Here is a 265,887-nt window from a genome sequence, read left to right on the forward strand (position 1 = left end):
ATATAATGACATGATTTCATTGATTCGTAGAATTGGAAGGGACCCCATGAGGCATCTAGTCCAACCTCCTGCAAAGCAGGAATCTTTTATAACCAGAGGTTGGGGGGCCGTCTGTCCGGGGTGCTTTAGCTGGGATTCCTGCATTGCAGGTGGTTGTACTAGATGATCTCTTGCAGGCATCCCCAAACTGCGGCCCTCCAGATGTTTTGGCCTACAACTCCCATGATCCCTAGCTAACAGGACCAGTGGTTGGGGAAGATGGGAATTGTAGTCCAAAACATCTGGAGGGCCAAAGTTTGGGGATGCCTGCATAAGAGATTCAGAAACTATTTACCATCTCTAAGGAATGGCCAGGCTACCCAGAAAAGGCAATTGATAAGGCATGATCAGGTATCCCGGCAGACACTCCAATTTCTGCTGCAGACCTGCCTCCTGTGATATATTGCAAGATGGTTTTTTTTGGGGGGGGGCGGTCTTGGGCTACAGGGTGGGCAATTTCAAATGTCTATATAAGAGCTTGCACACCAATGTTTTGGGTTCCTCCTCCCTCCTGCGTGGGGTGAGCGGGGGACCCTGTTGCAACAGTTTAATAAAGATCAGGCTTACTAGCTGCTTTGCTTCTCAAAATTCTCCGGTTGGCCTCTGCTATTTTTCTCCTACTGATAGAAAACCTACATAAGGACTCTATACGGGCTCTTGGGTCTCTATAAGGGATAAAGGAGCAGTTTTTTCTTATAACTAGCCCCCTTAAAGGTTTTTTAAAATACGCCCCTGTATCTTCTCATTGTCTTCTTAAATTCGCCCAAGAAAGAATGTGCTTTGAGGTTCAGAGCTGGGTATGTTTAGCCTGGAGAAGAGAAGGTTAAGGGGTGATATGATAGCCATGTTCAAATATATCAAAGGATGTCATATAGAGGATGGAGAAAGGTTGTTTTCTGCTGCTCCAGAGAAGCGGACACGGAGCAACGGATTCAAACTACAGTACAAGAAAGAAGATTCCACCTAAACATTAGGAAGAACTTCCTGACAGCAAGAGCTGTTCGGCAGTGGAATTTGCTGCCAAGGAGTGTGGTGGAGTCTCCTTCTTTGGAGGTCTTTAAGCAGAGGCTTGACAGGCATATGTTGAGAATGCTTTGATGGTGTTTCCTGCTTGGCAGGGGGTTGGACTGGATAGCCCTTGTGGCCTCTTCCAACTCTATGATTCTATGATTCTAGGTTACGAAACAGGACCTGGGAGCCGGCTGAGAACTCCACAGACCCTTTCCCCATTCTTGGAGGCCTCATGTTCTTTTTTTGGGGGGGGCAAGCTTTTTATTGGCCCCCGGTGACTCCATTGCCATAAACACCTGCGTCAATCTTCTTTTAATTCATGAATCACCTCGCCGTCAGAACGAACATCCTGTTTACCTGGTTGACTCTGCGGGATTCTGGCTTATCAGTCAGAAGCGAATTCTGGCATTTACTCTCCTGCAAATTATCCTACGGCAAACCTGCTCCTCTTTATTGGGGATGTGAGCAATTCCCTCTCCGGTCTCTACCCCCCCCCCCAAGAAAAAACATCCTTTTCCTTTCCTAAAAACTCATTAACAGGGCCATGTTCAGATTTCCCTCTTGTGTAAAAGATTTTGTTTCCGAAAGGAATGGAACAAAACCCAGGATGTATTTAATGGGACGCAAACACTCACACAGCACACCATCCTAGAGAGAGGTTTTCTTAAGGAGAGGGCGTTGTCTGTGTGCAAGGAAGCTCTGGGGCCTCTTAGCAGCCGCTATAAATAATATTTTCTCAAGGTTCGGTTTCTCAGCACAGTTGATGGGAGAGCCGGAGATGACTGCCTTGCCTTCAGGGCAAAATTGGTTTTTTTTTAAATCAAGCAGTTTATTCAGATAAGACCATCAGAAGAGTCTGCCTGCAGGATCAGACCAATGGCCTGTCCATCATCCTGTTCTCACAGGGACAAATCCGAAGCTCAGAACATACATGCGTGCCTGCCTAATTTTATTGTGTACGGCCTCTCCCTAGTTCAAGCCATGCTCAACATGGCGGCAGCTAGACTGGTGACTGGGAGCGGCCGCCCATATATTACCAGTCTTGAAAGACTTACATTGGCTCCCAGGACGTTTCCGAGCACAATTCAAAGTGTTGGTGCTGACTTTGAAAGCCGAAAACGGCCCAGTATCCCTGAAGGAGTGTCTCCACCCCCATTGTCCATCCCGGACACTGAGGTCCAGTTCCGAGGGCCTTTTGGCGGTTCCCTCCCTGCGAGAAGTGAGGTTACCAGGAGCCAGGCAGAGGGCCTTCTCGGTGGTGGCGCCCGCCCTGTGGAACGCCTTCCCATCAGATGTCAAGGAAATGAACAACTACCTGACTTTTAGAAGACATCTGAAGGCGGCCCTGTATTGGGAAGTTTTAAATCGTGTTTTTAATATTCTGTTGGGAGCCGCCCAGAGTGGCTGGGGTATAAGCAATAAATTATTATTATTATTATTATTATTATTATTATTATTATTATTATTATTATTTCCCTTTCTCTGTTGATTTATGGGGTGGCAGGGCAGGGGTCAGCGATGTGCGAGAGCTGCACTCTCGATGGCCACCATCCGGCGAGCAGGGGAGTTGCAGGCCTCTTGGTGTTGTGTCCTTAAAATATCCTAAGCCAGGGAACCAGGCAGAGGGCCTTCTCAGTTGTGGTACCCACCCTGTGGAACGCCCTCCCACCAGATGTCAAAAAGAAAAATAACTACCAGAGTTTTAGAGGACATCTGAAGGCAGCCCTGTTTAGGGAAGCTTTTAATCTTTAAGAAATTAGTGTATTCTAATAAGTGTATTCTAATATTTCTGTTGGAAGCTGCCCATAGTGGCTGGGGAAACCCAGCCAGACGGGCAGGGTATAAATAATAAATAATAATAGTTATTATAATTATTATTATTACTCTCCTATGTGCAGGCCTGAGAAGCTGCGATCTATTGCTAGGATCAATGTTCGCAGGGAAACCAAAAACCTTTGTTTACAAAGCTCTTGTACTACCAAACTTACTGTACGTTTGTGAAACACGGACCACTTGTAAACGCCATCTCCAGCTCCTCGAAAGATTCCATCAGCCGTTTCTCTGAAATTTTTTACACATCACCTGGGAAGACAGGCGAACTAATTCCAGTGTACCGGAAGAAGCAAAGATGACCAGTTTTCCTTGGATGGGTGAAGGGAGAGCCTGGCAATGCGTCTTCGCTGCTTTGGGTATTTGAAGATTCGTGAAATGTGCCACCCGGGAAGCGAGGCGCATACTGGTTTCACTGGTGGTCACTGGTGGAGGAACGGGGTGGGTGGGAGACGCGCACCGCCCCCGGCACCATCGGGGAGGGGGGTACCACTGCGGCCGCCCCCCTGGACATGTGCCGTGCACTCCCTACTGCGCTGGGCGCCACATGCCATGCCCCCACTTGTGACATTCAACGCCCCTGGGTGCGTACCCCGCATCTGGGACACGCGCCATGCCCCCGGGATGTGTGCCAGTCACACCCCCACCTGCTCTCCGCCCCCGGTGCCGGAACATGCAGCTTCGCCACTGCCGGTGGCAAAGAACCAGTGAGAGTCGCCAGCTTGGATGGCTTTGGAAGAGGACCGGGCAAAATTTGCCTCTCGAGGGCGACCCAGCCAGGATGGCGATGCTCATCCTCTGCGGTCGGCGAGCACCATTAGCGAGGAGGCAGCCCTGAGCCACCCCACCCCCCGTCCTGCGCTCTTTCCCTGAGGTTATTCGAGAGTGAGGGACGCCGCCTTTTCCTGCGCAAAGGATCTGGAGGGGAAACCCAGCTCAGGAAGCGCAGAAGGCTGCCGTTTTTCCCTTGCAGGCGGCTCTGGGCTCATCCACTCAGGCAAAGGCAGCTGGAAAGAAACAGACGTTTCCTAGGAAGCAGCTCATATCCCTCTCAAACTGGCTGCCATCCCATAATCACCACTGTTATCATCATCATCATTACATACCCTCCAACCAGGGCCAGATTGTGCTCCTCATCGAAGGGTAAGGGGGCCCTTTCTATGTCCAGCTGTCTTTTGTCAACAATGAATTGTTGCTGTTTTTGTGTGTGTTAAATACATGCTTATATGGCAATTTATGGACCTCACAGGTATCTCAAGCCATTTGCCCATGTTGCCCTGCAACTAGTCCATGCAGAATGTAGGCACCCTATATATGGAAAGGAACAGGCTAACAGGCGGGGCCCATGACTTACATCCTAGGAGTCCACAAAACACAAAACACGGTTGCTGCATGTAGATTTTATTTCATTAGTTTTTTTTCTCTTATATTTTGGAAATGTACATCCAGATGTTTTTTCCTTTAATTTTTTTGGGGCCCCCAAGAGATTGGAGCCCTAAGCTAGAGCTTGTTGAGCTTACACGTAAATCCGGCACTGTCTGGAAAGGAGAGAGATCCCCTCATTTCCGAAGGATGTTTCCCCAGCGTCATGCGATCGGGGATAGACTGCCATGACCATGGAAGCTCCATTAAGCCATCCTTTCTAGCAAGGTCTATCCCGCGAAAGCTAAATAATGCCTCCTTTTCCTGAGAGATATATACATATAGGCCTATCTAAATGTGTACATAATATCAAAATTTATACGTAGGCACGCCGCCCTGTCTCTTGCAAAAAGCGGCGTCTGGAAACAACAACTTAACTCTTCCCAAAGGGTGAATTGTTGAAAGCATTCGTGGTTTACATTCAAATCTTATGAAGTAAGTCAGGCCAGGAGACACAGGGGGGGGATACATATCCTGGTTTATCATCACAACAGCCCTGCAAGGTAGGGAAGGCCACCTGTTCATTTTGCTTTCTCATTTTGCCTGCCCTCCCGACTCAGTTCTCCACATTTGCACGTTACTTTTGGACGACGCCTATTTCCCCCCCAAAAAAACCCTCATTTAAAAAACTTTTCAATGCAACTTTGCCTATGACACACCTATTTCCCCCAGGCGACCTCCGCATTTCTGTGGGTGCCTTTCGCTAACTGATGGGTCTCCCTGCATGCTTGACTGGAGCAAATGTGTTTCTTGCACGAATCCGCTGGCCGGAGAACTGCGTTGCGGAATTCGGGGAGGAGTATGGATTTCAAACTGCAATTTGCTCAGATTTAAGCAAGGTTGTCTTTCGGCGCTGAACTGAACCAAATTTCTCCGCCCATCCCCTACATCACGGTAAACATGAAGCCATGAGCTTTGGCCCCTTTCTTGCGACACAGGGTTTTGAGAGCGCTAAAGAAGGAATACGTCACAGGCTGAGAGACACCGAAATGCCAACTGTGAGCTGCTGAGATCGAGACCTGTCAATCTAATAGATGGCGTGCTTCTTTGATCCCATTGCACCCGTCCTTGCCAAGATCTCTGGTGGATTTGCCAAATGTGAAAATCAGTGTTATAGGAATTCTAAGGTACAGTGGTGCCTCGCTAGACGAATTTAATTCGTTCCACGGGTCTTTTCTTATAACGAAAAATTCGTCTAGCGAATCCCATAGGAATGCATTGAATTTTTTTTTGAATTTTTTTTGCCCATAGGAACGCATTAATTGAATTTCAATGCATTCCTATGGGAAACCGCGATTCGCTAGATGAATTTTTCAAAAAACGCATTCGTCTAGCGAGGCAAGCTCCGCTCGAAAAATCCTTTCGTTAAGCGGAAATTTCGTTAAGCAGGGCATTCGTTAAGCGAGGCACCACTGTATATATGTTCATAGATGTACAAGGCAAACACAGACATAAGTATATCAACCACGTGTCTGAAACAGAGCAATCCTGAAGCCATTTTGACTCTCCCAAATCGACCTCAAATATTTCTCCGCAAGAAGGAAGGAAACGGGAAAAGCTTTCCAATGGTCTTTGGACTGTAGGGGCTTACACCTCCCAGTAAATACAGTCTGGCAAGTATCTGTTATCAATATGGGTAAGAGATTCATCTCCAAGGAATGGCCAGGCTACCCAGAAAAGGCAATTGATAAGGCATGATCAGGTATCCTGGCAGACAGGAGAGAAGCAACACACTCCCATTTCTGCTGGGTGGGGACCCCCTCTTTCTGTGATGCATGTATGATGTTTTGGGGGGTGGTCTTGAGCTACAGGGGAGGCAATTTCAACAGTCTATATAAGAGCTTGCACACCTTTGTCCTCCTCCTTTCTTCTGCCTGTGAGGGAGCACCCTGTTGCAACAGTTTAATAAAGATCAGGCTTACTAACTGCTTTGCTTCTCAATAGACTCTGGTTGGCCTCTGTTATTTTCTCCTACAGATAGTGAACCTATAGTTAAAGCTATGGTTTTCCCAGTAGTGATGTATGGAAGTGAGAGCTGGACCATCAAGAAGGCTGATCGCCAAAGAATTGATGCTTTTGAATTATGGTGCTGGAGGAGACTCTTGAGAGTCCCATGGACTGCAAGAAGATCAAACCTCTCCATTCTGAAGGAAATCAGCCCTGAGTGCTCACTGGAAGGACAGATCCTGAAGCTGAGGCTCCAAGACTTTGGCCACCTCATGAGAAGAGAAGACTCCCTGGAAAAGACCCTGATGTTGGGAAAGATGGAGGGCACTAGGAGAAGGGGACGACAGAGGACGAGATGGTTGGGCGAACATGAGTTTGACCAAACTGCGGGAGGCAGTGCAAGACAGGAGTGCCTGGCGTGCTCTGGTCCATGGGGTCACGAAGAGTCGGACACGACTAAACGACTAAACAACAACAAGGGAAAGAGAGCAGTATTTTTCTTATACGCCTCTACACAGGCAAGACCAAATATCTTTCCGTTAGCCGACGTAAAGAATGACAGTTTGTGACTGCAACTCTGCATCAATAGAAGACATCATTGTCTTCTATTGCCCTTTCTATGGTGATCTCCCAAATTGACCTCAAATATTCCTCCTCCGAAGTGAAGAAGGAAATGCAAAAACCTCTCCATTTTCTCTTTGCTCAGATTCTGTCTTTAAGGGCGTATTTGTATATGAATAGGGTGAGCCTGTGACCTGGACTCAGGAATCAAAGTGTTTACAGTTTTAATACTGTATTTTAATCTGTATTTTAACTAATTGTTTTTATGTTTTATTGTAATTCTGTTGGTGTCAGCCGCCCTGAGCCCGGTTTTTGACTGGGGAGGGCGGGGTATAAATAAAAATTTATTATTATTATTATTATTACCATCACAAAAGGAATGGCCAGGTTGCCCAGGTAATGAAACCAGTGACTATTATCCGTTATCCTGGTAGGCAGGGTTTCTGCTGCAGACCCGCCTCCTTCTGTGATGTATGTATGGTGTCTTGGGCTACAGGGTGGGCAATTTCAAAAGTCTATATAAGGGCTTGTGCACCATTGTTTGGGGTTCTCTCCTCCTTCCTGCTTGGGGTGAGTGGGGGACCCTGTTGCAACAGTTTAATAAAGACTTACAAGCTGCTTTTCTTCTCCATATTCTCTGCTTGGCCTCTGTTATTTCTCCTACCGATAGGGAACCCACTTAAGGACTCTAAACGGGCTCCTGGATACCCCATAAGGCAGGGGTCTCCAAACTTTTTCCAAAGAGGGCCAGATTTGATGAAGTGAACATGCGTGAGGGCCGACCAAAGTAGTTGACCTTTTTTTTAGGATTGAGCTTTTTTTTTTTTAAACAATTTTACCCCAAGGAATAAACTGATTAGGCCCCCCAAAATGGACTTTGGACCTGCCTGCCATAAGGCAGAAGGGAAGGTCGTCTCTTGCAAAGACCTGTTTTTTGTTGCCCGATGTTGAGATATATATATATATATAGCCTTAAGAGCAGGGACGCCCCAAACCCAAGAGACTGTGATCTACTCAAAGTATAAAAAAACCCTGTGATCTACTCACAGTATAAAAAAAATTGGCAGTCAGAGTTATTGAGCTTTCCTTAGGAAGCCAAAGTTGTTGAGCTTTTTCTTTTCCTTTTGGGAGAGATACGTAGCTGGGGGTACAAAGATCGACCAGGGGCACCCTGCAATCGACCAGTAGACCAGTAGATCACGATCAACCTGCCGGACATGCCTGCTTTAGATCATCTAAATTTCTTGCTAGGGCTTTACAGATTCGTGGAACAAAACTGGACTGGGAAACAGGAAATGAATGATCCACTAGACTAGGGGGTTGGGGAATAGAAATGTAAACCATTAGTAGTAGCGGTTGTTATTATTATTATTTTTATGTGTGTCCTGGCTACTTGCGAAACACAACAAACCAAATGAACATCTTTAGGACATCTTAAACTGGGCATCGGTAGTTCGGCAGGAAGCAGCGATGGTTTGGGGGAAAGATACCAGTGAAGAGGGCAGCTGGCTTATCCCCCTTCAATGCTGCTGCCATCCATTTCCACTTGGATTCCCTGTCCGAAACGCATCTTCAGGTGAGGGGATTTCCTAGCTCTGTACTTTCCCCTTTCCAACAATTGAGTCTTAATTCCCAGGTGCCGTTCCTGGAGGCCTCCGGCGCCGCTTCCTTTAACCGCTGTGGCAGGAAGAAATCAAATTCGGAATGAGTTTATACAGTACCTGAAGAAGTGCGCATGCACACGAAAGCTCATACCTATGACAAACTTAGTTGGTCTCTAAGGAAGGATTTTTTTTTATTTTTTTGTTTCAACTACGTCAGACCAACACGGCTACCTACCTGTAACTAACTTTATACAGTAGGCTATTGATATTTACAAATGTATTTGGATACAGTGGTATCTCAAACATCTTGGTTCCCAAACGCCGAAAACCTGGAAGTAAGTGTTCCGGTTTCCGAACGTTTTCCGGAAGCCGAACGTCCGACGCGGCTGTCGGCTATTGTTTCTGGGGCGCCTGCGCCAATCAGAAGCCATGCCTTGGTTTTCGAACATTTCGGAAGTCAATCAGGCATGGCTCCCAGACCCCTTGATCATCTCGGTCGCCCTCCTCTGCCCACCTTCCAGCTTGTCAACATCCTCCATAAATTGTGCTGCCCAGAACTGGACACAGTATCCCAGGTGTGGTCTGACCAAGGTAGAATAGAGAGGGACTATGGCATGGGCGTACCCAGCGTGGGGCAGGGGGGGCAGCTGCCCCCTCCAGAAGCAGAGCCGGTGCAGCCGTGGGCGAGAGCGGCGCTGCCGGCGGGGCTGGTGGGCAGAGGCGGAGCGCGAATTCAGCGTTCCCGCCCAACGTGCCGCACCCTCCCTCCAGCTCCCCGTCGTGCCCTCCGGCAAGGCCAAGCGCAGCGGGGAACCAGAGAGAGCGACAGGAAGCTGGAGGGCACGGCGCGGCGGGCGGGAATGCCGAACCCGCGCTCCACTGGGCTGTGCTCCGCCTCCGCTTCTGCCCACCAGCCCCGCCAGCAGCGCCACTCTCGCCCACGGCTGCACGCTCCACCTGGGCTCTGTAGCCCCGCCCACATTCCCACTTTGTGGCCCCTCCCCTGCCTTGGCCCCACCCCTTGCCCCCCAGTTTTGATCTTGGGTACGGCCCTGGACTATGGCATCCCTTGATCTGGACACTAGACTTCCATCTCTATGATTCTGCGACTCTCTAAAATCTGGGACCTGATCGCCCCCTCCCCGGGCCTCATAATATGGGATCACCCCTATATTGACCCCACACCTTATCTACCGGGCTCTGACCTCGAAGCACCCAAAATTTCCAGTAACCCAACAGAACAGAAGCTCCACCCCTTCGCTCCGCCCCATAGACCAGGACCGTATAAAATCACATTTCTAACTACAGGACCTGGGGGGTTGTCCCGCGGTGATGGCTGGCGGCTGGTTCATCAGTTTCCCGTTCTCCAAGGGGGTTCTTTTGTTCTCCAAAGGGGTTCTCAATCGGTCTAAAGGAACACAAAGCAAACACGTTCCGATGTACAGGTAAGGTTTCGCCTTCCAGACAGGAGCAACTGGCCGCTTTCCTCATTTCCTACAAATCCACCCGTGGGGGGCGGGCGGGCGGCATGTGTTATTTGGATTTATTTTGCAGGACGCATTGATTCCTGAACCTCATTTCCCAGGGACAGTCCGGGATTTACAGAAGACGTCCCAGTTTCTGATTTGATCCCAAAATGTCCCTCTTTCCCTTAGGGCGTCCCTATTTTCACGGGAAAAACGTTGGAGGGGATGGAATAGGACGTCCCTATTTTCACGGGAGAAATGTTGGAGGGAATGGAATAGGACGTCCCTATTTTCACGGGAGAAATGTTGGAGGGAATGGAATAGGATGTCCCTATTTTCACAGGAGAAACGTTGGAGGGGATGGAATAGGACGTCCCTCTTTTCACAGGAGAAACGTTGGAGAGGATGGAATAGGACGTCCCTATTTTCATGGGAGAAACGTTGGAGGGGATGGAATAGGACGTCCCTATCTTCACGGGAGAAATGTTGGAGGGGATGGAATAGGACGTCCCTCTTTTCATGGGAGAAACGTTGGAGGGGATGGAATAGGACGTCCCTATTTTCACGGGAGAAACGTTGGAAGGTATGGATGGATGGAGCAAAGTGGGAATGGGTTGACTCACCAGCATTGCTTGGAATTCCCAGGGAGGCAGGATTCGGCTGCCCGACTGCACCTGATCTTCCGGGGAAGATATGTGGGCTGGAAACCGAACCAGCAGTATTCACCACTTTCCCTGCGTTCCAAGGGATCCCCATCGTGTTGGTGCCCCCGGACGAAACAGGGCTCCCCGGCCTAATGAACGAGCTGCTGGGGAACGAAGAGGCCCCCTGCAAAGCAAAGAACCCAACATCTCCACTGAATAAGTCTTGAGATATTTCAGCAGAAGTGCGCAGGCCGAGAGGCTTCAAAAGGGCCACATTGGGGCCCCTGGGGAAGCTCCCCGGCAGCACTTCTCCAAACTCTGGCAGGTAGCAGCCGTCTTGCCAACCCTTCCATGCCATTTATTTGGGTCTGGTGGAGCTTCTGCACTTTCGATCCCCCAACAACAACCCTCCGAGGTAGGCTGAGAGTGAGGTCACACCCGGTGAGCTTCATGGCTAAGTGGAAAGTCTTGTCACAACAGCAGCCCCCTCGCTTTACCCCCAATACCTACCCATAACATTTGCCCTGATATTTATTCCATTAGTCCACTTTACCACTAAACAATAGGGTCAAGATTAATTTGAACCTCATTTCTCCTCAACACCCCCAGCTCTGACCACTGAGCCATGCTGCCTCCCCTTCCCAACAGCTCCCTTTACCTTGATATGCACGGAAATGTTAACAGCAATAACAACAACAACAACAACAACAACAACAACAACAACAACAACAATATAGATTTACCTTTAAAGGATAACCCATTTGTCATACCCCTTTTAACTTTAACGGCACGGATTTGCAGAGCGCAGGCGGCCTTTTTGGTGGTGGCCCCTGCCCTGTGAAACGCCCTCCCGTCAGATGTCAAGGAAATAAACAACTATCTGACTTTTAGGAAACATCTGAAGGCAACCCTGTCTAGGGAAGTTTGTAATGTTTGATGTGTTTTTAATATTCTGTTGGGAGCCGCCCAGAGTGGCTGGGGAGGCCCGGCCAGATGGGCAGGGTCTAAGTAATAAATTATTATTATTATTATTATTATTATTATTATTATTATTATTATTATTTGGTGTTTTATCGTGTTTTTAAGATTCTCTTGGGAGCCACCCAGACTGGCTGGGAAAACCCAGCCAGATGAGTGGGGTACAATTATTGATTGGTATTAGTAATTGTTTTATAATTTGGCATTGTTAAAGGTAAAGGACCCCTGGACGGTTAAGTCCAGTCAAAGGGCGACTATGGGGTTCCAGGTCATGTGGCCAGCAGGACTAAACCGCTTCTGGCGCATCGCATGACGGAAACCAGGGTGCACAGAAACGCCGTTTACCTTCCCACTGTAGTGGTACCTATTTATCTACTTGCACTTTGACGTGCTTTCGAACTGCTAGGTTGGCAGGAGCTGGGACAGAGCAACGGGAGCTCACCCTGTCGCAGGGATTCGAACCGCCGACCTTCTGATCGGCAAGCCCAAGAGGCTCAGTGGTTTGGCCCACAGCGCCACCCGCGTCCCCTGGCATTGTTATAACGAGGCTATTACTGGATGGTAACCGAAAACAAATGAAAATTATGATCCAAAGAAAAGAAAGTGGGAAAGGGCATGCGAGGAGCTCTGGAATGGCGCCTTCTTACCCTGAGATTCAAGCATGCTGACTTGCTCTGCTGCAGTTGCAACTGGAGGGTCTCCTTCTCCCCGACCAGATGCTGCCTCTCCGCGTACATCTTCTTGGTCTCGGCGTCGTGGGCGTCCCGGAGAAGCTGCTTCTCCCTCTCACACTGCTGTTTCTGGTCGCCCGCCTGGCGCTCCTTTTCCTGCACACTCTGGGCACAGGCGGCCTTCTGGCTCTGCAGCCGCCCGTTCTCCTCCGCCACGCTGCTCACCTTCTGCTCCACCTGCCTGGCCAGCACGTCAAACTGGTTCCGCACGGTCTCTGTCAGCTGGTTGAAGTCCTGCCGGGCGCCGCTGAGCTGGTAGCACGAGGTGAACTTGGCCATGACCTGCTCGATGGACGATCTCAGGTCCTGGCGGACGGGATCCAGCTTGGAGATGACTTGGGAGGTCAAGGTCTGGTAGTTCTGCATCCGCGACTGTTCTCCCAGCCTGTCGATCTCGCAAGCCTGCTTCTCCTTCTCGGTCCGGTCGAGTTGGTCCTGCAGGTTTTTCTTGACCCCGGACAAGGCGCCTTGCTCCAGCTGGCTCCTCAGCTGCAGAGCGGCGAGCTTTTCTTGGAGAGAGTCGATTCGAACTGCGGCGTTGGAAAAAGAAGAGAAAGAGAAAACAATATGAAAAGAAATGTTTCAGATAACTTTGGTTTAAAAAGAGAGAGAGGCTTTTTTGTTAGGCATTATAAGTGCGGAGTCCATTAGTTTCTGGCAGTGATGTATGGAAGTGAGGAGAGCGCAAAATATGGTCTGAAGTTCAACATCAAAAAAACCAAGATCATGGCCACTGGTCCCATCACCTCCTGGCAAATAGAAGGGGAAGAAATGGAGGCAGTGAGAGATTTTACTTTCTTGGGCTCCTTGATCACTGCAGATGGTGACAGCAGTCACGAAATTAAAAGACGCCTGCTTCTTGGGAGAAAAGCAATGACAAACCTAGACAGCATCTTAAAAAGCAGAGACATCACCTTGCCGACAAAGGTCCGTATAGTTAAAGCTATGGTTTTCCCAGTAGTGATGTATGGAAGTGAGAGCTGGACTATAAAGAAGGCTGATCGCCGAAGAATTGATGCTTTTGAATTCTGGTGCTGGAGGAGACTCTTGAGAGTCCCATGGACTGCAAGAAGATCAAACCTATCCATTCTTAAGGAAACCAGCCCTGAGTGCTCACTGGAAGGACAGATCGTGAAGCTGAGGCTCCAAGACTTTGGCCACCTCATGAGAAGAGAAGAATCCTTGGAAAAGACCCTGATGTTGGGAAAGATTGAGGGCACTAGGAGAAGGGGACGACGGAGGATGAGATGGTTGGACAGTGTTCTCGAAGCTACGAACATGAGTCTGACCAAACTGCGGGAGGCAGCGCAAGACAGGAGGGCCTGGCGTGCTATGGTCCATGGGGTCACGAAGAGTCGGACACGACTAAATGACTAAACAACAACAAAAAGGATGGAACTACCAAAAGAAAATGAAAGGCTGTTTATGTGTGCAATGACAGCAGCAAGGATGGTCTTAGTACCCAGAGATGGAAAGAAGAAAAAGTACCGACTCGAGAAGAATGGCACACGAAGATGATGGAATAAATATGCAGGGGGGGGGGAAATGGAGGATTCAGAATATGGCAACCCTACACCTGTGGCTGAGGTTGAATCCTGACAAGACAGAAGTACTGTTTGTGGGGGACAGGAAGTGGGCAGGTGTGGAGGACCGTCTGGTCCTGAATGGGGTCACTGTGCCCCCAAAGGACCAGGTGCGCAGCCTGGGAGTCATTTTGGACTCACAGCTGTTCATGGAAGCACAGGTTAATTCTGTGTCCAGGGCAGCTGTCTACCAGCTCCATCTGGTACGCAGGATGAGACCCTCCCTGTCCGCAGACTGTCTCACCAGTGGTGCATGCTCTGGTTATCTCCCGCTTGGACTACTGCCATGCGCTCTACGTGGGGCTACCTTTGAAGGTGAGCCGGAAACTGCAATTCATCCAGAATGCAGCAGCCAGACTGGGGACTGGGAGCGGCCGCTGAGACCATATAACACCAGTCCTGAAAGATCTACATTGGCTCCCAGGATGTTTCCAAGCACAATTCAAAGGGTTGGTGCTGACCTTGAAAGCCCTAAACAGCCTTGCCCAGTATACCTGAAGGAGCGTCTCCACCCCGGACACCGGGGTCCTCCTCCCAAGGGCCTTCTGGCAGTTCCCTCCCTGTGAGAAGTGAGGTTACAGGGAACCAGGCAGAGGGCCTTCTCGGTGGTGGCACCCGCCCTGTGGAACGCCCTCCCAAGAGAACAACTACCAGACTTTTGGAAGACATCTGAAGGCAGACCTGTTTAGGGAAGTTTTTAACGTTTAATAGACGATTGTATTTTAATGTTCTGTTGGAAGCTGCCTAGAGTGGCTGGGGAAACCCAGCCAGATGGGCGGGGTATAAATAAAATTATTATTATTATTATTATTAGTAGTAGTAGTAGTAGTAGTAGTATTCGGCCGAGCTTCCATCAGAGGTAGCCTCGAGGCTAGATTACGGCAATGCACCCCGGGTGGGGCTGCCCTTACCTTGAGTCGTCATATTCAGAAGGTACAAGTTGTAAGCACATTCCCGGCTCATCTGTTGGGCGAGAGCGTCTTGCTTCCGCTGCTCTAGGCATTTCAACTGGGGAAGATGGAGAGAGGGGGGCGGGGTTAGGATCGAGCGATTTGGGGTGGGAGAGAAAATAAGCAGAGCTGACATTGACTGGTCTTCCCCCTTCGGGAGATTCAATGGAGAAAGCAGCTTAAAATATTATTATTAATTATTAATTATCACTATTCATCATTATTAATCAGTGTTAATTCAAACTGCGGGAGGCAGTGGAAGACAGGAGTGCCTGGCGTGCTCTGGTCCATGAGGTCACGAAGAGTCAGACACGACTAAATGACTAAACAACAAGTGTTAATTAGTATTAATTATTGCTTATTATTATTGCTGTTGTTATTGTTCTTCTTCTTTGGCGATCCCTCGTAGCTGAGTAAGATTGTCTTCCATAAACACGGATTTAACAATGAGTCCGTAAGGGACTCTGGAGGCTAATTCTGGATCTACACGTCCTTCCACAGTGGGGACATTGGTTTCCGGGTGGGAGTTGATCCCCCTGAGGATTTGCCAAGCGCGCCTTCCTCTTAGCACGTTTCTCCCTTGCGTCCTGAGTTCGAGTGTCTTCAAAGCCCAGGACACCTTTGGTAAAGGCTGTTCTCCAACTGGAGCGCTCGCAGGCCAGTGTTTCCCAGTTGTCAGTGTTTGTACTACATTTTTAAAAAGATTTGCCTTGAGACAGTCTTTAAACCTCTTTTGTTGACCACCAGCATTACGCTTTCCATTTTTAAGTTCGGAATACAGTAGTTGCTTTGGATGACGATCATCAGGCATCCGCACAACATGACCAGTCCAATGAAGTTGATGTTGAAGAATCAATCGCTTCAACACTGGAGATCTTTGCTTCTTCCAGGACACTGGCATCCGTTTGCCTGTCTTCCCAAGTGATGTGAAATGATTTTTTCGGAGACATCGTTGATGGAATGCCCAAGGCCTTTGTATATTTTACCTGCCTCCAGGCAGGTGGTTCCCTCCTAGGGGAGGGGGCAGAAACTGGCCGTTTCCTCTCATTTCCCCAACACCCAATCTGAAGCTTGGGATTCTACATTTCTGTCTCACCCTTTTAAATTCATTAGCATCTCGGCGGAATTTTCTCCTGGCAAACACTGTGTGTGTGTGTGTGTGTGTGTGTGTGTGTGTGTGTGTGTGTGACGTTTTGCCTAAGATTCACTTTCCTCCACTCTTTTTTTGGCAAAGCAACCCCCCCCCCCCCGGTAATGCTTTCTTGAACATTATTCTCTGGCATTTTGATGCAAACATTGCCCTAGCTTGGGAATTTGTCAGGGGAACTGCATTGCAAAATTCAGAGAAGGGTGGATTTGAAAGGATGGCTGTGTTTTGGTTCGTTTACTTTTTCTCTATTATTATTATTATTATTATTACTATTATTATTTATTTATTTTTAAATTCATTTAATCGATTTTTCGATACAAACATCAACCACAAAAGACACATACAACAAAAACCATAATAACAGTAATAACACAATTTGACAATTCAGATTTGAATACACTGACTACACCTTTTTAAATAATATTTTCCCACCTCTCTCTCCTCCCTCTCCTCCCCACCACTACCCGCCTTACCACTTAAATATTAGTCCCAGATTTCTTCATATTATTATTCATTATTATTATTATTATTATTATTATTCATTATTATTATTATTATTAAGCAGGCAAGGCAATATATAATATGCAGCAGCCATTACGGCAAACAGGTATTCCCTATAAAGAAGAAAAACCAACAGGAAGAAAATGATAACAATACAAATATTCGTATCAACCTCATCTGTTTAGGAGCTGTTTGTGGGAGCTCGATGGCCCTGGATATGAAAGCACATCACAAAAAACATGACAATTCGAAATAAACTTGTCACTTTTACACGGGCCTCAAAGCATTCTCAGTTTGTGTCCATCCCCCCCCCCCAATTAATTCAATATCCAACAACATCGCGTACCATAGACTCATAGAATCCTAGAGTTGGAAGGGACACCCAAGGGTCATCCAGCCCAACCCCCAGGGCCGGAGTGAGGTTTGATGCTGCCCTCAGCTACTGAAGGTAATGGGGCCCTTTATGTGTCCAGCTGTCCTTTGTCAACAACAAAAGGTCGCTGTTTTTTGTGTGGAATATATGCAACAACACCACCACCAACAACAACAATTTATTATTTGAAGGTTTAGGGAAGTTTTTAATGTTTGATGCTGTATTGTTTTTAATATTCGGTTGGAAGCTGCCCAGAGTGGCTGGGGAAACCCAGCCAAATGGGCGGGGTATAATCTGGCCGGGTTTCCCCAGCCACTCTGGGCGGCTTCCAACCGAATATTAAAAACAATACTGCATCAAACATTTAAAACTTCCCTAAACGGCCGCCTTCAGTTTTCTTATAAAAGTAAAATAGTTGCTTATTGCCTTGACATCTGCTGGGAGGGTATTCCACAGGGCGGGGGCCACTACCGAGAAGGCCCTGCGCCTGGTTCCCTGTAACCTCACTTCTCGCAGCGAGGAAACCGCCAGCATTCTGAATTAGTTGCAGTTTCCGGGTCACCTTCAAAGGTAGCCCTACATAGAGCGCATTGCAGTAATTCAAGCGGGAGATAACTAGAGCATGCACCACTCTGGCGAGACAGTCTGCGAGCAGGGAGGGTCTCAGCTATATGGTCATTTATGGACCGCATAGGTATCTAAAGGAGAAGGGGACGACAAAGGACGAGATGGTTGGACAGTGTTCTCGAATCTACGAACATGAGTTTGACCAAACTGCGGGAGGCAGTGCAAGACAGGAGTGCCTGGTGTGCTCTGGTCCATGGGGTCACAAAGAGTCGGACACGACTAAACGACTAAACAACAACAACAGGTATCTAAAGCCATTTGCACATAACAAAAAAATGTGCTACTGAAGGAATTTTTTTATTTTATCAAAGTAATTCTTGAAAACTGAAATCCAATTAAGAAGTATATGAATAGTTGTCACAGCTCTAACTTAAAATTATTTTAGATTCATAACAAACTTAATAATTGATATAGAAAGGAGCAAACCTGGGATATTTTAGGGAGCAGGCTAGCAGGCGGGGCCCATGACTTACATCCTAGGAGCCGACACAACACAAAACACTGTTACTGGATGTAGGTTTAATTTCATTGGTTTATTTATCTGATATTTTGGAAATGTACATCCAGACGTTTTCTTTCCTTTAAATCTTTTGGGGGCCCCAAAGAGAGTGCGGCCCTAAGCTAGAGCTTGTTTAGCTTAGACGTCAATTTGGCACGGCCAAACCCCCCGGCAAGGAATCAAAACTGACAGTGTTAGGGAGTCATCTAGAAACAGGGAGAATATTCCAGAGCCGTTGCATATAAGTGGTGGTGGCCCTCTGCTCATGCGCAGTTTCAGCTGGAAGTACCGATAAAAGGAGAACTTTTGTTGTTGCTTATTTTGCAGACGGCTGACCAACAGATGCTGTCTGCAAACGGCTGTGTCATGACTGCCGAAAAACTGTGTCTGCCTACATCTTGTTGCTAAAGAGAACGAGGGGCTGAAAGTTCACCTATTGCTATAATGATTGTAAATAGTGCTTGCAAAAGGGTAAAAGAGTATTGGGAAATGATGGAGCCAACACATAACCTCCCCTGAAACAGGGGCTTCCTATTCCACCCCCTCCAACGGCCTCGGTCCAGTATACCTGACGGAGCGTCTCCACCCCCATCGTTCTGCCCGGACACTGAGGTCCAGCGCCGAGGGCCTTCTGGCGGTTCCCTCCCTGCGAGAAGCCAAGTTACAGGGAACCAGGCAGAGGGCCTTCTCGGTGGTGGCTCCCGCCCTGTGGAACGCCCTCCCATCAGATGTCAAGGAAATAAACAACTATCTGACTTTAAGAACACATCTGAAGGCAGCCCTGTTGAGGGAAGTTTTTAATGTTTGATGGCCAGATGGGCGGGGTATAAAAAATAAATTATTATTGTTGTTGTTTAGTCATTTAGTCGTGTCCGACTCTTCGTGACCCCATGGACCACAGCACGCCAGGCACTCCTGTCCTGCACTGCCTCCCGCAGCTTGGTCAAACTCATGTTCGTAGCTTCGAACATGAGTTGTTATTATTATTATTATTATTATTATTATTATTATTATTATTATCCAACGTTTCTCCCCTGAAAATAGGGACGTCCTATTCCATCCAAACCGGGACAGCTTCTGTAAATCCAGGACCTGCCCTTGGAAAACAGGGGCACTTGGAGGGTCTGAACTAAACAGCCCAACACATAGCACATAGGCCAATCTCTGCGTGTGAGCTTCTCGAATCACACTGCAGTGTTGGCAGGGACCCCTCAGAGATCATCCAGCCCCACCCCGTGCTAGGCAGGAATCGCCCCTCCGGGGCCTTTTTGCTGACCTTCTCGTTGTGGCAGCTCATCGAGGTCCTGTTGCAGCCGATGGCCTGGGTCTTGCTCAGCCGCGCCTCCACCTGGCTGGCGTTGAGCCGGCTCTTGAAGTTGCCGATCTCGCTGCTGAGGGCATCGCTCTTCTTGTTGCATTCCAGGAGCCGCTCCTGGATGGCTTTTTCGTGTTTCTTGGCGTTCTCCTCGGAGTTGCCGTTGCCGTACACCATGAAAAGCACCAGCCCCAAAATAATGAGGAACTGGATGAGCGAGAGGAAGAGGAAGAAATACTTCATGTAGAAGCCGCAGTCCCGCTTGTTGGGGTTCTCCTTCAGCTCCAGGCCCAGCTTGGCTATCGTGTACGGATTCTTCTCCATCTCCCCACCAACTGCCTTGGCCAACCTCGAAGGAGCCGCCTTTGGGTCAGCCGGGCGGGGACACAAATCCCCCGAGTGTTTATATTCCCTCTGACGGATGCTTCCTCTCGCCTGACTCCATCCTGCCTCTCAGGAAAAAGCTGCTGGTTCCTGGTTATCAAAAGGGGCCCCCGTGTCACCGGGAGACTGGAGTGGTTTTTTTTGGGGGGGTGGCCTCTCGCAGCTCCTTCCCCCTTGTTTGTCTTTTGGCCCCGGCCGACGGGAACGAGGCCAAGGCGGCGGCGCCTTTGCCAGCTTGGTCCCCTGGGTGCCCCGAAAGACGTCAGCCAGGGCAAAGTCATAGAAAGAACCAGAGCATCAAATTTCAGAGGGACAAGGGTCCCCCGAAGGTCCTCTAGTCCAACCCCCTGCAGTGTGGGAATCTTTTGCCCAACGTGGGGCTCGAACCCGCAACCCTGAGATGTTCAACCGACTGAGCTCTATCCCAAAAACCCCAGAGTCTCATAGAATCATAGAATCATAGAGTTGGAAGAGACCACAAGGGCCATCCAGTCCAACCCCCTGCCAAGCAGGAAACACCATCTAAGCATTCTTGACATATGCCTGTCAAGCCTCTGCTTAAAGACCTCCAAAGAAGGAGACTCCACTACACTTCTTGGCAGCGAATTCCACTGTCGAACAGCTCTTACTGTCAGGAAGTTCTTCCTAATGTTTAGGTGGAATCTTCTTTCTTGTAGTTTGAATCCATTGCTCCGTGTCCGCTTCTCTGGAGCAGCAGAAAACAACCTTTCTCCCTCCTCTATATGACATCCTTTTTTTTATCCTTATTTGAACATGGCTATCATATCACGCCTTAACCTTCTCTTCTCCAGGCTAAACATACCCAGCTCCCTAAGCCGTTCCTCATAAGGCATCGTTTCCAGGCCTTTGAATATTTTGGTTGCCCTCTTCTGGACACGTTCCAGCTTGTCAGTATCCTTCTTGAACTGTGGTGCCCAGAACTGGACACAGTACTCCAGGTGAGGTCTGACTGGAGCAGAATACAGTGGGACTATTACTTCCCTAGATTACGTCCGTCTCCTTGGCACGGAGGACAAAGGGGGGTCAATACCCCCTAACTTTGGCCTGTTTTCTCTCTCCCCCCCCCAGCCCCAGGCTCTATCACCCAGAATGTCCTTAGCCCCTAAAGCAGGGGCACATACAAAAAGGGAGGTTGCTGTTGTTGTTGAAGACATTTGATTAGTTAGATATGTGTGTGTATTTTAAAGCTTCCGAACCTTCATCATGGGGAAAAACAGAACTTGACTTGCTTACTCTCCACTCCCTCTGCTGCCCCCCCCCACAATTTTTCTGTTTTCCCCACCTAGATCAGGGGGCGTCCGACTTAGGTTGAAATAAGACGAGGAAATCAGAGGGAAGCTTGCTCCCTCTCCCACGTGAAAGCCCATAAGAGATATTTGATGATGGCTCTCCTCTCTCCTCTCTGTCTCCTCTTTCCCAGGCTAAACATACCCAGCTCCTTCAAACGTTCCTCATCAGGCTCGGTTTCCAGACCCTTGAGCCTCCTCTGCTCACCTTCCAGCTTCTCAACATCCATCCTAAATTGTGCTGCCCAGAACTGGACACAGTATCCCAGGTGTGGTCTGACCAAGGCAGAATAGAGAGGGACTATGACTTCCCTTGGGACGCGGGTGGCATTTGGGACGCGGGTGGCGCAGTGGGTTAAACCACAGAGCCTAGGGCTTGCTGATCAGAAGGTCGGCGGTTCGAATCCCTGTGACGGGGTGAGCTCCTGTTGTTTGGTCCCTGCTTCTGCCAACCTAGCAGTTCGAAAGTACGTCGAAGTGCAAGTAGATAAATAATTTACCTTCCAGCAGGAAGGTAAACAGCGTTTCCATGCGCTGCTCTGGTTCGCCAGAAGCGGCTTTGTCCTGCTGGCCACATGACCTGGAAGCTGTACGCCGGCTCCCTCGGCCAATAACGCGAGATGAGCGCCGCAACCCCAGAGTTGTCCGCGACGGGACCTAATGGTCAGGGGTCCCTTTACCTTTACCTACGATTTACTTTGATCTGGACACTAAACTTATGTTGATGCAGCCTGGAATAGCATTCACCATTTTTTGCTCCTGCATCACACAGTTGGCTCACGTCAAGTTTGCAGTCCACCAAGACCCCCAGATCCTTTTCACATGTCCTGCTAGGAAGCCAGGTGTTCCCCATCCTATATTTGTGCCTCTGGTTCTTCCTGCCTAAGTGCAGAACCTGACCTTTGTCCCTATGGAAATTCGTTTGGGTAGCTTGCACCCAGTTCTCCAATCTGTTCAGGTAATTTTGAGACCCGATTCTGTCTTCTGAGGCATTGGCTACCCCTCCCGGTTTGGCGCCATTTGCAAATTGGATGAGCATCCCCTCAGTTGGTTGTTGTTTCTGAAAACAACAATAAACATACCGTCGCAAACCGCGTCTCCCCTGACTCTCTCCCCTGTTCCCTACACAGTAGGGAAAATTAGGGTTGTTTCTAATCCCGTCTAAATTGGCGTCCATGGAGTTTTCTTGGCAGGGATACTGGATTGGCTTGCCAGTTCCTGCTCCAGGTGGATCACGTTTAATCAAAACTCTCCACTATGACCTATCCATCTTGGGTGGCCCTGCAAGACCATAGCCCATAGCTCCTCTGAGTTATTCAAGCCCCTTCGCCATGACAAGGCAGACTCTTGAGAGTCCCATGGACTGCAAGAAGATCAAACCTCTCCATTCTAAAGGAAATCAGCCCTGAGTGCTCACTGGAAGGACAGATCCTGAAGCTGAGGCTCCAATATTTTGGCCACCTCATGAGAAGAGAAGACTCAGTGGTACCTTGGTTTATGAACACAATTAGTTCCGGAAGTCTGTTCATAAACTGAAGCGTTCATAAACTGAAGCGAACTTTCCCATTGAAAGTAATGGAAAGTGGATTAATCCGTTCCAGACGGGTCTGCGGAACACTCAACCTGAAGCGTACTTAACCCGAAACATAGGTGTAATTGGTTCCGGAAGTCTGTTCATAAACTGAAGCGTTCATAAACTGAAGTGAACTTTCCCATTGAAAGTAATGGACAGTGAATTAATCCGTTCCAGATGGGTCCACGGCGTTCGTAAACCGAATATTTGTAAACCGAGATGTTCATAAACCGAGGTTCCACTGTATGGCAATTTATGCCTGTTGTCTTTGTCCATGGAGGACAGATCATGAAGCTTTGGCTCCAAGACTTTGGCCCCCTCATGAAAAGAGAAGAATCCTTGGAAAAGACCCTGATGTTGGGAAAGATGGAGGGCACTAGGAGAAGGGGACGACAGAGGACGAGATGGTTGGACAGTGTTCTCGAAGCCACCAACATGAGTCTGACCAAACTGCGGGAGGCAGTGGAAGACAGGAGTGCCTGGCGTGTTATGGTCCATGGGGTCACGAAGAGTCGGACCCGACTAAATAACTAAACAGCAACAACATATTGGCATCAAGACATTAAATCAGTACCATTATCTTTGCCTTTTTCCTTCGGGGATATAGGCCTGCAGGGAATGTGTCTCTCCTCCTCAATAGCTTTGAATGCCGTCCCCCTCCCTTTCCCCCCAAAGAAGTAGACGTCTGGTCACCTCTGAGCTACTGCCGAAGTACCGGATTTCACTCTCGGCTCCTGGGGCTTCCTTTTCAGAGCTAGAAATAGCGCCAGCCGGCCACCACCCTTCCAGGCTCAGAGGAAAACCCAGGGACAGTTCCTGTGGCAATTTGGGCTCTCCTGCCGAATGTGGGACCCTCTTTGTCTCCCTGAATCTCACGCTATAAAGAGAAATCCCCCACTCTGCTTCTTTGCTTATACAATCGGCGTCCACTTCTTTCCTCTGCCCTCCCCATCCCCTTTTCCTTTCGTGCGGTGCCTTTGATTTTAATCGATTGTGCATAAGCTGCGCTGGGATCCTCTTATAGCAGCTCAAGAGTGGAATGGAAACCCTCTGAATGAATCTTAGTTCTCAGTCTTATTCAACATCTTTATCAATGACTTGGGTGATGTTTGCATCATCCAAGTCATTGATGTTTGCAGACGACACCAAATTGGGAGGGGTGGCTAATACCCCAGAGGACAGGATCACACTTCAGAATGACCTTAACAGATTAGACAACTGGGCCAAAGCAAACAAGATGAATTTTAACAAGGAGAAATGTAAAGTACTACACTAGGGCAAAAATAATAATGAAAGGCACAAATACAGGATGGGTGACACCTGGCTTGAGAGCAATACATATGAAAAAGGATCTAGGAGTCTTGGGAGACCACAAACTTGACATGAGTCAGCAGTGTGATGCAGCAGCTTAAAAAGCCAATGCAATTCTGGGCTGCATCAATAGGAGTATAGCATCTAGATCAAGGGAAGTAATAGTACCACTGTATTCTGCTCTGGTCAGACCTCAGCTGGAGTACTGTGTCCAGTTCTGGGCACCACAGTTCAAGAAGGATCCTGACAAGCTGGAACGTGTCCAGAAGAGGGGAACCAAAATGGTCAAAGGCCTGGAAAAGATGCCTTACGAGGAACAGCTTAGGGAGCTGGGTATGTTTAGCCTGGAGAAGAGAAGGTTAAGGGGTGATATGATAGCCATGTTCAAATATACGAAAGGATGTCATATAGAGGAGGGAGAAATGTTGTTTTCTGCTGCTCCAGAGAAGCGGACACGGAGCAATGGATTCAAACTACAAGAAAGAACATTCCACCTAAACATTAGGAAGAACTTCCTGACAGTAAGAGCTGTTCGGCAGTGGAATTTGCTGCCAAGGAGTGTGGTGGAGTCTCCTTTGGAGGTCTTTAAGCGGAGGCTTGACGGGCATATGTCAAGAATGCTTTGATGGTGTTTCCTGCTTGGCAGGGGGTTGGACTGGATGGCCCTTGTGGTCTCTTCCAACTCTATGATTCTATGATTCTATGAAAACGATAAATTGTGCTGTGCCTTGTCTAAAGCTAGGCTAGGGATGGAGTTGCCGGGTGGGGTGGGCTACATGACCCCTGGTGTCCCTTCCAACTCTACGATGCTACGATTCTAGGGATTTAAGTAGTTGGAGCAGAGCCAGATGGTGATTGCAATAATGGGCTTGTTTTGGTGTGCAAGCATTTGACGTGTTTGGGGGGGAAACACTTAGGACAGACGCCAAGAACAATTCAGAAAGACAAAAGGACCCGAACAGATGAACCGGGCAAAGCAGCCAGCTCTCTGTCCCAAATCGCCAGATGATGGGGTTAGATCTGATTAATTGTTTAGATGATTTATAGACTTCCCTTTGCAAAATGCTGCAGGGCGTTTTGCAAACAAAAGAAGACAAAGGCAAAAAAATAAAAATAAAAACAGGGAGAAATCCATGCAACTGCCAATTATTCCCCAAATCACGGGAAGTCTGGCTTGTTAAAGGTGCTGTTAGGAGCTGTTAAGAGATTCCCCTCCCAAAGCTACGGTTCCAGGAGTTGCTAAACCGCTCCAAAAATGGTAGTGTTATAAGAAAACCTGCTCGTTTTTCCCTTATGGGGTACCCAAGAGGCTGTATATAGTCCTTATGTAGGTTCTCTATCAGTAGGAGAAAAATAGCAGAGGCCAACCAGAGAATTTTGAGAAGCAAAGCAGCTAGTAAGCCTGATCTTTATTAAACTGTTGAAACAGGGTCCGCCGCTCACCCCATGCAGGGAGGGAGGAGTGGAACCCAGAACATTGGTGTGCAAGCTCTTATATAGACTTTTGAAATTGCCTCCCCTGTAGCTCAAGACCACCCCCCAAAACATCATATGTGCATCACAGAAAGAGGGGGTCCCCAGCAGAAATGGGAGCGTGTTGCTTCTCTCCTGTCTGCCAGGATATCTGATCATACCTTATCAATTGCCTTTTCTGGGTAGCCTGGCCATTCCTTGGAGATGGCAAATAGTTCTCCTAGGCATATTGATAGTGTGTTCAGCTTCACAGATACTTGCCAGACTGTATTTGAAGAGGGAGGTGTGTAAGCCCCTACAGTCCAAAGCCCATTGGAAAGCTTTCCCCACCTCCTTCCTCCTGGCAGAGAAATATTTGAGGTCAATTTGGGAGAGTCAAAATGGCTTCAGGATTGCTCTCCTGTACTATTTCAGACACATGGTTGATATACTTATGCATGTGTACATTTATGAACATTTCTTTTATATATATATAGGACCTTAGAATTCCTATAACAGTAGCACTGGGAGCAGAAATGAGATTATAATGATTTTATTTCGTTGATCACATTTGCACATCACCAGCCTTCCTGGGAGCTGAAGGTGGCATGGATCCTCCCTCCTTCCCGTCTTATCCCTACAAAAACAACAACCTTGCAAGGTAGGAGAGAAGGAGGGGGGGGAGAGGGAGACTCCAAGGTCTCAGCTTCAGGATCTGTCCTTCCAGTGAGCACTCAGGGCTGATTTCCTCCAGAATGGATAGGTTTGATCTTCTAGCAGTCCATGGGACTCTCAAGAGTCTCCTCCAGCACCATAATTCAAAAGCATCAATTCTTTGGCGATCAGCCTTCTTTATGGTCCAGCTCTCACTTCCATACATCACTACTGGGAAAACCATAGCTTTAACTATACGGACCTTTGTCGGCAAGGTGATGTCTCTGCTTTTTAAGATGCTGTCTAGGTTGGTCATTGCTTTTCTCCCAAGAAGCAGGCGTCCTTTAATTTCGTGGCTGCTGTCACCATCTGCAGTGATAATGGAACCCAAGAAAGTAAAATCTCTCACTGCCTTCATTTCTTCCCCTTCTAGTTTCCCTAAGGCGGGTAGATAGCACCTTGTCTGCCTCCTTTGAGCAACCAAGCTGGTGCCAAAAGGCTTGCTTTGCTTTTCTCTGGACCACATCAGCAAGGCCGGGGGTGTATGTGTCTTGTCGTCTGGGCAGCCCGGGACCCACCCCCCCAACATGACCCAGGCTTGGCCCCGGGAAGGTCACTTTTGTGCTCCTCACACAGTTTTTTTGCTCCCCCTCCCTCTGGAGGCGCACTTGGTGACACATGGGTGCCGACAATATGTGCAAGCTTGGGGAAATGTGTTTGGTGCAATTGCGTATGAAAATGCTCAGGTAAGGAGAAATGCACACTCGGGGTTTGCAAAGCAGAAATGGAGGGAGAGAAAGTCGGATTGCCTTCATCCCTAAAGATGAAGTGATCGTGTGCTGCTCCCCGGTGGTCAACTCATGCACTGCACACACAAGGCAAAGGACCCCTGGACGGTCATGTCGTTCGGATGCCTGATGATCATCTTCCAAAGCAACTCCTCTATTCCGAACTTAAGAATGGAAAGTGTAATGCTGGTGGTCAACAAAAGAGGTTTAAAGACTGTCTCAAGGCAAATCTTTTAAAAAATCCATATAAACACCAACAACTGGGAAACACTGGCCTGCAAGCGCTCCAGTTGGAGAACAGCCTTGACCAAAGGTGTCGTGGGCTTTAAAGACACTCGAACTCAGTACGCAAGGGAGAAATGTGCTAAGAGGAAGACATGTTTGGTAAACCCTCACAGGGATCAACTCCCACCTGGAAAGCAATGTCCCCACTGTGGAAGGACGTGGGGATCCAGAATTGGCCTCCACAGTCATTTACGGACTCACTGTTAAGACTGTGTTCATGGAAGACAATCTTACTCGGCTACGAAGCATTGCCAAAGAAGAAAAAGATAGGGGGTTGGGTTGCCATATGTCCTATTTTTCCCAGACACATCTTCTTCTCCAGAATTAAAATTTCTGTCCGGGCAGATTCTTTTAATCTGACGAAACGTCCAGGTTTTTTCGTTGGTGTTTTTCTTTACAGTAACCCAAGAAAGAAATCCTAGTGCATTTGACTCAGATCTAAGCTGGCCTGCAGCAAGAATCGCCATCCACCAGGAATCTATTTTTGTGTGTGTGTTGCACTCCTTGCTTCCACAGGGGAGAAGGAAACACCAAGAGGAAAAACCACAACAAGGCAGACTTACTTGGTTGGGTCAGAGAACAGCGTTTTATTTCAACATTAAATTGCGACCCGGCAGATCTGAATAATCCCACAATATTCCTGCATTGTTAAATGACTCTCACGGTCCTTCCCAACTCTACAACTCTGTGATTCCAATCTGGTTTAATAATCTGCCTCTCCCCACTGCCAATTCCCCCGACACAGTTTCTGCAATGCTGCACCTGAATTTGGTATTTATCCGTGACTTTGAATGGGTTGGGGGAGAGGAGGAAGGGGTCTGCAAAACCTCCTGTCCATTCTCATCATGTCAAAGGCGTTGGGGAAGATGCTCTAAAGGAGAAAGTTCAGCCCTTCCTGAAACAACAACAAAATGAATGAAAGGGAGTTAAAATAAATATAAAAACACAGAAGAAGCAATTCAATTTTATATGAACCAGCAGCCAAGTCAATTTCTGGGCAACATGGAATATGTAAAAAGGTAAAGGGACCCCTGACCATTAGGTCCAGTCGCGGACAACTCTGGGGTTGTGGCGCTCATCTCGCATTATTGGCCGAGGGAGCCGGCGTACAGCTTCCAGGTCATGTGGCCAGCATGACTAAGCCGCTTCTGGCGAACCAGAGCAGCGCATGGAAACGCCATTTACCTTCCCGCCAGAGCGATACCTATTGATCTACTTGCACTTTGACGTGCTTTCGAACTGCTAGGTTGGCAGGAGCAGGGATCGAACAACGGGAGCTCACCCCGTTGCAGGGATTTGAACCGCCGACCTTCTGATCAGCAAGCCCTAGGCTCTGTGGTTTAGACCACAGAGCCACCAGCGTCCCTTTAAAAAGAAAATGTTTATCTATATAATTTTTAAATTTTACACATTTTCCCATAGACGTTCCATTGACTTCCCATCCACCCTTCCATGACGTGCTACAGTTGCAACTGAAATTATTAAACCCCCAGGTTGATTTATCAAAATGTACAGACTCTGAGCTGTTTTCAAGAAGCAAAGTTGCTTTTTCAGTTGAATTTGGGGGAAGCTCTTGAAGCATCTCTTCTGTTGAGCTATTTCCACGGCTTCCGTTTCTTCGATTTGCTCCTTGCAAACAGCTCAAACTCTGCAAATTTTGATCAATTCACCTGATTCGTAATGGGGGCGGAATAATTTCGACTGCGGCGGCTTGGCGGGTTAAGTCAGGCCGGAGTGACAGGTGCCAGATCTTTCTCTCGTGGCAGGGTGATCACCACCCTTTTGCGCAAGGGGAGCCCTCTTGGCTCGGAAAACTTACGAGCGGGTCAAGAATGAAAAAGCTTGCCAGCCCCCACAATAAGTACCAGAAGGGGGGGCACCTGCGGGCGGCGGAGGATGGGCGGCCCTGAAGGCGACGGTGGAGGGAGGCAATTTCGGACAGGTAGCCATGCCTGGGGAGAGAAAGGCGAAAAAGAGATGTCAGGAAGGGGGTAACGGACTGATGAGACCCCGACAGATTACCTATACGTCAAATTATCCCCAATATACAAGTACAGTGGTGCCTCGCTAGACGAATGCTCTGTAAGACAATTTTTTCGCTTAACGGAGAGATTTTTCGAGCTGGAGGTTGCCTCACTAGACAAATTCGTTTTGTGAAAAATTCGTCTAGCAAATCGCGGTTTCCCATAGGAATGCATTGAAATTCAATTAATGCGTTCCTATGGGCAAAAAAACAACAATGAATTCAATGCATTCCTATGGGATTCGCTAGACGAATTTTTCACAAAACAAATTGACTCACAGAACAAATTAAATTCGTCTTGTCTTGCGAGCCACCACTATATACCGTGTTTCTCCAAAAATAAGACACCGTCTTATATTTATTTTTCCTAAAAAAAACCCCACAGTGGCTTATTTTCAGGGGATGTCTTATTTTTTAATTACGCGTCCAGCCTCGCCTCTTCCTTGGGGCCCTCCAGAACTGCGCCTATCACTATGTCTTATTTTCGGGGTATGGTTTATATTGCGCAAATGCTTAGAAATCCTGCTATGGCTTATTTTATGGGTATGTCTTATTTTAGGAGAAACAGGGTATGTGGGATGTGAGCCATGAGAGGCAGTCCAGTACAACATTCCTTGCAATGCTAGAGAAGACATGCGAGGGAATGTTTGGTCCAGCCGGCCGAAACTTCCCATTCCTCCTGGCTGGAGCATCCTTCCTTTTGCATGTGATAGAAGGTGGGCATATCCTAACCTGTCCAGGTAACAAAAGGACGAGTCACTCAGCATTCTCCTCTTTTTGACTTCCTTCTTTGATTGACCAGCTTCTAGCTAGGACTGCTCTGCTAGTTCAGGGATTGGCAAGGCTTACCGGGGATAGGCTGGATCGCTCCTGCGGAGATCCTCCGTGGGCCGGACTGGCCGAAATTTCTTCTGAGCGTGCCCAGATGCCGAAGATCGCGCCTGCGCAGTCACGATTTTCGGCATCTGAGCATGCACAGAAGAAATTTGCGGAGCCGCGGAAGAGAGACCCCGCCGGTTTAGCACAGCATGCAGGGACTCGCCAAGCGGGCACCTCGGTTTGGGGGGCGGCTCATGGGCCGGTTAAGCAACCCCATGGGCCTTAGTGGCCGACCTCTGTGTTAGATTCTATGATTTGTTGCTCTGCAACGGTCGAAAGCGCCAGGGAGACTTGACTCACACGCTTTCCTGCAGCGCCGTCTGCCGCGCCTCGCAGTGCTCCCTCTCTGCCTCTGCTGCGGCCTTTTCTCCCGCAGCTGCCTCCAGCCGCTCTTCCAAGCCAGCCGCCTGCTGCCGCCATTGGGACATCTCCACTGCGAGCGGGAAAGAGCCGAGAGGCGGGCTTGAGAACGGCACAATGCAGAAAAAGCTTTCCATGCTTCCTCCAAACCCACCCCTTCTCCACCAAGGTAGGGGGAAAGTATTATTATTATTATTATTATTATTATTATTATTATTATTAGCTTCTCCAGGGAGAGAGTTCCAGGCTGGATCCATATTTCTATTAAAAAACACTATGGGGGGGAAACCGTTATAAAGGTCACAATGGAAATTACCATTGACTTCCAATTTCAGCCATTATTATTATTATTATTATTAGCTTCTCTGAGGAAAGAGTTCCTGGCTGGATCTACACAGCTATAAAAAACACTGTGGAAAAAAGCCGTTATAAAACCTCACAATGGAAATTACCATTGACTTCTGATTTTGGCTCTACATTGCCCTCTGGTGTCATATTTTATTTTATTCAAATTTATTTTATTTCATTTTATACTTTTCAGGTTTATACGTTTCCTTAATTTTTCAATCATTTTAACATTTCAAAATTTGACTTCCCCCTCTTTCTGCAGTTCCCTAAAGTTACAGTATTTGTTTTAACATCTTCTGCACATCCAAATTCATTTAATTTGCTCCTTTTTTATCTACTTTAAATATATACACTTGCGAAACTGCAGGTTGTTACAATAATCCTGCCAGTCTTTTTATCCGTTTGTGATTTATCTGTAAACATTTAACAAACCATTTCCATTCTTTTATATAAAAAAGTTTGTTATCCTGATTTTTTTTTATTCTTCCTTTAAATTCCGCGCATTTCTCCATATTCCATAAGTTTTTGTATCCATCCTTCCTTTGCTGGGACTTCTGCTTCTTTCCATTTTGGGGCAAGTAACATTCTTGCTGCTGTAGTGACACATATAAATAAGTTTCTACACAGTTTAGGTAGTTCTGTCCCTATAATCCCCCCCCCCCCCCGCCCCTAAAGCTTCTGGTTTCTTTACACAGGTTATCTGAAGGCAGCCCTGTTTAGGAAAGTTTTTCATGACAGATGTTTTAATGTATTTTTAATCTTTTGTTTTAAATTCCGGAATAAAAATTGCCGGAAGAAATATGAACAACCTCAGATATGCAGATGACACAACCTTGATGGCAGAAAGCGAGGAGGAATTAAAGAACCTTTTAATGAGGGTGAAAGAGGAGAGCGCAAAATATGGTCTGAAGCTCAACATCAAAAAAACCAAGATCATGGCCACTGGTCCCATCACCTCCTGGCAAATAGAAGGGGAAGAAATGGAGGCAGTGAGAGATTTTACTTTCTTGGGCTCCTTGATCACTGCAGATGGTGACAGCAGTCACGAAATTAAAAGACGCCTGCTTCTTGGGAGAAAAGCAATGACAAACCTAGACAGCATCTTAAAAAGCAGAGACATCACCTTGCCGACAAAGGTCCGTATAGTTAAAGCTATGGTTTTCCCAGTAGTGATGTATGGAAGTGAGAGCTGGACCATAAAGAAGGCTGATCGCCGAAGAATTGATGCTTTTGAATTATGGTGCTGGAGGAGACTCTTGAGAGTCCCATGGACTGCAAGAAGATCAAACCTATCCATTCTTAAGGAAATCAGCCCTGAGTGCTCACTGGAAGGACGGATCCTGAAGCTGAGGCTCCAATACTTGGCCACCTCATGAGAAGAGAAGAATCCTTGGAAAAGACCCTGATGTTGGGAAAGATTGAGGGCACTAGGAGAAGGGGACGACAGAGGACGAGATGGTTGGACAGTGTTCTCGAAGCTACGAACATGAGTTTGACCAAACTGCGGGAGGCAGTGCAAGACAGGAGTGCCTGGCGTGCTCTGGTCCATGGGGTCACCAAGAGTTGGACACGACTAAACGACTAAACGACTAAACAACAACAACAAATCTTTTGTTGGAAGCTGCCCAGAGTGGATGGGTGGGGTAGAAATAATAATAATAATAATAATAATAATAATAATAATAATAATAATAATAATAAATTATCTTTTTCAATTCATTATACAGTATATCGTTTCACAGTAAGCTTTGACCTTACAATAAGACCTATAAAGAAATCATCGCAGGTGATTTTTCGTTTGTTCTCCCCTTGTAACATCCGCAAGTAATAAATCATTATTATTGCAATTATTATTGTTATTACCCAGCAGGGCGCTGTTTCGACTGTCCATCTCGACCTGCAGGGTGAACATCTCGCCGTGAAGGGCTGTCAGGTTGGCGTCCAAAAGGGTCTGCAAGAGAGACGGGGCGGGGGTAGCATCTCTTAAAATGTGGGTCCTCGGCTGGTAGCTCCGCCCCTTCTTTAGACCACGCCCACACAGCGCCCTCCCACCTGTGGCCACGCCCCACCTTTGCAGAAACCAGTGCCGGAGTTACGTATAAGCTAAACAAATTCTAGCTTAGGGCCCCGCTCTCTTGGCGGCCCCAACTTTTTTTAAAGGAAAACAAAATACTGGCTGTCCATTTCCAAAATATAAGATAAAAAAACAAATAAGATAAAACCTACACCCAGCAACCGTGTTTTGTGTTTTGTCAGCTCCTATGATGTAAGTCATGGGCCCCACCTCCTAGCCTGCTCCCTAAAATATCCCTGGTTTGCTCCTTTCTGTATATGGGGTTCCTCCATTCTGCATGGACTAGTTGCATGGCAACATGGGCAAATGGATTTAGATACCTATTAGGTCCATCATTTACCATCTAGCATATATTTAACACGAAAAACAGTGGCAATTTGTTGTTGACAAAGGACAGCTGGAACGTATAAAGGGCCCCATTATCTTCAGTAGCATAGGGCCGCATCAAACCTAAATCCGGCCCTGGCCGTTGCCATCGAAATTGTCTGACCCCCCCCCCCACAGTTGCAAATCAATTTTATTCTCACATTTGGCGGAGGATCAAATCAAAGCTGCATTTTCAGCTGAAATACTTGGGGACCAGTATTGCATTGAGGTATTTCGATGGCGTTTTTCGATTTGCTCCTTGCAAACAGAGTGAAAAGTCTGCAAATTTTGATAATTGACCCCGATTTGCAATGGGGGCTGAACGATTTCGATTGCCACAACAGATGAGCCTTCTGCAACCGGCAGACTTCTGGAGGTTTGCTAGACTACAAATCCCATCATCCATGACCTCGGGTGGAGGCTGCACCCCAGAAATATCCGAAAGGTTTCAGAAGGTTAGGGTTAGGGTTGGCAGAATAAAGCGAGGGAAACTAAATTAATCCGGCTCGGTTGCAATTCATTTCTCTGGATTGGTTTGCGCCCAGATACAAATTTCCAGCTGAGGCAGCTACAGGCCTTTGAAGAATTCTGGGAGTTATAGTTTGCTAAATGTGCTGAGAGTTGCAAAGAAACCTCCCCATCCCAGAGATGTGATTCCCAGAGTTCCCTAGGAAGATGTGTCAATTGTTGAAGCAGCCTGGGAATTGTAGTTCTGAGTGCAGGATATCAACTCTCGGCACAAACTACAACTCCCAGGATTCTTTGGGGGGGGAGTAATGGCCCCTTCAACAGGGCTTTAAGTGTAGGGCACAAATGTGGCCTCTGTATGGAAAAGAATGGTTCAGTCAGTAGAACATGAGACTCTTAAGTTCAGGGTCGCGGGTTCAAGTCTCACGTTGGGCAAAATATTCCTGCTTTGCAGGGGGTTGGAATGGATGACCCCTAAGGGTCCCTTCCAACTCTGCTGTTCTATGAGTGTCGTGATGAACTCCTGACTAGGACACGACTGCCGGTTTGCCGATTCCCAAGAGAGCACGTGAAAGCCAGCACAAAACTAAAAACAGACACAGTCTGGAAGCTTCTGCAAAACCTCAAGAAATGGGGACAATCGCAGGCAGAGGAAATGGACTCTGCATCAGCTCGGGCCCCACAAACCCACCCCAAGCCCCCTTTTCCTGCCCTACCACCTCCACCAGCTGAAAAGGAAATTGCTCGAAGGAGAACAATGGAGACTAGCAATGGTTTTCCAGAGTTTGGCTTTTCTCAGGAAAACGCTGCCATTGTGTCTGTTTATATTTCTCCAGGAGGACCGCAAAGGCTCTCAAGGTCCAAGAATCTTGGCCTTCTTCCAGCCGGGAAAGCGACTGTGTGGTAGGATGTTTTTTCTCCGGGAGACGGGGAAGGTGGAGCTGAGTGGCCTTGCAGAAAGTACCTGGAGGCGTATAAAAATTATACGTCTGCCCGAAAAAAAGAGTCTTGGATGGGCGTGGCGGAGAAACAGAATAAGCTGTCTCTGCACCGGACTGTCTCAAAATAGTTTCCAACAAAAAGGGTTTGGGGTTCTTTAGGTCAGGGGTAAGGAGCTGGGACCCAGATCCATGCAGGGCCAGCACGCAATGTCCAACATTTCTCCTGTGAAAATAGGGACATCCTATTCCATCCCCTCCAACATTTCTCATGAAAATAGGGACGTCCTATTCCATCCTCTCCAACATTTCTCCCGTGAAAATAGGGATGTCCTATTCCATCCCCTCCAACGTTTCTCCCGTGAAAATAGGGACGTCCTATTCCACCCCCTCCAACGTTTCTCCCGTGAAAATAGGGATGTCCTATTCCATCCCCTCCAATGTTTCTCCCATGAAAATAGGGATGTCCTATTCCATCCCCTCCAACATTTCTCCCGTGAAAATAGGGACGTCCTATTTCATCCCCTCCGTTTCTCCCGTGAAAATAGGGATGTCCTATTCCATCCCCTCCGATGTTTCTCCCATGAAAATAGGGACGTCCTATTCCATCCTCTCCAACATTTCTCCCATGAAAATAGGGACGTCCTTATCCATCCCCTCCAATATTTCCCCCCTGAAAATAGGGACGTCCTATTCCATCCCCTCCAACGTTTCTCCCGTGAAAATAGGGACGTCCTATTCCATCCCCTCCAACGTTTCTCCCATGAAAATAGGGACTTCCTATTCCATCCCCTCCAACAGTTCTCCCATGAAAATGGGGACGTCCTATTCCATCCCCTCCAACATTTCTCCCATGAAAATAGGGACGTCCTATTCCATCCCCTCCAACATTTCTCCCATGAAAATAGGGATGTCCTATTCCATCCTCTCCAACATTTCTCCCATGAAAATAGGGACGTCCTATTCCATCCCCTCCAACATTTCTCCCATGAAAATAGGGACGTCCTATTCCATCCCCTCCAACATTTCTCCCATGAAAATAGGGACGTCCTATTCCATCCTCTCCAACATTTCTCCCATGAAAATAGGGACGTCCTTATCCATCCCCTCCAATATTTCCCCCCTGAAAATAGGGACGTCCTATTCCATCCCCTCCAACATTTCTCCCATGAAAATAGGGACGTCCTATTCCATCCCCTCCAATATTTCCCCCCTGAAAATAGGGACGTCCTATTCCATCCCCTCCAACATTTCTCCCCTGAAAATAGGGACGTCCTATTCCATCCCCTCCAACATTTCTCCCATGAAAGCCTTTCTCTCATGAAAAGATGGACTATAACGTTCCCCGCCCCCCCAAGCCCAAAATACCACGTTCTCCAAGCAGCCCATCAAGGTGGCGTTGAGCCTCTTCCTGTTCTCCTTGGCTTGGCCAAGCTGCTTCTGCAGGTCCTTCTCTCGCTGGGCCAGCTTCTCCAGCTGCTTCTCGCGCCCGGCCCGTTCCCATTCCAGCTCGGCCACCTTGTCCCCCAGAGCCGCTGTTTCGTTGGCCAACTGCTCCCGGCACCTCCTGACCTGGCGGGCCGCTTCCGAGTGCCACGCCATGACGGCCACGGATACGGTCACGGCCGCCAATGCCAGCAGGAGCACCGCGCACAAACCCAGGACCTTCAGCGTAGCTTTGACAGTTGAGGGATCCATCCTGCTTCTTCTTCTTCCTCCTGGCAAGAGAGCGTCTGTGCTGCCGTCTCTCTCCTCTGACTATGATCGCCCTGCGTGGGTTTCACCATGATCACACAAACCCTTCATTTGTGGCCTGCCGCATGCCACAGGGAAGAAAACCACAAGGGAGCTATTTGTGGCATTTTATTTTTTTTGGCCAGGAGTTGATGGGTTCGCTTGAGCCCTTAAATTATATCCAGCCCTGGGGGGAAATCAACAAGTAATTCGACCTATGCTAAGTGCTAGAGCTGGGCGATATCTGGTTTTCAACACCGGGATGTATCAGCAGCTAAATATACTGTACTGATATACTGATACAGTATCAGAACCTCCAAGTGGCCCTGTTTTCCAGGGATTGACAGAAGCCGTCCCAGTTTCTGATTTGATCCCAGAATGTCCCACTTTTCCATAGGACGTCCCTATTTTCATGGGAGAAATGTTGGAAGGGATGGAATAGTATGTCCCTAGTTTTCAGGGGAGAAATGTTGGAGGGGATGGAATACGACGTCCCTATTTTCACGGGAGAAATGTTGGAAGGGATGGAATAGCACGTCCCTATTTTCACGGGAGAAACATTGAAGGGAATGGAATAGGATGTCCCTAGTTTTCAGGGGAGAAATGTTGGAGCGGATGGAATAGGACGTCCCTATTTTCATGGGTCCCTGGAAGGACAGATCCTGAAGCTGAGGCTCCAATACTTTGGCCACCTCATGAGAAGAGAAGAATCCTTGGAAAAGACCTTGATGTTGGGAAAGATGGAGGGCACTAGGAGAAGGGGATGGCAAAGGACGAGATGGTTGGACAGTGTTCTCGAAGCTACGAACATGAGTTTGACCAAACTGCGGGAGGCAGTGCAAGACAGGAGTGCCTGGCGTGCTCTGGTCCATGGGGTCACGAAGAGTCGGACACGACTAAACGACTAAACAACAACAACAATTTTCAGGGGAGAAGTGTTGGAGGGGATGGAATAGGACATCCCTATTTTCATTCAAGAATCCCCCATGTGGCAGCTTTGTAGTATAACAATAAATAATAATAATAATAATAATAATAATAATAATAATAATAATAATAATGTGTTGCATGAAGCTCCAGGAAGGCTGCTCTTCTTTAGACCTGCCTCCTGGTTCCCCCTCTCCTGCTCTTCCTCTTCCTTTCAGATTTGCTCAGCGGGAAGCAGAATCTCTTCCAATTTCAGTTGGATGAGGAGCTCCTCTCTGGAGAATGACCTGTTTATCCGTGCGCAACTTTGGGAACTGGTGAGCTCTTTCCCTGGCCTTTTTGGGTACCCTCTGTTCCAACTCCCTGGGGGCTTGGAGAAGGGTGGGAAGACCCTCCAAACCGCTTATTGGATTTTGGGGTGCCCCTCTTTGCACCCACCCCAAACCATGGAAGAGAAGGAAAGCTCTCCCAGTCTCCGTTGGGGGAATCGGAAACTCTGGGTAGCCGTGGCGGCGATGGAGTTTTCCGCCATCCTCATCTTGTTGGCCGGACTGGCTCATTTTGCTGCGCACCACGAAAGGGCAACGGAGACAGAGAACAGGGGAGAGGGCAGCAGCAGCAACAGCAGCAGTTTGGCCTCCCTGGGCAGAGTGAACCAGACCCTGCAAGCCGCGGTAAAGCGCTGGGAGTTGTGCCAGAACCACACGGTAAGCGCAAATAAAATCACCCGCAGGATGGATGTAAAAACACGCAGGGGAGAAAGGGAACTGGAAGAAAATGTAACGGATAAATTTGTAAACAGGCCGGAATTCGATACGCAGTCACAAGAAGATACAAAATAGGGGGGGGGGCAGAGGGAAGCCAAAGACAATGGCCATTTGTTTTGTATAAACTCTTTGTTGCTAAAATATCTGCAAGACGTGGAAAATATACGCGGAATTATCCAACCCCACCTTGCAAATGTGGTTGATTCTCAAACTTTGCAGGGTCCTGGAAGTTTGCAAGGAGCAAATCTTAATAATAATAATAATAATAATGATGATGATGATGATGATGATGATAATGATAATTTATTATTTATAACCCGTCCATCTGGCTGGGTTTCGCCAGCCAGTCTGGGCGGCTTCCAACCGAATATTAAAAACACAATACAGCATTAAACATTAAAAACATTAAGTTCTACCTTAACTACTTCTTCTTCTTCTTCTTCTTCTTCTTCTTCTTCTTCTTCTTCTTCTTCTTCTTCTTCTTCTTCTTCTTCCTCTTCCTCTTCCTCTTCTTCTTCTTCTTCTTCTTCTTCTTCTTCTTCTTCTTCTTCTTCTTCTTCTTCTTCTTCTTCTTCAATGAAGTTATATACTGCCCCATAATTGTGTTTTCAGTTGGATTTCGGGGAACCGCTCGAAGCGCCCGTCATGTTGAGCTATTTCCATGGCTGTTTTTTTGACTCGCAAGCACCTGAACGCCTGTCAATTGGGATAATAAATCTGGTTTGGAATGGGGAGTGGGGTGGGGTGGGTAATTTCGCTTGAAAAATAATAAAACAATAAACATTTTTTAAAAAAATCTTCCCTATACAGGGCTGCCTTCAGGCGGCTCAGGGGTCAGATAACTCCATCCCCTCCAACATTTCTCCGATGAAAATACAGCTGTCCTAAGGGGAAGTGGGACATTCAGGGATCAAATCAGAATTCACTGAATCAGGGAGTGTCCCTGGGATACTTGGAGGGTCTGGCGTGGCAGAATCAGTTAAAATTAAGCATAAATCTGGGAATTAAAACACACGCAGAGAGAATGTTTGTTGGAAGTTCAACAGGAAGGGTGCGTGTGTTTCTGATCTCAGCCTGGAGGGAGTTCAAACAGGCCCTCTTCCTGTTGAATTTCCGGCACTGGGGGGGGGGGAGAGACTTTTTAAAGGCATTTTATGCTAGTATTTTCATTCTCCACGTGTGATTTTACAGTTAGCTTTAAACGATTTAATTAAGGATGAGTGCCCCGTTCTTGTTGTACGGAAAACACTGCGTCTTAAACCATAGAATCGTAGAGTTGGGTGGGGCCCCCCCAAGGGTCATCCAGTCCAACCCCCTGCCAATGGTGGAATCTCGGCTAAGCATCCATGACAGATGGCCACCCAACCTCTGCTTAAAAGCCTCCAAGGAAGGAGAGTCCGCCACCTCCCACCCAATGGCTGAACGGCTCTAACCACCAGAAAGTTCTTCCTGATGTTGAGTTGGAATCTCCTTCCTTGTCGCTTGGAGCCATGGGTTCGAGTCCTACCCTCCGGAGCAGGAGAAAACAAGCTCGCTCCCTCTTCCATGTGAGCTATTGGAGGCCATTCCAAAGCATTTATTATTATTGTTGTTGTTGTTGTTGTTGTTGTTGTTATTTTAAAAGACGTTTGCAGTAAAGGTGCTAGGTAAATATCTTTCGGGAAGCTGAATCCTCTCCTGGTTCCCACCTATTTTATCTCTCATTTGCTATTGACTTTCTTGTGCCTTGTAATATAGAAGAGCGGTATGCAAATTAAAAGCGAAAGGAAATCCTTTTTTTCCCTCATCCTTGTTGATGTCTTGCAGAGAGCTCTAGAAGCCAACACCTCCAGCCTGAGCTCCGAAATGACCCAGATCAAGACCCACTTGCGCCTGAAGGAATTCAAAATTAAAGGCCTGGAAGGTGAGATTTGAGGGTGTCCAAAAGGTTCGTGAAGATCCTAGGAGAAGGGGGTGATGAGGGGCTGGTGGGGGGGGGAACGAGGAGCGGAGTGCAGAACTGGGATCTCAGGCTTCGTGCCCCCCAGTCCTTTCCACGTGGCCCTTGGGGGGCCTTTCCCCAGGCCACACCCCTTTCCTAAGCCACACCCCTCACCTGCTCTACTCGGCAACCTCCCCAAGTGCTCTCTCTATCAACCTATCATCTGCCTACCTACCTACCTACCTGCTTACCTACCTACCGATCTATCATCTATCTATCAATATCATCTATCTATCTATCTATCTATCTATCTATCTATCTATCTATCTATCTATCGTCAGTTTTACATAAAAGTTATACACTATAAACATAACATTTTCACACCTTAAAAAGGGGGTTCTTTCAAACCTCCTTCCCTCCCTCCCTGGGTTCCATTCCTGCATCTTTTACTGTAATCTATCTGTTCTACAATCATAGTATCCAAAACCCATGTTACTTTACAAGCCTCGTCGTATTCCTGCCAGTGATTTCATCTGTTTACAGTGGTCTCTCAAATACGTTAGAAAGTTATTCCAGTCTTTTAAAAATGCTTGGTCTTCCTGGTTTCTGATCTTTCCCGTCAGTCTCGCCATTTCTGCATATTCCATCAGCTTGGTCTGCCACTTATCTCTGGTCGGTACTCCCCCCCCCCCCAATCTCTGGATGCTAAGAACATCCTTGTTGCTGTCGCTGCGTAAATAAATCGCTTTTTTATTTTATTTTGGTAGTTCCGCACCTATAATGCCTAACAAAAAAGCCCCTGGTTTTTTAAACAAAAGTTATCTTAAACATTCCCCCCCCCCCGCCCAAGTGCTTTTGAACAGCTGGAATGAGGCATTGACCACCGGCATGGGAGCCAGCTGCTAGGGGCCAACGTCCCTTCGGCCCCGCAATAAAATATTTGAAGGTTATTTGAAAGTTGATGGGCATCGCCACTCAAACGGCGAAGCCTTCGGCATGACAAACAGGTGTTTTTACCACCGAGGCCCTTGTGTTTTGGAGGGATGAAAACAGTCCTCTTTTCCCCATTTCCCAGATGAGGTCGCGCTCCTGAAAAACTGGACACAGATGCTGCAAGATGTAAAGTAAGTGAGACCCACGTCCAGCTTGTGGGGAAGGGGCAGTTAGGGGTGGGTTGGTGAACAATGAGGCACCTGGTTCTGTTCTGGTGAGGTTAGGGCCAGTGTCCCCGTTTTCCAGGGACAGTCCGTGGTTGACAGAAGCTGTCCTGATTTCTGATTTGATCCCAGAATGTCCTTTCTTTTCCATTAAAGGTAAAGGGTAAAGGGGCCCCTGACCATCAGGTCCGACTCTGGGGTTGCGGCGCTCATCTTGCTCTATAGGCCGAGGGAGCCGGTGTTTGTCCACAGACAGCTTCCGGGTCATGTGGCCAGCATGACAAAGCTGCTTCTGGCGAACCAGAGCAGCGCACGGAAACGCCGTTTACCTTCCCACCGGAGCAGTCCGTATTTATCTACTTGCACTTTGATGTGCTTTCGAACTGCTAGGTGGGTAGGAGCTGGGACCGAGCAACAGGAGCTCACCCCATTGCAGGCATTCGAACCACCGACCTTCTGATCAGCAAGCCCTAGACTCTGTGTTTAACCCACAGCGCCACCTGGGTCCCTTTTCTTTTCCATTAGGACGTCCCTATTTTCACGGGAGAAACGTTGGAGGGGACGGAATAGGACGTCCCTATTTTCATGGGAGAAATGTTGGAGGGGATGGAATAGGACGTCCCTATTTTCACGGGAGAAATGTTGGAGGGGATGGAATAGGACGTCCCTATTTTCAGGGGAGAAACATTGGAGGGGATGGAATAGGACGTCCCTATTTTCATGGGAGAAATGTTGGAGGGGATGGAATAGGACGTCCCTATTTTCAGGGGAGAAATGTTGGAGGGGATGGAATAGGTCTAGGACGTCCCTATTTCCGTGGGAGAAATGTTGGAGGAGATGGAATAGGACGTCCCTATTTTCACGGGAAAAATGTTGGAGGGGATGGAATAGGACGTCCCTATTTCCGTGGGAGAAATGTTGGAAGGGATGGAATAGGACATCCCTATTTTCACGGGAGAAACGTTGTAGGGGATGGAATTGGACGTCCCTATTTTCATGGGAGAAACGTTGGAGGGGATGAAATAGGACGTCCCTATTTTCACGGGAGAAATGTTGGAGGGGGTGGAATAGGTTGCCCCTATTTTCACGGGAAAGACGTTGGAGGGGATGGAAGAGGACGTCCCCTATTTTCACGGGAGAAACAATCAATCAATCAATCAGTAGCTGAACTGGGTTCCACACAGTCACAAAAAGAAATGAACCGAAAAGGCCTCAAAAACAAAAAACGCAAAATAAAGAGCAAAAACGAAAGTGCCAAACTTGATCCGTTCTGGAAGTCCATTTGACTTCCGAAATGTTCGGAAACCAAGGCACAGCTTCTGGTTGGTGCAGGTGCCCTGGAAACAATAGCCGACAGCCACATCGGATGTCTGGCTTCTGAAAAACGTTCGAAAACCAGAACACTTCCTTCCGGGTTTTTGGCGTTTGGAAACCAAGGCGTTTGAGTACCAAGGCATTTGAGAGCCAAGGTACCACTGTACTAGCAAACCGGAGGTTAGACGGACCTCTTGTGAGAGAATCGGGCACGTATTGTGCGACACAGTCGATGCACTGATTCGACACACTGTTTGGAAAGGCCTGCCTCGCGGCGCTTTCTCCGTGCGCTGATTTCTTGCCTTCTGCCTTTCTCCATGGCAGGAAACACCAGGAGGAAATCATCGCCCATCTTCAGCAGCAGCAAAGGAGGCTGCCAGCCAGCAGTGGAATTCCTCCCTATGGCGACCTAACGTCTCTCGGGCTCACAATGGCCGTGGTACTCCTGGTTTGAGGAGCAGGAGAACACTATCAAGAGGCAGAGATGCCCGCTGTCATTCAAATCGGTAGATCGCCAATCAATACATAACAGCAAACTTATTAGGTCCTAGCCTGAAAATGATGTTGTTGTTGTTGTTTAGTCGTGTCCAACTCTTCGTGACCCCATGGACCAGAGCACGCCAGGCACTCCTGTCTTGCACTGCCTCCTGCAGTTTGGTCAAACTCATGTTCGTAGCTTCGAGAACACTGTCCAACCATCTCGTCCTCTGTCGTCCCCTTCTCCTAATGCCCTCCATCTTTCCCAACATCAGGGTCTTTTCCAGGGAGTCTTCTCTTCTCATGAGGTGGCCAAAGTATTGGAGCCTCAGCTTCAGGATCTGCCCTTCCAGGGAGCACCCAGGGCTGATTTCCTCCAGAATGGATAGGTTTGATCTTCTTGCAGTCCATGGGACTCTCAAGAGTCTCCTCCAGCACCATAATTCAAAAGCATCCATTCTTTGGCGATCAGCCTTCTTCATGGTCCAGCTCTCACTTCCATACATCACTACTGGGAAAACCATGATGGGGAAAAATGATGTACAGATGGTATTTAACACCACCTAAACTTGCTAAAACGTACAAGACGAGAACCAATGAGTGTTGGAAATGTAAAGAAAGGGAAGGTATTTTCTACCACATCTGGTGGCCTTGCAAAGAGGTGAAGGCTTTCTGGGAAATGATATATGATGAGTTAAAGAAAATATTTGAAAATATTTTTGTTAAAAAAAACCCAGAAGCCAGTTAAAATCTGAAGAAGTGTGCATGCACACAAAAGCTCACACCAAAATAAAAACTTAGTTGGTCTTGAAGGTGCTACTGAAGGAATTTTTTTAACAATAAAATGCTTAAGGAGGTTTGGAAGGCAATACGATGTTTAGAGAGATGCAACAAGTAAATAAGCAGAATGTGTTCCATGTCTGTAAGAAAAGAATGGTGGTTGTTAATGATATGAAGGGTGTAATATGTCTGGTAGATTGTGTTAACATTTTTTGATTTATTTGGTTATTTGTAATGGGTATGGGGGTAAAAGTGGAAACTAATAAAAATTATATCACAAAAAACCCATTTTATTGGGTATAGTGGGTGAAGAGGTACCAAGGGAAGAATAAGAGTCTTATGTTCTACCAACTGAGCTGTCGAAGAGTCTAGTAAACTACCTTCGTCAGGAATAAAATCTCTCTGTATCTTCCAACAGGACAGTTACAGTCTCTCGAACTATAATCTCCCTCGCAGGGTTGTTGTGAGGAGGAAAAGCTGGGGGTGTTGCAGAGAACTATCGACACCAGCTTGAACCGTTTGCAGGGGAGGCGGGAACGAAGGAGAAGGATAAAGGCATGCAGAAAAATATAATAAAACAATGAACAGATAATACGAACTCTTGGATTGAAGCAAAGCTTCAGGGAGAGGAGTTCGAGATCTCTTATCTTACGCAGTAAGTGAGATGTCAAGCAAGACTTCATGGATTCACCCAAATTAGAATTGGGGGCCGCAGTGATATATATATATATATATATATATATATATATATATATATATATATATATATATATACTGTGTGTGTGTGTGTGTGTGTGTACACACACACACACACACACACACACACACACACACACACACACATATTTAAATGGTTTTCATATGTGTGAGGGACAGGGGATATCGCGAAGTCCCTCCCCTCCTGAGTTCAAGCCCGTCCCCGAGCAAAGGGGAAAGCAGGGAGAGTTCCGATTCCAGTGGGGAAGCAGGAAGTCGTGTCCGAGGCTCAGGCAAGGTAGAGGAGCCAGGGTCCCAGGTGGGACAGGAAGGGGCAAGCAAGGGGGGAAGACCCATCCCTCCAACTCCAGAATTACGCAGGAAGAGGAGGGGCAAGAGGATGGGTCTGCCAAAGCTTTTGTGTTGGAGAAAGACGCGCCAAAAGCCATTAGGAGGTTCTGAAACCGACTGACAACATCGCTCCGTGTAAATAGCAATGACTTGAGCACTGTAAATACGCAGCACCAATAAAAGAATAAAATGCAGAGCTGCGTAGCGTCGTTACTCTGAAGTAGTCCACTCCGGCCACTGTGACAGCAACCTCCTAATCATTTTGGGGCTACTTCGGAGTTGCCGGGATGAGCGTGTCCGAGGCGGAGAAGTGGCGGCAGATCGCTGAGCAAGCCCAGCTAGAACTGCAACAGCTGTCGCTGCAGGCGCAGGGAGAATTGAAGGCAGCTAAAGAGGAGACTAAGAAGGTCCAGGACGACCGGCTACAACTTGCGGAACAGGTGAGAGAGCTCCAGGAAAAAGAGCAGCATTTAAGGGCGGTGGCGGTAGACCTCCAAAACAAGCTGGATGCAGAGAAAAACAAGGCGGGAGGGGCTCCCCAAGTCCAAGTGCTGCCAGGAAGGAGAGCAGGGACCCTTGTAAGCAAGTTCAATGGAGACCCGAAGGAGTTTCAGGGCTTTGAGACTGAGATCGTGTATGCTCTTGAGCTGCACCAGAATGAGTTCCCCGATGATGAGCACAGAGTAGCGTTTATTGTGGAACATCTCACCGGAGCAGCCAGGGAGTGGCTAAGACCATTAATCGCAACCAAGAATCCTTGCATGAAAAATGTCCAACAATTTCTAGAAGGTTTGAGGACGATGTATTCGTCCGATAGTCATTTGGACCAGACTAAGGAGGAACTGCATAATTTACGCCAAGGAAATATGACAGTTCGCGCATATTGGGCGAAATTCACCATGCTGGTGCACAGACTGGGGTGGGTTTTGGATTCGCCTCCCATGCAAGCTGCGTTTTACTTGGGTTTGAGCGAGGAGGTGAAGGATGAACTCTCGAGAGGTCCAAAGCCCAGTACTATGGATCAGCTGAGCAAAGCAGCTCTGGCGGTGGGGGTGAGGCAGGAATCCCGGTGGAACGACAAGCAAGCGACGCGCGCAAAGCGGGCTTGGTTCCCACGGTCGCAGGAGAAGCCACTCCCTCAACAACCCTTTCAGGCCACGCCTGGAGCCAGCCAGGACCAGGAGCCCATGCAGATTGATAGCGCGCGCGCGCGGGCTTTTCAAACCCCAGCGGCGCCAAGACGCAAGGAGGGAAGGGGCGGGAATTGCTTTCTCTGCAACTCACCCCAGCATCTCGTCAGAGACTGCCCACATCGCAGGGAGTGGCAAGGAAAGGCGGGAACGGTGGTGCCCTCCCCCACTGACGCAGCACCACAGCAGGGAAACGGGAAAGCCTGGCTGCAGGAGACAAGGGGCAGCAGCCAGGCACAGTCAGCAGACAACAGCCCCAGCCCGCCCACCCGCACAGAGAGGTGCAGAGCCAGCCCACCCCTCCCAGAGCAGGAGTGGTTCTAGAAGTGACGCTAACGCTCCCAAATGGCTATCCCCTGACGGTCCTCGCCTTAATTGACAGTGGGGCGTCCGCCAACTTCTTCTCGAGAAGCTTTGCAGAAGAGCACCAAATCCAGCTTTTGCAGTTGGATTTTCCTCTGCACGTAGCAACCATTGACGGCAGGGAGCTGCTGGGAGGGGCCATCACACATCAAACCCCCCCCATGAGAATGACGGTGGGAAGGCACTCAGAGACACTGGCGTTCAACGTCACCACCATCTCAGACCCCCCCATCGTCTTGGGCATGAGCTGGCTGGCGCGCCACGACCCCTCCATCAGTTGGCACCAGAGGTGCATCACGTTTGGGTCAGACTTTTGTCTGGAACATTGCATGCAGCACCAACCAGGGGAGGGGCCTCCGATAGCCACGGTGGCCACCATGCATATCAAAGGGGGTGAGGCAATACCCAAGCAGTACTGGGACCTGCAGGAGGTCTTCAGCGAAGCGGAGTCCGACCACCTACCCCCGCACAGGCCTTTTGACTGCCAGATCAACCTGGTGCCAGGGGCGACGATACCCCCAGCCAAGCTGTACGCCATGTCAGACCAGGAGCTGGAGGATCTGCGCGCTTTCATCGACAAGAACCTCAAGCGGGGGTTCATAAGGGAAAGCAAGGCAGCAGGGGGCAGCCCGGTCTTCTGGGTGGACAAGAAAGACACGCAACAGCGCCGTCTTGTGGTGGACTTTAGACGGCTGAATTCGGTGACAGAGCCCGTGGCTTTCCCCATGCCCAGAGTGGATGATCTCCTGACAGCGGCACGCAGGGGCAAGATTTTCACCAAGCTGGACCTAAGGGGGGCGTACAACTTGATCAGGATCCGGGAAGGAGATGAATGGAAAACCACGATGTTCACGCCTCTGGGCTCTTTTGAATATCTGGTGATGCCCTTCGGTTTGCAAGGGGGCTCAGCATGCTTCCAGGCCTTCATGCACCACGTCCTGGGGTCCCTCCTCTTCAGGAAATGCTTGGTCTTCCTAGATGACATCCTTATCTACTCGAATGACCCAGTGCAGCATGTGAAAGATGTCAGAGAGGTGTTGCAACGCCTGAAGGAGCACCACCTGTATGTGAAGCTGGAGAAGTGCAAGTTTCACACCAAAGAGGTGGACTTCCTGGGCTACAAGCTGTCAGACAAGGGGCTGGCGATGGACAAGGACAAGGTGCAGGCCATCCTGGACTGGCACAGCCCCAGGACGCGCAAAGATGCCCAACGCCTACTAGGCTTCGCTAACTTCTACAGGAAGTTCATCAAGAACTTCTCTCGCGTTACGGCTCCCATCACGGACTGCCTGAGAGGCAAGCAGAAGTTCAAGTGGACACCAGAGGCGCAAGCAGCGTTCGAAAGCCTCAAGAGAGTGTTCGCCTCAGACCAAAACCTGTTCCATGTGGTGCAGGACGCGCCCCTACGCATTGAGACAGATGCTTCTGAAAAAGCTGTGGGCGCAATTTTGTTGCAACTGGACGCCAACAGGGAGTGGAGACCCTGTGCCTTCTTCTCCAGGAAGCTGACACAGCCTGAACGCAACTACACAGTGTTTGATAGGGAACTTCTTGCGATCTACGCTGCGTTCCAGCACTGGCGACACTTCCTGGTGGGCGCGAAGCACCCCATCCAGGTGTGCACAGACCACAAGAACCTGGAGTTCTGGAGAACTGCCAGGGTGCTCAACCAGCGGCAGATACGGTGGGCAGAGTTCTTCTCGAACTTCAACTTCTCCATCCACTACATCCCGGGGGAGCAGAATGTCAGGGCGGATGCCCTCTCCCGCAAGCCAGAGTACATGGAGGAGGAGGCGCCACCAGCCCCAAGGCACATTTTCCCCCCGTCGGCATGGTCCTGCGGAGCAGCTGTGGTGAGCGAGGCAGAACTCACAGCACTGACGGCAGCGGATGAATTTGCCAACCGCATCTTCAGAGAACTGAGAGGGGGGAGGGAGCAGGCAAAAGACTTTGCAGAACGCAGAGGGCTGCTTTTCTACAAGGGTGCGCTGTACCTACCCACCACCCAGCTTCGACGTACGGTCCTCAAGCAGATGCACGACAACCCTACAGCGGGGCATTTTGGAAGGGACAAAACCGCTCACCTAGTCATGAGACACTTCTGGTGGCCAGGGGTGCGGGAAGATGTTCGAGACTATGTAAGGGGCTGTACCACCTGCCAGCGGGCGAAGGTGGTCAGAGCAGCGCCACCAGGGTTGCTGGAGCCCTTAGCCACACCACACAGGCCGTGGGAAGTGGTGTCCATGGACTTCATCACAGATCTGCCTTCGTCCAGGGGTAAGACTGCAGTGTTGGTGGTGGTGGACCTTATGTCCAAAATGTGTCACTTTATACCGTGTGCCAGGGCAGTCTCGGCAGAAGAGACAGCCAAACTGTTTGTTGATCACATTTTCAGACTGCATGGATTACCTTTAAGGGTTATTTCGGATCGTGGCCGCCAATTTGTTTCCAGGTTCTGGCGGCGGCTCATGAACCTCCTGCAGGTGGAGGTCAGCTTGTCGACGGCTAGACACCCGCAGACCAACGGACAAGCGGAGAGGGTCAACGCCATTCTGCAGCAGTACCTGAGATGCTACGTCAGCCAGCGGCAAACGGACTGGGTGGATCGCTTGCCACTAGCAGAATTTGCCTACAACAATGCAGTGCACGTCTCCACAGGGGTGTCGCCCTTTAAGGCCAATTACGGGCGCGACCTCAGATCTTTCCCAGAGAGGGAGAGGGAGGAGGAGGAGGAGGAGGGCCCACAGGCTGAGGATTGGGCAGAGGAACTGGAGACGGTGCACCAGCAGCTCAGAGAACACTTGGAGAGGGCCAAGGAAGCGTACAAAAAGGGGGCAGATCGCCACAGGCGACAAGGGGAGGTCATCAGGGTGGGGGACAAGGTGTGGTTGTCCTCGGAGGGCCTTCCCACCAGAGGGAGGTGCAAAAAGCTGGCACCCAAAAGGCTGGGCCCCTTCACGGTCACGCAACAGGTAAACCCGGTGGCATACAGGCTGGCACTGCCAGAGGACATGAGGGTGCATCCAGTGTTTCATAGATCGCTGCTGTCGCCGTACAGGGAAAGCAGCAGGCTCCGAGACAGCGAACAAACCCCCGAGGGAGGGGGGGAGAGGGAAGGCAGGGAGCAACTCAATGAGGCCACGGCCATCCTGGATTCAAGGTGGGGGGTGGGGGGACTGGAGTACCTCATGGCATGGGAGGATGCTCCACCGTCCCAGAATGAATGGGTCCCAGCCACTCAGATACAGGAGGAATTCTTGGTGGAAGAATTTCACGCCCTCTTTCCCCACAGACCCAAGCCCTGGCACATGGAAAGGGAGGGGGAGGAGGAGGAGGCACGGGAGAGCAGCTCACCATGGCGCTGGGAAGCGGAGTTTGAGGAACCAGAGGATGAGGTATGGGTGTCACCGAGATCCACCCAGTCAGAGGAAGGAGCAGATTGGCAGAACGTTTTTACCCCCACCAGCTCTGACGCCACGGACTTTTTGGGATTCCCGTCCGCCCAGGCGGAAGGGGGGGGCTCGCAGGACTGGGGGGAGGTATTCACACCAACGGGCTCGGAGAGCACTGAGTTCTTAGGCTTCCAGTCGTCACCGACACATGGGGGGGGCCTGGGGAGGGGTGAAGGAGAGCTTGGGAGGGGGGTGGATGTGAGGGACAGGGGATATCGCGAAGTCCCTCCCCTCCTGAGTTCAAGCCCGTCCCCGAGCAAAGGGGAAAGCAGGGAGAGTTCCGATTCCAGTGGGGAAGCAGGAAGTCGTGTCCGAGGCTCAGGCAAGGTAGAGGAGCCAGGGTCCCAGGTGGGACAGGAAGGGGCAAGCAAGGGGGGAAGACCCATCCCTCCAACTCCAGAATTACGCAGGAAGAGGAGGGGCAAGAGGATGGGTCTGCCAAAGCTTTTGTGTTGGAGAAAGACGCGCCAAAAGCCATTAGGAGGTTCTGAAACCGACTGACAACATCGCTCCGTGTAAATAGCAATGACTTGAGCACTGTAAATACGCAGCACCAATAAAAGAATAAAATGCAGAGCTGCGTAGCGTCGTTACTCTGAAGTAGTCCACTCCGGCCACTGTGACAATATGTATACATTTCACTCACATTACAATCATTTTAACCGTTTCAAAACTCAACTCCCTTCGCCCTCTTTCTGCAGTTCCTTAAATTAATTTTTAATATTTTCTGTATATCCTAATTAACTTAATTTGCTCATTTATTCATCTACCTTAAATATATACTCTTATAAAACTGCAGGTTATTACAACAATCCTGCCAGTGTTTTCACCGGTTTACAATTAATCTGTAAATATTCAATAAACCATTTCCATTCTTTTACATAAAAAAAAGTTTGTTATCTTGATTCCTTATTCTTCCGGTAAGTTTCATCACTTCTGCATATTCGGTAAGCTATTGTATCCGTTCTTCCTTTGGGATTTCTGCTTCTCCAGCGAATGTTTTAGACAGTATAGCTCCTAGTTTGCATTTGGCATATATAAGGACACAGATAGCGAGGTGCAAACAAGATGTTTATTTATTTTTTCAGTGCCACGAGAAAGGATAGGAACTAGTGCATTGAATTAGATTCCTAGAGATAATAAACAATAACAATAATATTAGTACTAAGAATAATAATTGTACCCCTCTCACCTGACTGGGTCTCCCCAGCCCCACTGGGCTGCTTCCAACATTTAAAAAAAATCCTGATGCCTTTAGATGTCTTCAAAAAGTTGTCGAGTTACTCATCTCCTTGACATCGGATGGGAGGGCATTCCATAGCGTGGGCGCCACTACCGAGAAGGCCCTAACCCTAACCCAACCCTAACCCTAACGCTAAAGGTAAAGGTAGCCCTGACCGTTAGGTCCAGTCACAGACGACTCTGGGGTTGCAGCGCTCATCTCGCTCTACAGGCCAAGGGAGCCAGCGTTTGTCCGCAGACAGCTTCCGGGTCGTGTGGCCAGCATGACTAAGCCTCTTCTGACGAAACCAGATCAGCACACAGAAACGCTGTTTACCTTCCCGCCAGAGCGGTACCTATTTATCTGCTTGCACTTTGATGTGCTTTCGAACTGCTAGGTTGGCAGGAGCAGGGACCAAGCAACAGGAGCTCACCCCGTCGTAGGGATTCGAACCGCCGACCTTCTGATCAACAAGCCCTAGCCTCAGTGGTTTAGACCACAGCGGCACCCTAACGCTAACAGAACCCTAAACATGACCCTAACCTTAACCTTAACCTTAACCTTAACTCTAACCCAGGGGTCAACCAACTTTTTCAGCAAGGGACCAGTCCACTGTCCCTCAGACCTTGTGTGTGTGTGGGGGGGGGGAATGAACGAATTCCTATGCCCCACAAATAACCCAGAGGTGCATTTTAAATAAAAGGGCACATTCTACTCATGTAAAAACACAATGATTCTCGGACTCTCCGTGGGCCAGATTTAGAAGGCAATTGGGCTGCATTCACCCAACCCAACCCTAACACTTAACCCTAACCCTAACCCTAACCTTATCACTAACCCTAACCCTGACCCTGACCCTGAATTTAATGCTAACGCTTACCCTAACACAGCCCTAACCCAACCCAACCCCAACTCAACCCTAACCCTAAACCGAGCCCTACTTCTAACCCTAACCCTAACTCTGGTTCTCTGTAGCTTGGAAGGGGCCCTGAGGGTAATTCAGTGCAACCCCCGCAAAGCAGGAATACGCAGCTTTCACCTACGGATATCGAACCTGCAACCTCGGTGCCTCGTGGCAGATTGCTGGCTTTTCTCTGACTGTAACAGCAGAACCGTTGGGTTTTTCTTTTTGGAGACATCTTTTATTTCTAAGATGCGGAGCCTGCACCGGGCAGCGCAATATATTTTTTTTGCATGCATCTCTGATGTTTATGTTCTTCTTTCTGAAGAGTTCTGCAAACAAAGCTTTGCACCTTTTTTTTTATTTGAGGGGACTGGATCATGCTTGGTTTCCCAAAGAAGTCACTTTTTACGCTTCAAATATCCATCTCTGCCATAGCAACTTCACTTCACTGACACAGGCAGAAATGCAGGCTAGGAGGAGGAATAGGAGTAGGAGGAGGAAAAACCCAGCAGCTATCTTGGTCATGTCAACGCCGACATTCTGCAGCTGGTGATTCTGCTGTTTCTTAGCCGCCTGGTTTTGGAACCTGGAGAGACAAAGGGGTTGATGAACCGGGAAAAATATTGGGTCAATCGGGGTACCTCTGGGGTGATGCAGTCCTAAATCAAATCAAATCAAGTACTTTTCTTGGCATCAAAATATAAAACATTTAAAGTCAATGGGATAATTAAAATGATGAGGGAGACGCTGTCAAGGTTTGTAGGGTCACACTGCAATCGTGGGCACTTAGAAAGAGTTTATTTATTACGGTCAACGACCAGCACAGCATATTAAAAACATGAAATCAATCAAGAATACAATTTAAAATATATTCTAAAAATTAAACTAAATGAGATTTGCCATCATTATTCCATCAGGCACAATATAGTGATTAGAAGCAATCCTATATAATAAAGTGCAAGTGTCTCTGCGTCCAGATTCCGTGTGTCCCATTTTCCGCGTTACTGCGCATGTGCCCCACGGACACAGGGATTGGACACAGAGACCGGACGCACGTGCTCTCTCTTTCCCCCCCCACCCCCTCTGCCTACCGTTTACCTACCTGCGGCTGCCAACCGCCGCTCCCCGTGCGAGCGCGCACGCTCTGTCTCCACGCAGGCGCACTCGTTTCTAAGAAGCAGGAAGCCGACGAAGCCGAAGCGGCAGCGGGCACTTCCTCGGTGAAGGCAAACAGGCAGAGAGCCCGCCTGCCTGCCTTTGCCGAGGAAGCCGAAGGGGCAGCGGGAGCTTTCTGGGCGAAGGCAAGCAGGCCGGTTGTCTGCCGCTTGCCTTCGCCGAGGAAGTGCCTGCTGCCGCTTCGGCTCGGCAGCAGCAGCGCCTCCTTGGCGAAGGCAAGCAGGCAGACAGCCCACCTGCTTGCCTTCGCCGAGGAAGCCGAAGCGGCAGCGGGCGCCGAGGGAAGCCGGCTTTGGCTTCCCGCCGCTGCCAAGCCAGTCCCCGAGCCGAAGTGTGGCACGGCAGGGGTTTTCGCCGTTTGCCTTCCCGGAGCCAAGGCTCGGGGACTAGCTTGGAGGCGGGGGCTTTTCACCATTTGCCTCCCCCCAGGGCTTCCCCTCCGTTCCCGCCCAGCTAGCGCCCGTTTACTTAACAGGCTGAATGACACTAGTTATACCCATAATCCTGCCAGCAAAAACCCAGAGATCATTGCTATGAAATGCTTTGAAATGCCAGTTATGATGTCCAGGAGCTCTCTTCCTCTCAGAGGTAAGAAAAGATCGCGAAAGTGCTCTCTTATAACTTATCCCTCAGAACTGGGGACACAGAGGAAGAAAAGGCAATTGAAAATTGAAAATTTTCTTCCCTCTACCTCAGTGTCAAGCATCCCCAACTCAAACAAGCAACAACCACCGGCCCCTTTCACAATTTGGATCCTTTCCGGTTGGGATTCAGGCCTCATCATGGGACTGAAACTGCCTTGGTTGCACTGGTCGATGATCTCCGGCGGGCTAGGGACTAAGGTGAGAGCTGTTTCCTAGTTCTGCTGGATCTCTCAGCGGCTTTTGACACTGTTTTACATTGTGTGGAACCATAACATCCTTCTGGACCGTCTAGAGGGCTTGGGAGCTGGGGGCACTGTCATACAGTGGTTCCGCTCCTTCCTCCTGGGCCGTGTTCAGAAAGTGGTGGTGGCGGATGAGTGTTCAGACCCCTGGGCTCTCACTTGTGGGGTGCCTCAGGGCTCTGACCTCTCCCCCATGCTTTTTAACATCTATATGCAGCCGCTGGGAGAGATCATCAGGGGCTTTGGGCTGGGTGTCCATCAGTATGCGGATGATACCCAGCTCTACCTCTCTTTCAAATCAGAACCAGTGAAGGCGGTGAAGGTGCTGTGTGAGTGCCTGGAGGCGGTTGGAGGATGGATGGCGGCTAACAGATTGAGGTTGAATCCTAAAAAGACAGAAGGACTGTTTTTGGGGGACAGGAGGCGGGCAGGTGTGGAGGACTCCCTGGTCCTGAATGGGGTAACTGTGCCCCTGAAGGACCAGGTGCGCAGCCTGGGAGTCATTCTGGACTCACAGCTGTCCATGGAGGCGCAGGTCAATTCTGTGTCCAGGGCAGCTATCTACCAGCTCCATCTGGTACACAGGCTTGAGACCCTACCTGCCTTGCCAGAGTGGTGCATGCTCTAGTTATCTCCCGCTTGGACTACTGCCATGCGCTCTACATGGGGCTACCTTTGAAGGTGGCCCGGAAACTACAACTAATCCAGAATGCGGCAGCTAGACTGGGGACTGGGAGCGACCGCCGAGACCACATAACACCGGTCCTAAGAGACCTACATTGGCTCCCAGTACGTTTCCGAGCACAATTCAAAGTGTTGGTGCTGACCTTTAAAGCCCTAAACGGCCTCGGTCCAGTATAACGGAAGGAGCATCTCCACCCCCATCGTTCTGCCCGGACACTGAGGTCCAGTACCGAGGGCCTTCTGGCGGTTCCCTCATTGTGAGAAGCCAAGTTACAGGGAACCAGGCAGAGGGCCTTCTCGGTGGTGGCACCCGCCCTGTGGAACGCCCTCCCAGCAGATGTCTTTAAATATATATATATATATATATATATATATATATATATATATATATATATTAATTTCCAATTAAAACCAATTATATCACATTCGTTATTTCAAATTATACACATATATATCAATCAAACCGAATATTATGCCAAATCATCTAAAAAAATTTTTTTTTGGGTTCCCATGCTTCAAGAAATTGGGGATTCCTCGCAACCGTCCACTGCCGTCTTTTTTCTAAAGTTCAAATCGTCTCTCCAAGTTCATAATAATCCGAATCTTTCCCTTATAGTCACATAGATGTTTTCCACTTTCAACCGATTGTTTCCCAGCTGCTGAGATAAATATCAAACAAGGTTTCACAAATGTTCTTTCTCCTGTGTGGGTTAATCAGTCCAGCCTCCCCATAAATCTTCTTGGTCTGGAGCTCCCTGTTGCGTCAACACGAAGCAGCGCCATCTTAAAAAACTCAAAACACTTTCGTTTTCTCTCATAACCGGGTAGATTAACGATCTTATAAAATTTACAGCTTTTCCAGGCAGAAGACCCAAACATCAAACCATAAACTCTTGGTAAATTGATGGATCTCCTTGCCCTATAGCTGAACTTAGCTTCAGGTCGCTGCTCCAATTCAAAGTGCGTCACAGCTCATAAATCCTCCGAACGCGTCCAGGACTCCTTCCGTCCAACTAGAGGGGGGCTTTTCTCGTCGGCAACTCCACATCTTTAAAAAATATGCTCAGTAACAACAGTTTATAAAGTTCAACTCACACAGTCTTTTGCTTCTCTTTCACTCCAAACAAACCAGGACATCGCGTCTGGGAAGGTACGAAGTAACTCATATGAAGAAAAATAAAAAAGGACTCACTTCCCTTATCGCTCCGTCCCCATCAATCCTTCTTTCAGATGAAATACAGCCTTTGACTCCTCTCCCTCAGCAGCATAAATTTCTCAGCAGTAAACAGCGCTTCTTCCCCTCCTTCTGAAGTATGTCCATAGATTTAAGCCTAATTATCTTCTTTAACCATGGAAATCCCCGCCATGCAGATTAGCGTCCGGGAGTCCTGGCCCTCGTAAGTGCTCAGCCCAAGCTCCCCCCACTCCAAAAACAGTCGGAGTGGGTCTGGGGGCATCGCGGGCCAGCGGCCCCTCTCCGTAACCCCCGGAGAGGGTAGGTGGTTGCCATTTACTCCCCTAGCAACCGCCAAATTCCTTACGAAGGTCAGAGAGATGGAAAACAGGTCCGCCATTCCTGCCGGCGGAAACCGGAACCCTCCCAGCAGATGTCAAAGAGAGAAAAAGCTACCAGATTTTTAGAAGACATCTGAAGGCAGCCCTGATTGGGGAGGCTTTTAATGTTTAATGGATTGTTTTATTTCATTTTTCTGTTGGAAGCCGCCCAGAGTGGCTGGGGAGACCCAGCCAGATGGGCGGGGTATAAATAAATAAATATTATTATTATTATTATTATTATTATTATTATTATTATTATTATTATTATTATACTCGGTGCACTTAGATATTATGCTTCGCCCTGCCTGTTCTCCAAAAAGGATAGTTCATTGGGAACCCTTTCGGTTAGAATTGTGGCTAAAAAGGAAGCTACTAAGACAGTGATATCTTTGTCCCGATCTGCCAGGAGAAACCTTGTTTAGCTTCTTCTCGGAGTTATGGCCTGAAGGTCAGACATTTCGCTCAGCATCAGTTGGCGAGGTCTGCTGTGTAAAGGGCCATCTAAGAGAACGTGGTCCAACGGCCTCAATATGGAGTAAGTGAGAATCTGCCTTTGGCCACTGCAAAAGGGAAAGCATTTAGTCTTGCGAGGATAAAGGCTCTCCATTTGGAGGGGAGCAGTAGGTCCTTTAGATATTTGCCACTGGCATATAGATATTTGGCACAATCCCAGGCATGCTTATTCAGAAGTAGGGGATGAGGAAGAAGGCACAGCAAGCTTGCTTTTGGCCGGACCCGGATTCCGAGAGAGGAGATTCTGACTCAGCTTTCTGGCGGTGAGAACAGACTACAGTGGTACCTCGGTTTACAAACACAATTGGTTCCGGAAGTCTGTACTTAACCTGAAGCGAATTTTCCCATTGAAAGTAATGGAAAGTGGATTAATCCGTTCCAGACGGGTCCGTGGAGTACTTAAACTGAAAATACTCAAACTGAGGCGTACTTAAACTGAGGTATGACTGTACACTGTTTACCCTTATGTGGAGATAAATTAGACATTGTATGTAATTTTCTCAGCAGGTTGCGTTTTTTTGTGGTTTATAGGTGAGAACAAACTAGCTCAAAAGGGGATGAACTCTCCTTCTTTGGAGGGGTTTAAACAGACGTTGAGTGGCCCTTTTGTCAGGAATTTTTTGGCTACAATTCCTTTATTTTAAAATATATTTATTGAAAAATTTTAGACACACACACACATACAAAAATACAAAACCAAAAAAAAAAAAAAACAGAAAAAACAAAAAAAAATACAAAAAACAACAACAAGAAGAAAAAATGCAAAATACAGAAATGTCAAAGACTAAAATTCTAACTTAAATCTTTACCCTTTAGACTCCCCCGACTACCCCCACCTAGGGTCCCTATTACAATATTATTTAGGCAGTATTCATTATAATTTTGCTTATCTTGAATATTATTCTCTCAATCCTTTATTCTTATTTTCATCTCTTCTTACAAATATTAATACAATCACCTTTAATCTAATATTTCATACCAAATATTTCTAATTCCCATTATTCATTCTATAAATCTTTTCCCCTCTGCCTATAATTTTTTTACTAACAACAAATCATCATTCTAATATTAACTCTTGTATCAAATATATTTCAAAACATAATAACATAACTCCCCCCCTTCCCCCAGACCTAGGTTTTCCAGAAGTTTACAGCAAGATCCATATAACATACCAGTATAGGGCCACTCCATTCCATCCATCTCTTTCGACATTTATAATCTATTAACCCACTCCCACCCTTTCCCATAGCTTCCACAGAACATTTCCCCCCCCCTTCTTCAGTTTCTCACATGCACCTTTATTCCTGTCTTCCCAGAGCACACCCTGGTTCATTTTGGAGTTCTTGAGACCAGTCGTTTTTCTGTTCCACATCTCCCACTTGTGGAACATTCTTCCATCCTTCTTCTTCCTCTTCCTGTTGTGCCAATTCTCCATACGTTGTACAAATGTCCAGTGTTGATGCTTCCTTTTTCACCTCAACGTCCGATTTTTCAACCTCAACGCCAGTTCTTCTTTCTGTGCAGCTTTCTCCATTCCCCTCTCTTAATTGTTTGTTATATTCCCATGATGAGACACATTCCCGCAACAAAGTGGTATACGAGATCAGTCCCTTTTTAATTTCGCGGATCTCTGCAAATATCTTATGCCAGGGCTGATCTTTTGCAGCTGCTGAATCCGAGGCCATCTTATCTATTCTAGTCCCGTGGGAAACCCACCAGTTGCACTGCAGGAAATGGCGGAGGGCTTATTCCGAAACATTATAAACCATTTTGTTGCCCAATCTGGTTACTTTGTTCTTTAATTTCCTTTCAATAGCCTCACTTTTAATTTTTTCAGTTCAAGTTATTTCCCAGTCTAAGTATCCTTTCTTTTAATTTCTTTTCACCATATTCCACTTCTTCTTTTCTTTTAACAGTTCCACCCCTCAAAGTCCGCTAGATCTGGTTCCCTGGGGGGGGGGGCTTCTTTTAAGCCAGTTGCTAATAACTTAGATACTTCGTTTCACCTTCCCGGCAAGGGATCGGTTACTGCATCACAGTCTGTCAAAGGGGGGGTAATCGACTCCCTTTTTAAATCACCCCCTGCAGCCAATTCTTAATTTTTCCCCCAATATTTTTCCAGCTTTTTGCTGACAGGTTTAAAATATGAAGCCCTTACTTGAGAAGAAGGAAGAAATCCACCACTTTCCGCTGCCGGCACGTAGCTTCACTTCGCGAGGGTATCGGTTTCGCTCAAGATGGCCCCGGCGACTTCCACTCAGGCTCTCTCCGGGGCTTTAAAGCTTGCCGGGGAGCTGAGGAATCGCGTTTTTGGGGCGCCGCTGAGCCTATTCGTCCCCCGGAAGCTCAACCGGGGGCTCTTTTGGGGCGGTGGGGCGCTATCCCACCTTCCCCCCCTTTTTTGGCTATAATTCCTGCCTCGCAGGGGGTTGGACTGGATGGCCCTGCAGGGTCCTGGCAAACTCTGTTCTTCTTCGATCAGCCCTGCTAGCTCCGTGGAATGTTCTCGCAACAGCCTTGCCCCAAGGGAACAGAGTCGGACTGCAGAACTCGGCACCACAAGATGTTGCGATGGCCCTCATATTGCATAGCTTTCAAAGAGAATGGGACAATTTCCAGGCTGCGAAGGCCAAGTGCCACCCTGGGCTCTCCCCCAGGGAGGAAGAGTGGAAGATGCATTTAATAATAAATCAATAAATAAGTATCAATTGGTGCTATTGGTTGATGCATCATTTCCCAATAATCTTTGGCTTGTTTCCATGGCCATCACATTAATGTTCCCTCTACCCCTTGACATAATTCCTGCATAATTTGGATCTTTTTTAAAATACATTTTAGCAAGCTGGCCGGGCATCAAGTACAGTGGTCCCTTGGCTCTCAAACTTAATCCGTTCCGGAATTCCGTTCCAAAACCAAAGCGTTCCAAAACCAAGGCGCACTTTCCCATAGAAAGTCATGCAAAATGGATTAATCCATAGCTGCCAAGTTTTCCCTTTTCTCGCGAGGAAGCCTATTCAGCATAAGGGAAAATCCCTTAAAAAAAGGGATAACTTGGCAGCTATGGATTAATCCATTCCGGACTTTTAAAAAACAACCCCTAAAACAGCAATTGAACATGAATCTAACGAAACCATTCATCCATAAATGAAAGCAATAAACAATGTACTGCAGTCACACAATCAATCCATCAGTATCTGAACTGAGTTCCACACAGTCACAAAAATGAAACAAAAAAGAGCAGCAAAAACAAAAACGCAAAATAAATAGAAAAACAGACAGATCTGAGCGTAACACTCAAAACGAAGCACGTTCGGCTTCTGAAAAAAGATCGCCAACCGGAACACTTACTTCCGGGTTTGCAGTGTTTGGGTTCCAAGTTGTTTGAGTACCAAGGGACCACTGTACTCTTTTTAGGGTTTGGGGGTGCTGGATTCAGTGTCCGATTTACATATAAGCTAAACAAGCTCTAACTTAGGGCCCCACTCTCTTGGCCCCCCAAAAAAAATTTAAAGAAAAAAACAACTGGATGTACATTTCCAAAATCTAAGATAAATAACGAATGAAATAAAACCTACATACAGCAACCGTGTTTTTGTGTTGTGTAGGCTCCTAGGATGTAAGTCACGGGCCCCGCCTGCTAGCCTGCTCCCTAAAATATCACTGGTAAAATGCATATTTTGTTATGTGCAAATGGCTTTAGACAGGGCCGTCTCAAGCAGGTCGGGCGCCCTGGCGCTGAGGCGCCCCCGCCCTTGCAGCACGCAGCACAGCTTCCGCGCCACCGGGACTACACCTAGAGCCTGGCTTGAGATACCTATGAGGTCCATCAATGACCACATAGCATATATTCAACAAAAAAGACAGCGACAATTTGTTGTTGACAAAGGACAGCTGGACCTGTAAAGGACCCATCACCTTCAGGTGCTGAGGGCCTCATCAAATCTAAATCCGGCCCTGGCTGGATTGTACGAAACTTCGACCCGCCCCACTAGAAAATGCAAAAACAAATATGAACTCACCCCAGACGCTCTTACCATTGCTGGTTATTCCTGACATACTCCAAATCTCTTTCTCGACTGGAGAGCTGCTTCCTAAGGTCATCAATTGTCCCTTTGAAAAAGAAAACAAACGCCCTTCAGATTTCCCACCACCGATTCCACCTGGAGAGAAGCCTTTGGGAAATCCCCCTCTCTCCCCGCATGATCCCGAGGCCAGGAATGGAGGATACCAGGCCTGTGGGAGAAATGCGGCCCCTGTGGACTCTTTGTCTGGCCCCCGGAACTCTCCCCAGGCCATCGGTCACGGCTCCTTTGGTCGAGATCCCTGCATTGCAACGGGTTGAGCTAGATGACCGCTGGGGTGCTCCTTCGTACTCTACAGTTCCACAATTCACACTCTGCTTTTGCCTCACTGGAAGCATTAAGGTCCTTGTATGAATTGACAAAACCCAGAACACCTTAGGCCCAGGGGACCAAAGATGCAATCGAAATTATTCAATCCCACCCTGTTGCAAAACGGGTTTATTTATCAAACTTTCCAGATTTTCTGCTGTTTGCAAAGGAGCCAAACGTGTTCTTCATGGTGCAGCCTATGAGGAATACGTTTCCCCACAATATTCCTCTGATTCATGAGTTTATCTTATGGAGAGAGAGGGGGAGGGAGGGAGGGAAAGAAAGAGAGAGAGAGAAGAGAAGAGAAGAGAAGAGAAGAGAAGAGAAGAGAAAGAGGAAGGAAGGGAGGAAGGGAGGGAGGGAAGGAGAGAGAGAGAGAGAGAAAGAAAGAAGGAAAGAAAGAAAGAGGAAGGAAAGAAGGAAGGAAGGAAGGAAGGAAGGAAGGAAGGAAGGAAGGAAGGAAGGAAGGAAGGAAGGAAGGAAGGAAGGAAGGAAGGAAGGGGGAGAGAGAGAGAGAGAGAGAGAGAGAGAAAGAAAGAAAGAAAGAAAGAAAGAGGGAGGAGAGGGAGAGAAGAAAGAAAGAAAGAAAGAAAGAAAGAAAGAAAGAAAGAAAGAAAGAAAGAAAGAGTTGATATTTTCTTGATAGTGTCATATAAATACCGTATTATTATTATTTTAAAAAAAGAAGTAAGTAAATATAATGAACTGGGACAGGTGCAGAAACCTCTGGTTTTTGCCTGGCTGAAACATGGCTTCCTTTGCGCATCTTTGCCTTCTCACTCAGAGGGTGGGCTTTGCAGTGAGGCATCGGATCGGCCCATTCAGTGGGAGGGAGGAAGCTGGACTTATTATGGGTTAGGTACAACCCAAAGCATTGTGGTGCTCAGCCATCACCACGACGCTATCTCCACTCGTCTCTCACCTCGGAGCCTCTGGTTCTCCTGCTGTAGATTGTTCCTTTCCTTCTCCAGAGACGCGGCTTTTCCTTTTGTGCTGTCCTATAGCAGGAGAAAAATATATTTTGAAAATTGAGCTGGGGGGGGGGCAGATTTCTGGTTCATGTCAAAATGTTTGGGGAAGCCAGGATGTATGGCAACAACACTTCCCTCCCCCCTTTTTATGTGAATTAAAATAATAATAAGTGGTTTTTTAAGGCGAATTTGTCTAAAAAGCTCAAAAAATGCCATCGCCGTCCCTACCCAAAAAAACTCTGGATTCTCACTTTTTAAAATATGGCAACCCTACATTGGGCCACCTCTATACCTGTGGGTTTCAGGCAATATACTACTAATACTAATATTAGTAATTAGTAAATATTAGTAATAATATTAGTAATTAGTAAAGCCCCTTCTGCCCAGCTCATGACAGATCATAGAGAATCCCTTTTATTTCTCCCACAAAAAGCCCCTGGACCTATTTTTCTGCAATTAGCCCATCTACTCTGCAGGTGGGCTCCTTTGCCTGCAAACTTCATCCGCTTTTGCCAAGAGCAGGTTAAAAGGTAATAGCTGCCTTTAGATTCCCTGTTGTAATGAACGGGGAACAGAGAGTGTTGCTTGGCACCTGAAGTGCAGATCAGAGGGGAGAGAGGGGAGAGCAAATCAGAAAGAGGCCGGCATGTTTTTGTTTTTATTTTTATGCAGATACGAGGTGAATCTCGTGACCCCTCGTAAGTTAGACTCTCCATATACAATATCAATGATATCCATTAAAGGAATGTAATAAAAGCCTGGTTGGGCCAGGCCAAAGGAGAGCCACCTAGCATCCTGTGGCAGTGAGTTCCACAGTTTAACTATGCACTGCATTCAGAGGGACTTCAGCATAACCATCCCTATCAGTTATGATATCAGTCTTTCTGTCCCAGGATCCCCAGCTTTTCTCCCTAGCTGTTTCTCCCTAAATTGCAGCGGGTTGGGCTAAATAACACCTAGGTTGAATCCTGACAAGACAGAAGGACTGTTTTGGGGGGACAGGGGGCAGGTGGGTGGACTACTGCCATGCACTCTCCGTGGGGCTACCTTTGAAGGTGACCCAGAAACTGCAAGTAATCCAGAATGTGGCAGCTAGACTGGTGACTGGGAGCGGCCGCCGAGACCACATAACACTAGTCCTGAAAGACCTTACATTGGCTCCCAGGAAGTTTCCGAGCACAAATCAAAGGGTTGGTGCTGACCTTTAAAGCCCTAAACAGTCTCAGCCCTGTATCCCTGAAGGAGCGTCTCCACCCCGAACACCAGGGTCCATCTCCAAGGGCCTTCTGGCGATTCCCTCCCTATGAGAAGTGAGGTTACAGGGAACCATGCAGAGGGTCTTCTCGGTGGTGGCGCCCGCCCTGTGGAACGCCCTCCCATCAGATCTCAAGGAAATAAACAACTACCTGACTTTTGGAAGACATCTGAAGGCAGCCCTGTTTAGGGAAGTTTTCAATGTTTGATGTTTTATCATGTTTTTAATATTCTATTGGGAGCCACCCAGAGTGTCTGGGGAAACCCGGCCAGATGGGCGGGGTATAAATAATAAATTATTGTTATTATTATTCTTATAGGAGCCCCTTCCAGCTTCGAAGATCCCTTATTTTTACCAGTTGTGCTTGGCAGGACTTCCAGCGCTGTTCCGTCTCGCTGAGGTTCTGGTTGGCAGCCGCCAGGTCGGCCTGTAGAACATCGCTGCCCTTAGTCGCTTTCTCCAAAGCCAACTTGGTCTTCCTGAGGATCTGGTTTTGAGCAGCCAGTTGCCTGTCTCTCTCCCTTTTCTCTTTCTCCACCTCCTTTTCCATGGCTCCCAGTTGTTTCTTGAGAGATGCCACCTCGGCCAGCAGTTGGGCTCGGTCGCATTCGATGTCCCGCTTCAAATCTGCTTGCGGTTGTTCCGAAAGGAACATAACGATCCACAGAATAATTTGGAGGACGATGACAACTGCACACAAAAAATGGGTCTTCTTCCATGGCTTGGTGACCAGAAGCCCCTTGATCCCCTCCTTCAGATCTTTCAGGTATCTTTGCATGTCCCGCTGCAGTTTATCCATGGGGAAGAAGGCAAGCTGGGACACAGAGCTTTCGACTCGATTCCTCAATGAGAGAGATTCCTCCTGGCTCCCTCTGGCAACAAGATCAGGGCTGCTCCCTCCTCTCTCCATTTCCGGGAACCCAGCAGCCAAGAGGAATCGAAACTGAAGCAGGCCACTGAACTTTTTTTTGGCAAGCACCATGATAAGAAAAAAACTGCTCCTTTATCCCTGATGTATACAGTTCTCTGTCGGTAGGAGAAAGTAACAGAGGCCAACCAAAGACTATTGAGAAGCAAAGCAGCTAGTAAGCCTGATCTTTATTAAACTGTTGCAACAGGGTCCCCCGCTCACCCCACGCAGGGAGGGAGGGAGGAGAGGAACCCAGAACAATGGTGTCCAAGATCTTACAGTATATAGACTTTTGAAAGTGCCTCCCCTGTAGCTCAAGACCACCCGCAAAACATCATAAATGCATCACAGAAAGAGGTGGTCCCCAGCAGAAACGGGAGCGTGTTGCTTCTCTCCTGTCTGCCAGGATATCTGATCATACCTTATCAACTGCCTTTTCTGGGTAGCCTGCCCATTCCTTGGTGATGGTCAATACTTAGTTCCTGAATCTCTTACACATATTGAGAGTGTGCTCAGCTAAACAGACACTTGTACCACTTGTACAGTGGTACCTCGGTTTATGAACACAATTGGTTCCGGAAGTCTGTTCATAAACGGAAGCGTTCATATACTGAAGCGAACGTTCCCATTGAAAGTAATGGAAAGTGGATTAATCTGTTCCAGACGGTCCACGGAGTACTTAAACTGAAGCGTTCATAAACTGAAGCAAATTTTCCCATTGAAAGTAATGGAGAGTGGATTAATCCGTTCCAGACGGGTCCGCGGAGTACTCAACCTGAAGCGTACTTAACCCGAAGCATGGGTGTAATTGGTTCCGGAAGTCTGTTCATAAACCGAAGCATTCATAAACTGAAGCGAACGTTCCCATTGAAAGTAATGGAAAATGAATTGATGCGTTCCAGATGGGTCCGTGGCATTAGTAAACCGAAAATTTGTAAACCGAGGTGTTCATAAACCGAGGTTCCACTGTATTTGAAAAGGGAGGTGTGTAAGCCCCTACAGTCCAAAGCCCATTGGAAAGCTTTTCCCATTTCCTTACTCCTTGCAGAGAAATAGTTGAGGTCAATTTGGGAGAGTCAAAACGGCTTCAGGATTGCTCTCCTGGACTATTTCGGACACGTGGTTGATATACTTATGTATGTGTTTGCCTTGTACATTTATGAACATTTATTATTCACACACACACACACACACACACACACAGCACAAAAAGAAACTCAGCTGTCCTGAGATAGAAGGGGGTCCCCTCATCTCTGCAGAGCAGCCTTATCTCCAATAGGGGTGACCTCCCTGCGACCACCAGTCCTGACAAGTATGGTGATGGGAGTTGGACTGGGCACCAGTCTGGGGAAGGCTGCCGCAGAGAGCCTCCTGGTTTCTGTTGCTGGGAGATGAAACGAAAAGACCTGAGAAAGGCATGTGCTTGTGGTTACTGCAAAGGGGGACACACACACCCCGGCCAATTCCAAGAGAGGGTGTTTCCAAAATCAACAGGAGGGTGCTCCAGAGGGCAGGACTCGAACCCATGGCTTCAAGTTACAAGGAAGGAGATTCCGGCTTGAAGAACTTTCTGACAGTCGGAGCCGTTTGACTGTGGGATGGAAGGTGGAGGACTCTCCTTCCTCGCAGGTTCCTAAGCAGAGGTTGGATGGCCATCTGTCATGGATGCTTTAGCTGAGATTCCTGCATTGCAGGGGGTTGGACTAGATGGCCCTTGGGGGCACCACCCACCTCTACAATCCTATGATTCTATCATAATATGGAATGACATTGTTTGGCTCTGTTTTGCCTTACCACTGGTCTTGGACCATTTCTCACCTTCAGTAGCAGCAGAAAAAAATGCAGTGTGGTATAGTGGTTAGAGTACCCTGCAAGGAGCTGGGAGACCAGGGTTCAAATCCTGCACTCAACCACGAACCTCTCTCTGTCTCTCTGCAGATCATGAACCCCAAAATTTAGAATGCTAATCGAATCTATGCCAAAGTCTTGCAGGGTGTTTTTTTCCGGGGGGAGGGGGTTTGCAGCCTTTTGCAGTGCCCCGCGAACCGAATTATCACACACCCTCCAGAATTTCTCCAATTAAAACAGACACGTCCTATTAACCGGTTTGCAGGGGGTTCCAAATTTTTTTGGGGGGGGGGTCGTAGTAAATGTCAAGAATTAACCCTGTGTTTGTAGTATCATTTGATCAGTTTGTGGGCTCTGAACGTGGGGGGTTTTGCTGGAAAATGCTGCAAAAATCCCTGAAAATCTTTGGCCCACCTTTGTAGTGGATCTCAAATTTTGGGGTTTCGTAGTTAATATCACTTTCTGAATGCTGGTTGCTGGAAAACACAAGTGAGGAGAGGGCTCTTGTGCTCAGATCCCACTCGGACACTGACAGATCTGGTTGGCCATTGGGAGTATAACAAGAACAGCTTGCCTAGTGGTCAGGGATTGTGAGAGGTGTGGCTCGGCAATGTTATGGGAAAAAAATCGGGCTTTTCTTTGACAGCTCAACTCTCCACCGAGGGATTCAGTGACCCTTAAGTCTGCTATCGGTCAGAGAAAATTGGATGGTGCAAGGATGTTGCAGAGCTGGAAAGATGGTAAGTTACTTATGAGGGCAGACTGGCAGATGAAATTATTGGACTATGCAGAGATGGCAAGATTAACTGGGGAAATCATAAACCAGGAGGATCAAAACTTCAACAGAGAATGGGAGAAATATAGATTGTATTTGAAAGTCCACTGTAAACTCCTGAATGCTTTTGTTGAAATTTGACAGGCTTCAAACAACTCCTGAAATGATTTATAGACTTCGGAGGACTGTAAATTAGATGGATTTATAGTACAGTGGGACCTTGGTTCCCTAAGCCCAAAATTCCGGAAGTAAGTGTTAAGGTTTTTGAAGGTTTTTTGGAAGCCGAACGTGCGATGCGGCTGTCGGCTATTGTTTCTTGGGCGCTTGTGCCAATCAGAAGCTGCACCTTGGTTTCCGAACGGACTTCTGGAATGGATTAAGTTTGGCGCTTTTGTTTTCGTTTTTTATTTTGCTTTTTTATTTCTGAGACTTTCTCGGTTCATTTGTTTTTGCGACTGTGTGGAACCCCGTTCAGCTACTGATGGATGGATTGTGTGACTGCGGAAATGGATAAAAGCCCCCCATCCAAACCATGACTATCATCAGTGCAGGTCAGGGGGGAAATTATTTTATTTTTTATCATCTACAATACTGTCTTATTTCTTTTATAGTACAGTGCATTGATTATTGCATTCATTTTATAGATCAATGGTCTCGTTAGATAGTAAAATTGATGCTAAATGGCTGCTTTAGGGGTTGTTTTTAAAAGTGTGGAACGGATTAATCCGTTTTGCACTACTTTCTATGGGAAAGAAGCGCGCCTCGGTTTTGGAACGCTTTGGTTTTGGGACGGACTTCCAGAACGGAATGAGTTTGAGAACCAAGGGGCCACTGTATGTATGCAGTTGAAAAAGTTACTTAAAGAACCCACAGAGGGGAGTGAGGGGGGGGTCCCAGGATTCGAAATTGTAAAACCAAATAAATTTTAAAAAGTTTTTATTACAGATTTTCCTGCTTTATACATCCCTCATAATCACATAACATAAATTTTTTAAAAAATTCCTTCAGTAGCACCTTAAAGACCAACTAAGTTTATATTTTAAGTTTATAAATTTTTAACTTGCATAGAGCACACAAAAAAAGAAAAGAAAGTGTTGCTTAAAAAAAGACAACACCATCAAAATAAAGAGAAAAAAGAAAGAAAAGGGGGAAAAAGGGGGGGAAAGGAAAATTAATTTCAATCTTATCTAAGCATTCTTTCTATCTTTAACGGCTTCCCCATTCCTCCCTTCCCAAGTCCATTTTAGTCCCAATTTTAGCAATCTTCACAATTTAGCACATTTCTCTATTAATACAATCTTAATCTACATAACATATCTAGTTCTCTTGGGGGGAAAAAGAGGAAGAAGAAAATATCTATCTATGAAAAAAACCCTTAGCCTTTATATTCCCTAAAAAAATGTTCCCAATTGTCCTTAATCTTTATTCCTCATTCGCCAAAAAGAGAAGAATTTTTTTAAATTCTTACCCCCCTCCCTTCCCCTGTTGGCAATCCCCTGCAAACTCCGACTAGATCCTTATAACACTCCATTTTCATACCATTTTATCCATCCCTTATTTAATAATCTATATATCTTTCACCCCGTTCCTTGTCTTGCCCACACCATTGCCAGACACACTCCTCCCCTCTCCTTCAATTGTTCCCATTCCTGCCCCCCTTTTCTTTCCCCCTCATTCTTCTTCTTTGCCTCCCAGTGCCAGATCCTGTTTAGGTCTTTTGTTTTTGACTTATTGTCGGTGACCAGGGACTGATCTCCCTCTCTCACTGAGAGACCAAACTCCTGAGTCTTTTCCTGTGCTGGAACCTGTTGGGTAAAGCTAATGTCCTTTGCAGCTTCTCTCACAAGATGCTCAGGATTCAAAGTTTTCGGCTCCTCTTCAATTCTAAAGGATCTTGTGTAAAATTCTAGTCTTTGCAAGAATGTTTTTTCTGTGAACGGACTTGTAAAACCAAATAAATTTTAAAAAGGAAAGAAAAATTGGATGGAGACGGGATCCCGTGAAAGCAAAGATCTTTATTTTCTGTTGCAAACAAGAGTTTCCCACTTCCTGCAAGGAGGTAAGAGAGGCCCAGAGCAAGAGAGGGCAAGCTCCTTTAAGGACTGCTGAAATCCCCCCACAGCTTAACCGAAATGCATGGCAGAAGGAAGTTTTCTTCGGGTGCTTCCAAGCGCAAAGACCAGAGGAACTACAGGAGACTGCAGAGGAGTCCGGGCACTATGAGTAGGAGGGAGGAAGAGATGGGGCCCCCGAAAAGGACTGCGCCGGAAGACGTCTGTCGTGTGTTGAGCTGATCCTTCAAGCGCTGGATTGTTTTATCTTTTTCCTCTCTGGAGAAACAAATAAATGGTTCGTCAATCGGCGTCTCATCTCTAAATGAGAGGACCACCAAGGGCAAGGCCACTGCTCCCCTCTGCTGGAAGCAGGAAACTGGGCCAGGGATGGAGCCCCTGGGGGGTCATATCCTGCAGGGCTCTTCTTCTGAGCTCAGGCAATAATAATAATAATAATAATAATAATAATAATAATAATAATAATAATTTACTTATACCCCAACCATCTGGCTGGGCCTCCGCAGCCACTCTGGGTGGCTTCCAACAAAATATTAAAATACATTCCACAGGGTGGGTGCCACCACTGAGAAGGCCCTCTGCCTGGTTCCCTGTAACTTGGCTTCTCGCACGGAGGGAACCGCCAGAAGGCCCTTGGAGATGGACCCCGGTGTCCGGGGTCGAGACACTCCTTCAGGTATACTGGGCCAAGGCCATTTAGGGCTTTCGAGGTCAGCACCAACACTTAGAATTGCGCTCGGAAACCTCCCAGGAGCCAAACCTCTCAGGACCGGTGTTATTTGGTCTCGGTGGCCGCTCCCAGTCGCCAGTCTAGCTGCCGCATTCTGGATCAGTTTCCGGGTCACCTTCAAGGGCAGCCCCACAGAGAGAGCATGGCAGTAGTCCAAGCGAGAGATAACTAAAGCATGCACCACTCTGGCCAGGCAGTCCACGGGCAAGGAGGGTCTCATCCTGCGTACCACAGATGGAGCTGGGAGACAGCTGCCCTGGACACAGAACTGACCTGTGCCTCCATGGACAGCCGGGAGTCCAAGATGACCCCCAGGCTGCGCACCTGGTCCTTCGGGGGCACAGTCACCCCATTCAGGACCAGGGAGTCCTCCACACCCAACCGCCCCCTGTCCCAAAAAAGCAGTACTTCTGCCTTGTCAGGATTCAACCTCAATCTGTTAGCCGCCATCCAGCCCCCAACTGCCTCCAGACCCTCACACAGGGCATGTGACATTGATTCACAAGCTCTGATGGGCAGAAGAGCATTTAGGCTTGGCAGCTAAGGATCAAACTGTTGGGAAATTCCATTCCACCTTTAGTGCAGACACGGAACTGTTGCGTGTCACATGTCTGTTTACATACTAGCACAGATTGCTGGGAACTTCCATTGTGTATAGCTTTTGCTTTCGTGACTCTCTCTCTGAGGAGACGACGGAGAGACGACATGTTTTCTTTGTCCTGATTTATACTTAATAAATCTACTTGTTGCTTCTTTTCGCGCAGCGCGCTCTGCTAATGTAGTGACCATAGCTGCCAAGTTATCCCTTTTTTAAGGGATTTTCCCTTATGCTGAATAGGCTTCCTCGCGAGAAAAGGGAAAACTTGGCAGCTATGATGTAGTGTACTCAGCAGAGCTGCCAAGTTTTCCCTTTTCTCGCGAGGAAGCCTATTCAGCATAAAGGAAAATCCCTTTAAAAAAGGGATAACTTGGCAGCTATGGTACTCAGACTTTTGAAGTCTGGGTCGCTGGTTTATGTTGCACCAGAGTTTGGGGGATCGTCCAGCTTGTCGGCTGGAAGCGCATGATCCAGCTGGGGGCTAGGCCACAGCCCTGTTTAGGGAAGTTTTTAATCTGTGATATTTTAATGTATTTTCGTATTTGTTGGAAGCCGCCCAGAGTGGCGGGGGAAACCCAGCCAGATGGGCGGGGTATAAATAAAATAATAATAATAATAATAATAATAATAATAATAATAATAATAATAATAATAATTCTCCCTTTGGGGGAAGAGGGTTGCCGAACGTTTGGGATTTCGGGGCTCAATCCTGCCAGGGTGTCCTTACGTAGGTGTAATATTTTAATTGGCTGTTCTTACCGTTCCCGCTTGAATTTTTCCTGGGTGCTTTTCAACTGATCCTGGAGACGGTTTTTTTCCCCTGGGAAAGGTAAACGAGGGCTTTTTAGATTCCCCTTCACTCGTTTGATTTTGACTATCCCTTTTCACAAATTCCGCACCTCGGTCTCGTAAACCTTGAGATGGGGCATTTCTGGGCTTCCCCTCTCCCAGCCCCTGAGGACTGGCCGGCTTTTACTCCTGACCGGGCCTTTAGACCTATTAACTCCCTGCTGCATCCGGAAACTCAGCCTGATGCGGAACAGTTGAAGGAGCTGGGTATGTTTAGCCTGGAAAAGAAGTGACTAAGAGGAGATAGGGGAGCCACCTTCAAATATCTCAAGGGCTGTCCCATGGGAGAGGAAGCATGCTTGTTTTCTCCTGCACCCGAGGGCAGGACTCGAACCTGTGGCTCCAAGTGACAAGGAAGGAGATTCCGACTCAACATGTGGAAAAGCTTTCTGACAGTCAGTCAGAGCTGCTCAACTTTGGGATGCAGGGTGGCGGACTCTCCTTCCTTGGACATTTCTAAGCAGAGAGGTTGGATGGCCACCTGTCCTGGCTGCTTGAGCTGAGATTCCTGCATTGCAGGGGTTGGACTAGATGACCGCTGGGGGTCCCTTTCAACTCTGCAGTTCTATGAATCAGGTCTCCCCCCACTCCTGTGCAAGAGGGGCTCTTCTTTCCTTCTGGGTCTCCTCATCTAGAAGTCCACATCCCAACTGCCAAGCCCCACGAGGCTTCTGGGACCCCTGCCCTTCACTTATCTCACCATCCAGACGTTTGAGCGCTTCCTCCTTCTTTTGGACGTTGTCTTCCAGCACAGATGTGTTTTCCCTCGAATGTTTCTAGGGACAGGAAATGAAAACGCAAGACATTTAAGGTCGTGGGTGGGGAACCTTTGGCTTCCGGGAGGATGGATGTGGCCTTTCAATTAATTCTCTCTTTGTGGCCCCTGGGACTCTTCCTGGCCCCCGGCCCCCACCTCACTAGCCATCCTTGGGCATTTTTGAATGGCTGGGATGTGGCCTTGGACTCTGAACATGCCTCTTCCTTGCCTGGGAGGAGGGTTGTGCGAATGATGGAGGGTGGAGGATCTCTCAAACCATCACCAGTACACGAAGATAGAGAGAGAGAGAGATAGAGAGAGAGAGATTATAGATAGATGATAGATAGATGACAGATAAATAGATAGGTGGGTGGGTAGGTAGGTAGGTAGAGTCAGACATACAGACAGACAGACAGATGATGAGAGAGAGAGAGAGAGAGAGAGAGAGAGAGAGAGAGAGAGAGAGAGAGAGAGAGAGGTATATGATGATAGATAGATAGATAGATAGATAGATGATAGATAGATGATAGATAGATAGATAGATAGATAGATAGATAGATAGATAGATAGATAGATGATAGAGAGATTCAGTGCTTTTTTTCTGGGGGTATACAGGGGTACACATACCCCTAAACATTTTGTGAATCTTTTTACTTTTGTCCATTTACTGTATTTATTTTTCCCGATTGGAACTAAAAAATGGTGGTTTCTTGAGTCAAAATGAGAGTACCTAGGGAAAAAAGGACTGGATAGATAGATGGATAATCGATAATCGATAGATAGAAAGAAAGATAGATGATAGATAGATCGATAGATCGATAGATTACCAGTTCTTCTTGGCAGGAGGCCCAGTGCTTTGTGGTGTTTGCAAGGCTCTGATGGACAGCTGCCAAAAGAATGGGAAAAATTTATAAGTTATTTAAGAGACAACTATAAGCAGATGGAAACATTGCAGGGTTTTGATTTCCCTTGTAGTGTAACAATTACTATGGAAAATATGGATCGATATAATTTGTTTGGAAGTTTGGAAGAAGATGCAGTTTTAAATGTTTAAAATGAGACTCTGGGGGAGGGGGAGTCCCGATATTTGGTGGAATCTCTCTATATGGGTAGGTATTTGAATTTTTAAATAATTTTGTATTGTCAAATCAAATAAAAAAGATCCCCCGCCCCCCAAGAAATAATAAGTAGAGGTTGGATGGCCACTTGTCCTGGCTGCTTGAGCCGAGATTCCTGCATTGAGGGGGTTGGACTAGATGACCGCTGGGGGTCCCTTTCAACTCTGCAGTTCTATGAATCAGGTCTCCCCCCACTCCTGTGCAAGAGGGGCTCTTCTTTCCTCCTGGGTCTCCTCATCTAGAAGACCACATCCCAACTGCCAAGCCCCACGAGGCTTCTGAGACCCCTGCCGTTCGGTTCTCTCACCATCCAGACGTTTGAGCGCTTCCTCCTTCTTTTGGACCTTGTCTTCGAGCACAGATGTGTTTTCCCTCGAATGTTTCTAGGGACAGGAAATGAAAACACAAGACATTTTAGGTCGTGGGTGGGGAACCTTTGGCTTCCGGGAGGATGGATGTGGCCTTTCAATTAATTCTCTCTTTGTGGCCCCTGGGACTCTTCCTGGCCCCCGGCCCCCACCTCACTAGCCATCCTTGGGCATTTTTGAATGGCTGGGATGTGGCCTTGGACTCTGAACATGTGTCTTCCTTGCCTGGGAGGAGGGTTGTACGAATGTGTGTGTTTGGAAGCGAACCTCCTGATCGGAGGCGAAGTTTGCACCCGTCGTCCCAACCTGTGAACCGACGGACCCTGCTAAAATGGCAAAATCAGTTGCCAAACTAAGGCAAGAAAATGACAACGTGTTTATGGAAGAGTGGAGGTGGTGAGTGGATGATCTCTCAAACAATCACCAGGACACGAAGATGAGAGAGAGAGAGAGAGAGGACGATAGATAGATAGATAGATGATAGATAGATAGATAGATAGATAGATAGATAGATAGATAGATAGATAGATAGATGATAGATGATAGAGATAGATAGATAGATAGATAGATAATATAATAATTAATAATAAATCATTATTTATACCCCGCCCATCTGGCTGGGATTCCCCAGCCACTCTGGGCGGCTTCCAACCGAATATTAAAAACAGTACAGCATCAAACATTAAAAACTTCCCTAAACAGTTGTCTTCTAAAAGTAAAATAATTGCTTATTGCCTTGACATCTGCTGGGAGGGCGTTCCACAGGACGGGTGCCACTACCGAGAAGGCCCTCTGCCTGGTTCCCTGCAACCTCACTTCTCGCAATGAGGGAACCGCCAGAAGGCCCTCGGTGCTGGACCTCAGTGTCCGGGCAGAACGATGGGGGTGGAGATGCTTCTTCAGGTATACAGGAACGAGGCCGTTTAGGGCTTTCAAGGTCAGCACCAACACTTTGAATTGTGCTCGGAAACGTACTGGGAGCCAGTGTAGATCTCTCAGGAACGGTGTTATGTGGTCCCGGCGGCTGCTCCCAGTCACTAGTCTAGCTGCCGCATTCTGGATTAGTTGTAGTTTCTGGGTCACCTTCAAAGGTAGCCCCACATAGAGTGCATTGCAGGAGTCCAAGCGGGAGATAACCAGAGCAGATAACCAGAGCATGCACCACTCTGGCCAGACAGTCTCCGAGCAGGGAGGGTCTCATCCTGCGTACCAGATGGAGCTGGGAGACAGCTGCCCTGGACACAGAATTGACCTGTGCTTCCATGGACAGCTGTGGGTCCAAAATGACTCCCAGGCTGCGAACCTGGTCCTTTGGGGGCACAGTTGCCCCATTCAGGACCAGGGAGTCCTCCACGCCTGCCCACATCCTGTCCCCCAAAAACAGTACTTCTGTCTTGTCAGGATTCAACCTCAATCCGTTAGCCACCATCCATCCTCCAGAGATGATAGAGAGATAGAGAGATAGAGAGATAGACAGATAGATGATTGATAGATAGATAGATAGATAGATAGATAGATGATAGATAGATGATAGATAGATAGATAGATAGATGACAGAGAGAGAGAGAGAGAGAGAGAGAGAGAAATATGATAGATATATAGATAGATAGATGATAGATAGATAGATAGATGACAGAGAGAGAGAGAGAGAGAGAGAGAGAGAGAGAGAGAGAGAGAGAGAGAGAGAGAGAGAGAGAGAGAGAAATATGATAGATATATAGATAGATAGATGATAGATAGATAGATAGATAGATAGATGACAGAGAGAGAGAGAGAGAGAGAGAGAGAGAGAGAGAGAGAGAGAGAGAGAGAGAGAGAGAGAAATATGATAGATATATAGATAGATAGATGATAGATAGATAGATAGATAGATAGATAGATAGATAGATAGATGATAGATAGATAGATAGATAGATAGATAGATGATAGATAGATAGATGGATGGATAGATAAATGACAGATTGATAGATTCAGTGCTTTTTCCTGGGGGTATGCAGGGGTACCCATACCCCTAAGCATTTTTTGAATCTTTGTACTATTTTCTACTTACTGTATTTATTTCCCCCGATTTGAACTAGAAAATGGTGGTTTCTTAAGTCAAAATGAGAGTACCCCTAGGGAAAAAGCACTGGATAGATAGATGATAGATAGATAGATAGATAGATAGATAGATAGATAGATAGATAGATAGATAGATGATAAATTACCAGTTCTTCTTGGCAGGAGGCCCAATGCTTTGTGGTGTTTGCAAGGCTCTGATTGACAGCTGCCAGTTGAGACCGAAACTCATCGCTTTCTGTCATTCTACTCTCGGCGGAGGAGGTATGGTTCCATGGCTGTGGTTTACATTCAGCCCTTAGCTGCACGTATAAAACCAGGAAGGTGAATAACAGGACCACCAAGGTGACAACAACAAGACCCCAGGCAGCAGCCCCAAACTTCCGTTTTGGACTTGAGGGCTCCTTCGGCATCTCGGTGGGGGATTGAGGGCAACGGGCGTATGAAAACTGTCCACCCATCAGAAGCGAAACCCAAAAAGAGAGATCTCTGCTCTGGGCGCAGGGCAAAACTCTCCTCCGCCCCACAAACACCACGCCTCCTCCAACACTGCATCAAAATATCATTTTCTTTTCCTGTTGTTCCCCTGACTTTGCAGAAACAGCATCGGTGGCTGGAAGCATGAGCTCAGTTTTCAGAATCGAAAGTTAACCAAGTCACCTATTGCCAAACAGGGGCTGGACATGTTGTGGTCTGTTAGCTAAAGGGTTGGTTTCTTTTTCTTAAAAGAAGAAGAGGATTGGAGTGCCCTTCCCCCCCCCCAAGTTTTCTGACCCAGTGCAAGGCAGCTGTGGGGGCCAAGTGTGGGTTTTTTGGGGGGATTCCTTGCTGTGGGGAAGAGGAAAGCGATCCAAAATGCGGAGGTCTGAAAGGAATGGAATAAATGGCTTCTTCTGATATTGTTAGCCCAAAGATGGAAAGAAGAAGATGTCCCAATTTAAGAAGACGGGCAAATCAAGTTAATGGAATACACCGGAATGGAGGAACTAAGTTTTCGCTGTTAACTGATGTCTGATGTCAAAGAAATCAAAAACCATCTGACGTTTAGAAGACATCTGAAGGCAGCCCTGCTTAGGGAAGTTTTTAATGACTGGCGTTTGAATGTATTTTTATTTATTTATTAAAGATTTTCTTGATTTACAAAAATATATGCAGTGTCTCTTGTAACATGTTTACAAATCAGTTTCATTTGTTGAGACATCGGGAAGAAAAGGGGGAAAGAGGTAGATTTTTAATCTTTTGTTGGAAGCCGCCCAGAGTGGTGGGGAAACCCCAGCCAGATGGGCGGGATATAAATATATTTATATTTATATTTATATACTAGCTGGCCCTGCCACGCATTGCTGTGGTGTAGTCTGTGAAATGGGCCCTCAGAGTCCCCCTTCAGACTACCCTGTAGGCCCCAGAATTTCCCTCCAGAATTTCTCCAATTAAAACAGACACGTCCTATTGACCGGTTTGCAGGGCGTTCCAATTTTTTGGGGGGGGGGAGTTTCATAGTAAATATCAAGAATGAACCCTGTGTTTGTAGTATCGTTTGATCAGTTTGTGGGCTCTGAACGTGGGGGTTTTGCTGGAAAATGCTTCAAAAAACCCTGAAAATCTTTGACCCACCTTTGTAGTGGATCTCAAATTTGCCCAAGGAGCATCTATCTATCTATCTATCTATCTATCTATCTACCTACCTACCTACCTACCGTATCTATATCTTCGTGTACTGGTGATCATAGCTGCCAAGTCTCTCGTATTCCCCGGGAAACCCCCGTTTTTCCAGCTGCCCCCAGCCGAAAAAACGGATTTTTTTGTTTTTCCCCGGTTTATTCTGGCGCGTCGGCCATTTTGGAACTGGGCGGAGCATGCTCAGAAGCGACTTTTGTTGCTGATTTGCCCAGTTCCAAAATGGCTGCAGCGCGACTTCTGGTGCGGCGGTCATTTTGGAACAGGGCAGAGCAGCATCAAAAGTCGCTTCTGAGCATGCTCCGCCCAGTTCCAAAATGGCGGCAGCACTACTTTCGGTCTGCTACCTCCAGTCCAGTCCCTTATTTCTCAGGCCGGAACTTGGCAGGTATGCTGGTGATTGTATGAGAGATCATCCGCCCACCTCCTCCACTCTTCCGTAAAGACGTTGTCATTATGCTGCCTTAGTTTCGCCATTTTTGCATCGGTTCACAGGTCCATCGGTTCACAGGTTGGGGCGACGGGTGCAAACTTTTTGGAAGGCGAACGTCCAATGCGGGTGTTGGCTATTGTTTCCGGGGCGCCTGCGCCAATCAGAAGCCGCGCCTTGGTTTCCGAACATTTCAGAAATCCAACAGACTTTTTATTTTTATTTTTTATTTCTGAGACAAACCTAGACAGCATCTTAAAAAGCAGAGACATCACCTTGCCGACAAAGGTCCGTATAGTTAAAGCTATGGTTTTCCCAGTAGTGATGTATGGAAGTGAGAGCTGGACCATGAAGAAGGCTGATCGCCGGAGAATTGATGCTTTTGAATTATGGTGCTGGAGGAGACTCTTGAGAGTCCCATGGACTGCAAGAAGATCAAACCTCTCCATTCTGAAGGAAGTCAGCCCTGAGTGCTCACTGGAAGGACAGATCCTGAAGCTGAGGCTCCAATACTTTGGCCACCTCATGAGAAGAGAAGACTCCCTGGAAAAGACCCTGATGTTGGGAAAGATGGAGGGCACTAGGAGAAGGGGACGACAGAGGACGAGATGGTTGGACAGTGTTCTCGAAGCTACGAACATGAGTTTGACCAAACTGCGGGAGGCAGTGCAAGACAGGAGTGCCTGGCGTGCTCTGGTCCATGGGGTCACGAAGAGGCGGACACGACTAAACGACTAAACAACAACATTTCTGAGACTTTCTCGGTTCATTTGTTTTTGTGACTGTGTGGAACCCAGTTCAGCTACTGATGGATTGATTGTGTGACTGCGGAAATGGATAAAAGACCCCCATCCACCGCTCTCCCCCTTTTCCTCCCCAATGTCTCAACAATTGAAACTGATCTGTAAAAAAGCTATGAGAGACATTGCCCAAGTCTTTGTAAACTGAGAAAACCTTTAATAAAAATTTACAAAAAAAAAAAAGACCCCCATCCAAACCATGACTATCATCAGTGCAGGTCAGGGGGGAAATTATTTTAATTTTTATCATCTACAATACTGTCTTATTTATTTTATAGTACAGTGCATTGATTATTGCTTTCATTTTATGGATCAATGGTCTCATTAGATAGTAAAATTGATGCTAAATGGCTTTTTTAGGGGTTGTTTTTAAAAGTGTGGAACGGATTAATTCATTTCGCATTACTTTCTATGGGAAAGTGAGCCTTGGTTTTGGAACGCTTTGGTTTTGGTACAGACTTCCGGAACGGAAGGAGTTTGAGAAAAAGGTGCCACTGTATGTGTGCAGTTGAAAAAGTTACGTAAAGAACCCACAGAGGGGAGTGAGGGGGGGGTCCCCAGGATTCGAAATGATCTTGTGTAAAATTTTAGTGTTTGCAAGAATGTTTTTCTGTGAACAAACTTGTAAAACCAAATAAATTTTAAAAAGGAGAGAAAAATTGGAAGGAGGCAGAATCCCGTGAAAGCAAAGATCTTTATTTTCTGTTGCAAACAATAGTTTCCCACTTCATGCAAAGAGGTAAGAGAGGCCCACAGCAAGAGAGGACAAGCTCCTTTAAGGACTGCTGAAATCCCCCCACAGCTTAACCAAAATGCATGGCTGAAGGAAGTTTTCTTCGGGTGCTTCCAAGCGCAAAGACCAGAGGAACTACAGGAGACTGCAGAGGAGTCCGGGCACTAGGAGTAGGAGGGAGGAAGAGATGGGGCCCCCGAAAAGGACCGCGCTGGAAGATGTCTGTCGTGCATTGAGCTGATCCTTCAACCGCTGGATTGTTTTATCTTTTTCCTCTCTGGAGAAACAAATAAATGGTTCGTCAGTCGGCGTCTCATCTCTAAATGAGAGGACCACCAAGGGCAAGGCCACTGCTCCCCTCTGCTGGAAGCAGGAAACTGGGCCAGGGATGGAGCCCCTGGGGGGTCATATCCTGCAGGGCTCTTCTTCTGAGCTCAGGCAATAATAATAATAATAATAATAATAATAATAATAATAATAATAATAATAATTTATTAATTTATCACTCTGGGTAGCTTCCAACAAAATATTAAAATACAATAATCCTTCAAACATTAAAAGCTTCCCTCAACAAAGCTGCCTTCAGATGTCTCCTAAAGGTCAGATAGTTGTTTATGTCCTTGACATCTGACGGGAGGGCATTCCACAGGGTGGGTGCCACCACTGAGAAGGCCCTCTGCCTGGTTCCCTGTAACTTGGCTTCTCGCAGGGAGGGAGCCGCCAGAAGGCCCTTGGAGATGGAACCCAGTTTCCGGGGTAGAGACACTCCTTCAGGTATACTGGGCCAAGGCCATTTAGGGCTTTCGAGGTCAGCGCCAACACTTTGAATTGTGCTCGGAAATGTCCTGGGAGCCAATGTAGGTCTTTCAGGACCGGTGTTATGTGGTCTCCACTCCCAGACACCAGTCTAGCTGCCGCATTCTGGATTAGTTGTAGTTTCCGGGTCACCTTCAAAGGTAGCCCCACATAGAGCGCATTTTAGTAGTCCAAGCGAGAGATAACTAAAGCATGCACCACTCTGGCAGTCCGCGGACAGGGAGGGTCTCATCCTGCGTACCAGATGGAGCTGGTAGACAGCTGCCCTGGACACAGAACTGACCTGCACATCCATAGACAGCGGTGAGTCCAAAATGACCCCTAGGCTGTGCACCTGGTCCTTCAGGGGCACAGTTACCACATTCAGGACCAGGGAGTCCTCCACACCCACATGCCCCGTGTCCCCAAAAAGCAGTACTTGTCATGATTCAATCTCAATCTGTTAGCTGCCATCCAGCCCCCAACTGCCTCCAGACCCTCACACAGGGCATGTGGCGATGATCCACAAGCTCTGGCGGGCAGAAGGGCATTTAGGCTTGGCAGCCTGTTGGGAAATTCCATTCCACCTTTAGTGCAGACACGGAACTGTTGCGTGTCACATGTCTGTTTACATACTAGCACAGATTGCTGGGAACTTCCATTGTGTATAGCTTTTGCTTTCGTGACTCTCTCTCTGAGGAGACGAAGGAGAGGCAACATGTTTTCCTTGTCCTGATTTATCTATATATATATAAAAATGTAAAAATCGTCAAAGTGTCTGCTGAACTTTTCTCCGTAACCGCTTGACCGATCGTCCTGAAATTTAGACACAACGATCCAGGCCACTCCCCGAGCGTTGTTGGAAAAGAAAATCCCTCAAATTTCACACCTGGGCAGGTACAGACCTGGTTTTCCACCAAGTCAAACAGCGCCCTCAAGTGGCATTATTCCCTCAGCTCCTCCTCCTCCCTCCCCATGGAGTCTATGCCACACCCACAAAATAATGATGCCATCAACCAAGCAACTGAAACCACCAAGGCAGCCATTACCAGACAACCCACAGAGTCAGGCCAGGGCCAAGGAATGGAGAGACAAGGCGAAGGCCTCGGGTCACATTTAAATACTAGCCCAAGCCAAGGACTCGCCTCTACTTTAATGCCTAAAGACTAGGCCTCGGCTCCATTTTACAGACTAGGCCTCAGCTCTACAGCCCTTTAAATACTATCCCGAAAGGAGCCCTGGGTGGGAGGAGCCCAAATAGGTCATGGGCTGACGTAGGGTGGGGGGAGCAACCGTCCAACAACCACCAAAACAGCCATTCCAGCCCCAAAGCCCAAGCCCAAAGCCTCTCCCGGCGGCTGCATTAATAAACACCTGGCAGCATTAGGCAGTTATAGTGGGCATTGTGTCACATGCGAGGCTCCGGCGGCCATTTTAAGTAAGGGCAGTCGTGCCCCTTTTAACCTAGGCTTTATATACTACGACTGATTGCAAGCCTCTGCGTCTTTTTTTAAAAAAAACAACCATGCACTTTCTCTCCCCAGTTTAAGTCCTCAGATATTTGCAGTGGCCAATCCCCCCCCCCTCGATTTACAATCCCCTACCTTCCCCTTGCCACTTCCTGGGTTTTTTCTGGTACTGAACAACTCGGGTGCTTCAGAACGCGCCTTCTGTTGCCAGGCCCTTGCAGGGCCAGACAGAGGCCCGGGCCAGGTAGATAATGTGGCCCTGTTTTTACCCCTTTTGTTACTTTTTTCATTTTACTGCTTGTGAATATGCTGACTGAGGCCCTCTTTGGATTCGGAGGCCCGCGACAAATGGCCCATATGACCCCCCCTCCTTCTGTCTGGGCCTGTCTGTTGCTACGGGGCTATGGGGCTTCGCTATTTGATACCCCCCCCTCCGATCTGGATTTTTCTCTGGGTCCCAGGGCGCATCATAACCTCCGATCCTTAATCTAAATATATAGAAATGTTCACGATGCGTGCGCAGGGGCCAATGTATGGAGATACAGGGGGGAGGGGACAACAGAGGGCTCAGACAAAAGTGCATGCTGGGAAATAGAACCCAGAAACTGACAGTTCTTTCTCCAAGGGTGGGGGGTATTGTAGGAAGATACCGGGGGTAGGGGCCAACACTCCCCAGGGACAACAGAGGGGTCAGACAAAAGTGCATGCTGGGAAATAGAACCTAGAAGCTGACAGTTCCTTTTTGAAGGGTGGGGGCCAAGGTATGGAGATACAGGGGGAGGGGCCAACACTCCCCAGGGACTACAGAGGGAAGGGTATCCTACCGAAACACAGGGATGAGCCGGGGTGGAGGGAGGAGGGGCAGGATACGTCATGGATCGGGACAGGGTGGGGGTGGATCACAGGAAAGAACCACAGCAACGCGTGGCCGGGTCAGCTAGTGCTTAATAAATCTACTTGTTGCTTCTTTTCGCGCAGCGCGCTCTGCTAATGTAGTGTACTCAGACTTTTGAAGTCTGGGTCGCTGGTTTATGTTGCACCAAAGATCGGGGGATCGTCCAGCATGTCGGCTGGAAGGGCATGATCCAGCTGGGGGCTAGCCAGCTGGCCTATCGACCCCCTTTGGATGCCGACACGAACCTCCCCAGCAAGAGGTACTCTACCTCTGGGGCTGAAAGTAGAAAACACCTAAAGGCCACAGCCCTGTTTAGGGAAGTTTTTAATCTGTGATATTTTAATGTATTTTGGTATTTGTTGGAAGCCGCCCAGAGTGGCGGGGAAAACCCAGCCAGATGGGCGGGGTATAAATAAATAAATAAATAAATTTTAAAAAACCAAGAAGGTGAGATTGACTTCTCGCATCGCTCAGCCCTTTGGGCGAAGAGGGTTGCCGAACGTTTGGGATTTCGGGGCTCAATCCTGCCAGGGTGTCCTTATGTAGGTGTAGAATTTTAATCGGCTGTTCTTACCGTTCCCGCTTGAACGTTTCCAGGGTGCTTCTCAACTGGGCGAGCTGATCCTGGAGACGGTTTTTTTCCCCTGGGAAAGGGAAACGAGGGCTTTTTAGATTCCCCTTCGCTCGTTTCATTTTGACTATCCCTTTTCACAAATTCCGCACCTCGGTCTCGTAAACCTTGAGATGGGGCATTTCTGAGCTTCCCCTCTCCCAGCCCCTGAGGATTGGCCGGCTTTTACTCCTGACCGGGCCTTTAGATCTATTAACTCCCTGCTGCATCCGGAAACTGACCGCTGGGGGTCCCTTTCAACTCTGCAGTTCTGTGAATCAGGTTTTTCCCCACTCCTGTGGAAGAGGGGCTCTTCTTTCCTCCTGGGTCTCCTCATCTAGATGTCCACATCCCAACTGCCAAGCCCCACGAAGCTTCTGAGACCCCCACCATTCGGTTCTCTCACCATCCAGACGTTTGAGCGCTTCCTCCTTCTTTTGGACGTTGTCTGCCAGCACAGATGTGTTTTCCCTCGAATGTTTCTAGGGACAGGAAATGAAAACGCAAGACATTTTAGGTCGTGGGTGGGGAACCTTTGGCTTCCGTGAGGATGGATGTGCCCTGTCAATTAATTCTCTCTTTGTGGCCCCTGGGACTCTTCCTGGCCCCCGCCCCCCACCTCACTAGCCCTCCTTGGGCATTTTTGAATGGCTGGGATGTGGCCTTGGACTCTGAACATGCCTCTTCCTTGCCTGCGTGGAGGGTTGTGCGAATGTGTGTGTTTGGAAGCAAACCTCCTGATCGGAGGCGAAGTTTGCACCCGTCGCCCCAACCTGTGAACCGATGGACCCTGCTAAAATGGCGAACTCAGCTGGCTGCCAAACTAAGGCAGCATAATGATAATGTGTTTACAGAAGAGTGGAGGTGATGGGTGGATGATCTCTTAAACAATCACCAGTACACGAAGATAGAGAGAGAGAGGGAGAGAGAGAGAGAGAGAGAGAGAGAGAGAGAGAGAGAGAGAGAGAGAGAGAGAGATTAGATAGATAGATAGATAGATAGATAGATAGATAGATAGATAGATAGATGATAGATAGATAGATAGATAGATAGATAGATAGATAGATAGATGTTGATGTTTAGTCGTTTAGTCGTGTCTGACTCTTCGTGACCCCATACATAGATGATAGATAGATAGATAGATAGATAGATAGATAGATAGATAGATAGATAGATGATAGATAGATAGATAGATAGATAGATAGCTTCAGTGCTTTTTTCTGGGAGTATGCAGGGGTACCCATACCCATAAGCATTTTTTTGAATCTTTGTACTTTTGTCCATTTACTGTATTTATTTTTCCCATTTTGAACTATAAAAGTGTGGTTTCTTGAGTCAAAATGAAAGTACCCCAGGGGAAAAAAAGCACTGGATAGATAGATAGATAGATAGATAGATAGATAGATAGATAGATAGATAGATAGATAGATAGATACCGGTAGATAGATAGATGATAGATAGATAGATAGATAGATAGATAGATAGATAGATAGATAGATAGATAGATAGATAGATAGATAGATGATAGATAGATAGATAGATGATAGATAGATGATAGATTACCAGTTCTTCTTGGCAGGAGGCCCAATGCTTTGTGGTGTTTGCAAGGCTCTGATGGACAGCTGCCAGTTGAGACCGAAACTCATCGCTTTCTCTCATTCTGCTCTCAGCGGAGGAGGTATGGTTCCATAGCTGCGATTCGCATTCAACCCTTAGCTGCACGTATAAAACCAGGAAGGTGAATAGGACCAAGATGATGAGAGCCAAACCGCAGGCGGTGGCCCATAACTTCCATTTCGGACTTGAGGGCTCCTTCGGCATCTCGGTGGGGGATTCAGGGCAACGGGCGTATGAAAACTGTCCACCCATCGGAAGCGAAACCCAAAAAGAGAGACCTCTGCTCTGGGCGCAGGGCAAAACTCTCCGCTGCTCCACAAACTCCATTCCTGTTATTCCTGTGACTTTGCAGAAACGTCACCGGTGGCTGGAAGGATGAGCTCAGTTTTCAGAATCGAAACTTAACCAGGTCACCGTTTGCAAACGCAGGGGCTGGACATGCTGTGGCCTGTTAGCTAAAGGGTTGGTTTGTTTTTCTAAAAAAAGAGATTGGAGTGCCCTTTTGCCTGAAAAGTAGATGTTGTCTGACTCAGTGTGAGGCAGCTGTGGGGGCCAAGCGTGGGTTGTTTGGGGGGAATTCCTTGCTGTGGGGATGAGGAAAGCGATCCAAAATGCGGAGGTCCAGAAAGAAGAGGAGAAATGGTTCCTTCTGATCTTTTTAGCCCAAGAAGAAGCTGTCCTGACTTAAGAAGACTGGCAAATCAAGTTAATGCAATATGCCAAAACGGTGGAACTAACTTTCGGTGGGAGTTTTCGCTGTTGTAACTGATGTCCAATGTCAAAGAATCATAGAATCATAGAGTTGGAAGAGACCACAAGGGTCATCCAGTCCAACCCCCTGCCAAGCAGGAGACACCATCAAAGCATTCCTGACATATGCCTGTCAAGCCTCTGCTTAAAGACCTCCAAAGAAGGAGACTCCACCACACTCCTTGGCAGCAAATTCCACTGCCGAACAGCTCTTACTGTCAGGAAGTTCTTCCTAATGTTTAGGTGGAATCTTCTTTCTTGTAGTTTGAATCCATTGCTCTGTGTCCGCTTCTCTGGAGCAGCAGAAAACAACCTTTCTCCCTCCTCTATCTGGCATCCTTTTATATATTTGAACATGGCTATCATATCACCCCTTAACCTTCTCTTCTCCAGGCTAAACATACCCAGCTCCCTAAGCCGTTCCTCATAAGGCATCGTTTCTAGGCCTTTGACCATTTTGGTTGCCCTCTTCTGGACACGTTCCAGCTTGTCAGTATCCTTCTTGAACTGTGGTGCCCAGAACTGGACACAGTACTCCAGGTGAGGTCTGACCAGAGCAGAATACAGTGGTACTATTACTTCCCTAGATCCAGATGCTATACTCCTATTGATGCAGCCCAGAAACATCTGAAGGCAGTCCTGCTTAGGGAAGTTTTTAATGACTGATGTTCAAATGTATTTTTAAACTTTTGTTGGAACCGACCAGAGTGGCTGGGGACACCCAGCCAGATGGGCGGGGTATAAATATATATATTTCTGTGAAAAATTAATACCGTACGTAAATAACTTTTTGGGGGTTAGGGGGCGCAGCGCTTGCCTTGCCTCCTGGCCCTCTTGCGGTTGTTTCTGCTGCTGCAACAAATAATAGGCAGACAAATAAAATGATTTGTCCTCATATTATTTACTGTTTTTGTCCAGTTTGCCCAATGAAGTATCATCAATCCCTTCTCTCTTTGGACTCCTGCCTGCATTATTTCAGTGACTTGGCTCACGGTGGTGCCCCTTCTTCTGTGATGGGCTGCCCCTCCCTTAAAGTTGGCAGGATCTGTTTTGCTGAGAAATTGCATCATTCCCAGGCCATAAGAGCTGTAAAAGAGATTTGGCACCTCTAAATCAAAACATCTTCCCTCCCAGATGGCCCCTCCCTAGCCTCCCATCACCAAGTTCAGGGGTGGGGTGTCCTCGATTGCTTTCCCAATTTGGAAACTAGATCGAGATCTCACTGGAGGAGCCGAAGAAACCAGAAATTCTCTCTCTGCACTTCTGGATTCGGAGGAACAACCTCACAGGGTTGTTGTGAGGGTGAAATGGAGAGGATGGAAATCGTGAACGCTACCTTGTGCTCTTTGTAGGGTGCTATATAAATGTAAATAAGAATAAGAATTTATTATTTCTGCCCCGCCCATCTGGCTGGGTTTCCCCAGCCACTCCGGGCGGCTCCCAAAAGAATATTAAAAACACAATAAAACATCAAACATTTAAAAACTTCCCTAAACAGGGCTGCCTTCAGATGTCTTCTAAACATCAGATAGTTGTTTATCTCCTTGACATCTGATTGGAGGGCGTTCCACAGGGCGGGTGCCACCACCGAGAAGGCCCTCTGCCTGGTTCCCTGTAACCTCGCTTCTGGGTGTCTGGGATGGACGATGGGGGTGGAGACGCTCCTTCAGGGATACTGGGCCGTTTAGGGCTTTGAAGGTCAGCACCAACACTTTGAATTGTGCTCGGAAATGTCCTGGGAGCAATGTTTCTTCTTACATCTGGGATAGCTCAGTCAGTAGAGCAGGAGCCTCTTCATCTCAGGGTTGTGGGTTCGAGCCTCACATTGGACAAATAAATTCCTGCATCGCAGAGCGTTTGGGCTAGATGACCCTCGGGGTCCCTTCCAACGATTCCACGGTTCTATGATCAGGAATGGGGGAACCTGGGAAAAAGTATTCTGCCCTGTAGTGGCAGGAGTCGGCCTTCATTTAAATCAGGGCCGGCTCAGGCCTGCCAGTAGGGGCGGGGTATTAAAAATATTATTATTATTATTATTATTATTATTATTATTATTATTATTGCTGCTGCTCAGCTGGTTTCTCAGCCACATGGGAATTCTACAGAGTTATGTTGGAGGGGGGTATAAAAATAAAATAAAAATACCCCTTCTCTGTATCTGGTTTTTTTTGTGTGTGTGTATGGTGTTTTTTTTTATTATATTCTTCTGCGTGTGTTTATGTCTATAAACTTTTCATATTTTTCAAAAGAATGTACATGATGATAAATGTTTTGGAATATTTTTGGAGGTCTCGATATTAATAAAATTAATGTGAATCAAATATTGGAGATTTAATAAAAATATCTCCAAAAATATTGCAAAACATTTATCGTCATATACGGGTATGGTTTTTTAAAATATATATATATTAAAAGTTTATCGACATAAACAAAAGCAGAATAGCATTAAAAAACACCAATGCAATTCTGGGCTGCATCAATAGGAGTATAGCTTCTAGATCAGGGGTTCCCAAACTAAGGCCCAGGGGCCGGATGTGGCCCAATCGCCTTCTCAATCCGGCCCGCGGACGGTCCGGGAATCAGCATGTTTTTACATAAGTAGAATGTGTCCTTTTATTTAAAATGCATCTCTGGGTTATTTGTGGGGCCTGCCTGGTGTTTTTACATGAGTAGAATGTGTCCTTTTATTTAAAATGCATCTCTGGGTTATTTGTGGGGCATAGGAATTCGTTCACTTTTTCCCCCAAAATATAATCCGGCCTACCACATGGTCTGAAGGACAGTGGACCGGCCCCCTGCTGAAAAGTTTGCTGACCACTAATCTAGATCAAGGGAAGTAATAGTACCACTGTATTCTGCTCTGGTCAGACCTCACCTGGAGTACTGTGTCCAGTTCTGGGCACCACAGTTCAAGAAGGATACTGACAAGCTGGAACGTGTCCAGAAGAGGGCAACCAAAATGGTCAAAGGCCTGGAAACGATGCCTTATGAGGAACGGCTTAGGGAGCTGGGTATGTTTAGCCTGGAGAAGAGAAGGTTAAGGGGTGATACGATAGCCATGTTCAAATATATTAAAGGATGCCATATGGAGGAGGGAGAAAGGTTGTTTTCTGCTGCTCCAGATTCTAACACACACAAAAAAAACCAACCCCACAGATAGAGAGGAAAATCATAGAATCATAGATTCTTTGATTCTCCTCTCTATCTGTGGTTCCCCCCCCCCCCATGTTAGAATCATAGAATCATAGAGTTGGAAGAGACCACAAGGAAGGGAGGAAGGGATTTTTTATTTTTTATTTCCCCAATATTATTTTAAGAAAGTAACCTTGCAAAGATTCTCTGCAAAGAAACTGTGGGTGCCATGCAGCTTGCCTGGCCCTGGCACCAAAATTTGTGGGTGCTTGGCTCCCTTTGTAGGGAATTCTCTGGGTGCCCAGGAACCTATATGCAAACACGGCTCTCTCTCCTTTGGCAAACAAAAGAGAGTCGCCTGCAGGGCTGGATTGAGGTTTGATGAGGCCCTAAGATCCTGGAGGCACTAGGGCCCTGTCTATGTCCAGCTGTCCTTTGTCAACAATAAATTGCCAGCTGTTTTTGTGTTTAATATATGCTATATGGTAATTGATGGACCTAATAGGTATCTAAAGCCATTTGCATGTAACAAAATATGTATTTTATCAAAGTAATTGTTGAAAACTGAAATACAATTAAGAAGAAGTATATTAATAGTGAAATACAATTAAGAAGAAGTATATAATTATTAAGCTCTAACTTAAAATGATTTGTGATTGATAACAAACTTAATAAAGCAAACACATTGGCATTTGGCAATAGCAAAAGTTCCTTTGCAAACACAATTTACAAAGACTCACCATCTAGTCTCTAGAAACTTGCCATAACATGTAATAATAAGAAGTGTAAATATATTATGCATACTACTAATAATTATAAATAGCAGAATGCCGGCACCCTATATATAGAAAGGAGCAAACCAGTGATATTTTAGGGAGCAGGCAAGCAGGCGGGGCCCATGACTTACATCATAGGAGCCGACACAACACAAAACATGGTTGCTGTTTATAGGTTTTATTTTATTTGTTTTTTATCTTCTATTTTGGAAATATACATCCAGTTGTTTTTTTCCCTTTTGATTTTTTGGGGGCCCCCAAAAGAGTGGGGCCCTAAGCTAGACCAGCTTGTTTAGCTTACTGTATAAGTAAACCCGCCACGGCCCGCAACCGCCGCGGGGCGCGCAGGTGGAAAGACGCGCTGGCGCGCCTTGCGCGGACAGTCTCCGCGTAAAGACGCACGGTGGCGCGCATCGGCCGGCAGGAGGTGCTGTTGTGATGCTGGAGAGAGAGAGAGAGAGAGAGAGAGAGAGAGAGAGAGAGAGAGAGAGAGAGAGAGAGAGAGAGAGAGAGAGAGAGACGGAGGGTGGGGGGTGCGGTTTGCAAAGCGCGCAAGGACAGCCACAGTCCGCGCTCCTCCATAACAAGCGAGCCTCTCCTCGCGCATCCATCGTCGGCTCAGGACAATAAGCGGTTGGCGGAGGGGATGCTTTGCTGCTGCCGGCAGCTGCCGCCGCCGCCGCCTTCCTCCGTGGCCCCTGGGACGCGCAGATCTTGAAGGAGGAGGAGGAGGAGGGAAAAGAGGGAAAGGAGAGCGAGATCAATCCAGCCAAGCAGGCGCTCTCTGCCTCCCTCCCTCTCCCTCTCTCCTTGCACCTTGCAAGGTTGCCAAGGCTGTAGGACCGGAGCGCGCCAGCAGCGGCACCGAAAATGGAGTAAGTCTTCCCTTTCCCATCACTTCCCAGAGCTCCTTTCTCCTTCCCTCCTTCCTTCTGCGTGCACCTTTCTCCTTCAACCCCCCCCTACCCCACCCCACCCCGCGTTTGTTATTTTTCTCCGTGCTGCAAAGCCCATCTTCGGCTGATGTTCGTCGGTGGTTTGGCGCACAGGCGGTGGTTGTGCGTTTGTTTGTGTGGAGAGAGAGGGAGGGAAGAAGAAGGGGGAGATCTGGCTATATGGACACCCCAAAACGAGAGGAATCCGGGCTTCCGCACCCCAGATTTTCCCTCCCTCCCCCTTACGCGCTGATAGCAGCCTGCGTATTGCTCATAAACACTTTTATGAGGAGAGGCAGAGGATGCCAGGGGTCTGCGAACCTCCAGTGGAAGAGATTTGGGGACGATTGGTGGGTTCCGCTTTCTGGCAAGTGGGCGATCCATCTCTCTCACTTCTTTTTTTTTTTACCTGTTGTTTCTTTCCTGCGTGATTCTGCGTGGCAGCCTCCACCCATCTCCCCCCCTTCCTCGCCCCCCTCCCCACTCGCAGTGACTCAGGCGGTTCCCAGAGCCTGCCTTCTCTCTCCACATCCTGCCCGGTCCAATCCTGATTTTTGGTGGTTGTTGTTGCTGTTGTTAAAGGAAGAGCACCCCTGGCGCGTAAGGAGAAGAGGAACTGTCTTCCGTTGGGCTTGCTTGGGCAGGGAGGAAGAGAGAGAGAGAGAGAGAGAGAGAGAGAGAGAGAGAGAGAGAGAGAGAGAGAGAGAGAGAGAGAGAGAGAGAGAGAGAGAGAGAGAGAGAGAGAGAGAGAGAGAGAGAGAGAGAGAGAGAGAGAGAGAGAGAGAGAGAGAGAGAGAGAGAGAGAGAGAGAGAGAGAGAGAGAGAGAGAGAGAGAGAGAGAGAGAGAGAAGGTCTGTCTGGCCCTGTCATTAGGCAGGCTGAGGCAGGGTTCTCGGACACCAGAGAATGGAAGGTCTGCAGGTGCTTAGAGCTGCCTCTCCGCCACGTGGGCCAGAGTCACTTCCCTGAACCCAGCGAACCTGCCGGCCCATCTCCTGCGTTGAAAATCTAGCTGCTGGGCCTGTTGAGATTTGGGCAGGGGGATCTTTTCCTTTGCCTCGGGCGGCAAAATGGCTTGGAACGGCCATATGGAATATGTTACTAGGCCTGGGGAAAGACTCGACGTGTGTGTGTGTGTAGGACACTCTGCCCTGGCCGGCAGCTGCTCTCCAGGGTTCCTATCCTTATTATTATTTCGTTTCGGAGATTTCTTCCCCGCCTTTCAAACCACGGTTCTTTCAAGGCAGCTCCCCACAAATAAAAAAACAACGTTTAAACAGCAAACGTCTTAAAAAATGTCGAAAGCAAGCGTGAAACCATTTGTAATGGCACATATCGATATCTAAAATGTGGGGAACTGGCACAGAGGCACAGATAAGACCCGCTGACCAGCACGGGCAGGATGGAATCATGGAAAGAGAACAATTAAAAGCAAAGAGGATCGTTCATTGAAAACCCAGCCCATCTTCTCTCTGAAAACTGGCCCTGTGTCATTTTTTTAAGGGGAACCCAGAAATCTTACTCCCTGAGACGCAGCCCTCAAAATGTTCATTTTAACTTCTGCCTGATGCTGATCTGCATATGGTATTTTTAAAAAAATAAATAAATAAAATAAAATAAAACAAACTGTTAGGGTTTCCAGACCAAATATCTTGAAGCAGGACCTTCTCGGAGGTCTCTCAGGGTGGCACAGAAACAGGACTTCGAGTGCCTGGGCCCTGTGAGGGAAGGACAGAGCTGCCTCCATGAATTTCCCTTTGCGAGACCTTTGTCACTACCAGCAACCCGGCCATTGCTAGGATCTTCTCCCGCCGGGGTCTTTTCCTGCCCACCCAGAGGGCGCACCAGTCCGGCCGACCAGTGCCGAGCACCCTGGGATTCCCCCCTCACTTGAAACTGCGCCTGGCACAAATTTAGAAGGGGAGGCTGGCATGAATGGGAACGCCTTGGCGCCTAGCTTCCCAGGAGTGCCTGCTTTGCCCCACAACTGTGGGTGCCTGGGGGGATGTGGGTGCCATGCTGGGGTTTTTGAAGCCTCCAGGGGGGTGCCATTGAGGCTCCCGGCCTGTGGGGGAGAGGAGGTGACAAACTGGGTGAAAGAAAGCCTCCTTTTGCCCCGGCGGCACTGAAATTTGCAGGTGCCTGGCCCCTCTGTGGGGAATTTCGCGGGTGCCTGGGCACCTGGGGAGTCGGCACCTCTGTAAAGCTGCTTATCTGCACCCCTCCCTCTCCTTTCTGAGAACAAAAAAATTGTGCTTTCCCCAGCAGCCTCCGTGAGGATTTGTTGGCGCCAGGCAGAATCTCCCGGGAGATCTACCCCAGCGAGTTGTCTTGACATCAGCATGTGCCAGAGAGAGAGAGAGAGAGAGAGAGAGAACAGGATTACATTTCCACAGCCAAGGATTCGCTCCCAGCTCCAGGCCATCGGTGGCTGCGGGGGTCTGGGGCTTTCGGCAATGTGTGGCCCCAGAGAGACACTGCCCGCCCTGAGTGTTTGTGGACGTTCCGTGACGTAACCAGAGCACGTCTCCGGGTTCCTCAGAGCCTGCTTTTAAATTCCAAATCCCTCCTGTTCTGGAGAGATAGAAAAGAAAAATTTAAGGAAGCATTTGCATCAGATTTGATACACTCCCATGGGGAAAAGAATCAGAAAGCCTTTTTAAAAAATAAAACGGGCTATAGGGTTTCTAATAAGGTTCCATTTTTTTAGGGTAAATCTTCCAAGGAGTTTTTTTTTTCCTTTCTCAATCTGCAGGGGAGCAAATTAGGAAAAAACGCTAATTTCCCGCTGTTCAGTTTAGATCCCTGGTTTGTTTCATGTAAGCGCCTTTCAAGATATCTTCCAAATTGTGTTGGCTTTTGAGCCTGCCTATCATAGAATCATAGAGTTGGAAGAGACCACAAGGGCCATCCAGTCCAACCCCCTGCCGAGCAGGAAACACCATCAAAGCATTCTTGACATATGCCTGTCAAGCCTCTGCTTAAATACCTCCAAAGGAGGAGACTCCACCACACTCCTTGGTAGCAAATTCCACTGCCGAACAGCTCTTACTGTCAGGAAGTTCTTCCTAATGTTTAGGTGGAATCTTCTTTCTTGTAGCTTGATTGTTTTCTGCTGCTCCAGAGAAGCGGACACGGAGCTCCAGAGAAGCGGACACAGCTTCAGGATCTCTCCTTCCAGTGAGCACTCAGGGCTGATTTCCATCAGAATGGGGAGGTTTGATCTTCTTGCAGTCCATGGGACTCTCAAGAGTCTCCTCCAGCCCCAGAATTCAAAAGCATCCATTCTTCAGCGATCAGCCTTCTTTATGGTCCAGCTCTCACTTCCATACCTCACTACCATACATCTCTTAAGCCCCCGTAAAAAAGAAGATCTACTTTGGGTCAAACTTACTCAAGGGAATCTGCTAATTTCTGAGGCAAGTCCATTCTAGATCTTATACCTTCAGGTTGTCCTTCCTGAAATCCCCCCACCCCTTTCCAGAATTTGAACCCCTCTGGTTTGGGATCTAACTTGTCGGAAGCGATGGAAAAACAAATTTATGCCTGCATGGTAAAGGGGGGTTGGACTAGAGGACCTCTGGGGGGGGTCCCTTCCAGCTCCCCGATTCTGTGTCTAGGGATGCCCATTTTGGATCCAGCTCAGTTCCCCCACTTCTGTGGTCTGTCTTCCGCATGACAAATAAATGCCACCGAAAGAGTTTGCCGGTATTTCCGAGGCAAATTTCTCCCAACGGACGCTCCTTGCGGGGGATGCGATTTGGCTGGTGTTCCCAGTTCCGATGTGCGCAGACACAATTTTACCTTGGTCTGTGCATTTCTTCTGGGCCTGCGACTTGGCTGCAAAATTCGGAGTTCAAAAGGTGTCTGTTTTGCAAAGCACAACTGGGTTGATTCGCTTTAGAACTTGGCTTGAATCTTAATTCCGCCGCCTGCCCCGATCCCTAGTCCTGTGCGACAGCCTTGCAAGTCTTAACCACTGGGCCTGCTGGTTCCTCAAGCCCTGGACTGTCATACATCTAGTTTTCTTAACTTCAGATAGATCTCATGAGTGTGTTTCTCAGTTCGGCCCCCACCTGCTTCCCGGAGAGATTAAAGCTGATCCAATCAGCCGCCCAGCTTCTCCTCCTCTGCACCTGCAAACCGGTTTCCCCGGGATCCAGAGACTTGCTGCTGAAGAGCATTGCTTTTTTGACTCACAGAACCATAGAATTGTATGGAAGGGACCCCTGGTGGTCATCTAGCTCAACCCCAGGAATCGTAGCTAAAGAAGGTTGCTTTCTGAGCATAAGAGATCATATCACGCAACAGCGAAGTTTATCCCGTAGCTTTCCACTGCATGTTTCTTTAGATCTTTCCTTGCGGACCAATCAGACTGCTGATTCTGGATCCTATTGTTCTATGATTCAGCTCACTACATAACATTCCTTTATTAAAATTTACATACCACCTGATTCGTATTTTAGAAACAGCTGCAAAGCAGGGGAGTAGCTCTAGGAAAACCCCTTCCCTTCCGCTTCATCCCCTTCCAGACCGCAAATGCTCAACCCAAGCACAAAAGGACCGGCGAATCTTCATGTGGCCTAGTAACTTGGCCCAGACTTAATTTTGCAAAAAACGCCTTTGGGGTTTTTTTGCTGCCACCAGAGACCGGGATCAGATGGCTTTAAAAGCGGATTAGACAAATTCGCAGAGGAGAAGCAAGGGGGTTTCAGCAGCGGTTAAACGTGTTCGCAAAATAGAGCCTCCAGGTTCAGGCGCAGTCAACCTCTGGCTTTACCTCACCTGGCAAGGGCAGCCTGTCTCTGATTGCCAGTTGCTGGAGATCCCAAGTAGGGACGCCAAATGCGGCGAATCGCATTTTCCTACCTTCTTAGGCTTCTTTCCCCTGCTGTTGGGTTGCTCCTTGAGCTTTTCATGGACCTGCCTATTATAGGGTCCTTTTTTGTGTGTGCCAAATTTGTTGAGGCCCCCCCTTTTCTGCAATATCTCCCCCTCCCCTCCAAAAAACAGAAAGTTTCCAGCTATTTTTAAGAACCTTCGCGGAAAAAATCAACACTTCCAACATTGGGTCGCCTGGGTTTTCCCCGGTACATTTCTGAGATTTCCGGAAATTCCACCCGGGCGCTATTTCCGACGCCCTTGACGGCGGAACCAAATGGAGCCCCCATTTCCAGGAGCAGTCTACCTCAGAATGCCACCAACTGTCTGGAGCGCTGTGGGAAACCGGCTAGATCAAAGCTAAAATGTGCTCTCCCCTCCCCCCATCATGGAGAAAATAGTTGCAGGTCAGTTCCCTCTGGTGTGAATCGGCGGACTTTTTTTATTTGTTAATTGGCGCGTTTGCTATTTACTTTGAAACCGAAAGAGTTGCTTGGGATGGAGGTGCCCGCAAATCTGTATGTGTGTGTCGGACTAGGATGTCCAGAGTTGCTGTGATTTCGTTTCCGGGAGAGATGGGACAACTTTATTTGATACTAGCTGGCCCTGCACGCGTTGCTGTGCATTAGTCTGTAAAATGGAGGGTAATAGCCCCCCTTCAGATACCCCTGAGCCTCAGAGTCCCCCTGAGTCGAGGCAAGACACTGTGGAGAGGGCAGGTTTCATCCCTGTGTCCCCCCCCCCGTTCTGACCCATTACTTATCCCTGCTCTCTATTCGCCCCCCCCCCACCTCCACTTGGCCTAGTCTGGAAAGCGGCCTAGTCTGTCTGATAATGGCCGCCTTGGTAGTTTCAGTTGCTTGTTTGATGATGTCATTTGGTTTGTGGGTGTGGCTTAGATTTCACAGGAAGGGAGGGGGTGGAGGAGGGTACTACACCACTTGAGGGCGCTGTTTGACTTGGTGGAGTTTGACTTGGTGCCCAGGTGTGTGATTTGGGGGATTTTTGCCCCCAACAACGCTCGGGGAGTGGCCTGGATCGTTGTGTCAAAATTTCAGGACGATCGGTCAAGCGGTTACGGAGAAAAGTGTAGAACGCAGTTTCACGATTTTTACATTTATATATATATATATAGATTTATTTAATGGGCTGTTTGATAGGGACGCAGGTGGCGCTGTGGTCTAAACCACTGAGCCTCTTGGGCTTGCTGATCGGGAGGTCGGTTGTTCGAATCCCCGTGATGGGATGAGCTTCCGTTGTTCGGTCCCTGCTCCTGCCAACCTAGCAGTTCGAAAGCACATCAAAGTGCAAGTAGATGAATAGGTACCGCTCCAGCGGGAAGGTAAATGGCGTTTCCGTGTGCTGCTCCGGTTTGCCAGAAGCGGCTTTTTTCACATGACCTGGAAGCTGTACGCCAGCTCCCTCGGCCAGTAAAGCGAGATGAGCACCGCAACCCCAGAGTCGTTTGCAACTGGACCTAATGGTCAGGGGTCCATTTACCTTTACCTTGATTGCTACACTTGTCAATGCGCATTGTTGAGTTTCCTGTGCAAAAGAAAGAAGGAGAAGGTCTTATGGAAAGGGGCAGGCTTAATTTTTGACGGCCGGGAAGGCAATGTGGAGCGAAGGAGAGCCTTTCGATTCGCATCCAAAGGCGAACCTTCTCAAAAACCTGCACTTTCCCCAAGCAATATGCAGAGCAGGTCGCAGCTGTGTCCAATGAAATTTGCAGCGCTCCAAATTTCGCAGTGCGGTTTCCCTTCCGGCCAAGTAATGCGGGGAAAGAAACAGAAAACGCGTAAAACTAGGTTAAACCACGCATTAAAATGCATGGTTGTTGAAAAGAAGGCACAAGGACACGTTGTATTGCGGGGAACTGTTTTTGCAAAAACCTGTATATTAGGCAAAACTGAATCCTAAAATGGGTGTGTTAGAATAAACCGCTGATGAATTTTCAAGCGAACTTTTTAAAGGAAAAATTGCAAACTGATGTAGAAATATGGAGAAATGAAGACCGGATACATGAGAAACTGAGGTCAAATTCACAGTAACGCTGCTTGAAACCGTCATGGCTTCGCCCAAAGAATTCTGGGAACGGTAGTTTGAGAAGGCCAGTTGTTTGGAGACTCCCTTAGTCCCCCTCCTGGAACTACAGTTCCCAGAGTTCTCTGCTGCGAAGAGGAAACGACTGTTAAAACACTCTGGGAATTGTAGCTCAGGGATGGGAATAAAAGGGTTCTACTAACCCTCAGCAAATAGCTCCCAGAATCTCTTAAGGCAGGGGTGCCCAAACTTTTTTCAAAGAGGGCCAGATCTGATGAAGTGAACATGTGTGAGGGCCGACCAAAGTTGTTGGGCTTTTTTTTAGGATTGAAGTTGTTGGGCTTTTTAAAAATGATTTTACCCCGAAATTGTTGAGCTTCTTTAGGGTTGAACTTGTTGAGCTTTTCTTAGGATTTGACACCCCCCCCAAATAAACTGCCACAGGGGCCGGATAAAACCGGCCGGGGGGGCCACATTAGACCCCCCCAAAAAAAACGGACTTTGGACATGCCTGTCTTAAGGGAAGAAGCCGTGGCAGTTTTGAGTGACGTCACTGTGCTTTAATGTGGCCTGGGAGGAGCGGAAATTGCAGTTCCGGCCTTCCATAGTGGGGAAGAGGAGCTTATTGGTGAAATGCAAGAAAAGCAGGTGATTCAAATCCAGAACCTTCCCTTCTCTTCTGTATAACGAGGTGGAACTAAATGGGCTTTGGTTGCCCATTGTCCACAGGGCTCTGAATGGCTGAAAATTAGGCCAGGTGGCCAGCCACCCGCCCTCTCCCTCTCTCTCTCTGATGCCGGGCCGCGTTCGAAACATTCCCTTCACAGCTGAGATAGTTGCTGAACCAGCAGATTCCTCTAAGCAAGGTCAGCTCGGGTTATGCAGAGTCCGTAGCAGCTTTTCCCAGTCCGCACGGCCATGACTCCCCTCTTCCCAACATGCAAAGAACACACACAGCCCGTTTCATTTCGCACCCGTGTCCCAAACAGTCCTTCCTTCCGCCGGGAGGGTCTGAGAGCTGCGTGCTGTATGGCCTTCCCAGCAGCCCTGTGGGGTAGGCCAGGCGAAGAGAAAGCCATAGGTGCCCGGAGGCATTTGAAACACAACCCTGGGTGCCTTGGTTCCCAAACTAAATCCGTTCCGGAAACCAAAGCGTTCCAAAACCGAGGCGCGCCTTCCCATAGAAAGTCATGCAAAATGGATTAATCCGTTCCGGACTTTTAAAAACAACCCCTAAAACAGCAATTTAACATGGATTTTTACTGTCTAATGAGACCATTGATCCATAAAATAAAAGCAATAAACCAAGTACCGCAGTCACACAATCTATCAGTAGCTGAACTGGGTTCCACGCAGTCACAAAAACAAAACAGAAAGAGCCACAAAAACAAAAATGCAAAATAAATAGCAAAAAAACAGGCAGACCTCAGCGTAACCCTCAAACCGGAGCACGTTCAGCTTCTGAAAAGAGTTTGCAAACCGGAACATTTACTTCCGGGTTTGCAGTGTTTGGGTTCCAAGTTGTTTGAGGACCAAGGCGCTTGAGAACCAAGGGAGCACTGTATGCTCAATTTTGAGCGATGGATGAGGAAAAGACCAGCAGTGGGACCACTCACTGGGGCCGAGTCGATGCAAAGTGAGGAGGAGAGATCCCTGCGAGCATGTGCAGAGTGCCTCCCTGCTTCCACACTAAGCGACTGCATGGCCTCCCTGCACAATAGGTGGCTCTCTTAAGCAGGAGATCTCCCTTTGCAGGAAATGATAAGGGCATTAGAAAGGAAGTGTTCCTAGAATCCTGGAATCGTAGGGCCGAAAGGGACCCTCAGTGCCATCTAGTCTGACCCACCACAATAGGCAGCTGTCCCATTTGAGGATCGAACCTGCAACCTTGGCACCGTGCTCTATGGGGTCCGGTATCGCTCACACGTAAACACATGAACGGTTTTTAGGTGTGATGAAGTGAGGCAGAAGGAAGCTCAGTGCTGTGAAATATTCACCTGTGAACCGGATTCGGCTGAGGCCCGAGAAGGAGCTACAGACTTCTCAGGGGAGTGGCTAAACTCATGGGCGTGGCTACAGTCTCATCAGGGGTGTGGCTATAGACTTCCCTGGGGATTGGCTACTGACTCATGGGCGTGGCTACAGACTCCTCAGGGGTGTGGCTATAGAATCCCCAGGGGAGTGGCTACAGTCTCATCAGGGGTGTGGCTATAGAATCCCCAGGGGAGTGGCTACACTCATGGGCGTGGCTACAGACTCCTCGTGGGCGTGGCTATAGAATCCCCAGGGGAGTGGCTACACTCATGGGCGTGGCTACAGACTCCTCAGGGGCATGGCTATAGAATCCCCAGTGGAGTGGCTACATTCATGGGTGTGGCTACAGACTCCTCAGGGTGTGGCTATAGAATCCCCAGGGGAGTGGCTACAGTCTCATCAGGGGTGTGGCTATAGAATCCCCAGGGGAGTGGCTACACTCAGGGGCGTGGCTACAGACTTCTCAGGGGTGTGGCTATAGAATCCCAGGGGAGTGGCTACACTCATGGGCGTGGCTACAGACTCCTCGTGGGCGTGGCTATAGAATCCCCAGGGGAGTGGCTACACTCATGGGCGTGGCTACAGACTCCTCAGGGGCATGGCTATAGAATCCCCAGTGGAGTGGCTACATTCATGGGTGTGGCTACAGACTCCTCAGGGTGTGGCTATAGAATCCCCAGGGGAGTGGCTACAGTCTCATCAGGGGTGTGGCTATAGAATCCCCAGGGGAGTGGCTACAGACTCAGGGGCGTGGCTACAGACTTCTCAGGGGCGTAGCTACAGACTCTCCTGAGGGGTTGGGACTATGGACCCTCCACAGCTGCAGACTGCTCTTGGGCTGCGATTGCGAACCCTCCTTGGGTGTGTGGGGCTGGTCACAACCGCCCCCACCCCAACATTTGCCCATTTGCGTCTCCCAGCAAGCCATGGTTTGCCCCCGTTCCCAACCTGGTGGTTCGCTTTCCACCGAGCTAAAGAGAAAGGGGGGAGGAGGGGAGGCGGAGATTGCAGGCGGCCTTCAAATCGTGGAAGATGCATTAGGAAGAGGACGGCGGAGAGAGGGAGAAGCATCGCTGGCGAAGCCCGGGGAAAATGGAGGCCATGAATATTTGATGGAAGAGACTGTTTAGAGGAGGCGGAGGCGGAAAAGGAGACGGGTTTTTCCCCCTTTAATTATTATTTCCAGGCAAGCCTGCTCGAGGCATTTTAGTGGCGTTGCTGAGATCCTTTCCCACCTCACCGAGCGTATTTATGAATGAAAGCCGCTGTTTCTGCTACAGCCGAGGGCTGACATCATTGTTTCTGCCTCTGTTTCCCCACCACCACCACCCAAAAAACCCACAACCACCCACAGATGGCAATTCCTCAAGGTCTGAGCCTGCAGGGCCTACTCAGGAGTAAGCTGTGGATCTACCCCTGAGTAAGCACGCTTATAGGGTTGGGTGACGTTAATTCTCCGTTGCAAGATCACATCTGGATGATTGGGGGGGCGGGAGTTGCTAGCCTGTAGTCAGAACCACGTTGAAGGAAAGGAAAAGACGTGCCTAGCCTCTGCGGGGAATTTTTTCCTTATCCTCTGGCTCCCTGCAGCAAGCTGCAACGGTGGAAATCTCATGATCACATCAGAGCAAAGAGGGTCTATCAGTTCGAGGTGGGTGATGCTTGGGATGAAAAAAAAGGCGCACAGTTACATCCCTGTAGAGCCTACATTTTGAGGAGTTTAAAAGTCCCTCCGGCTGGTCCAATATCTATCAGTGGCAAGTCAAGGCAGGCTTGGTGGCATGGGAGACAGGGATAAGTGGACCCATACAGTGGTCCCTTGGTTCTCAAACGCCTTGGTACTCCAACAACTTGGAACCCAAACACTGCAAACCCAGAAGTCGGTGTTCCGGTTTGCGAACCTTTTTCGGAAGCCGAACGTGCTCCATTTTGAGTGTTACGCTTTCGATTTGAGTGTTACGCTGAGGTCTGTCTGTCTTTGCTATTTGTTTTGCATTTTTGTTTTTGTGGCTCTTTTTCGTTTTGTTTTTGTGACTGTGTGGAACTGATGGATTGATTGTGTGACTGCAGTACATAGAATCATAGAATCCTAGAGTTGGAAGAGACCACAAGGGCCATCCAGTCCAACCCCCTGCCGAGCAGGAAACACCATCAAAGCATTCTGGACATATGCCTGTCAAGCCTCTGCTTAAAGACCTCCAAAGGAGGAGACTCCACCACACTCCTTGGCAGCAAATTCCACTGCCGAACAGCTCTTACTGTCAGGAAGTTCTTCCTAATGTTTAGGTGGAATCTTCTTTCTTGTAGTTTGAATCCATTGCTCCGTGTCTGCTTCTCTGGAGCAGCAGAAAACAACCTTTCTCCCTCCTCTATATGACATCCTTTGATATATTTGAACATGGCTATCATATCACCCCTTAACCTTCTCTTCTCCAGGCATTGTTTATTCCTTTCGGTTTTTTTGGTCTCGTTAGATAGTAAAATCATGTTAAACTGCTGTTTTAGGGGTTGTTTTTAAAAGTCTGGAACGGATTAATCCGTTGCTTTCTACGGGAAAGTGCACCTTGGTTTTGGAGCGCTTTGGTTTTGGAACGGGCTTCCGGGACGGAGTAAGTCTGAGAACCAAGACGCCACTGTAGATCCCTCTGTGCAGAGGGTCTGGGCAAAAAAGAACAACTAACATGAAGGAGGTCCGCAGATTTGGGAGACGAAATTGTTTAGGTGCTTCCGCACATGGCCTACGTGGTCTCAGGCCCAGGGAATTACGGAGGATTCCCACAATCACCACACTGAAAAATTCAGAGAACTGCGGCCTTTCAAACTAGGGGTGGGTTTCCATTCACATTCCCGCCCTTCCTGAAACCACTAGATAGGTTTGCCTTTGAATGTGGCCTGGATCCAGATTGTCCCCCACCCATAACTGGAGGGGACATTGCAGGAGAGGGCCAAATATGTTCTGGGGTGCTTGATTCGAGAACTGTTTTTGCAGAATGAAGGAGGCCCTGCAGTCTCCGTACAGAACTCGCACCCAGGACTTCCCTTCTGAGAATAAACTGGTTTATATTGGGCAAACTAGGACCAGCTCCCCTTGGCATCATGCCTGTGCGAGATAATCTGTTGTGCAAGAGTGAGGAGGCAGAGGGGGGCCAGCGTTTTAAAAATGCGGCGTTTAGCGATGATATAATGAGAAACTGGTGCAGGCAGGCCGGCAAACAAACATTATTGTTCCGCATTAGGGGTGTGGAGAGAGACAAAAGGTCGCTAGACCTTTCCCTACGATCCTGGAATAAAAAGGAAAAACGCCCCACATCAGCAAATAGGGGGGGGAAATATTTTGCTCGTCAGCTGAGTGGAATGGTCTGTGTGTGTGTGAGAGAGAGAGAGAGATCAACAAACATTGTCAGGCGACTGGATTTCCAATTTATTTACAAAGCACCGAGCCCCCCACAAGGTTGTGGGGTGGTGGCAACTTTGTGAGCAGAATACAGACCCTCAAAAGGTCCCCATTTTCTAGGGACAGTCCCAGACTCACAAAAGCCGTCCCAGAATGTCCCGCTTTTCCTTAGGGTGCCCCTATTTTCACGGGAGAAACGTTGGAGGGGATGGAATAGGACATCCCTATTTTCACGGGAGAAACGTTGGAGGGGATGGAAAAGGACGTCCCTCTTTTTAGGGGAGAAATGTTGGAGGGGGTGGAATAGGACGTCCCTATTTTCAGGGGAGAAATGTTGGAGGGGATGGAATAGGACGTCCCTCTTTTCAGGGGAGAAATGTTGGAGGGGATGGAATGGAATAGGACGTCCCTATTTTCACGGGAGAAACGTTGGAGGGGATGGAATAGGACGTCCCTATTTTCACGGGAGAAACGTTGGAGGGGGTGGAATAGGACGTCCCTATTTTCACGGGAGACATGTTGGAGGGGATGGAATAGGACGTCCCTCTTTTCAGGGGAGAAACGTTGGAGGGGATGGAATGGAATAGGACGTCCCTATTTTCACGGGAGAAACGTTGGAGGGGATGGAATAGGACGTCCCTATTTTCATGGGAGAAATGTTGGAGGGGATGGAATAGGACGTCCCTCTTTTCAGGGGAGAAACGTTGGAGGGGATGGAATAGGACGTCCCTATTTTCATGGGAGAAATGTTGGAGGGGATGGAATAGGACGAACCTATTTTCGTGGGAGAAACATTGGAGGGGATGGAATAGGACGTCCCTATTTTTGTGGGAGAAACGTTGGAGGGGATGGAATAGGACGTCCCTATTTTCACGGGAGAAACATTGGAGGGCATGGAATAGGACGTCCCTATTTTCACGGGAGAAATGTTGGAGGGGATGGAATAGGACGTCCCTATTTTCACGGGAGAAATGTTGGAGGGCGTGTAATGGAATAGGACGTCCCTATTTTCATGGGAGAAATGTTGGAGGGGATGGAATAGGACGTCCCTATTTTCAGGGGAGAAATGTTGGAGGGGATGGAATAGGACGTCCCTATTTTCACGGGAGAAACGTTGGAGGGGATGGAATAGGACGTCCCTATTTTCATGGGAGAAATGTTGGAGGGGATGGAATAGGACGTCCCTATTTTCGTGGGAGAAACGTTGGAGGGGATGGAATAGGACGTCCCTATTTTCACGGGAGAAACATTGGAGGGGATGGAATAGGACGTCCCTATTTTCGTGGGAGAAACGTTGGAGGGGATGGAATAGGACGTCCCTCTTTTCACGGGAGAAACGTTGGAGGCTCTGCAGAATAGGGCCCCTTCCGCACCTGCTCTGGAGTACGCCGTGCTTGAGCAGAAGCCGCTTCCTTTGGGAGAAAGGGATGGTCTGATTCTGCAGTCCTCCCGACTTCAGTTCAGTCTGGCCGGAACCACAGGTTACCTTCTTCCAACGGTTTGAGACATTTCTGCCCTCGGGATCCCCGCTCTAAGAAGAGGCATTCCCCTTTCTCAAGAGGCATCCCCCACACTGCGAAGTCTTAGATTTGGATAGAGAGTCTGCGATGAATCTGCGGAAAAGTTGGAGGGCTGGAGCTCACCAGAGTCTGGAGGGCACAAGAGGGGCAGCGTTGGGGAGTTTCTGCGTAGAATCACAGAACCGCACGTGTCAAGAAAGGAGATTCCAACTAAACACAAAAGAAAGGAACTTCCTGACATTAAGAGCTGTTGGGAGATTTTCAAGCAGAGGTTAGACAGCCACCTGTCAGAGATGCTTCGGATGAGATTCCTGCATTGCAGGGGGTGGACTAGATGACAGCCGGGGGTCCCTGGTTCCTGGGTTGCTGTCAAACCAGGGGCTAGGGTTGCCGTATTTTTTAAAAAAAAAAAAGGTGAAAAGTTGTTGAGCTTTTTATTGTATTTTGCAAAATCTCAAGAAGTAATGAAGTTTTTGAGGTTCGATGGCCACCTGTAAATAATAGTAATAATAATTGTTGTTGTTTAGTCGTTTAGTCGTGTCCGCCTCTTCGTGACCCCATGGACCAGAGCACGCCAGGCACTCCTGTCTTCCACTGCCTCCCGCAGTTTGGTCAAACTCATGTTCGTAGCTTCGAGAACACTGTCCAACCATCTTGTCCTCAGTAATAATAATAGTAATAATAATTATTTATTACTTATACCTCATCCATCTGGCCATGCCTCCCTTGTCACTCTGGGTGGCTTCCAACAGAATATTAAAAAAACACACAATAAACATCAAACATTAAAAGCTTCCCTAAACAGGGCCTAAACAGGAGAGACGCGGGTGGCACTGTGGTCTAAACCACTGAGCCTAGGGCTTGCCGATCAGAAGGTTGGCGGTTCGAATCCCCGCGACGGAGCGAGCTCCTGTTGTTCGGTCCCAACTCCTGCCAACCTAGCAGTTCGAAAGCACATCAAAGTGCATGTAAGTAAAGGTAAAGGGACCCCTGACCATTAGTTCCAGTTGTGACCGACTCTGGGGTTGCGGTGCTCATCTCGCGTTATTGGCCGAGGGAGCCGGCGTTTGTCTGCAGACAGTTTTCTGGGTCGTGTGGCCAGCAGGACTAAACCGCTTCTGGCGAAACCAGAGCAGCACATGGAAACGCCGTTTACCTTCCCGCCGGAGTGGTCCCTATTTATCTACTTGCACTTTGACGTGCTTTCAAACTGCTAGGTTGGCAGGAGCTGGGACTGAACAACAGTACCGCTCCAGCTGGCTTAGTCATGCTGGGCACATGATCCAGAAGCTGTACGCCAGCTCCCTTGGCCAATAAAGCAAGATGAGCGCTGCAACCACAGAGTTGTCCGAAACTGGATCTAACAGTCAGGGGTCCCTTACCTTTACCTTTAAACAGGGCTGCTTCCAGGTGTTTTCTAAAAGTCAGGCAGTTGTTTATCTCTTTGACATCTGGTGGGAGGGCATTCCACAGGGCGGGCGCCACCACCAAGAAGGCCCTCTGCCTGGTTCCCTGTAACCTCTCTTCTCGCAGGGAGGGAACCGCCAGAAGGCCCTCAGAGCTCGACCTCAGTGTCGGGGCTGAGCAATGGGGGTGGATACACTCCAGGGATACTGATTTGCCAAAGTGGCGGATAGATGCTGGGTCCCCCTATAGAACCCCTTTGGTCCAGAGCTCTCCCCAACTGCCCTGTGTCCTGTGTTCAAGTCTCCTCCCATCCCTTTTCCAGGTGCATTTAGACACCAGCTGCCTCTTTGCCTCCTCTCCGTAGCGTTTCATCTGTTTCATCTCTGGCTGGGAAGCGAGTCACACCAGGCCTGAGATGTGCCTACGAACACAACACACACACACACACACACACACACACACACACACACACACAAACACTTATCCTGTTAGTCACACTTGGCACCTCGAGCCCTTGTTCCTGCATGAGCGACGCAGAACAAAATTGCCAATGGTTTCTCTTTTTTAAAAACAACAACAACCACACACACACACACACACACACACACACACACACACACACACACCAAGCCAGCCTTTCTCCATCAAAGTTTCCCTCTTCCCCCCACGCCCGGGAAAATATATATATCTGCAATTGTTTTTCTGCTGAACCTTGGGCTGGATGAGATCATAGGGAGGGATTGTGGCTGCAAAGATTAGGCTCCTCTTGAAATGATCACCCAGGGAGATCCACATTTCTGCTCCCTTTTTCAGCAGGTGGTTTCTCCCCCCGCAAAAAAAAGCTGGAGGGGTAGATAAATCTTCTCTGCCTCGGGTTCAAGGCTTTGCACAGATGGAGGAAGATAAGGGTTCTTTTGTTTTGGGCAGCGCTCAGCGCATGGTAACCAAGCAGGGAAAACGAGACGAAATAGAGGATTTCCGGAAGATATCCGGCGCTGGGGGGATTCTGGGGCAGGTGGGACAATGGTCACCTCCATCCACCTGCAAAGGGAAGGGCCCTTTTGTCCCTGGGATAAGTGAGATCGTTGTGCGCAGGGGGAGATGGAGGAGACCTTTGTTCCCAGAGAGAAATGGGGAAGAGAGCCCTTTGTCTCCCCGGGGATATACAGTGGTCCCTTGGTTCTCAAACTTAATCCATTTCGGAAGTCCGTTCCAAAACCAAAGCGTTCCAAACCAAGGCATGCTTTCCCATAGAAAGGAATGCAAAACGGATTAATCCATTCCAGACTTTTAAGAACAACCCCTAAAACAGCAATTGAACGTGAATTTTGCTGTCTAACGAGACCATTGATCCATAAAACGAAAGCAATAATCAACATGCTGTACCATAAAATAAATAAGAAAGTATTGCAGATGATAAAAAATAAAATTATTTTTCCCCTTACGTGCACTGATGACGGTCATTGTTTGGATGGGGGGCTTTTATCCATTTCCGCAGTCACACAACCAATCAATCAGTAGCTGAACTGGGTTCCACACAGTCACAAAAACAAATGAACCGAAAAAGCCTCAAGAACCAAAACGCAAAATAAAGAGCCAAAACAAAAGCGCCAAACTTATTCCGTTCCTGAAGTCTGTTTGACTTCTGAGATGTTTGGAAACCGAGGCGCAGCTTCTGAATGGTGCAGGCGCCCTGGAAACAATAGCCGACAACCGCATTGGATGTTCGGCTTCCAAAAAACGTTCAAAAACTGGAACACTCACTTCCGGCTTTTCGGCGTTCGCATGAGGTGGCCAAAGTCTTGGAGCCTCAGCTTCACGATCTGTCCTTCCAGTGAGCACTCAGGGCTGATTTCCTTCAGAATGGAGAGGTTTGATCTTCTTGCAGTCCATGGGACTCTCAAGAGTCTCCTCCAGCACCATAATTCAAAAGCATCAATTCTTCGACGATCAGCCTTCTTTATGGTCCAGCTCTCACTTCCATACATCACTACTGGAAAAACCATCGCTTTAACTATACGGACCTTTGTCTGCAAGGTGATGTCTCTGCTTTTTAAGATGCTGCCTAGGTTTGTCATTGCTTTTCTCCCAAGAAGCAGGCGTCTTTTAATTTCGTGACTGCTGTCACCATCTGCAGTGATCAAGGAGCCCAAGAAAGTAAAATCTCTCACTTCCTCCATTTCTTCCCCTTCTATTTGCCAGGAGATGATGGGACCAGTGGCCATGATCTTGGTTTTTTTGATGTTGAGCTTCAGACCATATTTTGCGCTCTCCTCTTTCACCCTCATTAAGAGGTTCTTCAATTCCTCCTCGCTTTCTGCCATCATGGTTGTGTCATCTGCATATCTGAGGTTGTTGATATTTCTTCCGGCAATCTTAATTCCGGCTTGGGATTCATCTAGTCCAGCCTTTCGCATGATGAATTCTGCATATAAGTTAAATAAGCAGGGAGACAATATACAACCTTGTCATACTGAGATTTTTTGTTGTTCACCGCTACCAGGAATATATATATTTTGAAGTATACTTGTCACCACGCTTGGACAGTCCATTCTGTGGAATAACCGCTAACTGACATCGTCAGACACAGTATATTCCGAAATATATATATTCCTGGTAGCGGTGAACAACAAAAAAACTCAAGTATTACGCATCCATTTGGAAGTACTTTTGAACCAATTTATATGTCATATGGATACCCAATATGAACTACAACATATGACTGAATACATTGAACTGATGTTGGATTGAATCACGAGTGATATGATGTTTATGGTTGTGTTATTTAAATTATTCTGCGTCATACGTTTATAAATTAGTGATTGAAGTCATTCTGCGTTATATGTTTACAAATTAGTGTTTGATTACAGCAGCCGGTTACGCTCGTTGTATAATTGTGCTGCGGACAAGGCTTTGAGGTCTGAATATGCCCTTACAAGTGGTCTCAATGATCATTTCTCACCTCGAGAGGCTGTGCGGCATAGTGGTTGGAGCACCCTGCCAGGATTCTAGGGCAGCAAAGAGACCTGCCGGGAAGTGTGCGCGAGAGACGCCGCTTGTTCCAGACGCTGCTCCCTCCTCCTCCTCCTCCTCCTCCTCCTCCTCCTCCTCCTCCTCCTCCTCCTCCTCCTCCTCCTCCTCCTCTCCGCTTTGCCCCTCTGGGTATATTTATTTGTGAGATAAGTCTCCTCTTAAGGCCACTTCTTTCCCTGCCTCCGGCTCCCCCGGAGCATCTTCGGTGCTGGGCTAATCTCTGTTGCCACGGCAACGACATCCTCAGCACCCTCCTCCCGGCTCCCTGAGCATTATAAATTACGGCTAAGTGGCTTCCTTGAGGAGAGGGAGAAGGGGCTGGGCGGCTTCTGCCCTGGTGGGGGTGGGAAGGCGAGAGAGAGAGAGAGAGAGAGAGAGAGCGCATTTGACATGCCCAAATCCAGGCCCTGACAGGAGTGGCTGTTTCCTCTGGATATCAACCACGGGAAGAAGATCTGAAAAGGATGGGTGTGTTTTTGTCTCAGCAGCGGCGACTGGTGGGCATGGGGCAGTGGGCAGAGCCCACATCAGTCGGTGTGTCAGAATTTGAACCCAAGACCAAAGTGTACCGGAAGAAGCAAAGATCACCCGTGTCGAAGCAATGATTCTTCAACATCAACTTGGACCGCTCATGTTGTGCGGATGCCTGATGACCGTCTTCCAAAGCAACTACTCTATTCGAACTTAAGAATGGAATGGTATTCCGTTCTGGTCAGACCTCACCTGGAATACTGTGTCCAGTTCTGGGCACCACAGTTCAAGAAGGATACTGACAAGCTGGAACGTGTCCAGAAGAGGGCAACCAAAATGGTCAAAGGCCTGGAAACGATGCCTTATGAGGAACGACTTAGGGAGCTGGGTATGTTTAGCCTGGAGAAGAGAAGGTTAAGGGGTGATATGATAGCCATGTTCAAATATATAATAGGATGTCATATAGAGGAGGGAGAGAGGTTGTTTTCTGCTGCTCCAGAGAAGCGGACACGGAGCAATGGATTCAAGCTACAAGAAAGAAGATTCCACCTAAACATTAGGAAGAACTTCCTGACAGTAAGAGCTGTTCGGCAGTGGAATTTGCTACCAAGGAGTGTGGTAGAGTCTCCTTCTTTGGAGGTCTTTAAGCAGAGGCTTGACAGCCATCTGTCAGAAATACTTTGATGGTGTTTCCTGCTTGGCAGGGGGTTGGACTTGATGGCCCTTGTGGTCTCTTCCAACTTTATGATTCTATGATTCTAAGTGTAATGCTGGTGGTCAACAAAAGAGGTTCAAAGACTGTCTCAAGGCAAATCTTTAAAAACGTAGTATAAACATGGACAGTTGGGAACACACTGGCCTGCGAGCGCTCCAGTTGGAGAACAGCCTTTCCCAAAGGTGCCAAGGGCTTTGAAGGGAGAAACGCGCTAAGAGGAAGGCACGCTTGGCAAATCCACACCATGATCAACTCCCGCCTGGAAACCAATGTCCCCACTGTGGAGCGACGTGGGGATCGCCAAAGATAGCAGGCAAGAACTCGGCCCGCACAATGCCACTGGCTAAAGGAGGGAACCACACAAGCTAACCAAACGAATTTCCATAGGGACAAAGGCCAGGTTCTGCACTTAGGCAGGAAGAACCAGATGCACAAATATAGGATGGGGCAAATGGGCGGGGTAAAAATAATGAAATGATTATGATGACGGAATACAGGCACCCCCAAACTCAGACCTCCAGCTGTTTTGGGACTACAACTCCCATCATCCCTAGCTAACAGGACCAGTGGTCAGGGGTGATGGGAGCTGTAGTCCCAAAACATCTGGAGGGCCGAGTTTGGGGATGCCTGGAATAGAAGATTCCACCTAAACATTAGGAAGAACTTCCTGACAGTAAGAGCTGTTCGGCAGTGGAATTTGCTGCCAAGGAGTGTGGTGGAGTCTCCTTCTTTGGAGGTCTTTAAGCAGAGGATTGACAGGCATATGTCAAGAATGCTTTGATGGTGTTTCCTGCTTGGCAGGGGGTTGGACTGGATGGCCCTTGTGGTCTCTTCCAACTCTACAATTCTATGATTCTATGACACCCCTATTTTCATCTGTATGATTTTGGCGTAGTTCACTTTCTTTCAAATCGACCCAATTGAGAGTATCTGTGTGCAAAAATACAATCCCTTTTTCTCTCTAGCAATCTCCCTACCCGGTTAATTAACATCTTACTAACGATGTAAGCGGCTCCCTCCCAGGGCTCCCTCTCCCCCCCCTCTCTCTCTGTGCTTTTTTGGCTAAAAAGACTGCGGCCTTTGAACTGGAAAAAGTTTTTCCCGCCTTCATTTTAAGGGCGCAGGAGGAGGTTATTTTTTGACCAGTTGGTGACCTTCTCGGCGCAGAAGGCTCTCGCCGCCATTCGCACGCAGGACAATGTAGGAAGAGGCGAACAACACACGGGGAGGAAGTATCTGCTTTTAGCTACAAAAATGTGGAAAATAGGGACAACAAGCGAGGGAAGGGGGGGTCAGATGTGGGAAGGAAGAGGCCGTTTGATGTCTGCCTGCTGTGTCCGGTTCATTGTATTACAGCCCCCACCCACAATAGAAATAAAAAAACCCTCCCCGAGTCTTCCTTGGCCCCCACCCATGATGTTGGGGCTTTGTGCGGCGGAGAAAAGAAAGAAAAAGCAGCTTTATTTCAGTAATAAAAACATGAGAATCTGCTGGATCAGGGCAACAGCCAGTTCCAGATTTACGTATAAGCTAAACAAGCTCTAGCTTAGGGCCCCACTCTCTTGGGGGCCCGGGAAAATATAAATGGGAGGGGGACTGAATGTACATTTCCAAAATATAAGATAAAAAACAAAATAAAACCTACGTACAGCAACCGTGTTTTGTGTTGTGTCGGCTCCTAGGATGTAAGTCATGGGCCCCGCCTGCTAGCCTGCTCCCCAAAATATCACTGGTTTGCTCCTTTCTATATATAGGGTGCCTACGTTCTGCTCTTTATAATTATTAGTAGCTTGCATCGTATATTTACACCTCTTATTATTTCATGTTATAGCAAGTTTCTAGAGACTAGATGGTGAGTCTTTGTCAATGGTGTTTCCGAATGAACTTTTGCTATTGCCAAATGCCAATGTGTTTGCATTATTCAGTTTGTCATGAATCAAAAATCATTTTAAGTTACAGCTTCGTAATTATTTCACTATTAATATACCTCTTCTTAATTGTATTCCAGCTGAACAATGACTTTGATAAAATCCATATTTTGTTATGTGTGAATGGCTTTAGATACCTAATAGGTCCTTAAATGACCATATAGCATACAGATGAAACTCGGAAAATATCGCCGAAAAGTGCATTTATTTCAATAATGCAACTTATTATTTTTTATTTTTATTTTAATTTTTAAAAATGGTTTCTTTTTGAAATTCCACAGTAATCAAACAAATAGTTACAATAGAAAAATAAACAAAAATAAACATCACTATTACATTTCATTAATTACATTCCATTTATAAATGACCTGCCTAATGACAAATAATGACAATTACAACAAATAAAGGCTTGGCGTATCTTGCTTTGCATGTCATGCATCTATCTCATATATTGGGTTCACCTTTTAAGTTGCGTTACTGAAATAAATGCACTTTTCGACGATATTCTAATTTTCCGAGTTTCACCTGCATCTTCAACACACAAAAACAGCGGCAATTTGTTGTTGACAAAGGACAGCTGGACATAGAAAGGGCCCCATGACCTTCAGGAGCTGAGGGCCGCATCAAACCTCAATCTGGCCCTGCCCTGGAAAACAGGGACGCTTTGAGGGTCTTTCGACTGCATGTAGGAGGGATAATGCAGAGAAATGGGTCACTATAGAAAGTAAATTTGGCGTTGTCGGTTGCCCTGCGATACAACAAGTTGGGGACTGCAACCTTGTATCAAGGCAGTTCAGCTTCCTTTCCCAGCAAACCTAGAGCTTGGCGTTCCATAAAAGCGTCGACACTCTCTAACCAGGAATTTTTGCAGGTGTTAAAAGGAGGCTGCCATTCTGCGTTTTAAAGGCTTCTCGGTTTGATATGCCAAGGTGTTGCGATGATTGTTGGGTGCGTGTGTGCGTGTGCCGACGAGCTCGAAATCAAATCGAAAGCCACTTCCAGTCAGTTGCTATTTTGGGACGGGATTTGATCACACATTGGCACATTCTGGTGCCCTGGTTGCTTCCCGCTAGAAACAGGTTTTTTTGCAGGAAGGAAAGGGACGAGAAGGGCGGGGCGAAGGACCGAGGGATGCGGCACGGCAAACCCGTCGGAACGGAAGCTCGATAAAAGAGGCGGCGTGGCCGGACCTCCGTGCAAACTTTCCTGGGGGAATCCTTGATAAACGTGCTGCTTGGAAGTGGCCAAACCAGTATGGCGGCCATATTTTAAAAAGTGAAAATCCGGGCGTAAAATCGAAATTATTCTGCCCCTGTTGCAAATCAGGTTTTATTGTCAAAATTTCCACACTTCCAGCCTTTTGCAAGGAGCAAATTGAACAAGCGGTTACCCCGGATTCAGCTGGAAACGCAGCTTTGCAAACAGCTGGATTTTATTCCGTTCTCTTTATCCATGTTGTACACGATCCCTTCCCTTGCAAATTTTTTCACTCTGCAACAACCCAGAGAGGCGGAGAGGCTGCCGTTGGCTCAAGGTGGCCGATATCGATGTCTATACGGCATCTATGCGTTCCTTGAAGTCTGAGTTCCTGCATCTTCTTAAGTCTTCCTATTTTCTTTCTTCTAGGATCATCGACACAAGTATAATTCAGCAGGAGAGACTCCAGGCCATAGCGGTAAGTTTTGCATCCTAATAAAGGACCATCGTCATCATTTATTATTTATACCCCGCCCATCTGGCTGGGTTTCCCCAGCCACTCTGGGTGGCTCCCGACAGAATATTAAAAACACGATAAAACATCACACATTAAAAAGCTTCCCTGAACAGGTGTCTTCTAAAAGTCAGGTAGTTGTTTATTTCCTCAACATCTGATGGGAGGGCGCCACCACCGAGAAGGCCCTCTGCCTGGTTCCCTGCAACCTCACTTCTCGCAGGGAGGGAACCGCCAGAAGGCCCTCAGAGCTGGACCTCAGTGTCCGGGCTGGACGATGGGGGTGGAGATGCTCCTTCAGGGATACTGGGCCGTTTAGGGCTTTCAAGGTCAGCACCAACACTTTGAATTGTGCTCAGAAACATCCTGGGAGCCAATGTAGGTCTTTCAGGACCAGTGTTATATGGTCCTGGCGGCCACTCCCAGTCCCCAGTCTAGCTGCCACATTCTGGATTAGTTGCAGTTTCCGGGTCGCCTTCAAAGGTAGCCCCACATAGAGCGCATGGCAGTAGTCCAAGCGGGAGATAACCAGAGCATGCACCACTCTGGCCAGACAGTCTGTGGGCAGGGAGGGTCTCATCCTGCGTCCCAGATGGAGCTGATAAACAGCTGCCCTGGACACAGAATGACCATCCAAGCAGCAAAATGCAGCTACCGCAGTAAAAAGAAAAGTTGTAGATAGTTATTTAACCTTTGCATCGTGCTTTCAAGTGTCCCTTGCGGTTATCATCCCAAACTGGGGGACTTTTGCCTTCCTGATACTCCTGAACAGTGAGCAGTTCTGGTCACCTTGCCTCAAAACGGATACCAAGAAGTTGGGAAAGGTTCAGAAAAGGGCCACCGGAATGATCGAGGGGCTGGAGAGACTACAAATAAAGGTTACAAGTCGTTGGGGATTTTTCTAGTTTAGAGATAAGGCGAGGACGAGGCGGTGTGATATAAGCTCATAAAATAATTCGTGGCTTGAAGGAAGCAGAGAGACAAAAGTTTTCCTCCCTCTTAGAACTTATGGGAATCCGGTGAAGGTGAATATTGGTAGTGCCTGAGAATGTTCATATTAGTCATGGCAATAACATACAAAAGTGCATTAGTTTGGAGGGAAAACACTTGCAAAACTGTCTGTTAGATGTTGTTGTTGTTTAGTCGTTTAGTCGTGTCCGACTCTTCGTGACCCCATGGACCCATGGACCATGTTAGATGGAACTGCATTTTTTTAAAAAAAGGCTTACGTTATTATTATTTATTGAATTTATGCACCACCCTATACCCAGAAGTCTCAGAGCGGTTCACAGAAAAGATCACAATATATAAAAACAAAATAAAAACAATAACCCAATAACACACACACACCCAAAAAAGAGCCACGTTTTAAAAGGGTATAGGTTGTCGATGAGGTCAACCAAAGGCCTGGTTAAAAAGGAACGTTTTTGCCTGGCGCCTAAAGGTGTATAATGAAGGCGCCAGGCGAACCTCCCTGGGGAGAGCATTCCCACAGATGGGGAGCCACTGCAGAGAAGGCCCTGCTCTCGTGTTGCCCCCCCCCGGACCTCTCGACGAGGCAGCACATGAAGGAGGGCCTCAGAAGATGATCTAATGGTCTGGGTAGGTTCATATGGAAAGAGGTGGTCCTTGAGGTATTGCGGTTCTGAGCCATTTAAGGCTTTATAGGTCAAAACCTATGAATTGGGCCCGAATCCTAGAGTTGGAAGAGACCACAAGGGCCATCCAGTCCAACCCCCTGCCAAGCAGGAAACACCATCAAAGCATTCTTGACATATGGCTGTCAAGCCTCCGCTTAAAGACCTCCAAAGAAGGAGACTCCACTACACTTCTTGGCAGCAAATTCCACTGCCGAACAGCTCTTACTGTCAGGAAGTTCTTCCTAATGTTTAGGTGGAATCTTCTTTCTTGTAGCTTGAATCCATTGCTCCGTGTCCGCTTCTCTGGAGCAGCAGAAAACAACCTTTCTCCCTCCTCTATATGACATCCTTTTATATATTTGAACATGGCTATCATATCACCCCTTAACCTTCTCTTCTCCAGGCTAAACATGCCCAGCTCCCTAAGGGTTGCTGGGAAGAAGGGTTGTAATCCTTCCACCTTGGGACACGGAACCAATCAACATTTTAAAAGACTGCAGGATACAAGGATTGAAAAAAAAGGCTTAATTAGAGCTGGGCAAAGTGAGATCACACCACTGAACTGGTGCAACTCACCTGGTATAAATCTGATAAGCATTTGAATCAGAAACTCCAGGAAGGATAAGTTTCTAAAGCCAGGTAAACTGGCCAGGCACTTAGGAAAACAAAGACACTTTGGGGAAAGTGATAAATATAAGTTGCTGACAAGTGCTCCAAAGACAGGGTAAATTATATACATAAAATAGACAGATAGTGGGTCTGTGGGGCACACAACCCCTCTGTGTCTTCCCCCTGCCCCCTCACTGAGGCTGCCACCACCCCTTTTCTAGTGCAGTTGGACCAGTGCAGTTGGACCAGGATCGGTGCAATATGTTCAAACCATCTTGCTCCGTTGAGTAACCTGGCCGCTGAATTCTGCATTGGCTGAAGTATCCGAACCATCTCCAGAGGCAGCCCCACGTAGAACGCATTGCAGCAATCTAACCTTGAGGTTGCCAGAGCATAGACGACAGGAGTTAGGCTCTCCCTAGGCAGATAGGGAAATTTGCACAAAACTACTGAGAAACTTTTGTAAGGACTTTTTAAAAATAAATTGCAAATTGATGTGGAAATGAGAAGAACTCAATTTAATACTGGCAGGATGAGAGAGAGAGAGAGAGAGAGAGAGAGAGAGAGAGAGAGAGAGAGAGAGAGAGAGAGACTGAAATTGGCAGTTTCCTAGTTCCTGGTTACTCAGAATACAGGGAGCCAGCCCTGTTGCTGAAGTGTGCACTGATAGGACATGCCAAAACAGAGATCTCAGGCTTGTGTCGAGATTCCTTGGGTGCTATTGTTCCCATTCCTATTATTATTCTTTTAAATTATTACCTGCGCTTCACCCAAAGGTCCCTGGGCAGGTTGCGGCCATTTAAAATACATTCAGAACCGTTTGGAAACTTGCAAAACGAAACACAATCGCTAAATATAAGCCGGGTCTGTGTTAAAGTGGAACGTCTTCAGCATTCGCCTGAAACTGTACCCCCCTCTGTGGGGAGTTTGCAGGTTAGAGCCTGCCACCGGGAACACCCTCTCCTGCCATCCGGAAGGTCGAGCGCGCCAGAATCGACTCTTTTTCACATTTATTTTGGCACGTAGGTGAAGCACCACACTCTGAGAACTGCCACGCAGTCACTTCAAGACCGCAGGCCCTCCAAGTGCCCCTATTTTCCAGTCCCAGATTTACAGAAGCCGTCCCGGTTTCTGATTTGAACCCAAAACATCCCAGTTTTCCTTAGGGCACCCCTATCTTCGCGGGAAAAACATTGGAGGGGATGGAATAGGATGTCCCTATTTTCACCGGAGAAACGTTGGAGGGGATGGAATAGGATGTCCCTATTTTCAGGACCCAGGTGGCGCTGTGGGTTAAACCACTGAGCCTAGGGCTTGCTGATCAGAAGGTCAGTGGTTCGAATCCCCGCGACGGGGTGAGCTCCTGTTGCTCTGTCCCAGCTCCTGCCAACCTAGCAGTTCGAAAGCACGTCAAAGTGCAAGTAGATAAATAGGAACTGCTACAGCGGGAAGGTAAATGGCGTTTCCATGTGCTGCTCTGGTTCGCCAGAAGTGGCTTTGTCATGCTGGCCACATGACCTGGAAGCTATACGCCGGCTCCCTCGGCCAATAATGAGAGATGAGTGCGCAACCCCAGAGTCGGTCACGACTGGACCTAATGGTCAGGGGTCCCTTTACCTTTACCTTTATTTTCAGGAGAGAAACATTGGAGGGGGTGGAATAGGATGTCCCTATTTTCATTGGAGAAATGTTGGAGGGGATGGAATAGGACGCCCCTATTTTCACGGGAGAAATGTTGGAGGGGATGGAATAGGACGTCCCTATTTTCACGGGAGAAACGTTGGAGGGGATGGAATAGGACGTCCCTATTTTCACGGGAGAAACGTTGGAGGGGATAGAATAGGACGTCCCTATTTTCATGGGAGAAACGTTGGAGGGGGTGGAATAGGACGTCCCTATTTTCACGGGAGAAATGTTGGAGGGGATGGAATAGGACGTCCCTATTTTCACGGGAGAAACGTTGGAGGGGATGGAATAGGACATCCCTATTTTCATGAGTGAAATGTTGGAGGGGATGGAATAGGACGCCCCTATTTTCACAGGAGAAATGTTGGGAGGGGGTGGAATAGGACGTCCCTATTTTCACGGGAGAAATGTTGGAGGGGATGGAATAGGATGCCCCTATTTTCACAGGAGAAATGTTGGGAGGGGGTGGAATAGGACGTCCCTATTTTCACGGGAGAAACCTTGGAGGGGATGGAATAGGACGCCCCTATTTTCACGGGAGAAATGTTGGGAGGGGGTGGAATAGGACGTCCCTATTTTCACGGGAGAAACCTTGGAGGGGATGGAATAGGACATCCCTATTTTCATGAGTGAAATGTTGGAGGGGATGGAATAGGACGCCCCTATTTTCACGGGAGAAATGTTGGGAGGGGGTGGAATAGGACGTCCCTATTTTCACGGGAGAAATGTTGGAGGGGATGGAATAGGACGTCCCTATTTTCACGGGAGAAACGTTGGAGGGGATGGAATAGGACATCCCTATTTTCATGAGTGAAATGTTGGAGGGGATGGAATAGGACGCCCCTATTTTCACAGGAGAAATGTTGGGAGGGGGTGGAATAGGACGTCCCTATTTTCACGGGAGAAATGTTGGAGGGGATGGAATAGGATGCCCCTATTTTCACGGGAGAAATGTTGGGAGGGGGTGGAATAGGACGCCCCTATTTTCACGGGTGAAATGTTGGAGGGGATGGAATAGGACGCCCCTATTTTCACGGGTGAAATGTTGGAGGGGATGGAATAGGACGCCCCTATTTTCACGGGTGAAATGTTGGAGGGGATGGAATAGGACGCCCCTATTTTCACGGGTGAAATGTTGGAGGGGATGGAATAGGACACCCCTATTTTCACGGGGGACCTGGTGCCCAGTGGGCCGCTCCGTTTCTCAGATTTGGTCCCTGGGGCGAAAATGCCATTGATCTGACAGATGAGCTCAGTTCCTTCCTGGGGAGGGAGGAGGGTGCAGCCAAGAAAGTTCGCTATCTCCCACCCTGTTTTGCATCGTCCCAAACCCAGGTTGTAACCTTGAGAGAGAGCTACAAATGTGGAGCCTTTGGGGGGTGTGGTGTGGATGAAGCAGCTCTCCCCCTGCCCCCCCCCCCGCTCAAAAGCGCCTCTCTCCGAGACAATGGCAGCCTTTTTCTGGTCCCTGACATAGGCCCTTTTCTTCTTCGCCTTTAGAAGCCGGCGAAGTTACAACATCAGCCGGATGCCAGCGCTGCCCGGCAGGGGTCCCCCTGGTAACCCGCTTCCTCCTCGAGCCACGAGGATGGGAGTCAGAGGGGGCAGCCAAAGTTGGGGAGGCTGCAAAGAACGCACCAACCTTTCCCTGTCCTTTGGCACTGCCAGTTAGAATGGAGCTGTGTAAACGGAGGTCTTTGGACCCCCAACAATCTGCACATCGGGTACCGTTTTGAGAACGCCGCATTCTCGAGCGGCTGAGCTCGGGAGACCGGCAGGGCTGGCGCCAGGCCTTGGCATGTTCCCATGGCGCACACACCACACCGTGGGGGCCCACCGAATCTCCCGTGACGCGAGAGAAGCGGCCCCTTGGAGATGGCCTTCAAGCTCTGGGAGCCTCCGAAAGCCACAGTGAGCGCTGGCCGCCTGCCCAAATCTACCTCCTCTTCTCTGGATTTGGGAGAGCGCAACGAGCTACTTCTCGTTTCAGGCGCGTTCTGAGAGGTCAATGCTTTTGTTTTGTTTTTTTTAAAAAAACCAAACATTTGGAATGGGCACCGTCCGGAGATCAAATGTCTCCCCGTCCCTTTATGTCAGGCATGTCCAAAGACCGGCCCGCAGGCCAAATCCTGCCCGCCGGTCTGTTTCATCCAGCCCCACAGGCAGTTGTGTGGGTGGTTTTCCCACTGGGTGGTTATGTGCTGTGTGCGCCCTGCTCTCTATCCTGGCTGCTGGTCTGCTCGCACAGGCGCCCAGCTTGTTCTCCTGGGGGCTCACTCTCCTGCTCTCCTGCCGCTCACCTGCCTCTCTATCCCTCGGGGAGCAACAACTTGGGGGCCATTCCTAAAAAAAAGGTCAACAATTATGGGGGAACAATTCCCAAAAAGTCAACAACTTTGGTGGGACCAATCCCAAGAAAAGATGAGCAACTTTGGGGTACCAATCCTTAAAAAGGGTAATCAACTATGGGGAAACAACCCCAAAAAAGGTCAACAATCCTAAGGAAAGGCAAACAACTTTGGCATAAAATCCTTTAAAAAGTTCAGCAGCTCTTCAATCCTAAATAAAGCTCAACCACTTTGGTTGGCCCTCAGGCATGTCCACTTCATCAAATCTGGCACTCTTTGAAAAAAGTTTGGACACCCCCTGCTTTAAGTCCTGCTACTCCATCAGTGCGAACGGAAATACAACGGACCTTTCCGTACCCTCCGGCATTTCTGCTATGAAAATAGGGGCATCCTGTTTAACAGTAATAATAATACTACTACTGATAATAATGATAATAATAATGATAATAATAAGCATAACCAGTGCTTTTTTTCATCCCCTCCAACATTTCCCCAATGAAAATAGGGACTTAGAATCATAGAGTTGGAAGAGACCACAAGGGCCATCCAGTCCAACCCCCTGCCGAGCCAGTTGGACTTCCTGTGGTCTAAACCCCTGAGCCTCTTGGGCTTGCCGATTAGAAGGTCGGCGGTTCAAATCCCTGCAACGGGGTGAGCTCCCGTTGCTCGGTCCCAGCTCCTGCCAACCTAGCAGTTGGGAAACACGTCAAAGTGCAAGTAGATAAATAGGTACCACTCTGGCGGGAAGATAAACGGCGTTTCCGTGTGCTGCTCTGGTTCGCCAGAAGCGGCTTAGTCATGCTGGCCACATGACCCGGAAGCTGTACACCGGCTCCCTCGGCCAGTAAAGCGAGATGAGCACTGCAACCCCAGAGTCGTCCGCGATTGGACCTAATGGTCAGGGATCCCTTTACCTTTACCTTTAAGGAAAAGCAGGATATTCCAGGATCAAATCAGAAACTAGGACGGCTTCTGTAAATATGGGACTGTCCCTGAGAAATAGGGACACTTGGAGGGTCTGGAATCCACCGGAAAAGGGGCATCATTAGGGGTCTTTTGCCTCCTGCCCCTTTCTCTCTCTCTCCCCCCCCCCCATAATGACGCCCCTGTTTTCATCGGAGAAATGTTGGAAGGTATGCAATGCAGGGAGCCCAAAGCCAAGCGTCTCAACTGGCCCCGGTTTTCCGGATAATAAATCACCGCTCGTGATTCATGTCAACCCCCCCCCCGTGCTTTTGGCACTGGGCGCCCGTGGCTGAAGGCTCTCCCCCCCTCTGCTGTTTGCAGTACGCCATGTTCCTGTCCTCCCAAATCACCCATCCTGTGCAGATCTCACAACAAAGAGCGTGTTATGTTGTAGGAGGGTAGGAGGGGAAAGGGGACACACACACACACACAGAGACACACACACCGCAATTGTCTCGTAATGACCTGTTATCAACAGCTCAGGAGGACGGAGATTTGCACCCCGCTGGGCATGAGATGGGGGGCTGCCCAGGCGCCACAGGGTACCCTGCAGCCAGCACAAGCGCATTTAGAGACACGGGGAGGCAGAGGCTGTGTCTTACGGCTTTTTAACATGTGTTTGTGGGAAGGGGGGGGCCTGTCTAGCTCAGGGTTGTCTGGGTAGCAGCTTGCCCGAGTTTCAGACTCAGGTGCCTGTCCCAGCCTTTCCTGGTGATGCCAGGAACTGAGAGTTTCTGCCTGCAAAGCAAATGCCTAGCGGCTGAGTTACAGTCCTTCTCCAAGATCCTAGTCCTCATGGTGGGTTTAAAATAAGCACGTCTGCCTATTTTACTCTACAGGTTGCTAAACTCCTAACAGCCGTCCTCTCGTACAAGAGACGGAATGGAATAATAGCTGATTATTGGTAGCTATAAGAATTTTCTAAAATGACATCAGGTATTGATTTTAGCGTAGTGCCTAAATTTTAATCTTAATCTTTTCTTTTTTGAATTGTTAATATTTGTCCTTGTGAGCTGTGAATTGTGTTAGATTATTTGTGGCTTGTACGAGTCCGCTATTTGATTTGTTTTGTTTTGTTGTGTTTTATGATGGGCGTAAAGCCGAATAAACATCTTTGCTTTGCATGCCTGAATGGTCCTGAATGGGGCAACTGTGCCCCTGAAGGACCAGGTGTGCAGCCTGGGAGTCATTTTGGACTCACAGCCGTCCATGGAGGTGCAGGTCCAGTCTGTGTCCCGGGCAGCTGTTTACCAGGTCCATCTGGGACGCAGGATGAAACCCTCCCTGCCCACGGACTGTCTGGCCAGAGTGGTGCATGCTCTGGTTATCTCCCGCTTGGACTACTGCAATGCGCTCTCCGTGGGGCTACCTTTGGAGGTGACCCGGAAACTGCAACTAATCCAGAATGCGGCAGCCGGACTGGGAGTGGAGACCATATAACACCGGTCCTGAAAGACCTACATTGGCTCCCAGGACGTTTCCGAGCACATTTCAAAGTGTTGGCGCTGACCTTGAAAGCCCTAAATGACCTCAAAGGCCCAGTAGACCTGAAGGAGCGTCTCCACCCCCATCATTCAGCCTGGACACTGAGGTCCAGCTCCGAGGGCCTTCTGGCGGTTCCCTCCCTGCGAGAAGGGAGAAGCTATAGGGAACCAGGCAGAGGGCCTTCTCGGTGGTGGCGCTCTCCCTGTGGAACTCCCTCAGGGAGATAAACAACTACCTGACTTTTAGAAGTTACATAAACAACTTTTAGAAGTTAGATAAACAACTACCTGACTTTTAGAAGGTATCTGAAGCAGTGTGCATGCACACGAAAGCTCATACCTACGACAAACTTAGTTGGTCTCTCAGGTGCTACTGGAAGGATTTTTTTATTTTGTTTTGACTTTTAGAAGGTATCTGAAGGCAGCCCTCTTTGGGGAAGTTTTTAACCTTTGACGTTTTATTACGTTTATATACGTGTGGGAAGCCACCCGGACTGGCCGGGCCGACCCAGCCGGATGGGTGGGGAATAAATAATAAAATTATTACAGTCATGATTCGCCCTAGGTGGACAAGCTGAGGCATGCATAGATGTGATCTGCAACTGAGCTGCGTCCCTTTCACCTGCTCTGCGCTCAGGGCACCTTGTCGGTTGATATAACTCGGAATCGGCCAAACGAAGGCGCGCCCGGCCCCGTTTTGGCCCTGGCTGGCTGCCCGTACCTTGAAGCGCCCTTTCGGACGCCCCCTTTTTTTCCGATGCTCTCCGCTAGATACAGGCCCTTCACAACAAAGGAGAGGATTGTTTCGGAGGGAAAGGAAGGGCAGAGAGGAGAAGTGAAACAGTCAGGAGCAAGGAGTCTCCTGCCAGCTCCTTCTCCGTCCTGGGAATGAACGTGAGCCTCTGCCGAGGTCTGGCAAAAAGTGCGGAGGGAGGGAGGGAGGGAGGCGATCTTTGCAGGCTGTTCCGAAAAGGAGAGAGGGGGGGAGAAGCGGATCCTCACTTGGCAGGCAGGCGATGCGTTTGGAAGAGGTTCCTGCAGGCTTGGCCGCCAAAGGAATATTGTCTGCTTTTTCCATGTGGGGCCGGAATGAAGACATTTCCAGGGTTTAACTCCCCTTGTCCCAGCCGCCTCCGGAAATGCAAGAGAGGGTGGTTTTTCTTTGTGTTTTGCATTTTTGCATTTTTGCATACTAGTGGGGAAAGCGGTCTCCTTCACAGAGACCCTCTTTGGGTGTTGAAATATCAGCAGGGGATGGGGTGGGGAAGTGCAAATTTGGGGAGGTGTGATTCCGTTTGCATTTAACTAATTTCTCCTTTTGGAAACACGGCGCAAACTGGAACGGAACCGCGCTATGATATTCGTGCTTCTCCGAATTTTGCAAAGGAGTTCCTTCAGCCTTGCAATAATGAGTACAAAAATACGTAGATTAGGGGAAATGCACAAATCAGACGCCTCTTATGAGTCTTTTTTTTTTTAATGCCAACACTCCTAAAACAGGAGTTGCTTAAACAAATTCTTTACTTCCTTGACATCTGATGGGAGGGTGTTCCACAGGGCGGGCACCACCACCAAGAAGGCCCTCTGCCTGGTTCCCTGTAATCTCACTTCTCGCAGGGAGGGAACCGTCAGAAGACCCTCAGTGTTGGGGCTGAATGATGGAGGAGGAGATGCTCCTTCAGGGGCCATTTAGGGCTTCAAAGGTCAGCACCAACACTTTGAATTGTGCTCGGAAACGTCCTGGGAGTCAGTGAAGATCCTTTAGGACCAGTGTTATACGGTCCCGGCGGTCATATAACATCCTGTGGACTAGGATCTTGGAGAAGGACTGTAACTCAGCCGCAGGGCATCTGCTTCAGCCAACCTCCCAACCTCCTCCGTCTCGAGTGTTGCCTTTGTAGAACACAGCCGGGAGGAGCAGGCAAAGCTAGAAGGAGTGGGCTCTGCTCTGGCGCCCCCTGGTGTTGGGCTCCCTACGCTCTTGCCAATGGGCACCAGCCTCCACTTCCAAGGCCAGGCTCCTGCAAGATTTAACATACGTCCCAGTATGTTTCCGAGCACAATTCAAAGTGTTGGTGCTGACCTTGAAAGCCCTAAACAGCCCTGTAGACCTGAAGGAGCGTCTCCATCCCCATCGTTCAGCCCGGACACTGAGGTCCAACTCCCAGGGCCTTCTGGCGGTTCCCTCCCTGCAAGAAGCGAGGTTGCAGGGAACCAGGCAGAGGGCCTTCTCAGTGGTGGCACCCACCCTGTGGAACGCCCTCCTATCGGATGTCAACAACTATCAGACTTTTAGAAGACACCTGAAGGCACCCCTGTTTAGGGAATATTTTAATATTTAATGCTGTATTGTTTTTAACATTCGATTGGCAGCCACCCAGAGTGGCTGGGGAAACAGCCTGATGGGCGGGTCATAGATAATAATTTATTATTATTATTATATTATTAACGGGCCTGTCCCCTACCTCCTGTTTTCCCAGCGGGATTTTGATTTAACTAGGGTGATGGGTTAGCCTCTGCTGTTGGAGAGGAGGACAACAAAAGCATCCCTTGTTTGCGACACATTCTTGCCCTCATTTGGAGAGGGAAATCGAGCACGGAGCAGCCCTGAGAGGGATGGAATTTCTCTCCCGGTTGCAAACAATAACAAGATTCTTGTTGGAGGTTGAAGGCCTGGCTGGAGGGCTCCAGGAGCCCCAAAGAGGTCCCTTTCGGAGAGAATCGGTTTTCTGTATCTTCTTTGAGCTCTCTGCTCCCTCACTCTTGGGCTGGAAAAGGTTCCCTGGCCCTGGCGGGAGGAAAAAGCCACTTTGGTTCACCTTCAAAGGCAAACCCGTCGAATTTGCCTTTTCCGGAACGAAACAAGAACTGAAATATGTTGTTCTTGTTTAGTCGTTGCATCTCAGGACTTCCCACCCACCCCTTCCCCAGAGTCCCAATTTAAACATTTTAAAACTGCATCTTCTTCCAAACTCTACAGGTATAACTTCTATGTCAATCCGTATTTCCCATGATAATTGTTACACTACCTAAATCTGGAACTGACCACATATGAAAACAGGTGCCTTCTTTTTCTCTACATTTCTGGCAAGTATTTGTACATTTTTGCCAACTTTGTAGGAGTCAAATACCACTGGTACATCATTTTCAAATACTTTTCTTTCAGTGTACAACACGTCTGCACGACTTTTTGCCCCCCCCCCCTGCAGTGGACCCAAACCCTCCCAGTGTCCCTCTTTTCCAGGGAAAGCCCCGGATTCGGATTTATAGAAACCATCCTGGTTTTTTATTTGATCCCAGAATGTCCCACTTTGCCTTTGTTGTTGTTGTTGTTGTTGTTTAGTCGTGTCCGACTCTTCGTGACCCCATGGACCAGAGCACGCCAGGCACTCCTGGCTTCCACTGCCTCCCGCAGTTTGGTCAAACTCATGTTCGTAGCTTCGAGAACACTGTCCAACCATCTTGTCCTCTGTCGTCCCCTTCTCCTAGTGCCCTCCATCTTTCCCAACATCAGGGTCTTTTCCAAGGATTCTTCTCTTCTCATGAGGTGGCCAAAGTATTGGAGCCTCAGCTTCAGGATCTGTCCTTCCAGTGAGCACTCAGGGCTGATTTCCTCCAGAATGGATAGGTTTGATCTTCTTGCAATCCATGGGACTCTCAAGAGTCTCCTCCAGCACCATAATATGTCTGTGTAAAAGAACATTGTCAAGGTATCAATCCATTGGCAGGTTTTGACCGAGTTTCTGTGTATAAATTGGATAACTTTATAAAATTTAAATTAAGCTAAAAAAAATTCCTTCAGTAGCACCTTAAAGACCAACTAAGTTTTTATTTTGGTATGAGCTTTCGTGTGCATGCACACTTCTTCAGATGCACACGAAAGCTCATACCAAAATAAAAACTTAGTTGGTCTTTAAGGTGCTACTGAAGGAATTTTTTTATTTTACTTCGACCCAGACCAACACGGCTACCTACCTGTAACTTAAAGTAAGCTGAACAACATGGAGAAAATGAAGCTAAGTGCGTATTCAAGGAATCCAATTAGGGAACACAGTGTGAAGATCAGAGGTCACGTTAAATTCAATTAGAAAATTATGTACAAAACAAGCATCAATTAAGGAACGAATGGTTGTTCACATCTATTGAGTATTTCCTATATACAATTTCAAAACCATTCAAGCATTCAAAAAAGAGAGAGAGAGAACCGAAAGGCGTCCGCGCTTGGATTTTGCGACGTAGTTCTGCAACCGACCGATGTTTGCAAAAAAAAGAAAGTGCACAGCACATGTACGTCAGGGAAAATAACATACCCAAACTGGATTGTATTGCTGGGGAAATCCCGTTGTAGTTTGAAAAATTCATAAATAAAAGCTTTTTTCTTTTTAAAGGAAAAGTAACGCCCCTCCTCTTCTCATGGCCAAGGGGAAAATAAGAGGTGGGAGAGACTTTGTGGGAACTTTGGAAAGACTTCAGGGGCACCCCCACAGGAGTCTGTTTTAACTTTCGGGGGGGCCTGCCACTCACTTTTTTTCTCTCCCCCCCCCCCCGTTCCTCCTACCCTCCTTTCCACCTGCGATTTCAGGAGAAGAGGAAGCGCCAGGCGGAGATCGAAAACAAGAGGCGGCAGCTGGAAGACGACAGGCGTCAGTTGCAACACTTGAAGGTAGGAAGAGCTGCTGGCCTGCGGCTGGGAGGAATCAGGATCTGAACCCGGCCCCCCAAGAAATCAGGTGTTGTGTGGGGAGACACCTTGATAGATGGGGCTGCTTACTGTTTGCCAGAACTTGCTTAAGGTCATTTATATGCCTGTGTGCAAATTTGGAAAACGATCAAATGCAATAGAGAGAAGGGACACAGCTCAGTAGGGGGACACCTGCTTTAAATGCATAAGGTCTCGAGTTCAAATCCCAGCATTTCTACGGAGGGCTGGGGAGGATGCTGAGGTGGTACCGAGCTAGATAAGCATGAGGACTAGGATCTTCCGTTAGATTTTAGCGGAAGGGACTGTAGATCAGAGGAACGGAAGACGAACGTCAGGAGGTTCAGGGCAGACGGGGGGGGGGAATCCTTCTTCACACAGCGTAGTGTTAAATTACGGAACTCCCCGATGCAGGAGGCAATGGCAGCCACCAACTTGGATGGCTTTGAAAGAGGTAAAGGTAAAGTTCCTTCTGACTGTTAGGTCCAGTCGCGAACGACTCTGGGGTTGCAGCGCTGTATCGGAGCTGTACGGGAGCCGGCGTACAGCTTCCAGGTCATGTGGCCAGCATGAATAAGCCGCTTCTGGCGAACCAGAGCAGCAACCGGAAACGCCGTTTACCTTCCCGCCGGAGCGGTACCTATTTATCTACTTGCACTTTGATGTGCTTTGGAACTGCTAGTTTGGCAGGAGTTGGGACCGAGCAACGGGAGCTCACCCCGTCGCAGGGATTCAAACCACCGACCTTCTGATCAGCAATCCCTAGGCTCTGTGGTTTAGACCACAGCGCCACCCGCGTTTATTATTATGCACAAATTCATGGAGTCCTGTTGATGCCTCTGCCTATCAGTTGCCGACGATCGCAAGTAGGGTTTAGTTGCCATTGGTGCTTTCGGTCCAGCAATGTTTATCTTAGTTTCTTAGGTTCAAAGATTGAGGTGTCTTTAGTTCATTGTGGAGGGTAAGCATTTTGAACGTTTTCAAGCCATCACTTTAAATGGTTTTTACCCATTTAACGACTTGGTTCTTTCTGCAAACCGCTTTGAGCTTTTCGTTGCGCACGGCACGGAAGCGATTGCAAAATATGCTTAAAAAAACAACAACGGAACCTCGGTTTTCGAATGTAAGCCGTTCCAGAAGAGCACCGACTCCCGGAACGTCCGAAAACTGAAAGCGAAAGCCTCAATGCAATAAGGGAAACTCGAAACGTTCGAAAACCGAAGCGGTTCCTTCCGGGTTCTCGGCGTCCGGAAGCCAAAACGTTTGTCGGCGGAGACGTTCGGCAACTGAGGTTCCACTGTAATGCTAAATAATGCTTTAAATAAATAAAAATGCAATGATAACAACAATAACCCAGTCGACCCCTTGGGGTCCCTTCTAAGTTCTACGACTCTACGATTCTTTCCTTTGCCTCCTCTGCGTTGCTTCCCAGTCAAAGACCCTGAGGGAAAGATGGTTGCTCGACGGAGCCCCTTCGTCCACAGCCGAGGAAGGCGATGCCTTGAAAAAGCAAATGCAGGACGACGATATGAAGGCCAAGGAGCTCGAAGAAAGCATCCAGAGGTAAGGGCTCAGGTGTGTTTTGTCGGCTGCATGCGTGGCCAAGCGAAGACCCAGCGGGGGCTCCTGTGCCGAAATCTTCAGATCTGGGCTTAACGCTCTTACTGCAGTTATAGGAATTCTAAGGTCTTATATATAAAAAATAAATGTTCATAAATGTACAAGGCAAACACATACATAAGTATATAAACCACGTGTCTGATATAGTACAGGAGAGCAATCCTGAAGCCATTTTTACTCTCCCAAACTGAATCATAGAGTTGGAAGAGACCACAAGGGCCATCCAGTCCAACCCCCTGCCGAGCAGGAAACACCATCAAAGCATTCTTGACATATGCCTGTCAAGCCTCTGCTTAAAGACCTCCACAGAAGGAGACTCCACCACACTCCTTGGCAGCAAATTCCACTGTCGAACAGCTCTTACTGTCAGGAAGTTCTTCCTAATGTTTAGGTGGAAGATTCTTTCTTGTAGTTTGAATCCGTTGCTCCGTGTCTGCTTCTCTGGAGCAGCAGAAAACAACCTTTCTCCCTCCTCTATATGGCATCCTTTTATATATTTGAACATGGCTATCATATCACCCCTTAACCTTCTCTTCTCCAGGCTAAACATACCCAGCTCCCTAAGCCGTTCCTCATAAGGCATCATTTCCAGGCCTTTGACCATTTTGGTTGCCCTCTTCTGGACACGTTCCAGCTTGTCAGTATCCTTCTTGAACTGTGGTGCGCAGAACTGGACACAGTACTCCAGGTGAGGTCTGACCAGAGCAGAATACAGTGGTACTATTACTTCCCTAGATCTAGATGCTATACTCCTATTGATGCAACCCAGAATTGCATTGGCTTTTTTAGCTGCTGCATCACACTGTTGACTCATGTCAAGTTTGTGGTCTACCAAGACTCCTAGATCCTTTTCACATGTACTGCTCTCAAGCCAGGTGTCTCCCATCCTGTATTTGTGCCTTTCAACTGCAAGGAGGAAGGAGATGGGGAAAGCTTTCCAATGGTCTTTGGACTGTAGGGGCTTAAACCTCCTTTTTCAAATACAGTCTGGCAAGTATCTGTGAAGCTGAGCACACTCTCAATATGAGTAAGAGATTCAGGAACTAAGTTTTGACCATCTGCAAGGAATGGCCAGGCTACCCAGAAAAGGCAATTGATAAGGTATGATCAGGTATCCTGGCATACAGAAGAGAAGCAACACACTCCCCCTTCTCTATCCAGTATATTCAATTAATTGCTGAAGAAGGAGAGAGAGAGAGAGAGAGAGAGAGAGAGAGAGAGAGAGAGAGAGAGAGAGAGAGAGAGAGAGATGTATATTATTATCATCACAAATTAAATAGGAACCTTTGGGGATTACTTTGCATTTTATTTCATGCATTGTAAAACCCTTTTCCGTTCTTTTATTTCCTGTTGCAAAAATGAAATTCATGAAGGAAGCTCGTTCTCATACTGGGATTGTTTTTCTCCCAGCGCTCACGAAGCTCATTTCGGAAAGCGGTCAGTCCCAGTTCTAAAGACCCTCCGAGAGCCCCTATTTTCCAGGGACAATCCCGGGGTGACCCAGTTACTCAGTGGGACTTCGTTCTGAGTAAATAAATAAATAAAAATGCTCAGGATTGCAGCGTACGGCTGCCCAGCCTCGACCCAGTTACCTGGGAGTAAGCTGCATTGAACACAGTGGGACTTCTGAGTAGACAATGGAAGGCCCGGAGAAAATCAAAGTTGTGTTTTCAGCTGAATTTGGGGGAGCATCCCTTGCGTGGAACTATTTCCGTTGGCTTCTTTGAAAACAGCTGGAAGTCTGCAAATTTTGATTTGCAATGGGGGGTTTGGATCATTTCGATTGCAACTGATTATTATTATTATTATTATTATTATTATTATTATTATTATTATTAATCCAGCTGAGTTTCATTCTAAACTGCACAGTTTATAAAGCAAAGGGAAGTGGAGAGAGACCCGTTTGCTGCCTTTAGAAGTGGCAGGAGATGTACTGCCCCACTGTTATAAGAAAAACACTGCTCCCTTTCCATTATGGGGTATCTATAAGAGCCCTTATAGAGTCTTTCTCTATTGGTAAGAGAAAACAGCAGAGGCCAACCAGAGAATATTGAGAAGCAAAGCAGCTAGTAAGCCTGATCTTTATTAAACTGTTGCAACAGGGTCCCCCGCTCACCCCACACAGGGAGGGAGGAGAGGAACCCTGAACATTGGTGTGCAAGCTCTTATACAGACATTTGAAATTGCCTCCCCTGTAGCTCAAGACCACCCCCGAAAACATCATACATACATCACAGAAAGAGGGGGTCCCCAGCAGAAATGAGAGCGTGTTGCTTCTCTCCTGTCTGCCAGGATATCTGATCATACCTTATCAATTGCCTTTTCTGGGTAGCCTGGCCATTCCTTGGAGATGGCAAATAGTTCTCCTATGCATATTGATAGTGTGTTCAGCTTCACAGATACTTGCCAGACTGTATTTGAAAAGGGAGGTGTGTAAGCCCCTACAGTCCAAAGACCATTGGAAAGCTTTCCCCATTTCCTTCCTTTTTGCAGATAGTTGAGGTCAATTTGGGAGAGTCAAAATGGCTTCAGGATTGCTCTCCTGTACTATTTCAGACACGTGGTTGATATACTCATGCATGTGTGTTTGCCTTGTACATTTATGAACGTTTGTTTTATACAGTTGTGCCTCGCTTAACGAATGCCCCGCTTAGCGAAATTTCCGCTCAACGAAATGATTTTTCGAGCGGAGCTTGCCTCGCTAGACGAATGCGTTTTACGAAAAATTCGTCTAGCGAATCGCGGTTTCCCATAGGAATGCATTGAAATTCAATTAATGCGTTCCTATGGGCCAAAAAAAAAATCAAAAAAAGTTCAATGCATTCCTATGGGATTCGCTAGATGAATTTTTCGCTATAAGAAAAGACCCGTGGAATGAATTAATTTCGTCTAGCGAGGCACCACTGTATATATATATAAGACCTTAGAATTCCTATAACAGGGAGTTGGATCATTTCGAATGGCAGATTATGATGATGATGATTTATCCGGATGAGTTCATTCCAAGCTGCAGAGTTTATAAAGCAAAGGGAAGGCAGAGAGAGAGAGAGAGACCCGTTTGCTGCCTTTAGTAGTCACAGGAGATGCATTGCCCTAGGAAGACACACATATGCCGGCCGCTGTGTTTCGTACGGCAGACTCCTCTGGGGGAAATTGCCTCTCCTTGAGAACAGAGCGTCACTGGCAAGACGTCCGTGTCTCTGTTCCAGGCTGCACCTCTTCCTTTGGCAAGGGCCTAACCTCGGTCCGCATTTCAGGAGGCCAAAAGAAAGGGAAAGGTTTGGAGAGGTTATGTAAACCCAGGAAACAGTCTCTTTCCAAGGATGAGCAACCCCTCCCCTCCCCTCCCTCTGGAGCCGGTCTCTTCCCACCTTCTCCTGCTCAGATCACAGAAAGGGATCCTGGCAGGCAGCGGATTCACAAGCCATCTCTGCTTTCTGAAGAGACAGCCAGTAGCTGTTCCTCGCCTCCTGCCTCCAGGTCTCCCGTGCGAGACAATCCCTTTGTTGAGTCTTTTCAAAGTTTGCACGGGGATAAAACGAGCCTGGTGGTCATTGCGGCCAGAAGCGAATCTCTGCAAAGGTTCCTTTTCGGTTTGGAGGAAAGGCAAGTTCGTGGAATCATAAAATATAATAATATTAATAATAATAATATTTGTACCCCACCCATCTGGCTGGGTTTCCCCAGCCACTCTGGGCGGTTCTAACAGAAGATTAAAAATAGAATCAAACATTTAAAATTTCCCTAAACAGGGCTGCCTTCAGATGTCTTCTAAAAGTCAGATAGTTGTTTGTCTCCTTGACATCTGATGGGAGGGTGTTCCACAGGGCGGGCACCACCACCGAGAAGGCCCTCTGCCTGGTTCCCTGTAGCTTCACTTCTCACAGGGAGGGAACTGCCGGAAGGCCCTTGGGAGATGGACCCCAGTGTCCGGGGTGGAGATGCTCCTTCAGGGATACCGGGCTGAGGCTGTTTAGGGCTTTCAGGGTCAGTACCAACACTTTGAATTGTGCTCATAAACATCCTGGGAGCCAATGTAGGTCTTTCAGGACCGGTGTTATATGGTCTCTGTGGCCGCTCCCAGTCCCCAGTCTAGCTGCCGCATTCTGGATTAGTTGCAGTTTCTGGGTCACCTTCCAAGGCAGCCCCACATAGAACGCATTGCAGTAGTCCAAGCGGGAGATAACCAGAGCATGCACCACTCTGGCCAGACAGTCTGCAGGCAGGGAGGGTCTCATCCTGCAGACCAGATGGAGCTGGTAGAGAGCCGCCCCGGACACAGAATTGACCTGCGCCTCCATGGACAGCTGGGAGTCCAAAATGACTCTCCCCTCCCTCCCAGAGAGTCCTCTAGTCCAAGCCTTGCGATACAGGAATCTCAGCCAAAGCATCCGTGGCGGAGTTAAGAGTAGACGCATTGGAAGCTGGTCAGATTATGCACAGCCTCCAAGGAAAGATGGTCCCTGCTTCTGTGAACCCTGGGAGATTCGGGGCAGATGGAAGGAAGGACTTATTCGCAGAGTTAACTGTGGAACTCACTGCCACAGGAAGCAGGGTTGAGCGTCCGTTCGGACTGCGTCGAAAGAGGATTGGGAAATTCATGGAGGAGGAGGAGGAGGAGGAGGAGGAGGAGGAGGAGGGTATCCATAGCTACTACTCTCTGCCTCGGGGCTATGGATTTGAGCCCCAGGTTGGGCAAAACGGTTTGACTAGAACTAAACAACCCCTGGGTTCTACGATGGTGGTTGGAGGCAGCAAATGCTTCTGGGTACCAGGTTGCCGGACGAGGCGGGCTACTGGCCTGATCCCACAGGCCCTCTTTTGGAATAGGCTTTGCGTATTTACATAAAAGCTAAACATATAAGCTAAACATTCTATAGCTTAGGGCCCCACTCTCTAAGGGGGGGGGACTGGATGTACATCTCCAAAATATAAGATAAAAAACAAAACCCTAATGCCGTTTCCCTCTTCCAGGTTGGAGAAGGAGCTGGAGCAACTTGAAAACGGGATCTCGGCATCGTCCACCAAAGAAAATATGGCTGAGGAGATGCGGGGGGTGGGCAAGGACGACAAGGCCCCCCGCACACCGAAGGTAAGAAGCAGTCCTTCTCTCCCCCCCCCGCTCTCTTTCTCTCTCAGCCTGAGAATGTTGTTGTTGTTGTTGTTGTTGTTGTTGTTGTTGTTGTTGTTGTTGTTGTTGCTGTTAGTGTTAGTGTTGGAAGCCGCCCAGAGGGGCTGGGGCAGGTATATAGGTAAAGGGACCCCTGACCATTAGGTCCAGTCGTGACCGACTCTGGGGTTGCGGCGCTCATCTCGCTTTACTGGCCGAGGGAGCCGGCGTACAGCTTCCAGGTCATGTGGCCAGCATGACAAAGCCGCTTCTGGCGAACCAGAGCAGCACATGGAAACGCCGTTTACCTTCCCGCCGGAGAGGTACCTATTTATCTACTTGCACTTTGACGTGCTTTCAAACTGCTAGGTGGGCAGGAGCAGGGAGCATAGTACTACAGCTACCGTACTACCGTGTTTCTCCTAAAATAAGACGTGCCTATAAAATAAGCCATGGCACGATTTTCTAAAGGCAAAAAAATATAAGACATCCCCCAAAAATAAGACGTGTTGGGGTACCGTATTGTTAGTGGTGGGAGCAGGTCTGCATTGGGCTTCTGCAGTGCGCGCCTCGCCGAGCCCCGACTGGGTTGGGACTTGGCGCGCGGCGCGCTGCTGTCTCTCCCGGGTCCCGCTGGGTCGGGACTCGGCATGGCGCACGCTGCTGTCTTTGCCGGGTCCCGCTCAGTCGGGGCTCGACGCAGCGCGCGCTGCTGTCCTTGCCGGCTCCCGCTCGAGCCCCGACCCAGCGGCGGCCCGGCGGGGAGGGAGGCGGCGGCGGCGGAAGAGGACGATGAGCGGCGGCCGGTGGAAGGAGGAGCCGACGTCGTACCCGCAGCAGCACCTGGTGGCCAGCGGCGGCGGCGCCTTGAAGGGCTCGCTGTGGGGCAAAGCGCTGCGGAGCGACTCCGCCTGGGAGGACAAGGTGAGGCCTAGGCCGGGCCACGCTACCTCGGCGGCGGGGAGCGTAGGCCCCGTGGGAGCCCCTTGGCATGGAGGAGCTGCGTTGGCCAGAGCCTCGGCTGCGGCGATTCCAGGGGCACCTGTGACGTCGGCTGCGGCAGCGGCGGGCTGAGCCTCCCAGGGTAGTAGCGGGACCTGCTCTGCTTCCTTCCCGACAGGACTCCTGAGGTCCACCCATCGGAGCCGAGTGCGAGGGGGGGATCCTGACTCCCGAGATTAATGCTGAGTCCTTACACCCCCAAACCCACAGCTGGTTACTCCCCCCATCACCGCCACCTGTCATTTCAGAATTACAATTTGTCCAGTTGAATATATATATATATATTTCAAGTAGCTTTTTGGAGTAAATATCGCTACAAGGTGGCTTATAATAAACACAGCATGCAGAATAGTAAAAGCGGGGGGAGCCAAATCACATCTCTCCCTAGTTCTACGGTAACACAATTGGGAGCTGGAAATCCTTTCCTGTCAATTTCAGATTGCTCTTCCGTTATTCTGTAGGACTGAGCGGGACCCGGCAAAGGCAGCAGTGTGCGCCGCGCCGAGCCCCGACCCAGCAAAACTCTCTGAAAGCTTAATACCGGTAAAAAGTAAAGAAGCTTAAAATAATAATAATAATAAGACACCCCCTGAAAATAAGCCGTGGTGTGTTTTTTTGGCGGAAAAATAAATATAAGACGTGTCTTATTTGAGGAGAAACATGGTATGTGTGTTGGAAGCCACCCTGAGTGGCTGGGGCAGGTACAAATCTGTTTATATATAAAAAAATCTCAGCCTGGCCCACCTCACAGGGTTGTGTGACCTAGGCCGCCTCAAATTCAGCAGAGGGAGCTGGTCTGGCTCCCGTGTTTAAACTTTGATATATTCAATATAACCTGTATATTAAGGTATTTCTGTTAGAGTAGGTGATGCTTTGATAATATAAATGTTTCAAGTTCTTTGTATCAATCTAGCATGTTTCCTTTTAATTGTTGAATGATTCTGTGTGTACATTGCGGCAGCCCTTGGCTATGTGCAATAAAACGGACTGATTTTATCTATCTATATCTATATCTATATATCCTCCTCTTAATGTCTGCTCTCTTTTTCCACAGACTCCCCTAGGCTCAGCCAAAGGTAGGTACCATTGTTTGTTTGTTTGCATCTACACCCTTGTGCAAACTAATTGAAACAAACCATGAATTTAGCACAGTAGTTTATTGTACAAAATTGACATGTACATGTACAAAACTCACATAAGCGTATGTTCATCACACATTTGACCTCCCCTCTTTTTAAGCAGCATTTGAACACCGTCTGGCATGGAGTCTAACTAGTTTTGAACAGTCCCTGTTGATTTTCGGATCCCTGTACCACGCTCGAATCAGCGCCTAAAGGTGCTTCTCCATAATAATGATAATGATAATAATGATAATGATAATAATTTATTATTCATACCCCACCCATCTGGCTGGGTTTCCATAGTCGTACAGTCCGCAGCAAGGAGGCGACTTTTGCATAAAAGGTAAAGGGACCTCTGACCATTAGGTCCAGTCGTGACCGACTCTGGGGTTGCACGCTCATCTCGCATTATTGGCCGAGGGAGCCGGCGTATAGCTTCCAGGTCATGTGGCCAGCATGACAAAGCTGCTTCTGGAGAACCAGAGCAGCACATGGAAACGCCGTTTACCTTCCCGCTGTAGCGGTTCCTATTTATCTACTTGCATTTTGATGTGCTTTCGAACTGCTAGGTTGGCAGGAACTGGGACCGAGCAACGGGAGCTCACCCCGTCACAGGGATTCGAACCGCTGACCTTCTGATCAGCAAGCCCTAGGCTCAGTGGTTTAACCACAGCGCCACCTGGACTTTTGCATATGGCCCACAAATTCTCCATGGGATTGACATCTGGGGAATTCCCTGGCCAACCGAGTATTTGCTGATCTGCCTTGAATTCCTTCCCCACTTCCGACGTGTGACGGGGCTAGGTCCTGTTGCAATATCCCAGTACCGGCAGGATACCTCTTCCCCAGCTCTGGAACAACTCTCTTTCGTAGAACCTCAATACAGTGGTACCTCGGGTTGCGGACCTGATCCATTCCGGGGTGCTGTTCGCACCCTGAAGAGTCCGCAACCCGAGCGGCGCTTCTGGGGGGGGGGCGGTTTGAAAATGAGCTATAACATTGGAGCAGGGAGCAGAGTTTGGTGCTGGTAACGCCGAGGTTGCGGATTCGAATCCCTGAGTGTTTGATGGATTTCTGTATTTTAGAATTTCTGTTTTTTTGGAAGCCGCCCAGAGTGGCTGGGGGAACCCGGCCAGATGGGCGGGGTATAAATAATAAATTATTATTATTATTATTATTATTATTATTATTATTATTATTATTATTACTGAGTGGCACGGCAGCCTCGCAAGGGAGTTGGACTGGATGACCCCCGGGGGTCCCTTCCTACTCGACAGTTCTGTGATTCTATGATTCTAACTCCCTCCTCCCCCCCCAACCCTTCTCCTCCTCCTCCTTCTTGCCCCCCAAGTGGAGAACAGAGCCTCAAACAGCCCTGTAAAAGTGGTGGAAGGCGGTGGGATGATGAAGGCAGGTACGTCGGATCGTGGCTTCTTGCTCTTATGGGTGCATTAATCCTTTAAGCTCTTGCCCCCCCCAAAAAAATGGGGCGGCCAGGGGACAACGGCAAGCCCCTCTGCCTGACTGTAGCAGCATGCTGCTTCCGCCTGCTTCCGCTGGGAGTCGGGTGGGGTGGCCTAACTATCTCGGGGGAACCGCCTCCTTTTGGGGGGGGCGAACCCCACATGGCTTAATTGATGGGTTAGAGCAGTGGTGGATTTACGTAGAAGCTCAACAAGCTGTAGCTTAGGGCCCCACTCTCTTGGGGGCCCCCCAAAAAAATTAAAGGAAAAAAAATACATTTCCAAATTATAATCTATCTATCATCTATCGATCGATCGATCGATCGATCGATCTATGCCAATGTTGGATTTACGTATAAGCTAAACCAGCTCTAGCTTAGGGCCCCACTTTCTTTGGGGCCCCAAAAATTTTTTAAAGGGAAAAACAGCAACTGGATGTACATTTCCAAAATACAAAATAAAAAACAAATAAAATAAAACCTACATCCAGCAACAGTGTTTTGTGTTGTGTCCGCTCCTGTGACTTAAGTCATGGGCCCCGCCTGCTAGCCTGCTCCCTAAAATATCACTGGTTTTTGCTCCTTTCTATATATAGGGTGCCTCCATTCTGCATGGACTGGTTGCAGGGCAACATGGGCAAGTGGCTTTAGATACCTATGAGGTCCATCAATGACCATATAGCATATATTCAACACAAAAAAAAACAGTGACCATTTGTTGTTGACAAAGGGCAGCTGGACATATACCCATTACCTTCAGGAGTTTAGGGCCTCATCAAACCTAAATCCGGCCCTGGGTTAGAGAGCGCCATGCTTGAACTCAAGACCGAATCCTGCACTCGAGAATTGCTGTGTCCATTTCCCCCTCCTGCTTGCTTCCAGGCTAGTGTTCTCTCTCTCTCTCTCTCTCTCTCTCTTTTTTTTTTTATTTGAACCTGGCACACTTTGGGCAGCTTCCAGCATACACGAAACCATTATAAAAACATTAAACATTAAAAACTTCCCTGTGCAAATCTCTCTCTCACTCTCTCTCTCCAGTTGCGATCGAAAATATTCCACCCTCATTGCATATCAGAACCGTTATCCAAATTCACAGGCTTTTTTCGGCTGTTTGCGCTGAGTAAATCGAACCAGAGCAATTGAAATAGCTGTTGCGTTTTCAGCTGAATTTGGGGGAGTCACCTGAAGCATCCGTTGTGTTATTTTGATGGCTTTTGGATCTGCCACCGCCTCCCCAAAAGGTTCCTCATTTGCTCCAGTCTTGCAGTTTCCGTTCCCATTCCACCCGGCCCAGATCTTGCAAAATAGCTCTTCCCTCTGTGCTTGAACCAAACATGTGAGCAGCAGTGCCTCTGAGCAAGCGCAGAGTGCTTTTTCTTCACTGCCGTCACCGTGGGGTTTTTGGGGGGTGGGGGTGACGTTTGGCATGGCAAAGGGGAGACTGGAACGTAGCCTTCCGAGATGTTCAGTTTGAACAATTTCTCCTCTCGCTCTCTCCAAACAAACAAACCAATGGGGAAGTGCTAATCGTAGGATCTAATTGGAATTTCTTGAATAAATAGATTTGCATTTGTTCTAATTGCGGGAAATAATTGGGGTTTTAAAAATGAATTAATTAAACAAACATATTTGCAAGCGTTTCGCTCCGGCTGCAAAAACCCCAATTGGAAGCTCCAGATAAAATCAATTTGCGTTATTTCAGCCTCGCCGAGGGGGAAGAGTTAGATAAGCGCTAACACATTCTGGGTTACAGGAAATGACATTAAGGGAGACGAGATGCACTGGGTGATATTCTAACGCCGAGGTTTAATTGGCAGCTTCGGAGAAATAGATCTGCCTTCTTTAATTCCGACTGCAGAACTTAATGGTTTTGTTTTGTTTTGAATAGATAAAGAGTTGAAGAATGGATTTCACCTAGAATTTACCGACTCAAGGCGTGGAGTTGTACCCTACCTAGAGTAGACCTGTTTATATAAATGAGACGAAGTACATCATGCTGGGTGTCTACTCTGAGTAGAGAGTATGGGAGAAATGTTGGAGGGGATGGAATAGGACGTCCCTATTTTCAGAGGAGAAATGTTGGAGGGGATGGAATAGGATGTCCCTATTTTCATGGGAGAAATGTTGGAGGGGATGGAATAGGACATCCCTATTTTCACGGGAGAAATGTTGGAGGGGATGGAATAGGACGTCCCTATTTTCAGAGGAGAAATGTTGGAGGGGATGGAATAGGACCTCCCTATTTTCATGGGAGAAACGTTGGAGGGGATGGAATAGGACCTCCCTATTTTCATGGGAGAAATGTTGGTGGGGATGGAAAAGGACGTCCCTATTTTCACGGGAGAAGCGTTGGAGGGGATGGAATAGGACATCCCTCTTTTCACGGGAGAAATGTTGGAGGGGATGGAATAGGACATCCCTATTTTCACGGGAGAAATGTTGGAGGGGATGGAATAGGACGTCCCTATTTTCATGGGAGAAATGTTGGAGGGGATGAAATAGGATGTCCCTATTTTCTCTATGTTGGAAGGTATAGGCTATCATTTGCAGGCAGCTCCTACTGGAGTGAATTTTGCAAGCGGCATTCACAGTCCTCTTAATATATAAATGAAGATGAGGGTTGAAAGCATCCTCACTCACCTTGAGCCTTGAGCTCCTCACTAGCCGCCTGGAGGGGGGGCAGGCAAACCCAGAAACTTCAGGCCAGCCCTGGAGCTCTGGCATGCAGACCATGGGTGGGGTGGGGGGTGGGGGTAACAGAACGGGTAGGAAATGAAATTGGCTGGTTCATCCCTCACTCACTCCTTCCTGGGAAGCAGCTTTGCCTTCCTGAATTGCCACCGGTTTCAAAGGTCAGAGAAGACCTTCCGCAAGGTCGAAGCATCCTAAAAGCAGTTGACACCCCCCCTCCCCAAAGAGGACTGTTGCCCATTAACCACAGCAGAGTTGTCACGAGCCAAAAAAAATAGAAATCAAAAAGCCCTCTCAGCAAGGGGCTCGGCTCGATTGGTTTCCATGCCGCGGGCTGAAATGTCATTTATATAACCCCGTTCGGCGCAAATGCAATTTGCTTCGTAAAGATCAGGTATCGTAAAGAACAGGAATAACATTCTGGCCCCGCATTGCACGTTTTAGCACAAGTATTAAGACATATATGTTGGTGCCCAGCTGTTTTGGGGCTCGATTATTATTATTATTCATACCCCCCAACATTTCTCCAATGAAAATAGTGATTAGTGAAACATTTGTCCAATAAAAATAGTGATTAGTGAATAGTGAAACATTTCTCCAATGAAAATAGTGATTAGTTAATAGTGAAACTAGTGAATAGTGATGAGTCCATCATGATTATGGCGGTGATGATAATTATCTTATTTATACCCCATCCATCTGACGCTGGGCAGCTTCTGACATATATAAATTCTGTGAACCACCCCAAGGCGGTATATAAATTCAATTAACAGCAACACCACAAAATATTGAAAAACATTAAAAGTTTCAACATTTTTAACATGTACAGTCAAAACACGATTTCCTTTTTTCTCTTATTATTGACAACTCCCCCCCCCCCCCCCCGGTTTTCCACAAAGTTCTTCTTTCACACCCCTTCTGTCTTCCATCTTATCTCTTCATAGCCACAATATTATAAGCTAATTCTTTCCGTCTCTCGTTGCTCGGATCCTGCTGGCGAATTCATCACCCTGCAACATTTCTTTAAATAGTCCAAAAAAAGGCCTCCGTTTTTCCGCTCATCATTGGATTATCTTAATTCCGCCAGTTATCTGACTTAACTGTTCTTCGTGGTTTGGAGAAACCGGTTTCTTCCATTTCCGCACATAGAAAACCCTGGCTGTTGTTGTCACATAACATAAACAACTTTAACATTTGCTGTGGGGTTTTTTTTTGCCCCAGATAATTTCTAACAGACTCCCAAGAAAGCCCTCTGCCTGATTCTCTGTAATGTAATTTTATCATTTATACAGTACTGGGTTTCCCTAAACAGGGCTGCCTTCAGATGTCTTCTAAAAGTCAGAGAGCTGTTTATTTCCTTGACATCTGATGGGAGGGCGCCACCACCAAGAAGGCCCTCTGCCTGGTTCCCTGCAACCTCACTTCTCGGTGTCCGGGCTGAACGATGGGAGTGGAGACGCTCCTTCAGGTATACTTGGCCGAGGCCGTTTAGGGCTTTAAAGGTCAGCGCCAACACTTTGAACATCTTGCCTTTCTCTTGTGCATGACGCCATTCATTTCTGCCCCCCTTGCAAGGAACCCTGCCTTCCAGACTAAGAAGCCACGGCACAAAAGGAAAATGGACCGGGGCAGGAGGAGGGAAACCCCCCCCCCACTACATATAAAGCACTCGGCCTTCCCCACAAAGCATTTTGGAAACTGAAGTTTACCCCTCTTGACGGCTCCCATTGCCAGCACCCTTGGCAGACTACAGTTCCCAGCATGCTTTGGGGGGAGCCATGCGCATGAACTTCAGGCAGATGGAACATGTGCAGGCAGTGGCGCGTCGTCCGTCCTGGGTTCTTCGTCACTTCCGTACCTGGTGCAATCTCCCGGCGACACTTCTTTCGGTTCCCTCCTTTCCTTCTTGATATTCTCTGTCCTAGGGAAGGCAGACCCAACTTCCAAACCCCACTATATTTTAAAACTTATTTAAAAACATATTACAGGTGGCTGGTCTGCTAGGGAGCTCAGCCTGTCCCCCAGCTGCCTGCCATCTTGAACGCAACAACTAGCCCAGGGCGGGACTCTGACTGGCAGCCCCCTTCCCTTCGGTCTCAGAGTTTCCTCTTGCAGAACTGAGCTGGGAAGATGGGGGGGGGCAAAGCTAGAATCACTCTGGCGGCACCTGCTGTCGGGCTCCTCGCCGATGGCAAATATATATACAGTGGTACCTTGGTTTTCAAACTTAATCCGTTCTGGAAGTCCATTCCAAAACCAAAGCATTCCAAAACCAAGGCGCGCTTTCCCGTGGAAGTAAGGCAAAATGGATTAATCCGTTCCATACTTTTAAAAACAACCCCTAAGACAGCAATTGAACATGAATTTTACTATCTAATGAGACCATTGAGCCATAAAACGAAAGCAATGTTGTTGTTGTTGTTTAGTCGTTTAGTCATGTCCGACTCTTCGTGACCCCATGGACCATAGCACGCCAGGCCCTCCTGTCTTGCACTGCCTCCCGCAGTTTGGTCAGACTCATGTTCGTAGCTTCGAGAACACTGTCCAACCATCTCGTCCTCTGTCGTCCCCTTCTCCTTGTGCCCTCCCCATCTTTCCCAACACCAGGGTCTTTTCCAGGAAGTCTTCTCTTCTCATGAGGTGGCCAAAGTCTTGGAGCCTCAGCTTCAGGATCTGTCCTTCCAGTGAGAATCAATGTACTGTACTATAAAATAAAGAAGACAGTATTGTAGATGATAAAAATTAAAATTACATTTTTTTCCCTTGACCTGCACTGATGACGGTCACTGTTTGGATGGGGAGCTTTTATCCATTTCCGCAGTCGCACAATCAATCAATCCGTAGCTGAACTAGGTTCCACACACAGTGGCAAAAGCAAGTGAACCGAAAAAGCCTCAAAAAACAAAATCGCAAAATAAAGAGCAAAAAGAAAAGCGCCGAACTTAATCTTTTCCGGAAGTCCATTCGACTTCCGAAATGTTCAGAAACCAAGGCGCGGCTACTGATGGGTGCAGGCAACCCGGAAACAATAGCCGACAGCAGCGTCGGACATTCGGCTTCCAAAAAACGTTCGAAAACTGAAACACTTACTTCCGGGGTTTCGGTGTTTGGGAACCTGGGTACCACTGTATATATACTTCCTCGCTAGGTGCAGTCCAACAGGTAAAGCCCAGCCGGCACCAATGGGAATTAACCCACACGGGGTGGGGACACAACGAGGCAGGGAGGAGCTGCTTTCCGCAGGCTGCGCTCAGCCCTGTAGACGAGAGACTCCCTTTTGGATCCTGCGTGCTGCTTTCTAACCGCACCCCTTGCATTCTGGAGCTTGCCACCTGCCCGCCCACCCCCGCACCCGCTTCGCGGCCTCACGCCTTGCTCGTGCGACGCACGCCTTGCTTCCCCGCGGGAGTCGGGGCAGGGAGCCGCCGGCGCGGCAGGGCCGGGCTTCACTCTCCTGTTTGCCTCCCAGCTATGTACTCCGTGGAGATCACGGTGGAGAAGGACAAACACACAGGCGAGACCAAGGTCCTGTCCAGCACCACCAGGCTGCCCAAGGACCGCTCGGTTCAGGGGGTCAAGGTGTACGAGGACGAGATGAAAGGTACGCGCCCGGCGGGGGGGCAGAGTCTGCAAGACGGCGAGGAGAAGGCGCCCCGGCACCTGGGAGCTGATTCTGCCGATTAGGGCTACTGAAATCGTGGAAGGATGCGAGAAGGGTTTTAATCGCGGCGCTAGTCCCCGTGATTCCTGCATTCCAAGGGGGTTCGGCTGGATGACCCTTGCGGAAAATTAGAATATTGTCAAAAAGTGCCATTTATTTCAGTAATGCAACTTATTATTATTTTATTTTTCTTTTAATTCTTACAAATGCTTTCTTTTGGAAATTCTACAGTAATAAAACAATTAGTTACAACAATTCAAAGTGATAGGAAGGGCTTCATACGCCAGCTCCTCCGCCATTTACTTCCTTTGGCATGGGAATTATACAGGTGAAACTTGGGAAATTAGAATATCATCAAAAAGTGCATTTATTTTAGTAATGCGACTTACTATTTTTATTTTTTATTTTTATTTTTACAAATGCTTTCTTTTGGAAATTCTGCATTAATAAAACAATTAGTTACAATAATTCAAAAATGCAAAACCATTTGCAGTCGTTTGCGGTCATCAACAGCTACCAGTCAGTCAATCACCCATTTCCACCACCCTTCTGAGTGATCCCCCCTCCCCATCCCCACCCCTCCCCACCCCTTCTCTACATAAGTGCCTGGAAACTTCCATTTCACTGTATCTGAAGAAGTGTGCATGCACACGAAAGCTCATACCAAAATAAAAACTTAGTTGGTCTTTAAGGTGCTACTGAAGGAATTTTTTTATTTTACTTCAAAAATAAACATCGCTGTTACATTTCATTCATTACATTCCATTTATAATTGACCCACCTAATGACAAATAATTACAATTACAACAAATAAAGGCTTGACACATCTTGCTTTGCGTGTCATGCATCTATCTCATATATTGGTTTCACCTTTTAAGTTGCATTACTGAAATAAATGCACTTTTCGACGACATTCTAATTTTCCGAGTTTCACCTGTAGCTCGATGCCGTTGCTGTTGGGTAGGGTTGCCATGTTTCAGAAAGCAAAAATCTGGACACAAAAGTGGTCGACTTTTTTTGGGCGAAGTGGTCAAGCTTCTTTTTGTAGTTTTGCCCAAAGCTTGTGTGTGTGTGTGTGTGTGTGTGTGTGCGTGCATGCGCGCGCACACAAAAAATCTCTGAAATCTACACTTCCAACATGGGTTGCCAAATTTCCCTAAATTTCTCCCGGACGTTTCGGCGATGCCCGGGATGCTGTTTCTGACAGCCGGATCCCAAGGCCCTAGATCGGAGTCTCCCAAACTTGCCTTTGCCTACAACTCCCATTGTCCCTAGCTAGCAAGACCAGTGGTCAGGGTGGATGAGAATGGACGGTGGTCATTTTGCTTTCAGGGCAGCAGCAAGGAGACTCTGTATTAGATTTCCTTTTGGTGGTGTCTCATTTCAGCATCATGCGACGTACGTTCGGCTGCAAGCCACGGAGAGGGGCCTCCCCTCCAACCCCAAAATGCAACGCAGCATAGAAACTATTTAAAATGAAATGAAATAAATAGGTCCCCTTGGCGGCATAAACCCTCCAGGGATTCCTGCAGGTTCTCAGGAGGGAAAACATCTTTTAAATAAAGCTGTTCTTGAATATCTCATGTGCCCCGTATGTAATGCAGAAAAGGGGATCCTGAGAGCCTCTGGATGATGCAAGGCTCTGACGCCCATCGCCTGTGACCATTGGCCATGCTGGCCACTGGGAGTTGGAGCCTCTCAACATCCGGAGGGGCGGGGGTTTCCCATCCCTGCACTTGGAAGCCTTGCCAGGCAATCAGACCTCATCGGAAGCTTTTAAGCAGAGGTTGGATGGCTCCCCGTCATGGATGCTTTAGTTGAGATTCCTGCATTTCAGAGGGTTGGACTAGATGACCGCTGAGGGTCCCTCCCAACTGTATGATTCTATGGTTCTTTGAATCCAGAGAAGTCAATGGGTTTATTCCAAGGTAAGTGAGGGAAAGATTGCAGCTTCTGATGGTCCTTGCAGAGGTAATAATAATAATAATAATAATATATTTAAACCCCGCCCATCTGGCTAGGTTTCCCCAGCCACTCTGGGCGGCTTCCAACAGGATATTAGAAACACAACACCAAACATTAGAAACTTCCCTAAACAGGGCTGCCTTCAGATGTCTTCTAAAAGTCAGGTAGTTTCCTTGACATCTGATGGGAAGGCGTTCCACAGGGCAGGCGCCACCACTGAGAAGGCCCTCTGCCTGGTTCCCTGCAACCTCACTTCTCGCAGGGAGGGAACCGCCAGAAGGCCCTCGGAGCTGGACCTCAGTGTCCGGGCTGGATGATGGGGGTGGAGACGCTCCTTCAGGGATACTGGACCATTTAGGGCTTTCAAGGTCAGCACCAGCACTTTGAATTGTGCCCAGAAAAGTCCCAGGAGCCAATGCAGGTCTTTCAGGACTGGAGTAATGTGGTCTCGGTGGCTGCTCCCAGTCCCCGATCTAGCTGCCGCATTCTGGATTAGTTGCAGTTTCCGAGTCACCTTCAAAGGGAGCCCCACTTAGAGCACAGCCGCTATGCCTGAAATCTAAGAACATAAGGATAGCCTTGGATAGCCCAGTTTCTGATTTGGATCCTGGAATGTCCCCCCCTTTCCTTACAATGTCCCTATTTTCATCATATGCAGAGGAGGGGGACCCAGATGATCGAGGGTCTGGAAACCAAGCCTTAGGATTTAAAGCACATGGCTTCTTCCCCCAGGACTGTAATGTAAAGAGACACGGCAATAAAGGAAAACGGGTTGGTGGGGAGAAGGAAGGAAAAAAACTCAGGCACCATAGCTTACTTGGTTAGAGCGTGGGGCTGATAACACCAAAGTTGCAGGTTTGATCCACGTATGGAACAGCTCCAGGTTCCTGCACTGCAGGGGGTTGGCCTGGGTGATCCTTAGGGTCTCCTTCAACTCTAGGCTTCTAGGAAGATTCTATTATTTTTAGCGGAAAGGTCCACAGATCAGAAAAAAGACACATGTTTTTTCCATGCACAGGATTGCTGTTTCAATCCCAGCCTTCTCCGGGTGGCACCAAGAATGTCTCCTGCCTGAAATTAGAGAGCGAGGCGAGACAGCCTTCAAGGAGGATTGGGGAATGTAGTTTTGTTTTTGTTTTGTTTTTTTAAAAAAAGAACCTGTTGCAAACATGTTGAAACGAAAGCAGGTCTGGAGCAAGTACAGCAGTCAAAGTTGTACTGAGAACAAGGTGTGTGGCGGGGCGAGGGGCGGAACGATATAGATGAACTATAAAATGCAGCAGTGACAGATAAACAGAGGGAATTATGGAAGGGCAGAGGAGAGGTCGGAAACTATTTGCGTGGAGATTGGAAAACATTGTAATTTTTTTATAAATACAGTGGTACCTCAGTTCTCGAACGTCATCCGTTCCGGAAGACCGTTCCAAGTTCCGCAACGTCCAAAAACTGAGGCGCTGAAAAGGGCTGCCTTTAAATCCAATTGAGAAAACTGGAAAAACACGCCGTTCGGCTTCCGAAGCGTGTTCGGAAAAAGAGCCGTTTGCTTCCAGGTTTTCAGCGTCCGGCTTCCGAAGCGTTCGTTTGAGAACCGAGGTACTGTTGTATTTGCTTTTTTTTTTTTTTTTTTAAGTGAAACGCTGGAGAGCTGCCGCCACAAGGCAGTGTAGACAACGCAATATATATGCCAGGGATTGAACCATGAGGCTTTTGCTCGCCAATGAAATGCTCTTAACCGCTGAGCTACGGTCGTGGTTCCACGTCAGCTGTGCTGCCCCTGGGGCTCAAGGCTCCTTTTTTGTGGGAATGTTCAGGGATGCAGAAGAAGATATATTACCGGTATTTGATTATATCCTATTCCAACTTGTGTTAACAAGTTCCACAATTTAGCAGAGTTACATTCCCCTTTTTAAAAGTTACACAGCGGATGCCTCGCTCAGGCTCGCTAAAGCCTCTGTAATAACTGTCCTGGTATTTCCCCCTTTAAGGTAAAGGTAAAAGGACCCCTGACCATTAGGTCCAGTCGTGACCGACTCTGGGGTTGCGCGCTCATCTCGCATTATTCGCCGAGGGAGCCGGCGTATAGCTTCCAGGTCACGTGGCCAGCATGACAAAGCCGCTTCTGGCAAACCAGAGCAGCACATGGAAACGCCGTTTACCTTACCGCTGTAGCGGTACCTATTTATCTACTTGCATTTTGATGTGCTTTCGAAATGCTAGGTTGGCAGGAGCTGGGACCGAGCAACGGGAGCTCACCCCGTCACAGGGATTCGAACCGCCGACCTTCTGATCAGCAAGCCCTAGGCTCAGTGGTTTAACCACAGTGCCACCTGGGTCCCATTTCCCCCTTTATTCCCTCCTAAAAGATGAGACACGGCACAATCTTCTATAAAAGCATAAAAAGGTTTGCTCGCATATCATCCTGTTCACAATAGGATCCCAGAAGGCAGACTTAGCTTAGAAAAAGTTACCTACACTTGGGAAACTATCCCATAGGGAGACAGAACCTTTATCCTCTCTTGGCTGGAAGCTGGAAGCCAAGAGAGCATCTTAGGCTAAGCAGATGTTGCCCAGTGCTTTTGTGTTACCTGCACAGGTGAAGCCACACCCACCTCTAGTCCCAGCCCAGGAGAAACAAGTTCCTTCTATGTCCACTCTAGGGATGTTGTACTTGACTGCCCTTGTGTTTCGCACCCCCACATTTCCCCTTGTCCCTCTTCTTGCAGTGGTGCACGCGGTCCGCGTCGAAGACGGGGCCCTGGAGAACGGCTTGCAGCAGCTCAGCTCCTCCGAGGTGGACGAGCTCATCCACAAGGCGGACGAAGTGAACCTGAGTGAAGCCTCGGAGGCGGGCAAGGACCCCCGCAACAACCCCCCGAGCCAGAAGGCCACCCCGAGGAAGGAGATCACCGGCGTGCAGGCCAAGCCTGTGGAGAGCCCCAAGTTGATGCCGGCCGGCCAAGGCCCCGAGCCCAGCAAGGAGCAGCCGGTCACCATGATCTTCATGGGCTACCAGAATGTGGAAGACGAAGACGAGACCAAGAAGGTCCTGGGTCTCGAAGGCACCATCCGGGCGGAGCTCGTGGTGATCGAAGACGCCGAGAACAAGGCGGCGGCGGATTGCAGGGGGAAGGGGCACGCCCCTCCAAACGGCAGTGCGGCGGCGGCGGCGGCCGTCCCTCAGAAGGAAGAGAACCAAACCGGGGAGCCGCCCGCAGCCAACAGTACCGACCCCAAAGAGGCAGAGCAGGAGCTCGACGCCAAGAAACAGCGTTGCAAATGCTGTTCGGTGATGTAAGGCGCCCCCCCTCGACTCGACAGCCAATCAGGACTGCCTTCTCTTCCCTCCCTCCCCCCCATAATTCCCACCTTGACTCCGCCTCTTCCACAAACTCCTAGGTTTAATGTGGTTGGTTTTTTTTTTTAATTTTTAATTAACAAGACATGCAGTTCCCGCCGCTCCCAGAGGATTTTGGTTTTTTGTTTTGTTCCCTTTAAGTGACTGGGGAAATATTATAATGCAAGAGTTGGTGGCGGCTGCGGGGGCCACCCAGCAATGGCCCTGCTAAGTCCCGTTTCGTCTTTTGTTTGCTTTTTCGTAAACGGAACAGATGCAAAAGTTATTTATTAGACGGTGTCGGCCTCTGCCCCCTGCCCCGGCCAGCCCTGCTCCAAAGCAGAATCGATCGGGAAACCTTAAACCGCTGTGGCCAAAGTTTCTTGGAGTCGCCCTCAACCGAATACGAAAGAAAGGAAACCGGGTGTCTTTCGATATTTGCCCCCCCCCTTCAGAACGAACCAGCACCATTTCCGTCAATGGACTTTCCTTCCAGGGAAGGAAATTTAACATCGGTCAAAGAGACTCTACAGCCTTGCACTTTCCAAGAGGTTCTGAGGACCTCTGCAAATTCGCCGACCTTCGAAGATCACTTCCTGGGGTCTCAGAGAATGACACTGGCCAAGTTCTCGTGCCAATGAAAGATTCGGGGTCTGTAAACTCAGTTTCACACACACACACTCTGCCCTGCCGATGTTTAAAAAGATGAGGTTTGGAAAAAGGCAGGGTGATGGGAATCGGCTGTGATCCGAGGGCAAATGTCAGGAAACTTGGCTTGGCGATCTGCTTCATCTGCGAGACAATCCCGCTCTCTGCGGCTTCATGGGAAAGCCTTGTGCGAGTCCCAGGAGAAGTTTTGGGGAGATCGCGATGGTTGGACCTTGACAGCTGTGAGACTGTTGGTGTTGGTGTGGATTTGTTTTTCCTCCTAAATCCTTCGACGGTTACCTCTCCAGCTTGTAAAAAACTGTAGAACTGATCGGCTATTCCCAACCGAAACCCGTTCGGTAGGAAAATACAGGAGAGGCTGGTCGGTTAGAGCAAAACGGGGCCACCAACCGGTCATGTTTGGTGGGTCCTCAGCCAACCTTCTCACTGCAACCAGACCAGGCGGTGGCCCTGGCTGCCAATTTCCTCTCGTTCTCAGTGTTGCCCCTTGTTGAGAAACTAGGAGGAGGTCGGGTGGCTGCTACCTGCCACGAATGCTGTAGCTAAGATTCCTGCATTTCAAGGGGGGGTTGGACTAGAGGACCCTTGGGGGTCGTTTCCAACTCTATGATTCTGTTAGTTGGCTCCTCTGGCGCCACCTAGTGTCAGCCTCCTGGCATCCCGCCTGGCAGAGCCAGAGAGCCCCAGCAACCATCGCTTGCAAAAAGATACTTCCTCGCTTAGGTGAGGGCCAGCAAGCGAAGCCGAGAGAGCCAGCTGGGAGGGCCGGATCCGTCCCAATGATCTGCAGATGGCTCAGAGAAGAGGGCAAGGCAGCGAGGCGGCTCTAGCTAGGCTGGGGGGGGCAGCCAGGTGTAGGCAGAACAGGTGAGCTCACTGAGGAGCAGGGGCAGAAAGGATTTAGATTAGGGGGGGTGGGGTTCTGGGGTTTCCTGGGCTGAGGAACCCCAGCATCTCTGACCATTGTGCGTGCCAGCCACCTCTGAGGCTGATGGGAAGCGGAGCCCGCCCACATCCCTACTGCAAACTTTTGCTGGTTCAGGGGGCTTGTCGTTCCCCTACCTGCCCACACACACACCCCCCGTTGCCAAATTTGAAGTGCCAAAGCGGCCAGGGCTTAGGGCGTGTGCCGGTCGCTTGGGTTCCTGCTCTCCCCGGCCGCAAAAAATGAGACCTGGGGGGGCTTTTACACAAGCAGTTACGATTCGACTTGCCTCCCCGGTCCCTTGCGGGGTGATCAGCCATCCTCTTCGCAATCAAGGGGCGAGGCATGCCTAACAGGGGTGTCGCTGGGTGCTCTGAAGGTGCGTGCCGGACAAATTTGCATCAGATTTACATCAATCAATGTTATGTCTGTTTGGAGCAGTGCTTCCCCTCGTCAGCCAAGCGCTTCCTCTGTCCATCACCTGCCTCTTCCAGCTCCTCTGCCACCTGCTGGCAGGCTCCTAGCCTCCCGCCGTCATCAGTCCCAACGGCCAGCGGCGGTCGCTGTGCCCAAGTCCGCATCTGCCTCCCCAGCGATGCAGAGACATATTAAGCGATAGCAGCTGTTCCTGAATTTGCATCTGCATTAAGCGACGCAAAGTTCATGCCAACCTGCCTCTCCTTTCTGGGGGCCCTTTGTGATGCGTGAAAGGCCACCCCCTTCGTCCAAACTGGCATAAGGATGTGCATTGAAAGATCCCCAACCTGTTCATCTCATACCCCCCCATTTCTCCCCTGAAAATAGGGACGTCCTATTGCATCCCCTCCAACGTTTCTCCCGTGAAAATAGGGACATCCTATTCCATCCCCTCCAACATTTCTTCCCTGAAAATAGGGACGTCCTATTCCATCCCCTCCAACATTTCTCCTGTGAAAATAGGGACATCCTATTCCATCTCCTCCAACATTTCTCCCATGAAAATAGGGACGTCCTATTCCATCCCCTCCAACATTTCTCCAGTGAAAATACGAACGTCCTTTCCCATCCCCTCCAACATTTCTCCCCTGAAAATAGGGACGTCCTTTCCCATCCCCTCCAACATTTCTCCCATGAAAATAAGGACTTCCTATTCCATCCCCTCCAACAGTTCTCCCATGAAAATGGGGACGTCCTATTCCATCCCCTCCAACGTTTCTCCCCTGAAAATAGGGACGTCCTATTCCATCCCCTCCAACATATCTCCCGTAAAAACAGGGACGTCCAATGTTCGGTGTTTTATTATATTTTTATATATGTTGGAAGCTGCCCAGAGTCAGATGGGTGGGGTATAAATTATAAAATCATCATCATCATCATTTTTTATTATGAAATGGGACATCCCTATTTTCACGGGAGAAAGGTTGGAGGGGATTTAGGTTCATCTAGACGCAACTCCTCCCGTCCGTGCTGCCAACATGACGGCTCCCAAATGGAAACAGGAAGTGAGGCGTCCCATCCCTAGGGTTGGAAAATGATGTTGGGGTTGCCTCTCAAATTTCCACAGACAAAGCCAGTTTTGGGGGGTGGGGAGGCTGGCGAGGGCAAAGGGGGTTCCCAAAAACCAGTGCCAATTGGAAAACATCGAGGAGGAAAAGTTGAGCCGAGATAACTTAAAGGTAAAGGTAAAGGGACCCCTGACCATTAGGTCCAATTGTGACCGACTCTGGGGTTGCGCGCTCATCTCGCATTATTGGCCGAGGGAGCCGGCGTATAGCTTCCAGGTCATGTGGCCAGCATGACAAAGCCGCTTCTGGCAAACCAGAGCAGCGCACGGAAACGCCGTTTACCTATAACTTAGCGAGGACTAATTGGGCCCTAAGATGCTTACAAGATTGCGCTAGGAAATTATATCGACACCAAGCTTATAAGCCGGTGTGGGGTTTTTGCATTTACTATGCGATAAAGAAAAGAGTAAATTGGTGGATGGTAGGAGATGCTTGGAAGTTGGGGGGTCAAGCACTGCGCTTTGGAGTGTAAAGGTAAAGGGACCCCTGACCGTTAGGTCCAGTTGCGGACGACTCTGGGGTTGCGGTGCTCATCTCGCTCTATAGGCCGAGGGAGCCAGCGTTTGTCCGCAGACAGCTTCCGGGTCATGTGACCAGCATGACTAAGCCGCTTCTGGCGAACCAGAGCAGCACACGGAAACGCCGTTTACCTTTCCGCCAGAGTGGTACCTATTTATCTACTTGCATTTTGATGTGCTTTCGAACTGCTAGGTTGGCAGGAGCTGGGACTGAGCAACGGGAGCTCCCCCGTCGTGGGGATTCGAACCGTCGACCTTCTGATTGGCAAGCCCTAAGCTCAGTGGTTTAACCCACAGCGCCACCCGCGTCCCTTCAAGAGTGTAGAGAGAGGGAATTGAGCAGATTCCTGGAATCCCTTGGGATCCCTTGGGTCAATGGAGTTTGGATCCCTGCCAGCAGGCAGAGGCGAGCAGGCCTACACATCCTGGCAAACGTTTCCCCATTTCGTTACGGGGAGCTGAAGAATGGGGGGCAGAAGGGAAGAGTTTGACCCCTTCCAAAACAACATTGGGGAGGTAGATGCCAAGACCTTCCCAAATCCGATCCAATGGGCTTTAATTTTTTTCTGTTTTTCGGCCTGGGACCCCAAACTCCGTCGTCCTGACCAGGAAGTTGAGCTCCACGTAGAACCTTTGCCCTCCCCAAGCCTGGCTCTCGGGGCTGGAGCAGGTGGAGGAGACCAGCTAGGAACTGCTCTGCCACTTTCTGAAGCGGGTGCTGGTCATTTAATGCCACCTCCGTGTCCTTGCTAGATGTGGGGCATCGTCCCCGCTGGTCTACTGACAGCGGTCCCCCCTTAGCCACCCTTTTCGGGGGGGGGGAGACCAGGGCGGCCTCTCCTCCTGTCCTTGGTGCCACCCCCGAAACAGCCAAATGGCCGCCATTCGAAGAAATAGACGTGGCGAGAACCTGGACTTATTTGAAGACCATGGGACGGATCTGAGTGAGGGCACTACCAGGTTCTCCCGAGACAGCACGACTGGCGCGTCCACCCCTTTTGCTTGCTCCTCTGTCTCACAAGACGTTGTGGTCCCCACCCCACCCCAAGCCCTCCTTTGTGCCACCTGGTCCTTTGTCGCAGATCTGCCCCGCTATCGGCCCTCCTTGGCTCGCACTTCCTTCGTTCCTCCCGAGCTTTAGCGACCACCCGCCACCAGCTGTTTCGACGTCCTGCCTCTCCCTGCCACCAACCTCGCCGCTGTTTCCCCGCCGGTTGGTTTGTAATATTGCCTGAGCAGAGCAAAATAATAATAATAAAAATAAAAAGGTGTGAATCATCTGGGGGGAACGAAACTGGATCTGCGGCTCTCTCTCTCTCTGGTCGGTCCCTCTGCCTGTTTGAACAATTGGCAGTTCCCACACCTGTGTGTTTGATGCGCTGACGCAATACCCCTTTAAACAGCCGTGGCTTCCCCATGCCCACCCGCCCGCCGAGGATCCTGGGAACTGTAGTTTGTTGGCAGGCTCCCTATTCCCCTTGCGGAACTACAGTTCCCAGAGTTCTCTGCTGTGAAGGCTCATGGCTTCCCCCAAAGATCCCTGGGAACTGTAGTTTGTTGGCAGGCTCCCTATTCCCCTGGCAGAACTACAGTTCCCAGAGTTCTCTGCTGTGAAGGGTCATGGCTTCCCCCAAAGAACCCTGGGAACTGTAGTTAAAAGGCTCTTATCCCCCTCAGAGAACTACAGTTCCCAGGGTGGCTTAACAGTCAATCCCTCTTTCCCAGGGAACTCTGGGAATAGTATGTCTGGGAGGTGACTTGGAGGGGGGGCCACACACAGCTCTTAGACCACCTCCTGGAGGGCCACATATTAGCAGTGGGTGGGGCTACAGGAAAAGTAGGCGGGGCAACAAACGTCAGTCAATCTTGCCTTGGGAGAGTTGGGCTAATTTGCTCCACACACCCCTTTGCTATCCTCCCTCCAGCCCCAAGGAAGGATTGGAGCTAATGAGGGGTGTGGCCTGAGGAAGGGGTGTGGCCTAGGGACAGTTCCGAGGGCCAGAGCGAGAGGGCTGGGGGGCCACATCTGAGACCAAGGGTACTCCTTTCTACAGGGAAGCTGGCCAGGTGGCTAGCCAACACTCCTCGTCCCTTGCCAGAGGTCGGAGGGACGGATCTGCGCCCCTGAGTTTGCGTGACAAAGCCCCCAAGAAATCCCAATAACTCACAACTGACACAATATTTTAGGTTTGGTTTTTGGGCATTAATTTTGGCCACAACTTTATTTAAAATACAATTTAATTCTGAGTGTTGGCTTAGGCTTTGGTTAATCCTTCTGTCCACTCTAAGGGACAGGACCATTTCCATCTGACCACTGGGTCAGGACCATACCATCTGCCCGGTTGGGCAGGACCAATTCCATCTGACCATTTGGGTCAGGACCAGCTCCGACTTACCTAGTGGTTGGTAAGTCAAGTAAACCCCCCAAGGGATTGGAGGTACAGTTCACTGCACTCTCCTTCCCCCAAGGAATGTTCCCCAAGGCTCGGCTCTGTAATGGACACACCATCCTTGCCTATGGCAGGATGATGGACTAGAGTCCCTGAGCCCCAGGATTCCTTTAATGGAATACTTCTATAAGGAGCAAATAAGGGGGGTAGGCATTTTAAGCCATGCCCCTCCTATACCATTTAACCAAAGCCTAACGGCCAACCTAACAAGTTGTGACAAATTGCTTGACAGTAGGCAAAAACCACGTGGCAACAGCCAATCAGCCAGGTGGCAAAATTCCTACTGGGCCCCTGAATACAGGCGACCCCCGCTAGTCGGGCAAGCAGTGCCAGCTAAAGCCTAAATGCAGCGGAGGGCGGGTGGGGATTCGGAAACTTTTCGAGAGAATGAGAAACCGAAAGGAGCGTGGTTGTTAAATTAGAAGTGGCTGTCAATCAAACTCAAGGCACACCCTGTGACTCATCCTAACTAACAGCCCACCCCCTCCCAGATTTCTCTCAGGCTTGCCCGCAAACGCCACTACGCTCTATGAGTGTAATGGACTTTACAATTTTGCAATTCGCTAGCAAGCAGCAGTAGAAAGGCATCTATTCCAAAATGCAGGGGTTCTCATGGCCATGTCCCCAAGGAGAGTCCACAGCCACGGCCTCTAGGAGTGCACAGCCACACACCTAAGGAAGGTTCGTAGCCATGCCCCCTAGGAGAGCTCAAATGCCCACCGTTGGATAGGGTCAACACCAAGCACAATTTATCAGCTCTCCGGCCCAATCCCGGAGAGTAAGCTGCACCCAGCTCCAAGGGTGAAGGTTCAACGGGCAGGACACACGGAGCTTCAATTCAACGCATTGCAACTTTTTCGCTTGCAAGCAGAAACGCAGGAGAGGAGTGTTGGCGGTTCAGCCGCTAGCCTGAAGCAGGGACCCCGTCAAAGGAAAGGGCAGGAGTACCCAGCCTCTGCTTGATTATCTCCGGCTGTTCTCTAAGCTTCCTGAATGTGGATCGACACAAAGCAAAACACAAAAGTCTCACGATCGCTCACTTGTCAGAGCCGGCGGAGGGGGGGCGGTCATCAAATTATACCAGGCATGTCCAACCGGTCAACAACTTTGGGCCTTTCTCCTCCCAAAAAAAGCTCAACAACTGGGTAAATCGCTGCCAGTTTATTATACCACCTGGGGGGATAAAAAGCTGGACCGATAGCTCAGTCGGTAGAGCATGAGGCTCTGGGTGCCAGCCTCTCCCCACCCCCACCCCACCCCACCCATGGGTGCTCCAAAGTCACCCTGGTCAGCAACATTCCGGTCTCTGCATTTCGCCCTGTCAGCACCCCCCTGAGCCCCTCCCTCCCCTCCTTTTGTTTCAGCTTCCCAACAATGTCCTGGATTGCATTCCCGCCCCCGCCCCCGGCAGTCAGTTTATGCTTAGCTCCCTGGGATTTGGTACTTTGTTCCCAGCAAATCCCAGAAAATGCCAGAGCGGCCTGACTGACCTCCCCCAAAATAAAGCCAAGCCCCGTCGGAAGTGCAGGATCCCTTCGGAAAGCGTCGAGGGATAAACCAGGCCGTCAGTCCCGGAGGTGAGTCTTGGAAGAATGTGCTCCAGGCTGCGGCTCGGGGGGGGGATTAAATTTGCCCCACCTGCGAAGGGAGTCTCCCTGGTGCACCCCTGGGCCACCCAGCAGCCAGGTCTCTCCTGCTTCCCACTGCGGATCGCCCAGCTCTGCTTTGTTCCCGGTGCAGAGAGGTGAGGGAAAGGTCTGACCCTTTCCTTCTGAGAATGGCCGCATTCAGGTGAGCTGATAAACCCACGGTTGGGGAAGCTGTTGTAACAACAACAACAACAACAACAACAACAACAATTTATTATTTATACCCCGCCCATCTGGTCGGGTCTCCCCAGCCACTCTGGGCGGCTTCCAACAGAAAAATACAACACAATAATCTATTAAACATTAAAAGCCTCCCTGAACAGGGCTGCCTTCAGATGTCTTCTAAAAGTCTGGTAGTTGTTTTCCTCTTTGACATCTGGTGGGAGGGCGTTCCAAAGGGCAGGTGCCACCACCGAGAAGGCCCTCTGCCTGGTTCCCTGCAACTTGGCTTCTCGCAACGAGGGAACCGCCAGAAGGCCCTCGGTGCTGGACCTCAGTGTCCGGGCAGAATGATGGAGGTGGAGACGCTCCTTCAGGTATACTGGACCGAGGCCATTTAGGGCTTTAAAGGTCAGCACCAACACTTTGAATTGTGCTCGGAAGCGTACTGGGAGCCAACAACAACAACAATCTACACCCCACCCATCTGGCTGTGTTTCCCCAACCACTCTGGGTGGTTCCCAACAGAATATTAAAAACACAATAAAACATCAAACATTAAAAGCTTCCCTAAACAGGGCTGCCTTCAGATGTCTTCTAAAAGTCAGATAGTTGTTTGTTTCCTTGACATCTGATGGGAGGGCGTTCCACAGGGCAGGTGCCACCACCGAGAAGGCCCTAATAAAAATAATGATATATTCTTTATATGCTGCCCATATGACACTGGGTGGCTTCCAACATATATAAAACCATAATAAAGCATTACACCTTAAAAGGTGTCCCTAAACAGGGCTGCCTTCAGATGTCTTCTAAAAGTCAGATAGTTGTTTATTTCCTTGACATCTGGTGGGAGGGTGGGCGCCACCACCGAGAAGGCCCTCTGCCTGGTTCCCTGTAACCTCACTTCTCGCAGGGAGGGAACCGCCAGAAGGCCCCCAGAGCTGGACCTTGGTGTCCGGGCTGGACGATGGGGGTGGAGAGGCTACTTCAGGTCTACTGGGCAGAGGCCGTTTAGGGCTTTCAAGGTCAGCACAAACCCTTTGAATTGTGCTTGGAAACGTCCTGGGAGCCAAGGTAGGTATTTCAGGTCCGGTGTTACGTGTTCTCAACAGCCGCTCCCAGTCCCCAGTCTGGCTGCCACATTCTGGATTAGTTGCAGTTTCTGGGTCACCTTCCAAGGTAGCCCCACGTAGAGGGCATTGCAGTAGTCCAAGCAGGAGATAACCAGAGCATGCACCACTCTGGCTCTCCCCCGCTGCCCCAAAGGATCCTGGGAAGGGTGGTTTTGTTACGGAGAGCTGTTCCCATAGTTCCCTGGGGAAAGGGATTGAGAAGCCAATAGGCAAAGTGTGGCTCTGTGGGGGGGGGGGGGACATCCTTGGCCCTACCTGGGGGCAGAACCTGGGACATTCTGCATGCAAAGCGGGGGGTGGGGTGGGGCTCTACAACCGAGCATCGTGGAATCGTAGACTTGGAAGGAGGGACCCCTGAGGGTCCTCTAGTCAAACCCCCTGCGAGGCAGGAATATGCAGCTGTCCCGTACAGAGATCAAACTGGCGGCCTTGGGATTATCTAACCCCTGGAGCTGTCCTTTTTTTAAAAAACGAGCAAAGCCCAGAATGGAAGCCTTTTTTCGGAGCACTTAAAGAAATATTGTAATATGACGAACTCGCGATCAGGATTTGAACCACGAGCAACAGGAGAAATTAAGAGATTATAGTAATGTTGTGATGGTATTTCCCCCACCCCCTCAAATTTTTCTATTCATTTTATACTAATACAAATAAACACACAAAACACAAAAAGAAACAAACATACAACACACATAAAATTCTTTCCATATCATACTTTTTCTTAACCTAGTTGGGGGACTTCCCCAAGTCCCACCCCACATCTGAATTTCAATATTTATCAACTTTAGCAGTATCCCATTTTAACAATTAAACATAACCAAAATATTATCTATATTAAAAATTAATCAAAATTAAACACTAAAACATGCACTAAACACTAAACATAAATCCTAATTCTACCTCGAAAGCCTTTTTCAACTTCCCTAGCCTAAGGATTTAAAATTTTTAAATATTACAATATTTTTTCAAATATATTTTAAATTTCTAATGTTGTGATGGTATTAAGAAAGGCAGGGTGTATCGGAGGGAGAGAAAGGAATACGCCATGGGAAGCTGGGCCAGAAGTCAACAAAATAAAAGAAAAATTTACAACAAAAACAAAACTAAACTTTTTTTATATATAATTAATTTACAGCAATGGGGGAATAAGTCACTGGAGGAAAAACAGAGATTCATCCCCACTGCCCCACCCTTCACAGAATGTCACCCGAATAAAAACAAACCAAGATGTAATGTTTCGTGTGTCTGAGATAAAGGTAACAAACATTTGTACGCGTTAAAATTTTGGAAAAAATTAAAATAATAATAATATTAAGACAGATGTAATCAAATGGAAGGGGGGAGCTGTCTACAATCCCCCCCAAGTGCAGAGAAATGTCGCAATATGACAAAGTCCTTGTTCCTTTTGCTCCTTTAAGGACGCTCCACACCCTCAAATTTTAGCAGTGCCGAAAGCAGACACTCCTGGTTGCTTCTAACCCACATTCCAAGCCTGTCGCTGATCTCTTCCTGCTTGCAGACCGCCTCTTACCCCAGAGGGTTGGCTGTGCGTCGATGGACAAGGTAGCTTATACCTGTTCAGGTGTACACCCGGCCGCTTTCGGCTTCCTCTTCCTCCTTGGTTTGGCTCGGAATCCCGACGGAATCCGAAGGTGCAGGTAAGGAGGGAGGAATTGTTCATCCAAAAAATTATAACTCCAGCCCCCCAAACTGTGTACACGTAGCTTTCTCATTTTAGATTCGCGACAGCCCTGCGAGGTGGGCTTAAAAAAATATGGCCTTTGGCTAATTCAACGATCTGTGGCCTTTTAAACTGCAGGAGGGGGTATTCTTTTTGTTTATTACGTGTGTGTGTGTGTGTGTGTGTGTGTGTGTGTGTGTGTGTGTTGTAAAGCATCTTGTGATCCTTGAATGAAGGACGGTATAGAAATTTAATGAATTAATTAGCAGCAGCAGCAGCAACAACAACAACATAACAAAAGCAGTTTTAACAACATAACAAAAGTGGTTTTAAGTTAACAACAACAACAACAACAACAACAACAACAACATAACAAAAGCAGTTTTAACAACATAACAAAAGCGGTTTTAAGTTAACAACAACAACAACAACAACAACAACAACAACAACAAAAGCCAGTTTAGATCCTGAATCCAGTTTCAATGGATAGGTGAATCTGCCAGTTGTAGCTTCTCCCAGTTTTTCGTTCCCCCATTTCTCCCCATTTCCACATCAGTTTATTTTTATTTTAATGAAAATTCACAAAAATTCAACAGCCTTTCAGTGCAAATTTCTCCTAACCCACATGCTTGCAGTGCAGTTTGGCCAGATGCACACATATTTGCAAAGCCATTTTGCCTGATTCGATGCACCCTGTATATAATTTTCATGAAGACGTGCATTCATATGACTGGATCATGTGCGGTTTTGGACACATTCTTTGGCCACAGCACCCCATTGCAAAATTCGGAGCCGTGCAGATTCTGAAAGATGTCTTGTGTTTCCTTTTGCACATTGTTTCAGAAAGCGCAAATGGGTTTGATTCGCCTTTGGATGAGAACTGAGCCAAATTTCTCCACCATCTGTCAATACATCCTGCAATTGCCAGCAAAATTTGATTTGATTTTTTAAATTTATCCCCTTCCATAGCTATGCCACCTTTTTTCTGCCGTGGTATGGAGAGCAGGATATGTGTGTTTCTTTGGCATCACTCGTCTAGGCACGGAAAGGTGCATGGGGCATTTTAGTTCAGAGAAAAGGTGAGTAAAATGTAAACTGAATCACAGAATGGTACAGCTGGAAGGGACCCTGAGGGTCATCTAGTCCAACCCCGCTGCAATGCAATAATCTCAGCTGAAGAATCCGTGACAGAGAGTTTACCACCCCATGGTCGAACAGCTCTTGCTGTTAGAAAGTTTTTCTGAATGTTTAGTCGGAATCTTATTTCTTGTCAATTGAAGCCATGGGTTCGAGTCCTTCCCTCCAGAGCAGGAGATAAACAATCTTGCTCCCTCTTCCACATGAAAGCCCTTGAAATATTTGAAGGTGGCTCTCCTCTCTCCTCTCAGTCTCCTCTTCCCCAGGCTCCTTCAACCGTTCCTCATAAGGCTCGGTTTCCAGACCCCTTGGTCATCTCGGTTGCCCTCCTCTGCCCACCTTCCAGCATGTCAACATCCTCTTTAAATTGTGGTGCCCAGAACTGGACACAGGATTCCAGGCGTTGTCTGACCAAGGCAGAATAGAGTGGGACTATGGCTTCCCTTGATCTTGACTCTAGACTCAAAAGTGTTGGCTGGTAAAGTAAAAAATGTGTTCAGAGGCAATTTGCGAGATTTCAACTGCTCAAGGGCCTCCACAGGCGTTTAATCCGGCACCGCAGAGGGACGGCTGGTTTGCTCCTGAACTAGCAAAGATCAGCCACGACAAGGAGATCGCAGAGCCGATTCTGCCCCCTCTCCCCAGCCTCCTTGAAGAATTTGTTTCCTCCACCTGAACCAACCTGTCTGACCAGCGACAAGCAGGTAACAAATACCGCCAGCGCTCAGAAAGAGCATCCTATTTTCCAAAAGCTTGGCCCAGTAAACCTGAAGGAGCGTCTCCACCCCCATCGTTCTGCCCGGACACTGAGGTTCAGCACTGAGGGCCTTCCTGGCGGTTCCCTCCCTGCAAGAAGCAAAGCTACAGGGAACCAGGCAGAGGGCCTTCTCGGTGGTGGCGCCTGCCCTGTGGAACTCCCTCCCAGCAGATGTAAAGGCAATAAGCAACAATCTTTTAAAAGACAACTGAAGGTAGCCCTGTTTAGGGAAGTTTTAAATGTCTGGTGCTGTATTGTTTTTAATATTCGGTTGGAAGCCGCCCAGAGTGGCTGGGGAAACAGGAGAAATGTTGGAGGGGATGGAATAGGATGTCCCTTTTTTCAGGGGAGAAACGTTGGAGGGGATGGAATAGGACATCCCTCTTTTCATGGGAGAAACGTTGGAGGGGATGGAATAGGACGTCCCTATTTTCATGGGAGAAATGTTGGAGGGGATGCAATAGGACGTCCCTATTTTCACGGGAGAAGTGTTGGAGGGGATGGAATAGGACGTCCCTATTTTCACGGGAGAAGTGTTGGAGGGGATGGAATAGGACATTCTTATTTTCACGGGAGAAATGTTGGAGGGGATGGAATAGGACGTCCCTATTTTCACGGGAGAAATGTTGGAGGGGATGGAATAAGGACGTCCCTATTTTCACGGGAGAAATGTTGGAGGGGATGACATTACCCAAATGAAGGATGTCATCTCTCTCCTTCATCCCATGGGCAAGATCAGGGAAAGCTCCATGCCAGCTTCTCCAACACCAAGTTGCCACTGGAAGAGAAGAGGGGCAGGGGAAGCAGTCCTGGAGTAAACTGGCAATAAACTGTCCTTGGGAAGGCAGGCGTTCGGCGCCCGTCCCGTGAGAATCTCTTTTTTAATAGCCCATAATTGCCGGGACGCAAAGCAAAAGAACTCAAGTTTCTATTGCCCTGTGGGAATATGGCCACGTCGAGGGCGTGGCTCTGGCGCCAGAAGCCGTGGACTTTGTTATTTGGACCTGCTTTTAAGAGCGGTTTTTCGGGTCCTAACAGTCCTAGCTGAGTTGCCTCCGTCCCCGAGAGACAATCCTGTGGCCACAGACCTTCCTGGATCGAGAACGAGGCGTCGGAACCGCACAGTAGTGGTAAGAAGACCCATATTCTCCTCCCGGAGCTATAATTCCCAGAGATCTTTGGGAAGAGGGATTAGATCGTTATTATTTAATTGAAATTGTGGCTATCATGGCATACCTTCTGATGAAAATAGGGACATTGTATTCAATAATAATAATAATAATAATAATAATAATAATAATAATAATAATGACTTTATTATTTATACCTGCCTCACCTGACTGGGTTGCCCCAGCCACTCTGGGCGGCATCCAACATATATAAAAACAGAATAAAACATGAAACTTCCTTCAGGGCTGCCTTCATCTGTCTTCTAAAGGTTGGCTCCTTTGCTGCATGGGCCGCAGAACTCCATCCCCTCCAACATTTCTCCCCTGAAAAGAGGAACGTCCTATTCCATCCCCTCCGACATTTTTCCTGTCAAAATAGGGACGTCCCCTGCCAAGCAGGAAACACCATCAAAGCATTCCTGACAGATGGCTGTCAAGCCTCTGCTTAAAGACCTCCAAAAGAAGGAGACTCCACCACACTCCTTGGTAGCAAATTCCACTGCCGAACAGCTCTTACTGTCAGGAAGTTCTTCCTAATGTTGAGGTGGAATCTTCTTTCTTGTAGTTTGAATCCATTGCTCCGTGTCCGCTTCTCTGGAGCAGCAGAAAACAACCTTTCTCCCTCCTCTATATGACATCCTTTTATATATTTGAACATGGCAATCATATCACCCCTTAACCTTCTCTTCTCCAGGCTAAACATACCCAGCTCCCTAAGCCGTTCCTCATAAGGCATCGTTTCCAGGCCTTCCAGTCCTATTCCATCCCCTCCAACATTTATCTGATGAAAATAGGGCCGTCCACCTCTCCTCTTCCTTGACACCATCTCCTTTTAGAGTCATCCAAACCATTGGCCGCCCCAACTTGCTTCTATAATTGATTGTTCATTGCAATCCTTTTTTAACTGACCATAGTTCGCTGGTAGAACATCTGCTTTGCAAAGGTCCTGGGGTCCAGTCCCTGGCATCTCTGAGCAGGGTTTGTGAGAGAATGCTGCCTGGGGCTTAAAAGCACGCGTGCAAACAATTCTCATATATACACACACACACAAACAGTGTGTGTGTGTGTGTGTGTGTGTGTGTGTGTGTGTGTATGAATGAAACTGATGGGGCCACATTAGTTTATCATACAACTGGAGGAAATTGTATTATTATATTGTATCGTATCGCATTGTAGCATGGGGTGGGTGTGATCAATAAACACGTGCTCACATGCAACGCAGGTAATCCTAAGAACTTAGAATCTGGCTCAGTACGTAGCAGCTTCCTATGTTCCTGCGTTTTCTCCTAAAATCCTGTGGCCGTGAGTTCTGCAGGCTAGCGGTGCACGGTGCAAAGAACCCCTTTTTCTTTCGTCTGGTGGTGCTTTGGTCTAAACAACCGAGCCTCTTGGGCTTGCTGATCGGAAGGTCGGCGGTTCGAATCCCCGTGACGGGGTGAGCTCCCGTTGCTCTGTCCCAGCTCCTGCCAACCTAACAGTTTGAAAGCACGTCAAAGTGCGAGTAGATAAATAGGTACCGCACCAGCGGGAAGGTAAACAGTGTTTCCGTGCGCTGCTCTGGTTTCCGTCATGCGCCAGAAGCGGTTAAGACCAGCTAGCCACATAACCCGGAAAGCTGTCTGCAGACAAACGCTGGCTCCCTCGGCCTGAAAGTGAGATGAGCGCCACAACCCCATAGTCGCCCTTGACGGGACTTAACCTTTCAGGGGGCCCTTTTCCTTTTACTCTTTACCTAAAATCTTGTGGCTGTGAGTTTCGCAGGCTAGCAGCGCACGGTGATCTCCCCGGATCTCCTGTCTCTCTTCCCCCAAAAAAAACTTTAAAAGAAAAACAACAACATTGCTCGCAGGGTGCGCTAAAAGCCAGAGACCCTTGACTTCCAGGCCATTGATCCCAGATTTTTTTTTGTGGCTTTCTCTGAAGCACCCAGGAAGGGCACCGAGCCACCGAACCGTTTTGAAACTTCACGTTTATTTTGCCCTCCGCTCGTTCCTAGAATTCTTCTGCCGGGGCCGGGGAGGAGGGGAGGTTCGAGGTTCTTATCAGGCTGGCGCAGCCTGCGCACCACTGCGAGTGTGCCTGCGCCTCGTTCGAAACCAGGCAGCGTGGAGCACAGAGCAGGTGCCCCCTAACAGGCCTCTCCGGGGATGAGGCGAGGGGAGAGACAGAGAGAGAGAGAAAAGGCCCCATGTAGTTTCTGCCTGTTGGGGGGGAAACGCTCTTTGCTCCGGGTTCAGAAACAGAAGGAGCGGCCTTTGCTCAGCCTTGCGATAGGAGGAATGGATTTCGGTTTCGGCAGGTTGGTTTCGGTGGTGGGCAAAAGAGCAGGGTCATTTGGGTGGGATTTGGAGGGAAGTCTCTGAGAGGGTCAATAGGGCTTTAAAAGGGGGGGGTCTTGCAAGCAGGTTGTTTCCCTGCCCTCCGGGAGAGAGCTTTGGGTATGGGGCTCAGAGAACCCGAGGCCCCCTTGCTAGCTAACACCTCCCCTGGCATGTTAGAGGGTGGCATTGATAACGCCCAAGGCTGCAGGTTCGAATCCCACATGGGGCAGCTGCATATTCCTGCATTGCAGGGGGGTTGGACTAGATGATCCTTGCTGTCCCTTTCAACTCTAGAATTCCATGATTCTACGTGGCTTTGCCCAAGGGTGAGCCAAGTGTATCCTGGAAAAGAGGGACCCCAGGGCCCATCTAGTCCAACCCCCCGGGGCTCAGGGATCTCTACCAAGCTGTTTTATCAACTTTCTGCCTGCCTTGCAGATGGCCTAGGGCCGGTTCCTGTCTCTCTCGGACTAACCTACCTCGCAGGGTCGTTGGGTGGAGAGGGAGATTCCTGCTCCGGAGGGAGGGGACTCAAACCCATGGCGTCAAGTGACAAGGAAGGAGGAAGGGAAGCCACAGCCCCTCTCTGTTCTGCCTTGGTCAGAGCCCCAGCTAGAGTCCTGTGTCCAGTTCTGGGCAGCACAATTTAAGAAGGATGTGGACAAGCTGGAATGTGGGCAAAGGAGGGCGACCAAATTGATCAAGGGGTCTGGAAACCAAGCCTGATGAGGAACGGTTGAAGGAGCTGGGTATGTTTAGCCTGGAAAAGAGGAGACTGAGAGGAGGTAGTAGAGCCATCTTCCAATATCTCAATGACACGGAAGAGGGAGCAAGCTGGTTTTTCTCCTGTTCTGGAGGGCAGGACTCGAACCTATGGCTTCAAGTGACAAGAAAAGAGACCCTTTTTGACAAAGCTGTTAGACACCTCAGGAGGTTGTGAACTCTCCTTCCTTGAAGGATCTTAAGCAGAGATTTGGATGGCCATCTGCCATGGATGCTTTAGCCGAGATCTCTGCATTGCAGGGGGTTGGACTAGATGACCCTCGGGAGTCCCTTCCAGCTCTACGATCCTAAGCTGCCCAGTGCTGTGATGGGGATGAAAACTGACACACCCTCCCTCCCTGGGAATCAAATCACTTGTTTGACGATTGGGAAGACTTCCTGGCACACATACGCCGATCGCTTGGGTGTAATCCCGGCTTGCCATTGGCAACTATACCAGCAAATAATAACAATAACAATTTATTATTTATACCCCGCCCATCTGGCTCGGTTTCCCCAGCCACTCTGGGCAGCTTCGGACAAAATATTAAAATACAAGAGTCCGTCAAACATTAAAAGCTACTCTAAACAGGGCTGCCTTCAGATGTCTTTTAAATAATAATAATTTATTAAACCTTTCATAATAATAATGTAGACCCAGGTGGAGCTGTGGGTTAAACCACTGAGCCTCTTGGGCTTGCTGATCAGAAGGTCGGCGGTTCGAATCCCCGCAACGGGGTGAGCTCCTGTTGCTCGGTCCCAGCTCCTGCCCACCTAGCAGTTCGAAAGCACCTCAAAGTGCAAGTAGATAAATAGGGACCGCTCCGGCGGGAAGGTAAACGGCGTTTCCGTGCGCTGCTCTGGATCGCCAGAAGCAGCTTTGTCATGCTGGCCACATGACCCAGAAGCTGTCTGCGGACAAACGCCGGCTCCCTCGGCCTATAGAGCGAGATGAGCGCCGCAACCCCAGAGTCGGACACGACTGGACCTGATGGTCAGGGGCCCCTTTACCTTTACCTTTATTATACCCTACTATGCCTTTAAAGGTTTCCTGCACCAACTCAACATTTCGTTCCGTCCCGCCAATAAGAGAGGAGCTAAGAAAACTCAGGAATTCCTGACCTCTCCCCGAACCTGTCCGTCTCTTTCCACTTTTGCCAAATTCTTTCAAGGTGTACTCATTCCATCAGCGGTTTGCTCTCCTGTTGCCCCTCCCCGACCTTTGCCCACCCCGCGGACCTTATCTCAAGCCAAGAAGTCAAAAGTCTTCCCGGGGAGCGGCAGGGCGTTGCGACGCTGTGGAATGCCAGCCTCGCAGGTGAGGTCGCTGTCAAAATATGCCCTGCCGACCTGACAGCGGTCCCGGATTTGGAGAGCTCTGTTGGTGCCAGGAGGAAAAATTTGGACCACGTTGTTGGAAGATAGATGCAACAAAAGACTTGTTGTTCTTCTTCTTCTCGTTGTTGTTTAGTTGTGTCCAGCTCTTTGTGACCCCCTAGACCATAGCACGCCAGGCCCTCCTGTCTTCCACTGCCTCCCGCAGTTTGGTCAGACTCATGTTCGTAGCTTTGAGAACACTGTCCAACCATCTCGTCCTCTGTTGTCCCCTTCTCCTAGTGCCCTCCATCTTTCCCAACATCAGGGTCTTTTCCAGGGAGTCTTCTCTTCTCATGAGGTGGCCAAAGTATTGGAGCCTCAGCTTCAGGATCTGTCCTTCCAGTGAGCACTCCAAGGGCGTACCCACCACGGGGCAAGTTAGGGCAGCTGCCCTACTCTAGAAGCCAGCTGCCCCCCCACAAGGGCGTACCCACCGCGGGGCAAGTGGGGGCCGCAGGCTGCCCCTCCCTAGAAGCAGGGCTGGTGGGCAGAGGCGGAGCACAGCCCGGCGGAGCCGAGTTCGCCATTCCCGCCGCGCCGCGCCGCACCTTCCCTCCAGCTCCCCGGCACGCCCTCAGGCAAGGCCAAGCACGGCGGGGAACCAGGGAGCGTGGCGCGGTGGGCGGGAACGGCGAACTCGCGCTCCGCTGGGCTGGGCTCCGCCTCCGCCCACCAGCCCTGCTTCTAGGGAGGGGCACAGCCCGGCGGAGCACGAGTTCGCCGTTCCCGCCGCGCTGCGCCCTCCCTCCAGCTCCCCGTCACGCCCTCAGGCAATGCCAAGCGCGGCGGGGAACCAGAGAGCGCGGCGCGGCGGGCGGGAACGCCAAACTCGCGCTCCGCTGGGCTGGGCTGGGCTCTGTCTCCGCCCACCAGCCCGGCGCCTCTGACTGCACTTTCCCTGCCCACTTTGTGGCCCCTCCCCTTCCGTGCCTTGGCCCCTCCCCTTGCCCCCCCCTAGTTTTGATCCTGGGTACGCCCATGGAGCACTCAGGGCTGATTTCCTTCAGAATGGATAGGTTTGATCTTCTTGCAGTCCATGGGACTCTCAACAGTCTCCTCCAGCACCATAATTCAAAAGCATCAATTCTTCGGCGATCAGCCTTCTTCATGGTCCAGCTCTCACTTCCATCCATCACTACTGGGAAAACCATAGCTTTAACTGGGCTTTTAGCTTTTTTAAACCATAGCATCAATTCTTCGGCGATCAGCCTTCTTTATGGTCCAGCTCTCACTTCCATACATCACTACTGGGAAAACCATAGCTTTAACTAGACTGTACGGACCTTTGTCGGCAAGGTGATGTCTCTGAATGGTAGAGTGGCAAGGGATCCCCAGGGGACATCCAGCCCATTCTTGCAGTGCAGGAATCTCATCCCTGAAGGACGGCCACCCGACCTCTGCTTAAAAACCTCCAAGGAAGGAGAGTCCGCCATCTTCCGTCCCACGTCCGGAGGGCTCCCACTGCCAGAAAGCTTTTCCTAAGGTTGAGCCGGAATCTCCTTTCTTGGAACTTGAAGCCATGAATACATTTTAGGGTTCGAATGTTGATGCAACCTAGAACAGCATTCGCTTTTCGGGCTTTGGCATCAAATCGCTTGGCTTTTCCCAAGAGGACGAGGAAGCAAGCTGGCTTGCCCGGACACTGAGGTCCAGCTCTGAGGGTCTGGCAGTTCCCTCGCTGTGAGAAGCCAAGTTACAGGGAACCAGGCAGAGGGCCTTCTCGATAGTGGCACCTGCCCTGTGGAACGCCCTCCCATCAGATGTCAAGGGAAAAAACATCTATCTGACTTTTAGAAGACACCTGAAGGCGGTCCTGTTCAGGGAGGCTTTTAATGGGACCCAGGTGGCGCTGTGGTTAAACCACTGAGCCTAGGGCTTGCTGATCACAAGGTCGGCGGTTCTAATCCCTGTGACGGGGTGAGCTCCCGTTGCTCAGTCCCAGCTCCTGCCAACCTAGCAGTTCGAAAGCACATCAAAGTGCAAGTAGATAAATAGGAACCGCTACAGCGGGAAGGTAAACGGCGTTTCCATGCGCTGCTCTGGTTTGCCAGAAGCGGCTTTGTCATGCTGGCCACATGACCTGGAAGCTATATGCCGGCTCCCTCGGCCAGTAATGCGAGATGAGCGCGCAACCCCAGAGTCGGTCACGACTGGACCTAATGGTCAGGGGTCCCTTTACCTTTTTAGATTATTTTATTTCATTTTTCTGTTGGAAGCCACCCAGAGTGGCTGGGGAAACCCAGCCAGATGGGCGGGGTATAAATAATAAATTGAGGCTCCAATACTTTGGCCACCTCATGAGAAGAGAAGAATCCTTGGAAAAGACCCTGATGTTGGGAAAGATTGAGGGCACTAGGAGAAGGGGACGACAGAGGACAAGATGGTTGGACAGTGTTCTCGAAGCTACGAACATGAGTTTGACCAAACTACGGGAGGCAGTGCAAGACAGGAGTGCCTGGCGTGCTATGGTCCATGGGGTCACGAAGAGTCGGACACGACTAAACGACTAAACAACAACAACAACAACAACAAAATGTTATTGTTATTATTTGCTGCTGCTGCTGCTGCTGCTGTTGTTGTTCTCCACCACCAGAGAAACCCTGGAAGTGCAAACTATTTCAGACACACACACACACACACACAGTTAGAGAAGAAGGAAACAAGGCCTGCATTGTTCTCCCCGGTGGGAGAAAACCGTGGCTCGCAGTAGGTAACTCTACCGCGTGGTTTTATTCTCAGATCTCCCTTCCTGGGCATGTTTCAGGGCCCTGCTGGGGCCAGGTGGATGAAAGGAGGGGAGCTGTCCTCCCTGGCAGGCGGCTCTGCCATCGAAATACCACCCTCCTCGATTGCCGAGTGACGATTTAAACTCACAGTCCCTTTGTGATCTTGGATAGAGGATGAGAAACAGGCACGAGAGCACCAATAATCTCTGGCTCCCTGGAACCCTCTGTTGCAGACCTTGCCGTGCCCATGTTGTGACGGAGGAAATAAAGAGGGAGGCTCTTTGGCACTGAAGGACAACTCGAGATTGGGAAGTTCTCCTAAGTTCTCAACACACGTTCCGCCGAATGGACCCATTTTTTATTTTTTATTTGCAAGAGACTGTCCCTAATAGAATCACCAGTGCTATTTTTCTTGGAAAATAGGCGCCAGAACTCACTATGAACGCCCCCCCTGTTCTCTTATACAGTGGGACCTCGGAAACCGAACAGAAACCGTGCCAGGAGTCCGTTCGATTTCCGAAAACGTTTGGAAATCAAGGCACGGCTTCCGATTGGCTGCACGGAGCTCCTGCAGCCAATCGGAAGCTGCGCCGGACGTTCGGGTTCCAAAAGAAAGTTCACAGACTGGAACACTCACATCATTTAGGCGCTGACAAATTAGACTGTTTGCTTTACCAAAATCCAAAGTGAGTAGCTGTTGCGGTGATGAACCACAAGAGTGAAGTTTTGGATAGACGATTTGAGTCCAGGCGCTTTTGTGACAAATCTCGCAGCACTGGGGATATTAGACCGGGGGGGGGGGTGATTTGAGTTTAGGCAAAGCCCAGAGTTAAGTGTCCTATGCCAGATCCTTAATTCTACCCTAAGGCAGTGTGGGGCGGTAGGAGCAGAATTCAGCTTCCTACAGCCCTCGGAATGGCAGCCAGCTGAGTTTTTGTTTTGTTTTTTTGCACAGTGCTGGGGTCAATGTCTACTGCCATTTACAGCTTGTGAAACTCCCATTTATGACCTGCGGCTTTCTGTTAATTCTCTCTCCTGCAAAACCAGAAAGGCGGGGGAGTGGGGAGTCCACTAGGGAGGCGGGTTTATGGTTCTGCAAATATTTGTGTGTGATAAATTCTCATTTCTCCCAGCAGAGGGCAATCGGTGCTTTGCTAGTCTACTGGGGTGGCCTCTAATATAAGTCAGGTCTGCCTTAGAATACAATAACAGGGGTGGCCAACTCCCAAGAGACTGCGATCTACTGGCAGAGTTAAAAACTGGCAGTGATCTACCCCCTTTGGGGGGGGGGGTTCAGGTGAAAGTTGTTGAGCTTTTCTGGGGAAGGAAAGCCCTGGTTTTGGGATTCAGGGCTAAGTTACTGAGCTTTTAGGGAGGAAGAAGGCCTGTTTGGGGGGAGCCAGTGATCTGCCAGTGATCTACCACAATTGTCCAGTGATCTACCAGTAGATCACGATCTACCTGTTGGACATGCCTGCAATAGAATAAGAGAATAAGAGAATAAGAGAATTATTATTATTATTATTATTATTATTATTATTTTATTTATTTATACCCCGCCCATCTGGCTGGGTTTCCCCCGCCACTCTGGGCGGCTTCCAACCAATACCAAAATACATTAAAATATCACAGATTAGGTGTTTTCTGAATGTCAGGTAGTTCTTTATCTCCTTAACCTCCGATGGAAGGGCGTTCCACAGGGCGGGCGCCACTACCGAGAAGGCCCTCTGCCTGGTTCCCTGTAGCTTTGCTACCCGCGGGAAGGGAGGGACTCATCCTGCGTACCAGATGGAGCTGGGATACAGCTGTCCTGGGCACAGAATTGACCTGCGCCTCCATGGACAGCTGGGAGTCCAAAATGACTCCCAGGCTGCACACCTGGTCCTTCATGGGCACAGTTACCCCATTCAGGAACAGGGAGTCCCCCACACCTCCCTGTCCCCCAAAAACAGTACTTCTGTCTTGTCAGGATTCAACCTCAATCTGTTGAATCCTGGGAAGGGACCCTGGGAATAGCCAGGATTTTTCTGTTGAGTGGGTGGGGGCTCCAAAAAGTTGTTGTGACTTCCCCCAAAGAATCTTGGGAAGCGTAGTTCGTTAAGGGTTCAGAGAGCTGCTAGGGAATGCCGGTTCCCCTTGCAGAACTATAAGAGTTCCTCAGAAAGAGGGGTTTGATTGCTAAAGAGCTCTAGAAATCTGGAACCCTGGAAATAATAATAATAATTTAATAATTTGTTGTTTATACCCCGCCCATCTGGTTGGGTCTCCCCAGCCACTCTGGGCGGCTCCCAACAGAATATTGAAAACATGATAAAACATCAGACATTAGAAACTTCCCTAAACAGGGCTGCCTTCAGATGTCTTCTAAAAGTCAGATACCGGTAGTTGTTTCCTTGACATCTGATTGGAGGGCGTTCCACAAGGCGGGCGCCACCACCGAAAAGGCCCTCTGCCTGGTTCCCTGTAACCTCGCTTCTTGCAGGGAGGGAACCGCAAGAAGGCCCTCAGAGCTGGACCTCAGTGTCCGGGTTGAACGATGGGGGTGGAGATGCTCCTTCAGGTCTACAGGACCTAGGCCATTTAGGGCTTTCAAGGTCAGCACCAACCCTTTGAGTTGTGCTCGGAAACATCCTGGGAGCCAATGTGGGTCTTTTAGGACTGGAGTTATATAGTCTCGGCGGCCGCTCCCAGTCCCCAGTCTAGCTGCCACATTCTGGATTAGTTGCAGTTTTCGGGTCACCTTCAAAGGTAGCAGCCAGTGGACAATACTGAGCTTCATGAGCAGCCCAGTATAACCCTGCAGAAGGGAGCTTGCTATATACTGTATATACGCTTGTGTGTGTGTGTGTGTGTGTGTTCTACATATATATATGTACATATATAAATATGTTTGCTGCCTAGGGACCGCAAAGCCCTGTTCCTGATGTGAAGGCCGCACAACGCACAACCTGTGAAAAACATCTAGAGAACATCATCACACCTCCTAAGGGGAAGTCTCTGAGGAACCTCCTTTCGAAAACAGAAATGTACATTCGTAGGCTTGTCTTCAGCTCGTCTCCGAGCCCAGACCCTGAAGATGAAGAACCGAGGAGCCCCCAGTCCGGTTCGCGAGGGGAGCTGAAGTTTGAAGAGGCGACAGGCGACGAGTATTTTGACTTGGGGCACCACCGCGAGGAGAGGGCTGGGGATGGGTGGGGAATGGCCGAGCCCCCCGGAAACGGGTCCAGGTCCATCCATGGGAGGAAGGATCTTTGGACGGCGCCACCGGGCAGAGAGTCCAAGCTGGAGGTGGTCCAATCCGGCTCACTGTACGACATTCGGGCGTACAAAGGCGAGATGAAGCCTTCAAGGCTCTACGGTGAGGACGAAGAGGAGCTGAGGTACAGGATCCGTCCCGAGGAGGCCTCGCCGGAGAAAGCCGAGGAGCTCGAGGAGGAACGGCGGGAGATTATCCGGAGCCAAGTGGTTCGGAAAAGCACCACCATGGCCGAAAAGTGGAGCTCCGTGGAGGAGCTGGAGGCCATCAGCGCTGCCTCGGCCGGTCGAGAAGCTGCCCCGGCGACGAGGAGTTATTCCACCGGCTTCGCCGTCTGTTTCGACAGCCCCTCTACCCGCTGGGAGAGCACCCCCGTCGACCCTCAAAACATAGACACGGAGAAGATCAATTTCGCCATGGCTCGGCAACAGTTCTTGGAACTGGAGAAGGCTAACCCCAAGCTGTTTCTGGGGCCGAGGAAACCGGTGCCGAGCTCACGGACAACGCAAAACGTTCAGGGGGTGGAAGGGGAGCAGAGTCCTGATGTCTATGGCCAGAGAAGAGTGGTTTGGTCTAGTGAGAGTCATGTTCCCCAAAGAACAAAGCCCAGGTCTCCCAAGCAAGCCCCTATTTGTCAAAACTCAGCTGGAGACGGCTGGAATTACGGTCAGGCAGAAATGTCCCAGAACTCAAGCGTTGTGGCGCCTGATGGAAGACGGGTCTACATCCGAGAGGAGGCGGGAGAACCTCTGGACTGGGAGGCCGGTGGCCAAGGCCTTGCCGGAGAAGATCCAGGGTCCTCAGATGAGACGCCCATCGAGCGGGAAATCCGGCTGTCGATGGAAAGGGAGGAGGCCCACCGGAAAGAGAGGGGGATGCGCCGGGTCAACAGCCGGGACGAGCTGGTGGAGATCCAGACCAAGCCTCTGCTGCTGTCCGCCGACACACCGCCAGCTTCCTCCCGGAAAGGAAAAGACAAACACAACGTTTCCTTCTTTGTGCAGAGGGAGATCGAGCAGGAAAGCAGGCGTGAGGAGGACCTGCAGAAGGGAGGGAGGCTGTCCGGGACGTACAGCGGGGGGGTCTGCCTGGAGCTCTCGGAACGCCGGAAAGTGTTCGAAAGGGACGGGGAGGCCCCCATGATGGCAAGGATGGTGGGCGGGCAAGAGGAGGCCCAGAAGGGCAACCCTGGGAAAAGGACGGCCGGCCAGGACGTGGAGTGGAGCTCAGGGGCCTGCCAGCCTTCTTTAGCCAGCAGAAGAAAGCAAGAGGGCGACTTGCCCCCTTCCGACCGGAACGACACCGTTTCCGGCCAGCGGGTGGATTCCTCTGGCTCTTGGGTTCCAGAAGACTCGGGAGAGGAGCCTGCGATTTTGCGAGAGGGACATTTCGCCATTCCAGTGAGGAAACTCAAGTTCTCGTCTCCCGGAGACCGGGAACCTGCGAGCTCCCGGAGGCAAGAGGGCAGGCCAGAGTGGGTTGCTCCCCGGGAGGAGCTGTACACCGTGAAGACGCGGAGACCCCGGATGTCAGCCCTGATCGACCAGGAGATCCGGGACGCTTTGCAGAGGGAAGTGGAGCTCCAGGAGCAGAGGAGGAAAGTCGGGGCAGCAGCGGCGGGGTCGAAGGCACCCTCTCGGACGTCGTCGCAGAGCTCAGGTGAGAGGGTGGGGGGTTGACACCAGCCGGTTCACGTGTCATGGCGAATTGCATCAACACAGCCGTCATTTCATTCACACGCCGCCTTTCCATAGCTAGAACCCTGCCCCAGGCAGCTGGCCCGCACAGAACGGTTTGCAGAATTGCAACTGTAAGGAAGGCAGTCATAAACAAGGAATAAAACCGTACCTTCCAACTTTTCTCTGAATAAAATAGGGATGTCTTATTCAGTAATATTAATAATAATAATAATAATAACCCACCTGATTGAGTTGCCAATTAATAATAATAACAATAATAATAATAATTTATTATACCCTGCCCCCAGACACTCTGGGTGGCTCCCAACAGAATATTAAAAACACAACAAAACATCAAACATTAAAAACTTCCCTGAACAGGGCTGCCTTCAGATCTCCTCTGAAAGTCAGATGGTTGTTTATTTCCGTGACATCTGATGGGAGGGCGTTCCTCAGGGAGGGTGCCACCACCGAGAAGGCCACCTGCTTCTCGCAGGGAGGGAACCACCAGAAGGCCCTGGGAGTTGGACCTCGGTGTCCGGGCAGAACAATGGACGTGGAGACGCTCCTCCAGGTATACAATAGAACATTAAATATTAAAAACTTCCCTATACAGGGCTGCCTTCAGATGTCTTCTAAAAGTCAGACAGTTGTTTATTTCCTTGACATCTGATGGGAGGGCGTTCCAGAGGGTGGGCGCCACCACCGAGAAGGCCCTGAGATCAAACCAGGTATCCCTGCGGTTGGTTTCTTTTTTTAATTTAAAAGCAAACCTGCCAACTCTCTCTCCTAATTCCCTCCACCAGCTACTTCAGGAATTGCTGACAGCTACCGCGTATCGGCCGCGGCTGCTCCTGATTCCCCTGCGAGGTCGTCTCCCACGCCGTCCCCGCGGCAAGCCTATGCAGGGAGATCATCCTTGGAGCGTCCCTCGGCGGAAGAGGAAAATACCAAGAGGCACAGGGAGGGAGGAACGGTAAGGACTTGCCAGCACCCGCTGCCTTAGATAGGAGGAGAATCCTAAAATCGTGGAAGGGACCCCGAGAGTCATCTAGCCCAACCCCACTGCAACACAGGAATGAAGACGCAGCTGTCGCTTACGGGGATCAAACCTGCAACCTTGTCGTTCTCAGCCCCACACTCTAACCCACGGGGGGGGGGGATTTGAATGCACAAATCCCCCGATTCGATCCCTGGCATCTCCAGGGGGAAGAACCCCCCCCCCGTTTGAAACCCTAGAGAGCCACTACTGCCCGTCCGTGCAGGCAAGGCTGAACTAGATGGAGCCCTGGCCCAGGCAGCTTCCTATTAAAAGCCAACCTTTGTTTAGAATCAAGAGGACTGGAATCTTGTATTCTCCTCCGGGGAAATGAACAGCAGAGCACCTGTGCAGGTGGCCCCCAGGTTCAATCCCCCCCCCCTCCGGTGTCTCCAGTTGCAGCTGGAAAAGTCTGAGTTGCTGCAGACGCCGAGCTGAGAGCTGTGACTCAGTACAAGAAACCTTTCCGCTGTTCCTAATTTGCAAAACACTGGAGGGTGTACAGTCAGCCGTTCCTACGGGATGTCCCATCCCTGCCAGGTTTCCTGTTCTCTTATTTTCCTCCTCTTTCCCCCCTCAGTATGCTGGCATGGAGCTGCACGACGAAATCGACTCAGAGGTAAGACCCCGACTTGCCCCGCAGGGAGAAAACATGGATTGGAGGGGCCTTGTCCGTTGCAGTTGAACCTCGATTTTCGAGCGCCTCAGAAGCCGGACGTTTCGGAACCCGGACGCCGAAAACATGGAAGTCAAACGCTTTCAGAGGCCATTTTTTCCCATCCCACCCCCTAGTCAAAATTGCTGTTAGCCTTTATGCCCTGGTTGCCAGTCGTTTCAGAAGTCAGGCGGTCTTCCGGAACGGTTTACGTTCGACAACCGAGGTTCCACTGTATTTACGGCACGGCACAATGAGGACAGGGAGGGGTGTGTGCTTTTTTCCTTGAGCTGAATTTTTGTTCTCTCTTTTTTGGGAGGGGTATTCTTCTTCTTCTTCTTCTCCTCCTTCTTCTCCTCCTCCTCCTCCTCCCCCTCCTCCTCCTCCTCCTCCTCCTCCTCCTTCTTCTTCTTCTTCTTCTTCTTCTTCTTCTTCTTCTTCTTCTTCTTCTTCTTCTTCTTCTTCTTCTTCTTCTTCTTCTTCTTCTTCTGCGATCCCTCGTAGCTGAGTAAGATTGTCTTCCATAAACACGGTTTTCACAATGAGTCCATAAGTGACTGTGGAGGCCAATTCTGGATCCCCACGTCCTTCCACAGTGGGGACATTGGTTTCCGGGCAGGAGTTGATCCCCCTGAGGGTTTGCCAAGCGTGCCTTCCTCTTGGCACATTTCTCCCTTGCGTCCTGAGTTCGAGCGTCTTCAAGGCCCATGACACCTTTGGTCAAGGCTGTTCTCCAACTGGAGCGCTCGCAGGCCAGTGTTTCCCAAATGCTGTATATACTACATTTTTTTTAGATTTGCCTTGAGACAGTCTTTGCACCTCTTTTGTTGACCACCAGCATTACGCTTTCCATTTTTAAGTTCTTGTAATTCAGGGCTGGGGAACCTCAGGCCGCCAGGGTGTGTGTGTGTGACCCACAAGATCTCTCTAGCTGCCCCTTGGCACCCAAACCAGGCCACCTCTCTCATGGGCCCTGCCTGCCCACTCAAGTTTTTTTCCTAGTGTCCTTGGATTGCAAGAATTCATTTCGCTCGGACCCCCTCCGAGCGTCCTTATTTTCCAGGGACAGTCCTGGAATTACAGGAGCCATCCCGGTTTCTGATCTGATCCCGGAAAGACGCATTTTCCCTTTTTTTCCTCCCCTCCATGCCTTGGAAAACAATTATAAGAGGGGGTGTCTGTAGGTGCAAAAACAGAGCCCTGTTTCTAGTGTCCGGATTTTTGCTTTCTGAAACATGGCAACCCTACCCAACAGCAACGGCATAGAGCTACAGGTGAAACTCGGAAAATTAGAATATCGTCGAAAAGTGCATTTATTTCAGTAACGCAACTTAAAAGGTGAAACCAATATATGAGATAGATGCATGACATGCAAAGCAAGATATGTCAAGCCTTTATTTGTTGTCATTGTAATTATTTGTCGTTAGGCGGGTCAATTATAAATGGAATGTCATTAATGAAATGTCATAGCGATGTTTATTTTTGCATTATTGTAACTATTTGTTTGATTACTGTGGAATTTCCAAAAGAAAACATTTGTAAAAATTAAAAGGAAAATTAAAAATAGTAAGTTGCATTACTGAAATAAATGCACTTTTCAACGATGATCTAATTTTCCAAGTTTCACCTGTATAATTCCCGTGCCAAAGGAAGTAAACGGCGGAGGAGCTGGCGTATGAAGCCCTTCCTATCACTTTGAAGGAACATGTTACTTTTTAAGTTTTCTCATTGCAATGCTTCCGCAGCCAGCCATTTCTTAGGAGGGCCGGTTCCTTTATTGCAAATGGAGCCTTACACTCTCTTACTCTGAAGTAAACCCCTCTGTATTCAATGGGTCAAGATTGTGCAGCCTTGCACTACAATCCTAGGCATTTTTACTCAAAAGGAAGTCCCACTGAGCTCAATAGGATTTACGCTCTGGTACGTTCCTGATCATTCTCACAGCTCCTATTACAGTGGTACCTCGGTTGTCGAACGTAATCCGTCTTGGAAGTCCATTCGACTTCCGAAACGTCTGACAACCGAGGCGCAAAGGGCAGTCTCCAAAGTCAATGGAGAAAATTTAAAAACGCTCGACTTCCGAGGCGCGTTCGAAAACGGAAGCAATTACTTCCGGGTTTCTGGCATTCGGAAACCGAGATGTGCAGCTTCCAAGACGCTCAAAAACAAAGGTACCACTTTATCATTATTATTATTATTACCTGCCTTTTTCCCTGGCAGGGACTCAAGGTAGCCTACACCTAAATTTTATTCCACCACGGGCATGCGGCCCCCGGAAGCTTGTCTGCTAGGCAAGGTGGCCCCCGGGGCTGCAAAAGAACCCTTGCTCTCTTAACTGAGCCGTCGATTCCTTTTTGCAGGTTGTGAAATCCACCAAAGTTGTCTGCCAGAGGGGACTTCTGGCTCAGCTTTGGGAGACGGGCCAGATCCGCGGGGTCGACGACGACAGCGACTGATCCTTGGAGAGGAACGAGATTTCCCAAAGCCGGCATTGGTTCCCACCCTTTTTAATTCTCTGCCCCCGTGTGTTTTTTCCATTCGATCTCTTCCCGGCTTCGGCCAGCAATTTGGATCCCGCCCACCCATCTATGTCCAATTATAATTCTGCGTTGCTTTGATTGTGAGAGGGACGACCCAGAATTGATCCTGGCGATTTCGAGGGCTCTGGGTTGCAATGTGGGGAGAGGGGGGCAAACAGACACTACCGTAGATAAGAGCTGCCTGCCGCCCCCTCGGCTTTTGCATCTGACGGCAACTGGCTGCCGCTCCCAGGAGAAAGAGCCCCGAGAGCCAGTCCTGAGGACTAGCATCTTAACTTTCCTTTTAGGGGAAGGTCAGTGGAAGTGCTGAAGACCCCCAGGTGCAGCCCCTTGCACTGCCAGCCAGTACTCAGGCAGATAGTCTCAGTGCAGGGCAGCTTCCCACTTTCCCCTTTATATCAGTTCATGAGGACTAGAATTTTCATTCCCCCTTTTCAAAGGAAAGGAAAGGACCAGGGCTTGGGGCAGAGCCACTGCTTTTTGATGCAGAAGTTCCCAGATTTAAACCTTGACATCTCAAGGTAGGCCTGGGGGAGAGGCATGCTGCCCGACAAAGCTGCTGCCAGTCTGTGTCAAGAAATGCTGAGCTAGATGGAATCTTAATAAAGTGTAGTTTCCTTCCTTCCTTCCTGAGCGGAGGCAGTTGCAGCTGCGTGGTGGCAGCAGCTTCTGCCGCTTTGTGGCTGGTGGGTCCCAATAATAATAATAATAATAATAATAACAATAACAATAGTAATAATTTCTTATTTATACCCCGCCCATCGGGCTGGGTTTCCCCAGCCACTCTGAGCGGCTCCCAACAGAATATTCAAAACATGATGAAAAACTTCCCTCAACAGGGCTGCCTTCAGATGCCTTCAAAAAGTGAGATAGTTGTTTATTTCTTTGACATCCACAGGGAGGGCGCCACCACCAAAAAGGCCCTCTGCCTGATTGCCTGTAGCCTCACTTCTCGCAGGGAGGGAACCGCCAGAAGGCCCTCGGTGCTGGACCTCAGTGTCCGGGCTGAATGATGGGGGTGGAGACGCTCCTTCAGGTCTACAGGACCTAGGCCATTTAGGGCTTTCAAGGTCAGCACCAACCCGTTGAATTGTGCTCGGAAACTTCCTGGGAGCCGATGTAGGTCTTTCAGGACCGGTGTTATGTGGTCTTGGCAGCCGCGCCCAGTCACCAGTCTAGCTGCCGCATTCTGGGTTAGTTGTAGTTTCTGGGTCACCTTCAAAGGGAGCCCCACGGAGAGAGCATTGCAGTAGTCCAAGCGGGAGATAACTAAAACACGCAGCACTCTGGTGAGACAGGGTACCCTTGATAGGGTAGGAACCCTCACTGCTTCACTGGGACTTGAACCCAGAGCTCCAGCGTCCAGATCTTAACTTCCTTTCTGCTACATTTCCAGCGTCCTTGTAGAGGGCGGGTTCTGTTTGTTTCCCGGCTAAGGAGGTGGCAATATGCACGTAGCGTCAGTCGGGGTTCCTCACCCAGCGGTCTCTCTCATTTGGTTGCTGCAGGATCACAACGGGCTTTTATATGTATATATGTATAATTTATATACGATCAGGAAAGAGGAATAAATCGTTTTGTCTCCGTACTTTTGCGAATGTTAAGTCCAGTGCCGGATTTACGTATAAGCTAAGCAATTTATAGCTTAGGGCCCCACTCTCTTGGGCCCCACCCCAAAAATTAAAGGGGATATACATTTCCAAAATATAAGATAAAAAACAAATAAAATAAAACCTACCTACAGCCACCGTGTTTTGTGTTGTATGGGCTCCTAGGATGTAAGTCTTGGCCTCCGCCTGCTCCCTAAAATATCAGTGGTTAGCTCATTTCTATATACAGTGCTAGGGACCCAGGTAGCGCTGTGGGTTAAACCACAGAGTCTAGGGCTTGCCGATCAGAAGGTCGGCGGTTCGAATCCCCGCGATGGGGTGAGCTCCCGTTGCTCGGTCCCAGCTCCTGCCCACCTAGCAGTTCGAAAGCACATCAAAGTGCAAGTAGATAAATAGGTACCACTCCAGCGGGAAGGTAAACGGCGTTTCCGTGTGCTGCTCTGGTTCGCCAGAAGCGGCTTAGTCATGCTGGCCACATGACCCGGAAGCTGTACGCTGGCTCCCTCGGCCAGTAAAGTGAGATGAGCACCACAACCCCAGAGTCGGACACGACTGGACCTGATGGTCAGGGGCCCCTTTACCTTTACCTTTATACAGTGCTACCTCAGTTCTCAAACTTAATCCGTTCCGGAAGTTTGGTTCCAAAGCCAAAGCGTTCCAAAACTAAGGCGCGCTTTCCCATAGAAAGGAATGCAAAGCGGATTAATCGGTTCCAGACTTTTAAAAACCCCTAAAACATTGCATTTCACTATTAATATACTTAATTGTATTTCAGTTCAACAATTACTTTGATAAAATACATATTTTGTTATGTGCAAATGGCTTGAGATACCTATGTGGTCCATAAATGAAATACATGACATAGAAAGGGCCCCATTACCTTCAGTAGCTTAGGGCCTCATCAAACCTAAATCCGGCCCTGGTTAAGTCAGAGATGGGGAAAACATTTTGCAGCCAGAAGGGCTGCATTCCCTTCTGGGCAATTTTCCAGGGGCCACATGGTGGCAGTGGGAGAGGCCAGTCAAAAGTGGGTGGAGTCCCAAATGGAAATTTAACCTTCGCACGGCAGGCTGGTTTCTAGACAGGCACAGTTCTCTCTACCTTACATCCAGGCAATTTGCAAAACAGTTCAGAAATGGGCAACCCCAATGGACCTCAAAGTAAAAAACCAGACACGGCACGAAAGGAAAACGGGCTGGTGAAGAGAAGGAAAGAAAGAAAACTCATAAACCATAGTTTGGTTGGTCAGAGTGTGGTGCTGGTAACGCTAAGGTTGCAGGTTCGATCCTTATATAGGACTCCGTGTGAATCTGTGAGCACACATTTAAAGCACGTGGCTCCCTCCCAAAACTATTGGGAACTCACAGAGCACCCATAACAAACTAGAGTTCCCAGGACCCTTTGTGCTGGGTAGCCGTGCGTTTGAAATATATAGCATGGATGTGGGCTCTGTCGTGCCAGGCAAAAAAAAATCACACAGGCTCAGATTATATATTTAAAAGTAATTTATTCTCTTTATCTGCTTGGAAACTCTCTTTTAAAGTAGATTGCCCTCTGCACCCCAACGTGACCTTCATCTCCGTTAATTTTACCCCCCCCCCTTTTTGGGGGGTCCTCACTTTGTTGTTGTTGTTATTTTAAAAAATGCAAACTTGACTGGAAGTTGAACTAAGCTGCAATGCCTCCCAGCTTCCACCAGAGGGCGGGAAGACACTGAAGATGTTACAGATGTTGCTCCAAATGCTGCTGCAATAAAGGGCTTGTTTCTATAGCAATGCAAGAAACTTGTCTCCTACATAGCCTTGGTGCAAATAGTTCAGCCCTGGCTGGTAGCAGCTGCCCCATCATTTCAGGAACGGGGCGTTTCCAGTCCTGCCTGGCCTTAACGTGGGAATGTTCAGGGTGGCAGGAGAGGATATATTGTTTATTAATATCTTTCCTAACTTGCGCTAGCAAGTTCCTTTATGCAGCAGAGTTACATTCCCCTTTTTACATGAACAGCAGATAGATGGTTGCAGGCTCGTGTGAGCCTCTCACTATTATACATACAATTCAGTCTGTCTTCAGATTGAACTGTACGTTCCTGGTAAGTTCCCTTGAATCCCTCTTAAAAGAATAAAGACGCCACAATCTTATTCAAAGTCAATTAAGGAGGTTGACTCACATCCGTTCACAGTTGGATCCCTGAAGGCAAACTTAGTTACAAATATGTACATGTGGATCTACCCCACATGGGGATCTACCCCTGTTTAGGGATCTACCCCTGTTTAGGGAAGCTTTTAAAGACCATTGTATTTTAATATTTTGTTGGAAGCCGCCTGGAGTGGCTGGGGAAACTCAGCCAGATGGGCGGCGTATAAATAACTATTATTATTATTATTACTATTACAGGTGAAACCCGGAAAATTAGAATAGGCCTATCGTCAAAAAGTGCATTTATTTCAGTAATGCAACTTATTATTTTTTATTTTCCTTTTAATTTTTACAAATGCTTTCTTTTGGAAATTCCACAGCAATAAAAGAAATAGTTACAATAATACAAAAATAAACATCGCTATTATTTCATTAATTACATTCCATTCATAATTGACCCGCCTAACGACAAATAATTACAATGACAGCAAATAAAGGCTTGACATATCTTGCTTTGCATGTCATGCATCTATCTCATATATTGGTTCCACCTTTTAAGTTGCGTTACTGAAATAAATGCACTTTTCGACGATATTCTAATTTTCCGAGTTTCACCTGTATATGGGGGGATAGTCCCAGTGCTTCTGCTGGCTGAGAGCTAGCAGAGCAGTCCTAGCTAAAAGCTGGTCAAACGAAGAAGGAAGTCAAAAAGAGAGGGAGGTGTGCTGCGTGACTCGTCCTTTTGTTACCTGCACAGGTTAGGATACGCCCACCTTCTATCACATGCAAAAGGAAGGATGCTCCAGCCAGGAGGAACAGGATGTTTCGGCCGGCTGGACCAAACATTCCCTTGCACGTCTTCTCTAGCATTGCAAGGAATGTTGTACTTGACCGCCTCTCATGGATCACGTCCCACACTTAATGAAACGGCAGTTGGGAAGGAGGTGGGCGAGTGGCTGAGCCCAGGACTCTGGCGCTCCGATTTCCAGCACCCGGCAGATGAGAAGCGGAGAGCCCTAAGAAATTATGCATGATCTACTTTCAACTTAGGAGCTGCGATAACTTTCCTCGGAGGTCTCCGCCCAGCCACCAGCTGCTCCTTGTGGGCAGGGGCCCATTACCCTTTGCTATATATCTGCATTCATCACTGCCTCGGGGGGCCGAATATTTCACTTTTATGCGGGGTTGATTTGGGCTTGTTGTACACTTTTGGCCGAGTCTCTAATGCTGGGCTGGCACCAATCTGCAAGGTTCCTTCATTACCTACTTTGGTCCTGTCCGCACCAAGTATTTAAAGCACTTTCGCGTCGTTTAAACAGTCACAGAACACCCTGGGAACCGTAGTTCACTTCTTCGAGGACAGCACCTTATTTCAACTTCTAATTAGGTTAGCATTTTTTATCTTAAATGCAACAGGGTTGTCATCATAAAGGGGCGGGTGGGAATTAGGATAACCCTTGCAATAAGCAGCCGCCTGTTGCCTCCTCTGCGGCCCCCTTGCCCCGGGCACTGGCAATGCCCGCTATGCCACTCCTCTGTTCTGACTGGAGCCACTTCCTCACCCACCGTTCTGAAAGGAGCCGAGTCGGCCACTGAGGATGGGCTCCTGGGCTCGGAGCTTATCGGTGTGCTCCGATTCTGAGCATTTAGGAAACCTGAAAACAGAAGGGCTTCCATTTCAAGAGAAGGGTGTGCAAGCTCTCTGACCTACTATGGTACTTCACAGAGAGCACGATTCAAGTCGTGCTGGAAGAAAAATACCGAGGCTCTCCAAATCATTTGCCGGGTACGCGCACAGAAAACAATAGATCCAGCTGAAAGGTAACGCATGGAGATTGTCCATGAACCGTATTATTATTCTGTAGTCATTATTACCGTGTAAAATAAGACACGTCTTATATATATTTTTTCTCAAAAAACCCCACAGTGTCTTATTTTCGGGGGGTGTCTTTTTTAAAAAAAAATTACCTGTAAGTTGCTGCTGCTGCTGAAGCGCCGACAAAGAGCCCAGCAGCGCGCACCGAGTTTAGCCCCGAGCCAGCGGGACCCGCTGAAGCGCCGACATAGCGCCCAGCATCGCCGCACAGAGCGCCCCGAGCCGCAGCAGCAGGAGAGGGATTCAAAGTGCTACAGAGCACTGCTGGGTCCCGCTGGCTCGGGGCGCTCCGCATGGCGCTGCTGGGCACTTTGTCGGCGCTTCAGCGGGGCCCGCAGCACACACCGCTTTGAATCCCCCTCCTCGTCCTGCGGCTCGGGGCGCTCCGCATGGCGCTGCTAGGCGCTTTGTCGGCGCTTCAGCGGGGCCCGCAGCATGCACCACATGGAGCCCCGAGCCAGCTCCACTGCAAGAGCACGATGTGGGAGGGGAGCCTCAGTTGCTGCAGAGCTCCGTACTGGGCTGGCTAAGTGACCCGGAAGGTGCCGGGAAGTTGGCAGCCCCGCAGACACAGCACAAGCCCCCTGACCGCGTGCGTCTAGCTGTCAGGGAGCTTCCCACCGAGAAAGAAGAGCGCAATTCAAAGGTTCTGCTGGCACCCGGGAGGGAGCGGCGGAGAGCGCGAAACGGAGATCGGGCACGGGGCTCGCCAAGGAACCCAGGCGGGGGAGCCAGCCCAGCAGTCCGGCAGCTGCGCTGCGCCCGCACGAAGCGAAGTCCAGCGAGGGAGTGCCGCTGGCCCCAGAGCAGCACGACGTTGCTGGGTACCGCTGGCTCGGGGCTCCACGCGGCGCGCGCTGCTGGATGTTTTGGCGGGGCTGCAGCAGTTCCGGGCCCCAACCCGGCAGGCCTATTCCTCTTCCTTGGCGCCCTCCGGAACTGCACTACGGCTTATTTTCGGGGGATGTCTTATATTTTTTAAGGCATGAAAACCCTGCCATGGCTTATTTTATAGGCGTGTCTTATTTTAGGAGAAACACGGTATATAATCTTGGGAGGTTGTGTAATCTTAGAAGGGTGTGTGGCTGCACTTCTGATTTTGCCACAACACTACCACACCCTCCAGTGTCTCTCCCATGAAAATAGGGACGTCCTAAGAAAAACGGGATCAAATCAGAAACTGGGACGGCTTCTGTAAACCCGGGCCTGGAAAATAGGGGCACTTGGAGGGTCTGCACTACTGAGCTTAATTTACTCATCCTGTAAGGGACGCGGGTGGCGCTGTGGTCTAAACCACTGAGGCTAGGGCTTGCCGATCAGAAGGTCAGCGGTTTGAATCCCCACGACAGGGTGAGCTCCCGTTGCTTGGTCCCTGCTCCTGCCAACCTAGCAGTTCGAAAGCACGTCAAAGTGCAAGTAGATCAATAGGTACCGCTCCGGCGGGAAGGTAAACGGTGTTTCCGTGTGCTGCTCTGGTTCCGCCAGAAGCGGCTTAGTCATGCTGGCCACACGACCCGGAAGCTGTCTGCGGACAAACGCCGGCTCCCTCGGCCTATAGAGCGAGGTGAGTGCGCAACCTCAGTCGCCCGCGACTGGACCCAACGGTCAGGGGTACCTTTACCTTTAAGGTTATATGCAAGGTTATATATCATTCTGGCAAGGCTCTTGACCACCGTCCAGAAGCAAGGGACCTCTTAGACAGGAAGAAGGGACTCTGCACTGTACTTGAAGAGGAAGAGCGAGGTCAATTCACTCTTCCCAGATGCAACATGTTGTTGTTTTCCTGCATGGCGTCATTTCTCATTGTTATTTCTGCAAGCCTTAAAGGAATGTGAACCACTTATCTGGCTGCCTCCGCTCTGCTTTTGCAATATTTCCGCTGGACATTGCTCCTGCAAAAAAACCAGCTCCTTCCTCTGTGCAAAAGCTTCCAGGTTCAGAGAAATCACAGGAGGCCGATACAGTGGTACCTTGGTTCTCAAACTTAATCCGTTCCAGAAGCGCATTCCAAAACCAAAGCGTTCCAAAACTGATTCTAAAACCGAGGCGCACTTCTTTCCCTTAGAAAGTCATGCAAAATGGATTAATCTGTCCCAGACTTTTAAAAACAAGCCCTAAAACAGCAATTTAACATGAACTTTACTATCTAACGAGACCATTGATCCATAAAATGAAAGCAATAAACAATATACTGCAGTCACACAATCATAGAATCATAGGATCATAGAGTTGGAAGAGACCCCAAGGGCCATCCAGTCCAACCCCCTGCCAAGCAGGAAACACCATCAAAGCATTCTTGACAGATACATGTCAAGCCTCTGCTTAAAGACCTCCAAAGAAGGAGACTCCACCACACTCCTTGGCAGCAAATTCCACTGTCGAACAGCTCTTACCGTCACGAAGTTCTTCCTCATGTTTAGGTGGAATCTTCTTTCTTGTAGTTTGAATCCGTTGCTCCGTGTCCGCTTCTCTGGAGCAGCAGAAAACAACCTTTCTCTCTCCTCTATATGGCATCCTTTTATATATTTGAACATGGCTATCATATCACCCCTTAACCTTCTCTTCTCCAGGCTAAACATACCCAGCTCCCTAAGCCGTTCCTCATAAGGCATCATTTCCAGGCCTTTGACCATTTTGGTTGCCCTCTTCTGGACACGTTCCAGCTTGAGGGCAACCAAAATGGTCAAAGGCCTGCAAACGATGCCTTGTGAGGCATCAATCAATCAATCAGTAGCTGAACTGGGTTCCACACAGTCACAAAAACAAAACAAAAAAGCCACAAAAAGAAAAACGCAAAATGAATAGCAAAAACATGACAGAACTCAGTGTAACACTCAAATCGGAAGTGTGGGACTCAAAACAGAGCATGTTCAGCTTCCGAAAAAAGATTTCCAACTGGAACACTTACTGCCAGGTTTGCAGTGTTTGGGTTCCAAGTTGTTTGAGTACCAAGGTGTTCGAGAACTAAGGTACCACTGTAGCGGTCTGTGAGTGTGGAAGCCTCCCCTCTAAGGGTACCGGTTATCCAGGGACAATCCCAGAATCACAGAAGGACTTGGGGGGGGGGGGAATCCTGGGATAACATGATAGAACTCAGGAGAAAATTTTGACCGCCGCAAAGAGGTGGGTGCAGGCGTTTGTGTGATGCACAGAAAAGCAACAACAGTTTGCATGTCTGGGAGAGGCCATCCAAGGAGCCTGGCGGTTCTTTCCTTTTGCCCAAAGCAAAGGGGGCTGTTTGTCTAAATAAGACATGCGATTTCTTGATGGAGTGGAAGAATGCAAAGAATCCAGAGCTGTTCAGAGGAAAAACCAGTTAGAGGAGAAGAAGCAGAGGCCAGAGAAAGGGGCTATTTTATTATTGTTAAATAGGGGGAAAGATACTTGCACCCATTTCTAGTTATTTAAGGGGAGTTTTCTCAGGCGCAGTGTGGAGATTTGGTTCACGGTTTCCCTATCCCAACGCCGGAGCTGCAACCAGTTAGGCGAGACAAAGTTTCCTGGAGTCTTTGCACCAGCCTGCAGACACACTATATATCCACAGCACGTTTAAAGGATATGGCTTCGCCCCAAAAGAATTATGGGAACTGCAGCGTGACCCCTTGTTGTGCTACAGTCCCCAGCACCCTGAAAAACTACAGTTCCCAGGATTCTTCGGTGGGTGGGAGGGAAGGGGTGAGCCCCACATGGATGGAGGGAGGGGCAACCTGCGTTTATGGGATGGTGGTTAGTTACCAGCAATGCGCTCCTGACACACAGGCCAGTCAAAAAAAAGAACAAGTCAGATCTCGGAGGCAGCAAAGTTTAGGAAACAGGCATTTCGGCTTCCTGGAACCCTCTGTTGCAGACCTTGCCGTGCCCATGTTGTGACGGAGGAAATAAAGAGGGAGACTCTTCAGCGCTGAAGGACAACTCCTGATTAAGAAGTTCTCAGCACACGTTCCGCCGAATGGACCCATTATTTTTTCGTTTTTGCAAGCAACTGTCCCTGATATAATTACCAGTGCTGTTTTTCTTGGGAAAGAGGCGCCAGAACTCACTAGAATCATAGAATCATAGAGTTGGAAGAGACCACAAGGGCCATCCAGTCCAACCCCCTACCGAGCAGGAAACACCATCAAAGCATTCCTGACAGATGGCTGTCGAGCCTCTGCTTAAAGACCTCCAAAGAAGGAGACTCCACCACACTCCTTGGTAGCAAATTCCACTGCCGAACAGCTCTTACTGTCAGGAAGTTCTTCCTAATGTTGAGGTGGAATCTTCTTTCTTGTAGTTTGAATCCATTGGTTTCATCTATTTTGGTTGCCCTCTTCTGGACACGTTCCAGCTTGTCAGTATCCTTCTTGAACTGTGGTGCCCAGAACTGGACACAGTACTCCAGGTGAGGTCTGACCAGAGCAGAATACAGTGGTACTATTACTTCCCTTGATCTAGACGCTAGACTCCTATTGATGCAGCCCAGAATTGCATTGGCTTTTTGAGCTGCTGCATCACACTGCTGACTCATGTCAAGTTTGTGGTCTACCAAGACTCCTAGATCCACTAAGAATGCCCCTCCCTTGTTCTCTTATACAGTGGCACCTCGGAAGCGGAATGGAAACTGTTCCGGAAGTCTGTTCAATTTCCGAAACAGTTAGGAAAACGAGGCGCGGCTTCCGATTCAATCGGAAGCCACGTCGGATGTTCGGGTTCCAAAGAACGTCCGCAAAACACGTCGGATGTTCGGGTTCCAAAGAATGTCCGCAAACCAAAACAATGACTTCCGGGTTTGCGGCGTTCGGGAGCCGAAACGATCGACCTGCAAGGCCTTTGACTTCCGAGGTACGACTGTAGTGGCAAGGATGCCCACCGGACGGGTGCCGGAACGGAGTTCCAGTGGGTTCTGGCTGGAAAAACAAAAACAAACCCCTGATCATTACTATTGGTTATTTTCACCGCGTTATATTTTTTCCAGCTGAGCCTTTGGATGAAGAATGGCAGTGCAGAACACGGAGAAATGCCCATTTCAAACAAGCAGAGTAGGCCCGCTGAAATTAACAGCCCTCTCCGTTAATTTCTACCTGTTGAAGAACTAACAGCAGATGCAAATTTGTGTGTGATTTCCACGTTTGTTTATTGAAAGGGTTGTTCAGATGCGGTAGACAAGTTTAAGGATGGCTTTCTGAAACCGCTCCGAGCGGTTTCCATCCCTGTTTGCTCCGACGGGAAGTTTCCATGACACTCAGATGAGATGAAAGGAGCTGGCGGGCATGAATAAACCATCCCTTCCTTGAATTATTTAGCGATGGAACTTGCGGTGTGCAGGGGGGGGTGGGAATGATCCCTTCGTCCCTCATCAACAGCCTTGATGTTTCTGCCACCTCTGCCACCCCCAGGTATATAAGCCAGCCAACGCTGAACTTTATAATGCAGGCGCCAGAACAAGCCTCTTTTAAAAAAAATAAAGGAAGGGAATCTTGGGTCTTTGACCGCTTCCAAACAACCTGCTCATTTGTACATCGTTGTTTCTTGGATTTACGCCTCGCCCTCCCTCCCCAAGGAGCCCAAGGCAGCAAGCAGAGGCATAGTTTCAAAGGCAAAAAGCAATTCCTACAACAGTTCAAAACACTCTTAAAAACATCTCCGGAGGAACGGTTGAAGGAGCTGGGTATGTTTAGCCTGGAAAAGAGAAGATGTGAGAACCATCTGGATAGCCATGTGTATAGATGATACACAGCCTTGATACAAGCATGCAGAAAGCGAGCCGCTGGAATTTCAACCTCCTGCAGAAAAGCTGCATTACGGAGGCAAAGATAGCAGGTCCTTTTCGGTGGCGGCACCCTGGCTTTAGAATACCCTCCCAAAAGAAGGAAGGAGGTTTTCTACAAAGCGTTCTTTTCAGCCCTAGGTGTATTTACCTTTTTATACGCATGCACACACACACGTGTTTATAAAGCTGGTGGAACAGTTTCTGGTTTATTAACGTCGTGTTGATATTTTGGTCTTACGATCGCAGCCCTGGAATGCATTTTTAAATCTTATTTTAGATTGAAGGAGTGGTGTGGAAACTGCCGAAATAAACTGATCAGTAATGGGGAGGATGTCACTATGCCCAGAACGTTGCCCGTTTTGCAAAAAAACGCTGCCGTGCTGGGAGTCTGGGTTCTGGCATTTTTATGATTGTAGCTTTGGAATCCCCAGTGCTGTGATTTATTTCATGCCGAGTTTGGAAGCTGCGCTTTGAGCCATGACTTTATTGCTTATGGTGCACAGTTCAAACAAATTGAGATAACGAGTCAGCTATTCCCTATCAGCACCACCACCAAACCAAATCACTGGTCCATCAACCCGGTGTGGCCTAGTGGTTAGTGTCGCGGACCAGGACTGGGAGACCAATCTCCCAAGCTCACTGAGTAGTCTCGGGTGACTGTCACTGCCCAGTAAGACTGGGCGACATCTGGTTTTCAACATCACAATATATCACCAGCTAAACATCGCCATATGCAGTGGTTCTCGAACACCTTGCGACTCGAACGTTTTGGCTCCCAAACACCGCAAACCTGGAAGTGAGTGTTCCGGTTTGTGAACGTTTTTTGGAAGCCGAATGTCCGATGCAGCTTCCGACTGAGTGCAGGAAACTCCTTGCAGCCAATCAGAAGCCGCGCCTTGGTTTCCAAACGTTTTCAGAAGCCGAACGGACTCCGCTCGAGAACAGTGGTACGACTGTATGGATATATTATGATGCTTGAAACAAGGGTATGGAAGCACTGGCTGGCTTCCCTGTTTGCGATTTTTGCATAGTGCACGCACACACACATCATGATCCGCAATATATTGGCAGGTCAGAAATTATGAAACCAGTCTCTCGATACAGACATCAGACCAGTTTCGGGTGATATATTGATATATCGTCCAGCACAACTGGAGTGAATTGGGACAGCGCCGGGTTTTGGGGGCGATACCTATGATGTATATCGGTCGCCCAAGTTTGGAAGCTGCTGCAAAACGACTGCAAAACTTTGGCACTGGTTTGGAGAGGACCCCAGATTTTGGGGCTCGTAGTTAACGAAGCCGTTGGGCAGGACACGCAGTGCACAAACAGAGGCCTTTCCATCTCAGAAAGCCAGCATTTGTGGTTTCAACAAAATTCCATACCACAATAGGCAGGAAATGGCTGGGGCAGTTCCTCTCTCTCTCTCTCTCTCTCTCTCTTTTCATAGTGTATACGAGGAAATGAGTAATCAGAAAGGAGCAGCCCGAAGCAGGAAAGTGTTGAAATTATATGAACGGCAAATGTCAAAACAAGATGCAGCCCCGTCCATTTGCAAAATTTTCGGAAGATTTGGCTGGGTGTGGAGGGAATCTGCTAAAAATTGTTCCTTCCCTTTCGGGTTTTTTGATCTGGTTCTCGTTGCTTATTCAGAAGCACACACATCAGAAGGGTTAGGAAAATCGTATGGCCGGCCTGCGCACCATACATTTAAAGGAGCTGGCTTTCCTGGGAATTGTAGTTTACCGCTCACATAGCTGCACTTCCTGGCACCCTTAAACTACAGTTCCCAGGAGTCTTAAATGTGCTTTAGGTTCACGCTGTGTGTGCAGTTTTGCATTATTTTAAAAGGGACAAATGCAAGGGAGAGAGGTGTATGAAAGCCACGTAGCCCTGATTGCTAAATAGAAAGAAACTCCCAGTTCCAAGGCAGTCTATCCCTGAACATCAATTGCAGCGAGTAGGACACAGAAAGTACAGTACATCACCCAAAGAACCCTGGGAAACTGTGCTTTGTTAAGAATGCTGCGAATTGTGACCCCGCTGTAAGGGAGGGAACTACAGTTCCCAGGATCCTTTGGGGGGAGCCATGTGCTTTGGAGGTATGGCGTGGGTCTTTTTGGACTTCCTGGGGGGCATTTTTTCTGGCGGCAGAGGGATCAAATTGATCTTTGGGGTTATGACAGAGGAACTCGCCTAAGTTTTACAAAAGGAAACCTTTTGGGACAACTTACGACGGTTAATTCAAATCCCTGGGTCTGTTCTGAGGAAAAACTTGGTTGGCTACAACAACCCCTGATGTTCGCAAAGAGATCTGAGCGAGAAACACACTCAGTTTTCCAGGATTCCTTTCGGTCGCAGAACCCAGATTTCTGCCTCTTGCAGATGCTTTGGAGTTTGGCGCCCAGGCAGGCCCGCATTTCACAAGTTTCTTGGCTAAATGGGGGGTGGAGGGGAGCGGGAGTTCATCCTGCCATGGGCAAAGAAAGGCAACCTGGCATTGAAATTACATCCCTCCCTGCCGAAACCCAATACAGCCGTGTAACAGAATAAGCATGTGGCGCTGTTGCTCCCAAACAGCTGGCGAACTGGAGATGGGAGCCTGAAATGAAAGCAAAGAAAACTGAATTTAAAACGCCTTTCTTGCTTTTCCATTCTTCATTCCTCCACCACCACCACCCCCGCTTATTCTTCTCCCCACCTCCAGGTCTCCTTCCCCAACTACCATGTAGTGAAACAAAATAAAAAAAATCCTTCTAGTAGCACCTTAGAGACCAACTAAGTTTCTCAATGGTATGTATCTGAAGAAGTGTGCATGCACACGAAATGGTGCTGGAGAAGACTCTTGAGACCCGGCCAATATGGCCAACTATCGCCCAGTCTCAAATCTTCCGTTCCTGTGCTAGGTGATTGAGCGAGTGGTTGCTGAAAAACTCCAGGCACGCCTGGAAGAAGCGGACCATTTGGATCCCTTCCAGTCAGGATTCAGGCCTCATCATGGGACTGAAACTGCCTTGGTCACACTGGTTGATGATCTCCGGCAGGCAAGGGACAAAGGTGAGAGCTGTTTCCTAGTTCTGCTGGATCTCTCAGCGGCTTTTGACACCATCGACCATAACATCCTTCTGGACCGTCTAGAGGGTTTGGGAGCTGGGGGCACTGTCATACAGTGGTTCCGCTCCTTCCTCCTGGGCCGTGTTCAGAAAGCGGTGGTGGGGGATGAGTGTTCAGACCCCTGGGCTCTCACTTGTGGGGTGCCTCGGGGTTCTGTCCTCTCCCCCATGCTACATGCAGCCGCTGGGAGAGATCATCAGGGGGGTTGGGCTGGGTGTTCCTCAATATGCGGATGATACCCAGCTCTACCTCTCCTTCAAATCAGAACCAGTGAAGGTGGTGAAGGCCCTGTGTGAGTGTTTGGAGGCGGTTGGAGGATGGATGGTGGTTAACGGATTGAGGTTGAATACTGACAAGACAGAAGGACTGTTTGTGGGGGACAGGAGGCGGGCAGGTGTGGAGGACTCCCTGGTCCTGAATGGGATAACTGTGCCCCTGAAGGACCAGGTGCGCAGCCTAGGAGTCATTCTGGACTCACAGCTGTCCATGGAGGCACAGGTCAATTCTGTGTCCAGGGCGGCTGTCTACCAGCTTCATCTGGTACGCAGGCTGAGACCCTACCTGCCCGCAGACTGTCTCGCCAGAGTGGTGCATGCTCTGGTTATCTCCCGCTTGGACGACTGCAATGCTGATGTTGGGAAGGAGAAGGGGACAACAGAGGATGAGATGGTTGGACAGTGTTATCGAAGCTACAAACATGTGTTTGACCCATAGCTGCCAAGTTTTCCCTTTTCTCGCGAGGAAGCCTATTCAGCATAAGGGAAAATCCCTTAAAAAAAGGGATAACTTGGCAGCTATGGTTTGACCAAACTGTGGGAGGCAGTGGAAAACAGGAGTTCCTGGCGTGCTCTGGTCCATGGGGTCATGAAGAGTCGGACATGACTAAACAACAACACGGCAGACCAACACGGATACCTACCTGTAACTATAACTACCATGTACTGTAGTAATTTCTCCTGGTTTCTGCCTCTCGCGCCCTATGTTCTTCCTCCATGGTTGACAACAGGTATAGCTGCCATTGAAATTATTCAACCCCCATTGCAAACCAGCTTTATTATCAAAATTTGTCGGCCCTCTACTGTCTGCAATGAGCAAATCGAACAAAAGCAATTGAAATAGCTCAACACAACAGTGGTTCCCCCAAATTAAGCCAAAAATTTCTCCAGGGCCCACCTGAGATGGGAGAAAATTGATGAGTCTCACTGGCCCTCAAAATGGTGGTACAGAAGCAGTGCCAGCCCAAAGAGGCAGTGCTTGGCATAACCTATTATTATTATTATTAATTTGTATGTTGCCCTATACCTTGCAATTCTCGCAGGATACAATATAAAAGCACCAAATACATAATCAAAATAAAAACAGCCCCCAACACATTTTATGGAGCACATTTTCTATTGATATCTAGCCCCTCTCTGGGAATTGCTAAATCCTTTACCATAACGATTTCCTTGTGGCAGAGAGTTCCATAGTTCAACAAACCAAAGAATCCTTATCTGAACTTTTTCCTACTCAAAATCCTTTTTTAGGGGGACTCAAAAGTGACTATGAAATCTATGGACTAAAATTACCTAACTGTAGCACTGTGTGCTTGTTTTGTTGTTTTTGGATCCTGAACTCGGGATCCAGATACAAATATATTACAGTACAGTACAGTACCGGCAACATATCGGTAATTCGCTCTGTCCGCTCTCAAAATGGCCGCAGTGGCGTCAAGTGCCAGGCTCCGACGCCAGCCGCGTTCGCTTCCAAGACCCATCCACGCGCTCGCATTCCTTTGCCCATACCCAAAATGGCCGCCGGCGGGCCCACCCTGGTAGACCGAGCGGACAGCGAGGGGAGCCCGCCCCCAAAATGGCCTCCCGCCCGGAGCTCGAGACGTCGTCGTTGTCGTCGTCCTCCCCCGCCGCTCGGGCGAGCGAATCGCAACGCGCGCCGGAGCCGGAGCCCTCCCCCGTCGCCTAGCCCCAGCCAATGGGAGCCACGAACCGGGAGGAGCCCGCCGCCCGCCTCGTCAACTTGACAGCCACGCCTAGCCAATGGGGCCCCGGCGCCTAAAAAGGGGACGAGGGCGGGTCCCGCCCCGCGCCGCCATTTTGTGAGTCTATATAACACGTAGCCGTTGAGTCCGCTCCTGCTATTCCAGCGCGTCCAGCTCCCGCTTCCCTTTCGGGTCGCCTTCGTGTGCCATGGACGGGTGAGCGGGGCTGGGGCGGTTTGTGAAGAGAAATGACCTCAGAGAGAGAGAGAGAAAGAGAGAGAGAAGGGGGAGGGGCGGTTGAGAGGGAGGGAGGGGAAAGCGAAGCGCGGAGCTTACCTGACGGCGTCGAGGAGGGACTCGTGAGGGGGGAAAGTCCCGCCTGTGGGAAGTTGGGTTCCGTGAGGGGGGTGGAGGCTAGGCCTCGCTACCCCCCCCCCGAAAGTTGAGGCGAATGCCTTTGTGAGGTAAAAAGTGAGAGATGGGGGGGAGGGGGGAAAGAAGGGGAACGGGCACGCGCACGCGCGCCACCCCCTCCCCGTCTCCCCTCCCTCCTCCTTTTCCTCTCCTTTGAAAGTTCCATATGCGCGCGCATATGCACTCCCTTTCCCCTCCTCCCCCTCCCGCGAAAGTTATAACCGGCGCGCGCTCCCGCTCCTCATCAGCGAACGTTCTGAAGCTCCGGCCGTGGGGGCGGGGAGGGGAGCGAGCGCGCTCCCGCGGCTCCTCCGGCAACGTTCGATCCGCGCGCGCCCCTGCTCAACGTTCTAAAGTTCTTCTCGCTCCTCCTCCGCCGAATTAAGGGAGCGTTGTGTGCGGGGAGGGGGGGGAATCGTCGGAAGAAGGCGCATGCGTTTCAACACCCACCCACCCCCCCGCCCCGTGGATGCTCGCTCCGTCTGTATTTCAAACCCACCCATGAAACTTTGTTCCCAAGTGTCTTCTCTTAGCCACGCCCCCTCTCGCGCCTTCCTTCCCTTCTAACTCCCCCCTTCCTCTTTCTTATTCTGCCCCCCTCCAAGCCTTCCCTCCCCCGGCGGTGTGTGGCTTATATGTGCGTACCCTGCAACGTTTCTTGCGTGAAAATAGGGACATCCTAAGGAAAAAGGGGGAGATTATGGGATTCAATCAACTGGGAGGGCTTCTGTGAATCCAGGACTGTCCCTGGAAAATAAGAACACTTGGAGGGTCTGTATATGCCTCTTAAGGAGGCAAGGATCCTTAACTAGGGGTTAAATCCTGCTGAACTTTGATGCCCTCCTATTTCATGAAGGAACCCAAAATCACATGAGATGGTGGTGGTGGAAGGCCTTCGAGCTAAAAGAAAAAAGGAAGTCTATGTGGGCAGTTATGCACGTGGGTTAAAAAGAGGAGTTGGGGAGAAACCACAAGTCTAGCAAAGGGCAGTGGGCGCAGGGGCAACACATTCGAGCACTGCAGAGGGTTGGGCTAGGTGATCCCTTCCAACAGATCTGTGATTCTCGCCACCCCATAACAAATTAAGAGTTTCAGAGACAGGGTACTCTCAGCCCTGCCTGGGGATGCCGGCGTCTGGACCTGGGAGCTTCTTCGCCAAGTTACGTGCCTTCCCTTCAAAAATAAAATTAAGATGGCAGCCCTCCTGATTCTGAATGAAGGGCTGGCCCATCTAGCTCAGCATTATCTACAATGATCAGCAGATACAATTTACTGTGTTCCAGATGGGATATTTCCAGCCCTACGCAGAGATGCTGGGGATTGATCCTGGGACCTTCTGCACGTGAAGCAGACACTTTACTGTTGAGCAATGGCCCTGCCCAAAACCAGGCAGAAAGGTGCTTATTCGTCTGTCCTCCATTCTCCTTTTTTTTACAGCTTAGTCCTGAGTGAACGGGGCAGCGGATGCACACACTCCTTCCCAGGCAGGGAGCCTCTTGCAACCCTTCCTGGAGATGCCAGGGGTTGAAGTTTGGGGACTTTTTGCATGCAGAGCTCATGCCCTTACCACCCCTGAGCTATGGCCCTTCCCCACACAAGTTCTCAGGGAAGTTTAAAGGAGTAAACAAAGCGAACAAATGAAATGCTTCACACCCCACCCCACTGCTGTGTAGAAAGGAAGCAATGGTGGCTGAGAATAAAGCTGTGTGAACTGAGCGATGAAGAAATGAGGTGCAAAATTGTGAAAGGATGAAGGATATCTTGGAAGTTTGTCTCTCAGGCAACCTTTAATGTACTTAAGGAGCAATGGTTTGGATTATCCTCATTAGCCTGATAGAGAGTATACCTTTCACTCCCCACGCCCCCATGGTTCCCATATTCTCTGTACTCTAGGTCCACTCTTCTCTGAATTACAGCTTTGCAGGCTGCTGCCTTCCTTCAGTTGACTTGCTTCAAGCACCCCATTCTATGGGTCAGGGTAGCTGCCTCCATCTCCCCTCAACTTATATTTATGAAGCCTGTGGTGTGCTTCTCCCCACTTCCTATCCTTATCTGGAAGCAGATTTTCTTATGCTTCTGAAACTACCCTTATCCAACTCCTTCTCCCTGAGTTCCTGAAGTGTTTGGTTGTGGCCCTCTTGCCTCAGTCTCTTAAGTGCACACTGGTGAAAGAATGTACTAAAAACACATTCACTTCTCCCTTACTGCCAGGATAGATGAGAACTTTAAACTCACTCCCTCGCAAAGGAGTTCCACTATCAGCATACTTTCCTGGAGATCATTGATTGACCTTGGTCAACTTTGTAGATAGTTTTTCTCATTGCCTTGGTGGCAAGCACGTAACTGTCTAGGCAACCTGGTTGCAGTACTTTGCAACGTGGGCTGGCTGGCTGGCTTACAAGATACCTAAAAAAAACTTTAGAAAAACCTAGATTCCTGAAGTCTAGCTAACAGGAGTAATATAATATACTCATAATAATTAAGGAACAGGTCGTGTTTGAAATTCCCCAGGCATGTTTTACTATTGACACGGGTCCAATTGCGACAACGTGGAGATTTCTGCGTGTCAGGTTGGCGACTGACATCTCCATTGAGCCACCTGACTCAGCCTTTCCACAAGCTTCCCAAATAAACTCAGACCACAGTTTAAAAACCTCTGCCTTAGTCAAAAGTTAATACCATTTCCATTGTGTGTGTTTCTCCTTCTTGCATACAGTACTGAGACACCCTTATGTACTCCTTTGCTTTTGGGGGGATACTCCATTTTAACCCTACGGCGTGCTACGGTCCATGGGGTCACAAAGAGTCGGACATGACTAAACAACAACAACCCTACCTTATGTGCAAATGAAAGTTTTTTTGCAGTTTCACTGCTTCCCTGCCTGCTACTTAATTTTAGTTTTCTAGTAGTTCATCATGTGGCTTTACATTCTGTTGTGTGGGTGCCCATTCAATGTCCCAAAGGCTGTTCCCTGCCACTTCCTCCCACCTTGAGTGTGTCAGGGAGCTGAAGCTTCCCACCTGTTTTTCTATGCATTGCAAAACAGCTTGCTAAGAAGAGCCTATTTCTGCCACACCCTTCCTTCCATTTACCTAGATTCTAGAAAATGCTTCCTCCTACAATTTGCATGATAATCTAAGTTTCCCCTGCAGGCGTAGCTGGGTGGAGATTTGTTGCCTAGGTGTGGAGAGCAATGTATGGCTGGGACTTCTGCTTTTCTTTTGAGTCACCTTTTAAAGGTGACCTTGAGAACAGGGGGGGAAGAATGCAAAGGAAGGGGATGGCAGGAGATTGTGCTTATGTGGCGTGGTTTGCTTAGCAACAACCCTGTGGAAGTATAACTATCTGGTGGAAGTATAACTTAACAGCCAATATAAGAAACTGTGTGACGATAAACTAGTCCAGGCATAGGCAAATGGCCCTCCAGATGTTTTGGGACTACAACTCCCACCATCCCTGACCATTGGTCCTGTTAGCTAGGGATGATGGGAGTTGTAGTCCCAAAACATCTGGAGGGCCAAGTTTGGGGGTGCCTGAACTAGTCAGTATATTGTCCTGGCAGTTCCTGTCCACCGAAACTGTTCTGTCATCCCACAAAACCACACGAGCTTTTGGTTCAGCGCTTGAACAAGGGGAAGTAATATTTCTGATCCAGAAATCAAACTTCTTGGGCAACAACCCTTTATAGAGCTGAAAAAAGAAACCACCACATGCAAGTGCCACATTAAAATTCCAGTGTGACTGGGTGCACGAAAGTATTTCAGCCCTGGTGCCACGTCACAAAAAATTCTGTGTCAATTGTCAATCAGTTGATTTCAACTTCTATTTCCCATTGATGGGGTGAATGTGTTTTCCACACACACCCCAGCCCTATAAAGTGGTTGTGTGTTTGGAAAACTAATGCTTTTTCAGCCCATACTCCTGGCTGATATTTTATCTTGTGTCTTGTGCCTATGTGGCTTAAGTTGCAGTCCTTGGTGAATGTGGAAGAAATATCCAACAAAAACAAGGAATAATTTCAGATAAATGTGAATAGGTTCCTTAAAACTATGATCAGTAACCCTTCTCCATCTTGAGCTCCTGTCCCTTACTCAGTGGGAGAGCAACACCATTCAGAATCAGCTGTACAGTACTCCCAATCCTGGATCACATTGTCTGCTCTCCAGCAGAGCCTATTATCTTCTCAGGAACGAACCACAACATATTAGACCAAATCAAACACATATATGTATCTAGGCAACTCATTGAGGATTTCTACGGCTTTGCTGTGGCACCAGGTGAATAAAAGGAAATAGAGCTGAGTATTGGCATAGTGATGGCATGCAGACCCTCAGATGACCCAAAACTTGCATTCTGTTTGATGCAGTTGTCTGTCTTTAAGAAGTGATAAAGACTGGAATAGCTGACTACCACTGATAGATGTAGTTATGCAAAAAATAAAAAAATACAGTTTCCTGGTGGGAGGCAAAATGTGGATTTCCTTTGGTAGGAAATCTGCCTGTTAAAATGCTGAGCCTCAGGAATTGGTCCTGATAACAAAGTTCCTTGGGCTGGCAAAGTCCATATATTAAGTTTCCTGTAAGTATCTCCCACCATTCCACCCCCAGCCCTGACTCTTCCACAGGAAATAACTCCTTCAGTATGTTCTGATGGAGCTTGTTGATTTGACTTGAAGAGCACACAAAAACTACATAAAACTGTTTTCTAAGCAGCTAATTACAATTTCTCATTAGGTATTACGGGTTTTTTCCTGAACCTAACAGTTGCTCGGTTATGATCAGTTTAAAACCTTTGTCTCAACTTTGTTGTTGTTGTTTAGTCATGTCCGACTCTTCGTGACCCCATGGACCATAGCACTGCCTCCCACAGTTTGGTCAAACTCATGTTCGTAGCTTCGAGAACACTGTCCAACCATCTCGTCCTCTGTCGTCCCCTTCTCCTTGTGCTCTTTGTGCCCTCCATCTTTCCCTACATCAGGGTCTTTTCCAGGGAGTCTTCTCTTCTCATGAGGTGGCCAAAGTATTGGAGCCTCAGCTTCACGATCTGTCTCAACTTATTGTGTAAAAAAAATAATAATCTTTGAATGAGCCCTTCCCCAGAGAAGCAGGAAATAAGAGTCATTGTTCTCAGAATAACTTTTGAGAGTTAGTCTGTCTTGGGAATTTCCTCCTATAGATGAACAGCAGCAAAATGGCTTTCCAATAACCCTGAGGTTTTTTTTGGGGGGGGGGGGGTTTAGCCCTTACACAATTTGCATGATGACGAAGCAGTGAAAAGCATCTCTTTGGTTGGGCTTCTCTGCTGATTTCACAGATGGGTTTAATTAATCCACTTGAACTAAGCATTCAAGATCTCAACAAAACCCATCTGTCTCCGCTGGCAATTCTAAACACCAGTGGGATTGTAAAAATCCTGCGTTCCCTCACTGAGCTTTTTCTTTTTTTAAAAAGAAAAAAAAGTCAGTGGCTTGCAATGGCAATTGCTGCTAGCTTGTAGTACTCCTGGCAGCCAGTCCTGAATCCGACGTAACGCCAGCTATGAACTGCTGGAGGTGATGAGTCAAAAATTGGCTTCTGAAGAAGAAATGCGCAGGCGGTTGGGGCAAGGGAGCCCAGTGGTTTGCTGGGATTAAACATACAAGCAGTCTGCCTGGTTTCTTTGAAATGGCCAAATGGGATCAATTGACTGAAGTGAGCAAGGGGAGTGGTGAAGTAAACTTTTTGTCTTAAAACTCTAGGTGTATGGCAATACGGTTGGCTGTCTGGCCCCCTTCAGACATAAAAGCTAAGCCAAACCATGGCTTGGTTTGAACAAGGAAGCCACTTGCTGCTATGTTGAGCTAAACCATGGTTTGGCTACTGCAGTGTCCAAACCCAGGCTTCTGGTTGAGCACTCTCCGGATGAACCCATGAACGGCAACCAAGATTTGTCCTGTGGTTTCCAGCTTGTGGTTTGGGTGGACTCAGCCTGGGTTTCTCCAGCATCCTGAGCCAGACTCTGGCTTAGTGCAGCGGCAAAACAACCAGAGGGTAGACCCATTTAAATTTGTACACTCTAGAGTTGGAAGGGACCCTGAGGATCACCTGGTACAACCTGAATATGCAGCTGTCCCATATGGGGATCGAACCTACAACCTTGGCCTTGTCAGCACCACGCTCTTAACCAACTGCGGCCATGATCTCCATTCTGAGAGACCTAGCTGTTTGGGGTTGCCACCATGTGCTCTCATTTTGTGATCATGCGTCTCTGAGGGACCTTACAATCTGCAGTGCACCCCTGCTCATTTTCCTTCTGTCTCTTTCCTTGTGACTTAACACTAGGGCTACCAGCAGCGCTGCAGTCTTGATATGCTGGGCTGGGTGGAAGGGGTGAGGGAACACGTTGGGACCAGTACAGACCCCATTGCGTAGGGAGCCCAAGCTCTATAGTCAGGGCTGGGAAGTTTCTTAAGAGTTCGGTAGTTTTTTCCCCTTTGATACACACAATGGAAAAAGGTGGACTCTGTGAGATTAGAGGACCTGATTCTAGACAGGTATTTATAACAAGGGTGTCTGCAAAAAGTGATAACATCTCAATGTCCCTTAAAGAGCAACTTACTATCGTATACATCATTAAATGCAAAACAAAAACACCTTGCTTCTCTAAGCTGGACAGAGGTGGGTGGAAGGTTAAGAGTACAATTTGAAACAGTTCTTGTTTTCTTCACAGTAATTAACGTAAACTAGCAATTCTTCTTTTTGGGGTGAATTGCCACTATGACTTACAGACTGAGGTGTGACTGCCCTTTGACTTGGAGGTTGTGTTCAGTTGTGTTGTATTCTTCGAAATATAAATATCCTTCCTGTCTTCGAAATAGTTTCCTGTCTTGTAAATTTCTGAATACCTTTGGTGCCTGGTCCCTCATCACTATTTTAAGCATACAGAGTTTCTTTCTTTCAAAGAAATGCATAGTTGTTGTTTTTATACCTCCTGTATTTGAAAACCAATCTAATATTTTAACTTCTTGTCCTTTTCTTACAGCATTGTCCAAGATATAACAGTTGGTACAAAGGTAGGCATTTCTCCTCCTTTCTTTCATTGCTTCAGCAAATGTACTGTATGTTGTCTTGTAAACCACTGCATTCTTACAGAAACAGGCTGCTTTTAAAAGAATTGGTATTTTGTGACTTGTGCTACCTGTTATGAGGCTTAATATAGTTGTTTCTACATGTCTGTTGTGTTGTAACTGAAACACACGATGGTAGGGAAGTGTCGGGTGTGTTTTCAGGCACACATTTCAGCATGTGCAGAGTTGTGGTGTAGGCAGACTTAAGGCTTATGTTGAGCAACTTGTGTTTTTGCTAGAACCCCAAGATCCATCAGAAGGTTCAAAAGACATACACTTACAAAATAAAGAATTAAGAGCACAGGAATTTGTTCAGAGTAGCATAACATAATGATACTTACCGTAGTCTTTCTACAGAAAAATCCACCTGGCTCTCTCTCTCTCTGTCTCTCTCTCACACACACAGCTTCCTTAATTTCAGCTGTATAATATGAGAGCAGGGGTGTTTTGTTGCTAGTGTCAAAAGTCAGAAATCCTTGCCAATTTCCTCCTAATCACAAGTCATGCATCCACTTTGCCCACTTAGAGCGGTCCTTGAATGTTCTGTTTTATACAGGATGTTCTTGACAATTCGTAGATAGCTTGGTGATTGAAAATTTAAAACAACATTGCTATTAAAGAAGTCTGGTGAGAGATCTGGACATACTTCTGCCTGAGAAAGAATAAGTCCCTAATTTTCGGGATGCTCCAGCTGTCTTGGCGCAAACCATAAGCTTGTATTGTAAAGTTGGTTTGCGATTAAGCTGTCACCTATATCCTGGGAGCGCAATAACACTTGGCCTTTTATCCTGCTAGTTTCGATCCAGCCTTGAAGTAAAGCTTTTATCTATAGAGAATGGCAGTGGTAGGAACAGCACTTGTGGCAGCATAAAAGCTGAGACAGCAAACCTCAAGGAAAGTAAAGGATAGGGTGTGTTAACTGAAAGGGATGTAGTAAAAAATACTGTACAAGAGATAGCTACTGGCGGGAGTGTAAAGATGTGTTCCTTACTTAGTTGAGAGGAGTGGCTCCTCATTTGCAACAGGCTCCTGTCTTTTAAGTTTGAAATCTAAAGAAAATCCTGCCCAGCAAAAGACCACTGGCTTACTAAAGCTGGTTTAAATCACATCTGAAGGCAAGAGGGGGATGAACAGCCTGCTGTAATCACAACTTGGAAAGGAGATGGGAACCATCCGAAAGGCGATAGATCATGGGGTGGGTGCTGTGCAGGCCTGTTAAAATCCTAGGTGATCAAACATTGAAGGCTGCTGGTGGCTTCATTTTCTTAGTCCTGGCCCATCACTTAGTAATGAGCCTGTTCAGTCATCGGCTGGTACCTACCATAGGGAATAGAAATTTTTTTTTTCATCACTAGCTTGCTCATAATCCAGGAAGGAGAACGTGAAATCATACCTCATGGCAGACCACCAAGCCTTGGGTGGGGGAACCCTGACATTTTCCAAAGCTCCCCCTTTTGCCACGATGACTGAACTGCCTGTGTCCCACTAAACGAATGGCACAGGCTCCGTAAGGCACTTGATTGTCCCCGCTTGAGATCAATTAGCTCCGCCTGGCTGGATAGACCTGGTTTTGTAGGGAAGCCAGGATCTTTGCCATGGGAACAGCAATTACGGCTTCGGGCTACAGGCCAAGAATGCGAGCAAAGGAATTCTGGCCCCTCAGTTTACGGCCTCAGTTCAAAGGCTGCAACAAGCTGGCTCTTGGTAGGCCTTGCTGAAGCGGGCTTGGTCACAGATGGGAGCCACATGTGCTGACACAAAGGGATATTGACTCGCGCAGACCTTTTCTTGGCAGTCTAAAAATATGGGAAACGCGTAGGGTATGCAGTTAATGTTGCTGTATATGTGTGGAGATGCCCATCTGTGCTACATACAAGTGGCGAAACTCCTGTTTCCTTGGTTCTGAATGTATCTTGCACAGCTTTTTCAGTGAAATCGTTGCTGGGAACAGATGACCCGAGTGACTGGGAATAGGGATTTTCCTAATTTACATCCGTGCTAGTATTTGGGAAACGTTAAGGTAGACAAGGTCTTACCTCCACAAATTGCAGGTGTGGGTGTGTGTTGGATGCACCATCTTGTGTAAAATGCAACACACCCTGCAAGTGGAAAACTAGCCACTTACAGTCAGAAAGATCTAGAAAGTCGTGTTTTGTAATGCAACAACAGCCTGGCTTTCCATTTGCAGTATTTATGTTGATATAAAGGGAGCAATTCAGATAATAGGCCTCACCTTCAGCCTGAAGTGGTTCATTTTGCTTTGGCATCTTGTTTGGCATCTGAAGGCAGTCCTGTTTAGGGAGGCTTTTAATGTTTAAGAAATTAGTGTATTTTAATGTTTGTGTTGGAAGCCGCCCAGAGTGGCTGGGGAAACCCAGCCAGATGGGTGGGGTATAAATAATAAATTATTATTATTATTATTATTATTATTATTATTTTGTGTATTTGGACCTGGCTCCAAGTCGGTGTAGCTTCCAGACAGACAATCCTGCCTACTGTGCACTTTAGCTTTTCACTCCACTTCAGCATGCCGTGTGTGCTTCATGAAATAGTGTTTCTATACTGATTGAATTGGGCCCACACTACAGTGGTACCTTGACTTACGAAGACGATCCGTTCCGCGGCCGCCTTCGTAAGTCGAGGTTTTCGGAAGTCGAAGCGCCGCTACAGCGCATGCACCAACCACGCGCGCCGCTCTGCGCAGGTGCAGAACGCGCGCGCCGAAAGGACTTCTGAGGGTTGTCGACTTCGGAAGTCGAAGTGTTTGGATGTCGAGGTATGACTGTAATAAAAAGACTATGGGAAAACTACCAAATATGACGTAAATGAAAAGCATTCTAATTTTGCAAAGCTTTGCCTTGGGTGAGGCTGGAGCCATCAAGTCAGTACAGTTCTTCCCTTCCCTGTAGAAAGGTCCCTTAAAATAGTGGCCTTTTGGCATGTGGAAGAAGTACCAAGTGACTTGGATTGCCACCTTATACTGAAGACAGACCATTGCTCTATTGTCCTGTTGGTTCTGAATAAACCTAGCGGTGGAGCAATAAAACTGCTAGGAAATTTGCAAAGCTAAGCAGGGATTTGTAATGCAATTAAATGCACCGTGTAAGAACTGAAGAACCCAAGTTGCCCTGGCTCTGTTAGGTGGTAATTTTGTTCCCAAATTCTGTTGGCATCAGTTGAGGCAGAAAGCATCCTGACGGTGTGTATGCCATGTGCTCAGCACTTGTTTTCTTCATTGCTTAGCATGTCCCAAGGTTTTCAAGCGACCCACTTCTCTGCTGTGGCCTTGGCCTCAACTCTGGCTGAGGCTCGATCTGCAAGCTTTATTTGGATTCCTGAGCTTTTATTGGGCGGCCGCCCTCTTTTGAAGACTGCTTGGGTTATTGGGAACAGAAGCTGACAGAGTTCTCCTGCGTTTGCCACAAAGCTTGGGTGCTGCAAGCTTGGTATAGCTACTTGCTTTGAGCAGGCTAGTTTTAAATGTCAATCATGGTTCATAGGCGAAGGCTTCAAATCACTACAGTGTGCTGTGGTAGTTCTAAAACGTGATTCTATTGTTCCGTTTCAAAATGGGGAGGCGTGTTTGTAGCCATCCTGTAACAGGTTGGCAACTAGCTGTGTGGCAGGCCAATTGGGCCTGCCATAGACCCGAAGGTCTCCTTTGCCCTGTCATCGTACTCGGGCCATCCCAATTCTTATACTGTATAACCTGGGCCCTAGAATCATGTCTGGTGTGAAGTTTCCCCTCTAGCTGCTTTTTGGCAAGTTCACCTAATTGTGTGATTGCAAGGTGAGTTTGCGGAAAGTTTTCCACATAACGCTTAAATGTTAATCTTTTGTGTTGCAGCCAATGTTAGTCGTACTCAAACTTGTTGAAAATAAAGGAGGTGAATAACTGAGGCCCATTCATTTCCCTGGGTTTACTCCGAGCAGAACTTAGTTTGATGCAGCCCTTTGATTCAACAATCTGCCTAGAACTTTTGATTTCACCTTTTGGTGTGTAGCAGCTGAATTTTGCCAGCTTTAAAATTTGATTTAGGTCGGAACCGTGCCTTGCCCTCATAATTGTAAATGCTGGCGGCAGCTAGCTTGGGTGTGGAGTGCCCTATCAGGCAAGCATGACTGCATAACTTTGGTTACTCTGAGCTCAGGAATTCTGAGCGGTTTAAAACAATAGCCACACCCCTCAGACTCGCTCAAAGGGCAGGTTTGTTTCATGGGGTGTCTCCATAGTAGCTGGAAGGAGTCTGGCTGGGGCATGGAGGGAGAGCAGAGTAAGACTATTATTTTCTCTTTGCCTCTCTATAGTTGTGAACAGAACCTTTTAAGAAATAGGCATATACTGCTTGCCTATTCTAGGATCTGGCATTAAAAAAAACACATTATAGGCCTTCTTACCATTTGAAACAGCAATACAGTATTCTAGTACAGTGCTTTATAGTGGACTAGCTGTACCCTGCCACGCCATGCAGTGGCCCCTCCTCCCCCCAATCGGTCTGCATATCCCTGTGACTGTTTTAATCCCCCTTCCTCGTCCCCCCACCCCTCGGTTCATCCCTCTGACTCCCCCCAGCCCCCACCCTGGATCTCCCCAGTTCATCCCTGTGGCTCCTGGCGGGGTCCGGTCTACCTCTGATGGGGGTGGTGGGGTTGTCTGTCTGTTTGGTGGTAGGGGAGAAGGCAGGTATCCTGGTCTCCGTTGTGGAGACGGTGGCGTCGGGGTCTGGCCTGGCTCAAGGGGCGGGTACGGCAGAGGTGTGGGCCGGGTTCGTTCGGTCTGTCCCTTGTTTTGAGGAGGATTCGGCGCAGTGGTGAGGGCTACGGAGAGGCCTGCCTCCCGGGGAGGTCTAGGTCTTGGGTGGCAGAGCAGCCTGTGGAGTGGCCTGGCTCCCTGGACGGAGGTGGTTTCCAGGGGCGGCGAGGGATGGGGAGCGGCCTGCTCTGGGGGTGGGCTGCTCCCTGGGGGCAGGGAGATCTCTGGGGCGGCCGCAGCCTGTGGAGCGGCCTGCTCCCTGGACAGTGGCGATCTCCGCGGCGGGAGGGGGAGGGGGCTGGTCTGGGTGCGGCCTGCTCCGGGGTGGCGGTGGAATCTCTGAGGTGGGCGCGGGCTGTGGAGCAGCCTGCTCCCTGGACGGTCCAGGATGCAGAGCGGCCTTGTCTCTGTGTGGGCGTGGTCTATGTGGCGGGTTGTGTGTTGGCATGGTGGGGGTTGATAGGGAGTGGGCAGGATTGTGGAAGTATTTTTGTCGTGTGAGTTAGATGTCCACTGGAGGGCGCAATTTTTTAAACAAAAATCCAGGTTTTTTATCTGTCTATCCAATGTAAGTGGATGGAAACACTCCCTTAAGGGAATGTGAGGTTGTGGCCAAATTTGAGAACGATTGGGTAAGCGGTTTCGGAGAACATTGTGTTTTAACAAACATGGATCTTCTACGTTGTGTTTTAACAAACATGGATCTTCAACATATATATATGAGAATGTGCACTCTCATTGGTGGAGATCTGTGTTGCCCCCATGCTGAATGCAGAAGATTTTTTATCTGGAATGGGTAAAGAAATTATGGTGCATTCCAAAACTATACATGGCTGTCTTAGTTCAGGCATTGTATTTAACAATGGTTTGCTGTGATGCCTGCATTTGGTGAGCCATAGTTAATGCTACGGTTCTTCCTCTGGAGGCAGCTGCTATGGGAGTTGCGTGGAGATTAATTATGAAAGTGGGTGTGCAGGGCTAAATTGTGGGTTGCTGAGCACATAGGGGAAAGCAGAGAAGCAGCTTTAAAACGTGTGTTTGGCTGTATGTTTAGAAACGCTTGCCTTCCAGCCTAGGGCCAAGGCAAGTCATTGGGCTCAGGGTGATATTTGACCCCTGCAATTTGGCCACCCACAGGAAATATAGGAATTAGCCTATCCTTGGTAGAGATAGTGCAGCCTGCAACCATAGGGGCAAAATGGCAAGCCTGAATGGCCCACAGAGAATGTACGTGCTCAGAACTCGAGCAGGGATGTTGGCCAGCGCCCTGCTGTTTGCTTTGGGCAAATGAAATCAAGGCGAAAGGGCCCTGAAGTATTTCACTTCCTGGAAGCTTGCTTGCATGGCCTACTTTAACCGGTTTGAGGTGTGAAGTAATGGTGAGAGGTGGGAGGTGGTGAATGGCTTCTTACATAGCAGCAACTGCTGGGAATGTCAGCTGGGTTCTGCACCCTACGAGGTAGTGTTTCAGCTAACAGAAAGCTTTCTTTTCCTGCTGTATAGGAAAGGGGACACCCAGCCGGCTTCAGGAGAGTCTGAAAGGGAAGAGCAACCAAGCTTTGTTAACAAGGCCCCATTGTGTGGCCAGTTGAAAAATCTAGGACAAGATAATCGTAGAACGGAGCCGTAGAATTGGGGGGGGGGGCGCGAGGGGACCCTTTCTGATTTAAAACGTGCTGCTATACCCTGGGCTGGGAGAGGTGGCTTCCCATTTCATTTACCCACACCAGTAGGAGTCTTGAGCTGGTAGAGACTTTAGATACGTAGGTGCCATCAAAATATGAAGCCGGTTAGTCTTGGGGTTCTTAGATCCAATGGGCATATCTGCGCTATTGTGATCTCCGTGTTAGAAACCTCCCAGGGCTGCCGAGAACACCCCAGCAGGACTCCTGATGAATGGGGTTAAAAGCTGGTTTAAGGTTTATACAGTCGTACCTTGCAAGCCAGATGGAATCCGTTCCGGAAGTCCATTCGACTTCCAAAACCAAAGCATGGCTGCGGGAAGCTCCTGTGGCCAATCGGAAGCTGCGCTGGACGTTCGGCTTCCGAAAATCGTTCGGAAACCGGAACACTCACTTCCAGGTTTTGATAATTCAGGAGCCGATTTATTCGGGAGCCAAGGCGTCTGAGATCCAAGGTACGACTGTAGTGCAGATTGCGGTTGCTATTCCAGCCACTTCTGAGGTTAAAAACCAGCTCTTCCTTAGCAGCTGAAGGTTGTTGGGGGGTTGGAGCATTACTTAGCTGCTTCCTGCCGCAGATTCCTGTATATTTGCCCTGCACATTCTTAGTTGAGGGCAAATTACTTTAATGCCAGGTATCAAATCTTTAACTTTGTTATCTCCAGCAAAAAAAGGGGGGGCAAAGGAACTCTGAGCAAGCTACTAGTTCTAGTTTCATTAGATGTTTTCAGTTGGCGCTTAGAAGATAATAAATGCCATCAGTTAAGCATAAGGTGCTGAAAGGAGCCTCTACTGTTGCTGTTCTGGGTGTGTCTCCTGACTCGCATGGAAATGTTAATAGGCATCATTCTCTTCCAAGTCTCTGCTCTGAGGTAGAACTGCCTAGTCACACCTGACTCCCCCTACATACATGTGTGAGTGAAGGCTGAATGGAAGAAGGCAATGCCTTTGAAGAGGTACTCAAAACCACCTTCATTTTGCCACTCCTGTGGACAGGAAACACAAGGACTTACTGACAGTTCTTTAGAAGCAAATGTTGGTGTTTATTTTGGGTTCAGCAACCCGAATAACACAATCCCTCAGAATGTGTTGTTTTCACAGATTGTTACGGGTTGTTGTCCTGAAGACACTTGTTTCATATACAGGCAGTGAGACCCTTTTAGGCACGTCTGATATGTGTGTGACCGCAATGTGCTAAACACGGAGGTGACCCAAAAACGTCCATAAAAGGGGTGGAATGGGGTGTTTGCAGGGTTTTTCAATTGGCTTCCAGTTATACATGATTTCACACAAGCACGCAATGACCTGAAATGCAGCCCCTGTGCAAATAGGGAGTTCCCTGTAGTAATAATGAATGGATGCCAATTGCAAATGAATATTAGGGACACTTGGCAGTTTTGAGGCTTTTAGCTTTAGTTATTAAATACAAGTAAAATACCATGCTGAATTAGACCCCTCCATCTAGGGCACCAGAAAACTCTCTGAAGTAAATAACCCTGCGTTATAGGTGTTTTCAGTGTTGGTCCAATGCAACTTGGATTGAGAAGAATATGTGAAATATTTAATGAAATAATGTTTTCTCTCAAATAACATTAAATGTAACACTAGGTTTTACAGTTTCATGACCGCTTGGTTTTGAATAACACAACCTTTGCAAGTTCTCTTGTTTCCTAAGAAGGTACATTTTCTGGCCTTATAAATTTGCTGAAGGAAACAAGTTTGGCCATCCTCCATAGAGCTGCTGAGCTTGAAACTGATTTATCGTAGCTGACTTTAGTAGGCAAGAGAAGCCTTCTACATGATAAGCTAGTAGGCAGTTCTAAAAACAGTCCTGAGAGCAATTGCCCTTTTGGGTCACTGTCTTAGAACGTAGAGTCTCCCTCTGGCTTAGTACGCTGTCAATGTAAAGCATAATTGGCCTTAAGACCAGCTCAGACATGCAATTGAAAATTTCTCCCAAACCTCTAGGTCCAAGTGGGCAGGAGCTGGTATCTTCACTGAAGTTCAGGTTGAGCCATTTATTTTGGAAGAAGCGTGTTCATGGAAAGAGTTCCGGTTCATGTTCTTGAGTTGGTCTGCATATAAGCTCCGGAAGTCCATGGCTTCCCTTCCTGAATGTCAGTTGCATCCTTCTTGGAAGTCCTGCTACGGTCGCTTCAATGCAAATTGAACCCCCTGCTTCTGTCCTTGACTTTCTGCCTTCACATTGCAGTGTTTGCCTTGAGAGGATGGAAGGCCTACAGGCTCTTAAACAGACTACAGTGGTACCTTGGTTGTCGAACTTAATCCGTTCCGGGAGTCCATTCGACTTCCAGAACGGTTCAAAAACCAAGGTGTGGCTTCCGATGGGCTGTAGGAGCTTCCTGCACTCAATCAGAAGCCTTGTCGGGTGTTCAGCTTCCAAAAAAATGTTCGTAAACTGGAACACTCACTTCGTGTGCTGCGTTCGGGAGTCAAAACATCAGAGTACCCTGTTTCTCATATTTTAAGACATACCCATAAAATAAGCCATAGCAGGATTTTTAAGCATTCAAGGAATATAAGCCATACCCCGAAAATAAGACATAGTGATAGGTGCAGCAGCAATGCCGGCCGCAGCAGGAGAAGGAAGAAAAAAATAAGACATCCCTTGAAAATAAGCCATAGTGTGTTTTTTTGAGGAAAAAATAAATATAAGACATGTCTTATAATATGAGAAACACGGTACCAAGGCATTAGGCAACCAAGGTACGACTGTATTTGCTGGCTATGAACTGCTCTGGTCAAAAGTGTCAGCGTGGAGCGTCAGTTGTGGAGAAGCAAATCCATGCCCTCCTGCCTTGTGAGTTTTTGCACGCTGTGAAGAGTGTGTGTCTGTAGCATTCATGCTTCTTGTTCTGAGGTGTGTGATTAGTTATCGTAAACATTGAACATGTGGAGGCCGATGGTAGGTTTTTGAGAAACATAAAAGTGCCAGCAAAAAGGGCTGTCTGCTTGAGGGGTAAGCAAGGCCTCCAGACAGCTGCTTGCAGTGGCAAGTGTGTTCTCCATTTGGGTAGGCTGAGTGTTCTTAAACTTAAACAACTTCAACCTGTTCAGCAGCACATAAAAATGGTGTGGATAGGCTTTCAAGTCTGCCTTCATAACCTTGCCTTGCCTTGACCGTGCCTGAGAAGGTGTCCAACATATTGTAATTCCAAGGACAGCAAGCTGCCTTTGAGAAAATAAACTTTACCCTTGGTTATGGGCACTACCAGGGTAGCTCTGCCCTTTTACTTACTAGGTTTCTTAACGTCAAACTTCTACTGATTTCATTTCATGTGGTCGAAAGAAGGGGATGGGCTGGAAATCCAAGCTCCCCCTTTTCCGCGCCCTTCTGCTCAGTTTCTCTACCACTTCAATTCTGGATTGTCCTCCTGTTCTCACAGTTCCTGTGTAGAATTTAGAAAAGTGCTGTCAACTTACCTTTTTTTTTTCTCCTTCTCTCTTTCTCTTCCAGCGGGGATCTGACGAACTTTTCTCTACTTGTGTCACTAACGGACCTTTTATCATGAGCAGCAACTCTGCTTCTGCAGGTAACATTGCTAGCCCAAGGAGTTCAGCGTTTTCTTGAAGGGCCCAGTTGTCAGTGAAAGTTAGCCCTCTTCCTTATATTCCCCCTCCCTCCCTCCCGCCCCCATATGCTTATTCCTTCATTCACCTTTAAAAGATTAAAGGAGAAGCCCTGCCCCCCCGAGGAAGGAACCTCTGCTGCCATGTTAGATTTACAAGTTTCAACAGGCTTGTAGCCCCCCACCCCCACCCCCCAGAACAAATACCTTGACTTTAACCTGCCCCAGAGCATCTCATTAAAGATGTGTTTATACTAGCGAAGCATCCCGCACAGGTAAGGACAGAGGACAGCCAACAGCAGAAGATAAGATTGCAAGCATACATTTCAAACACCCTGATATTTTGGCGTTTAACCAGGGGTCTGTTTTCTGGGTCTGCTGTTTCAGGCATGCTGCTAGGATCACTACACAGGGTGCTTCTTGACAGCTGGGAACTGAATGATGCCTCTTTATTCGGGGGTGAGCTGGCTTTTGATCCTGGCCTTTTTCTGTTGGCCCCTCACTGTCGCGCCCACAGTCACGACTGACTCTGAGCCCCACCTCTTTAACATTAAACTTCCATGCAGTATTTGAATGTCAGGACAGTGTAGAAGAGTATTCAGTGACATGTTGAACACTTGCCTGAGCATTTTGCAGAACCAGTCAATGCTTGTTGCGCTGGCGTTTGGCAAACCACGAGGACTTGATTTTAAACAGCAGCTTCCTTTCCTTTTATTATTACTTTTCCACTGTCTAGCTCTGTGTCCTTAGGCTTCCAGACAGGTAGCCTGTGAATTTGAAAGCCTTAGCAAAGCAGTTAAAAGTTTGTGGTTAGCCAGTCGGCGTAGCGTTGCAAGGGTGCAACTCAAAAGCCCTTCTTGGCATTCCGTGGGCCCAAATTTACTGTAGCAAATTTCAGCATCTCAGTGTTGCTTTAAAGTCCCATTTCGGTGACCGCATCACATTTGTGAGGGTGGGAATTTTAAAGGATTGGCCACAAGTTGCTGACAGCACAGAGCCAACATGAAAAGAGGCGTCCTTCTCCCACACCACTGCTGTGATGTGCAGAACCACACGCCATTTTTTTTCCCCGTTTTTGACACTGGTGCAAACATTCTGTGCCATTTGCAAGAAGCACATCATGGTACTATGTTAGACATCACAGCAGGGGCTTGGGGGGGAATATGCCATGCCCTAGGGATGCTGTTTTGAGTAGCCTCCAAGCCGGTCAGCCCTAGGAGCTTACTAGTCCACCTAACCTAATTTGGAATTTATCAGGCCTCTGGCAACTAATCTGCACGGCAGGCAATTGAAATGCACATGAGCCACAGTCCGTCCAGGTCGTATCATCTCTGGAATGTGGCGCCCACTGCTGAGCAAAAAGCCCCCTTCCCAGCTGCATTTGGAAGGGGGAAGCGGTCACAATGCAGGCTAGCTGTGCGTTTAAGAACTCAAAAATATGGAAGGATTCATAAAGTTTTTCCTGGTTGTGTAACCAGCTGGCTTGCGCGTTTCTCAGGCTGTGCACAGCCATCTTCAAAGGCACAACTGGCTGCACTGGTTATGCCGCTTCTGCCAGCCAGAAGCTACGCTCAACCCATGCGGTGGGTGGAGTTCTAGGGGTTGGTTTAAACTGGGGTTTGGGTGGGGCAGTTTTGTATGGCCGTGTCATCAGTGTAATAGCTCTGCAAGTCTCAGAGGTGTCTTCTGTGCTCACTACCTTTTAGCCACAGAGGAGGTAGGGCCTCCTTGGACTACTCTTGGTGCTCGCGCTAAACTTTATGCTTGCCTTGCCCAGCCTTGCTGGAGTAGCTAACCATACTAGACAGCCACTGGGGCAGTCTGATTCTAATACAGACAGGTCTAAATGGTGACCAGAAAGGTGTTATAAACTGGCTAGGACGTGATGTCATTTCCTGACTCCTCACTCTGACTGCCATGGGCGAGGAAATGGCCAGGGACTGCCCCGGAGACCTGACCTGTCCCTGCCGGATCTCTCTTCCAGCCAATGGAAATGACAGCAAAAAATTCAAAGGCGACAGCAGAACTGCAGGAATCCCATCGCGAGTAATCCACATCCGCAAGCTGCCCAGCGACGTCACAGAAGCCGAAGTTATTTCCTTGGGGCTACCTTTTGGCAAGGTCACTAACCTACTGATGTTGAAAGGGAAGAATCAGGTATGTATGTGCACGTGGAGCCATTTAACTTGGGTAGAAGCGATTGGCTTGTACCATAGGAATCTTCACTTTCAGCTGGAGAAGTGAAACCGTTTGCGGAGATGGCAGCAATTTTCCTTCCTAAGTGGGCCTAGAAACGGGCTTATATCCATTTTAGGGACCGTATTCCAGTTGGATTGACATAAAGAAGCTAGTTTCAAACGCAAGCCACCAAGTTTCAAATTGTCTGTATAGTGGAAGGCCCTAGCAAATGAGCAGACATGCAGATTCTCAGAGCAAAAATCTTGGCCACAGCACTCTTTACTCCAGTCCTGCTACCTGGGGCTAAGCGATGGGTTAGCTTAACATGACGTCTGAACCCAGGCTTGTGGTTTTTTCTCCCCCCCCCCCCCGGACAAACCATGAGTGGTAAACAATAACCTGATAATTTGAGATACTCGAGATAAGGGACTGTTATTGATTTCCTTTTTTTTTTTTTTTTTAAACATACTTTTTATTAATTTTACAAAATACAAAAAAACAAAAAAAACGGTACATACTTAAACCCCTTTTCCACCTCCTTCCTACCCACCCACATGGGTCCTCCCCTGCCACAGAAGTATCCCATGTTTGTGAACAGTCAGAAATGGTCCATTTTATGCTTGGATTTCTGTCCTCCTCCCCCTCCCCTGACCCCAAAGCCCCCCCCTGCCACCAGGGAGCTCCAGCAAACCAGGGCAGTACGCAGGAGGACATCCATCCAACCATCTATTGTTATACCAAAAAAAGAGAAAAATAGAAATAGGAAAAAAAGGGGAAAAAGAAAGGGCGAAGAAAAAAAAGAAAAAGAAAAAAACAATACAAAACAGAAATTTTTTTCTTGCATTCATAGTTGAAAAACCATATTTTATGGGCTTCCCCTCCCCCCCTTCCCCGGTTTTCATCCCTTTTTTATCATCTGCAACAGTTTCTTACTTTATAAAAATACACCTTTGTATCTTATACAACTTATAAATCAATTGTTAACATTTTCATCTAATATTCAAATCACTGAAAATTCAAACTCCCATTTTCTCTTCCCGTGCCTAATTTTTTTTTCTCCCTCTATAAGCCTCCATATTTTCACATTTTCCAAAATCCATTCACTTTTAAAACTATAACTATTCTCAATTTAACCTTACATCCCCGATTACCGGCTCCACCCCCCCCAATCCAGCAAATTCCAAAATCAGCAGACCAGTTATAAACCTGTTAATCCATCCTTATAATCACAACATCACTTTCCCTTCACCCCACCCCCTGTTTACAGTCTCTTGCCATCCAGGTCACCATACAGGACCCCTGAATTTCTTCTCTTCTCTGCATATTTTTTCCTTCTTCCCTGTGGGCGTTCTGGAGTTCCAATAATACCAATCGTGCCCCCCTCAAAGACAGGGCACTCCATCCAACTTTTTGTAGAGTAGAGTCATCATTTTTTTCATGGTGTGTTTCATTTTGTGTTGAATCATCACAGTCCTCATCTTCATCTTTTCCTTCCCCATCATTGTCATTCTCACATTGCTCTTTTTCAGTGTCAAAAGCTTCATCTCCTAGAAAATCATATTCCGCCATCACCTCCTGAAATTTCTGCTGTAACTCCTGTCGTCGTGTCTCCTCTTGACATAACTCTATTCTTGTTTCCCACATTAAGGTCAAAACAGACCGCTGGAACTCAGGGGAACACTTTTTTGTTGACATATTTCAGTCCTGCCAAGGTCAAAACTTATCACGTGGGGTGGAATATGATCACAGTTTATTTTCTCGACTCCATTTTAACAAGCTGGCTGCATTCTTCAAGTCTTGTTAACAATAAAGTTCGAACTCACATTTCACAAGCACTTAAGCCAAAAAAGAAATTCCACAAAGTCCAGAAATACAAAGTGAAGTAAAAATTGACTTATAAATCCTGATCAACTCACTGAATTGCCTAGGCTGCCGGCTCCCGAGGGAAAGAAAGGTTTTTCTTAGACTTTACCTCATTGCTGCAGGGCAGTCATAAACCACAGTCTCTCTCCCCTTTTCACCCTGCATCAAAGGGGATATTCTCTTTGATGCCTTTGAGGGATCCTTTTGAATTACAAATCTTCTGTTTATGGCTTCGGGTTTCTATTTACTGTCTCTTTGTTGCCGTGGGGGGGGGGTGGCTTCCTCTTTTCTCCCCTCTCTCCCAGACCAAATTGTTTTATAATCCAAATCGTGAGGTTACTTACAGTCTTTTCCAATCGTTTTATTTTCGGAAGAATCCAGCGCTCTCCGCCTTCGGCTTGAAGCTTCTCCCTGCTAGAATAACGTTGCCGCTCAAAATGGCCCCCGCGACTTCTACCCTCCTCGCTCCGGAGCTCTTATTAGAGCTAACCGAAGAGTTGGGGAGTCCGGATTGGGTCTGTGCCGAGCAAATTGCCCTCGGGACGCCCTTCCCGAGGTTCTAAGGGGCGCAGCGTTGCTCTCGCTGCCCTCCCCACTCCTAGCAGAGACGGGCCGTCTCGGAGACGAGACGAAACCCCGCCGATCGACGCTGGCGCTGAATCCGGAAGCCTGTTATTGATTTCCTTGGGGCTGGGAGTCCATCACATCCCTTCGCGTTTAGGGATCTTTCTTGTCAGTTGATGGCAATTGGATCCTAATGGCTGGGGCTTGAAGTTTTTGCTTGAATTAGAAAACACTGCTGAAAGTAGGGCGGCTATGAGGCCTACCAGCTCCCCAACTTCCAAAGACTGAACTGCCATGAAGTCAGTGACTCCAGCACCCTAAGAGCCCTTGTCACCTGTGTGGCATGCAAGCACCTTAAAGAGAAAACCTTTAATGTCCCTTTAAATATGCCCAAATTGGAGTAGATTGTGATTTGGTATTTAAGGACTCTGTGTGTGTGAAGAAATGACTTGTTCAGAAACTCTACTGCAGTCTTTGGGCTAAGATTATTTAAGGCTGATGCAGCACATGTTTTACGACCGTCTTATCTCAATTAGGCTTTCATAGAAATGAACACGGAGGAAGCGGCTAACACCATGGTTAGCTACTACACCACAGTAACTCCTGTCCTTAGGAGCCAGGCCATCTACATCCAGTTCTCCAACCACAAAGAGCTGAAGACGGACAACTCTCCAAACCAGGCGGTGAGTCGGGATTTCAAGCAGCGGCGGGGCTTTGGGGTAATGTTTTGTCCTCGGCTGTATTTAAATTTGCCGAGGAAAGAGACAAGCGACGGCAACGTTGCTGAGAAGAGGTATACATAATTTGTAGCCCAGTGAATTAAAGTAAGTCAGGGAAGAGTGTGCTAAGAATACTCACTCTGGATCAGATCAAAGTCCTTAACTAGCAGGGACGCAGGTGGGGCTGTGGTCTAAACCACGGAGCCTCTTGGGCTTGCCGATTGGAAGGTCGACGGTTCAAATCCATACAACAGGGTGTGCTCCTGTTGCTCTGTCCCAGCTCCTGCCAACCTAGCAGTTCAAAAGCACGCCAGTGCAAGTAGATAAATAGGTACTGCTGCGACTGGAAGGTAAATGGTGTTTCCGTGCGCTCTGGCTTCCGTCACGGTGTCCCGTTGCACCAGAAGCGGTTTAGTCCTGCTGTCCACATGACCCGCAAAGATGTTTGCGGACAAACGCTGGCTCCTTCGGCCTGAAAGCGAGATGAGCGGCACAACCCCATAGTCGCCTTTGACTGGACTTAACCACCCAGGGATTCTTGTATTTCATGATGCTCCGTCACATTTTCTTGTGTTGCAGGGTGCTCACAACCCGCCACATTGCATTATCCTTAAAAATAAAACCCTGTAGGTTAGATCAACATTGCACTGCTACCTAAATACTGTACAGAAAGGGTATAACATAGCTGAAAGTAGCTTGCCCAGGGTAACCTAGTGAGTTTATAACGGAAACACAGGATTCTGTCCAACAAACGTTTACCCATTGAAATTAATGCACCTAAGTTAGTTGCGGTCATTAATTTCAGTGGGTCTGCTCTGGGTGAAACTTACCCGGATCGAACCCACACTTGAACTGAGGTCTTGCTTATTTTTCTGTGGCTCACAGCATGGTAAAGTGTATTAACTTGGCCTGAACGTGCATGTTCCATTCTGGTCACTCCTAACTTACAGGCCATGGAAGCCATCGGTTTCAATGAATTACAAATAGATGGTGTGTTAATGTCTTACCTGTGGCTGTTGGAAGAGGGCAGGGGAACCTGTGGCCCTCCAGGTGTTGCTTGGACTTAGCTCGCATCAGCCTGACCATTGGCGGGCTCCTGGGAGTCTTGACAGCATCTCGAGTGCCGCAGGGTCTCTGTCCCTTTCTGTACAGGATGAAGAAAACATCTTGTTGTCGTCCCCATTCATCTCTTAAGGCTAAAGGCCAGATTCCCAAGGCCCACCTGCATGTCTGTCTGTCATTCAGTGTCTGGTTCAACAGGGGGCAACATGATTCTGAGGCCGAGTGAGCACTCGCATCTTTCTCTTTCCACCTCTCTATTAACATAACTGAAAACGTTTGGCTCCACAGCGCGCTCAGGCAGCCCTGCAAGCGGTGAACTCCGTGCAGTCTGGGAACCTCGCGCTGTCTGCCACCGCTGCAGCTGTGGATGCTGGGATGGCCATGGCTGGGCAGAGCCCAGTCCTGAGGATCATTGTGGAAAACCTCTTTTATCCCGTCACCCTGGATGTCTTGCATCAGGTGAGAGAGGGTCCTTGGGCACGGGGAATGGCCAGATTCCGGGGTTGCGTTGTGTGATGTATATTTTTTATTTAAAACATTCCTCCCAACAACTCATATGAAGTAGGCTTAGGTGGTTGCTGGCCCAAAGATCACCTGGTGTTCTGGCCATGTAGGGGTTGCAAGGGAAGAGAATTAAAGAGAAACTGGGGCTGTGGGGCGAAGAAAGCTCTTTTTCTCTGCCCACTTTTGAGTTTTGTTTGTGGGCCTTTTTTCCTTGGCCTACAAGTCTTGGTATCTGCATAGAGGCCTGTGCACGACCGCATGAGCCTGGCACCCTACTAAATTTGTCTCTGACTAGGCCTGTTGACATGGACGAGCCTAAGTAAGGCATGCCCTTTAATTTCAGCGGATTTTCTGCGACTAACGGGTGCAAAGTCCTAGAGTTCTGCTCTTTTCAGGACATAGAACAGAGGGAGTTGAGCTTGCATTCGCTGGCTGTATCTTTTGTAGAGGGGAGAGCAAGGTGTAGGCTTCTGAAAGTGTGGTTCTAAAGGTCGAAACGCGTTTTCAAAAGTTAACTATGCTTGAAGCTCCTTGTGACGCATTAACTCCTTGCGCAAAGTTTGGCTTCTTCACTCGGCTCTCTCTGATAAGGGTGCAAGGAGCTCCCATCTCAGCTGTGTACACTTGACATTGCTTATATGCAAAACTCCCTTTCCTGTCAGATGGGAAACAACCCCCCCCCTTTCCTTTCCCTCGCCCTCTTTACCATTAGGTCTCTTTCTGCTCTGGGTGGTCCTCTTGTTTTAAAAAGTCACAAAAGCCTCTGCGGGCGACGTGCTCTGCACTTCCTGCCCTTGCTACAGAGCCCAGGCTCCAGCTGTCGACCAACACGATAAGCGCTGGAGGAAATGCCTGGGCAGAGGCACTACACTCCAGAAGCAGAAAGATTTTTTGGTTTCCTTACAACACGCCTCTGCTGCCCTCTAGAGTTGCCAGGCTCAATCTGGGGCTTTTGGGGCTCTGATCTGCAGCAGCGATCTGATCTGCCGATCTGAGATGAGAGCCTTCCTTACCATTTTTTTCTTTTCTGCTATGAAACTGGGCAAATTGGCAGATCCATAGCCGCTGCAGTCTTCCTGCTGTTGCTTTCATGCTTTTCCCTTTCAAAATGGGGAATTTCAGTCTTGGCCGATGGAAAAACGCAGCTTCCAGAGTTTACTTCATGCAACTTTCTGTTTTGTGCGTGCGCAGATTTTCTCCAAGTTTGGCACCGTGCTGAAAATAATCACCTTCACAAAGAACAACCAGTTCCAGGCGCTTTTGCAGTATGCAGACCCGATGAGCGCCCAGCACGCCAAATTGGTGAGTCCTGCTTTGCGCAGTCCCTTTTGGTCTTGAATCTGCCACAACACAAGGGAAAACATGTTGCAAGAGGCAGCCGTTCAGAAGAAGCAGAGTAAAGCATGCTTGAACCTAACCTGTGCTCTTTGGCTCTCTTCCTCTCCCCCCCCCCCCCCCGGCAGTCTCTCGACGGACAAAACATCTACAACGCCTGCTGCACACTCCGCATTGACTTCTCAAAGCTCACCAGCCTCAATGTGAAATACAACAACGACAAGAGCAGGGACTATACCCGGCCAGATCTGCCTTCTGGAGACAGCCAGCCCTCCCTCGATCAGACCATGGCAGCTGCTTTTGGTGAGGAGTGGGTTGGGGGTGGGGATTGGCCATGGGCATGTGCTATGAACTGGGAAGAGTTTTCCAAATCTCCCCTTAGCTGTAGATTCAGAGGCTGGGCAAGCTGCTCTCAGCTTCAGCCCTTTTCTCCCTGCCTGTCATAGTAGCTGCAGTAATGGCCAACCTTACATGGTTGTAAGGAGTCGTCGCCATAGCAAAGCATGAAAAGTGATGATGGCTGCAAGTTCCCTTTCCGTGTCTGGCTTGGAAGAATAGAGTCCTCCTGGATTTGTCCAGTATCCTAATCTCATGGTAGCCAACAAAATAGACCTTACAGAAAGCATGACCCTTTAATGCAAAACGTCCTTTGGTTTTTGACACGGGTGGGCAGAATTCTAGGAATACAGTCATACCTTGGTTTTCAAACAGCTTAGTTCTCAATCTTTTTGACTCCCGAACACCGGAAACCCGGAAGTGACTGTTCCAGTTTGCGAACTATTTTTGGAAGCCGAACGGCTGATGTGGCTTCCAATTGGCTGCAGGAATTTCCTGCAGCCAATCAGAAGCCGTGCTTTTGTTTCCGAACGTTTTGGAAGTCAAATGGACTTTCGGAATGGATTCCGTTCGACATCCAGGGTACGACTGTAATTAAAACTCCATGTATGTGCCTTAGGTTTGTATAAGCAAAGTTGTGGGTATGCTCAGTGCGGGAGAGAGAGAGAGAGTTGCAAACTGTTGTTTCCTGTGCTACCCACCTGAGAACTAGCAAAAAAAAAAAAGTGGTAAAAAGGCACCACTACTAGATGAAAGATCACCACCACAAGACAGCAAACACAACTGTCTAGAAGCAACCAAAGGGCCCTTTCTGTTCCCTCTCATGAAGATGCCTTTGAGTGTTTTACAGCAGGGGCGGCTAACCTCTGGGCCTCTTGAGACAGGCTTCGTTTTGTTGGATCTCCCAAGGAAGGCACTCAGAACTGTTTGGGGGGGGTGCAGTTTCCCCCTTTAGCTTGCATGACAGTTAGACTGCTGCTTTGTAATGCTGTGATACCATTCTTGCTGCCCCTTTCTAATGTACGCATCCGTACTAAATCTAAATAACAGGTCCCCTTGTTCGTTCTTTTCATTTTTGTAGGTGCTCCAGGGATCATTTCTGCCTCTCCTTATACAGGAGCCGGCTTCCCGCCCGCTTTTGCGATTCCTCAAGCAGGTACTGTTCCTTTTTAAGGTTGCTGCCTTTTTCCAAACGCCACTCGCACGGTTCTGCCGTGCAGACACCGGCAGCTCCTTCCCCCAGTCTATAAGAGTCCAAAACGCACCCAGCAGATCAGGGGCGACCCGTCTGGGGAGCTGAGGAAAGGAAGAGGTTACAAAGTCCTTGAGCATAATCTTGCGTTAGGCAGGCCTCAGGGCTTCAGCATTTGAGCCCCTGGGTTTTGTTTTGTTTTTATTAAAAAAAACTTACCAGTCCGGTTACATTTAATTTTCATCCTTGAAAATCCCCATGGGACAAATTTCCTCTTTGGTTATAAGGGCTGGCTTCCTCTGTTTTTAAGGGTCACAGGCCATCCTGAGATTTACTGCAGCTTTTGGGGTAAGGACCCTAGTAGCAGTTGGTGTAAGTGTCCAGGCAGGCCTCCCTATAGCAATCTTGGGCGAGATTCTTCGTTTCTGAAGCTTGCTGCGCATAACAGCAGTCGGGGATTCGTGTGACGGGGCGCATATATTGATAATGCTCGGCCCCTGTACCTGTCTCTCCCTGCCATGGAAGAACAGCAGAACCAACCACCCCTCCTCTTTATTTGTGTGCTGTGGCGTACAAGAGGTAAAACGTACCTTTCGGTGTGTTTTGAGCAAGGAATTTTGACGAGTGGTAACACGCAAAGGGGGCTTTTCAAACAAGCTGGCGTTCAGATGCCTGCTTTTGAAAGGCGCCCTTCTGAAAACGAAACCCTTGTAGAAGATATGTTAAATGCCTGGAATGCACCCAGCGGTGGTTTGGTATGTGCATGATCCGACTGAATGAGGCACTTTCAGGCATGCATTGGTGGAAAGACCCCTTAGGAATGCACCGCTTTTGTGTGTGTTGCCTTCCTTTCCCCTGCTTTTCTCCCCAGTGGTGGATTTTTTTGCTTTAGATAAACCTGTGGAATGTTGCCGGATCCCATTCAAAAACCAGACACACCTAGAGCTTGTCTGGTTATCTCCCCCTCCCCCCAAGCACCCAAGGAGAGAGAAAAATGCCTTTCCCCACCCCCAACTCTTGCCAGAACCCCAAGAGCACAAATGCCAGAACTGGAGAGGCTCTGTGGCCCTTTTTGCCCAACATGTTGAGGGAGGATGGGGGCACAGAGACACAACCCCCCCCCTCTCCAAAGAAGCACTGTGGGTCAGCCCCACAGCGAGTTGGCAGAGGGTGTGCTGTGGACTTCCATTCACTGGTTAATACACTTTAATTTTTCCAGGCCTCTCAGTCCCCAATGTACACGGAGCTCTTGCTCCTTTGGGTATCCCGTCAGCAGCGGCCGCCGCGGCAGCCGCAGGACGGATTGCAATTCCCGGCCTTTCCGGGGCCGGGAACTCCGTCCTGCTGGTTAGCAATTTGAACGCCGAGGTTAGTGGAAGCCTTGTAATAAATCTTCTTCTGTCCAACTTTTTAATATCTCATATATATATATATATCTATTATTTACTTTTGCTTCTTCCAGTTACTTTCTGCTCTCGCCTATCTCCAGTCGCTTCTCACGAAACCCTTTTTTTAACGCTGAAGCGTCACAGTGCCGAACACCTTTCTTTTCTCTGAACTGGAATGCGATAAAATGAGGGTGAAATGAATGGGCAGCCTGATGTAATTTTTAAGTGGGTGACTTAAGGCAAGGGGGGAGGGGGGAAGCTGCCGCTCCCCGGACATTGCTGGACCCCCGATTCCCATCACCACAGGTTCCCCATCCCTGACTTAAAAGAGACGTGGGTGGAAAAACCTTTATAAACCATTGCCCTCTTCCTTGCCTTACAAGCGCAAAGGTTTTGCTGATCTGCTCTCACTCCCAACAGCAAAAAATTCAAAATGTGAAATCTCCCACTCAGCTTTTGTCTCTACTTGGGTCAACCTCACAATAGCACAGGTCCTCCCCTTTAGTTTTCTCCCTTTGGCATGTCATGACTTTTTAAGAACTCTTCAGTTGGAGTGACAATGTTGCTTCTGTCCCCTTCATGGGTGTCTTAATTCCTTGCCCTCCCCTCCCCTGCCAGCTTTAGCTTCATTTTACCTTTTGCAAGTTATATATTTCCTTTGTCGTGCATTGATACATTCCCACTTTTTACCGAATTTCTTTTAAAGTTGTTGGTGGTGTTGTGCCTTACTTAATTTTGCTCCTTAACTTTTAAGCATTTTTAAGTTCCATTTTAACATCCCCCCCCTTTCCCCTTTTTTGAGTTGGAACATTTGGCTGCCTTGCAAACCGAGACTCTCGGGGCAAACAAAAATGAAGCCTGGTATTTTCTGTGTAAAAAAGGATGCAATTCAGCAGAGACCCACTTTGCCTTTGAAGTGGGTTTCTGTGAAATTGCATTCAGGTGTCACTGCAATGTGTTGTGTACATTGCTTGAGCCCCCCACCCCCACCCCCGGTGCTTGAAACTGACAAGGCTGTGGCCAGAATCTTGGATTTCTGCTTATCTTGGTTGTTTCAGAAGCTCCAAAGCAGAGACATGGATGAGAGAACCACTATAAAAATTTTAAAAACTTATAAATAACCGATTTCAACCTGTTTCGCTATGTCTTTTTCTGTCCACTACAACTGCTTTCTTCAGGGCATGAGGTGCTGCCAGCAATTCTCGCTCCCATGTTGGGGTTGTACCCAGTTAAGCTCTACTCTCTCAGAGTAGACCCATTTAAATTTTAGTTTGATCTGTTTAACAAAATTTGTATTCTGCTGAACTGTAAGTAAAACAAGCTGCTTACAAAGAGTATAAAACGCTCACTAGAATTTTCAGTAAAAATCAACTTTGAAAACAGGTTAATAAAAAAGCAAAATGAATAAAATTCCTGCATTGCAGGGGGTTGGACTAGATGATCCTTGGTGTCTCTTCCAACTCTACAGTTCTATGAAAATCGACAGCTGAAAGTATTCTTTCTAAGGTGGCATTACAGATTAAAATGAGCGTCAACTTTTATGTATAAGCTTTCACCTAAACAAAAAAAACGTTTTTAGGAGATGCCCAAAAGGGATTCAGGGAACTTGTAGGGAGGGAGTTCCGGTTTCTTACCGGTGCAAAGCAGACATTATCATAGAACCGTAGAGTTGGAATTGCGTGGCGCTCGTAAACCTGCCAGTCCTGCTTTTCCAAATGGGCGTGAGTTAAGTCGTGCCCCAGGTTTCAGTGGGTTTACTCTGCTTGTCATGAACACTGGAATTAACCCTTAGTCTTCAGCCTGATGGGCCTTCGAGCCCTAGCAACCAGAAACCCCTCTCCTCATTCACTAGCAAAAGAAGGCATGGAGGGGCGGTGGGCCTTGAGTAGCTCCCCTGAATTGACAGACCAGAGAGAGCGCAGTGTTGAGCGCCCAAATAGATCCTTGAATTCTTGAGCCTGTTGGAAATAACATTGGCTAGGAGGAGCATGCAAGGGACTTGACTGCATTCTTGCTGCTTGTAGCCCAAGGGCCGTTATAGTATATATCACAGAAAAAGCAGGGGTGGTGGGTTAAAACATCATTAAGCAGTAAAACGGCTGCCCAAAGCAAGCAGTTGGTGGGATTCTGCCAAAGAATGTAAAAATCAGGGACAGACCCAGTCCAATGAACAATAAGCCGATGGTTCCGCCACAATCCACTTCCTTGAGAGAGAAATCATTTGGGGCATAGGGATGCTATGAGGTAGGATGGAGATAACCCTAAACGTTGCCCTCTTAGAGTGGAGGTGAGCAGTCTTTTTTTAGCCTGGCAGGCCGGGTCTTTTACCATCCTCTCGACCCTGCAGGCCAACTTTCAACAGGTGGGTAGGACCGTCTGGTGGCAGAATGGCCTCTACCAGAAAACTGCGCAATATGCTGAGAGTCTTTAGGGGAGGGTGATCAGTTGATAGGACAGCAGTCGGCTGTGTTGTTGCCTGCTAAACTCTGCACCTCCAGTCTCAAAACTTGGCTGTGGATAAAAGATGCAGCTGTTTTGCTCTTCTTCCTAAGCCAACACAACCCCTTGAAATGCCCAGTGGGTTTGTCTGTCTCCCTTAGGTGAATTGCTGAGCAGCTGCTCGCGCCTCTTGCGTGTATGTTCCTTCAATGCTCCCTCATCCATCCAGCTTCTCCTTTTGGGCTAAAAACCTTGGTAGCTGTAGTGAAGCTGTGAACTAACGTCTTCTCGACCTTTTTATTTTTTCCATTGCTTGTATAATCAGTGTTGTAGAAACTTAATCTGTGCATACTGTTTGGAGAGGCAGTATTCTCCAGAGGGACTCCTCCTGTTCCCCACCACCACCAGGAGCCACCATGGCAGGTGGCTAGCCCACATGTGTGGCTGAGCTGCAGAGAAGCACAGAGACCCTTCTCTCCGAACCTCGATTGGTTCCTGCGCTGAAGTTTCTCGACTTAGCAAGTTGGCGGCTACTCGGGGAACCTTTTGTAAGCAGAAGGGGGGAAAGCTCAGTTGCGCTCAGGAAAATGCAAGCTCCACCAGGCAGCTCCCTGGCTTAGGAGGAATGCTGAACTCATGCCTTCTTAATCATTGCAGTCTGCCATACTGAAGGGGTTCAGTGGGGCAGGCCTTTTGTGGTGTCCCCCAGATGTTGTTGGCATGAAGATCCTCCCATTGTCTCCAGTCAGTGTGGCCAAGTCTCCAGGGGTGATTGGCGTTACAACCTGGCAACATCTGGAGAATAATAATAATAATAATAATTTATTATTTATACCCTGCCCATCTGGCTGGGCTTCCCTAAACAAGGCTGCCTTCAGATGTCTCCTAAAAGTCAGGTACTATAGTTGTTTTCCTCTTTGACATCTGGTGGGAGGGCGTTCCACAGGGCGGGCGCCACCACCGAGAAGGCCCTCTGCCTGGTTCCCTGTAACTTAGCTTCTCGCAGGGAGGAAACTGCCAGAAGGCCCTCGGCGCTGGACCTCTGTGTCCAGGTAGAATGATGGGGGTGGAGACACTCCGTCAGGTATACTGGACCGAGGCTGTTTAGGGCTTTCAAGGTCACCACAAACACTTTGAATTTTGCTTGGAAATGTCCTGGGAGCCAATGTTGGTCTTTCAAGACCAGTGTTATGTGGTCTTGGGAAAGAGAGGGCTGCCTAAAATGATTAGTTTAGTACAAACACAGCCAAACTCGGCCCTCCAGGTGTTTTAGGACTACAACTCCCATCATCCCTGACCACTGGTCCTGTTAGCTAGGGATGATGGGAGTTGTAGTCCCAAAACATCTGGAAGGATGACTTTGCCTATGCCTGGTCTAGTACAGTGGAACCTTGGTTTTTGAACGTAATCGGTTGTTCCAGAAGAAAGACTGTTTGACTTCCGAAACATTTGCAAACCAATAGCTGAAAGTGGAAGCCTCAATACAATAGGAAACTCGAAACAGAAACCGCGTGGCACGTCCAGCTTCTGGAAACCGGAGAAGTTACTTCCGGGTTTTCGGTGTTCGGGAGCTGAGGTTCCACTGTACTGCTTAGTCCTAAAATGTATTTCAACGAAATCCTTGGAACTTCTTAAGATCTTTTCACCGGTCGTTGGTAGGGGGCATTCACTATCTAGCCCCCTAGACTGAACTTCCAAGGCTCCTACTAGAATCTACCCCTTGGCATGGGCACCAGCTGGGTTTGAAGCAGGACCTTGCTCTGCGCACGATGTGTCTTCAGACTTGGATGCCGCAGAAAGGCTTGGCGAGCTGCTGCTTCTAACCCCCCACCCACCCCAAAGAAAAGAAAGAAAAATTGAGCCAGCTTTTCTACACCAGTGGCAGTGCTGTCAACGGTTGGTGAGTCCAGCCCCTCGCCTGCTTGGCCCCATTGGAAGTGGGTGATTCCCCTGCAAATTTGGAAATTGGCTTCTTCCAGCACCTGCCAATTGTATTTTGAGGGTGACGGCTCCTTAAGCCCCTACCCTCCTTCAAACTGAGCTGTCCATACATCCAAGCTTAAAACTGGCTTGAATTTGGCACAGGCCAAGTCTCAAACCACATCCTTGGGTTTGGGAGGGGGAATACGAAATGCTGTTTGGCCCTTAAAGGGGTTGCCCTGCCAGCCATTTCTCCCAAACTCCCCTTTGTTTGGAGAGCTCTCCCCCTGTTGCCCATTGAGAAGCTTGTGTCCTGGACCCTTTTAAACTCCTGCCTCCCTTGTCACCCCACGTGACTGCTATATGTGGTCACGATCCGGAGTTTTCCATCTTGCCTGTGAATCCCTCTGTTGCAATACTGCCTCTCCCTCTTAGTTATACCTTACTTAAGTAAAGTGCTCTTCTTTTTACTGTTGTGTTCCACTAGGTTTAAACAAAAAACCAACCAACCACAACCTATTAACTAGTTTTTTTCTCTGTAAAACGAAGTATTGTGCGTTTTTAGAAATCTATAAATCTTTTACTGATGGAACACTACATATTTCTTTTATGTATTTACTGACCTATGTTTTTGCTACTTTTTTTTCTTTTCTCTCCACCCCATCCCTCAATTATTATTATTTTTTCCCTTCTCCCCGATCCGGAATTTCTTTGCCAACTGACTGCACGGTACTTCTGCTTCCTGTTGTTGCTTGAAACAAATATATTTTTATATATATATTTATATATATTTTTAATAAAAAAATACCCCCCTCAAAACAAACCAAAAAAAAAAACACCTTCCTGCTCTTCGGAAACCAACCTGCCCTTCAATATTAACCATCTTGAAAACTTCATCATCCATCAACCAATTTCGCCATTTCCTGCGGGGACTCTACCTTTCCTTCGTTGTCGACGATTTACGCAACCTCCGCTCTCCCCTCCGATTCCTTACCTCTTCCCTGTCTCTCCGCTGCCTTGCTCTGCTGTTCTCTAAAGAGAGTTACACCCCAATGCCTCTTTATTCTTTTCGGTATGTTATCATTCACACTTTTTTTATTACCTTTTTTAAAAAAATTGTTATTATTTCACTTTGAGGTTTTGCTTTTCGGCGGGGGGTGGGGAAGGGGTGGCGGGCGGCAGGATGGGTTTTGACGTTTCGGTTGGATGCTTTTTATTATTATTATTTGCATACCCTAGCTTTAGGTTTTTTTCTGTTTTTAAAATCATTTTTTTTGTTTCGTACATTGTCGTGCATGGTTTTGATTGCTTTGCATGCCTGTTTCGTTGGGTCAGGAAGAGGCAGCATGTGCAGATTGCCCCTCCAGGCTCCACGGGTGACTTTGTGGGGCACCCCCTCCCCCAAGATATAAATATGTTTTATAACTCCACCTAAAGATCGTTCCACTTTTTTTTCTGCTGCTGGGTCAAGATGTATCCCGGGCAGAACAAAACCCAACTTTCGAGCGGGTGTGAGAGCAATGTGGGGGTTTGGAAGTGCCTTGGTTGAATTTGGGCTAGAGACAAGCAGATGTCTTCCTTGATGACCTCCTTTGTTTCACCCCCCCCCCTTCCCTTGCTTCCTCCCAAGGGGTATATGGTGATGTGCAAAGAGTGAAGATCTTGTTCAATAAGAAAGAGAACGCCTTGGTTCAAATGGCAGATGGCAATCAAGCCCAGCTGGGTAAATAATAAAATTATTATTATTATTAATCCCCTCTTCTCTGAGGGTTGCGGAATAGTAGTGGCGTTAACAGGGTGCTGCCTTCTGTGTTGTTGTTTATTAAGTTTGTACACAGTGGTACCTTGGTCCTCGAACGGCTCCCAAACGCCGCAGACCCGGAAGTAAGTGTTCCAGTTTGCGAATGTTTTTCGGAAGCCGCGCCTTGGTTTTCAAACGGTTTCGGGAGTCGAGCGGACTCCTGGAGCGGATTAAGTTCTAGAACCAAGGTACCACTGTACTGCCCGTTCATCTGAAGATCGTGGGGCACTTCACAACATAAAAGTACAATTGTGAAATCACCAAATACCGGTAGATAGCAAAACAGTAAGAAAACAATAGCCCCCCCCTCCCCTGCTACAGATAGATAAAAAAGGCCATAGAATGTCAATCAGCCAAACATCTGGTTGAGGAGAAACGTTTTTGCCCGGCTCCTATAGATACGTACTGTAATGAAGATTTAGGGGCCCGTGTGTAGGGTAAAATCGCTACAACCAACGCAAAGGGGTTGGATCCAGAGTTGCCCTCCTGCAATTGGAAGGGCTCCTCCCATCCGCAGGAGGGACTGAGATGCAGCGGGGTTTTGCAGTTGGGGAAGTCGGGAGGCGATTTCGTCCGTTTCCTACACAGCCCCCAAGCGCCACCTTCCGCGATGCCCCGGGGAGGTTCCCTCCCCATCGGTTGCGGGACACAGTGGAGTTTGGGTTGCAAGGAACCTAACCGTTGCTTGAAGCAGACCCACTGAGATTAATGTTCCTAGCCAGTTTTGGTCCATTAATCTCAGTGGGTCTGCTGGGAGTAAGAGTTAGCTGAATGCAACCACCAACTTCCGTTCCCTGCCCCTGCGCATTTCCGTGGAGCCAGACTGTTGGTTTGGCAGGTGGGGGGGGGCGTTTCTCCAGCGTTTCCTCTTGCCCCTCCCCCCAAAAAAACCTTTTGTGGGGCACACCTGAGTCTGCTCTGCCCTCCAAACCTAGATACAGCCCTGTCATTTCCTTAACCCTCTCTCTCTCTCCAGCCATGAGCCACCTCAATGGTCAAAAGCTTCACGGAAAGCCCATCCGCATCACTCTGTCGAAGCACCAGACAGTGCAGTTGCCCCGCGAAGGGCAGGAAGACCAGGGGCTGACCAAGGACTACGGCAACTCTCCCCTACACCGTTTCAAGAAGCCAGGCTCCAAGAACTTCCAGAACATTTTCCCCCCTTCCGCCACTCTCCACCTCTCCAATATTCCGTAAGTCGTTGTCGTCTTCTTTGTCAATCCCTCGTAGCCGAGTAAGTTTGTCTTCCTTCAACACGGTCTTAACGGTGAGTCCGTAATGACTGTGGAGGCCAATTCTGGATCCACACGTCCTTCCACAGTGGAGACATTGGCTTCTGAGTAGGAGTTTTTCACAGTGTGGATTTGCCAAGCGTGCCTTCCTCTTAGCACTTTTCTCCCTTGTGTCCTGAGTTCGAGTGTCTTCAAAGCCCAGGACTCCTTTGGTCAAGGCTGTTCTCCAACTAGATGGAGCACTCACAGGCCAGTGTTTCTCAGTTGTCGATGTTTTTACTACATTTTTTAAAATTTGCCTTGAGAGAGTCTTTGAACCTCTTTTGTTATCCGCCAGCATTGCGCTTTCAATTTTTAAGTTCGGAATAGAGGAGTTGCTTTGGAAGACATTCTTTGGTCTATTAGGACCTCATATTCCAACAAGGAAAGCCTCTGGTTTTTTTGGTAAATGAAATCTTAAACATTTTTTTTTGAGTTACATGTATATTTCATCCCAGAACTCCCTTAATTTAATTTTTTTTGCATGTCCACCTCATGTGCAGCATAGAGCCCACTGCTTCTCCACATCCCCAGCATTTAATTGATGCATTTTTGTACATTTAGGATAATTTTAGAGGGGTCACGTACCAACGATACTGCACTTTCCAAAAATAAAAATAAAAAAATTCTCTCAGTGTGTAGCAAGCACTGAATTTCATGTTGATTTTCCAGAGGTTTTTGAATTGGGCCCTTTGAGTGCGTGAAGCAACTCCAGAGCTCAGCACTTGGCCTAATCGTATTCCCCTTCTGTTCCCGCAGGCCTTCGATAATCGAAGACGACCTCAAGCTGCTGTTCTCCAGTAATGGCGGGATGGTGAAAGGCTTCAAATTCTTCCAGTAAGTGTGGATCCCCGTTGCACTGCGGAAGCTGCCGCTGGGGAGGAAAGCGGGTAACTAAAGGGGGCTCAGGATCCCTGTTCATGTGGCGGCTACTACTTTGCTGCGTAGGGCGGATGAGCTCGGCGTCGGAAATTTTAGATGCAGGCTGGGCCTGCAGGATCCTGGAGCCCAGGCAGATTGCCCTCTTAAGAGCAGGAATCTGAAATGTCTGGCATGAGGATCTGCACTGGGCCAGTTGCCTGCGAGTCTCTAGTTACAGCGCTATTGAGACTGCAGGCTCCTTCTTCCCCGTGCACCTCGGAGGGAAGAAGCCGCAACACAGTGGCATGGAAGATACTGTTTGACAGGTCCCCCCATACCTGATCACCAGCATTCCCCTAGTTGATTGTTTCCCAAACTTTGGTCTCTGTCTGTTTATGAACTGTGTGTTTGCTCCCCTTCTCTGACCCAGAATGCTTTGTTTCCTCCGGCAGGAAAGACCGCAAGATGGCTCTCATCCAAATGAGCTCCGTGGACGAGGCCATCCAGTCGCTCATCGACCTCCACAACCACGACCTCGGCGAGAACCACCACTTGCGCGTCTCCTTCTCAAAGTCCACCATCTAGGCGGTTTTTGGAGACGCGCGTGCGGCAGAATATGGACCCTGACTGAGAAACAAAACATAACAAAAGCCACCGCCGTCGCCACCCTTCCTTGTGGCCCTGGCCTCGGCCTCTTCTTTTCCAAGGGCTGGGCCACCGGCATGGGGGTGGGACAACTTCCGTCATTCCAGAAACAAAAAGAAGCCACTTTAAAAAAGAGAGAGAGAGATTGCAGCTGAAGTGACCTTAAAAAGACAACAGATTTTATTTTTTTAAAGATGAAAGAAACAGTTTACTGGGCGTTCCTTTTTATAAAAAGAAAATGCAGATTCTTAATTCATGTCACTATAACCTTTCTTGCAGTGAGTGGGGTTGACTATATATTTGACCAAGAAAAAACAACAACGCAACAACCATAAACGTAGAAGTTTACAGTTCTTGGTTGGAAGCCTCTCCGGGAGTTTCTCCCCTTACGGAAATATCGAAAACCCACCCATTCCCAGAAAGCTTACCAGCTTCACAGCAATGCCTTTTATCTCGAGTCTGACCCTTTCTTCAATAATTTTTTCCTGAACACAGATGCCTTCCTTTGGGGGGGGAGCCCTTTCCCCCAAGCCTTGCATCGAGCATCTTGTGCCTTAGAAGCTTTTTCTGTAAAAGTAAAAGGAGGGGGGCTGGGACAGCAGCCATTGGGAAAATTCTTAAGAGTTGCGAGGGGGTGGGCGGGCAGAGAAAGCATTACCTTCCTTTAATATATATCTGCATAAAACTTATATTAACTTGCAGATTGAGTCGGGTTTCCTCCAGCCCGCAAAGTTCACAAAATCGGGCCAATAATGTATTTGTGCTTGAAGGGCGGGGGGGCAAATGTCCTTCGCCCCGTCAAGTCAGCGTTTCAGTGAAAAGGGAGTTCCCCTTTTCGCATTAAGTATTCCCCAAGCTGCAGACACTAAATTTGTTAAACTAGAGCAGCCAGCTTCTCCAAATCTGTGTTCAGAATCTTAATTTTGGGCTCGTCCTGAAAGGGTCGGTTTAAGATTCTTTTGTAACCGCCGCCGCCCCTTCCCTGATTTTGCTCTTTAACCACCAGCATATATCTCCGATCTCAAACTAGTAGTTTCAGCTTCTTGTTTTAACCTCTTTCTTACTATAATTTTGTTTTACAATGCAGTCTTACCTTTGCCTAGCAATATTTCCAGATGACCAAATATTCTAATTAATTCATACGTATATATCTATATATGCAAAATGCAATAGCATAACTTTTTTTTATATAGATGGTATAAATATATCTAAGCCTGCTCTTTCTATTACCCATGTATCCTGTACTCTTGTAATTTTTTTCTTCTTCATTTGTAAGCTGGAAAAAAAACAACCTAGCACATAATTTTAGTTTTATCAAGATGAAGTCATTTCCGAAGATGTAACGTCGTACTTTGAAGAAGTATTTAAAGTAGCGAATTCCAGTTGCTTCAAGAGGAGGAAAGGACCCACATTTAAAAGGAGTCATCTTACTGTAATAATCCAAGCTTATCTATCTTATTTAAAGAAATGCAAGTAGTTTTTCTTCCTCTCCGCCAAGATAGTACCTAAAAACACAATTCTTCTGTGACCTCCAACTTTCCCCTGTTGATATATGCCTTCTTTATATTCCAATGTTGCCTTAAATTTCCCTCTCGACTCATGTGAGATTTTAAGATAACCAGAATCTTTGTACTTAATATCAGGGTTATAGTTCCTCAAATTGTGGACCAAAGTTGTTGTTCGTTTTTTCTCTTCGACGTATGGGGTGTTGTCTCTCAACTCACCCGTGTTTCCTGCTTCGCGGAATCTGTTTAATGACTTGCTTTTTCCCCCCTCTTGTCACTGTGGATTTTGGAAAGAGAGAGAAAAGTCTTAAATCTTTTTTTTAAAAAAACTATATATCCATCCCAGTGTCACAGGGATGCAATCTATGCTGGAGGTGTGTATGCATGTCTTTTGAGTCAGGATTTGTCCTTGGGTCGCCTGCGTAAAGGGGGGGGGGGGAGAGCCTCTCGGCCAGCAGTCCTCCCCGGGGCTCGCAATAACGCTATCCCGGAAAGCAAAAAAAGGCATCTGCAGAAGTGAGGGCCAATCCGAAACAGTCGGGCAGCCCTCCCTTTTCTCGGCTGACCCCGTGCGCGTCGCCTTCTGCGGGGCCGCTTGATTTCATGGGCCATGTGGGCGGCCGTCTCCCCTGCCTGCTTGCCCCCCCCCCCCGATCCGTAGCTGGTGCTGAGGGCTTGGGTTGCCGAGCGGGGTGAGAGCGAGGCCCGGCGTTCCCCACCCAGCGGCCTTCCTAGCAAGGTCGACGGCTGCTCTCCGGGTGGAGAAATGGAGCGGCGGCTCGCTCAACTCGACGTGGAGGTCTGTTGCTGCGTGCCCCCCCCCATGGGTTGATTTAGGAAAAGGGGGCCACATTGGACCATGCGGCAAGACACCACCCCCCCAGCGGCGCCCAGCAAAAGTACCACTTTAAATGGTTTCAAGCGTAGTTTTTATATTTTAAAGCGTGCTTTGTGTATCTCCTCTTGGGGGGGCTGCTCGGACATCACAACCCCTCTCCCTGCTGACGTGTTTGTTTTTTTGTTTGTTTTTTAAGGAATAGCTTGAGAATCAGTCAGCAAACCTTTGAGGACTTCTATTTCCGTGTGTGTTAATTTGGTATGTTTTCAGACGCACACAGGCATATAGCAGTTTAAATGGGTTGGGGGGGAGAGGGGTTTCATCTTTCCTTTTTTCTGGGTTCTCCCCCCCCCCTTTTCTCCTTTTCGATCCTGTGTTTTTTTGCATGTAAATGTGAGTAATGAGAAAAAAAGGTGTAAATATTTATAATTTTTTATACCTGTTGTAAGACATGAGGGGGCAGCAGAACCCAAGTTTTTTGGTAAAACAGATGTATTGTATATTTTGATAACCAGCTTATTACAGGTTCAGTATTGGGGGCTGGGGGCGGGGAAGGCTTACCATTCGCGTCAAATTCCATTGCCTGGCTCACGAGGGAAAAAAATGTAATGCAAAAAAAGAAAAAAAAGAAATTAAAACTATTCTATACTGAACGTAGTACCTTTTCTTCTGTAGCCCATTACTTATTTTTCTTGTTTGGATTGTAGAAAGCAGTCGATTGGCTTATCTGTACTTCTTTTTATTTTGGCTCTCAATAAATGTCTTCTGTATTCTTTGCTTCTGTTTTTTTCCTACTTTTATTATTGTGCCTTTCTGTTTTGTTTTATGCTCAACTCCCTCCTAATATAATTTCAGCTGTCTCCCATTTTTTGCAGCTATTATTATTACAGTGGAACCTCGGTTTATGAACACCTCGGTTTATGAATTTTCGGTTTACGAACGCCGCGGACCCATCTGGAACGGATTAATTCACTTTCCATTACTTTTAATGGGAAAGCTCGCTTCAGTTTATGAACGCTTCAGTTTATGAACAGACTTCCGGAACCAATTACACCCATGTTTCAGTTTATGAACGCTTCAGTTTAAGTACTTCACGGACCCATCTGGAACGGATTAATCCACTTTCCATTACTTTCAATGGAAAAGTTTGCTTCAGTTTATGAACGGTTACTCCGCGGACCGTCTGGAACGGATTAATCCACTTTCCATTACTTTCAATGGGAAAGTTCGCTTCAGTTTATGAACGCTTCAGTTTATGAACAGACTTCCGGAACCAATTGTGTTCATAAACCGAGGTACCACTGTATTATTGTTATTTATTATTTTCCATGCTTCCCTGGGGGTGGGGGGAACTCTGCAAATCCTAAGCACATCTCTCTCTCTTTTAAGTTTCTGGTGGTGGAGAGGGAAAGGTGCTATAATGAGAAGACGTTAAACGGGGGAAAATTGACTGTAGCAACCCTGCCCTTCGTTTCCTTCCTTCACCCCACTGAAAGATGCTCAGTGTGCATTTCCACCATGAAACTGAAGTCCCTTAGAGGTATTCTTCTTTGGCAATCCTTCATAGCCGAGTAAGATTGTCAATTCTGGATCCACACATCCTTCCACAGTGGGGACATTGGTTTCCGGGCGGGCGTTGATCCCCCTGAGGGTTTGCCAAGCGTGCCTTCCTCTTAGCACGTTTCTCCCTTGCGTCCTGAGTTCGAGTGTCTTCAAAGCCCAGGACACCTTTGGTAAAGGCTGCTCTCCAACTGGAGTGCTCGTAGGCCAGTGTTTCCCAGTTGTTGGTGTTAATACTACAATTTTTTAGATTTGCCTTGAGAGAGTCTTTAAAACTCTTCTGTTGACCACTAGCATTATGCTTTCCATTTTTAAGTTCAGAATAGAGTAGTCGCTTTGGAAAACGATCATCAGGCATCCGCACAACAAGACTAGTCCAATGAAGTTGAAGAATTGCTTTGACACGGGTGATCTTTGCTTCTTCCAGTACACTGGCATTCGTTTGCCTGTCCTCTGCCGGGTGGAAACATTGACGAAGGTTAAGCCTTGCACACTGACTTTGCGACGCAGCTTTTTGTCCTCTCCTCGGTTTTGCTTTCAAATCCAAGTTGGTTTCCCTGGAATGCAGGGGAAACCATTGATAATGGCGCAAAGGTCTGGAAGAGACCGATGGCCTCAAAAGGTTCTGCAACCTACCATGCTAAGAGGAAGGCACGCTTGGCAAATGCTCACCAGGATCAACTCCCGGCCAGAAACTAACGTCCCCACTGTGGTAGGACGTGTGGATCCAGAATTGGCCTCCGCAGTCACGGACTCATTGCTAAAACCGTGTTTATGGGAGACAATCTTACTCTGCTACGAGGGGTCGCCAAAGAAGAAGGTTGGAGTGCAGCCCTTGGTTTTCCGGTGCCTGCAAAATGCATTTTTGCAAACAAGCCAAAACAAAACCCACACACAGAAAAAATTGAGTGCCCTGCATTTTTTTTTTATTTTTTTTTTAACTAGTTCTGCACGGCAGTGAATTAATTATCAGATGTCTGGAGCCTTCGGCCACTTTGCAAGGGTCTCTATAGCAACCCCAGTGGGAAAAAGCACAAAGTGGGTGGGGGGGGGGGGGTTCGCTATTGTATTCCTGTCTTTGTTTCTCTCTCTCTCCCAGCAAGCTCTTTCCCGGGACAGTGAATTTCTCTGTTGCCATAGAAAGTGCATCAAATGGGTTTGGGGGGGGCCTATAAATGAGCCTTTGCGAAAAGATGCTCTTGGGGGGGGGCGCTATCCAGCAAGGAACATAAGCTGCCTTTATGTCGAAAAATTGCATGAACCACATATTTCAGTGGTGTCTGCAGAAAGTACCGGGAGGGGGGGGTCTTTTTTTAGCTACCTGGGGGGGGGGCACCTGCCAGCAATGGACAGAAGGGGAAAGACATAAGGCTTGGACTCAGGTATCCATAGTGGTTGCCACTGGCCCAAGTGATCTATATATGTGGGATTCTTTTCCTTTTTTCTCTCTTGAAATTTAATTTAAAAGTATTTTTTTTAAGGATAAAATCTGCGGGTTGTTCCTAACAGAGTTTGACGACCCGCTTGGAACCTGAATATATTTCAAATGAAAATGAAACTTCGTTAAATTTCTAGTTTGGCTCCCCAACCCGGGCTGCTCGGTTTAAGCACCCAACCCTTTGAAAGGGGAGACAGAGAAGCCTGATATTTGCAGCAACAATGGTGGTGGTGGGGATGCTCTGAGGAGTGGTACCCGTTGCCGTGGCAACGGTGAGGTCAGCCGCTGAGGGAGCGTCTCCATCGCATGGGAGTTGTGAGAACGGCATGCGATGTGGGGAAAGCAAGGCATGGATGTTGCAGGCTGGGGAGACCTTCCCCCCCAAAAAAGCTGCTTTTCGTCTATTCCGCCCCCTTCTCTATTAGAAGACCTCAGCAGGCCTTCCCACCCACCTCTGTTTTCAACATCCCTCTTTCTCCCACGCTCTGTCTTGCTTTGCCATGGCAACCCCATCCGCCCGCCCCCGCCCCTCTCTGGGTGCCCGCATTTAGCATTTAGTGTGGGTGACGCACACTGGCTCCCTCCCTCCTTCCCTAACCTCTTCCTCCTCGGTGTCAGCTCAAGAGGAGCCTTGCACAACTCTTGCACATTGAATTTGCTCATCCTGGATAAACGGAGCGATTATTTTTATTATTATTATTTAGGGGAAAGCTGCTCCTTTTCCCTTATGGGGTATCCAAGAGCCTGTCTAAGAGTCCTTAAGTGGGTTCCCCATCAGTTGGAGAAAATAACAGGCCAAGCAGACGACACAAAAGGAAAGAGGGATGAGGAGGGAAGAGGGAACCAAGAGAGCTCAGGCTCCGACTCTTCCACTTGTAGTTTCTGCAATCTCCAGATGTAATATCTGGTTATATGATGTGAGAAAAGTGAGGCTGGACTAGGCAGACCTTTCCTGTGCGTTATTTAGGAAATCTTTGCATGCTCTTGTTATAAGGGAAAAAACTCCCTTTCCCTTATGGGGTATCCAAGAGCCCGTCTAGAGTCCTTAAGTGGGTTCCTTATCGGTAGGAGAAAATAACAGAGGCCAAGCAGAGAATATTGAGAAGAAGCAAAGCGGCTAGTAAGCCTGATCTTTATTAAACTGCTGCAACAGGGGTCCCCACTCTCCACACGCAGGAGGGAGGAGAACCCCGAACAATGGTGTAAGGTAGGCACCCCAAACTTCAGCCCTCCAGATTTTTGGACTACAATTCCCATCATCCCTGACCACTGGTCCTGTTAGCTAGGGATCATGGGAGTTGTAGGCCGAAACATCTGGAGGGCCGCAGTTTGGGGATGCCTGGTGTAAAGTGAAGGTAAAGGGACCCCTGACTATTAGGTCCAGTCATGACTGACTCTCGGGTTACGGCGCTCAACTCGCGTTATTGGCCGAGGGAGCCGGCGTAAAGCTTCCAGGTCATGTGACCAGCATGACTAAACCGCTTCTGGCAAACCAGAGCAGCGCACGGAAACGCCGTTTACCTTCCCACCGGAGCGGTACCTATTTATCTACTTGCACTCTGACATGCTTTCGAGCTGCTAGGTTGGCAGGAGCTGGGACCGAGCAACGGGAGCTCACCCCGCCGCAGGGATTCAAACCGCCGACCTTCTGATCGTAACCCACAGCGCCACCTGTGTCCCAAACAAAGGCATGCAACCCCGTACATAGACTTGAAATTGCCCACCCTGTAGCCCAAGACCACCCCCCAAAACACCATACATACATCAGAGAAGGAGGCGGGTCTGCAGCAGAAATCCTGCCTACCAGGATACCTGATAATGGTCACTGATTGCATTACCTGGGCAGCCTGGCCGTTCTTTTGTGATGGTAAATACTTTTAGTTCCCGAATCCAGGTCACAGGGTCGCCCTATGCATACACAAATGCGCCCTTAAGACAGGATTTGCAAGCAAAAGCCAGTGGAGGGGGCTTTCCCATTAACTCCCTCCTTGCAGAGAACTATTTGTTGTTGAGTCGTTTAGTCCTGTCCGACTCTTCGTGACCCCATGGACCAGAGCACGCCAGGCACTCCTGTCTTCCACTGCCTCTCGCAGTTTGGTCAAACTCATGTTCGTAGCTTCGAACATGAGTTTGACCAAACTGCAGAGAACTATATTGAGGGCAATTTGGGAGAGTCCAGATGGCTTCAGGATTGCTCTCCTGTACTATTTCAGACACGTGGTTTATATACTTATGTATGTGTTTGCCTCATACGTTTATGAACATTCAATTTATTTTTGAGACCTTGTTGTTGTTGTTTAGTCGTTTAGTCATGTCCGCCTCTTCGTGACCCCATGGACCAGAGCATGCCAGGCACTCCTGTCTTGCACTGCCTCCCGCAATTTGGTCAAACTCATGTTTGTAGCTTCGAGAACACTGTCCAACCATCTCGTCCTCTGTCGTCCCCTTCTCCTAGTGCCCTCCATCTTTCCCAGCATCAGGGTCTTTTCCAGGGAGTCTTCTCTTCTCATGAGGTGGCCAAAGTATTGGAGCCTCAGCTTCAGGATCTGTCCTTCCAGGGAGCACTCAGGGCTGGTTTCCTTCAGAATGGATAGGTTTGATCTTCTTGCAGTCCATGGGACTCTCAAGAGTCTCCTTAGAATTTTCTTGCAGTCCATGGGACTCTCAAGAGTCTCCTTAGAATTCTTAAAGAGAACCTTAGAATTCTTAAAACGTTTTTACTGATTGATTGATTGATTGATTGATTGAATTTATATATAGCTCAATACCCGGAGGTCTCAGGGGCAGTTCACAGAATAAAATCAAAATATGAAAGCACAAAATACGTCCAAATAAAAAAAACAACCCAATAACACGTCGTTATTGGCTGCAAAAGATGGCAGCTTTTGAGGATGGCCGAGGTGGGAATGTCAGCTTTTCTAAACTTCTCTTTAAGGATTTTCTCCCATATTTTTTTGGGGGGGGGGCTTTTCATAGACATGCAGAGTTGGAAAGGGACCCCCCAAAGTCATCTAGCCCAACCCCTTGCGATGCAGGATTTTATGCAGTTGGAATCGAACCCGCAACCTTGGCATTATCAGCAGCACGCTCTAACCGATGAAGATGTCCGGCTTCGTTGGCTTGAAACCCCCAGCGACTGTCCTTTGTTTCGCAGCCCAGAATCATAGAATCATAAGAGTTGGAAGAGACCACAAGGGCCATCCAGTCCAACCCCCTGCCAAGCAGGAAACACCATCAAAGCATTCTTGACATATGGCTGTCAAGCCTCTGCTTAAAGACCTCCAAAGAAGGAGACTCCACCACACTCCTTGGTAGTGTTATAAAATCATATTTGGGGGGGGGGGTTGCAGGACACCATTACTAATGAACAGAGAGGGGTGACCGAACCTGACAGCTGCAGTTACCCAGAATCCCTCGCAACACCACCTTCTTCGCCTCTGCTCCACTCCAGAGACCCGCACCCCTCCCGCTTGGACTCAACCCTGCCTTAAGGAAGGCTTAAGGATCAGCATATGCGCACATTTCCACATGACTAGCAACTTGGGAGCCATAATTCCCTGTCAATGGTATCTCATTCACAATGGAAGACTCCTCTGAACAAAAGACAGTGATCAACTCTTATGAAAATGTTAATTTCTCTGTGTTTAGGAATTCACACCTGGGAGGGGTGATAGGAGGACTAGGAGAGGTGTCAAAAGTGCTCAGATTTCTACCTCGAACCCTCCTTTTTTGTGAGGTATTGATTACATAGCTGTGATGTAGGAATGATGTATTGGGGGCGTTTCTTGGTGATGGGGAAACTGATAAAAGTGGAGGTTCTCTTTTGTTCTGGGTTCCTTCCTTGTTCTCCTGCGTGAGGGGAAGGACCCTGTTGCAACAGCAAATAAAGGCTTTGCTTCTCAAACTTCTCTGGTTGGCCTCTGTTATATATTCTCCGACCGATGGAGAACCCAATAAGGCTCTTGTGTACCCCATAAGGGAATAAGAGCAGATTTTGCTTAGAACAGTAGCAAATTCCACTGCCAAACAGCTCTTACTGTCAGGAAGTTCTTCCTAATGTTTAGGTGGAATCTTCTTTCTTGTAGTTTGAATCCATTGCCCCGGGTTCGGCCTTTGCAATGTGACAAATGCAAGAAGGATCACAGGCTGGTTGAGTCACAAGGGACCCCGGGGGGGGGTTCTCTAGTCCAACCCCCGCCATGCAAGATTCTTTTGCCCAACGTGGGGCTCAAACCCGTGACCCTGAGAGATTAGGCTTGTGGGTGTTCTTCTTTTCTTTTCTCCTCCCCCCCCCCTCCCGCTTGCAAAATCAGGTTTCAAATTAAAGACCTGCTAAGGCTGGCAGAAAAACAACTTCCTCTCTGTGCCCTGATCTCTGCACCCCCCCCCCACGCCCCCCAAGATCAATGGCCAAGGGCAGAGTGCAAAAACTGCAGATCTGCAAGACTGCAACACCCCTCGTTGTCACAGCAACCTTGAGGATGAAATTGCAGTGGTCTGCACTCCCCTGCTTTTGCGGAAGGAAGAGGGAGGGCTGTCCGTCTCTTTCGATTCTGTTATTGACTCGAAAAGGGGCTGGGAAACTGCCTTCATCTCTGGGGCTGCATGTGGGTGGGAGAAAATAACGTAGATTTACCTTTGCAACATGGGGATGATTTCGACGCACACCTCTCTCTATCCTATCCTGTTATTGTTGTTATCATGGTTATCTTAAAGTTACCAGATTTTTTTCCCCAATGAATCCAGGGACACTTTTCAACTTCAATAGATTCTGCAAGGGGGCTTGATTTGTAAATCCAGGGACTGTCCCTGGGAAACAGGGACATCTGGTAACCTTAGATCAGACACGTCCAACAGGTAGATTGTGATCTACCAGTAGATCACTGGACGCCTGTGGTAGATCACTGGCAGATCACTGGCTCCCCCCAAAGAAGCTCAACAACTTTGGCTCCCCTAAAGAAGCTCAATTTTTTTGCCCTGCACCCCCCCAAAATGGCACATTCCTTCTTCCTAAAAAAAAGCTCAACAACAACTTTGATCTGAATGCCTAAAAATGTCCCTTCCTCCTCCCCAAAAAAGCTCAACAACTTTGACCTGAACCCCCCAAAAGGAGGTAGATCACTGCAAGTTTTTAACTCTTTAAGTAGATCGCAGTCTCTTGCAAGTTGGCCACCCCTGCCTTATATTATCTCCCACATGGACTACTGCAATGCGCTCTCCCTGGGGCCACCTTTCGTTGCACGGTTTCTATCTAGTGAACGTTGCAAATTTTAGGATTTAGCGGGATGCAAATATTTTTAAGGAAAGAAGGACTTTAAATGTTCAGTGCCGACGGCGGCCCTTTCGCCTGATCTTGCAGAGTGCTCCATGCTCTGGTTATCTCCCACTTGGACTACTGCAATGCGCTCTCTGTGGGGCTACCTTGAAAGGTGAGCCGGAAACTGCAACTAATTCAGAACGCGGCAGCTAGACTGGGGACGGAGCGGCCGCCAAGACCATATAACACCGGTCCTGAAAGACCTTCATTGGCTCCCAGGACGTTTCTGAGCACAATTCAAAGTGTTGGTGCTGACCTTGAAAGCCCTAAACGGCTCAGTATCCCTGAAGGAGCGTCTCCATCCCCATCGTTCTGCCCAGACACTGAGGTCCAGCTCCGAGGGCCTTCTGGCGGTTCCCTCGTTGTAAGAAGCCAAGTTGCAGGGAACCAGGCAGAGGGCCTTCTCGGTGGTGGTGCCCGCCTTGTGGAACGCCCTCCCATCAGATGTCAAGGAAATAAGCAAATATCTGACATCTGGAGGCAGCCATGTTTCGGAAAGTTTTAAATGTTAGATGTTTTATCGTGTTTTTAATATTCTGTTGGGAGCTGCCCAGAGTGGCTTGGGGAAACCCAGCCAGATGTGCAGGATATTATTATTATTGTTATTATTGTTATTGTTATTATTATTATTATTATTATTATTATTATTATTATTATTATTTTGCATGGCTGTTAGGTGATGTGTTGACATTGATCGCCGATGGCACCCTTTGCTATAAACTGCCCTGTGTCCTTTTAAGACGGGGCGGTATATGAAATTTGAAAAATACTTGCATATTTGGCAATAGAGGCCTGAATTGAGAGGAATGGAGGCAGGTGGCTGAAGCTGTTTGTAGTTAATCCCCACCCCCCAGGCCAGATGTTTGCTTGCTAAATATATAAGTTGATCCTTCTCAACTGTGACACCAAATACTCTTGAAGGTTTTTGGGAAGGAGGGGGGTGACAGAGTCCATACACGCCGTCTGCCGTGATTTCTCATCGATAGCCCTCTCCTCCAAGTGTGTGAATGCCTGGAGGCGGTTGGAGGATGGAGGGCGGCTAACAGATTGAGGTTGAATCCTGACAAGACAGAAGTACTGTTTGTGGCGGACAGGAGGTGGGCAGGTGTGGAGGACTCCCTGGTCCTGAATGGGGTTGCTGTGCCCCTGAAGGACCAGGTACGCAGCCTGGGGGTCATTTGGACTCCATGGAGGGGCAGGTCAATTCTGTGTCCAGGGCGGCTCTCTACCAGCTCCATCTGGTACGCAGGATGGGACCCTCCCTGTCCGCAGTCTGGCCAGAGTGGTGCAAGCTCTGGTTATCTCCTGCTTGGACTACTGCAATGTGCTCTCCATGGGGCTCCCTTTGAAGGTGACCCGGAAACTTCAACTAATCCAGAATGCGGCAACTAGACTGGGGACTGGGAGCGGCCGCCGAGACCACATAACACCGGTCCTGCATTGGCTCCTGGGATGTTTCTGAGCACAATTCAAAGGGTTGGTGCTGATATTGAAAGCCCTAAACGGCCTCGGCCCAGAATCCCTGAAGGAGCGTCTCCACGCCCATCATTCAGTTTAAGAACCTGCGCCTGAGGTTTTTACATAGTAACCCTGCCAGTTGGAATGTCTAATTTTAATGGATTGTATGCAAACCACTCTGAAAGTCTTTTTTGTGATGCAGCAGATATTTAAGCGTGGTTTTTCATGCGGGTGGATTGGAAATGGGATGAATTTTAGGAACAATTTTAGGAAACTGACGGCAGGGCTTGGAGGAACCTTTGACCTTCCAGATGTTGCTGAACTACAACTCCCAACGGCCAGAGATTATGGGAGTTGTAGTTCAGCATCTGACTGGCCCAAGGTTCCCCATACGAAATCTCAGATTTTATCCCTTGGTTCGTCAAATACAACATCCTCGTGGGGTTCTCAGGCAGTAAATGGTGGGAAACCCAGCCAGATGGGCAGGGTATAAAAAGTAAAATTAGTATTATTAAACTCCCCCACACTGGAAAAATCGATTGCCCAGCAGTATCTATGATTCAAAGAGGAACCAATTGCCCAGAAATATATATATATATATATATATATATATATATATATATATATATATATATATATATATATCAAAAGGGGAACATTGCAGCTTGCACTGTCATTTCAAGCACACGACTTTCCACCGAAGAATCCAGGGAATTGTAGTTTGCTAAGGGTGCTGGGAATTGTAGCGCCGCGAGTACTTCCAGGAAACTTGGAAAGGGAATGAGGAATCTCCTAACGACTCCCAGGGAATTAAGGGAGATTTGGCCTCCCCTGAAAGCCCTGTTGCGGATTTGCAGAATCCCAGCTGCTTTTGGTGCACAATTTTTACGAGTTGTTTCTGGGGTGGGGGTGGGAAATCCCTTTCCCAGAATATCCACCTGGATATTATGGATTTGTCTATTTCCTCTGCACAGAACCAAGGAGGAAGGCATTAACGCCTCTCCAGCTGCCTGCGGGGGAAAAAAGAGGATTCTGGTGTTTTTTTCTCCCCGCCAAGCTGAGCTCTAATTAGCTTTGTGCGCCTAGATAAAAAAGAGAGCTTGGAAGAGGAGATATTAAAGGCTTAGCAGCTGCTTTGGAATGAGTAAATCACAAAGGGTGAAAGTGTTTTCTCTTGCCAACCTCCCGGGAGACAGCAAAGCAGAGAAAGAGAGGTGGTTGCAGAATGGCCTGGCGGGACGTGGGATTCCCCCCACAGGGATGATGCAACCCGGCTTTCGGTTTGCTCTGTGTAGCTGTGCATAGGTGACATTCGCAAAATTCTCGTTTACGAAGCTATTGTACTTCCAACCTTGCTGTATGCTTGTGAAACGTGGACCACTTATAAACACCATCTCCAACTCCTCGGAAGATTCCATAAACAGTGTCTCTGGAAAATTGTACACATCATTTTGGAAGTCAGCCGAACTAATGCCAAAGATCTCCAGTGTTGAAGCAATGATTCTTCGACGTCAACTTCGTTGGACTGGCCATGTTGTGCGGATGCCTGATGATCGTCTTCCAAAGCAACTCCTCTATTCCAAACTTAAAAATGGAAAGCGTAATGCCTGGTGGTCAACAAAAGAGGTTCAAAGATTCACTCAAGGCAAGTCTTTAAAAATGTAGTATAAACACCAACAACTGGGAAACACTGGGCTGCAAGCGCTCCAGTTGGAGAACAGCCTTTACCAAAGATGTCATGGGCTTTGAAGTAACTCGATCTCAGGACACAAGGGAGAAACGTGCTAAGAGGAAGGCGCGCTTGGCAAACCCTCACTGGGATCCACTCCTGCCCGGAAACCTATGTCCCCACTGTGGAAGGACGTGTGGATCCAGAATTGGCCTCCACCGTCCCTTACGGACTCACTGTTAAAACCGTGTTTATGGAAGACAATCTTACTCGGCTACAAGGGCGTACCCACCACGGGGCAAGTTAGGGCAGCTGCCCTACTCTAGAAGCAGGGCTGGTGGGCAGAGGCGGAGCACAGCCCGGCGGAGCGCGAGTTCGCCATTCCCGCCGCGCTGCGCCGCACCCTCCCTCCAGCTCCCCGGCGCGCCCTCAGGCAAGGCCAAGCGCGGCGGGGAACCAGGGAGCGCGGCACGGCGCGGTGGGCGGGAACGCCGAACTTGCGCTCCGCTGGGCTGGGCTCCGCCTCCGCCCACCAGCCCTGCTTCTAGGGAGGGGCACAGCCCGGCGGAGCGCGAGTTCGCCGTTCCCACCCGCCGCGCTGCGCCCTCCCTCCAGCTCCCCGCCGCGCCCTCTGGCAAGGCCAAGCGCGGCGGGGAACCAGAGAGCGTGGCGCGGCGGGCGGGAACGCTGAACTCGCGCTCCGCTGGGCTGGGCTCTGCCTCTGCCCACCAGCCCTGCTTCTAGGGAGGGGCACAGCCCGGCGGAGCGCGAGTTTGCCGTTCCCGCCCACTTTGGGGCCCCTCCCCTTCCGTGCCTTGGCCCCTCCCCTTGCCCCCCCCCCCTAGTTTTGATCCTGCTCGGCTACAAGGGATCGCCGAAGAAGATGAAGAGGTGTGTGCCAAGTGTTGATTGTGACTTGGGGTGCTGCTCATCTTGGTGAATTATTATAAACGCACACCCTCTGTTCTTAATGAGCGGTTGATTTGCAGCCTCTGTAAAGCACTCTGGCTGCAGCAGCAGCTATTCCCAAGGAGGCTCCAATGGGGGAAGTGACATAGCACAGTTCCCACCGCCGACCCCACCATGGTCTCGAAACCACGCGCTTGGAAATCGGTCCATAATTAATTTTTATTTCTCAGAGACAGAGCAAGGCTTCCCAAAATCTCTCGAAGGCAACTGCCCACCTGACAAATGAATTGCAGGGGTCGTTCTTAAGGGGTGGGCACCAAGCTTCCTGTTTCTGCCCCCCATTGTGAGACCATGGAAGTTTGCAGCGGTGCATTGAGATTGGCACATGCCAATTGTATGCAAATATGCATCTTCTTGCTCCTTGAATGTACCAGGGAGAGAGGAACTTATAAATGCCTTTAATGCCCATCTTGTGCCCGTTTCTCCTCATGCTTCCCCTTTCAAAAAGGACCCCCCTCTTCTATCTAACCACTTCCCCATGCCATTTGTTGGGGGGCCCCTATTAAAACAACAACAGCCCCCCCATCATCTTCCCATAAGGTTATACATTCCTTCCTCGCAGACATAAAGGCTTCTATTCATGCCAACATTCCCCTTAAGACAGCGGATCCTGGACACAGGGCTCGGGTACCCAGCCGGCGTCGCTATGGAAACAGAGGCCCAGAATTCCCGGAGGCCTAGTGAGACGCCTTTTCGGGAGCCCTCCAAAATACTGGGTTTTCTTCCCCTCCACCCACCCCAAACTTTATATATATAGAGAGAGAGCTTCTCTTTTAACACAGACTAAGTCCTACTCAGACCCATTGAAATGAATGGGCAGGACTAACAGGCCAACTCATTTCAATGCTTGAGTCTCAGTATAGCGATGGGTACAGCTCCTAAGTCCAATGTTTCGCCCCTGAAAATAGGGACGTCCTTTTCCATCCCCTCCAACATTTCTCCCGTGAAAATAGGGACGTCCTATTCCATCCCCTCCAGCATTTCTCCCGTGAAAATAGGGACGTCCTATTCCATCCCCTCCAGCATTTCTCCCATGAAAATAGGGACGTCCTTTTCCATCCCCTCCAACATTTCTCCCGTGAAAATAGGGACGTCCTTTTCCACCCCCTCCAACATTTCTCCCGTGAAAATAGGGACTTCCTAAGGAAAAGCAGGACATTCCGTGATCAAATCAGAAACCGGGATGGCTTCTGTATATCCGGGACTTTCCCTGGAAAACAGTGACTCTCGGAGGGTTTGACCAGAAGCTGTCCTAACAACCAAGTCCAAAGAAAGGGCAGCCTTTTCCGCTAGGAACGATTAGGCGCTTGCTTAAAAATGCAATTCCGTCAAATTGGCGGAAACCATGGCTATTTCCTCTTTCAGGAAACTCCCTTGCCTGAGCAGGAAGAGGATAAATAATGGATAATCGTGAAAGGGGGTATTCGGTTTTCCGCGGATCCATCTACAGCAAGAACATTCATGGTTTACTTAAACTTCCTAAACCTGCCTTCTTAACCTCATGGCCTTTGGATGCCACTGGACTCCGAATCCCATCAGCTCCTGCCGATGGAAGTTGGAGTCTAAGGACATCTGGAACCAAGTGAAGGAAACATCTGGTTGTCTATAGGAAATACGGATCTCACGGTAGCGACTTCGAAGGGTGGAGATTTTGACGTCTCGGTAACGTAGCATCTGGAAATTAAGCCCTAGTCCTCCCGCCCCGCCCCGCCCCCCTGCATTAATAAACCCATCTCATGCGAACAGGGGGTGCCACCCCCTCTACAACCCCACAGGCCCCCCCCATAAGGCTATACATTTTACATTCCCTCCCTACTTCAACCATTGGGCCGTGCTTCCTTATAAACCCTCATGGTAATACATATATCTCCCCATCACATTCTTAGGGACATGATGGAATCTGCTCTGGAAACCTCGTGACTAATAACAGCCACCGTTTTTTCAGACAGGGCAACCAGGGTCTTTCCGCCCCCCCTGCCCCCACCCCCACTAGTTCTGCCTTCGCTTTGCGCCATTTTGGGGAGGGTAGAATCTAGCACCCCAAGAACGCCCTCTCCACCTGCCCCAAACAAAACGTATCGGCCTTATGACTTCTGATGCTTGCGGAGTGCCTGCCAACAGTATGCGTGGCTAAGCAGAGCCCCCAAGGACAGGAGCAGTCTATCCCCAGAGACTAAATGCTTCGGATAAGCCACGTTTGTTGCCTCCTAGTATAATCTTGTTGGCCGCTGCAGGGAAGAACGGACACGGCGGACGCTTCTGTTCCCTCGGCACCCTAGCCAGACATCCTCTCTTTTTCAAGACTTATCTCCCCCTCCTCTTCTGTCTCCTTTGGGCACCCCAGGTATTTACAGATTCCCTCCCCGCTTTCGTCGGAGACAAAGAAAACATCTCTGAATCATCACCGGGGGAGGCTTCATCTTGCAAGCTAAATGACCCACCCACCTGACTTTGCCAAGTACGACACACCCTCCCATTTTGCAAAAGCGCAGGACTCCTGAGTGCACCAAGCGGTACAACCCTGCGTCCCTTCCGTAATGTTTAAACCATCCCATGCCAGGCTCTTGGCTCTGGCCGGCTTTACAATCAGTAGTTACGAATAAATTACACTTGTCCTGAAAATCAACAGCACTGATAATTTGTTGGGTATTTTTTTAAAAAATTCCTTCAGCGGTCCCTCAATGTCTCCGATTCCCTGTGTGGAGGATGCTGCGATAATCCAGAAGAGGGGTAGGCAATTCCTTGGCTAAAACACAGCAGGAAATCCCAGAAATTTGGTCTCCAAAGTAGATACTGGATCTTCGCTGTTCAACTCTCGGTAAACGAAGATCTTTGCCATGAAGATGGCGACTGAAATCAATTTTATTTTTGGAAATGGGGTGAATCGTTCCCATCCCATTTCGGCACCGCAGGGCGCAGGTCGGACCTAGTCTTTGAACCGCCGGTTGGCTTGCATCTTCTTGTAGAAGTTTTCCGTCTCCTCCGCCAGGCCGTCCTTCTCGCCAACCGTCAGGCTCGTCGGCTTCCGGCGCAGCGTCGACTCGCGGCTGGGACCCCCGAGCATGTTTTCCGCGGGGCTGGTCTCACCGCCCCCCACTCCCGCCGCCACGTTGATGGTGGCCACGCTGCCGTACCGTGGCTCGTCCTGCTCGATGTCGCTGACCGACGACCCTGGGGAGACCCCGGCACTCTTGGCCGGCCGGAAGCCGCGGAAATCCTTGCCCATGTCGTTGAGCTCGTAAGCGTCCAGCCCGTCCGACACTTTCTGGGTCGCTTTCCATTCCCAGGGCCCGTTCCCGGAGGAGAGGTGCACGACCGGGTGGTGCGGGGCGTGTGCATCGATGGTGACGACGCTGGAGCTGTCCCGTTCCGATGGGGACCGGTACTGCGAGGAATCGGAGCTGGTGGACGACGAGGACGTCTCCGAGTGCTTGGGCGTCACTGAAACCATCCCCGGCTGCTTTGACATGGCGATGACTTGCATGAGGCGCGGAGGGTTGGCCACTCTCTGCGACGCCGACCCTTTCTCGGCCATCATCATCCATTTTGCCCGCACTGCCGAGCTGCTCTTGGGCGAAATGTTGGCCCCGGCGTTGGCTTGGCTCTCCTCGGGGATGTGGACCAGCTGAGTCGCTCCGGGCCTCGGCTGGATGAGGACCCGGGGACCCATGGCGGCGCGCTCGGCCGTCCGGGCCTGGACGGTGGGGTACAGCGACGGCGGGATATGTTCGTCGTCCTCTCCGACCAAGCAATCGGAGCCGACCCGTCGGGCCACTTCCTCGGCCAAGGTCATCCCCCGGCCTTCCACGGACTTTTGCTTCCATTCGGTAATCAGCTGCTTGGACCGCGAGGCGTCCACGGGGACGTGGATGGTCATGTGGCGCCGGGCCGGGTCGTCCATCGAGGGCGTGTTGACCCTCGGCAGTGTGTTGCTGAAAGTGACCATGTTCTCCTTGCCCATGGGGCTGCGGGGGGCCAGAAGGTCCACGTCGACACTGGCACGCTTCAGGCTGCCCAGGGAGTTCTTCTCACGCTGGACCTGCCGGTTCATCCCCTCCAGCCGCGTCTGCGGGTTCAGCTCGTCGGTACTGACCGACTTGTTCTGGTGGTAGACGGAGTCATGGCCTCGCTGTGTCAGGGCCCTCAAAGCGTCCTTGGCGGGAGGGTTGGATGGGGCCTTCTCGGTCGGAGCGCGGAAGTTGCCCACGGCGTGGTAGGCCTGTTTGGGGGAATGAGATGGCAGCTGTTAAGACCGGTGCCGGATTTACGTATCAGCTCACCAAGCTCTACCTTGGGGCCCCATTCTCTTGGGGGGCCCCCCAAAAAATAAAGGGGGGGAAACTGGATGTATATTTCCAAAATATAAAATAAAAAAACAAATAGGCTAAAACCTACGTACAGCAACAGTGTTTTCTGTTGTGTAGGCTCCTAGGGTGTAAGTCATGGGCCCCGCCTGCTAGCCTGCTCCCCCAAATATCACTGGTTTGCTCCTTTCTATATCCATTACTTTGATATAATACATATTTTGTTATGTGCAAATGGCTTGAGATACCTATTAGGTCCATAAATGACCATATAGCATATATTCAAAATAATAATAATAATAATAATAATAATAATAATAATAATAATAATAATAATTTATTATTTATACCCTGCCCATCTGGCCGGGTTCCCCCAGCCACTCTGGGCGGCTTTCAACAAAACATTAAAATACAGAAATCAAACATTAAAAGCTTCCCTAAACAGGGCTGCCTTGAGATGCCTTCTAAAGGTCTGGTAATTGTTGTTCTCTTTGACCTCTGGTGGGAGGGCATTCCACAGGGTGGGTGCCACCACCGAGAAGGAAGAACACAAAAAACAGCGACAATTTGTTGTTGACAAAGGACAGCTGGACATAGAAAGGGCGCCATTACCTTCAGCAGTTTAGGGCAAGGGTAGGCAACCTAAGGCCTGGGGGCTGGATCCGGCCCAATCACCTTCTCAATTCGGCCCACTCATATTTTTACATGAGTAGACTGTGTCCTTTTATTTAAAATGCATCTCTGGGTTATTTGTGGGGCATAGGAATTCGTTCATTTTTTATTTTTATTTTTTTGCAAAATATAGTCCGGCTCCCCACAAGGTCTGAGGGACAGTGGACCGGCCCCCCGCTGAAAAAGTTTTCTGACCCCTGTAATATAGAACTTGCTAGCACAAGTTAGGAAGGATATTAATAAACAAGACATCCTTTCCTGCCTCCCTGAACACTCCCACTTGTTCGCCCACTCGAACCCTGACTCACCGCATACCTCTTGAACTTCAGCCTCGGGGTGCCCCCAACCCCAGTACCCCCCCAAAAAAAGTGGTAGAGTCCGGGAAGGGGGTCTGAGGAGAAGAGACTTGCCAGGTAGGCTGCGATCCCCGATCCGATCAGGAAACCCACGTAGACGTCGATGGGGTGGCTGCGGTACTGGGTGATCTGCGTCAGGCCACAGATCCCGGCCGCGATGGCAAAAGCGAAGACCAAGATGGGTTTGAGAAGCTTGGTGCTGTCGGAGATGATGGAGTTGAAGTACATCTGCAAAGATTTACGGCGGAGGTCGTGAAGGTGCTCTTCGAAATGTAATAAAATATCATATATATATATATATATATTTAAAACTTCCCAGTCCAGGGCTGCCTTCAGATGCCTTCTAAAAGTCAGATAGTTATTTATCTCCTTGAGGGTGTTCCACAGGGTGGGTGCCACCACCGAGAAGGCCCTCTGCCTGGTTCCCTGCAACTTAACGACTGCCAGAAGACCTTCGGAGCTGGACCCTGGTGTCCGGGATGGACGATGGGGGGTGGAGATGCTATTGACTCATTGGGGGGCATGGCTGTGGGCTTCTGTTGGGGGAGCACAGCTAAGGGGGCCATCATAATTCGGTCTTGCCCTTCAACATTTTCCACCGTGCCGTGGAAAATACGGCAAGGAGTTGGAAAAGGGCAAAGTATATATGCTAAACTTTTGAAAACATAATTTTAAAGATTGCAAAGTTTGCCACCCTTGCTGTGAAGGCTGAAACGTAAGCAGATGGGGGGGGGCTTTTTTCACCCCAATACTCAACCCCACCCTAGCCTGGATCACAGAGATGCTTCCTAGAAATGAGGAGTCGATTCTTATCATCCAGCCAGCAGATCACGGAGGGGGAGGGACTCACCGACACGTAGACGGCGGCAAAAGCGGAGAGCGTGGCGTGCTGGGAGGGGAACGTTTTCCTGGGAAAAGGAAGGGGAGAAGGAAAAGTCACACAGGAGCAATTGCCACTGCAATTATGCAGGCTGGGCTGCAGGGTGGGGGGCGATTCGGGCCCCCCACTTAGCTCCAGCGGGTGGCGGTCACCCCGCCCCGGGGGCGTCCCGGCAGAGAATGCTCCGCTGCCGGCTTTCGAAGCGCGTCCCGTCCCGACCTCACCTGGCCGAAAGGATGGCGTGCTGGTCTTGCCCTGAGCAGATGTCCTGCGTGATGTAGGGGTTGGCGTCGCAGGAGATGCCCAGGAGGGTGTAGTTGGGCTTGCAGACCGTCAGGAAGAACGGGGCGTGGTACCCCGTGGCCAGCTGGATCACGTCTGTCACGAGGGCCGTGGCGCAGAGACCGAAAACGTGGACACCTGCCGGGACGCCAGAGAGATTTGTTTCCCACTGGGATTAAGCCCAGGGATAGAGAACCCACTGGCCGGGTTCTGTGTGTGTGTGTTTCCTTATCCAGTTCTTCAACCCCCATTCTGGTGCCAAGCAAGGTCCGCAGACAGGGCCGGATTTAGGTTTGATGCGGCCCTCAGCTCCTGAAGGTCACGGGGTCTGTTCTATGTCCAGCTGTCCTTTGTCAACAACAAATTGTTGCTGTTTTTTTGTGTTAAATAAATGGTATATGGCCACTGATGGACCTCATAGGTATCTAACGCCATTTGCACATCACAAAATATGTATTTTATGAAAGTCATCGTTTGACTGAAATACCATTAAGAAGAAGTATATTAATCATGAAATACAATTAAGAAATACTGTATATAAATAGTGAAATGGCTATTAAGTTCTAACTTAAAATGGTTTTTGATTCATAACAAACTTAATAATGCAAATACATCGGCATTTGGCGAGAACAAAAGTTCCTTTAGAAACACCATTTACAAAGACTCGTCATCTGGTCTCTAGAAACTTCCTATAACGTGAAATAGGTGCAAATATATGGTGCAAACTATATATGATGAGGAATTATATATAGCAGGATGTAGGCACCCTATATATAGGTAAAAGTAAAGGGACCGCTGACCATTAGGTCCAGTCGTGACCGACTCCAGGGTTGCGGTGCTAATCTCGCGTTATTGGCCAAGGGAGCCGGTGTATAGCTTCCAGGTCATGTGGCCAGCATGACTAAGCCGCTTCTGGTGAACCAGAGCAGCACATGGAAACGCCGTTTACCTTCCCGCTGTAGCGGTTCCTATTTATCTACTTGCATTTTGACGTGCTTTCGAACTGCTAGGTTGGCAGGACCTGGGACCAAGCAATGGGAGCTCACCCCGTTGCAGGGATTCGAACCGCCAACCTTCTGATCGGCAAGCCCTAGACTCTGTGGTTTAACCCACAGCACCACTCGCGTGCAAATATATGATGCAAACTACTAATAATTATATATAGCACGATATAGGCACCCTATATACAGATATGAGCAAACCAGTGGTATTTTAGGGAGCAGGCTAGCAGGCGGGGCGCATGACTTACAGCCTAGGAGCCTACGCAACACAGAACACAGTTGTTGTATGTAGGTTTTATTTTATTTCTTTTTATTTGGAAATGTACATCCAGGTATTTTCCCTTTTAGTTTTTTGGGGGGCCCCCAAGAGAGTGGGGCCCTAAGATGGAGCTTGTTTAGCTTATACATAAATCCAGCACTGATCGCAGGCGACGTATTGCCATCACGATGCCAGGCTGGGCAAAGAGGCTTAGCAGCAGAACGTTGGCTTTTTGTGTAGAAGTTCCCAAGTTCAATTCCCGGCACCTCTGCATAAGGCTGGGAGAGACTCCCTCCCCAAAACCCCTGGGGAGCCTGTTGCCAGTTAGCTAAATGAGTCCAGCGGTCAGCTCCCTGCGTTCTCATTGCCCCTGCCCTCCCCTCTCAGCCATGAGGACTAGAATCTTAGCTCTCTGGAGTTTTTGGACCAGGGAGCCTTTTTCCCCCTCATCGGGGATTGGAACCTGGTATCTCCTGCGTGCAAAACAGGTGCTATGATAAGGTGGATGTCATTGAAATTCCTGTTTTGAAATGGAGACTAGACCATAAGAGGAGAAAGGCTGGAAATGAAAGTGTATTTGGGCAGGAAGAATCTTGGACATTAAGCGTACCGTGCTTAATTAAGAAGCAAATGGAGAACATCTGACGAATGCAAACTATCAGGTTCTCATACACGCAGAAGGAAGGGGAGGGGATTTATTTTAGAAATAATAATTATTTACCAACTGCGGTTCCACGAGTAACCACAGCTTCCGGAAGTGTTAAAATATAGCACATGCAGGAATGGGCAAATGGATAGCAGATGGGTAAGGATAATATTGATAATGATCGCCGAAGAATTGATGCTTTTGAATTTTGGTGCTGGAGGAGACTCTTGAGAGTCCCATGGACTGCAAGAAGATCAAACCTCTCCATTCTGAAGGAAATCAGCCCTGAGTGCTCACTGGAAGGACAGATCGTGAAGCTGAGGCTCCAATACTTTGGCCACCTCATGAGAAGAGAAGAATCCCTGGAAAAGACCCTGATGTTGGGAAAGATTGAGGGCACAAGGAGAAGGGGACGACAGAGGACGAGATGGTTGGACAGTGTTCTCAAAGCTACGAACATGAGTCTGACCAAACTGCGGGAGGCAGTGGAAGACAGGAGTGCCTGGCGTGCTATGGTCCATGGGGTCACGAAGAGTCGGACACGACTAAACGACTAAACAACAACAAAGGATAATAAGTTGAAAATAACAAACAAACGAAAACCCCACTAAGGATAATTATAGGGAATGAAAGGTCAATTAGAAATCACTGGCGCAAAAAGAGAAAACATCAAGGACTGAATGCGGGAATTTTGAAAAAAATAAATTGTTTTGAATTGAATTCGTTTTGATTTGTGGTTGATTCATTAAGATTTGGAAAAATCGATAAGAATGATTTGGCAAAGTGGGGGGGGGGAAGGAAGCAGGTGTTTTGCCCCTGAGCTACAGACTTTCTGCTTCTGGGGCATCAGGAGGATGCTAAGAATCATGGCTTATCTTTTCTGCAAGGCTGAATGAGAAGGAACCACCGGGCAGGGTCTGCCCTCTGTATGCCCTGAAAAGTTGGGTTTATTAGGGGGCTCGGAGGACGGGGACGAACTTACCCACAAACCGGACTGTCCTGCGGAGGAAGGAGTTGAAATTGCAGCCGCCGGCGTTGATACTTCCCTCGGAGCTGGCGCGGCCTTTGATGTTGGACTGCAAGCAGTAGACGATGCCTTCGCCCACCATGATCTGAAAGGGAGGGAGGGAAGGAAGGAAGGAAGAGGGGCGGGGTCAGAGAAAGCCCCTCCCCTGCCCAGGTGGGTGGGGCTTGTTGACAAGGGAAGTGAAGGGATGGAATAGGACGTCCCTATTTTCATGGGAGAAACGTTGGAGTGGATGGAATAGGACGTCCCTATTTTTATGGGAGAAATGTTGGAGGGTCTGCCGTTATCCAATCCCCGAGTCGTATGAAGGCAGGCCTGTATATGATTTTTTTTAAAATATAGGTTTAATGTTTTATTATGTTTTCATATATGTTGGAAGATGCCCAGAGTGGCTGGTGTCAGATGGGCAGGGTATAATAATAATAAGGTAAAAAGTAAAGGTAAAGGACCCCTGGACTGTTAAGTCTAGTCAAAGGCAATAATAATAATAATAATAATAATAATAATAATAATAATATTGTCCCTATTTTTCATCGGAGAAACTCTGGAGGGTATGGGAAAGCAGGAATCTTTTGCCCAGTGTGGGACCTGTACCCACGACCTGCAGATTAGGAGCCTCCTCCTCTACTGACTGTAAGGTAAAGATAAAGGGACCCCTGACCGTTAGGTCCAGTCGCGGACGACTCTGGGGTTGCGGCGCTCATCTCGCTTTATTGGCCAAGGGAGCTGGTGTACAGCTTCCAGGTCATGTGGCCAACATGACAAAACCGCTTCTGGCAAACCAGAGCAGCGCACGGAAACGCCGTTTACCTTCCCGCTTGGAGTGGTACCTATTTATCTACTTGCACTTTGACGTGCTTTCAAACTGCTAGGTTGGCAGGAGCTGAGACCGAGAAACGGGAGCTCACCCCGTCGCGGGGATTCAAACCGCCAACCTTCTGATCAGCAAGCCCTAGGCTCTGTGGTTTAACCCACAGCGCCACCTGTGTCCCTTCTACTCACTGTAGCTATAATAAAAATCCAAGAGGGAAGGAGAGGCCGGAACGCTACTTACCGAGGCTGCAGGGGCCGCGAAAGCCAAGCTGAGGAGCATGAGCAACGGGATCATCTCCTCATTGGTCTCCACGTAGGGCATGGAAAGAGCCCGGTCGTAACATTGGAAGCCCACCTTGGCTGGCTTGAAGAGGTCCGTCAGCTCTAAGAAGTAGAGCGTCACAATGGAGGAAGCCACAATGGGCAGCTGGAAGACAAAGGGAGAGCGAGGGAAGAAGCATGCGCTATCTTTTGGGTAGGAGAACCTTTTTCGGGTGGACGTGCAAGATAACCAAAGCATTCTGGGGAATGATATATATACAGAGGTACCTTGGTTCCCAAACGCTGAAAACTCGGATGGAAGTATTTCGGTTTTCGGACATTTTTCGGAAGCTGGACGTCCGACATGGCTGTCAGCTATTGTTTCCGGCACGCCTGCACCAATCAGAAGCCGCGCCTCGGTTTCCGAACATTTCAGAAGTCAAATGGGCTTCCGAAACGGATTAAGTTTGACACTTTTGTTTTTGCTCTTTATTTTACATTTTTGTTTTTGAGGCTTTTTTGGTTCATTTGTTTCTGTGACTGCGCGGAACCCAGTCCAGCTACTGACTGATTGATTGTGTGATTGTGGAAATGGATAAAAGACCCCCATCCAAACAATGACTATCACCAGTCATTGAATTAAAATTTAATTTTTATATTTATCATCTACAATACTGCCTTATTTATTTTAGAACACAGCGTATTGATTATTGCTTACATTTTATGGACGAATGGTCTCGTTAGATAGTAGAATTCATGTTCAATTGCTGTTTTAGGGGTTGTTTTTAAAAGTCCGGAACGGATTAATCCGTTTCGCATTGCTTCCTATGGGAAAGCGCACCTTGGTTTTGGAACGATTTGGTTTTGGAACAGATTAAGTTTGAGAACCAAGGTACCACTGACATGGAATACTAAATGGCTTAGTTTATGTAAAATATGCAGGGATTTAAGCTACGCAAAATGAGCCATGGAAAGAGAAGAAGGGAAGTCGTTGATATTTTAAGGTTGTTTAAGGGAATATTCTGAATTGTAAAACAGAAAATGTAATTCTATATCTGACGGAGAAGTTCTGCTCACCTCAACAAAGTAGAAGCAGGGAAGGAGAGTCATGCTGTCTTTCGGAGCCTTTGTCTTCTCCTTTGCCGAGATCATGGTGCCAGAGGTGCGCTCCAGAGTTAATCTGGCGGGGAGGGGTCTCAGCCTAGGTTCTGCTCATCGCTGCCATGGGACACCACAGAACCAAAACAAGCAGGAGTTAAAATCACAGAATTGCAGAGCTGGAAGGGAACCCCGGAGGGGGGGGGTCATGTAGCCCCACCCCCTGCAACGCAGGGGAAACTTTTGCCCAGCGTGGAACTCGAACCCACAACCCTGAGCTTCAAAGTCTCATACTGATGTATCCCGGTCAGATCCAATTGATCCCTACTCAGAGGAGACCTGCTGAAACCAATGAGTCATGTAATTAATAATAATAATAATAATAATAATAATAATAATAATAATAATAATATTTATACCCTCCCATCTGGCTGGGTTTCCTCAGCCACTCTGGGCAGCTCCCAATAGAATCAAACATTAGAAACTCCCCTAAACAGGGCTGCCTTCAGATGTCTTCTAAAAGTCAGGTACCGGTAGTTGTTATTTCCTTGACATCTGGTGGAAGGGCGTTCCACAAGGCGGGCGCCACCACCGAAAAGGCCCTCTGCCTGGTTCCCTGTAACCTCGCTTCTCGCAGGGAGGGAACTGCCAGAAGGCCCTCGGGAGGTGGACTCCGGTGTCCGGGGTGGAGATCCTCCTTCAGGTCTACTGGCCCGTTTAGGGCTTTCAAGGTCAGCACCAACACTTTGAATGGTGCTGGGAAACGTCCTGGGAACCAATGTAGGTCTTTCAGGACCATTACCTGCCGATTTTGATGGGTCTATTCTGAACTTGACTAGCAATGGATCCAACCAGTTAAAATCGACAGGCGTGGGCATATTGATTTTGACAGGTCTACTCTGAGTGGGACTGACATTGGATCCAACCCTATTTAGATGCATGGCCCACCCCCCCAGGCCTATAGATCCTCTGTCTGTCAAAATGACCCATTTAACGCCCAAATCGATACCCGGAGTCCCAGCGGTCATAGCAATGATCGCAGACCCTTAGTAAAAAGTGGGGGGCCTATTGCAATCTTACGGGTTTTTTTGGGGGGGAGGCTTGTTGTTGGCATTCCCTCGAGAAAGAGAGACCACACAGTGTGCCACCAAGGGAAATGATTGCTTTCGTTACATACGGACCTTAAATTTGGCACCAGATTTAACAGACTACAAGATAACATTATATATTTGATCGTTGGTGCCCGGTGCCAGGGGTAATGGCAAACTCACCCCTTATATCTCCCTTATTAATACTTTACGTTGCCTTTTTTACCGTTTTAATATCATTATTTTATATCTCTCACAATCTTCTTTTGAAAAAGCATTGTTTTTGATTCTATATTTAATAGTGTACTTAATGTATTATAATTTCCCATATATCTCCATTTGTAGGTTGCTATATGTAGGCCATATTGCCTCCCTGTTTATTTATTTATTTTATTGTGATTACCTCTGTAGAAGGCAACCCCCATGGAGTCTTTTGTTCTAACAGGTCTTTATATTTCCCCCATACTTTTAAAAGTGATCTCCTAATTATATGATTGTAAAATCCTTTATGTACTTTCCCTTTCTCGTGCCGTAAATACGCATGCCATCCAAATCTATTAACATGCCCTTCCAGATCTAACATATCTGTATTTTCTAATTTAATCCACTCCCGGATCTAAGTAACACAAGCAGCTTCATGATAAAGTTTAAAATCTGGAAAGGATAAACCTCCTCTTTCTCTCTATCTCTCTCCCTCTCTGAAACATCTCTTGCCCAACATGGGTCTTGAAAGCCACAGCAGAGGGTGTTCGAAATTAGCCAGGTGCCGGGCACATTTTGCACTCGGATTTCGGCTGTTTTGCCACCAAGTGAAGATTCTACTCTGTGCAGCCTGAGCAGAAGCAGCAAACGGTTGACGCTTGCCTTCGCTTTCTCCCCGCTCCACGTTGGGAAGATTATGAATGGTCCATGTCCCCATTAAGAAAAAGAGGTCGGAACAGGCCAATATATATGCAGACTGTCTCCCGAACTCCAGGATGGATTAGAACAAAACAGGGGGGAACAATTTTTGATGGATGTAAAAAGTGGAAAACTGATTTGAATGGTTATAGTAAAATATGCAGGGATGTATGATATGTAAAACGAACCCCGGAAAGAGAAGAAAGGGATGTCGTTGGGTATTTTAAAGTTTGTAAAATGTTCATTTGGAATTGAAAAATTGGAAATTGAAATTTAATTAAAAATCTTTTTTTAAAAAAATAGAACAAAACAGGAAAAACAAGCTTTAAATGAGAAATACAGATTTTTGTGGGCTTTTTTATTTTTTTTAAATGATTAAGCCCATATTGTCCATTGGGATGAATGAATTTACGGTAAATAACTCACCCAGCAGTTATTTCCCAGCTCCTGGGACTTTCCTGAGAAAAGCATCATTTGCTGTGAAATCCAGTCCTCGCCCCAATCCCAAACAAGTCCGTTTCCTGGATTTACTTAGGGAGGAGTGTGCACTCTGCACATGCTCTGAGTCACTGCGTTCTTTATCATTTGTTTCACGCCTCTCCAGCTCAGATCCAAACCTGATGTTTAGCTGTGTTTGTACCAAGCCTCAGTCTAGCCCCTGTTCGAGCCTCTGTTGGCCACTTCTGTAATACGGGATAACAGGAAAGGAGGAATATCAGTATCAACCCATTTTACAGAGGTGGCCAAAAGAGGCTCAGGAGTGGCTAGCTTCTGACTCCAGGGCTCTTGTTGAGAAGGCAAATAAAACATTGAAAGAGGGTGTATCAAATGGCCATAGAAATGTATATATATATATATATATATATATTAAGTCAACTGAATAAGGGAAGTTTCCATCCAGCAATCCCAGTTTCATCGTGGCTCTGAGAAATCCTACAAGCCAGAGCGTGAAGGTCATAGCACCCCCTTGTTTGCCCCCTCCCCCAGCAGCCCCTGGCACTCACAGATAGACTTCATATACACATGGAGGTTCCATTTGGCGGCCTTCACTAATAACCAGAGATGCACCACCCTGCGTCAAAACTGCCCACTCCCTTTTGAAAGAAGGCGAGGAGCTACGGTATCTGGTCAGCGACTGAAATAAACCAATTCGTTCAGAAGGCGGTTAAGGAACCACCAACACTCAAATCTGGTGGCAGCGAGTTCCAAAGGAACCTGCAACCCAAGGTGTTCCCCCCTCCCCCCCAGAGCTAATGGAAGCTTTCAGAAGTTACAAGTGGCCACACAGCCTCACCCATCCTTTTTTTTTAAATCCCTTTTCTTTTCCATTTCAAGAACCCAGAGGCTATAAGCGATCAATCAATAAAAAATACTCATCGCAGCATAAAACAGGGGCGGGGGGCGGGCGGGCGGGGGGGGGCTCTTGTTGGGTCTCAGACCATTCCCACTCAAAAACCCAAAAACCCAAAGTGATGTGTGGCTGGCAACAATCGCCCTAACAATGAACCGTTCTGCGATTTATTTTCTCTCTTATTTTTTGGATTGGATATTTTGCGGCTATTGTTCGGGGTTTGGGTCCCTATAGGACAATGCACTTGTGTGAGAGAGAGCTGGGGGGGGGAATCCCTGCTTATTGTTATTTTGGGGTGGGGTGGGGGGGTCTCATTGCAGTCAGCATGACATAGAGTCCCCAACCATCTCTTTGTCTGGAGATGCAAAATGGGGCTGATATAGAGACGCCAGGATTTGCGTGCGAGAGAGAGAGAGAGATGATGGTGGCAGAAGAAAAGAAAGAAAACGAGGGGAGGGAAAACAGTTTTTTTTAAAAAATCAAACTTACCTGCCCAGCATCTGCGAGGTTTGCAGCTGGAAACAGGGCGGGGGCGTGCGCGCATCTAGGGAGGCAACCCTCTCCAAAAAAAATTAAAATCTTATATCACCCCTTTTTGCCGCTCCGGGATGCAAAAGGACATTTCCATCGCCTTCTGTGCTGGGATTAGTGGGGAAGGGGATGCATGCTTTAAAAGGGGGGAATCTCCCCCCAGCTTTAAATTCCGCCCACCACCACCACCGGGGATTTTGGAGAAGAGCAAAAAAAACCACACACCAATAAATTCTCCTTTATCCTTGGCTAAAAAGGAGGTGGTTCTGAAATTGGAGAGGGGGGATTTCAAAATCCCCCCGGGTGGGGTACGTGTGGGTCTGGCAAGGCGACCAGGCTTGGTACTGGAAGAATGACCACCTGCACCCCACCAAGGAGAGGTGGGGGTAGCTCGGGGGATGGGGGGGAGGCTGGGGGGGGTCCCGATTGCTTCTCTTTCCCTGCGCTCTGCACTAGCCAAAAATGGATAGAATGGTTTTCTTTCCTTCCTTCCTTCTTTCTGTCTGTCTTTCTCTCTAGCCCCAGCTCCTGCAAGCTTGAGCACAAAGGGGCGAAAGGGAGGACGAGGCGTGGGGGGGGGGCGCCGCTGGTTTGATTTGTGGGTGGGGGGGGGGAGAGGCGGGGGAGGCGGCGGCGGCGGGTGGCTCCTCCGCGCGCGCGTCTCTATCTCCCTCTGGTTTCCATAGAGAGCGCGATGATGCCCGGGTGTTTTGGCGCAAAGAGCGCATTCTCCAAATGCAAAAATTGGGGGTTGTGCGTTATTTTGAGAGCGGGGAGGGTACGCTGGGTTTTTTGTTTTATTGGGGGGCGGGAGAGCGCAGGGCTCGTGAGCCACACCCTCCTCTACTGACTGCTCAGGGGGCTCTCTTTCTGCCCAGACTCAGCGACAGCCCCACCCCCAGGCCCCCCATCCGATTCTTTCTCTTTGAAAAAACAGGTCCGGGGGCTTCAACCCAGGCAGTCCCCCTCCCTTTCTCTTTTAGTTTCCCTTAGTACAGGGCCAAATTTATCATCATCATCATCATCATTATTATTAGGGAGGAAACGGTTCCCCAGTCCTCGGGGAGGAAAGGGTGGGGTTAGCCCCTGATCATGAGCAGAGTGCGCCCTAACCCACTTAAAAACAAAAATCAGGAAAAAATCGGTTTCATAACCCTCTGGGAGCAGGGTGCAGTAGCCCCTGCACATAAGCAGTGTGCACCCCACCTACTTAAAAAAAAATCAGGCAAGAATCAGTTTCTCCATTCTGGGAAGGAGTGGGTGGAAGTAGTCTCTGAGCATAGGCAGAGTGCAGAGTAGTTCCTGCAGAGAGAGAGAGAGAGATCCTTTGGGAGCTGTTTCATTTGTTTGTGAAGTGCAGCTGTTTCCATCTCCAGGCTAACAGTACCTTGGGGGAATCGGCATAAAATGAGGGGTGTCCGGGTTGGGGCTGCGTTTATGCCCCCAAACCTGTTTCCACAAAGGAGGGCTCAGAGGGAGCCTGCGCAGCCTGGGGGTCGTTTTGGACTCCGGGCTGTCCATGGAGGCGCAGGTCAATTCTGTATCCAGGGCGGCTGTTTCCCAGCTCCAACTGTTACGCAGACTGAGACCCTCCTTGCCTGCAGACTGTCTCTCCAGAGTGGTGCGTGCTCTAGTTATCTCCCGCTTGGACTACTGCAGGGGTCCCCAAACTAAGGCCCACGGATGGTTTGGGAATCAGTGTGTTTTTACATGAGTAGAATGTGTCCTTTTATTTAAAATGCATCTCTGGGTTATTTGTGGTGCCTGCCTGGTGTTTTTACATGAGTAGAATGTGTCCTTTTATTTAAGAAGCATCTCTGGGTTATTTGTGGGGCATAGGAATTAGTTCATATTTTTTTTCAAAATATAGTCCGGCCCCCCACAAGGTCTGAGGGACAGTGGACCGGCCCGCGGCTGAAAAAGTTTGCTGACCCCTGGACTACTGCAGTGCGCTCTCTGTGGGGCTACCTTGGAAGGTGCCCCGGAAACTACAACTAAACCAGAATGCGCCAGCTAGACTGGGGACTGGGAGCGGCCACTGAGACCATCTAACCCCGGTCCTGAAAGACCTACATTGGCTCCCAGGAAGTTTCCGAGCACAATTCAAAGGGTTGGTGCTGACCTTTAAAACCCTAAACGGCCCCAGCCCTGTATCCCTGAAGGAGCGTCTCCACCCCCATCGTCCAACCTGGACACTGAGGTCCAGCTCCGAGGGCCTTCTGGCGGTTCACTCCCTGCGTGAAGTGAGGTTACAGGGAACCAGGCAGAGGGCCTTCTCGGTGGTGGCGCCCTCCCATCAGATGTCAAGGAAATAAACAACTATCTGACTTTTAGAAGACGTCTGAAGGCAGCCCTGCATTGGGACGTTTTTAATATTTGATGAATTATTGTATTTTAATATTTTGCTGGAAGCAGCCCAGAGTGGCTGGAGAATCCCAGCCAGATGGGTGGGGTATAAATAATAAATTATTATTATTATTATTATCATTATTAAGCCCCCTGCCCAGGCTATGAAATAGGCAGAAGGGGTGGCTGACAAGGCCTGCTTTGAGCCCCAGCACTTATTGGGAACGGAGGGAGCAGGGCTTAGGTTAAGCCACTTGGATAATCCCACAGCTGTTGGGGGCAGCTGGGGACAGATCCTGCTTTCCTCTTACCGTCAGCGTCCCAATATGGGTCAAAATTGAATTTGCCCCTCCCCAATGGTTTCCAATTTCCCAGGAATCCTTACCCAATATTCACCCAAATAGTCTGCGTTGGTGTTTAAAAGTCTGGTTTTCACGTCCAGGTGGCATTTGTGGACTTTGATAGGTGACATGCAACGGCAGCATCGGCGGGGCCTGACATGCAATGGCAGGCAGGATTTATTGGTGACATATTTTGTTTATTTAGAAGCCTTGGAGGGGGGGGGGTCTCCAAGCGGTATGCAGCGTAAAAGAAAAAAACCAACAGGATCATTGCAACAAAAATATAAAACAGTGACTGAAAAACATTTGGAAGCAGAAAAACCTCAAATTTATACAGTGTTCTGTATAAAACCTATTGGCTCCCATTTGTCTTGGATCTTAA

The 265,887-nt window shown here is 48.5% G+C and overlaps 9 protein-coding genes across 22 annotated transcripts; 4 read left to right on the forward strand and 5 right to left on the reverse strand.

Annotated features, from left to right (window-relative positions):
- Window positions 1-4,265: 4,265 nt before the first annotated feature.
- Window positions 4,266-19,677, reverse strand: PLVAP (plasmalemma vesicle associated protein). Its single transcript, XM_035120742.2, has 6 exons — window positions 19,193-19,677; window positions 14,728-14,824; window positions 12,150-12,763; window positions 10,504-10,708; window positions 9,726-9,822; window positions 4,266-8,487 (listed from the first exon to the last, which is right to left on the reverse strand). The coding sequence occupies exons 1-6, from the start codon at window positions 19,553-19,555 to the stop codon at window positions 8,481-8,483; spliced, it is 1,383 nt and encodes a 460-aa protein (XP_034976633.1). The 5' UTR covers window positions 19,556-19,677; the 3' UTR covers window positions 4,266-8,480.
- Window positions 19,678-27,195: 7,518 nt separating this feature from the next.
- On the reverse strand, window positions 27,196-37,011 carry LOC118087373 (uncharacterized). 3 transcript variants are annotated; one of them, XM_035119957.2, is made up of 5 exons: window positions 35,810-37,011; window positions 32,459-32,546; window positions 30,188-30,320; window positions 28,866-28,937; window positions 27,196-27,880 (listed from the first exon to the last, which is right to left on the reverse strand). In XM_035119957.2, the coding sequence occupies exons 1-5, from the start codon at window positions 36,137-36,139 to the stop codon at window positions 27,871-27,873; spliced, it is 633 nt and encodes a 210-aa protein (XP_034975848.1). In that variant the 5' UTR covers window positions 36,140-37,011; the 3' UTR covers window positions 27,196-27,870. The 3 variants fall into 3 exon arrangements, with proteins under 3 accessions (XP_034975848.1, XP_034975847.1, XP_034975846.1); XM_035119956.2 differs by having other exon boundaries at window positions 28,851-28,937; XM_035119955.2 differs by having other exon boundaries at window positions 28,805-28,937.
- Window positions 37,012-37,106: 95 nt separating this feature from the next.
- On the forward strand, window positions 37,107-44,248 carry LOC132592259 (uncharacterized). 2 transcript variants are annotated; one of them, XR_009557704.1, is made up of 5 exons: window positions 37,107-37,809; window positions 39,676-39,772; window positions 40,866-40,914; window positions 42,586-42,767; window positions 43,937-44,248. XR_009557704.1 is itself a non-coding variant. In XM_060275288.1 (4 exons), exons 1-4 carry the CDS (start codon window positions 37,162-37,164, stop codon window positions 42,713-42,715), a joined length of 924 nt encoding a protein of 307 aa, XP_060131271.1. In that variant the 5' UTR covers window positions 37,107-37,161; the 3' UTR covers window positions 42,716-44,248. The 2 variants fall into 2 exon arrangements, 1 of the variants encoding a protein (XP_060131271.1); XM_060275288.1 differs by having other exon boundaries at window positions 42,586-44,248.
- A 5,953-nt stretch (window positions 44,249-50,201) lies between these two features.
- Window positions 50,202-64,096, reverse strand: LOC118087749 (uncharacterized). Of its 2 annotated transcripts, none has more exons than XM_060275289.1 (4): window positions 63,485-64,096; window positions 61,826-61,901; window positions 60,547-60,622; window positions 50,202-52,282 (listed from the first exon to the last, which is right to left on the reverse strand). In XM_060275289.1, the coding sequence occupies exons 1-4, from the start codon at window positions 64,037-64,039 to the stop codon at window positions 52,102-52,104; spliced, it is 888 nt and encodes a 295-aa protein (XP_060131272.1). In that variant the 5' UTR covers window positions 64,040-64,096; the 3' UTR covers window positions 50,202-52,101. The 2 variants fall into 2 exon arrangements, with proteins under 2 accessions (XP_060131272.1, XP_060131273.1); XM_060275290.1 differs by having other exon boundaries at window positions 52,146-52,282; window positions 60,532-60,622; window positions 63,485-64,080.
- A 4,561-nt stretch (window positions 64,097-68,657) lies between these two features.
- On the reverse strand, window positions 68,658-84,603 carry LOC118087965 (rho-associated protein kinase 1). Of its 2 annotated transcripts, XM_060275291.1 has the most exons (8): window positions 84,185-84,597; window positions 83,028-83,103; window positions 75,362-75,420; window positions 73,094-73,169; window positions 72,496-72,554; window positions 71,612-71,687; window positions 70,822-70,882; window positions 68,658-68,992 (listed from the first exon to the last, which is right to left on the reverse strand). In XM_060275291.1, the coding sequence occupies exons 1-8, from the start codon at window positions 84,563-84,565 to the stop codon at window positions 68,851-68,853; spliced, it is 930 nt and encodes a 309-aa protein (XP_060131274.1). In that variant the 5' UTR covers window positions 84,566-84,597; the 3' UTR covers window positions 68,658-68,850. The 2 variants fall into 2 exon arrangements, with proteins under 2 accessions (XP_060131274.1, XP_060131275.1); XM_060275292.1 differs by lacking the exons at window positions 71,612-71,687; window positions 72,496-72,554 and having other exon boundaries at window positions 84,185-84,603.
- Window positions 84,604-89,420: 4,817 nt separating this feature from the next.
- PALM (paralemmin) lies at window positions 89,421-151,002 on the forward strand. 3 transcript variants are annotated; one of them, XM_035119796.2, is made up of 9 exons: window positions 89,421-89,771; window positions 112,884-112,932; window positions 126,284-126,364; window positions 127,833-127,963; window positions 132,995-133,112; window positions 135,187-135,208; window positions 136,605-136,667; window positions 142,876-143,007; window positions 147,756-151,001. In XM_035119796.2, exons 1-9 carry the CDS (start codon window positions 89,767-89,769, stop codon window positions 148,325-148,327), a joined length of 1,173 nt encoding a protein of 390 aa, XP_034975687.2. In that variant the 5' UTR covers window positions 89,421-89,766; the 3' UTR covers window positions 148,328-151,001. The 3 variants fall into 3 exon arrangements, with proteins under 3 accessions (XP_034975687.2, XP_060131276.1, XP_034975688.2); XM_060275293.1 differs by lacking the exon at window positions 136,605-136,667 and having other exon boundaries at window positions 147,756-151,002; XM_035119797.2 differs by lacking the exons at window positions 136,605-136,667; window positions 142,876-143,007 and having other exon boundaries at window positions 147,756-151,002.
- Window positions 151,003-158,418: 7,416 nt separating this feature from the next.
- Window positions 158,419-179,454, forward strand: MISP (mitotic spindle positioning). 3 transcript variants are annotated; one of them, XM_060275294.1, is made up of 5 exons: window positions 158,419-159,071; window positions 172,245-174,258; window positions 175,085-175,254; window positions 175,898-175,936; window positions 178,333-179,454. In XM_060275294.1, the coding sequence occupies exons 2-5, from the start codon at window positions 172,368-172,370 to the stop codon at window positions 178,426-178,428; spliced, it is 2,196 nt and encodes a 731-aa protein (XP_060131277.1). In that variant the 5' UTR covers window positions 158,419-159,071; window positions 172,245-172,367; the 3' UTR covers window positions 178,429-179,454. The 3 variants fall into 3 exon arrangements, with proteins under 3 accessions (XP_060131277.1, XP_034976491.2, XP_034976492.2); XM_035120600.2 differs by lacking the exon at window positions 158,419-159,071 and adding an exon at window positions 161,996-162,118; XM_035120601.2 differs by lacking the exon at window positions 158,419-159,071 and adding an exon at window positions 162,783-164,456.
- A 15,630-nt stretch (window positions 179,455-195,084) lies between these two features.
- PTBP1 (polypyrimidine tract binding protein 1) lies at window positions 195,085-235,715 on the forward strand. 5 transcript variants are annotated; one of them, XM_035117747.2, is made up of 17 exons: window positions 195,098-195,188; window positions 196,670-196,783; window positions 202,408-202,438; window positions 212,406-212,481; window positions 212,905-212,976; window positions 214,502-214,674; window positions 217,659-217,805; window positions 219,192-219,362; window positions 220,599-220,709; window positions 220,871-221,045; window positions 222,160-222,234; window positions 223,490-223,638; window positions 229,056-229,089; window positions 229,648-229,740; window positions 230,795-231,011; window positions 231,849-231,926; window positions 232,403-235,715. In XM_035117747.2, the coding sequence occupies exons 1-17, from the start codon at window positions 195,181-195,183 to the stop codon at window positions 232,533-232,535; spliced, it is 1,857 nt and encodes a 618-aa protein (XP_034973638.1). In that variant the 5' UTR covers window positions 195,098-195,180; the 3' UTR covers window positions 232,536-235,715. The 5 variants fall into 5 exon arrangements, with proteins under 5 accessions (XP_034973640.1, XP_034973638.1, XP_060131278.1 ...); XM_035117749.2 differs by lacking the exon at window positions 196,670-196,783 and having other exon boundaries at window positions 195,085-195,188; XM_060275295.1 differs by lacking the exon at window positions 212,905-212,976.
- A 14,560-nt stretch (window positions 235,716-250,275) lies between these two features.
- PLPPR3 (phospholipid phosphatase related 3) lies at window positions 250,276-259,002 on the reverse strand. The gene is made up of 7 exons (XM_035117752.2): window positions 258,928-259,002; window positions 257,831-258,016; window positions 256,732-256,861; window positions 253,786-253,981; window positions 253,532-253,589; window positions 252,736-252,909; window positions 250,276-251,568 (listed from the first exon to the last, which is right to left on the reverse strand). Exons 1-7 carry the CDS (start codon window positions 259,000-259,002, stop codon window positions 250,276-250,278), a joined length of 2,112 nt encoding a protein of 703 aa, XP_034973643.1.
- Between the last annotated feature and the right edge of the window lie 6,885 nt (window positions 259,003-265,887).

The sequence above is a fragment of the Zootoca vivipara genome, chromosome 6, assembly GCF_963506605.1.
Source record: "Zootoca vivipara chromosome 6, rZooViv1.1, whole genome shotgun sequence".
Taxonomy (NCBI): Eukaryota; Metazoa; Chordata; class Lepidosauria; order Squamata; family Lacertidae; genus Zootoca; species Zootoca vivipara.

Coding starts and splice junctions, on each gene's coding strand:
- LOC118087965 (XM_060275291.1), bottom strand. CDS start 84,565: ATGGAGTTTGTGGAGCAGCGGAGAGTTTTGCCCTGCGCCCAGAGCAGA. Junction 71,688..72,495: donor CCTCCTGCCAAGAAGAACTG/GTAATCTATCGA, acceptor TCCTGTCCCTAG/AAACATTCGAGGGAAAACAC. Junction 70,883..71,611: donor AGCGCTCAAACGTCTGGATG/GTGAGATAAGTG, acceptor TACCTTTCCCAG/GGGAAAAAAACCGTCTCCAG.
- LOC118087373 (XM_035119955.2), bottom strand. CDS start 36,139: ATGGATCCCTCAACTGTCAAAGCTACGCTGAAGGTCCTGGGTTTGTGC. Junction 32,547..35,809: donor TGGGCTGCTTGGAGAACGTG/GTATTTTGGGCT, acceptor TCTCTCTTGCAG/ACCCTTTTGGACGCCAACCT. Junction 27,881..28,804: donor TTTTCATTCTTGACCCGCTC/GTAAGTTTTCCG, acceptor TTGTTGTTTCAG/GAAGGGCTGAACTTTCTCCT.
- LOC132592259 (XM_060275288.1), top strand. CDS start 37,162: ATGTGGCAGCTTTGTAGTATAACAATAAATAATAATAATAATAATAAT. Junction 39,773..40,865: donor CAAAATTAAAGGCCTGGAAG/GTGAGATTTGAG, acceptor CCCATTTCCCAG/ATGAGGTCGCGCTCCTGAAA. Junction 40,915..42,585: donor CAGATGCTGCAAGATGTAAA/GTAAGTGAGACC, acceptor TCTCCATGGCAG/GAAACACCAGGAGGAAATCA.
- PTBP1 (XM_035117747.2), top strand. Junction 219,363..220,598: donor CCCTGGATGTCTTGCATCAG/GTGAGAGAGGGT, acceptor GTGCGTGCGCAG/ATTTTCTCCAAGTTTGGCAC. Junction 231,012..231,848: donor CTCCACCTCTCCAATATTCC/GTAAGTCGTTGT, acceptor CTGTTCCCGCAG/GCCTTCGATAATCGAAGACG.
- LOC118087749 (XM_060275289.1), bottom strand. CDS start 64,039: ATGGAGAGAGGAGGGAGCAGCCCTGATCTTGTTGCCAGAGGGAGCCAG. Junction 60,623..61,825: donor GGAGAACCAGAGGCTCCGAG/GTGAGAGACGAG, acceptor TCTTTTTCAAAG/GGACAATTGATGACCTTAGG. Junction 52,283..60,546: donor GTCAGGAATAACCAGCAATG/GTAAGAGCGTCT, acceptor TTGTCTCTCCAG/GTTCCAAAACCAGGCGGCTA.
- MISP (XM_060275294.1), top strand. CDS start 172,368: ATGTACATTCGTAGGCTTGTCTTCAGCTCGTCTCCGAGCCCAGACCCT. Junction 174,259..175,084: donor GACGTCGTCGCAGAGCTCAG/GTGAGAGGGTGG, acceptor TCCCTCCACCAG/CTACTTCAGGAATTGCTGAC. Junction 175,937..178,332: donor ACGACGAAATCGACTCAGAG/GTAAGACCCCGA, acceptor TCCTTTTTGCAG/GTTGTGAAATCCACCAAAGT.
- PLPPR3 (XM_035117752.2), bottom strand. CDS start 259,002: ATGATCTCGGCAAAGGAGAAGACAAAGGCTCCGAAAGACAGCATGACT. Junction 252,910..253,531: donor TTGCCGCCGTCTACGTGTCG/GTGAGTCCCTCC, acceptor AAATCTTTGCAG/ATGTACTTCAACTCCATCAT. Junction 251,569..252,735: donor CGGGGATCGCAGCCTACCTG/GCAAGTCTCTTC, acceptor TCCCCCAAACAG/GCCTACCACGCCGTGGGCAA.
- PALM (XM_035119796.2), top strand. Junction 127,964..132,994: donor CTCGAAGAAAGCATCCAGAG/GTAAGGGCTCAG, acceptor TCCCTCTTCCAG/GTTGGAGAAGGAGCTGGAGC. Junction 135,209..136,604: donor TCCCCTAGGCTCAGCCAAAG/GTAGGTACCATT, acceptor TTGCCCCCCAAG/TGGAGAACAGAGCCTCAAAC.
- PLVAP (XM_035120742.2), bottom strand. CDS start 19,555: ATGGAGAAGAATCCGTACACGATAGCCAAGCTGGGCCTGGAGCTGAAG. Junction 14,825..19,192: donor TGAGCTGCCACAACGAGAAG/GTCAGCAAAAAG, acceptor CATCTTCCCCAG/TTGAAATGCCTAGAGCAGCG. Junction 9,823..10,503: donor GGGAATTCCAAGCAATGCTG/GTGAGTCAACCC, acceptor GTGTTCCTTTAG/ACCGATTGAGAACCCCTTTG.